General features: G+C 54.5%; 2 protein-coding genes across 2 annotated transcripts; both read right to left on the bottom strand.

Moving 5' to 3' along the window:
• Positions 1-12,959: 12,959 nt before the first annotated feature.
• Positions 12,960-40,023, bottom strand: LOC115653327 (dynactin subunit 3-like). Its single transcript, XM_030566462.1, has 9 exons — positions 39,937-40,023; positions 38,983-39,067; positions 37,750-37,836; positions 36,496-36,579; positions 35,447-35,505; positions 34,270-34,347; positions 30,644-30,759; positions 27,704-27,799; positions 12,960-12,993 (listed from the first exon to the last, which is right to left on the bottom strand). The coding sequence occupies exons 1-9, from the start codon at positions 40,021-40,023 to the stop codon at positions 12,960-12,962; spliced, it is 726 nt and encodes a 241-aa protein (XP_030422322.1).
• Positions 40,024-113,906: 73,883 nt separating this feature from the next.
• ARID3C (AT-rich interaction domain 3C) lies at positions 113,907-241,499 on the bottom strand. Its single transcript, XM_030567995.1, has 8 exons — positions 241,473-241,499; positions 239,382-239,891; positions 148,889-148,961; positions 125,983-126,166; positions 124,627-124,871; positions 123,545-123,814; positions 121,608-121,697; positions 113,907-114,058 (listed from the first exon to the last, which is right to left on the bottom strand). Exons 1-8 carry the CDS (start codon positions 241,497-241,499, stop codon positions 113,907-113,909), a joined length of 1,551 nt encoding a protein of 516 aa, XP_030423855.1.
• Between the last annotated feature and the right edge of the window lie 23,348 nt (positions 241,500-264,847).

Raw genomic sequence — 264,847 nt, 5'->3', positions numbered from 1 at the left:
TTGCCCACATCACGGAGCTCCCAGACATGCTCCAGGGCCATCAGGGCAGGGGAGGGACCGGATAGGGGGTAGTGGGGCGATGTGGGGGGACTGAACTGTGCTGGTCTGAGTCGTTAGCATCACTGGTAATTGCTGTGCTGGGGGGATGTGGGGGTTGGGGTGGGTGCACCTCAAATCACCAAACCCAACTTCCCTCCAAGACGCAGAAACCGGAGGTCAGGAGCCTTCCTGGGAAGCGGCTGCCTGGGGAAAGGGCTGCAGCTCCCCTGCTCCCTGGTAGCCCCCCAGCATCCCAGGCTGCCATTGAGAAGCAGGCGGGGATTAGCTGCAGCTGGGGGCCACACCGCCGCGCACTGGGCACGGCCGGGCCTGTGATGTGCTGAACGAGCCAGACACACTGAACGAGAATCCAGAGCAGAGACCCCCATGATGGGCAGTGGTTCTAGCCTGGGGGCTTTCCCCCCAAATAGGGGAGGAGAGAGGACAGCAGGGTGAGGGCACTGCTCCATGACCTCCACAGCCCAGCCAGTTACACCGTCACCCTCCCCCAGATACGCAGACCTGACAGCGCTGCCATGGTACGGCGGGGCTGGGCACCGGGCCAGCGGCGGGTGTTTTATTGCAGAGCAGACGCACCCAGAGGCACCCGGGCCGCTTGGGACTGCAGGACGGCTGGTTGTTGCCGGATTGCTGTCCTGCTGCTCTCTGCAGACTGGTGTGTTATTGTAGGGTCGGCCTGGGGGGCTGGCACAGGGGCACAGACAGACAGATCTGGGCCCACAAAACTTCCCCCCTGCCCCAGCCTCCTCTCTCCTGCAGCCCTGCTGGCCTCCTCTGGCCCTGCTCCTGGACGGGGCCAGGTCCCCAGGATGGGAAACTGCTCCCAGCTGGCTCAGGGCACGGTATCTCCGGCCGCGCAGGGGCAGAACGAAGCCTCTGCAGGCTGGGCCAGGGGAAGGGCTGCCCGGGAGCAGCGCCGGCCGCCCCATGGGACTGGGGGTCTGGAGCGGTGAAGGTGCTGGACGCAGCACTTGTAGGTGATACGTTCGAGGACGTGCCAGCTGCAGAGTGCCCGGAGGTAAATGGGTGGCTGAGTCGAAGGCAGGGTCCCCGCTGGCCAGACACAGGTGCTGGGGGGCTAGCAGGCACCCTGCAGGAGGCGCTCTGGAGCTCAGAGGCAGGGCTGTATTTGGGTGCCAAGCTTGCGGCTGTTGCAGGAGGCAGCGTTGCCAGGGCCTGACAGGGCATCAGAGCAGGATCGCTGGGACCCCCGGGACCAAGCCCAAGAGGCACAGACCTTGGGTTGCCGATGGAAACAGCTGCACAGCACGAAGCAGGACGGGGGGCTCTCCGGGCCAGTGGTGGAGCAGGGCTGGGGTTGGGATGGGAGCTACGGGCTGAGGGGAAGCGGAGGGGCTGGGAGTAGGGAGGAAGGCCATGCCCAGGGCAGGAGAAACTCCCCCTCTGGAGGAGCTGAGCAGTAGCCACTCCAGGGAGGGGCAGATGGGGCGGGTGGGATAAGGGTGCTCAAAGCCCAGAGTCGATTCAGCACAAGTGCTGGGACCCGGGGAGTCCTGGGCACAGGAAGCAGCTGCTGCTGGGGAGATGAAGGGCTGGTGTGAGGGTGGCTGCACCCACTCAGCAAGAGGCTGCTCCTGGCTGTTTCCACTGGTGCAGGGACCCTGCCCAGCTGGTCCTGGCCCACCCGCCAGCGGCTCCCTGGCCCTGCTCAGTCCAACTCAGCTGTAGCCTGAGGGGCTCCACCACTGCCCAGAAGCCTTTGCCCAGCTGGAGAGGGAAGCCCGGGCACAGGGCTGTGTGGCTGCGGAGCCGGATGGCATGGCAGCCTGTGGAACTCTGCAGCCCATCTCTGCACGGGCAGTGCTGCTGGGCATGGGGCATTGTGCCATGGGGCATGGCACACCACAGCACGGGCACTGCACTGCTGGGGGCAGGGCACCATGGCACGGGCACTGCGCTGTTGGGGCGGGGCACCATGGCACGGGCACTGCACTGCTGGACATGATGCACCACAGCACAGGCACTGCACTGTTGGGGGCAGGGCACCATGGCACAGGCACTGCGCTGTTGGGGGCGGGGCACTATGGCACAGGCACTGCACTGTTGGGGGCAGGGCACCATGGCACGGGCACTGCACTGCTGGACATGGTGAACCACAGCACAGGCACTGCGCTGTTGGGGGCGGGGCACCATGGCACAGGCACTGCACTGTTGGGGGCGGGGCACCATGGCACGGGCACTGCGCTGTTGGACATGGTGCACCACAGCACAGGTACTGCACTGTTGGGGGCGGGGCACTATGACAGGGGCACTGCCCATGCAGCGTCTGGGCAGGAGACAGAGGCCTCAGTGTCCAGGGCTGGGAGCCAAGCCCCAAATTCATTCTTTAGCGACCTCCGGCCTCTGACTGAACCCGGCACAGGGGTCCCCCCAACAAGGATGGGGCAGGGGAAGCCGTGTATTCTGGAGCTCTGGGGACGAGACAGAAGGGGCACAGCTGGACGGGAGAAGCCGACACACCTGGCACAAAGCGCAGCAGAGGGGTTCTGTCTATGCCTCCACCCAGCCCCCCATTGCCCTCGCCAGATGTGCTGCAGTGGGCACTGCCCCCTGCTGGCTCCCCCCTGAACAGGCCAGTGACCGTCCAGCTCCATCCCGCCCCTAGAGCTCCTACCATGCAATGTGCGCCCCGGGGGCGATTGCTGCTAGCGCCAGCTGGTGGCTCTGTGCCCGGCTGCCCTCTTCTGGACGGGGTACTTGGGAGCGACCCCCTGGGGAGTCGGTCCTTCCCGCAGCGGGGCCAGGCGCTGGAGCTCTCCCGTCTCCGAGCACAGCCTTTGTCTCCGACGCTCAAGGGGCCGCGTTCTCTTCCCACAGCCCCAAGGCTGAGGTTGGCCCAGGACCACGCTAGGTTTGTACATGGCCAGGGCGAATGCCAGGGCACCTGTGCCATCTCGGTCTAGCTCCCTACTTTCCAGCTGCCAGAGCTTTGAGTCCACCACAGCCGGGCTCTGTTCTTCCTCGCCCCCGGGCTCAGGCCAGAGCCCCCCCCCAAGAAAGGGCGAATGGACAAACTCTGTGGAGCTGTGCCATTCCCCACACAGTGTGCCAACAGACAGGGCTCGGGCATGCCTGGCTGCACAGAGCTGGTGAGAAATGGCCAAGCGACACCCATTGACCCCAGGTCTGCCTGCAGTTGGGGATACCCCGTCATCTCCACCCCCCCAGCCAGTCCTCCCCGAGCTGGCAACTCTGCTCTCGGAGGCCAGCAGAAGCCTGACCCTAGCTGGAGCTTGTCCAAGCTCGGGAGCGGCGTGTGCCATGTGTGGAGCCGCTGGAAGCGGGGGTTGTTGTGCGTTTACCCGGGCTCAGCCGCGGGATACGGGAACCCACTGGGGAGCCACGGGAAGTGCTGTTGGGCTTTGCCAGAGCCAGAACCAGCTGCCGGGCCCAGAACTGACCGAGGTCGGCCTGCAGCGCGGGCAGCCACTGCCTGGTTTGTTTGGGACAGCACAGAGACCGTAACGGGGTTCCTCTGAGGCTGTAGAGGGCAAAGTGGCCCTGTCAATGTCACGAATCCCCAGGATCGGGGCTATGGCCCAGACTTTGGAACCAGATTGGGCTTGCCATTGTCTTCACGGCCTCTCCATTGACCCAGGCCCCCAAACACAAGACACCTAGGGGCTATTCACACCTTTGTCATAGCCTCCCCGAGAGCAAACAGCCTTTCCCCACCACCTCGCTAATGCAGCACGTAGGGGAAACCGAGGCACACACAGTCGTTATACAAAATATTTATAAAAAACTCCCATTCCGGCCCATCTCTTCCCCTCTGAGACAGAACTGAGCAGGGTCACATTAGCCAGTGAGCTGGTGTGATGGCCAGCTGAGGTCACTCAATCAGGGTGAACTGCAAATACAACGGGGCAGACAAACCTCAAATGCTGGTGATTATTCCAATACTTAGATCTACCAGCCAGCACAAAACAGCTTCTACAGTACTGGTTACTCAGAAGTCCAGACCACACAGTTCTCTTAAAGTGCCCAGCCTCAGGCCTCCGTCCAGACACACACATCAGATACGATGATAATTACTGATCTTATCTCATCATATAAAAGAAAAGGTTCTTCCAATCCCAAAGGATCAGCCACATACCCAGGTCCAAGTATAACTTCGATCTTACCCAAAATACACGCTACAGCCAATTCTTATTAACTAAGCTAAAATTTATTAAAAAAGAAAAGAGAGAGAGTGTTGGTTAAAAGATCAATATACAAACACACGAATTCATTTCTTGAGGTGAAGATACACAGTAGAGATGATCTTGTAGTTGTCAAAAGTCCTTTTAAAAATAGTCCAGAGGTTACAGTCCAATGTCCATATTCAGGGTGACTCCAGTCAGTGACTGGGGATCTCAGTCCTTGTGGCTTAAGGTTTCCCCCTCTTGAAACCCAAAATAGATCTGAGATGAAGCAGGATCGTGTCCCAGGTTCTTATACATTTCCAGCAGCCTTTCAGCCTGAGAAAACAATAGGCTGAACTCCTCATCCCAAACATCCTGGCAATTAGCACAGGATAATTTATCCATTAAACAGTTCAGATACAGGTTACCACAACCTTCAAAGAGACATAGAGACAACAGTGCTGTTTCCCCCAAGTGTCTTCCTAAATACTAATACTTCTTTTTGATCTTTGAATCAAAGCTCTAGCAATAGACAAGACTTGTTTGCTGACATCACAAGACCTGAGCAAACACCTCCCCTTCTACCTCTACCTATGCAGACTTGCATTTCAAAGCTCTGCTCATTTACAGATCTTCCTAACCAGTCCTTAAGGTTCACCCAGGGCTCAGGTCAGTCGGTGAGGTGAGGTAATTAACTCTTTCTGGCCCTGTCACCTTCCAATGAGATGTTATATTGCACTCAGAAGGTCACAGTGGGGGAAGTCCAAACTCCCCCGTGTTAGCCACAGCTGCTACAGTATCTTTCCCATTTCCCTGGCAGCTGTTCCACCAGGCGCTTGCAAGGTTTATTTAGAGGCCTTGCTAACTGTCACGGAGTCCCTGGGCGATGCTCTGGAACTGCTCCTCACCAAGCCAGTCAGGACTTTGGGGAGCCTCCTCTCCCTTGGAGCAGACTTGTTCAGGGCAAGAAGCTCACACAGCTTCACCTCCTGGGTCTCTCCTTGGAGCATTCAGCATCCTCTGCCCCTCCGTGCGCTTCCCACAGCGAGTCCACCCCAGCGGGGTCCTGGGGAAGCCACCGGGTTCTGCACCCCCACTTTGCAGTCAGACGTGACTCTCAGCCAGCCAGTAAAACTGAGGTTTATTCGATGACAGGAACAGGGTCTAAAACAGAGCTTGTAGATACAGCGAACCGGACCCCTCGGCTGGGTCCATTCTGGGGGGCAGTGAGCCAGACCCCCAGGTCTGCCCTCCACCCTTGACCCCAGCCAGCTCCAGACTAACCACCCCTCCCAGCCCCTCCTCTCTGCTCAGCCCCTTTCCCGGGCCAGGAGGTCACCTGATCCCTTTGTCTCCAACACCTTCAGCTGGCACCTTTGCAGAGGAGGGGCCCAGGCCATCAGTTGCTAGGAGACAGAGTGCCAGGCATTTAGGTGCACTGGCCCTTTGCTCTGCCAGATACTTAAGAACTGCCATGGGGACACTGAGGCACCAATACAGTATTCAGAGAAAACATTAATAACATTCCTAGTTCGTCACATCTCTCCCCCCTTTGAGACTGAACTGAGCGAGGTCACTTCAGCCAGTGACCTGGGGAAGTTCGAACCCACCAAGGTTCCCATGGATGCCCCAGCATCTCTCCCATTCCTGGTGTGAGTTACACCAGGACAGTCCAGTCTTACGCCCTCCCTTAGGTCGGGTGTGCTTGATGGCACTTGCAGGCCGCATGTGGGAAGGTTTATGCAGCCCACACCCTTTGTCACCCCAGTACCCCTGGGCTTCAAGCTGGGATTGGGTCTTTTCCCAGCACTCTGGTCTGTGATTCGGGCTCCCTTGGTTAAGAGCCCCCATCTTGGCCTTTGCCAGCTCTGGGCTTGGGCAGCCGCTTCCCACTTTGTGGCCCAGACACAACACCTCTGCCGTCCCCCCTTGCACTTTCCAGCTTTTACTGTCAGTCCCACCTCCTTGAGGCAGCCCAGCCCCCTCTTCACCTGGGACACCGGTTCCTCCCAGGTCTGGCTAAAGATGCACATGTTATCAGTGTCTGCCAGGGCCAAGTTCTCCATCCCTCTCAGCTTGTCTAGAATCTCCCCAGGCCTAGGCATGGGGTCGGCATCGGACACTGTGATGGCTTTAAGCTTCTGATAGCCCCCACAAAACCAGATCATCCTGTCTCGCTTGGGGATCAGCCCCGCGGGTGAGGCCCATGGGCTGTAAAATGGCTGGATCCCATCTAAAGCCAGCATGTCCCTGATCTCTCTCTCCAGGTTCTGGGCTGCTTTCCCAGTGACTCTGAACGGGGAACACCTGATGGGGAGATTGTCTCCCACCTCAGGGAAGAGATCCCCCCGGGGGTCTTCCCCCTTCTTCATCCAATCCTCCCTCTTCAGGTTCAGGGGTCCCCTCACTCTCCTCCCATACAGCGGGTCGAATGGGAAGAACCCTGTGGATTCCTGGGGCACCACCAGCTGCCTCCCGATTCCCCCCAGTTCTACTTCCCCTTGGGGAGCCCATTCCCGGTACAGGAATCCCTCTTCCTGCAGGACTCTGTCCCTGCAGCCTTCCCCAAGGGGGTTTGCAGCGCTGTGGCCAGCAAGTTCCCTCAGCTTCTCCAAGGAGGGATCCCTCTGCAGCTCGGTCTGGGATCCAGCTGCTGGGGCAGGGAGTGGGACCTGCTCCCTCTCGCTGGCTGGGCCTGGGGTCACAGCCCCCCTGAGCCCTGTCCCTGGTAGCTCCCTCCCTGCTGTGTAATCACTTCCCAGCAGCACCTCTGGACCAGGCAAACCTGTTTGGCAGCTGACCTGCCCTGCCGGGTGTCCCCCCACTCAGCTGGGGTCTCAGCTCCCCCCGTGCTCAGCGCTGCCCTTGCTGTCCCAGTGGGGCCAGGCAGCGAGCTCTCTGCTCTGGTCACAGCATCAGAGCCAGTGTGAGCCCCCTCTCCGCTGTGCAGGGGGGCGGGGAGCATCTCTCCCTCCCACTCAGCCCCAGGGGGCTGGTTACAGGTAGGCAGGTATCCTGAGCCCAGCAGCCCCTCCCCCCTGCCAGCCAGGTCATTTGCATTTTCACTGACCATTTCCATCCCAGCCAATTGGTTCCCTGGATTTGAATTCAAACCCTCGGCCGTTACAGGAGCGGGGCTTGGATCCTGTCCCATGGGGAGACAGTCACCCCCCAACAGGACCTCCCAGCCGATATCCTGGAGAACCCCAACCACCAGCCAGCCCGACGCCTCCTGGGTCTGCACAGGGATCTGGGCCATAGGCAGGGCGAGGGGCCTCACCCCAGGGAACTTCACCCAGGTCCCACAGCCCCTCAGCATCTGGGGCTGCACCACCACAGTTCTCTCTGTCCCAGGGTCTCGCCCTCGCAGGCGTGTTTCCCCACTGACCCCTGGGCAGCCCCCTATGTCTCTCTGCTCCACCATCACCAGTCCACGCTGCTGCTGCTTCTCATGCAGCTTTTCCTCGGGCTCTTGCTTTCTCTCATGGTCCTCTCGCTCTCTCGGGCTCTGCTCCCATCCCATCCGTCTCCAATCTCCTGATGGGGAACCCAATCGTGAAGACCCTCGTCTGATTGGGGACCAGACTCCCGGGGATGCCTGGCTGATGCTCCAGCTGCTCTCAGATCCTCTTGTAGCCCCATCTGGGCCAGGAATCTGCTCCTCAGAGCGGTGCTTCTCCTCCAACTGCACGATTAATTGTGCCTTGGTGAATTTTCCCATGCGTAACCCTCTCTTTGTGCACAGGATCACAATGTCCTTCTCAAGGAGATGGTGATAGGCCATCACTTCACCGTTCCCAAGTGGCTCTGGACTCACAGGCCTGTGTGCTCTTGGCTCCCCCATGGTTTCCAGGAAGAACCCCGGGTGTGCCAGCCCTTCTCGTGATCACCACCTCTTTGCCAGGGTCGAGCTGCAGACTCCTCCGCCCCTGGGACTGCTCCTGCAATCCCCAGGGGAACCCTGCTACTGCAAAAATCCTTCTGTCTCCCAGGGTCGAGCGGCAAGCTCCTCCGCCCCTGAGACTGCTCGCTGCAGTCCTCAGGGGGACCCCGTTACTCCAACAGTCCTTCTCACCGGTCACACGCTCCCAGAGGTTAACTGCCCCCTGAAACCGTCCCTCTCTGAGCCTTCAGCACGCCTGGTCCTCATTATCCCTCCTTTGTTTTACTGCTCCCCAGTCACTTACTGCAAGCAGCGCCATTCACGGGGTGCAGTACGTCCCGCCGCTGCCACCAGTTGTCACGGAGTCACCGGGCGATGCTCTGGAACTGCTCCCCACCAAGCCAGTCAGGACTTTGGGGAGCCTCCTCTCCCTCGGAGCAAACTTGTTCAGGGCAAGAAGCTCACACAGCTTCACCTCCTCGGTCTCTCCTTGGAGCACTGGGTATCCTCTGCCCCTCCGTGCGCTTCCCACAGTGAGTCCACCCCAGCGGGGTCCTGGGGAAGCCACCGGGTCCTGCACCCCCACTTCGCAGTCAGACATGACTCTCAGCCAGCCAGTAACACAGAGGTTTATTCGATGACAGGAACAGGGTCTAAAACAGAGCTTGTAGGTACAGCGAACCGGACCCCTCGGCCGGGTCCATTCTGGGGGGCAGTGAGCCAGACCCCCAGGTCTGCCCTTCACCCTTGACCCCAGCCAGCTCCAGACTAACAACCCCTCCCAGCCCCTCCTCTCTCCTCAGCTCCTTTCCCGGGCCAGGAGGTCACCTGATCCCTTTGTCTCCAACACCTTCAGCTGGCACCTTTGCAGGGGAGGGGCCCAGGCCATCAGTTGCTAGGAGACAGAGTGTCAGGCATTTAGGTGCACTGGCCCTTTGCTCTGCCAGATACTTAAGAACTGCCATGGGGACACTGAGGCACCAATACAGTATTCAGAGAAAACATTAAGAACATTCCTAGTTCGTCACACTAACCAATTACACCAAAAGCACACGGTTCGGAGCAGTGACACGTCCTCTCTGAGCCCGAGTGTGGCTCTAGCACGGGGCACAGAAGGGCCCTTTCCCCACCCCAACATATTTGGGTTTGAAACTGGGCTGGGGTCCTGCCACTGCCTCCTTCCCTCATCTGCCAAGGAGTGAGGAGGGCAGTGACCCTACCTGCTCCATGTGTCAGCTGTCTGGGCCGCAGCCTGGGGTCCCCTGACCCCTAGAGTGGAATAGGGAGTGACTCCTTGAGCGTTGGTTCTTACCCCAGCCAGATCTCTGGGGCTCTGATGATCTGGGACAGGCCCCCCCTGGAGCTGTGTGTGCCAGGAGCCCATCTCCCCTCTTGTGGGCTCCCTGTCACCCTCACCCCAGGGCAGAGCCCTCTCCCAGCCCCCTTCCTGGAGGGCTGAGATTCAGGGGTCTCTTGGATAAGGGAACCCCCCATGGCTGTGACCACCCTCTGACCAGGTGCCTGTTACCAGCAGCATCCCCTGCCAGCTTCCCTCCTCCCCTGGGGCCTCTCTCACCCCGGACAAGGCGATCCTGCCTGGCAGCTGGCCTCCCCTGCCTGGTTCTCCCCGCACTCAGCTGGGGTCTCTGCTCTGCCTCGGTTTCCCAGCGAGGGCAGGTGGTGAGCTGGCCTCCTCCGTCACCACATCTGAGCCCTTGAGAGTCACATCTCCTGTGTGAGATGGGGGGAGGGAGGGATCCTCTGCCCCGCCAGGCCCAGGGCCCCGGTTACAGACAGGCAGGTGTCCTGGGCTTAGCAGCCTTTCCTGTATGTTACCAGCCGGGGGGGAATCCCCTCCCTGCCAGCCGGGCTATTTGCATCTTCTCTGACACCTGCATCCGCAGCCTTCTGGCTCCTGTATTCACATCCTTGGCCATCACACGCCGGGCCGGGATCCTGTCTTACAGTGATAGGCATTCCCCGATCTGGCCCTGGAACATTTTTAATAGTGGGGATGCTGAAAGCAAGTCCCCTTCCCCCTGTCCACGCACCGACCCCCAAAGCCGGGGCCTACTACCCACCCCGCAGCCCCAGTTCTCATGCCTGTGATGTCAGAGCTGGTATTGGAAGGTGCGAGTGAGTCTGTTGGGGTGTTTGTGTTTTTCTCTCTCTTTCAGGTTATTTCAGTTACTGGGTCAGTTGGGACTGTGGGGCTGGAGCCTGTTTGAGCCTTTGTTCCCTGGATCATCCTTGATCATCTTTGATCAGCCTCCATCAGCTTTGTGATCACCCCCCCCCCCACCACCATGTGATTAATGAGGTGGTAGGACTGACCTAAGAGAAAAGGCCTTAAAAGCCAGAGTCAAGCGACCAAGGGGAGCTAGCGAACAGGGGAGGCTGAGAGGGAGTTTGTGGGAGGGAGACGTGATATAGTCGCTGTGGTTAGGAAGGGCCATATCGCCAGTGCCAACGCTGCTCCTGTCTCCTCCACCTGCGCCAGTATCCAGACAGACAACCCAGTCGTGGATGCCTCTCCCCAGATGCTGGTCTGGACTTGCAGAGACTGTGGCCTGCATTTCCCTTTCAGACAGCCAGGCTGGGGGGACCACCCCGTGTGAGAGGTGCCTGCTGGTGGGATCTCTCAAGAAACAGGTGGGAGAGCTACAGCAGGAGGTGGCTGGGCAGAGGAGCTTCCTCCAAGCCCACAAGGAATCCTGCGAGAGTATTCATATGGAGACTTCAAGGCTGAGGACGCTATACAGCTAGAGAGGATTGCTGTCACACCACAGGGGAGGAGGATATGGCTCTGATACAGGGAGGACACTGGCTGCTGGTTACGACAAGAATCATCCCCAAAAGGTTGGAGAAGCCATGGACCCCCAAGGCTGGGAGGATCACAACCACCATTCCTAGTAGGAAATGTAGGGTAGTGGTGGTTGGAGACTCTTCTGAGGGGGATGGAGGCACCCATTTGTCACCCGGACATGGCATCCTGGAAGATATGCTGCCTGCCAGGGCCCCGTATCTGAGACATTATGGAGGGATTGTCGAGGATCATCTGGCCCTCTGACTACTACCCCATGCTACTCATCCATGTGGGCCCTAATGATACTGTGAGGTATGACCCTCAGCAGATCAGAAATGACTACAGGGCTCTGGGAGTAAGGGTGAGGGAGTTGGGAGTGCAGGTTGTGTTCTCTTCAGTCCTTCCAGTCAAGGGTAGGGGCCTCAGCAGAGACAGATGCATCCTGGAGGTGAATGCCTGGCTGCGAAGACTGTGTTACCAGGAGGGCTTTGCCTTCCTTGACCACGGGATGCTGTTCCAGGAAGAAGGACTGCTAAACAGACGTCAGGTCCACCTACTGAATAAGGGGAAGAGAATACTTGGCTGCAGACCGGCTAACCTAGTGAGGAGGGCTTTAAACTAGGTTCAACAGGGGCAGGTGACCAAAGCCCAGAGGTAAGTAAAAAACATGAAGACCTGGGAGAAGGGTCAGAATCTGCTGGGAACATGGGCTGTTATAGCAGAAATAAAGAAGAGAGAAGTCAGAACTGGGGCGTTAATCAAATCAGTAGCTTAGATGTCTGTATACTAATGCGAGAAGTATGGGGAATAAGCAGGAAGAACTCGAAATGCTAGTAAATAAACACAACTATGACCTAGCTGGCATCACGGAGACTTGCTGGGATAATACAGATGATGAGAATATTGGAATAGAAGTGTACAGCTTGCTCAGGAAGGACAGATGAGACGGAGGAGGTGTCGCATTATATATTAAAAATGCATACACTTGGACTGAGGTGGAGATAGAAATAAGAGAGAGACTTGTTGAAAGTCTCTGGGTAAGGATAAAAGGGGTAAAAAACCAGAGTGATGTCATGGTAGGGGTCTACTACAGACCGCCAAACCAGGAAGAAGAGGAGGATGAGACTTCTTTTAAACAACTAACAAAATCATCCAAAGCACAGGACTTGGTGGTGATGGGGGACTTCAACTACCCAGACATCTGTTGGGAAAATAACATAGTAGGGTACAGATTATCCAACGAGTTATTGGACTGTATTGGAGACAATTTTTTATTTCAGAAGGTGGAGACAGCTACCAGGGGAGAGGCTGTGTGACGGTGTTGCCTGTGGGCACCACCTGAGGTCACTCAGTCAGGGTGAACTGCAAACAAAACGGGGCAGACAAACCCCCAAAGCTGGTGGATATTCCAATACTTCAATTTACCAAGCCAGCCCAAAACAGCCTCTGTATTACACCTCTACCCCGATATAACGCAACCTGACATAATTCGGATATAATGTGGTAAAGCAGCACTCGGGGGTGGAGGGCGGGGCTGCGCGGTTCACTGTATCAAAGCAAGTTTGATATAACGCACTTTCACCTATAACACGGTAAGATTTTTTGGCTCCCAAGGACAGCGTTATATTGGGATAGAGGTGTACCTCACCGGTTACTCAGAAGTCCAAATAACACAGTTCCCATAAAGTGCCCAGCCTCAGGCCTCCATCCAGACACACGTCAAATATATGATGATAAATTCTGAAAATCTTATTTCATCATATAAAAGAAAAGGTTCTCCAAGCCCCAGACCCAGGTCAAATGATAACTTCGATCTTACCCAAAATACACGCTTATAGCCAATTCTTATTAACTAAACTAAAATTTATTAAAAAAGAAAAAAGAGAACGTTGGTTAAAAGATTAATATACAGACAGACTTGAATTCAATTCCTGCGGTTCAGATACACAACAGAGATGAGCTTGTAGTTGCCAAAAGTCCTTTTAGAAACAGTCCAGAGGTTACAGTCCAATGTCCATGTTCAGGGTGACTCCAGACAGTGACTGGGGATCTCAATCCTTATGGCTTAAGGTTTCCCCCTCTTGAAACTTAAAGCAGATCTGAAAAGAAGGATCGTGTCCCAAGGTTTTTATACATTTCCTGCAGCCTTTTGGCCTGAGAAAACAACAGGCTTAACTTTCCTTCTCCCAAACATCATGGCAATTAGCACAGGGTAATTTATCCATTAAACAGTTCAGATACAGGTTACCACAACCTTCAAAGAGACAAATAGACAATAGTGCTGTTTCCCTCAAGTGTCTTCCTAAATACTAATACTCCTTTTTTTTTTTTTATCTTTGAATCAAAGCTATAGCAATAGACAAGACTTGTTTGCTTACATCACCAGGGCCGCTGAGAGCGGGTTCGGGCCCCGGTGAAATAATTTTTTCGGATCTCCTAGCAAGGGTGCAACTGGCTAAACAGGGCTGACGAAGCCAGGGAAGCCAGGCCCCGGGCCCCATTCTGGACCACTGGACCCCAGTAATTTGTACCAGCTTCCCCCCTTTTCGTCAGCCCTGTACATCACAAGACCTGAGCAAATATCTCCCCTTCTATCTCTAACAATACAGGCTGATTTCAAAGCTCTGTTCATTTACAGATCTTCCTAACCAGTCTCTAAAGTTTGACCATGGGTCAGGTCAGTTTGTGAGTTAATTAACTTTCTGGCCCTGTCATCTTTCAATGAGATATTCTATCACACTCAGAACATTGCAGGCTGATCTAGATTTGATTTTGACAAATAGAGAGGAACTGGTTGAGAATCTGAAAGTGGAAGGCAGCTTAGGTGAAAGTGTTCATGAAATGGTCAAGTTCATGGTTCTAAGGAATGGTAAGAGGAGAACAGCACAATAAAGACAGTGGATTTCAAGAAGGCGACTTTAGCAAACTCCGGGAGTTGGTAGGTACGATCCCATGGGAAGCAAGTCTAAGGGGAAAAACAACTGAAGAAAGTTGGCAGTTTTTCAGAGACATTACTAAGGGCATAACAGAAAACTATCGCACTGCGTAGGAAAGATAAGTCTGGCAAGAGAACACCCTGGCTTAACCAGGGGATCTTCAATGATCTGGAACTCAAAAAAGAGTGGAAACTTGGTCGAACTACAAAGGATGAATATAAACAAACAACACAAGTCTGTGTGGACAAAATGAGAAAGGCCAAGGCACAAAACAAGCTCAAACTAGGCAGAGACAGAGGGGAACAAGAAAACATTCTACAAATACATGAGAAGCAAGACGACGACCAAGGACAGGGTAGGCCCATTTCCCCATGAGGGGGAAAAAACAATTACATCAGCTACACCATCAGGGGCTCGTTCACCTGCACATCTACCAACGTGATATGTGCCATCATGTGCCAGCAACGCCCCTCTGCCATGTATATTGGCCAAACTGGACAGTCTCTACGCAAAGAATAAATGGACACAAATCAGACATCAAGAATTATAACATTCAAAACCAGTCAGAGAACAGTTCAACCTCCCTGGCCACAAGATTACAGACCTAAAAGTCACAATATTACAACAAAAAAACTTCAAAAAACAGACTCCATTGAGAGACTGCTGAATTGGAATTAATTTGCAAAATGGAGACCATTAAACTAGGCTTGAATAAAGACTGCGTAATGACCCATCCACTCCCAAAGTAAAACTATTTCCCCATGTTTATTGCCCTCCACACACACACTGTTCCTCACAACTTCTTGTCAACTGCTGCAAATCGACCATTTTGATTACCACTACAAAAAGTTTTTTTCTCTCCTGGTAATAGCTCACCTTAACTGATCACTCACTCTTGGTAGAGTGTGTACGGTAACACCCACTGTTTCATGTCCTCTGTGTATATATATCTTCCTGCTGTATTCAGCCGATGAAGTGGGCTGTACCATAGGAAGCTTATGCCCAAGTAAATTTGTTAGTCTCTAAGGTGCCACAAGGACTCCTGTTCTAATCACAGAAAATGTGGAAATGGCAGAGGTGCTGAATGACGTCTTTGTTTCGGTTTTCACCAAGGAGGTTGGTGGAGATGGGATGTCTAACGTAGCGAATGCCAGTGAAAATGAGGTAGGGTGAGAGGCTAAAATAGCGAAAGAACAAGTTAAAAATGACTTAGACAAGTTAGATGTCTTCAAGTCACCGGGGCCTGATGAAATGCATCCTAGGACACTCAAGCAGCTGACTGAGGAGATATATGAGCCATCAGCGATTATCTTTGAAAAGTCATGGAAGATGGAAGACATTCCAGAAGACTGGAAAACGGCAAAAAGACTGGCCAGGTAGACAGGAAAAGCCCTGCGAACTTTTGAATTGCATTTCCTGTTTGCCCAGCGTGGAGCTCTGATCAGCACGGGTGGCAATGCAGTCCCAAATCCAAAAAGAGCTCCAGCATGGACCGTACTGGAGATACTGGATCTGATCGCTGTATGGGGAGACAAATCTGTTCTATCACAGCTCCGTTACAGAAGACGAAATGACAAAGCATTTGAAAAAATCTCCAGGCTATGATACAGAGTCCACAGCACAGTGCTGTGTGACAAGTGTAACGGAAAGCCAAAGAATCAAATGGACGCTCATGGAGGGAGGGAGGGGGTACCGAGGACTCCAGCTATCCCACAGTCCCCAAAAAGTATTTGCATTCTTGGCTGAGCTCCCAATGCCTGAAGGGTCAAACACATTGTCCGGGGTGGTTCAGGGTCTGTCTCGTCAATTTACCCCTCCTCCCCCTCCGTGATAGAAAAGGGGGAAAAATCATTTCTTGACTGTTTTATATGTCACCCTATGTATACTGCATGCTGCTGGTAGACACGGTGCTGCAGCAGTAAACAGTAGCATCCTCTCTCCTCCCCTCCCCGGTGGCAGACGGTACAGTGCAGTAGGACTGGTAGCCGTCCTGGTCATGAGCCCGTGAGTGCTCCTGGCTGGCCTCAGGTGAGGCCGGCCAGGGGCGCCTGGGTAAAAATAGGAATGATTCCTGGTCATTCCCAGTAGATGGTACAGAATGGCTGGTAACCGTCCTCATCATAGCAACTGGGGGCTGAGCTCCATCAGCCCCCTCCCTTTCATGTGTAAAGAAAAGATTCTGTACTGCCTGGACTATCATAGCAGCGGGATACTGGGCTCCTCTCCCCTACACTGCTTAATGTCCTGCCTGGACTATCATAGCAGCTGGAGGCTGCCTCCCCCTCATTTTATCTCACTAAAAAGTCAGTGTTTCTTATTCCTGCATTCTTTACTACTTCCTCACACAAATGGGGGGACACTGCCATGGTAGCCCAGCAGGGTTGGGGGAGGAGGGAAGCAAGGGGTGGGGTTGTTGCAGGGGCACTCCCTAGAATGGCATGCAGCTCATCATTTCTGTGCGATCTGACACGGAGCAGCTGTGCTCTCTGGTACACTGGTTCTCTAGTACACTTGCCCCATGTTCTAGGCAGGACTGACTATTTTTAGATACTATAAAGGAGGGATTGACTCGAGGAGTCATTCCCATTTTTGTCTTTGCGCCCCCGGCCGACCTCAGCCAGGGGCACCCATGACAGCAGCAGATGGTACAGAACGACAGATAACCATCATCTCATTGCCAATTTACAATGGCACAGCAGACGGTACAGAACAACTGATAACCGTCTCTGCTGTCATGCAAAGGCAAATGAATGCTGCTGTGTAGCGCTGCAGTACCGCGTCTGTTAGCAACATCCAGTAGATATACAGTGACAGTAAAAAAAAAGCTGGACGGGCTCCATAGTTGCCATGCTATGGCGTCTGCCAGGGCAATCCAGGGAAAAAGGGCGCAAAATGATTGTCTGCCGTTGCTTTCCCAGAGGAAGGATTGAGTGACAACATTTACCCAGAACCACCTGCGACAACGATTTTTGCCCCATCAGGCACTGGGTCTCAACCCAGAATTCCAAGGGGCGGGGGAGACTGTGGAAACTATGGGATAGCTACGGGATAGCTACCCACAGTGCAACGCTCCAGAAATCGACGCTAGCCTTGGTACATGGATGCACACCGCCGAATTAATGTGCTTAGTGTGGCCGCATGCACTCGACTTTATACAATCTGTTTTACAAAACCGGTTTATGTAAAATCTGAATAATCCCGTAGTGTAGACGTACCCCCTGTTGCACACACACAAATGGGCAATGACAGCCTAGGAAGGAGCACTGCAGAAAGGGATCTGGGGGTCATAGTGGATCACAAGCTAAATATGAGTCAACAGTATAACACTGTTGCAAAAGAAAGCAAACATCATTCTGGGCTGTATTAGCAGGAGTGTTGTAAGAAAGACACGAGAAGTAATTCTGCTCTACTCTGTGCTGATTAGGCCGCAACGGAAGTATTGTGTCCAGTTCTAGGCACCACATTTTAGGAAGGATGTGGACAAATTGGAGAAAGTCCAGAGAATAGCAATAAAAATGATGAAAGGTCTAGAAAACATGAGCTAGGAGGGAAGATTGAAAAAATTGGGTTTGTCTAGTCTGGAGAAGAGAAGACAGAGGGGACATGATAACAGTTTTCAAGTATGTAAAAGGTTGTTACAAGGAAGAGGAAGAAAAATTATTTTTCTTAACCTCTGAGGCTAGGACAAGAAGCAATGGGCTTAAATTGCAGCAAGGGCGGTTTAGGTTGGACATTAGGAAAAACTTCCTGTCAGAGTGGTTAAGCACTGGAATAAATTGCCCAGGGAGGTTGTGGATTCTCCATCGCTGGAGGTGTTTAAGAGCAGCTTAGACAAACACCTAGCAGGGATGGTCTAGATCAGTGCATCTCAAACTTTTGTACTGGTGACCCCTTTCACATAGCAAGCCTCTGAGTGCGACCCCATTACAAATTAAAACACTTTAAAATATATTGAACACTGTTATAAATGCTGGAGGCAAAGCGGGGTTTGGTGTGGAGGCTGAAAGCTCACGACACCCCATATAATAACCTTGCGACCCCCTGAGGGTTCCTGACCTCCCATTTGAGAACCCCTGGGCTAGATAATACTAAGCCCTGCCTCGAGTGTAAGGGACTCGATGACGTCTTGATGGCACTGCCAGTTCTAGGATTCTGGAGAATCCCAACTTCCCACCCCTCCTGTCTGCCCAGGGAGCAGAGCCACAGGCAGGGCGAATGGCTCCTCATAGGGGACCCTCCCCCAGGTCACCCAGCCTGTCAGCATTCAAATAAAGTCATCTCCTGCTCTCTCATCCCCCATGCAGACAGTCTACGACATTCTCAGGTCAATCCGCCCCGCTTCCTACTGCGTCACAAGGGGTCAGATGTGCCTGAGCCCAGGAGAGTCCAACAGGACATGTGGGAGCCCATTTGCCACCCCCTGTGCCCCCAAGGAGCTGGCTGGGTGCCTGCTTCCCTCTGAAAGGTCTGTCACAATGTCACATACTCACTCCTGGAGCCTGAGCTCCAGGCTGCCTCCCTGGGGGCACAGAGGATGATACAGCCTCTCTGCCTTGGCCAAACCTCATTTCACCCACTTATGCCCTGTCTGCCTGCAGATATCACAGCTCAGTCCCTGAGTTCCCTTGGAGAAGGTCTGCCTCCATCAGCCGCTGCCCCATCTCTGGGTTTACCTGAGTCCCACTTCTGGGCGGCCTCCACGGGTTCCCTTGCCCCAGCCATGCTTAGGCCATTCCCGTTGGGCCTCTTTCCATAGCAAGACCTACGGTCCACAAACTGCCCTCCACAGGTCTTTGGGCTTCCTGTCCACTAACCGCATTGTCAGGTCCTGAGGACAGATCTCACAGCTGCTCTGGCCCACCCAGGTTATACAGATGTGCCAGCGCAGTGACCCCGGCACCCTCACCCCATTTGTGGAGAGATTCTCCAAGCAGCGTGGTGACTTCCATGCAGGTCACACCCAAAACCTCTTCCTCCACACTTCCGGCGTCAGCTCAAACTGACAGCAGAGCTCTTTTAAACAGTCCATAGTGCCCAGTGTCCACTCCGTCCCTCTGGCTGTGCACCTCTCTGGCTTTGGGGCCAAGTAGGGGGTGAGTCAGCGGAGTTGGTCCGCAAGGTGAATCTGGTTCCAATCACAGGCCTTCCCCCAAGGGCAGTGAGGTCACATCTATATCCCTCTCGCCCTTAAACTGGCACAACAATCTGGTATCTAGGGTCCCTGCAGAATTGGTCCTTCCCCACTTCCCCCTTGGGGGGGGTCCTCTTGCCCCTCCACTTCTCCATCTCCTGTTTATGCTTCCACTGCTTCGCCTCATGCTATCATTGCTCCTCCCAATCCTCTAGCTCCTTGGCTTCAGATCCAAGTCTACCCAGCTCAGATCTGTCGATGAGGAGCCGGGTCGTGAAGACCCCCTGCTGGACAGGGAACGTGGTCTGGAGGACGCCCTGCTGCTGCCATCTCGGTCACTCTCAGTTCCCCTTGGAGCCCCGCTTGGGTCTGAAACCTGCTGTTTAGCCTGCTCATCCTTCTCAGTGAGCTGCACCTTGTTGAGAGTCCCAATACCTAACTCTCTCCCCCTGCACAGGTTTGTGATGTCCGTTAGGAAGGGGGTTATTTGCCATGTTCTTGCTGTTTCCTCTGCCAAGCCTTGTTTTACTGCTGCAAGTCACTGACTGCAAAATGCAACTTGGGCATTCAGCATCCCACCTCCGTCACCAATCCACAGGATTGGTGCTATGGCCCCCGCTTTGGAACCAGATGCCCCAGTGCCTGGATTTGCCACTGTCTTCATGGACTCTCCATTGATCCAGGCCCCCAAGCCCGAGACAGCTAGGTCTCATTCACACCTGAAATAAAGTGTCTTTCCCCACCGTCTTGTTAACAATGCGGCACGCAGGGGAACCCAGGGTGCACATAGCACTCAGAGAAAATATTTACAGAAAATTCCCATGCTGTCACAGCTGGGTTACTGACCTCTGCTTAGAACAACTCCCGGCCGCAGAGCCTGGGCGCTTGGAATGAGCCCAGGTTACAATCACTCTCCCCCTTGTCAGCTTAACTCGGGGTGGGCAAACTACGGCCTGCAGGCCAGATCCAGCCCCTCAGGGCTTTGGATCCTGCCCACGGGATTGCCCCCCATGGCACCGTGGGTCCCGCGCTGCTCTCAGAAGCGGCCGGCACCACTTCCTTGCAGCTCCCAGGCAGGGGGCTCCATGCATTGCCCTTGGCTCCAGGCTCTGCCCCCCACAGCTCCCTTTGGCTGGGAACAGGGAACCACAACCAATGGGAGCTTCGGGGGAGGTACTTGGAGGCGCAGCAAGGACAGTGCATATAGATCCCTTCGCCCCCCTGGGGCTGCAGCGCTTCCTGGAGTGGCGCGGGGCCAAGGACAGGGCAGGTGGGTGGGCATGGAGTCTGGCCTGGCCCAGTGCGCACCGCTGCCACCCCGGAGCCGCTTTAGGTAAGCAGCATCGGGCTGGAGCCCAAAACCCTCGTGCACCTCTGTCATAAACAGATAGTTAAGTGTTAATGCCTCTTCTACCTGTAAAACGTTAAGAAGCTCAGTAAACCTGGCTGACACCTGACCAGAGGACCAATAACGGGACAAGATACTTTCAGATCTTGGTGGGGGCAAGTCTTTGTTTGTGTTCTTTGCTCTTGGGACTAAGAGGGACCAGACATCCATCCAGGCTCTCCAAATCTTTCTGAATCAGTCTCTCATGTTTCAAACTTGTAAGTAACAGCCAGGCAAGGCATGTTAGCCTTATTTTTGTTTTCTCAACTTGTAAATGTTCCTTTTTGCTGAGAGGATTTTACCTCTGTTTGCTGTAACTTTGAACCTAAGGCTAGAGGGGGTTCCTCTGGGCTATATGAATCTGATTACCTTGTAAAGTATTTTCCATCCTGATTTTACAGAGATGATTTTTACCTTTCTTTTCTTTAATTAAAAGCCTTTTTTTCTTAATACTTGATTGATTTTTCCTTGTTTTTAGATCCAAGGGGATTGGATCTGGACTCACCAGGGATTGGTGGGGAGAAAGGAGGGGGGATGGTTAACTTCTCCTTGTTTTAAGATCCAAGGGGTTTGGATCTGTGTTCACCAGGGAATTGGTAAAGCCTCTCAAGGTTACCCAGGGAGGGGAAAGTTTTGGGCGGACAGGGAGTGATCCAGACACTGAAAATTCTGGATAGTGGCAATAATACCAGATCTAAGCTAGTAATTAACCTTAGAAGTGTCCACGCAGGTCCCCACATCTGTACCCTAAAGTTCAGAGTGGGGAAGGAACCTTGACAACCCCGCCCCCACAAATCCCTGCCTGTACCCTGCACCTCTCCTGCACCCCAACCCCTGCCCTGAGCCCCCTCATACACCCTGCACCACTCCTGCACCCCAACCCTTGCCCTGAGCCCCTTCGTACACCCTGCACCCTGCCGAGCCCCCTCATAAATCCCACACCCCTCCTGCACCTCAACCCCCTGCCCTGAGCCCCCTCGTACACCCCGCACCCCTCCTGCACCGCAACCCGCTGCCCTGAGCCCCCTCGTGCACCCCGCACCCCTCCTGCACCGCAACCCCTTGCCATGAGCACCCTCATACACTCTGCACCCCTCCTGCACCCCAACCCCATCCTGAGCCCCCTGCTGCACCCCAACTCCTGCCCTGAACCCCCTCCTGCACCCCAAACCCCCTCCCACACACCACACTGCCTCCTGCACCCCAATCACCTGCCCTGGCCCTGCATACAATTTCCCCACCAAGATGTGGCCCTTGGCCCAAAAAGTTTGCCCACTCCTGGCTTAGCTGGACTGGTTCACTGGACCAACCAAGCGCTGCCCCAGCTTCCAGCACAGCCAGGTGAGCAAGCATCTAGCACTCTGTCATTCAGAGGGGTGCACACTCAGGGGTGGGATGAGAACGGCCACACTGGGTCAGACCAAAGGTCCATCCAGCCCAGTATCCTGTCTTCCAACAGTGGCCAGTGCCAGGTGCCCCAGAGGGAATGAACAGAACAGGTAACCATCAAGTGATCCCTCCCCTATCGCCCATTCCCAGCTTCTGGCAAACAGAGGCTAGGGACACCATCCCTGACTATCCTGGCTAGTAGCCATTGATGGACCTATCCTCCATGAACCTACCTAGTTCTTTTTTGAACCCTGTTATAGTCTTGGTCTTCACAACATCCTCTGGCAAATAGTTCCACAGGGTGACTGTGCGTTGTGTGAAGAAATACGTCCTTTTGTTTGTTTTAAACCTGCTGCCTATTCATTTCATTTGACGACCCCTAGTTCATGTTTTATGAGTAAACAACACTTCCTTATCTACTTTCTCCACACCAGTCATGATTTTATAGACCTCTATCATATCTCCCCTTAGCCGTCTCTTTTCCAAGCTGAAAATCCCAGTCTGATTAATCTCTCCTCATACAGAAGCTGTTCCATACTCCTAATCATTTTTGTTGCTCTTTTCTGAACCTTTTCTAATTCAAATATATCTTTTCCAAGATGGGGCAATCACATCTGCACACAGCATTCAAGATGTGGGTGTACCATGGATTTATATAGAGGCAACGTGATATTTTCTGTCTTGTTATCTATCCCGTTCTTAATGATTCCCAACACTGTTTGCTTTTTTGACTGCTGCTCTCCTAAATCTCCTCTAAGGACACCTCAAACCAGGGCACTTCCTTAGATTTGTCACCTAAAAAGAATGGCTCAGATTTATGCATCTCTCTTCTATGCTCAGACTGAAATGGATAACTTCCACCCAGGGAGCTAATGTTTCAATCAAAACCCCGACCTTACATGTCTCTTCCCCCTACCGTATCTATCACCAGTGGTGACCGAGTTACTTAAAGATACTAGGGAAGCAATATGAAGTATAAACAAACAGGTATTAATTAAAACAGGATCTCAAAGCAATAAGCAAAGTACAAACAAATTGGGTGTTAAACCCCACACGATTGGCCTGAAGCCAGGGACTCCCCCCCCCCCCCAAACAATACAGGTAGGTATGAACAGGTAAACCAGAACATCACCATATCTACGTCCTGCAGACACTCAACAGAACTAGAACCACACACACAGACCAGGACCACAAGGAACTACCGGAACAGAATCAGGAAACAGCAGAAGCAGCAAAGAATCCTGTGGCACCTTATAGACTAACAGACATTTTGGAGCATGAGCTTTCGTGGGTGAATACCCACTTTGTCACATGCATCTGACGAAGTGGGTATTCACCCACGAAAGCTCATGCTCCAAAACGTCTGTTAGTCTATAAGGTGTCACAGGATTCTTTGCTGCTTTTACAGATCCAGACTAACACGGCTACCCCTCTAATACAGGAAACAGCAGGTAACAGGTAAGCAGGAATTTTTTCTTCACTTGACACTAGTCTTGGCTAGGACACAACAGGCTCTGGGCTGTCACTTGGGGAGGATGGTGCTGGGTGCCACAGGTGGATTAGAGGTTTGGGGCCTCTGAGCCAGAGCAAGTGGGGGCCCCCACCACCCATTCCACCTGCAGTTCCCTCCTGCCTGCCCTGCAGCGCTCCTTCTGGGAGCGGGTCAGGGTGCAGGGGTGCCCACTTTTCCAGGGGTCCCCCAATTGGCTGGGGCCCAGCGCACAGGCTCCGACCAGTATGAAACTGGGAAATGACCTTCAGCAGAAATGCCAGGTGCAGGCACAACAACTGAACCTTGTCCAAGGTGAGTACCCTGATCTCACGCATCCTGTGGTCTGAAGCTACAGCGACCAAGAAAGAAGCCTTCCAGGAGAGAAGCAGAAGGGACCACCAAGAAGCCAAGGGTTCGAAGGGAGGACCCATGAGCCTTGACAGCACAAGATTCAGGTCCCAAGGGGAAAACGGGGTCCCAGACATGCAGGTAGAAGTGCTCCAGACCTTTTAAGAACCGCTCTGTCACAGAATGGGCGAAGACCAACCTGCCTTGAAACTGAGGGTGGAAAGGGGAAATGGCCACCATGTGGACCTTGACTGAAGAAAGAGACAGGCCCTGGAGCTTAAGGTGCAGCAAACAGTCCAGGAGGTCCCGCAGCAGGGCCTCTTCAGCCCGAATGTGCCAATCTGAGGCCCAACACATGAACCGTTTCCACCTTGTCAAGTAGGTTGCTCTTGTGGAGGGTTTTCTGCTGCCCAGAAAAACCTATTGGACACCAGCAGAATGTGCCTGTTTGAACTTAGCCATGCAGTAGCCAAGCTTTTCAAGTGAAGCACCACCAGGTTCAGATGCAGCAGACTGCAGTGGTTCTGGGACAGAGGCAGCTGCAGCGGGGAGGCTGACAAAAGGCTCAGCAGCACGCCGAACCAGTGTTGGCAAGATCACGTCAGGGCTATCAGGATGACGTTTGCTTTCTCCTGCTTCACCTTTAGCAGTATCTTGTGGATCAACGGCACTGGTGGAAAGGCTGTCATGGAGCTGGGGGAGACAAGGGCTGCACCCCCGGCTTCCTGTGATTCACCGTGACTCTCAGCCAGCCAGTAAAGCAGCAGGTTTATTTAGACGACAGGAACATCATCCAAGACAGGTTTTGCAGGTTTTTCAGTTAGGTCCATCATGGGGGGCCCGAGTCCTGTCTGGGCCCCTCTCCATTTCCCAGCCAGCTCCAAACTGAAACTCCCTCCAGCCATCTCACCCAGCCTCCCCCGGCTCCTTCCCCAGCCTCTGTCCATTTCCCAGGCAAAGGTGTCACCTGGTGTCACAATCCAGCTGCCTAGCTTCTTCGCACTTTCCCTCCATTGCTTTGGGTACAAAATGTGGGGGGAGGGGGAGAAGATGGCTGATTGAGGGAGAAAAGTAGAAGTACAGAAGAACAGAGTCTAAATTCAATTCTGATGTGTTGTCGTCTCTGAAGTTAGTGTGGATGCACCTGCTTGCTGAGTATGGCCATACAAATCTTTTGTTCCCTTCAGAGTGTTAGGGGCTTATTCCTTCACCCTCCCACTTCCCTGGTCCTTCTCACATGAACAAAGAGCAACAATACCTGAAGTCCAAAGGCGTAAACAATTCAATGTTTATTGGGGTGAACTTCCAGCATGATTCCAGTTTCCTTCCTTAGTGTCCCCCTTCCCAGCTCCGACACTGCAGAGCTTTGTCTGTGTCCCTGTTCCCGTTCCAATCCCCTGTTCCCATTTCCAAAACATGATCCCGATTCCCCCATCCCCAGTCCCTGTTCCCATTCCCCCTCCACCTTCCTGATTGACTGCAGACTATATAGTAAAACCTCTGTTTTGCTTAGCTATACCTTAAGCAATCATTTTACTGAAATGTAACTAACCAATCCTAACATATTGTAACATGGTTATTTAACCAATTATATTCCATCACCTTCATTGGTTTACATCCAACAAAATTAATTATACAGCAGACAGAAACAATTACAGAACCAGACAGAGACCATGCAAACACACAAAACAATACAGAAGTGAGGATTTCACAACTACATCTATACAGACATAAGGGTTTTCCAGCTGTCTCTATTGATAAGTGAGTTTTTGCCAGACAGGACACTATCAAACTAAGTTTCCTTTTACATCTTCTAGCCTCTTCCCTTTCTCTGGAGGTGATAGAAATATCAGGACAGGATTGTATTCCTAATAGCCCAATAGCACCTTATTTCAATGTGACTAGTTTGGAATGTGAGGATGTGACCATACACTTCCCAGCTTATGGCTGCCTTTGCTGCTTAGCCGAAGAACCAGGCTTCAGACTGTCACAGTAAGAGAAGGCCATTACACAGACAGTGATTTTTTCTTTTATACCCTCTATAACTAGCTAAGTGATAAGAATACATCTAAATTCTTAAAGTACAGGCCTTTGCAGACAGGCCTGAATATCTATATCCTAACACAGAACCACTGTCTTCTGCAACTTAGGATGCTGGTAGGGGAGCGGGAATTTGCCAAAAGCAGTTAATTCAGCCGGGGCCTCCCTTAAAACCAAAGTTCACACAGGAACTGACAGTGTCAGATATCCCTTCCCACACCACCCACAATATACTTCTGTTCTCCAAAACCGCCAGTTTAACCACTTTGAAATCCCCTCTCAGCAGAGATTTCCACATCCTCTCCAAACTCTTAACCATGTTTTCCATTCAGTACTGTAGGTGCTAGGGAACAGTGTAGTCCACCCAGTGAGTTTACTGTTTCTTTATAAACCATCACCGTGGTGAGGAGAAAACAGCCTGGGAATTTGGGGAGCCATATGGAAGTCTCCAGAAGTTAGAGAAAGCTGCTACTGACACAGGATGCCTTTTCTTGAGTTAAGCAGCCTGCACTGAATGAATGGCAAACACGACATCCCACCCCATGTTTACTACGCCTGTCGTAACAGACTAGTGTAATGATCTGGGATGCCCTGCTGGTGGTATTGTAGTATTCTGAAATAAAGGGAAACTGTATGGCAAGTATAGGATGAATCTTATTTGTAAAGGGAAACAACCCTACAATGTCTTACTTCTGTACAAAATTGTACATTTCCATCCCGGTGGCTGGTCATTGCCCTAGCACTGATGAAGCACAAGACAGTGTGCCCTACATTGAATTTTTGGGGATTTGGAACATCAGACTCTGAATCAGGGATCTCTGAAAATATGGGACAGGTAGCCACCTTCTGTGGGATATAACATCAGCTAGCAAGCACAAGAATGGTCAGGTTAAGGAACACTTTGAGGGTTTGCAAATTCAATTATTGCTTTTTTATTTTATTTTTATTAAAGTTTCAAACTGAGCAGGGTTGGAGTGGGGCAATATCTGTATCAGAGGCTTCCAGGGAAGATCTATGTATCAAGTGGGATTGGTTAATCAGTAAGGATACATCTATATTGCAAAAGAACAAACTAAACCAAATGCCACCAAGTCTCAGAGCCCAGGTCAACTAACTTGGCCTCTTGCCTACTGAGCTAAAAACAGTAGCATAGACATTACGGCTCAGGCTCTGAAACCCAACAACTGGAAGGGTGTCTCAGAGCCTGAGATCCAGCCCCAGTGGGAACATCTACACTGCTATTTTTAGCCTCGGAGCATGAGCTAAGTCAGCTGACCCAGTGTGACACTCTGTACCCCAAAGCAACACTCTGGCACACCCATATTTACCTTAGTGATATGCTTATATGTTTTGTACAAAGTAGGCCTTGTGGGGTATCAGTCTAAAAGTCCTAATCTGTTGAACATTAATAGCCTGTAGGATTGTATGTGCTGTCACTGTATGGGAAATTTTGTATGAAGTTTTGCTATGTGTCACCAAACTACGTTGTGAAGTTGGAAACACCCACAACCAACCTTTCAGGTACAACAATGGAGAAGCTAGACAGTGCTAATGGCCCCATTAAAAGGACCCCACACACCCAGGGACTACCTCAGGAACTATATACAATGGAGCAGTGGTCCCCAACCTTTTTCATCTGGTGAGCCATGGAGGACCATGGCGGCAGATGAGCATCCGCCGAAATTCCCCCGACAAGCGGCAACGTCAATAGGCATCGCTGCCGATAAGCAGTGTCATCCAGAGGAGTTGCCACCAAAATACTGCCGAAAATTGGCAACATTTTGTCAGCGACACCTCTGGATGACGCAGCTTGTTGGCGGCATTTCAGCAGATGCTCGTCCGCCAGCCAGTATGCGGGCACACTTAGGCTTTGGCTACACTTGAGAGTTACAGCGCAATAAAACCGCCCACAGCGCTGTAACTCACTCCCCGTCCACACTGGCAAGGCACATACAGCGCTGGATCTCCGTGGCTACAGCGCTGTAGGTACTCCACCACCCTGAGAAGAACAGCAGCTGCTGCGGAGTGGCTGAGACACTGGCGCTCCAGTGTAAACGGGGAGTAACCTTATTACGCAGTGACTGACCTCCGGAAATTCCTCATAATCCTTTTAGGGGAAGGTTCCTCTCCTTGTTTTGTTGTGATGCCTCTCTGTTTTGTTGTGAACTCCAGGCTCCGGGAGCTGCTTATCAAAAAAATAAACAACTACTGTTTGCTGTGAATGAGTGAGAGGCAGGCGGGGGGGGCTCCCTTTGGAATGCCCACAGGTAATGTTTGCTTGAAGAGAGAGGTGGTGGGGGGTAGGGTCCATTTCAGCCCAGCTGCTTATCTGGTCTGTGAGAAAAAAAAACCAAACAGCTGCTGTTTGCTTTCAGTGAGTGAGAGAGGGGTGGAGAAGGGTCGGAACTTGCAAGGCAGGGAGCTGACAGAGTGTCAGCTCCAAAAATCCACTCTCTCCCCCCCCACGCTCCCTGTCACACTCTGCCCCACCCTTTTGAAAAGCACGTTGCAGCCACCTGAATGCTGAGATAGCTGCCCAAATGCACTGCTCCCAATGCCAGTGCAGATGCTGCAAATGTGGCCACGACAGTGCGCTGGCAGCTGTCAATGTGACCAGATTGCAGCGCTTTCCCTACACAGCTGTACGAAGACAGGTTTAACTCCCAGTGCTGTACAGCTGCAAGTGTAGCCATACCCTTAGATGCCCCGGTGGGCACCATGGCACCTGCGGGCACCATGTTGGGGACCCTTGCAATGGAGGCTTCTCAGAGGGAGCACATAGGCAATGGAGGACGCTGGACTGGGGGGCAGCTTGGACTGGCCACATCATAAGCAAAGATCTTTCCAGCAAGCTAGAAGAAACTATAAAAGGGGGAAGCGACATCATCACTTGGCCTCCCAACTCAGCACCTGGAAACATGCCCAGAGGACAAAGCCTTTGACTGGGGAGGTGATCCCAAGCTGGAAAGGAGAATCACAGTTTGTGTATTAAGAAACAAGACCATCAGGATGAGACACGGTTTGATTCAAATCCTGTCTAGTTTATAGAACTCAGCTTGGATTTTATTTCTAAGGTATAACCTACTTTGATCTGTACAATTATTACTTATAATCACTAATCTACTTTGCTATAGTTAATAAATCAGTTTTATATTTTACCTAAAATAGTGGCCCTTGCGTGAAGTGCATGGAAAAAAAATCCAAGCTCAGTTAACAGAAACTTCTACAGGTCCTTTTCCCATTGAGGGAGAGGAAGACTGGGTAATAAACTTACACTGGTCAGGCTTTTAACCAGGGTAAGAAGGTACAATTCAGGGGTGCAAGACTGGGGAGCTGGGAGAACTGGCTGGAGCCTCTCTAATGTTGGTTCATGAATAGCTGGCAAAAGCATTCATGTAACTCGCTGGGTGTGTCCCAGCCTGTGGATGTTTGTGTGAGTGCAGTAGGTTTGCAGTTCATCACAACAGCTCAGTGTGAAAGGAAATCCAGACTGATGGGACAGAAGGCTCAGTGGTACTTTAGTTCCAGGTTGTACCTCAGGGAACCTGTCACAGCCAGGCTCTGAGATTCGCTGTAGCTTTTGTTTTGTTTTTCAATGCAGATGTACCCTAAGAGGAATTTCTCTCTGATTCAACACCGATCCACTCTCCATCTCTAGTGCTGCACTGATGGAGGTGCTGTCTTTTGGACAAGACGTTAAACCAGTTGTGGTCACTGAAGATCCTAAAGCATTTCTTGTGTGTGTACTTATCCGTCCTCCAGTGTCCTAGTGAAATTTCAGTGTAGGTAATTACAAACACAACAAAGGTGTGCAGTGACACCTTAAAGACTAATGGTTTTATTTGGGCGTAAACTTTTATGGGTAAAAAAAAACCTCACTTCAGATGGATGGCATATGGACACCTCAGCAAGAATATGGGCAATGGCTACCCCCTGAGAGTCATCAAGCTATGCAAGGACATGTGTTAAGCTCATGTGATCCTGGACTCCATCTTAGGCCAGTACATTTCCAAGCATGTGGCAAAGGATATAAAAGACTCCTGAGCTATCTCCATTTTGTCTCTTTCCTGCCCTGATTCTCTGGACTGTGGATTTACAACTGAAAGGAGTATTTTGAACTATGGACTGAAGCCCTACCAATTTTGTTGATGTTACCAGAGAGAGACATCACAGGCCATCACTGCTACAAACCTGATAGGTAGGTAGGTAGGGGTGTGTGTCTGTGTGTGTGTGTCTGTGTACAAAGTTTCTCCTCTACCTTGGTAGGTCCTGCGGCTATTGGCAGATTTCCTCACCTCAGTGATCTTCCCCACAATCTGGATCAACTCCTCCTGTGTCTGATCAGGAGTTGGGAGGTTTTGGGGAAACTCGGGCCTGCCCTCTACTCCGCGTTCCAGCCCAGGGCCCTGTGGATTGCAGCTGTCTATAGTGCCTCTTGTAATAGCTGCATGACAGCTAAAACTCCCTGGGATGCTGCCCCATGGCCTCCTCCAAACACCTTTATCCTCACCACAGGACCTTCCTCTTGGTGTCTTGAGATTAGAAGAACCCTATATTTGATTAAATTGGTTTTCGGTAACCACTCATCACAGAATCCAGTATCTGGGTGGTGAGACAAGGGCTGGAGTGCCTGGAGACTATTTTTGACATCTTGTTGACCAGTGTGGCGAGACAGAAGTTTACTTTTGTTACTGGTTTGGTATGATCCAATAAGAACCACCACCAGTTTGGGGTGAGTCTACCCTATTTCACAGCAGTTTGTCCTGAATTCGGCACTGTCAGCAGTGAACCCACTGAGGCACAGTGACACTGGGTCCAGTCCCCTGCTCCAATGACTCATTAATCCACAGCAGAACAGCATATCTAAATGCATATTATCTATATCTGACTGCCCCTCAACATATCCTTAGTTAGTGGGCTAACTCTGTAGGTCCATCACTGAAGAACTGGTTCTTGAGAAGGTTTTTGAATGAGGACATTTGAAAGCAGTGTAAAAGAATCCACAAAGTGGACAGATGTACTCTACCTGTGAAATAGTAGCTGGAAGGTTTGCAAAAGAAAAGAATGATAGGTTCCAGCAATACCTCTCTGTTCTGCCAAGTTCATACGTCTTCGACATTTCGACTGAATGAGCAGTGGCACCTGCAATTAAAACATCAGCAGATTAATAGAGGCCAGATCCTGCAACAAGCAGATCACAAGGCATTTCTAATGTCACAGATAGACCATCAGTCTATCCATCCTCTGTTCCTCATGGTGGTATGAGTGCCTAGGCATCAAAGAAAAACAGTGGATACAATATCTTATGACTGAATTCATCTCACAACAGGATGTCGAGAACATCACATGATAATCTCATGTGGAGATTAGCATGGTATAAATGATGGATAAAAATACAGAGCGGGTTGATGTCACACTCTGGTAAGGAAAATCAAGATCTCATCATTCACCTTTGGTCAAGGGTGTCAATCAGCGCAGAGGAAAAGATACCTCTCAAAAGTTATAACATTACCAGACACATCATGGCAAAGTGGTCGGGGAGAGGACAGGGATTCTGCTGACTTAGGTTATATCCCTGACATCCTTTTTGAACATAGTCAGTAAGGAGGAGTAATTAGACTGAGCTTTGTAAAGGTACTACATAAAAGAGCATAATGCTATTTGTATCCTTGCCAATGTGCCCTCTAGTTTTTTACATCCATGTGCAGAATGAATTGTTATGTGCACCAATATGGAGGGGAGGTGTGGTGGGGCCCAAGGGTTCGGAGTGTGGGAAGGGGCCCAGGGCTGGGGCAGAGGGTTGGGATGTGGGGGCTCTGGCTGGGAGTGTAGACTCTGCGATGGCACCAGGGATGAGCGGTTAGCAAGGGGACTCAGGGCTAGGGCAGAGGGTTGGAGTGCAGGAGGGTAAGGGCTCTGGCTGGGGGTGCAGGCTCTGGGGATGAGGGGTTTGGAGTGTGGGAGGTGGTTTGGGGTGCAGGCTGTCCCAGGGTTGTGGTGGGGAGAGAGGCACTGGTCCCCACCGCAGCCCTGCACGCCCCAACTTGCTCCCCACCCACCCCCTACCTCTGTCCTCTCCAGGCCCCTATGGCGTGCATGGCCCTCGATAGCCTGCTGTGCAGCCGTGCAGCCTTGACAATAGGCTACAATCTAAGCTCCCCCTAAGCTGGGTGGCTGCTCAGCAGGCTATCAAGGGCTGCGTAAGCGCACGGCCACAGGGGTCTGGAGAGGACAGAGGAGGGGGTGGGGGGGTGGGAAGCAAGTTGGGGCGTGCAGGGCTGTAGTGGGGACAGGCCCCTCTCCCTACAGCAGCCACAAGGGCCTGGAGAGGACAGAGGCAGGGGGTGGGCAGGGAGCAAGTTGGGACATGTGGCACTGTGGCGGGGACAGGCACCTCTCCCTGCTGCAGCAGCTCCAAGCTGCCATGCATTCACTTCAACTAGTTTCGAAGGAAGTCAGTCAGGGTAAAACTTGGCTCTTATGACGCTCACACTCCTGGGAATGGGTGCTGGGGTTACTAATGGTTAAAATATTAGAACCTATTTAAGGTCACTAATTACAAAGGCAATCATCTCTGCGGTCTACTAGAAAAGAACTGGGAGTGTAAAAGACGCGTACACGGCAAGGTTTATATGGTTTTGTACCACAAGCTGCCATTTAGTTGTAACTACTATTGCCACTTTTTTTACCAGCACAAAGGTGTGTGTCATTTAAATGACTGCTTCTGATGCAAAGTTTTCAACTATAAGAAATAGTATCAAACAAACAGTGTGAGCATAAAAAGCTGTGCTACCTTCAATTCGGTGGGGAATGTACTCTGATTTAATGATTTCTATTGAATAATCAAGCAAAATTCCATATCTCATCATGGACCAAATGCGCACAAGTCTGGTATAAAAACAAGCCAGTAAAAAAAATTTGGGGAGGGGGGGCGAGGGGAGAGGGAAGGGGGATAGGAGGGGAAACAGGGGAGAGAAAAAACAGAATTTCTGCATAATTTTATTCCTATATATGTCAAAACTTCAAGGAAAAAAAGGCTTTCCAAATTCTGAATTATGAAATTTTTTGACCATCTCTAGTAAAAACCTTTCCACCACCTGAAAAGTAATGTAGCTCCCTCTGCTGGTTTTATGCCAGCAATGCTCTGTCCCCAAGCATATCCTGACATCAAAAGTAGGAATGCCCAATCAAACAAGCTGTTAACAGAGAACCTTTGATAAAACGTAGCTTCATTAGGCAGAGCGGGTGACAGCACACAGCTGTGTTTTCAAAAAGAAGATAGATTTAGTAAGATAAGCCAGTTCAAAGTAACAGCAAATATTATGAACAGAAATTCTACAGAGGCATCTTTAAAGAGTTAAAAAGCAAATGCCAGTGGTGTTGTCTGGGTTATTTATTTTTTTAAATAATCAGCTTCAGTGTTGGAGGTATGACAAAGTTCTTTTCAAATTACAATTGATTCCATTACTCCCATTTGTGTCAGTAAACCTGCATCTGAGGAAGGAATCAAGTTTCTGGGTGGGATTTCTAGAAGCACTTGGCGTTTACTTAACTCCCCTCCACTGGGGTCAATGGGAGAATTTCAGTGGGAGCAGAGTTAAGCCAATGCAGGCTGCTTTTGAAAAATACCCCACTCTGCATAATCAAGGTGTGCCGCCTCAGCACCTCTCATGCAAACCGCTTGAATTCAAGTGGGAGGGGCCACACCCCAGCCCTCTCCCACACTCTGAACCCCTCGCCCACTCCCCCATCACATCTCACCTCCATCACATAACAAAATTCATTCTGCACACAGATGTAAAAAATTAGAGGGAACATTGGTCTTTCAGGCCTAAGGAATCCAAAGGATCAAGTTTCCGTGATGGGAAGAGAGGGTTAAGTTTAAAAACCAAAGCCCACTAACACTTAGTATAAGATGTACTTATACAGTGCTTCCATCCAAAGATTTCCAAGCACTTCGTAAAGAAAGTGAAGTATTGTCATCGCAGTTGTACAAATGGAACCATAAATGCATAAAGAGGTTAAGTGACATACCCACGGTCACAAAGCAAGTCAGTGGCAGGGTTGGGGATACAACTCAGCTTTCCGGACTCTCAATCCAATGCCTTATTCACTATACCACACTGCCTCTGTAATTATGGTTGCTATCCTGTAAGGGACACCTCAGGCCTCTAGATGTAATTTGGGACCAACTTTTGCAGGACTTTGGAACTCCAGATTATACATTTCCAGAAACAAGCGAAAACCTAAACATTTCCTTGGTATAGTGCCATCCATCTGGTAATGTTAAGAGTGTTCAGATCCTGTCAGGGCACAGCAGTGAGAAAGTTCCCAGGGTAAGATTTTCAAAAGTGCTCTGCACTGGTGCAACTCTGCTCCCAGCGAAGTCTATGGTCAATCTCCCCCGGACTTCAATAGTGGCAGTGTCAGGGCAGCGCTGAGTGCTTCTGAAAAATCCCATCCGTAAAGGCCCATAGCAAGCGGTGACAGGACCTCATTGGCAAGGAAGGGTATGGCAGGAAGCAGTGTGAGGGAATGGAGAGAGCTACAGAAAGGTCTAATTATACAATTCCAGGCTCTTACATCTCTCCTGGGGTGTAGCTCTTCTCCACGATTTCTTTAACTGTGTGCAGCAGGCCATCAAACACTGACCTGATGTCTACGTGCAGATGTCAATCCATCTGATGTTCCATTATCTTGGACTTGTTGCTTGTAATAAACTCTGCCTGCCTTGAAAATGTGGAAGAACTAGATATTAGACATCATTCAGCATTCAAAGAGAATAGGAGACTGCAAATACACCTGTGCCTCTCTTTTCTGTTTGGATGGACAAGCTTGCCCCTCGTCTCAGTTTTCAGGAGAATGATTTTTCCTTGGTACCAGTTGTCAGGCCACCTCTGGTGTGTCTGGGACCACTGCTGCATTCATGCACTAGGAGTGCTGTGGTTAACCTGAGGCTGTATCAGTGTGGACACCACTGTCATCACTAGGGATAGAACCCAGGACCCTCAGCTGCAAGAGCCCCTGTATATTGCTTCAGTAGAAGGAGTTACTCTATTAGCAGAGTAAGCCAGCTCTAATCCTGCAGGTGGAGCAGTACCAAAAGGGGACATAATCATGCACATTTAGCCAGAGAGTGGCAGTGACAACTCCACTGAAGTAGGGAATCAATTTACCATCAAGAAATCCTTCTTACCACAGTGACTTCAGCTCTGTTTGGAACAGTTCTATCAGTTTCTGTCAGAGAAAAGCAACCAAATATACTAGCCACTAGCACAGCCTCAGTGACGACGTCTCAAGGAAGGCAGGGCAGATGCTCCTTTCTCTCCTTGGAATCAGATACAATATGCTCAGTGGATTCGGCTTGAGGCAGGCCCTTTACCCAGTGCTGTAAACTGAGCTGCTTATTTTATGTGAACCAACTTTCAGATTCCCACCTACCTGAACTGGGAAGGGGACTGTACTCGGGTGGTGGTGGTCTCTCCCCCTCTGTGTGGGAGGGAAGCCATACTGCCTTGCTAGGCCGTCAGGATCTCGGCCTAGTATTGGGGGAATTAGCAGTTAGCCCCACTGCTGTTTTAAAAAGCCACCCAAATCTATTTGTACACTGAGATGTTCCAGAGCAGAGATCTCTTCTGACTCCTGGAAATTCCATGATCTGGACAAACTGAAAACAACGTAATGGAAAGAAGAAATACTGATAATCTTAACTAGAGTGGTTTTAGTCTGTGCTACTAATTATCCCATCCTTGCCCACAAATTACCTACGGTTAACAAGAGGCCCCATCCCTGCCCACTGAAGATTAACCATGATGAGTATTCACTCTACCTGCTGCTGTATGTGGATTTGAGCAAGTCGCTGCAGTTTGGCAGCATGGTCAGGAGCAGCTGCAAAGTACAGAACAAAAGTCAGTCCCGGCTTAGTTTTGACATCCAGGAATTGCAGTTCCCAAAGTAGACATGACTGTCTAAGAGCATATTTAAAATCTTTCTATTGGGATTAATTTAATACATTTCTTGTCAGTAGAAGCACATTACAGCTCAGAAATGCCCTGAAGATAAATACTGCTGGCCACCAGACCACCACTGCTTACTGCCACTTTACTGTTAAGTAAGTGAAATGCCAACATTTTAGTTGTTTGTGTATACGCTGATCAGAACCAACTGAAAACAACGTTCCAAAATCACCCCTCTGCTGCCTCTGGGGCCATGAGAGGTGGGTCCCGTGCAGAAGATTAGATGCTCAGGAGACTTGTATGAAGCAGGCAACTGGATTGCTGTGTGTGACTATTACTGGTAAGCAACTGCATGGAGACTACAGAGACCTCACCATGCAAGGGGCAGAAATACTCAGTGAACAGGAAGCTACACCTTAGAAAGGAGACATTCGACTGAGTTTTTCCCCTATAAGATTCTAAGGATTGTGTAGAGTAACGTGTGCATTTGTTGGCCTCCATTCCCCCCCCCCGCCCCCCAATTACACTGGCTCACTGGACCAGCATCTCAGAAATATTTAACAGCCTTGCCAGTATAACATGGCTCTAGGGTCACTTAAATTCAGCCTACCTGTACAGTGGCAGTATCGTAGCCAGGAGAATACATTCACGCCCATGTTGCTGAAGATGACGACCATGCCACATTCTGCATTTCTTCTGCATGCTGCTGCACTGCTTTAGCCTTCTTAGATTGCAAACTCGTCAGAGTTGGAAACACTTACAATGGTTTCCAGTTATTTGAGGCAGACAGCTAGAGAACTTCTAAAAAACAGCATTTTCACATAGTTCTTAGTGCCCAGGGTAACAAAAGAGAGGCCACTTGTCTTCACTAACTGCAGGACAGCAGCTATGAAAAGGCAGCTTGCAGATGAGCATGGGTTACCTTTGATGTGTGCACTGTCCAAGAACAGCTGGAGGTTGTTCGCCTGCTCCAGAAGGGCAACTTGGGAAAGAATAAACTGCTCCTCTGGTTTAAAAGACAGGAGAAATTTAAGTCAAAGACTATTTCAGCTTTTCACAGATGAGAAAAAAAAAAATCATAGAACATCAGGGTTGGAAGGGACCTCAGGAGGTATCTAGTCCAACCCCCTGCTCAAAGCAGGACCAATCCCCAGACAGATTTTTGCCCCAGATCCCTAAGTGGCCCCCTCAAGGACTGAACTCACAACCCTGGGCCCAGCAGGTCAATGCTCAAACCACTGAGCTATCCTTTTTGGCCTGGGTCAGCTTCCCCTTCTCATAAGGCAATCAAACCTACATGCAGCAGAAAGACTTCACCGCAATGATACTTTACATTACTATTGCACCTTCCAACCAAGGATCTCTGTGCCTTTCGCAAACATCCCCCCACTCTTTTCTGGGGTAGGTATTATCAGATAGGGAAACAGAAGCTGAAAGGCGGCACACAGTACATAAAGGGAAGAACCAGGAGCAGAAGCCAGGATATTCCTCACTAAGCTAGTGATGGAAAAAGCACATGCTTTTTGTTCTTTCATTGGCTCAGTTGTTGTGTCCTATTAAAAGTCAACCTCATGGCTCCGACTCTCCCTCACTTACACCAGTCTGAATCGGGGGAAAACGCCACTGGAGACAATGGAGTTACACACACCTACCACAGGAGAGGGGCGACTCGGATCCCCTTTGAGAGAGCTGGATAGGGTTAGAAGTTCACAGTATATACACACTTCAGTGTTCATAAGAGCCGTTTTGTTCCTAGACTTAGGACAACAATGCGACACACCCCTTTTCCCCCCACCCCCCAAAACTTCTGCCAAAGGCCAGCCAGACTCAGAGGGAGTCACGGTCACTCATTAAGGGAAGGCCTTCAACAGCAAGGAAAGCACTCCTCATGCAGGCACTGGCTCCACTGTGCCAGCTGCATGTCAAGTGCTTGCCAGGGAGCCAGGGCCTGGGGACTGAACCACACTTGTTCTTCTCTGTATGATTCATACTGTACTTTCTCCATTTCTGATCTTTTACTGAGCCAGTTTACAGAGGAAGACTAGACACCAAAGGAGGCATTTCTGTCCTAAACTCATGACAGAGAGATTAAATGAATTGCATTCAATTAAAATCCCACCCCCACAACTTGTGACCTTTTGGGAAATGAGCATACTCCTTCCATTTCATGACGTACCTGCTAAGATGAACTGCAGTTTCATGGCATCGGGAACAGCCATTCGATCAATGTACTGAGGATCCAGATATTTTATTAAATCTTCAACTCAGATCAGAAGTAGGTGACAGAGAGGGAGAGAGGAGAAGTGACTAGTTCTGGAAGTACTGTCTGTCACAATTTCTTACTTACTACAAGATGTTGTTAAAAAGAATCAACAGCTACAGTACTTCTACAGTACCATGATCTTCACAGCATTTTATAGACCACATGAATGAGCTTATAAATTTGAGCCAGCTAACTATTTTAGACAACAATTCAGATGTACAAAGATGCAGAGGCATCCTCAGTGGGGGATCAGAAAGGAATGGCTTAGCTTAACAGTACAAAGTTGTTGCTGCACCAAGCCCCCCTAAGTTTCCTTGTTTGGTTTTATTTAAAGTGCGTACACACATGGCCCAACACCAATAGGCACCCATTATTTACAGAAGGTGCCACTAACCTGCTAAGTATCACATTAGCCAATTTTAAATTCAACTGCAGAATTCACAGTCCATTCTTTAAAGTGAGGGTACAAAGTGCTCACTTTCCATCATGTGGCCTGCTACTTCCCCTGCCCTCTGAAATGTCTTTCCTTTGCACACCCAAGTCTTGCCTTCTGAAGCTGGCTGAGGGTGTGCTAAAGTGGCACCACTCTGTCCCCTCCAAGCACAGCATGCTGTTCCTGCAACATCTCACATCTGTTACAAAAATCCCAAGGTTGCTTGCAATCTCAGTTGTCCTTGATTGGCCTTGGAGCTTATTTCTCCCTGTTGAGCAATCAGAGCCCCTGATTTTCTGCAGGTGGACATACACTGAACATGTCAGACCCCTTTCTGATGACACCAGGCCTGATGGGCTGCAGATTTCTAGGGGGATCTGATCACAGTGGAGAGCACACACAGTCCTAGGGAAGGAATAAAGCTGAATCCTTAGGTTTTAGATCTCTGATACCGAAACAGAAACCAAAGCAGATTCCGTACTCTCACCTCTCAAGAGGTGCACTGCACTCAAGAGATCCCAGCTTGTCTACTCAGTCCTTTGCCTCCCAAGGAGCTAATGATGAGGGCTGTTTTTAAACCCACTCCAAAACCCAACTCAAATGACCTCAGACAGGCCACCCAACAAGACCACCATGTAACACACAGTTTGGATCTAAACCCTTGGGGTAAAACAAAAAAAAACAGAACACACAACTGCTGGATGAATACTTACTTTTCTTGTACAAAATTTTAATTCTCTCTCTTTTGACTGCGATGTTCCCCAAAGCCACCTCAACTTTCACCAAGCCATCTGCTGCCTGGAAGGAAAGAGATGGTATTATAAACCAAACCATGATTAAGTGACACTTCTAACCAGGATCCCACAACTCAACTGTCAGGAACAGACCAGCAAGAAGAGAAGATAAAACGTCTATTTAAAGCTGTTTCAGTTACTGACATTCACACACAGCATATTTCAACTAGCAGCCTGAACGGGTCCGTAACGTCACTACAGGCTGCTAAACAGAGCCCAGGTTGTACCCCAGAGGTGGCTGCAGTTCAGAAGTAAATGAAGCAGCCTGCGCTAGGCAGCCCGTTGGGGGCACTGGGACAAAAGGCTCCGCACTATTCTCGGGCTCCCCTGTGCCCCGGGGAGCCTCGCTCAGGGCAGCAGAGGAGCGAGCTAGGCCCGCTGGAGAAGAACCGCAGCCAGGGGGGGAACAGGGCCTGGCTGCTGAAAGAACAAACAGCCAGAGCTTGGCTGCCCCCCCCCGCACCCCTCGGGGGTCCAATCCCCGCCTCCCCGCGAGCCTCCCCCCCGCACCCCTGGGGGCCAACCCCGCCTCCCCCCGTGTGTCCCCCTCGGGGGCCAACCCCGCCCCCCCGCGCGCCTCCCTCCCCCCCGTGTCCCTCGGGGGCCAACCCCACCCCCCGACGCCTCCCCCCCGTGCTTCCCTCGGGAGTCCAATCCCCGCCCCCCAGGCCTCCCCCCGTGTGTCCCTCGGGGGCCAATCCCCCCCCCGCGCCTGCCCCCAATGCGGAGGCTGCAGACCCCTGCCCCGGTACTCGGCCCCGAGCCGCAGGGAACGGGCCCCGCTGGCCCAGCCCAGGTCCCCTGGATGGTCCCGGGGGGTCACGCACAGGCCGGGCGGGGGGTGCTGAGGAGCCCGCCCGCCCAACCCCGCACCTTGTGCGGCCCGCGAGCCGCCCCGGCACCGAACACCCGGCGCTCCAGCGCCTCCACCCGCTCCTGCAGCCCTGCGGTCGCCGCCATCTTGCCAACCCCAGCAAGCCGGAAGTGGGGGCAGCACTTCTCACAGGAGCCAATGAAACTAGGCCTCTCCGGAAGTGACGCGAAAAGCCGGGCCAGAAGGATGGTTAAATCCGCTGGGAAGTCCCAGCATGCCCTGCCCCCCCAGCGCCAAGTGTTGCCATGGAGATATGTCCCAGCATGCCCTGCTCCCCAGCGCTTAGTGTTGCCATGGAGATGATATGTCCCAGTGTTACCGAACTATCGGGTCAGCCTAGCTGAGAGCCAATGAACAGGCTGACAGGGATAAGGAACAATGCTTTGTTCCGCAGAAAAAGGGGAGCCTGTAGCTGGGCACAAAAGACTCTGCCTTACACCCATTTCACAAACCTTTTATACACATTCAGACAAAGACCCTTGTGTGTTAATACTTGACTGGCAAGTGTAAAATCTCATGTTCCCCTTAGCTAAGTAGAACTAACTGGTTTGGAGCAGGATCTTCTTGCCTTGAGGCAGAGGAAAAGAGAGTGCAAAAATGCAAGCTACTGTGTCCATGAGCAGTACTTACTCCCCCCCCCCCCACCTACTGGCCGCTTGTAATCTATTAAGGGGGGTCAGCCAGCTTTCACACCAGTCTCCCCAGCGCCAAGTGTTGCCATGGAGATTATATGTCCCAGTCTCCCCTGCTCCCCAGCTCTTAGTGTTGCCATGACAACAGTGCCCGCGGCCAGCCCTGCGCTGTCAGTCCAGACTCCAGGTCAGGGGCCGAGCGAGCTCCTGTGGGGCCGCGCACTCTGCTCCTGTCCCAGGGCTGAGTTATTGGGGTCTGGTCCCCAACGCAGCCACGGAGCTGGGCGAGAAGCCGCAAAATCCGTGAGGTCACAGTGTGAAAGGAGCCAGCCTGAGCCAGGGACTCTGGGACGGCAATTCCCCGCGCGGACACAGCCCAGAGCGTGGGGTGTATTACCCGCCGTGGAGCGGGACTCTGGGACCGTAATTCCCCGCGTGGACACAGCCCAGAGCGTGGGGTGTATTACCCGCCGCGGAGCGGGACTCTGGGACAGTAATTCCCCACGTGGACACAGCCCAGAGCGTGGGGTGTATTACCCGCCGCGGAGCGGGACTCTGGGACAGTAATTCCCCACGAGGACACAGCCCAGACCGTGGGGTGTATTACCCGCCGCAGAGCGGGACTCTGGGACGGCAATTCCCCGCGTGGACACAGCCCAGAGCGTGGGGTGTATTACCCGCCGCAGAGCGGGACTCTGGGACGGCAATTCCCCGCGTGGACACAGCCTGGACCGTGGGTGTATTACCCGCCGCGGAGCGGGACTCTGGGACAGTAATTCCCACGTGGACACCAGCCCGGACGTGGGGTGTATTTACCCGCCCCGGAGCGGGACTCTGGGGACAGTAATTCCCCGCACGTGGACACAGCCCAGACCGTGGGGTGTATTACCCGCCGCGGAGCGGGACTCTGGGACCGTAATTCCCCCGCGGACACAGCCCGGACCGTGGGGTGTATTACCCGCCGCGGAGCGGGACTCTGGGACCGTAATTCCCCGCGGGGACACAGCCCAGACCGTGGGGTGTATTACCCGCCGCGGAGCGGGACTCTGGGGACAGTAATTCCCCGCGCGGACACAGCCCAGAGCGTGGGGTGTATTACCCGCCGCGGAGCGGGACTCTGGGGACAGTAATTCCCCACGTGGACACAGCCCAGGAGCCGTGGGGTGTATTACCCGCCGCGGAGCGGGACTCTGGGACAGTAATTCCCCGCGCGGACACAGCCCAGAGCGTGGGGTGTATTACCCGCCGTGGAGCGGGACTCTGGGACAGTAATTCCCCACGTGGACACAGCCCAGAGCGTGGGGTGTATTACCCGCCGCGGAGCGGGACTCTGGGACCGTAATTCCCCGCGCGGACACAGCCCAGACCGTGGGGTGTATTACCCGCCCCGGAGCGGGACTCTGGGACCGTAATTCCCCACGTGGACACAGCCCAGACCGTGGGGTGTATTACCCGCCGCGGAGCGGGACTCTGGGACAGTAATTCCCCGCGCGGACACAGCCCAGACCGTGGGGTGTATTACCCGCCCGTGAGCGGGACTCTGGGACAGTAATTCCCCACGTGGACACAGCCCGGACCGTGGGGTGTATTACCCGCCGCGGAGCGGGACTCTGGGGACAGTAATTCCCCGCGCGGACACAGCCCAGACCGTGGGGTGTATTACCCGCCGCGGAGCGGGACTCTGGGACCGTAATTCCCCGCGCGGACACAGCCCAGACCGTGGGGTGTATTACCCGCCGCGGAGCGGGACTCTGGGGACAGTAATTCCCCGCGCGGACACAGCCCAGAGCGTGGGGTGTATTACCCGCCGCGGAGCGGGACTCTGGGACCGTAATTCCCCACGTGGACACAGCCCAGACCGTGGGGTGTATTACCCGCCGCGGAGCGGGACTCTGGGGACAGTAATTCCCCGCGCGGACACAGCCCAGAGCGTGGGGTGTATTACCCGCCGCGGAGCGGGACTCTGGGACAGTAATTCCCCGCGCGGACACAGCCCAGAGCGTGGGGTGTATTACCCGCCGCGGAGCGGGACTCTGGGGACAGTAATTCCCCGCGCGGACACAGCCCAGAGCATGGGGTGTATTACCCGCCGCGGAGCGGGACTCTGGGGACAGGAATTCCCCACGCGGACACAGCCCAGACCGTGGGGTGTATTACCCGCCGCGGAGCGGGACTCTGGGACAGTAATTCCCCGCGCGGACACAGCCCAGACCGTGGGGTGTATTACCCGCCGCGGAGCGGGACTCTGGGGACAGTAATTCCCCCGCGGACACAGCCCAGACGCGTGGGGTGTATTACCCGCCGCGGAGCGGACTCTGGGACCGTAATTCCCCGCGCGGACACAGCCCAGACCGTGGGGTGTATTACCCGCCGCGGAGCGGGACTCTGGGACAGTAATTCCCGCGCGGACACAGCCCAGACCGTGGGGTGTATTACCCGCCGCGGAGCGGGACTCTGGGACCGTAATTCCCCACGCGGACACAGCCCAGAGCGTGGGGTGTATTACCCGCCGCGGAGCGGGACTCTGGGGACAGTAATTCCCTACGCGGACACGCCCGAGACCGTGGGTGTATTACCCGCCCCGGAGCGGGACTCTGGGGACAGGAATTCCCCGACGGCGGACACAGCCCTGACCGTGGGGTGTATTACCCGCCCCGGAGCGGGACTCTGGGACAGTAATTCCCCGCGCGGACACAGCCCAGAGCGTGGGTGTGTATTACCCGCCGCGGAGCGGGACTCTGGGGACAGTAATTCCCCTACGCGGACACAGCCCGGACCGTGGGGTGTATACCCGCCGCGGAGCGGGACTCTGGGACAGGAATTCCACCCGCGCGGACACAGACCAGGACCGTGGGGGGTATTACCCGCCGTGGAGCGGGACCTCTGGGACAGTGACTCCCCGCCGCGGACACAGCCCAGACCGTCGGGGTGTATTACCCGCCACGGGAGCGGGACTCTGGGGAACGTAATTCCCGCGCGGACACAGCCCTGACGCGGGTGGGGTGTAATTACCCGCCTGCAGGAGCTGGGACTCTGGGGACAGTAATTCCCCCTGGCGCGGACCACCAGCCCCAGAGCGTGGGTGTATTACCCGCCCGGAGCGGGACTCTGGGACAGAATTCCCCGCGCGGAAAGCCAGACCGTGGGGTGTATACCCGCCAACGGAGCGGGATCTGGTGACAGGATCCCCGGTGGACACACCCGGACTGTGCGGGTTGTATTACCGCCGCGGAACAGAGGGGACAGTGACTGGGAAATGATCCTGCCGCCATCTCATGGCCCAGGCCCCAGGCTGGTATTCAACTCCCAGGGCTACAGCTTCTCTCTGGCTGCGGCTGGGCAGATGCTGCCACCACCCAAGTGCAAAAAACCGTTCAAGCGCCCAGGAAGGAGTACTTGGGAATTTGGTCCTATGGGGCACCCTCAAGCCCCCCCCCCTCCCCGAAGAGCTGGGAAAAAAATCAAAGGAAATCACCTGTTACCACCAGCTAATTAAACAACATGCACAAATCTCTCAGGACACAAAATCCGATCCCGTGTTGTTTTTTTAAAGGTATGTGAAAGTTACTGGTAGCCCCCTTAACAGCTTACAAGAAGCCTGTAGGGGAAGCAGAAGCCTCATGTACACAGTAACCTGAACTTTTGAACTATCTTTTCCCCTCTGCCTCAAAGCAGAGAAAAAACTGTGCTTCAGACCAGTTTTTACTAACCAGATAACAGAGGGCGGGATTTGACACCTACCAATCAAGTGTTAACACGCAAGGGTCTTTGTCTAAAAGTGTATAAAAGCCTTGTGAAATTTCTATGGAACAGAGTCTTTGTACCAAGGCTCTCCTTTCTTCTGCAGAATAAAGCATCTTTTCCTTATTCCTGTCAGGCTGTTATTGGCTCTCAGCTAGGCAGACCCGATATTTCGGTAACAGATACATTTGGAACTTAGGCTTTTTGCTAAATTTAAAAAGAACCACTTACAAGGATTAAGCATCAAAATAACTTTCTTGAGGTCCAGTTTAAAGGTTACAATCAAATCAAAAGCAACAGAGAGTCTGGTGGCACCTTATAGACTAACAGATGTATTGGAGCATGAGCTTTCATGGGTGAATACCCACTTCGTCAGACTCTGTTGCTTTTTACAGATCCAGACTAACACAGATACGCCTCTGATACTTGACAATCAAAACAAGAGCACCTGGGGTCAGCACAGAGGAGGCCACAAGCCAATAAGAAATCAACGGAGATAAACCTAATCGTGTCTTTCTAGACACTTCCTGTTCTACTTATCTATCTGGGGTTTCAAATAAATAGTTCTAGGTATGATCTGATGATTTTCCATACCAGGCTTAACGCTTCTTATAGCATTGCTGCTATGTGTCTCCTCTACAGAGAACAACCACAGACAAAGGGAACATTTTTTACCCAATTTAAAAAAGTTCTAGCCCTCTCATTGGCTCTCTCTGTCAGGTGTCTTTTACCTGTGGACTTGTTAACCCTTTATAGGTAAAGCAAGTAGAGAACTACCACCAAGAGGGATTCTATAGCCAACTGGCTGTCTGGGTATTCACAAAAGGGAGCTCCCCCATCATTTATCACATGCCCCCTGTGACGATGCGGTTCTGGCGGGACCCAACTGAGAGTGCCAATTCAGGACCAATTGCTCAAACAGGACAGTTACAGCCCTAGGCTGGGATTTTTCCACCTCTAAGGCAAACCAAACCAGCCCGACAAAAATGACTTTGGTTTCACCCCACTGGCTAACCACAAGTCACACAAGCAATTTCCTTAGACACTCCAGTCTTCCAGTATCACCACCAGTGCCACTTGTCCTGGGGATGAATGGTTATGAAAACCAACACCCCAATAAAAGAGAAAACGGTTCTCTTGATCCCAAAGGACCAAGCCCCAGACCCAGGTCAATATACACATCAGATCTTACTCACAAATCACGCTGTTGCCAATCCTTTAGAATCTAAAATCTAAAGGTTTATTCATAAAAGGAAAAAGGTAGAGCTGAGAGCTAGAATTGGTTAAATGGAATCAATTCCATACCGTGATGGCAAAGTTCTTAGTTCAGGCTTGTAGCAGTGATGGAGTAAACTGCAGGTTCAAATCAAGTCTCTGGAGAACATCTCCCTCTGGGATGGGTCATCAGTCCCTTGTGTAGAGCTTCAGGTTGTAGCAAAGTCCCTCCAGAGGTAGGAAGCAGGATTGAAGACAAGATGGAGATGAGGCATCAGCCTTCTATAGGCTCTTCCAGGTATAAGAACATTTCTTTGTTCTTACTGTGGAAAATTACAGGAACATGGAGTCTGCAGTCACATGGGCAAGTCCCTGCATACTTTGCTAAGTTACAAGGCGTATCTGCCTCCTCTCAATGGATCAATTGTGTAGCTGATGGTCCTTAATGGGCCATCAAGCAGGCTAAGCAGAGCTAACACCAGCTTGTCTGGGGTGTCACCCAGAACTACAGCACTAATTTGAAATACAGACAGTATAGAGCCAATACTTATAACTTCAACTACAAAATGATACAGACATACAGACAGCATAACCATAACCAGTAACCCATAACCTGGTCCTAGACACCTCATATGACCCCCTTTACATAGTATTTGGTGCCACTACAGGACGTTGGTTGCAAACCATGTTCTATATGGTCCCAATTTATATCAATAACATCACACCTCCTACCCCCAAATCACAGACAGCACTGGCCAGCCTGGTTTAGGTTGGATCCACACTGGCTGGGATTTCTTCCTGGAGGTTTAGGAAACAGAGTTAATAAGATACATGCACCTTTAATTTTACTACTAATTATATGAAGAACTAAACAGTATTTTTCACATTTCAAGCACTACAATTACTTAGAATATAGGGACATTGTCACCTGGCTGATTTTGGGAAACCTTTCCAGGAGAGTGCATTAGCCACTTTATTATAGGCTCCTGAAATGTATTGTATTTAAAAATCAAAGTCTTGGAGAGTTAGTATCTTTGTATAAAGCGACTTCAGTGCAGCATGGTCAGTCTGCAGGTAGAAATGCCATCCCCAGATGTATGGTTGCTTCTCCAGAGCGCAAACAATGGCATTATGTTCTTTTTCTGAGACTGACCAGTGGCTTTCCCTCTCAGAAAGTTTTTTTGCTGAGAAACATGACAGGATGGAATTGTTAATCTGGGTCTTCCTGCATTAAGACTGCTCCTACACCATACTCGGACGCATCTGTGGTTATGACAAATGGTTGAAGTTGGGACCATGTCATAAACAGATAGCTAAGGGTTAATGTCTCTTTCACCTGAAGCACCTGACCAGAGGACCAATCAGGAAACTGGATTTTTTTCAACTTTGTGTGGAGGGAATTTTGTGTCTGAGGTCTTTGTCTGTCTGCCTGCTTTCTCTGAGCTTTGGAGAAGTAGTTTCTGCTTTCTAATCTTCTGTTTCTAAGTGTAAGGACAAAGAGATCAGATAGTAAGTTATATGGTTTCTTTTCTTTGGTATTTGCATGAATATAAGTGCTGGAGTGCTTTGATTTGTATTCTTTTTGAATAAGGCTGTTTATTCAATATTCTTTTAAGCAATTGACCCTGTATTTGTTACCTTAATACAGAGAGACCATTTTTATGTATTTTCTTTCTTTTTTATATAAAGCTTTCTTTTTAAAACCTGTTAAAGTTTTCTTTACTGGGAAATTTCAGGGAAATTGAGTCTGTACTCACCAGGGAATTGGTGGGAGGAAGAAATCATGGGCAGATCTGTGTATGTTGGATTTGCTAGCCTGATTTTGCATTCCCTCTGGGTGAAGAGAAAGTGCTTTTGTTTCCAGGACTGGGAACGGAGAGGGGGAGTCACTCTGTTTGGATTCACAGAGCTTGTGTCTGTGTATCTCTCCAGGAGCACCTGGAGGGGGGAAGGGAAAAAAGGATTATTTCCCTTTGTTGTGAGACTCAAGGGATTTGGGTCTTGGGGTCCCCAGGGAAGATTTTTCAGGGGGACCAGAGTGCCCCAAAACACTCTAATTTTTTGGGTGGTGGCAGCAAGTACCAGGTCCAAGCTGGTAACTAAGCTTGGAGGTTTTCATGCTAACCCCCATATTTTGGACGCTAAGGTCCAAATCTGGGACTAAAGTATGACAGACCATTAACCCAGGATCAGACGTAAGGGCCGCCTTAAGCTGGTTAAAGGCTCTCTGACACGTCTCAGTCCACTGAACTGCATTTCGCTGTTTTTTCCTGGTTAGGTCAGTCAGTGGGGTGGCAATTTCGTTGTAGTGTGGAACAAATTGTTGGTAATACCCGGCCAAGCCCAAGAAGGAGTGGACCTGCTTCTTTGATTTAGGACAGGCTAATTTTGGATAGCATTTACTTTGGCCTATAGGGGGTTGATAGTCCCTTGACCCATCTGGTGTCCAAGGTATGTTACCCTGTTTAGGCCTTTTTGACATTTTTTGGCCTTAATGGTTAACAATGCCCCCCTTATGCACTGGAAGACAGCTTGGAGGTGTTCCAAGTGTTCTGCCTATGAATCTGAGAATATGGCCACGTCGTCAAGGTAGGCGAATGCAAATTCCTCAGATCCAGCCAGAAGGTTATCTACCAGTCTCTGGAAGGTGGCGGGTGCATTTCACAATCTGAAAGGGAGCACATTAAATTCATGCTGCCCTACATGGGAGAAGAAGGCTGATCCTTCCTTGGCTGGGTCATCGAGCGGCACTTGCCAGTACCCCTTAGTTAAGTCTAAGGTGGAGATGAACTGGGCACGTCCCAGTTTTTCCAGTAGCTCATGTGTGCCTACAGCCATCACTTGGGTCTCTGGATCAATGAATTTGGGGTCCTCCAAGGATTGGTGGATAGCTGACACCTGTGCTCCAGTGTCTCTCCATGCAGTAATCTTCCTCCCGCCCACACTCACAGTTTCCTTTCGCTCTGGGGGTATTTGCGAGGCATCTGGGTCTGAAGGCTCTTGGTGGCACTCTGGGATGATGAGCTGTAGTTGACTGGTGCTCTTAGGGCAGTTGGCCTTCACATGCCCCAGCTCATTAAATTTGAAGCATCGCCCACCTAACTGTGTGCTAGGGTGAAGTAGGTCGTTGGAGGGTGGGACAGAAGGGGAGCTGGGGTTTCCCTGGCTGTGTGGACGGCTCCTCCTTGCGAGGGGGGCCTTGGGCTGAGTCTGATGGTGGGGTGTCTGCTCGGGTTGCCCCTTCTGGTATCCACACCAACTGCTACTAGCTTTCTTCTCTGCCATCTCCACCCATTTGGCTCCAATTGCCTCCGCCTCAATTACAGTTTTGGGCTTCCCATCTAGGATGTACCTTTCTATTTCCTCAGGAACACCCTCTAAGAACTGCTCTATTTGTATTAGGAGAGACAGATCTTTCAGAGACTTAACATTTGCTCCTGATATCCAGGCATCCCACTTTTTTACAATGTGGTAGGGGTGTTGGGAAAATGCCATGTCTGGTTTCCACCTTAGGGTTCTGAACCGCCAAAGGGCGAGCTTGGGTGTTAACCCCATCCTAATTCTGGCCTTGTGTTTAAAAAGTTGGTACTCGTTCATGTGTTCTTTAGGCATTTCAGCAGCCACCTCTGCTACACCATATACTGGTCTGTAGGGATGTTGTACCCAAGGCAGGCCCTTTTGAAATTTTCTAAGAAGGCCTCTGTATCATTGCCTACCTTGTATGTGGGAAATTTCTTGGAATGTTGAGCGATACCTGGAGGAGGACCATTAAGGTTACCTGGTTGATCCAGCTTAGCCCTTTCTAGCTCTAAGCATTTCAGCTCCATTTCTGCCTCCAAGCACTTTGCCTCTTTTTCCACTTCCAACTTCAAACACTTTGTTTCCAAGGGCTTCGCCTCTCTTCTCCCTTCCATTTCCACCTCCGAGTACTTTGTCTTTGCTTCCACCTCCCAGCACTTCGCCTCCACTGCCACGCACTTCGTCTCTGCTTCTGAGCGCTTCGTCTCCGCTTCCACCTCCAAGTGCTTGTCCTCCTCTTCCAAGCGCTTCATCTCTAGGAAGAAATTCTTTTCTGACTCAGTTAGAACTTGGCCTGAGTTAAGGATATCCCTCCATCCTGGCACCAGGATCTCTGATAGGGGAGGTCTGACCCTTTCCTCCTGGGAAGTCCCCATTCCCCCATCCCCTCCCTGCATTTCCATCGTGGAGCTGGATGTCTGGGCTTGATCTGGGTCTATCTTCTCTGAGGTGTGCTGCTTTGGGAAGACTAGTTTTTCTAATGTTTTGGTGCCTGAGCTCAACCTCATGCACAGGGATGCCCTTCTCTAGCCTAGCTATTTCATTGCCACAAAGCTAGAGAAAAAAAACATTAAAAAAACCCTGTTTGTTGGACTCCCTGGCTTGGCAGGCTGAACCCTTTGCATGCCTGTTGTCTCAGGCAAAGAAAAGAAACTAAAATAAACTAAAAAAAGGAATGAAAAGAAATGAAAATGAAAAGAAAAAAGCTCCCTGGCTTTGCAGGCTGCCAAAAGGAAAAATGTGTCCTTTTAAAATCCTGAGGTCTGTGCTTCTGGTTCAAAACTATCCCACTGCTCTGCCACCATGTCAAGTCTGATTCCCCACTCTGGCACTTTGAGTGCAGAAGGTGGGGTCCTGAAAGAATGCTAAAAATTAATGCTGGCTACTCCAGGCTTGTATTAAACTCCCAAGGTTACAGCTTCTCTCTGACCTTGGATGGGTAGATGCTGCCACCACCCAAATGCAAACAAACCCCTTTGAGAACCCAGGAAGGAGCACTTAGGAATTCCTCCCTGTGGATTACCCTCAAGGCCTTACACACACACACACACACAGAGGAAACCAGCTGTTGCCACCTGCTAATTAAACAACATATGCACAAGCCTCTTAGGACAGAAAATACCCAATCCTATTCTTAAAAAAGGTAAATTTCATTAAAAAAAAGAAAGAAATTACATCTGGAATTTAGGCTTTTTGCTAGATTTTAAAAGAACCACTTATAAGGATTAAGCATCAAAAACCCCAGGTGCTAAGCTAAATTCTAGCTCACATGTCTCCCTCCTCAGAAGAAGCTTAGTGAGGTTGGGACTACGGCATGGAGGCGAAATACACGAGGGCAGGTCGTTGAAATTGGCTTTGTGGAGCTGAGCAGGAGATGTGAAGCCGATCTCAAAGCCAAGCACAAAAAGTTAAAGCAAATCAATGCTGATTTGCACTGCAGAAAGAGGCGCCTTCCCATGCAATGGTTTTACACCACCTGGTCGATCGATACCCACTTCATTCCATCCCAGTGTCTCAGGAAAGAGTCACTCAAATGTCAAATTAAAATTCCAAATTAAAAATCACAGTAAAAAATACAGCAACTGCTCTGTTGGAAACAAAGAGGTCATTGCTAAAACTACTGGCAACTATTTACTGATAAATATTTGAGTATTAAAATGTAAATTAAATAGCACAATGCCCTGCACCGTGCTAGCAAAGGTGAATGATGAAGAGTAATAAAAAAAAGTGCAGCCCTGGGGAGATCTGGTAAGATCAAGGCATTCCCAGATGAATCGGTGTTTCTGTGTAACAGCCTATATGGACCTGCCTGGTAACCTGACCCAAAGCCCATCGCAGGCAAAGGAAAGACTCTCAGAGACAAGGGGGACTAACTGGCAGAATAAATGGGCACACTGAGGCACTGCTGTTCACAACAAATTAGAGAGTTGGAAAACAACTGTGCAAGTTTGAAGTGGAATTCAAACAATATTTTTGGTGTGACCGCACATGCTTGTTTCATCCCATCAGGGAAAGATTCCCAGGTGGCCCTTCTGCAGCGCTGCTCTTGCAGCCCAAAACCTCCAGAGCTGGGCTGGCTGGCTAATTATCCCTGCTCTGAATGTGCTGGAGGCAGCAGCCTCAAAGCCTTGTCCCAACTACCCCCCGGACGCTCTCAGTGGGGCAGAGCCTGGGATGAGGGGCATGTGCTGCCCATGCACACGACGGTGGGGGGACACCCCACCCTCAGCACCTGGCTGAATCTGCATAGATTAGGAGTCTCCAGGCCCCAAGCAGCTGCAGCCAGCTCCATGGTGAATGACCCAACAGGCCAGTAGAAGTACTAAGGATTGCACAGAAACAGAGGTTTGGGCCACCAATAAAAGAGTGTGGTAAAATAATGCAGAAGTTTTAATTATTGGGCCTGATCCTCCACCCCAAAAACAGTGTAAATATCCCAAAGAAGCAGAACCTAGTCTAATAAACACTGTTCAAGGGCTCTTGGACAAGGGCTTATACTAGAACAAAGCACAAATAATACAGCCATTTGGCCGGTTCTGAAGGCCGATGGTAAAAGCTGGAGGTTAACCAGTGATTTCAGACCACTCTGCAAGGTAACTCCGATGACTGCTCCAGTGGCAGCCAAATATCCAGAAGTAATAGCCTCTGTTATGGGTGGTGGTTTAGGTTTGGATTTGGCAAATGCATTCTTTGTTATATGCAACAAAGATAACATTATTGTGACAGGTTTGGTCATAGAAACCCCCTTGAGACTGTCACCTGATGTGCTGAACCCACCTCTGAGCCCGTTTTCCTTGCCAGCTTGGGACTCCAGAACCCTGCCTTGTTGAGCCAGACACACTAACCTGCTGCAACACAGACCCAGGTCTGGTCCCATGTCCCCAAAGCTGAAGACTAACCAAAAACTGCTCAGCAGGTCACCTATCTCCAGCACCCAGACACCCAGTTCCCAATGGGCTCCAAACCCCAAATAAATCCGTTTTACTCTGTATAAAGCTTATACAGGGCAAACTCATAAATTGTACATCCTCTATAACACTGAGAGAGAGATATGCACAGCTGTTTGCTTCCCCCTGGTATTAATCACTTACTCTGGGTTTATCAATAAACAAAGTGATTTCATTAAGTATAAAAGGTAGGATTTCAGTGGTTCCAAGTAATAACAGACAGAACAAAGTACGTTACCAACCAAAATAAAAACAAAACATGCAAGTCTAAGCCTAATACATTAAGAAACTGATTGCAGATAAATCTCAGATGTTCCAATAAGTTTCTTTCAAAGACTAGTCTTAGCCCAATCCTTTCCCCTGGTACAGTCCTTGTTAATTCCAGCAGGCATCTTAGGTGAAAAGCAGGGCTTTTCCCATGACTGAGGACCCCCTTTTTTCTGTTCAACCCCCTTTTATAGCTTTGGCACAAGGCAGGAATCCTGTGAGATCCCTGGTCTCCATTCTTCCAGGGCTGGACCGCATGTACCTCAGAAGGTTTGCAAGTAACCAGAGCCATTTACAACCAATTGTCCTAGTCAATGGGAGCCATCAAGATTCCAAACCACCATTAATGGCCCACACTTTGCATAATTACAATAGGACCTCAGAGTTATACTTCATATTCTAGTTTTAGATACAAGAATGACACATTTATACAAATAGGATGATCACATTCAGTAGATTATAACCTTTGTAATGATATCTTACAAGAGACGTTTTGTATAAAGCATATCCCAGTTACCTCATATTCACACTTACAAACATATTCCATAAAGCACACGGAGTGCAACGTCACAGTTTATCATAGTAGATGATATCCTTGTTTGTCTTAGTCAGTTTTTGTACTATCTGGAGATATTAGATCAGGTTCTACAAAAGATAAAAGAAACAGGGTTCAAAGTTAGCCCAGAAAAGGCCCAAATATGTCAGCAACAAGTAGATTACTGAAGAGTAACATTAGGGCAGGAATGATGGTCACCAGATAAGCAAAGGGTGGAAATACTGTAAAAGTTACTGTTCCCTACAGAGGTATCAATTTTAAGGTCATCCTTAGGAATGCCTAATTTCTCGAGAGATGTCATAGAAAATTACACAGAAAAAGCCTGTCTGCTCTGTAAGTTATTATAAAAGGGTAATATGTGGGAATGGGGACTAGAACACCAGGAAGCATTCATTCAGCTCAACCAAACGTTAGCACAAGCCCCAGGCTTGGCATGCCCAGAAGTAGAACCAACAGCTAGCTGTGACCAATACAGGAACAAGTGCAGTCCTTATTCAAGACCGTGGGACGGGTCTTTGGCCAGTAGCAAATCCTAAATGGGTAGAACAAGGATTTACTCCTTGCGAAAGAGTGGTGTTTAGCCTTAGTTTGGGCTTTACAGCATTTGGAATATTTAATAGGACTATCCCCTGTGCTCCTAAAAACATCCCATTCAACAATTTAACCTGCTGAGCAAAAGTGGACGTACAGAACACACTTGGGCTTATCGATTCCCAGTGCTGGCTTTGTGGATAAAGGTTTTCGATAAGCAACCTTTCCATCTGAGCTAGCGCAGCCAGCCACTTTGCAGCCCTACAACAGAGCCATAGGTAAAGGCAGGATTTTCAAAAGCGGTTAAGTGAGTTAGGAGCACAAACAGGTTGATGCAAATTATATAGGGCTAGGTTGTAACTTTAGGCACAGCCTGTCATAAACAGATAGCTAAGGGTTAATGTCTCTTTCACCTGAAACACCTGACCAGAGAACCAATCAGGAAACCGGATTTTTTCAACTTTGGGTGGAGGGAAGTTGTGGTCTCTGAGTCTTTGTCTGTCTGCCTGTTTCCTCTGAGCTTTGGAGAAGTAGTTCTATTTCTAGTCTTCTGTTTCTAAGTGTAAGGACAAAGAGATCAGATAGTAAGTTCTATGGTTTCTTTTCTTTGGTATTTGCATGAATATAAGTGCTGGAATGCTTTGATTTGTATTCTTTTTGAATAAGGCTGTTTATTCAATATTCTTTTAAGCAATTGACCCTGTGTTGTATCATCTTAATACAGAGAGAACATTTGTATTTTTTCTTTCTTTTTATATAAAGTTTTCTTTTAAGACCTGTTGGAGTTTTTCTTTACTTCAGGGAAATTAAGTCTGTACTCACCAGGGAATTGGTGGGAGGAAGAAATCAGGGGAAAGCTGTGTGTTGGATTGCTAGCCTGATTTTGCATTTCCTCTGGGTGAAGAGGAAAGTGCTTTTGTTCCAGGATTGGGAACGGAGAGGGGGACTCACTCTGCGTAGTTTCACAGAGCTTGTGTCTGTGTATCTCTCCAGGAGCACCTGGAGGGGGGAAGGGAATCAGGATTATTTCCCTTTGTTGTGAGACTCAAGGGATTTGGGTCTTGTGGTCCCCAGGGAAGGTTTTTCAGGGGGACCAGAGTGCCCCAAAACACTCTAATATTTTGGGTGGTGGCAGCAGTACCAGGTCCAAGCTGGTAACTAAGCTTGGAGGTTTTCATGCTAACCCCCAAATTTTGGACGCTAAGGTCCAGAATCTGGGAATAAGGTTATGTAATGGTGGCAGCGGTGGGATATAGACAGAATCCAGAAGCCAGTAGGAATATTATATTTTTCTTTTCTCTGCTAAGGGCTTTTTAGCAGAGAGAAACAGTTTGGTTTTAAAAGGGAACCAGAGAGAAATTTTTTTTCTGCTCTCTCTAGCAGTTTGTGGTTTGCATGTTAAGCGAGAAGACTGTTAAGGGTCTTTTGTCATGCAATAGCCCTCCCATTAGGAGGCAAAGTACCAGCACTTATATGCATGCAAATAAAGTGGTTTTTCTGGTTTCCCTTCATTGAACATTAGCTAGAGAGAGAAAAGGAAAAAAGCACTGTTGCTAGGCAGACTTCAGGAGGCAACAGAGAACCTGCAGTTCAGAGGATAACACCGGAGGGCACCCCAACACAAGAAAACAGGAATCATGACTTCTAAGGCAAAATTAAGGCCGAAGACCAATTCAAAGAAGCTGAACACAGGCGACAACTAGAAATAAAACAAAAAGAGATGGAGCTGAAAGAAAAGGAAGAAAGCATCAAACAGGCAGCCCAAGAGGCAGCACACAAAAGAAAACTAGAAGAAGAAGAGGTGGCCTACCGAAGGAAACAAGCAGAAGATGAGGCAGCCCACAGAAGACAGATAGAACTCCAGAGGGAAGCCCACCAACAGGCCATGGAATTAGAAAAGGCTAAGCAACAGACTCCAGCCAATCCTAGCAACCCATCGCCCATTATTGCTCCACAGCACAGGAAATTTCCCACCTACAAGGCAGGTGATGACACCGAGGCCTTCTTGGAAATTTTGAAAGAGCCTGTCTTGGTACAACATCCCCGAAGACCAGTACATGGTGAATTAAGACCACACCTCAGTGGACCTTTAGCAGAGGTGGCAGCTGAAATGCCCAAGCCGCAAATAAATGACTATAAACTTTTTCAAACCAAGGCCAGATACAGGATGGGGATAACCCCAGATCATGCCCGTCGGCGCTTCAGAACCCAAAAGTGGAAACCAGAGGTGTCATTTCCCAAACACGCCTACTACATTGCAAAAAACTATGAGGCCTGGTTAACAGGAAACAACATTCAAACCTTGGAAGAAGTGAACCTCCTCATACAAATGGAGCAGTTCTTGGATGGTGTTCCTGAAGACATCACACGGTACATACAAGATAGAAATCCCAAAACTATCGCTGAGGCGGGGGAGATTGGAGCCAAATGGATGGAACTGGCAGAAAGCAAAAAGCTACTGTCAAGGGGAACGATTACCCCAGGGGGCACACAGACCATAAACCCTACAACCGAGGACAGCCAAAGACCCTACATACCACCCAAGTAAAGCCACAGATACCCTACTCTTCAACCTCACCAGTCTCCAGTAACTCACCTCGGCCCAGTGACCCATCAGATGGAAGATGCTTTAAGTGTAATGAACTGGGACATATCAAGGCCAACTGTCCCAAGAACACCATGCGAGTGCAATTCATTACACCACCATCACCCCAAAGATCCCCAGGCCCCGATGCCTCTCAAATACCCTTGGAGCGAAGGGAAAATTTGAGAGTGGGCGGAAAGAAGGTTACTGCGTGGAGAGACACGGGGGCACAAGTGTCAGCTATCCACCAATCCTTCGTTGACCCCAAATTCATCAACCCAAAGGCCAAAGTTACAATTTACCCCTTCATGTCACAAGCTGTAGACTTGCCTACAGCTCAACTGCCTGTCCAGTACAAAGGCTGGTCAGGAATGTGGACTTTTGCAGTCTATGACAATTATCCTATCCCCATGCTACTGGGGGAAGACTTGGCCAACCAGGTGAGGCGGGCCAAGAGAGTGGGAATGGTTACACGTAGCCAAACCAGGCAAGCTTCCAGACCCATTCCTGTTCCTGAGCCGTCCACAGAGGCCCCGTCTGTGTTACCAGAAACCCAGACAGAGGTAGTGGACCCGGATTCCATGCCTACCACTGAAACAGCCACAGCATCCTCCAGTCCCAGGCCCGGAACTGGAACAGCAACCAGCACCAGCAAGTGCAACCACATCTTCAACCTCAACGCCAGAGGGCGCCAGCGAGCCAGAACTGGCAGAAACACACGACAGCCATACCCAAAAGGCTCAGCCAGAGCCTGAAATACCCTCAGGTGCACCAGCGGAGAGCGGTTCACCAGCAACGGAAACAACCCCATCACCTACATCGCTTCCAGAGGGACCAAGCCCAAGTCCACAGTCTGAGGAAGAACTGGTGACCCCAGCCTCGAAGGGCAACAGTTCCAGACTGAGCAGGAAGCAGATGACAGCCTTCAGAAAGCGTGGGCGGCGGCACGGAGCACCCCACCGCCTCTCAGCTCTTCTAATCGATCCCGGTTTGTTATAGACCAAGGACTTTTATACAAGGAAATTCTTTCTGGTGGACACCGGGAAGAATGGCAGCCGCAAAAACAGTTGGTGGTTCCAACTAAGTACCGGGAGAAGCTCTTAAGCTTAGCCCATGATCATCCCAGTGGCCATGCTGGGGTGAACAGAACCAAGGACCGGTTGGGGAAGTCCTTCCACTGGGAGGGGATGGGCAAGGATGTTGCCAAGTATGTCCGGTCTTGTGAGGTATGCCAAAGAGTAGGTAAGCCTCAAGACCAGGTCAAGGCCCCTCTCCAGCCACTCCCCATAATTGAGGTCCCATTTCAGCGAGTAGCTGTGGATATTCTGGGCCCTTTCCCAAAAAAGACGCCCAGAGGAAAGCAGTACGTACTGACTTTAGTGGACTTTGCTACCCGATGGCCAGAAGCAGTAGCTCTAGGCAACACCAGGGCTAACACTGTGTGCCTGGCCCTAACAGACATCTTTGCCAGGGTAGGTTGGCCCTCTGACATCCTTACAGATTCAGGGTCTAATTTCCTGGCAGGGACCATGGAAAAACTGTGGGAAACTCATGGGGTGAATCACTTGGTTGCCACCCCGTACCACCATCAAACCAATGGCCTGGTGGAAAGGTTCAATGGAACTTTGGGGGCCATGATAAGAAAATTCATCAACGAATTCTCCAATAATTGGGACCTAGTGTTGCAGCAGTTGCTGTTTGCCTACAGGGCTGTACCACATCCCAGTTTAGGGTTTTCACCATTTGAACTTGTGTATGGTCACGAGGTTAAGGGGCCATTACAGTTGGTGAAGCAGCAATGGGAGGGGTTTACGCCTTCTCCAGGAACTAACATTCTGGACTTTGTAAGCAACCTACAAAGCACCCTCCGACACTCTTTAGCCCTTGCTAGAGAGAACCTAAAGGATGCTCAAGAAGAGCAAAAGGCCTGGTATGACAGACATGCCAGAGAACGTTCCTTCAAGGTAGGAGACCAGGTTATGGTCTTGAAGGCGCAACAGGCCCATAAGATGGAAGCATCATGGGAAGGGCCATTCACGGTCCAAGAGCGCCTGGGAGCTGTAAACTACCTCATAGCATTTCCCAATTCCTCACTAAAGCCTAAAGTGTACCATGTTAATTCTCTCAAGCCTTTCTATTCCAGAGACTTACAGGTTTGTCAGTTTACAGTCCAGGGAGACTGATGCTGAGTGGCCTGACGGTGTCTACTACGACGGGAAAAAAAGACGGTGGCGTGGAAGAGGTGAACCTCTCAACCACCCTGGAACGTCTGCAGCGGCAACAAATCAAGGAGCTGTGCACTAGCTTCGCCCCATTGTTCTCAGCCACCCCAGGACGGACTGAACGGGCATACCACTCCATTGATACAGGTAATGCTCACCCAATCAGAACCCCACCCTACCGGGTGTCTCCTCATGCCCAAGCTGCTATAGAACGGGAGATCCAGAACATGCTACAGATGGGTATAATCCGCCCATCTACCAGTGCATGGGCATCTCCAGTGGTTCTGGTACCCAAACCAGATGGGGAAATACGCTTTTGCGTGGACTACCGTAAGCTAAATGCTGTAACTCGTCCGGACAACTATCCAATGCCACGTACTGATGAGCTATTGGAAAAGTTGGGACGTGCCCAGTTCATCTCTACAATAGACTTAACCAAGGGGTACTGGCAAGTACCGCTAGATGAACCTGCCAAGGAGAGGTCAGCATTCGTCACCCATAGCGGGGGTGTATGAATTCAATGTCCTTCCTTTCGGCCTTCGAAATGCACCCGCCACCTTCCAGAGGCTGGTAGACTGGTCTACTAGCTGGACTGGGAGAATTCGCAGTTGCCTACCTCGATGATGTGGCCATTTTTTCAGACTCCTGGCCCGAACACCTACTCCACCTGGAAAAGGTCTTTGAGCGCATCAGGCAGGCAGGACTAACTGTTAAGGCCAAAAAGTGTCAAATAGGCCAAAACAGAGTGACTTACCTGGGGCACCAGGTGGGTCGAGGAACCATAAACCCCCTACAGGCCAAGGTGGATGCTATCCAAAAGTGGCCTGTCCCAAGGTCAAAGAAAGCAGGTCCAATCCTTCTTAGGCTTGGCCGGATACTACAGGCGATTTGTACCACACTACAGCCAAATCGCTGCCCCATTGACCGACCTAACCAAAAAAACCCAGCCAAATGCCGTTAAGTGGACTAATGAGTGTCAAAAAGCCTTTACCCAGCTTAAGGCAACGCTCATGTCTGACCCTGTGCTCAGGGCCCCGGATTTTGACAAACCATTCCTAGTAACCACAGATGCATCTGAGCGTGGTATAGGAGCAGTACTCATGCAGGAAGCAACAGATCACAACTTCCATCCTGTCGTGTTTCTCAGCAAGAAACTGTCTGAGAGGGAAAGTCACTGGTCAGTCAGTGAAAAGGAATGCTATGCCATTGTGTACGCCCTGGAAAAGCTACGCCCATATGTTTGGGGACGGCGGTTCCAACTACAAACTGACCATGCTGCACTAAAGTGGCTTCATACTGCCAAGGGGAACAACAAGAAACTTCTTCGTTGGAGTTTAGCTCTCCAAGATTTTGATTTTGAAATTCAACACATCACAGGAGCTTCTAACAAAGTTGCTGATGCACTCTCCCGTGAGAGTTTCCCAGAATCCAGTAGTTAAAAAGTGTTCTTAAAATGTAAAAGTCTGTTAGTTATATACTTAGTAGTATATGTAAAGGTGCATGTGTTGTATTAATCTGTTTATTTTCAAGTTCTAGAAGGAAATTGCCGCCAGTGAGCTTCCCCACTGTCTGCAATTTGGGGGGCGTGTCATAAACAGATAGCTAAGGGTTAATGTCTCTTTCACCTGAAACACCTGACCAGAGAACCAATCAGGAAACCGGATTTTTTTCAACTTTGGGTGGAGGGAAGTGTGTCTCTGAGTCTTTTGTCTGTCTGCCTGTTTCCTCTGAGCTTTGGAGAAGTAGTTCTATTTTCTAGTCTTCTGTTTTTAAGTGTAAGGACAAAGAGATCAGATAGTAAGTTCTATGGTTTCTTTTCTTGGGTATTTGCATGAATGTAAGTGCTGGAGTGATTTGATTTGTATTCTTTTTGAATAAGGCTGTTTATTTAATATTCTTTTAAGCAATTGACCCTGTGTTGTATCATCTTAATACAGAGAGAACATTTGTATTTTTTCTTTCTTTTTATATAAAGCTTTCTTTTAGTTTTTCCTTACTTCAGGGAAATTAAGTCTGTACTCACCAGGGAATTGGTGGGAGGAAGAAATCAGGGGAAAGCTGTGTGTTGGATTGCTAGCCTGATTTTGCATTTCCTCTGGGTGAAGAGGAAAGTGCTTTTGTTCCAGGATTGGGAACGGAGAGGGGGACTCACTCTGCGTAGTTTCACAGAGCTTGTGTCTGTGTATCTCTCCAGGAGCACCTGGAGGGGGGAAGGGAATCAGGATTATTTCCCTTTGTTGTGAGACTCAAGGGATTTGGGTCTTGTGGTCCCCAGGGAAGGTTTTTCAGGGGGACCAGAGTGCCCCAAAACACTCTAATTTTTTGGGTGGTGGCAGCAGTACCAGGTCCAAGCTGGTAACTAAGCTTGGAGGTTTTCATGCTAACCCCCAAATTTTGGACGCTAAGGTCCAGAATCTGGGAATAAGGTTATGTCACAGCCCTATAGAAATGGTGGTGGATAGCTGCACCACACTTATAGGAGACCCCTAGAGTCCCAGTTCCTCCTCTTTCTCCTCCCTTGCTGCAGGGTTAGGACAAGGAGTACTTTTCTACAGCCCCGTACAAGTACTAACAGCGTACTCAGCTTGTGCCTTAGAGCAGTGGTCTCAACCAGGGTTACACATACCGCTGGGGATACACAGAGGTCTTCTGGGAGTACATCAACTCATCTAGATACTTGCCTAGTTTACAACAGGCTACATAAAAAGCACTAGTGAACTCATACAAACAAAAATTTCACACTGACTTGTTTATACTGCTCTATATACTATACACTGAAAAGTAAGTAAATAATTATCTAGTAAAAATGAGAAAGTCAGCAATTCCTACAATAGTGCGCTGTGACACTTTTGTATGTCCGATTTCGTAAGCAAGTAGTTTTTAAGTGAGGTGAAACTTGGGGATACGCAAGACAAATCAGATTCCTGGAAGGGGTGCAGTAGTCTGGACAGGATGTGAGACACTGCTTCAGAGGGTGCAGAATCAAGGCTTGGCTCACCCTCTGTCCCCTCCAAATCCTCCCTGCCAAACCTGGGAGCATGTGGAGGACAGCTCTTGGGGAGGACGAGCAGGTTCCAATCCCCGGACTAGAAATGCAGGGAAGCTGCAACATGGGAGTGGGATGGGAGTTTGCAGGCCTACTCGAGCTAGTCACAGTTTAGCCTCTAGACACAACCACCACCCGCCCCAGAGCCCAAGCGCCAGTCCCGTGAGCTTTGCTCTATGCGTAATTTAGGTGCGTGTATGGTGTTGAGGTGACACTCTGGTGCTGGTCACAGATTAGTGTCAGACACAGCGTCCAGTCCCCGGCAGAATGAGTTTGCATCTTAGGTTGTACTGAGCATGCTCAGTAACATCTGCTGAAGGGGAAGGAGCAGTGGTGAGCTGGAGCCAGTTGTTAAATTTAGAAGCCCTTTTAGAACCGGTTGTTCTGGGACAACCGGTTCTAAAAGGGCTTTTAAATTTAACAAACACTGGGGCAGCTGTCCACCCCGCCCCCGGCCCCAGCTCACTTCCCCCTCCTCCTCCCCGTCCCCTGCTTCCTGCGAATCAGATGTTCACGGGAAGCCTGAAACAAGCAGCAGGCAGGTAAGCTGGGGCGGGGGGCACGAGGAGGGCTCCAGGGAGGCGCAGCACGGCCCTGTCCGGCTCCAGCTGAGTGGCTCCCTCCGGCCCAGCCCCCTGGCCCGGCTTAGGCCCCATGGCACTGGTCCCGGGCCTGGCCCAGCAGCTCGGTGAGGGGGCAGGGAGCAGGAATGGGGTGTTGGAAGAGGGCAGGGGAGTTCGGGGGATTGTGGGGGGGTGGATAAGGGTTGGGGCAGTCAGAGGGCAGGGAACAGGGAGATTGAATGGGGGCAAGGGTTCGGGGGGGCAGTCAGGAAGGAGCAGGGGTTGGATGGGGCGGTGGGTGGCAGTCAGGGGACAAGGAACGGGGGTGGATGGGGCAGGGGTTACGGGGGGTACACGACCCCCTGATGGGGTGAGGAGGAGGGAACCTGTTATTTTGGCAGCTCATCACTGGGAAGCAGCCTTCTGATCTGCCCTGACTCTGCTGAGATGCCCCGCCCTGCTGTCAGGGTCTGACTTCACGCCCCCCCTTGGAGGACATTTGCAGCACATTCGCCCCCTCTGCAGACCACCTTTTAGAGTGGTCTGAAATCACTGGTTAGCCTCCAGCTTTTACCATCTGCCTTCAGAACCAGCCAAATGGCTGTATTATTTGTACTTTGTTGTTCTAGTATAAGCCCTTGTCCAAGAGCCCTTGAATAGTTTTTATTAGACTAGGTTCTTTGGGATATTTACACTATTTCTGTGGTGGAGGATCAGGTCCAATAATTAAAGCTTCTGCATTATTTTACCGCACTCTTTTATTGGTGGCCCAAAGCTCTGTGTTTCTGTGCAATCCTTGGTGCTTCTACACTGAAGAGCCTGTGTATCTGAAGAAGCCGCTGTAAAGGGGGATGATTACAGTATAGCCAGCTTTTCTAGTAGCTGCTGCAGCCATATGAGGAGGAATGAAAGGAACCCATAATTCAGTGAAAAAGTATTAGCCAGTGGAATCAAAACCATCAGAGCAACCAGCACCACAAACTTGCCCAGGGAGGTCTCAGATCTGCAAAGAATTTAAGCAGAGGAGTAATTTTGTTTATGTAAGCAGAGTCAGGCTGAGCTCTGCCCTGACATCCGGTGGTGAATTATGGTGAGTGTGGAAAAGAATTTCAGGGGCTGATCGTGTTTGCATAGGCACATACACCCCGCCTAGCATAGCCCATGGCAGCCTAAAGTGGTCAGTTTGACAGCTGTAGGACCCCCAATTTCTCTGTTATTGGGGCAGGAGGAATAAAGTGTTGTTATCCTGATTATGTGAATGAGGAACTATGAAACTGTTTTATGACAGAGGGTCTCACCATGAACTAAGTAGCACTTGCTAGACAAGGGACATGGGTTTCAAAACCTATGTGAATTGAGAGGGGTTGAAGGCGAGTGTGTACATATGATGGTATGGATCTGGAACACTAATTGCTTCACCTCCACCTCCTTTGTTGAATTGGAGTGTAGCTATAGGTTGCTGAGCTGAACTCACTTTGGGCTGGTCGTGCACCAGCACTGGGGCTTCCCTACTATGAGCAGAAATCACTAAAGAGCTAAAATTACTGAGCTGAGATCACTGAGTGCTGTGTTAACTAGTGCGGGAGCCTGGAGATATATTGCTAAGCAGCTGGCAGAGCAGTTTGCAGGATGGTTAGAACAGCAAAGCGCAGCAGTGTGGAGCTGAGTAGTTTGCAGGGACAGCTGGAGTGGTTCCTGGCACAGCTGGTGGAGTGGAGCAGCATGTGGGACGGCCGGAGTGGCCCATGGAACAGCGAGAGGAGCAGAGCAGTTTGCGGGGATAGCTGGAGGAGCAGAGCAGAGCAGAGCCATGCCGTTCGTGGTGAAGGCTGCAGCAGATCTCCACGGAGAGGCAGGGCAGTCAGCCTCGGCCCATGTAAGGTGCCCCTTTACACTCTGTGTGCCCCCCTGCCCCATTTCCACCCAGGCTGGGGGGGTAAAACTCTGCAGATGAGCTTTTGAACTCTGGAGTGGCACTGACCAGGGACAGACACTTTTGGGTTGTTGGAGTTTGGGGTGGTTTGGACTTAAGACCCTGAGGGGAAAAGGACACTGCCAAACTTATTTAGAGGTGGGGCTTTTGCTCTTGGTTTATGTTATAATCCTGTTTGTGGTGTTTCACCAATATAATGCCACATTGTTTCCCTCCTTTATTAAAAGGATTTTGCTACACTCGGACTCAGGGCTTGCGAAAGGGGAAGTATTGCCTTCTAGAGACACCCAGGGGTGGGGGGGGGGTGGTATGTAATTGTCCCAGGTCACTAGGTGGGGGCTCGAGCTGGTTTTGTATTGTGTTATTGAAATGGAACCCCTGAATACTGAACCCGGTCCTTGTTGCTGCCAACTCAGAGGGCCAGAAGGGTTACATTTATATGTAACAATGTCAGTGTATCCCTTCCCCCACCCCCAGCCATTACCTAGGAATCCCCTGTGATGTTATTGATATAAACTGGGACCATACAGAACATAGTTTGCAACCAAGGTCCTGTAGTGGCACCAAATCTTATGTAAAGGGGGTCATATAAGGTGTCTAAGACCAGGTTATGGGTTACTGATTATGATTATGCTGTCTGTATGTCTGTATCATTTTGTAGTTGAAGTTATAAGTATTGGCTCTATACTGTGTGTATTTCAAATTGGTGCTATAGTTCTGGGTGACACCCCAGACAAGTTGATGTTAGCTCTGCTTAGCCTTCTTGATGGCCCATTAAGGACCATCAGCTACACAACTGACCCATTGAGAGGAGACAGATACACCTTGTAACTCAGCAGGGTGTGCAGGGACTTGCCCATGTGACTGCAGACTCCATGTTGCTGTAATTTTCCACAGTAAGAACAAAAAAGTGTTCTTACACCTGGAAGAGCCTATAGAAGGCTGATGCCTCATCTCCATCTTGTCTTCAATCCTGCTTCCTACCTCTGGAGGGACTTTGCTACAAACTGAAGCTCTACACAAGGGACTGATGATCCATCCCAGCTGGGGATGTTCTCCAGAGACTTGATTTGAACCTGCAGTTTACTCCATCCCTGCTACAAGCCTGAACTAAGAACTTTGCCATTACTGTATGGAATTGATTCCATTTAACCAATTCTAGCTCCCATCTCTACCTTTTTCCCCTTTATGAATAAACCTTTAGATTTTAGATTCTAAAGGATTGGCAACAGTGTGATTTGTGGGTAAGATCTGATGTGTATATTGACCTGGGTCCGGGGCTTGGTCCTTTGGGATCGAGAGAACCGTTTTCTTTCATTGGGGTGTTGGTTTTCATAACCATTCATCCCCAGGACGAGTGGCACTGGTGGTGATACTGGGAGACTGGAGTGTCTAAGGAAATTGCTTGTGTGACTTGTGGTTAGCCAGTGGGGTGAAACCGAAGTCATTTTTGTCTGGCTGGTTTGGTTTGCCTTAGAGGTGGAAAACTCCCAGCCTTGGGCTGTAATTACCTGTTTGAGCAATTGATCCTGAATTGGCACTCTCAGTTGGGTCCCGCCAGAACCGCATCGTCACAGTGGCGTAGTTGTGCTTGGATCCACAGAACCAGGTCAATTAAGCTTTGGGTCAGAACCCCACGCTATCCAAATTTGAAATTTGGGATTGAGAGTTTGGTTGGTTGAAGAGCAGTTGCAATGGATAAGCAAAGAGCATATGAGGGTCTTGACAAAAAAGCCCTGGAAGATTTGTGTTCAGAAAAGGGGATAAGCTTTAGAAAGCTATAAATCATGAACTGAGAGATCTGTTAAAGGCCAGTGATCAGGAGGCAGGAACACAGCCCTTACCTGATAGTACAGAAGCAATTGAAATGCAAAAGGCAGCAAATAAACTGCAAGCCCTGATGGACAGCCTGCAGTTTGAACATGAGCAAAAACTGGCAGAAATTCAAGTGAGAGAAGCAAGCCTTGGCCCAGCTGGAGAAAGAGGATGCTGAATGAGAGGAAGAAGCTGCTAAGAGAGAAGAAAAAGCTCATAAGGGGCATGTGGAGCTTCTGGCTGCTGAGGAAAAAGCTCGACAAAGGCAACAGGAGCTGGAACAGGAGACTCACAAGATGCAACAAGAAACTGCCAGACTTCAGCTCCAAGTCAAAGAAGCAAGGGAAGAACAGCAGAAATTGTATCCTCTTGAAAATCCAGTTTATAACTATGTTGACATGTGATATTACTCTGGGCAGTTTTCTGTGTGTAACCAGTTTTGCTATGGCCAGGGAGAGGGGGAGTCTAACCTGGTAGGTAATAGCTGTTTGTCTGTGCAAGAAAGCAGTGTCTGTGAATGGAGTTTCTGAATGTCTAATATCTCAGAAGTGAATCTGGAGTTAGATCAAGAGCAGAAAGATCTCATTGGGGAGGAAAAAGTTTCTCAGAAGCAGATTCAAGTACATGGTCAGGTGGAAGCCCTAACTGAGGAAGGAAAGGGTAGATTTGTAATGGGTAATAAATTGGTGGCTAGTACAGCTTGTAAAAGTAAACCTGAAAAGGGTAACTGGTTTGCTGGAAGTAGCTTAGTGTAGTGAAAAAAGCAGCAGCTTATCTGTGGGGAGTGGCAATGTGCCTGGTAGGGAAAGTTTGGGGGAGCCTAGGCAGCCTTGTGAGTTGATGGCTTTATCTAGTCAGCAGTTTGGGAAGACGAGGATAGTTGAAGATGAGTGTCCCTATCTCTTACCTGTTTCCTGTGTGGACAATTGTGACAGTGGAGGGAATGTGCCTGTGTCTGTCAGGGGTATTGACTTGCCTATGGAGGGAGCTACCTTGGTCTCCAAGCACTTGTCTGAAAACAGCCCTGTGTGCTGGGACAAGGGAAACGAAATCCCAAGCTGTGTGTCTGGTAAAGGAGAAGGTGTCTCCAGCTTTTCTGTGTCTGTGGAGCAGACAGAAGGTGCCTTTCAGCCTGTGATGGTTGAGAATAGTGCAATTGTCTCAGTTGGTTGTAAATACAGCTAAAGCCCAGGAAGGGAATGGTCCTAAGTTTGTGTCTGCTGGGGAGAATGGCACTGTGACTAGGTTGCATCCAGTTAGTGTCACAGCAAAATCCCAGAGACCAGACAATTCTGGTGCTTGTAATTTGCCAGTTGCTAATGTGTGGTTGGAAAAGGGTGTAGTAACTTTGTCTGCTCAGGGTGATACCCTAGCCAGGGCACAAGGAGAGCAGAAAGGTGGTTTAATTGTGTTACCTACTGACAGTTTGACAACTTGTAGCAAGAAGGAAAAGATTCCTGAACCTGTTCATGGCCAAGGGAAGGGGAATGCTTCTAACCTGTTATCTAGAAAGTCTATAGGTTTGCCTGGAAGGGGATTGTGTAGGAATCTGCCTGATGGGCCAGAGGTGATTCTGGATGTAAGTGAGACCCAAAAAGTCTGTGGTGGCTCAGGGAAGTGTTCCTTTACAGCAAGCCCTAGGTCAGGCCTGCACAACTCGTATAGCGGCGAGGGCCACATTACTCCAAAGAAAACAGCTGAGGGCCGAAACCCCCTGACCCCGCGGAAACACCCCCCTCCCCCGGTCCAGCGGAAACATTCCGCCCCAGCACTGCCCAGCCCTGCAGAAACAAACCCTCCTTTCCCAGTGCTGCCCCACCAAAACAGCTGTGGGCCAAAAAGGAAGGTTGGGGGTGGGGAGGTGATACTTGATTTTAAATCAACCAGAGGCTCCCAGCTGAAGAGCTAGCTGGGAGCCCTCAGAGTCAAATTAAAGGGCCCGGGGCTCCGGCGGCTGTGGGAACCCGGAGCTTTGCGGGGCTGGGGCAGGGATTTAAAGGGCCCAGAGCTCCTGCTGCTGAGGGGAGCCCGAGCCCCAGCGCATCCGCTAGAGCTGCCGCCGGGATTCAAAGGGCTCTGGGCTGCCCATGGCAGCAGGGAGCGCTGAGCCCTTTAAATCTCAGCCACGGCCAAGAATCTCTGCGGGTAGCTCAGAGCCCTTTGAATCTCGGCCGCAGCTGAGATTTAAAGGGCTCTGGGCTCCCCCCAGCTGTGGGAAGCCCAGAGCCTTTGAATCCCATCCGCAGCTGGCAGGGCCGGCTTTAGGAAGTGCGGGGCCCAATTCGACCATTTTCGGCACGGCCCCGGCAGGGATGACTGAAAGAAAAAAATGTAAAAAAAAAAAAAAGGCCTTTCATTTCTTAGCAACTGGTTCCCTATAAAAAGTTCTGCCTCAGTATGTATTTTTTGTACCAGTAGGGTTACCATACGTCCGTATTTTCCTCCTGGATGACGATTTAAGATCCAAAAAGCCTGACATGTCTGGAAAGTACAGATGTATGTTAACCCTACCTAAAGTTCTTTATTAAAAAGATGTGTCTGAACTAGAAATGAGCTCCGCCACTCCCTGAGGGTGTGCTAGGGTGCACGTGTGGGTCCCAGCTGCTCCCTGCCCACCTCATTGAAGCAGGTGTGCAGGGTTACTTCCCTGGGAACTACAGGGCACCAGTGGACATGGGGCTGGCTGGAGGTGGGGGGGGAGGTGGCTGGAGGTAGGGTCTGGCTGCAGGCTGGGCAAGGGGTGTGGGGCAGGCTGGAGACAGCGTGTGGGATGGGCTGGCTGGCTTCAGGCAGGGCCACAGGAGGAGTGCGGCATGGGTTGGCAGGGCTGGAGACAAAGGAGTGCAGGACTGGCTGGCTTCAGGCAGGGGGGTGCGGCAGGGGTTGGCTGGAGACAGGGAAGGGGGTGCAGGGCTGGCTGGAGACAGGGGTTGGTGCAGGGCTGAAGGCAAGGCAGGGGTTGAAGGGCTGGCTGGAGACAGGCTGGCTGCAGACAGGAACTGGTGCAGGCAGGGCAGGAGGTGCAGCAGGGGTTGGCTGCGGGCAACTGGTGCAGGTACAGGGGGTACAGCCCATCCTGTATGGTGAGTGCCCCCTCCTCCTGTCTCTCCCACCAGGGTAGCAGTAGCAACCCTTGGCTCAGGAGCTATATAAAGGGTCTGGGGCTCCCCTGCTTCCACTGCCCCAGCCCTGTAAATAGCTGCAGGAGCCCTGGGGAAGTGGTGGGGCTCCAAGGGCTATTTAAAGGACCAGGGCAGCAAAGGCATCTGGAGACACACACCCCCCACTACCCCAGGGCTCTGGGGGCTATTTAAAGAGCCCGCGGCTCCCCTGCTTCTACCGCCCCAGCCCTGTAAATAGCCGAGGGAGCCCTGGGGAAGCAGTGTGGCTTCAGCGACTATTTAAGGACTGGGGCGGCAGAGGCAGCTGGAGCCCCAGCCCTTTAAATAGCCCCCAGAGCCCCCCCGCGACCCCAGGGCTCTAGGGGTATTTAAAGGGCCCAGGGCTCCCCTTCTTCTACCGTCCCAGCCCTTTAAATAGCCACGGGAACCCTGGGGAAGTGGTGGGGTTCCGGTGGCTATTTAAAGGGCCAGGCCAGTAGAAGTGACGGGAACCCCGGACTTTTTAAAATAGCCCCCAGAGCCCCACAGCCCTACCCCAGGGCTCCAGCAGTGGTGCTCTGGTGGCAATTTAAAAGGCCTGGGAGCCACAGGCCTTTTAAATTGCCCCCTGGGGAAGCTGGGCCACCCCGCTACAGCGCACTGGCTTTTGTTGATACACCGTACTGGGGCTTGGGCATGTGGCCCTCTTAGGGAAGGGCTGACTGAGGGGAATTGGTTGAATTGGCCTAAAGCCAGCCCTGACGGCTGAGATTTAAAGGGCTCTGGGCTCTCTGCAGCTGTGGGCATCCCAGAGCCTTTTGAATCCCACCGCGGGCCGCACAGTGAGCCTCTGCAGGCCGCATGTTGTGCAGGCCTGCCCTAGGTGAAGCAGGGAAGGGCTGAATTTCTGAGAGGGGTGAATTGCTGCTTTGTAAAGCTCATAGGGAAAGGAATCCTCACGATAATCTGTGCAAGCAGTTTACTGCAACTAAAGGGTGTGAAAGAAATTTAATCAAGAAAGTTTCAGTTCCTAACAGCCAGAAATTTTCTGTTGTGAAGGATCCACTGACTTTCCTTTTGAAAGATCCAGTGTGGGTAACTTTAAGAAGGTCTCAGATGGAATAAAAGCTGTTAAGAAAGTTGAGCAGCCCTATAACCTCATGGCTGTGTGTGGCCAGCTTGTTGGGAAGATAATGATGTTGGAACAGGAATGTCTCCATGCTGATTCTGTGAGTGAGCAGTCTGTGCTTCAGGGTCTGAGGACAGATTGGGTTACTGGTGTTTCAAAGCAGAATAGTTTTATGGATAAAGTCTTGAGAATGCAGGGGAGAGCAAGCAAACGCTCACCCTCAGAGCCTTTGGATTTGTGTGGTATCTCTGTAAGACAAAGTCCAGCCTTAGAATTGGTAGCAGCTAAGAAATTAAAAGCTAGTGTTTGTTGATGCAAATCACCTGGCTGGCAGGGAGAAGAAAGACTTGCTAATAGCTGTTAGCACAGAGAGCCCACCCTGTCAGCCAGTGACTTCTGTTAGGCAAAAGCAGATCCAATCCACTGTTGTTCAAACTGAGTTTTACCTTGAGTTTGTAAAGAGATTCAATCATGTTATTGAACATGACTTTGATAAACCATTTCTGTTATACACTGGTACGGCCTCTAGCCCAACACTAGCTGTAGTGAGACAGACCCAAGGATGGGGAGCTCTTGGGATGCAGTCAGTGATGTTTGGGTCATCCCTTCCTGCATCAATTTTGCATTGGGGGTGTGACATTATTGATATAAACTGGGACCACATAGAACATAGTTTGCAACCAAGGTCCTGTAGTGGCACCAAATCTTATGTAAAAGGGGTCATATAAGGTGTCTAAGACCAGGTTATGGATTACTGGTTATGGTTATGCTGTCTGTATGTCTGTATCATTCTGTAGCTGAAGTTATAAGTATTGGCTCTATACTGTCTGTATTTCAAATTGATGCTGTAGTCCTGGGTGACACCCCAGACAAGTTGCTGTTAGCTCTGCTTAGCCTGCTTGATGGCCCATTAAGGACCATCAGCTACACAAGTGACCCATTGAGAGGGGGCAGATATGCCTTGTAACTCAGCAGGGTGTGCAGGAACTGGCCCATGTGACTGCAGACTCCATGTTACTGTAATTTTCCACAGTAAGAACAAAGAAGTGTTCTTACACCTGGAAGAGCCTATAGAAGGCTGATGCCTCATCTCCATCTTGTCTTCAACCCTGCTTCTTACCTCTGGAGGGACTTTGCTACAAACTGAAGCTCTGAACAAGGGACTGATGACCCATCCTAGCTGGGGATGTTCCAGAGACTTGATTTGAACCTGCAGTTTACTCCATCACTGCTACAAGCCTGAACTGAGAACTTTGCCATTACTGTAGGTAATTGATTCCATTTAACCAATTCTAGCTCTCATCTCTATCTTTTTCCTTTTATTAATAAACCTTTAGATACTAAAGGATTGGCAACAGCGTGATTTGTGGGTAAGATCTGATGTTTATATTGACCTGGGTCCGGGGCTTGATTCTTTGGGATCAAGAGAACCGTTTTCTTTTATTGGGGTGTTGGTTTTCATAACCATTCATCCCCAGGACGAGTGGCACTGGTGGCGATACTGGGAATCTGGAGTGTCTAAGGGAATTGCTTGTGTGACTTGTGGTTAGCCAGTGGGGTGAAACTGAAGTCATTTTTGTCTGGCTGGTTTGGTTTGCCTTAGAGGTGGAAAACCCCCAGCCTTGGGCTGTAATTACTCTGTTTGAGCAATTGGTCCTGAATTGGCACTCTCAGTTGGGTCCCACCAGAACTGCATTGTCACATCCCCTGCACCTTGGTACTAGGTGCCGAGAAGTCAACTGGACTCAACTACTCAGCACTGCTAAGCATTGGGCCCTAGGTGTGGAAATGTACCATGCAACTCCTGCCTTTCTGAACAGGTTTTTAAAAACAGCCAGCTTGCCAACCATAAGCCCTCTTGGGGCTTTCTTCTACAGCTCTCTAGCTGGGCCACTATGGAGAGCCTCAGTGGCCAGGCCACCTCCCTCAGTGGCTAATGGGGTTGGGGGTTCCCAGCCCTGCCCACTACTCTGGGTTCCAGCCCAGGGACCCTGTAGAGAGAAGCTGTCTGCTATGTCCATTCATTTAAGTTCCACTGCTGCTCTAATTCCCTGGTTCCACTTCCCACAGCCCAGCACTGTCTTCATCCTTACCTCAGGGCTCTGTCCAAATAGAGTCCCAGCAACCAGCTCAGGGCTCCAGCTCCTGGAACACCACCTGTCCAGGGCTCTGCCACCCACCCTCCTGCAGCACCAGCAAGGAACTGAACTAGCACTGGCCCAGCAGCTCTCTTTATACTAGCTTGCTGGGTCCTGATTGGTTGCTTCTCATACTGCCGCTCCAGGGAGCTTGGAGGACTTCTCTACTGCTCTTTTCTGGGGTGGGGTGTGGCAAGGCCACAAAGCCTCTAGCAGGGGGGCCTCAGGGCTAGCCCACCCCATCACATATTGTCCCTGACTGTCAGTGCCTATTGAGAGAAGGAAGGGGGTAAATGACCCGCCATTTCCATTATTTAACTGGGCAAGGAGGAAGAGCCAGAACTTTAGGTTACAGAGGAAACATCTGCAACAACCAGGGGCAGCTCTAGGCATTTTGCTGCCCCAAGCACGGCAGGCAGGCTGCCTTCGGTGGCTTGCCTGCAGAGGGTCCTCTGGTCCCGCGGCTTCGGCCTGCAGGAGGTCCTCCGAAGCCACGGGACCAGCGGACCCTCCGCAGGCAAGCCGCCGAAGGCAGCCTGCCTGCCACCCTTGCGGCGCCGGCACAGCACGCCCAGTGGCTTGCCGCCCCAGGCACGCGCTGGTCCATCCGGCCTATTTTTAGTCATTAGACAGGGGACAGTCACCTAACTTTAGCAGCAACATCACAGTCCCTTTGACTAAAGGCTGCAGAATCAGGCTCTATACTTTTGATTAGCCCACAGAATGTGGGTTTCATGGGTCTCAAAGCTGGTGATCGTTGTATTCACTTCTAGATTTCATTACAACCTCCCCAACTGAATTGTATTCATAGGCATGGTGTTATTTCACTAATAGCATGCCGGAAAGAAACTCAACCCCCTCTATATCTGTCTGGAATCCTGACTTTGTCGACACACCCTGCCCCCGCCCCAAATTATCACCCTTGTCAGAATCAGTTTCCTTCTCTTGAGAGGCTGTTGGCAACAGTCTTGGACTTGTCTGCAGATCTTTTTTCTATTCTTTACTGTGAAAGTGAAGCAAGAACTGGATGAATAAGTAAATCTACTGCGCTCTACTTCACTGGCTAGGGAAGGGAAATACACGTTTAAAGACCTTTCCTCAGGGCTTGTTCTATTATCCACAAAACAAAAAGGAAATCAACTGAAAACCCCCGGAATAATCCTCAGATGCACCCTTCCCCTGGAGTTCTCTTTTGACCTAGCTTCTCCTTCCTTTTCATAGCCTCCTTTCAGCAGCCAGGACCTGGAACCCTTCCCAGATTGCCCTGCCTTTCCCTTGTCACAAGGTGCTCTATCCGAACAAGTATCGGGGGTAGCCGTGTTAGTCTGTATCCACAAAACCAACGAGGAGTTCAGTGGCACCTTAAAGACTGTATCTGAAGAAGTGGGGTTTTTATCCACGAAAGCTTATGCCCAGGACAATCTGTTAGTCTTTAAGGTGCCACTAGACTCCTCGTTGTTTCTATCAGAAATGGAACATTTAAAGTACACTCAATTTTTTTTTAAACTAAGTTGTAACTGTCTCTTTCATGTTCTCATTAGTGACTGTGCTAATGTATGGAATAGCACATCTTTATTGTAGATTTAATATTGAATGTCTAACATGAACAGCCTGATTTTCAAGAATGCTCGTACAGTTGCTGTGACTTTGTACGCATACGAACATGTTGTAGCCACATGTAAATTACAACATCCTAAATACTGTCCTTACAGACATTTCACAGTGATTATCATGACTAGTGGGCTACAGCCACTCACATATCTGACCCAGGGATCCCTGTAAAACCCTGTGCAACCCCTCTTTCTTCTTCCAGTTGGCATTAAGAGGTCCTTGGTCACTGAGGACTGGCCCCTAGGTCTCCCACCTTCCTGGTGGAGGGCCTAACCACCTGACTATAGTCATTCTCTCTCTCTGGCCTAATGAGAAGAGAATGAGAATGGAAGGGGGCCAGCCCACAAGAGCAGGGAGGGAGAAGGGAAGCTTGGGAGCTGCCTGCACACCATGTGAGGCAGAAGAGGGCCCAGAGGCAGATGACTCATCTCTGAGATCCCCCCTCCCCCAGGGGGGACAGAAGAGGTGAGATGCTTCCTGGGTCCTGAAGTTCACAATAACTCTTCAAGCCCAAAGGCAAAGCTAATGGCTGCCCAACCTTCTCCCCTTAGACAGGCATCTGCCCACCCTTCCCAGCCCCTGGGGCAGCTCCTCCCTCCAGTTGCTCCAATTGAGGCAGAGCTTATGCTCTAAACTCCCTTCCCCCCTGAAGCCATCTGCAGGGCCTATTCCCACCCACCTCTCGCTTGCCCCAGGGCACAGTCTGATACCCACCTGCAAGCCCCCACCCAGAGTTGTTCTTTCTCTTCACCCATCCTGGCTGGCTATGGCAGAGTCAGAGGCGAGTTCTGCATGCAGAAGAGAGTATTCCTGGTGGTGCCGTGGGCCCAGCCCTGCCACCGCGGTGAGCAGCAAGCCTGAGCGGGCACTGAGCCTGCCTGAGCGGCTCTTGGAGCTCGGATTTCTGCCAGGACGGGATCATCTCAAGCCATGAGCTTCACCGGACAGAAGGAGAATGGAGGGCCGTTGCCGGCGTTGCAATTGCACTGAAGACTGAAAAAGTGACGACCAAGATTCTTCAACATGAGCGAAAATCGCTTCACTGCTTTCACTCGTCTTTATGCCTTTCCAGTCCTACTCCCCTTGCCCCAAATAAGCAAACAGAAAATAACAAACTGGTAACCGCTTTGAGTGCTATCAGCCACCACACTCCAAACCTCTGCACCTGTGTCTGAAGTGCAGATCTCACTCAGCACAGCAACAAGCTGTGTATTTCACCCTGCTCGCTGCTCCACTTGACGGGTCCCTGTTGTACAGCCTGGAAGTGGGGTACCGCCGCGCCCCCTAACCCTCCAGCCTGGGCTGTCTCTCACCATCTTTGCTTGTGACAAGCAGCAACCCCCTCAGGGAGCTGTTATCACTCAGCACAACAGCAGGTGGAGCCCCCCACCCAGCTAGAGTGCATGGATGCTCCCTGAGCCACTCACGAACCACACAGAGAGAGGCATTAGCCAGTTCCCCCCAGCCTCCTAGCCTACGACCCCAGAGCTGTGCCGTCCTGCCCGGGTCAGAAACCTGGACAGCGTAACTTTATTACCAGTCCACCCCTCCCTCCACGTGGAGAGGACACGCACCAGCCTTTGTAACCCGAGCCGAGGTTTTCCAGGCACTTCAAGCCAAACCCCCTGTTTTAGGGAAAATAGAACCCAGATTTATTCACTAAAGAAGGATTGTAAGTGAGCGTAAGTGGGAGGCCTAAAAGGAGTTGGACAGAGATGGTTGCCAAAGAAATGACACTAGGCAGAGTTTAGCTCAAGCAATGTTCTCACCCCGGGATATTACTGTCCTTAATGCACAGACGTCCTCCCCGAAGCCTGGTCCAGCCTCCTCAGATGATCTTCGTCAAGTTATAGACTCATAGACTAATAGGTCAGAAGGGACCAATCTGATCATCTAGTCTGACCTCCTGCAGGTGGGGGAGGAGAAAGGCCCCTTGTGCTGCAACTGTTCCTGATTTTACACCCTTTGCCCATGTGCATGGCAGACACTAGCCGGGCATGTCCTGGTGGGCTTTGCTGAGTCCCTGTGAGGGGCTTGCATCGTTGCGTCACACAGTTGATTAATGGGCAGTCAGCACCCACCCGAGCAGGGATCCTTTGTGTGCCCCTAGCAAACATTTCCATAACAACCCTATGACGCAATCTCATGACTTCATACACTCCAGCGGTACGCACGGGGAGGCAGAACAATGGGTTTCAGCAGGTTATGACTTTCCATATGATACCTCACCTGGCGCACTTTGTATGAAACTTACCCTAACGATGTGACATTAGAGACTATGGGGTTCCAGGGTGCTGCTTTGAGGCACAGAGTGCCACGTCCACCCTGCAGCCATTCCCAGTCCTTCCCACTCTGCTGGCACCCCCAATCCCATTGCCTGCAATTCCCAGCCCTGCCCACCCTCCTGTCACCCCCAATCCAACTGACTGCCATTCCCAGCCCTGCCTCCTGGCATCCCCAATCCCACTGGCTGCCATTCCCAGCCCTTCCCACCCTGCTGGCACCCACAATCCCACCGTCTGGCATTCCCAGCCCTGCTCACCCTCCTGGCATCCCCGATCCCACCGGCTGCTATTCCCAGCCCTGCCTCCTGGCACCCCCAATCCCATCGTCTGGCATTCCCAGCCCTGCCTCAGGGCATCCCCGATCCCACTGGCTGCCATTCCCAGCCCTGCTTCCTGGCACCCCCATCCCACCATCTGGCATTCTCAGCCCTGCCTCCCAGCACCTCTGATCCCAATGGCTGCCATTCCCAGCCCTGCTCACCCTCCTGGCACTCCCGATCCCACCGGCTGCCATTCCCAGCCCCTGCCTCCTGGCACCCCTGATCCCACCGGCTGCCATACCCAGCCATGCCACCTGGCACCCCCGATCCCACTGGCTGCCATTCCCAGCCCTTCCCACTCTGCTGGCACCCCCAATCCCACTGTCTGGCTTTCCCAGTCCTGCCTCCTGGCATCCCCGATCCCACCGGCTGCCATTCCCAGCCCTGCTTCCTGGCATCCCCAATCCCATCAGCTGCCATACCCAGCCCTGCCTCCTGGCACCCCCGATCCGACCAGCTGCCATACCCAGCCATGCCACCTGGCACCCCCAATCCCACTGGCTGCCATTCCCAGCCCTTCCCACCCTGTTGGCACCCCCAGTCCCACTGGCTGGCATTCCCGATCCCACCGGCTGCCATTCCCAGCCCTGCTCACCCTCCTGGCACCCCCAATCCCACCAGCTGCCATTCCCAGCCCCTGCCTCCTGTCCCCACCGATCCCACATCCCCGTGGCAGTCAGAGGCTACTACCCGACCGGTGGGCCGCTGGCCCAAGGAGCCGCAGTGCAGTTTTCCAGCATCGATTTCTCCCTGCCGAGCTGGCGCGGGGGAGACTGAGTGTCAGCGCGATATCGACGGCGCAGAAGAAAAGAGTTGCTGGCAGCCTGGCTCCTGGGATTAGCGAGGGGATGGGGCTTGGGACCGCGGCCTCAAGTGGAAGAGTTAATGAGCAGAGGAAATCAATGGCACTTAATCTGTGTCTAATCAGCACGCTGCTCAGCCTGCTTGCTGCTGCTGGGAGGGACAGACGGATGAGGGGGGGGCTTGTTATTCTCTTGCCCCGTGGACATCCCCTTCCCTGGGCTCTTCCTGGGGGCACAGAGTGCGGCACGGCCCCCACTGGGCTGGGTTTCTTAAGGGTGAAACTGCAATGGAATTGGGGTTAGTTGGGTACAGCTGCCTGGGGCAGCCAAGGGCATGGCTGGGAAAGGGGGCTCAGACACGGGGAGCTGAACTGGGGGGCAGGGGCCCCTTAAGCCCTGCCGGGTGCACAGCCCCCATGGCTGTCCTGCATCTCCCCCGCAGTGACTGGGTACACGCAGGGCCGTCCTTAGGATTTATGGTGCCCTAGGCGAGATTATTAAACTGGTGCCCCTGTGCCTGATCTGCTCTTAGCAATACAAATATAAGCTTACAGTATTGGAAAACTTGCCACATTCACGTTATTAAAACCAATTTAACTTAATAAAGCACACTGTAATGCTGATGGACTAGCACTAAAGAAGCAGCGCTATAGAAAAAATTCTGATATGACAGAATGATGCAAATAATATAATTTTTTTAATTTATCAAAATTTTATTGGAAATTTATATGAAGAGGTATTGAAACAAGGATTTGTTTTTAATTAAAAGCAATCTTTCTGGCTTTTTTGGCTGCAAAATCAGTAAGAATGTCATCGTATGACAAAGACAAAGTCGTGTTTTGTTCGATTGCAAGAATAGCAAGACCAGTTAGGCGTTACTGACTCATTGTAGAGTGGAGATAGTTTTTAATGAGCTTTAGTTTTGAGAAACTCCGTTCTCCTGATGCTTCTGTTACAGGAATTGTCAGTAGAATACGAGTGGCAATGTACACGTTGGGATATATGTCAACAAGTTTGCGGGTATGAATAAACTGTACAATGTCCATTATCGATTTTGCATGTGGCAACATTGATGACAGTGTACTCAATTCTTCATACGGTTCAGGTCTATTTAAATCAGAACTATCACCGTGCTTCAGGAGGCTCTCTAGGTTCTTGCACTTTGTTATTAGTTGCTCTTGTTTTCCTATTTTGTTGAATTTAGTTATGTCATATAAAAATCCAATCCTGCTCAGGCCACTGCCAGCTAAGTAAATGAAACCCCAAACCGGCAGTGGGCTAAGCAGAGCTGGTGGCTGGAACCCTAGACAAGGATCCCAGGCCCTGCTCAGCCCACTGCTGGTCTGGGGTTCTGACCACCAACTCCTGCCAGTCAGGATCCTGGCCGCCAACCCCCCTCAGCCCGCTACCAGCCTGGGATTCTGCTCACCCAGGCTGGCAGGAGGCAGAGTGGGGCTGGCGGCTGAGCTCCTGACTGGCAAGGGGCCGGCAGCCGGAACCCCGGAGTAGCAGTAGGCTGAGTGCTGCTGGCACCCCAGACTGGCAGCAGACTGAGCCACTCAACCCCCCATCGGCCCTGCTCAGCCCGCCACCAGCCCATTCAGCCCGCTGCCGGCTGAGTGAATGGAACCCCAGGCTGACAGCAGGTTGAGTGGTTCAGCTGGCCTGCTCAGCCCACTGCCAGCCTGGGGTTCCTTGGGGGTCCCCAGGCCAGCAGCAGGTGCTGAGTGGGGCAGACGACTGGTATCCCAGCTGGCAATAGGGCAGCAGCCAGAACCCCAGAGCAGTGATGGGCTGAGCCGCTCAGCCTGCTGCTGCATACCATCAAAAATCAGCTCACCTGCCACCTTTGGCACATGTGCCGTAGGTTGCCGACCCCTGCTTTATACACTAGTAAGGAGATGAGCATATTACAGTTGTTGGAGGGCTCTTATCAGGAGTAACAGGCTATAGGAAAGTCAGTCAACATTTTTTGTTTCTCTGATGAAAACTGGCCCACTCCCTGCCTCAAACCAAACCTTTCACTAATAATTGTCAACAACTTAGTTTTTGTGTGGCTAAGATATTGATTTAAAAAAATATATTGAAATTGGATTCAGGATTGTTAGCAAGAATTTTTGGCAAACAAAGTTGTGAAATGACAATCTAAATGGCAACACAGTACTGCTTTCATGCTTGGCTCACACCCCAGCCTGCTGGTCCAACTGCTGCAGTAGAGGAGAAGATAGGTGGAAAACTGCAGGAGCCCAAAATCCACCTCTTAGGGTGCAGAGTGGCAATAGCAGCAGCAAACCCTCAGGTCCAATCACACACCAATGGGCACCACCACCAGCCTTACGGACCATGGTGAAGTTAGCACAGCATCTGATCTCAGGGAGAGGTCACCCATGGAGCCACAGCAGCTCATCCTGCCCTGTGCAGCTCCCCCCGGATGAGATGGATCGCTGGCAGCTGCCAGCCCGGGGGAGAGGCGCTCCCCAGCTAGGGTGGCCAGATCCAGATGTCCTGATTTTATAGGGCCAGTCCCGATATTTGGGGCTTTGTCTTATATAGGCACCAATTACCCCCGCCTAGAGTGACCAGACAGCAAGTGTGAAAAATCAGGATGGGTTGGGGGTGGGGTAAAAGGAGCCTATATAAGAAAAAGATCCAAAAATTGGGACTGTTCCTATAAAATAGGGATATCTGCTCACCCTACCCCAATCCCCTGTCCTGATTTTTCACACATGGTATCTGGCTAATCCCAGCCCAGCCCTGTGTGACATTCCAATCCTGGCTCGCTGCCCAGGAAGTGAGTTACTTTCACTGTCATTCCTCAGCAGGCAGCCAGCCTCCTCCCCCCACCTGCCCCCCAGCACCTCACCCAACCCAGCCCTGACGGAGGGGAGGGAGGAGAGAGGGAGGGGTGCTCCTGGGGAGGAGGGAGAAAGGAGGGGGTGCTCCGTGGGGCAGGGGGGGAGAAGAATGGATGTTATGGGGGACAACGAAGGATACTGGTTCCAGAGCCGCAGAGCCTGCCTCACCTCACCTCAGCCGGGGGGAAAGAGTCACACTCACAGGTGAGCTCCTTCCCCACCCCTTCCCAGAGACCCCAGCAGCGAATCCCCTCCCTCAGGCTGTGCTGCATTCGGCTCTCTCTAGGACCCAGCAGCCCTGCTCTTACATGCTTCACTGCTTCCCGTCTGTCCGGGCTCCCGGCAGAGTGGTGCCCCCAGGCAGAGTGGTGCCCTAGGCGGCTGCCTGTTCTGCCTATGGCTAAGGGCGGCCCTGGGTACACGGGGCTAGATCCCTCTGCCTGGTCCGGACCCCTGGGCAAGCCGCATGTGAACTCCCAGGTCTGCTGGGCAGCCCTGTGTGATGGGATAGGGACTGCCTGTGTGGGGGATGGGAGAGCCGGGAATTCCTTTAGGTGAGGGGCTAGGACCTAAGTCTGTACCCTGAGCCAGGAAGCAGGGAGGGGGTCAGCACCTTTGCCCAGGAAGGTGGACGAAGGAAGGGACCGGCTGGAGCGAGTTGAGTTCAGTTTCAGTTTTGGGCTGGGTGGTTGGAATTCAGGGGACTAAGCTTCCTGGACCCCCAGAGGGGTTTGATTGAGGGGTCCTGGTTGTGCCTCCAAGCTCTGCTGTAACCTGCATTCCTGTGTCCAATAAACCTTCTGTTTTACTGGCTGGCTGAGAGTCACTGTGAGTCCCAGGAAGAGGGGTGCAGGGCCGGACTCCCCCACACTCCGTGACACCCTGTACCCCGCAGTGCCCTGCCCAGGGGGATCAGGGCCCTGTCCCCTCTGAACAAGTTTAGCCACATGCTCCTTGGCTCTGCTCTGGTTCCAGTTCAATACTCGCTTGCTGGCGGCAGGTGGCCAGAGCCCGACGCTGGGCTGGAGGTGTGGTAGCTGTAGGGGCAATGCCAGGGGATGCAGGACCCAGCCTGGAGTGACCGGCTCTGCCTGTCCCCATTAGCCCATGCAGCAGGCAGGCCTGAGCAGAAATCCCAGCAGGGCGAATTCAGCCTGGAGCCTGGGGGAGCATTTGGCTGCATGTACCCAGAGCGGCGATAGCACGGGTGGTGTTCTGCTCCTGCCTGCCGCTCTGCCGATGCCGCTCAGCCCTGACCTGCTATCCCAGCCGGGGTGTCCCCCGGGCGGCTACGCTGGGGAGCCATGCAGCCCAGCCTTCAGACAGCCACGTGTCGATGTGGGTGTCACGCAGCCACAGGACCGGTGCAACGCCCCCGGCTTTCAACAGTCTCTGGGAGGTAGGGTGCCAGACCCCCGGCCCTGAGAGGTCTCGCTCTGCCTCCAGGGTAAGCCACTGAGCCTCAGGGCTCCAGCCCTCCTACTGTCCCCCCGCTCCTTCGGAGCTCTGCCCAGCGCGTCCCACGGAGACAAACCCCTGGCAGAGACTTGTGCACGCTGCAGGGACTAATGCACCCACCCAGTCTGTGCAGTGACACCCAGGCAGCACTTCGCAAACAGTCGGTTTGTTAGTCAGCTGGGCACGGCCTGAGAAGGCCTTAGGTTAGCACAGGGAGATGGAGGGTAAAGCGTCGTCCAGCACCCAGCCATGTGCAGTCACTCCATGTTCCGGCTCTTGGTCTCTCTCTCTGACCTCCTTCCTTAGTCAGCTCCCCAGTGAGAGTCTCGACTTCTCCCTCGCCTCCACCTTCCCAGGGCCGGCTCTAGGCACCAGTGGGTGGCACTTTTCAAGGGGCTGCATTCCAGCGTGTGTGGGGGGCACTCCAGCGCTCTGGGGGGGGGGGCACTTTTCAAGGGACAGCACTCCAGAGCTTTGGGGGCAGCACTGCAGCGCTTTAGGGGGGCACTTTTCAAGGGGCTGCACTGCAGAGCTTTGGGGTGGGTGGCACTCCAGCGCTTTAGGGGGGCACTTTTCAAGGGGCGGCACTGCAGCGCTCTGGGGGGGGGGCACTTTTCAAGGGACAGCACTCCAGCGCTCGGGGGGTGGCACTTTTCAAGGGGCGGCACTCCAGCGTGTGGGGGGGGCACTCCAGCGCTCGGGGGGGGCACTTTTCAAGGGGCGGCACTGCAGCGCTTTGGGGTGGGTGGCACTCCAGCGTTTTGGGGGGGCACTTTTCAAGGGCGGCACTCCAGCACTTTGGGGGGGCACTCCAGTGCTTTGGGGGTGGCACTTTTCAAGGGGCGGCACTCCAGCACTTTGGGGGGGCACTCCAGTGCTTTGGGGGTGGCACTTTTCAAGGGGCGGCACTCCAGTGCTTTGGGGGGGCACTCTGGGTTTTTTTGGTTTTTGGTTTTTGGTTTGGTGGTGGCAAAAAACCTGGAGCCGGCCCTGCACCTTCCCAGCCCTTTGTTCTCGAACTGGGTCTCTGCTCTGCTTCCATGTTGAAATTGTCAATCCAGGAGTCACTGGAGCTGGCATTATCTCTCCGGATCCCTTGTTGAGCTGGGTCGATTTCAGCCAATTCTTTAATCACTCTATTCACTCCACCCAGCCAGTGAGGTGACACTCACACACCTCTGTCTCTGTCTTCCTCTGAGAGCAAACTTAACCCTCCCCCCACATCCCCCGGGTAGCCATGCAAAGTATAGGGAAACTGAGGCACACATAGGCTATAGAAAACTACTACAGAAAATTCCCAATTCATCATAGTGGATGCAAGTCCATGAAATACCACCAAACTGTGCACCCCCCGCAGAAAGGGACAGTCTAGGTAAAAGGGGGGTTCATCTTCCCAGCAGCAGGGTGCAGCCTCGAGCAGTTCAGACACCCACGCCAAGCGAGGTGGGCCTGTCACAGTGAACTGGCTGCTGCATCTGTGCAGCATCGCCCACTACTGGGCAGTATCTGGATCTTATAACTTCACAGATCCTAAGACCAGGAGGGCCCATTGCAATCATAGTCTGACCTCCTGCATAGCACAGATCAGAGATCTGCCCCACAGTAATTCCTAGAGCAGATGTTTTGATTTAAATTTTAAAAAAGATCTTGAATACCCCATGGACCTGGGTACCGGTTAATTTTGCTCACCATTAAAAATGTATGCATGTTAAAATGTACATCTTACTGCAGGTCTGGCCACCGTCCTGTTCTGGGTCACTGAAGCTGGCGGGTGGAAGCTCCAGCCTTCATGTATGACGGCTGTTAGGAGCAGTTAAGGTCCTGTATGAAATAGCAGCCTGCACCCAGGCTCGGGTCGCTGCCCAAAACAAAGACACGTGTGGCATCTGCACTAGGTGGGAGAGAGGCGTGGGTGGGTATTGTTTCAGCAGAGCCGTGCGCTTGTGTGGGTGAAAGAGAGGAACAGGAGAAACAGCACGGAGACAGACAGAGACGGAGCAGAAAGCCAGCAACAGCCTGGGCAAGCATTGAGCAAGGCCATGAGAAAGAGCTTTGGGCAGGGCGCTGGCTGGAGAGGGGCTCAGACCTGCGAGTGACCTGTCTCCTGCTGTTTGATCCTGCAGCTCTCAGGAGAACAGGACTCTCTACATGCTCTGTAAATAAACAGGGTTGCATCAAACACCTGCCTCCAGCATCAATTTCTCCTCCTAGCACAAACAGCTCGCAAGACCCCCAGTACTGGCTAACTGCCTGAGTGCCTCTGAGATCTGCAATGTGCGGGTGGATTTCTTCCCGGCCCGGGCAGACCCACTCCCACCTCTGCTCACTTACTTTCCCCTCCTCGTCTGGGGTTAAAGCTTCACCAGTCCCTGGGCGGCGCATGCTCCCCAGGATCAATACTAACCGGTGACTAGTGCTCTGGGTACCCAACCAGGCTCCATCCTGCGCCCCCACCCACAGCTCTGATGAAACCTGGCCACGTGCATCTGCCCTCCGAATCAATCAGGTCACCCCGACAGCAATCTCAGGGGGAGGTCAGAGGTCAGCTGGAGGCTGCCGTGCCAGGGGCTTGGGGCAGGGCCCGCTTCAGAGGAATGACGTGAGGCTGCCTGTGAAATTAGCTACAGCAGAGGAACAGCACCTGCTGGTTGCCATGGTCGCCTGGTGGTGCTGTGCTTGGGCTTCCCAGCGTGCCGGGGGCAGCCACGGGCATTCACCAGGGAGGCAGCCACGGGCTGGAACAGGTCAGGGGTCTGTAGAAGCCCTACCGCCACAAACCCCACGTGCTGCCCACCTGGGGCTCGGGGAGCGATAAGGCCACGGCCTGTGGGGCTGAAGGGGAATCACCGTCTGCTGGAGAATTACAACCGCTTCCACCAGCTGGGAGGTTGCAGCCGCCAGAGGGGCAATGGCCACTCCAACCCCAGTAGGTCTGGCCTAGCACTGCCCATGCCCGCAGCCACGCAGGCCAGTGTCCCCACGGCCGTGCCCATGCACACACATGCACACTCGCCCCTGTGTTCACACCATGAGCCAGTGTCAAGAATAGAACCCAGGTGTCCTGAGCCGGGGTACCCTGCTCTAACCACTAGATCACACTCCCTCCAGCAATGGGCAAAGCCGCTAGCAACTCTCCATTGGAAACGCCAGGCAGGCTGGGCTAAAGTCACCCCAGGGCTGGGCAGCGGATTTGGGAAATTCTCTGAGCGGGCTTGGTGCCGTTCAGAGCCACGCGCCGTGCAGACCCCTTGGGTTTGTCTGCGGAAGCTGCGGCCCTGCGGGGCTCTGTCTGAAGGCAGCGTGGGGGCAGGTGACCCATGGCTGCTGCTGCAGGATTCGTGTTGGTGCTGCTCTTGTCAGAGCTGGATTCTGGGCTGCTGGGCCCCGGGTTTACTCCAGGCTGGCTACTGCCATGGCCCCAGGACGGAAATTCGAAGCCGAGTCCAGCACTCGCCTCCATCAGCCCTGGATGAGTTTCAGGGGCCTTCTTGGCATGGGCATGTTATTGGCCTGGAAGTGCCAAGGCAGGAGTTCGGAGGGACCCCACCACATGGCCAGCGATCATGTGGGCATCAGACACTCCAGTGGCAGTGCCTGGACTCCCCTCCCCCCCAGCTCTGGCATTGCCCCTCGCTCCTGACCCGCAGCCCCTGCTAGCCCAGCCCTGGACTCCCCCCGCCTCAGCTCTGTCGGTGCCCCTCACCCCTGACCTGCAGCCACTGCTAGCCCTGCACTGCCCCTCAAGCTCTGCCGGTGCCCCTCACTCCTGACCCAGAGCCCCTGCCAGCCCAGCCCTGCTGGTGCCCCTCACTCTCAACCCGCAGCCCCTGCTAGCCCTGCCCTGCTGGTGCCCCTCACTCCCAACCCGCAGCCCCTGCTAGCCCTGCCCTGCCCTGCCCCTCCCAGCTCTGCCGGTGCCCCTCACGCCTGACCCAGAGCCCCTGCTCGCCCAGCCCTGCCGGTGCCCCTCACTCCCAACCCGCAGCCCCTGCTAGCCCAGCCCTCCCTGCTAGCTCTGCCAGTGCCCCTCACTCCTGATCCAAAGCCCCTGCTAGCCCAGCCCTGGACTCCCCCCGCCTCAGCTCTGCCAGTGCCCCTCACCCCTGACCTGCAGCCCCTGCTCGCCCAGCCCTGCCCCTCCCAGCTCTGTCGGTGCCCCTCACCCCTGACCTGCAGCCACTGCTAGCCCTGCACTGCCCCTCAAGCTCTGCCGGTGCCCCTCACTCCTGACCCAGAGCCCCTGCCAGCCCAGCCCTGCTGGTGCCCCTCACTCTCAACCCGCAGCCCCTGCTAGCCCTGCCCTGCTGGTGCCCCTCACTCCCAACCCGCAGCCCCTGCTAGCCCTGCCCTGCCCTGCCCCTCCCAGCTCTGCCGGTGCCCCTCACGCCTGACCCAGAGCCCCTGCTCGCCCAGCCCTGCCGGTGCCCCTCACTCCCAACCCGCAGCCCCTGCTAGCCCAGCCCTCCCTGCTAGCTCTGCCAGTGCCCCTCACTCCTGATCCAAAGCCCCTGCTAGCCCAGCCCTGGACTCCCCCCGCCTCAGCTCTGCCAGTGCCCCTCACCCCTGACCTGCAGCCCCTGCTCGCCCAGCCCTGCCCCTCCCAGCTCTGCCGGTGCCCCTCACTCCTGACCCAGAGCCCCTGCCAGCCCAGCCCTGCTGGTGCCCCTCACTCCCAACCCGCAGCCCCTACTAGCCCAGCCCTGCCAGTGCCCCTCACTCCCAACCCGCAGCCCCTACTAGCCCAGCCCTCCCCCCACAGCCCTGCCGGTGCCCCTCACTCCCAACCCACAGCCCCTGCTAGCCCAGCCCTCCCCCCCAGCTCTGCCGGTGCCCCTCACTCCCGACCCGCAGCCCCTGCTAGCCCAGCCCTGCCGGTGTCCCTCACTCCCAACCTGCAGCCCCTGCTAGCCCAGCCCTCCCCTCCCAGCTCTGCCGGTGCCCCTCAGTCCCAACCCGCAGCCCCTGCTGGTGCTGCTCTGCCCCTCCCAGCTCTTCCGGTGCCCCTCACTCCTGATCCAAAGCCCCTGCTAGCCCAGCCCTGGACTCCCCCCACCTCAGCTCTGCCAGTGCCCCTCACTCCCAACCTGCAGCCCCTGCTAGCCCAGCCCTCCTCCCCAGCTCTGCCGGTGCCCCTCACTCCCAACCCGTAGCCCCTGCCAGCCCAACCTTGCCCCCCCCCCGCTCTGCCGGTGCCCCTCACTCCCAACCCGCAGCCCCTGCCAGCCCTGCCCCCCCACCCAGCTCTTCCGGTGCCCCTCACTCCTGACCCACAGCCCACTGCTAGCCCAGCCCTGGGTTACCCCACACACCACTCTGCTGCCACTGTGGGGGCTCCCATTACATGCCCTTCCCTTAAGCTGTCCTCTGGGAAGCCCCTCGCCATTGGCTCTGCCTCCTGGCAACTGGTTCCCTCCCTGCCCATGAAAGAGACCCCTCACCCTCAGGGTAGCAGCCGTGCACCCGCTGTGCCTCCCCTGGGCAGCCAGAGCCTGGTTTTCTCCATCAGCATCTGGATCTGGCCTGCGGCCTCTGGCATTTGTGGCAGTGCATGTCCCAGGGGATGTGCAGCTTCCGTCTCCCCCAACAGTTTCAGTGCCCCGGGGATGTGCAGCGTCCGTCCCCCCAGCCAGTGTCACTGCCCCAGGGGATGTGCAGCGTCCCAGTGGAGTCCAAGAGCAGCCACTGGACGAGGTCGACCACTCCCATTATCCCCGGTCCCTTGACAGCCCAGGGTTCTCAGGTGCTCAGGGACACAATAGGACATGAGGGCTCAGCCTCCCTCCCACAGGGGCTAACCTGCCCTTACAGGGGTGCCCTGTCAAAAGCCAGGACAGAGGCAGAGCCAGGTGGGGATGGGGGGCTGACACCAGGCAGCTCCAGGGAGCCAGCGAGAACCACTGACAGATTCTGGAGCCTCAGCTGAGCTTGGCTCTTCGGCCTTGCTAGGGCCTTCCCACTTTGCCCCGTGCAGGGCAGCAGGACACCGCCATGCAATGCAGGGGTCAGGGCACTGGGCTGACAGTCAGGAGAGCATAGGCCTGTTCCCTGATGCAAGACCCTTCCCCAACTGTGCCTCAGTTTCCCCATCTGTTCAGCATGGTGACTGTGACACTCTGTACCTCAAAGCAGCACCCTGAAACTCTGTATTCACCCCATCATATAGGATGTATTTCATAGAAAGCACACCAGGTAAGGTATCGTATGAAAGGGCAAGAGCTGCTGAAACCCATTGTTCTGTCAAAGTCTGTATATTGGGGAGGAGGAGGGATAGCTCAGTGGTTTGGGCATTGGCCTGCTAAACCCAGGGTTGTGAGTTCAGTCCTTGAGGGGCCATTTAGGGATCTGGGGCAAAAATTGTTGGATGATTTAGTTGGTTTAAATAATATTTGGAGATGTAGCTGTCTTTGGCCCTGCTGTGAGCAGGGGGTTGGACTAGATCCCTCCTGAGGTCCCTTCCAGCTCTGATCGTCTAACTTAGGAGGTTTTGCTGTCTGTGTGTTACTGAACTATGTGTAAGTCTGTGAGAGTCTCCACGGCTAGTTCTCCGGTGCCAACAAGGAAGTGACCCGCTCCCAGGAGGGTGTTAACTGACCGTTAATCAGCAGGGGAGTTGTAATCAAGGGATTCACAGCACTGAGCGGGTGGCCCCCCCATCACACAATGGGGGATTGTCGCACTCAGCCCAGCCCAGCCGGACGTGTCTGGGCGAGTGTGTTCCAGGCACCTGGACGGAGGCTAAAAAATAGGACAGCGGTTCTCAAACTTTAGCAAGCTGAGGACCCCCATTTTGATTTAAACTTTTTCATGCCCGCCCCCACCCCCCCAGCCTCCGGATGTTTGACATTTGAGTTACCAGCATTAGTTTTACATTTTAACCAGCGAGCCATAATTAACGATGGGCACGTGTAATAATGCCCCAGTTTATAAAAGCAGAGACCAGCCGTCTAGTACCAGACCTCAAAGCAAGGTTAAGAACATGACCTTCAATGCACAGGAACCGGCTTCTCATTTTCCCCAGGGGTGCTCAACCCCTGCCCCCACCCCTACTCCACCTTTGCCCCTCCTCTTCCCCAGCCCCTCCCCAAAGCACTCTCCATCCCCACCCCTCCCCCTCCCTCTCAGCACCTCCTGCACGCTGCTGAACAGCTGTTCTGCGGCATGTCGGAGACGCTGGGAGGGAGGGAGGGAGGGGAAGGAGTTGATCAGTAGGGCCAGTGGTCCCGGACCTGACTCTGGAGCCGAACACGACTCACAGGACCCCACTCGCGGACCCCCTGGAGCCGGACACGACGCGTGGACCCCATTCGCGGACCCCCTGGAGCCGGACACAACTCGAAGGACCCCCTGGAGCCAGACACGACGCGCAGGACCCCACTCGCGGACCCCCTGGCGCCAGACATGATGCGTGGACCCCCTGGAGCTGGACACAACTCACAGGACCCCATTCGCAGACTCCCTGGAGCCGGACACGACTCGCAGGACCCCCTGGAGCCAGACATGACACGCAGGACCCCACTCGCGGACCCCCTGGAGCCAGACACGACGCACAGGACCCCCTGGCACCGGACATGACTTGCAGAACCCCACTTGCGGACCCCCTGGAGCTGCGCACGACGCGCAGGACCCTACTCATGGACCCCCTGGAGCCAGACACAACGCGCAGGACCCCCTGGCACCGGACATGACTTGCAGAACCCCACTCACGGACCCCTGGAGACGGACACGACGCGCAGGACCCCACTCGCGGACCCCTGGAGCCGGACACGACGCGCAGGACCCCACTCGCGGACCCCCTGGAGCCGGACACGACGCACAGGGGCCCCAGGAGCCGAACACGACACACAGGGGCCCCTGGAGCCGGACACGACACACAGGGGCCCACTCGCGGACCCCCTGGAGCCGGACACGATGCACAGGGGCCCCTGGAGCCGGACACGACGCACAGGGGCCCACTCGCGGACCCCCTGGAGCCAGACACGATGCGCAGGACCCCACTTGCGGACCCCCTGGAGCCGGACATGACGCGCAGGGGCCCCTGGAGCTGGACACAACTCACAGGACCCCACTCGTGGACCCCCTGGAGCTGGACACGATGAGTGGACCCCCTCGAGCCGGACACAACTCACAGGACCCCCTAGAGCCGGACACAACTCACAGGACCCCACTCGTGGACCCCCTGGAGCCGGACACGACGCGCAGGACCCCACTCGTGGACCCCCTGGAGCCGGACACGACACGCAGGACCCCACTCGTGGACCCCCTGGAGCCGGACACGACGCGCAGGGGCCCCTGGAGTACCCTCCACAGACGCAGTTCAGAAACACTGAAACAGGAGGCTGGTAAAAGCAGGATGCCACTTTCTCCTCCCCCATCTGTGCTGGAAGGAACAAGAACTCTGGGAATCCGCAGACCTGAGCTGGGGAGGCTGGTCCCAGGCTGAACGGGAAGCCTGTGTATTAAGAACTGTAACATCCAGCGGGGTGAGAAAACTGCTCGATTCAAACAGTGCTTAGCCTAAATAAGGTTTAAGATTCAGACTCTGCACTCACCTCTGTTTGCTTTGGTAACTATCTATCTCTGACCTTTTGTGCCTACCACTTGTAGTCACTCAAAACCTGTCTGTCTCTCTGTGGTTAATAAATCTATTTTATATTTTACCTATAACAGTGCGTTTTGGTTGAAGTGCTTGGGAAATCTCAGCTCAGGCTACAAAGGCTAGTGGTGTCCTCTCCACATTGAGGGGGGGTGGACTGGCTAATGAATTTACACTGGTCAGGCTACTGACCAGGGCAGGCCAGTCCAGTTCTCAGGTGAAAGGCTGGGGAGCTGGGAGGAACTGGCTGATGCCTCTCTCTGCGTGATTTGTGAGCGTGGGTGGTGGGTATCGTAGGCAAAGGGAGGCTGTGCCTCCCCAAACAGCTTGACGTGGCCCCACCCCCAGGCTCCTGCAGGGGAGGGGGGGTTATAGGGGATGGAGGGGGGCGGGGCCTTGGGGAGGGGCTGGGGGTTAGCCTCCCCCAGGAGGCTGGGTCACCCACCGCCCATGTTCATGAGTGGCTCTGGGAGCATTCATGCAATCTAGCCTGGTGTGGGGCGCCACATGCTGTTGTGCTGAGTGATAACAGGGCCTGGAGAGGTTTGCTGCTTGTTACTAGCAAAGCATTATGAGGGACATCAATTACCTGCAGATAAGCCTGACTTCAGTATAAGAACAAAATTATCAGACACACAGATGAACAATTTGCTCTGGAAGAGTTAACATGGTTTTTATAAAGGGAAATCATGCCTCACCCATCTACTAGAATTCTTTGAGGGGGTCAACAAGCATGTGGACAAGGAGGGTCCAGTGGATATAGTGTATTTAGATTTTCAGAAAGCCTTTGACAAGGTCCCTCACCAAAGGCTCTTACGCAAAGGAAGCTGTCGTGGGATAAGAGGGAAGGTCCTCTCATGGATCAGTAACTGGTTAAAAGACAGTTAACAAGGGTAGGAATAAATGGTCCATTTTCAGAATGGAGAGAGGTAAATAGTGGTGTCCCCCAGGGTCTGTTCTCGGACCAGCCCTGTTCAATATGGTCACCAATGAGCTGGAAAAATGGGCAAACAGTGAGGTGGCAAAATTCACAGATAATAGAAAACTACGCAAGACAGTTAAGTCCCAGGCAGACTATGAAGAGCTACAAAAGGATCTCACAGAACTGGGTGATGGGGTAACAAAATGGCCAGTGAAATTCCATGTTGATAAATGCAAAGTAATGCACATTGGAAAACATAATCCCAGCTATACATATAAAATGATGGGGTCTAAATTAGTTGTTACCACTCAAAAAAGGTCTTGGAGTCACTGTGGATAGTTCTCTGAAAACATCCACTCAACGTGCAGCAGCAGCCAAAAAAGTGAACACTGTACTGGGAATCATTAAGAAAGGGAGCGATAACAAGACAGAAAATATTATGTTGCCTCTATATAAATCCCTGGTACACCCACATCTTGAATACTGTGTGCAGATGTGGTTGCCCCATCTCAAAAAAAGCTATATTGGAATTGGAAAAGGTTCAGAAAAGGGCAACAAAAATGATTAGGAAAAAGTGAGAGTCCTGTGGCACCTTATAGACTAACAGACGTACTGGAGCAGGAGCTTGCGTCTGTTTACAGAGCCAGACTAACACGGCTTCCCTCTGAAAAATGATTAAGGGGATGGAACAGCTTCTGTTTGAGGAGAGATTAATAAGACTGGGACTTATCAACTTGGAAAAGAGACGACTAAGGGGGGATATGATAGAGGCCTGTAAAATCACAACTGGTGGGGAGAAAGTAAACAATGAAATGAATAGGTGGCAGGTTTAAAACAAACAAAAGGACGTATTTCTTCACACAACACACAGTCAACCTGTGGAACTCCTTGCCAGAGGGCGTTGTGAAGGCCAAGACTATAACAGGGTTCAAAAAGGAACTAGATAAGTTCATGGAGGATAGGTCCATCAATGGCTACTAGCCAGGATGGGCAGGGATGGTGTCTTTAGCCTCTGTTTGTCAGAAGCTGGGAATGGGCGACAGGGGCTGGATCACTTGATGATTCCCTGTTCTGTTCATTCCCTCTGAGGCACCTGGCACTGACCACTGTTGGCAGACAGGATTCTGGGCTGGATGGACCTTTGGTTTGACCCAGTCTGGCCGTTCTTATGACAACCTGGGCTGGAGAGTTAAGGGGGGACAGCAGTACCCCAGGTCCAGGTTGCACCCCGGGTCCCATCCCAGTGACGATGCTGCCCCACCTCTGGAGAAGGGTGTAGTAGAGGGGGCTCAGCATCACTGATGCCCCCCAGGCCCTGGGCATTGCACACATGCTGCAGATGTGGCGAGACCCCCGGGCCTGCTAGGGGTTACTGCCCTTGCTGTCTGCATGTGTCCCCAGCATCGCAGGAGTTCCCCATCCAGCAGGGGCAGAGCGTCCCAGCCCCAGAGCTCTCCCCAGTGGGTCAATTTGGGCCACGGTTGTGCCAGGCTGAAGTTTCCATTTTGCCTCCCCACAGATCCCCATCCCCCCTGGAATGGGAATGGGGCTCAACCCCCCCCTCCCCCATTTGATATCTATGGTACTGCAGGGTGCTGGAACTGGTGGGGGGTGGGCAAGGGACCAGGGCTCTTGCCCTTTTGAAAACAGACGGGCCTGGCCCGGGGAGCCTGGCTGCTGTGGGGAGCTGCGAACTCTCCACAGGCCTGGGGTGGCAGGGCCTGAGAGCAGCCCCTGGCTCGTGCCCCCCTTCACCACAGCTGCCAGGGCGGCTTTTCGCCCCCGAGGCCCCCACCCTGGCCAGGCTGGAAGGAGGAGCTGGGTCGGGGTAAGAATCGCATGGGAAGCTGCGGACCCTCCACCTGCCCTAAGCGGGGACACAGGCTGGGAGCTAGTCTTGCCCCCGCCCCGCCCCAGGCAGGTGGAGGGGCCTGGGCTCCCCAGACCAGCTCGGGGGGCAGGGCCTCAGGGGCAAGAGGGAGCAGGGCTGGGGCCATGGAGGATGCCTTCCCCTTTTAGGGGGATGTGCAGCACAGAGCACACCAGATCCCGGCCTGCCTGGCCTCTGGGCGTGACTACAACAGACTTGCTAAGTCAGCAAGGCCCCACTGGGGATTGGGGCCTGCCAGGCCAGGCACTGCCCACACCCACAGCGATGTCTCTGTCCCAAGGGCTGTCGAAATACAAGGGGGGGGCGGTCAGGGAGAGGCAGCCGAGGCACAGAGAGGGACGGTGACTTGCCCAAGGTCACCAGCAGACAGGTCTCAAACCCAGTTCTCCTGACTCCCAGCCCAGTGCAGCCATGCCGCCCCCTTCCTGCCTCTCCCCACAGCGGAGCCAGGCGGGTCCCCAAGGGGCTTTGCTGACATTCGGGTAGGAACCTGCGTAGCACCCCCCGCAGGCAGGGGATAGACTTGCAGTGAAATCCAAAGCCAGAGTTTGTTTCAGCTTTTCGCACAAAGCCTGCACAGTCCCCACGCGAGGGGCTTTCTGAGTGAAGCCAGAGAGCGGGCTGGAGAAGTGTGTGGGTGCGGGGAGGGGTCGGACGCTTCCCTTCTCTCCTGGCACAGGGACAAGGGGACAGGTCAGCAATGGTGGAAGGGGGCAAACTGAAAAGTGATCCAAGTTTTTACTCTTTCATACCAGGCCCAAGTGGCCTGTGGGACTCACTGCCACATGATACAGAGGCCAAGAGCTGTGCAGAGCTCAGAAAATATTGGACGCCTACTGCATGAGGAGCCTATCCAGAGTGACAACCAGCGGGATTACAGATGAGCAGGAGCTCTGGAGGGGCCACAGGGGCTGGAGAGGCTTCCTGGACCTTCCTGTGAGGTGACTGGTGCCAGCCACTGAACTGGAGCCCTGGGCTGACCACATGCACGGGGAGGAGCTCAAAACTCAACCAAAAAACATAGCAGGACCTTGGGGGACCCCCCCTCCGCTTGCTGGGTCTGGCTCCTGGCCTGACCCTCGGGGCCAGCCAGCCTGCAGTGGGTTCTGTGGGGAGGGCAGGGTGTGAAGGGGTCTTGGAGCTGCCCTGCCGGGGAGCAGATCAGCATGGGGAGGCCCTGCTCTGGGGGCAGAGAGAAGCCCCCAGCCCCTACCCTAAACCCCAGCACCATCCTGGCTCCCACTCCACTGGCTCGCCCCCTCCCCCCCGGCTAATTACGGTGCCAGCAGGAGGCGAGAGCCCAGCATTGATTGAGGGCTGGTTACTCAGGAGACAGCAGCTGATTCCCCCCACCCCCAGGGGGGCAGCTCCTCATGCCCCTGTCCTCAGTCTCCTAATGAACGTGCTGGAGGCTGAGGCCAGCCCCGGGGCCACATGACGCGCCCAGGCCACACCGGAGGCGCTCGCCACTTGATTAACCATGCTGGGAACTGATTGGCGGTGACAGGCCAAGGTGAGACCCCAATTATCCACCAGATCAATCTCCCCGTCCTCGGCCGCGCGTGCCAGACACGCCGGCTTGTTAGGCTCGCTTAGCCCTGCTCCCCGGGGAGCCTTTCTGACGCCGGGTTTCCTGGCTGCTCTGCCTGCCCTGGGGGAGGGGGCCACACAGAGCCCCCAGCAGCCGCACAGGCACCCACCTCCTGTGCACAGCCAGCCAGCCCCCCAACCTGTATTCACGTCGCCCCTGGCACCCCACACCCACACCACCAACACTCTACAGACACGACAATGCGGCATCCGGAGACTGCATCGCACTGGGGATGCTTCGTTATCCCCATTTTAGAGCGGGGGAAACTGAGGCACAGAGAGATGTGACTGGTCTAAGGGCTCCCACCAATAAACTGGGAACAGAACCCTCATCTCCTGAGTCCCAGCCTAGTGCTCCACCTGCTAGGCTGCACTGCCCCCAAGCATGCTATTTTCCCTGTGCACGTCGTCAGTGTATCCCGCCGTACTTCTGACCCCACAGCCTCTGTGAATCCAGCCCTGGGCCTCCCCACGGTGTGCACTCCCCCAGCTCTGCCCAATGCCCCTCCATCCTCCCGGCAGCCCCCACTAGCCCAGCTGAGCAGGAGCAATGGCTACACTGGTTAGGAACCCCAGACCGAGACCCCTTTGGGGGTGGGGCCCAGCGCTGCCTCAGAACATCACTAATTATGATGTGTCCAAACTCACCCTCCCCTGTGACCTCTGCGTGGGTTTGAAGCCAGTTCTCCAGGGGCTGGCACAGAGCCACCCTGGCTCACTGCATGCTCCTGCCATGCTGTGCCCCTCCCAACCCCCCAGAGCCTAGGTCTGTCCTGGGCAACAGCTGGGCACCTCCGTGGGCAAGGCTGGCACGTGTGATTGGCAGCAGCATCTGGGCGCTGCGCACCATTGATTTCCCAGGTCCCTGCATGCTCCAGCCTTCCACCTTTGCCCACATGTCTAGTACTTGGAGCTGGGGGACACTGGCAGCCTGGAGTTCTGGGTTCTAGTCCCAGCTCGGCCACGGATTCAGTGCAGGCGCTGGGCCGGCCCCATCCCTGCTCTGTGCCTTAGTTTCCCCTTCTGTGGAAGGGGGATTGTGTCCTGTGGGCAGAGCTATGACCCAGTGGTTAGTACGAGCACTGTGCTCCACGCTGCCCAGGGTGCAAGGGGGAGGCAGCCCGGGCCCCAACGAAGGCTTTCTGGGCCCACTCAGCCTTCAGTACCCGGGCAGAGGCCAGCACCCACCAGAGAGGAGAATGCCCCCAACTCAGCAGGCTTACACCAGGGCTGGCTTTGGCCTGTCTTGAAGGATTTTCTTCTTGCCAGGATTGGTGTCCCCGAGCCCTGCCCCCACCCAGGGCCTGGAACAGGTTCTGCAGGCAGGTGCTGAGCCATTGACCACAACTGGCTACAGAGGAGGCCAGGGGATGTGGCTGCACCCGCAGTCTGGGCACTCACCCCAGAGTCCCTTGCAGGGTAACCCTGGCCACCCTCGCCAGTCAGCGTCCAGGGACAGCTCTGCTCTGACCCCAGGGGCACCTGAGACTGCACGGTGCCAGGCAGCACTTCCCCCAGTCACTGCCCCGGCCTCGCCCCAGCCACCTTTTATCCTGGCTCCTACCAAAGGGATTTTACCTCTCCCAGCCCCCTCTCCTCTGCTAATTACCCAGGCACACTCGGACTGGGGAGAAAGGGCGCGAGCTAGGTTATTAGTTTTAAACAGAAACTACTGGGCTCCTGAGGTTTTCATTGACTTCAACGGTGCATCAAATTAGCCACTGATCGAAGGCTGGGGAGGCGGCAGAGGTGTCTGTGGCCGGCATCCCCACCTCTTCTGGCTCCTGGCTCTGCTGTGGGCTATCTGCTGGCCAGACTCCTCCACCCACCTTCCTCAAGGAACCAGCGGGTCTGCAGGGCCCAGGCCAGGCTCAAGCCCACAGCTGGGCAGCTCACGATCTAGCTCCTCTGCCCAGCTGTGCATGAACTCTGGCTGTAAATGGAGGCGACTCCATGCCCCTTGGTGCCTCAGTTTCCCCCCATCTGACAGGGATCCAGCCTACAGGGCATCATGAGCCTTCAATTCAGCAGTGTCCGAAAGCGCCCCGAGTGTCCTGGCTGGAGAAGGGCTTTGCCATCTCAGCTCTGAGGAACAAGCAGGGAGGGAGCCGGGGGCACCTGGTGCCGGCTGTTTGGTCTGGGATCCCCCAGCAGTGCCTTGCAAAGCGAGAGAATAGGAAGGGAGATGCTGCAAAACCTTCCTCTTCCAACGAGCCTTTCCACCAGGAGAATGACACTCGCAACATCAACACGCCCAGACCCCAACCCTGACAACCCCTCCCACTCCCAGGCCCCAGCCCTGACACCCCATCCACCCCAACCCTGACACCCCATCCACCCTCAGACCCCACCCCTGACACCCTGTTAGTATGCTGGCTTTGGCAGGACACTTCTGAGAGTGCCAGTTCAGGACAAATTGCTCAGAGCAGGGCAGTTACAGCCCCAGGCTGGGGTCCTTTGCACACCAAGGCAAACCAAACCAGCCAGATAGAGAGGCCTTTGGTCTCACCCCACTGGCTAACCATAAGTCACACACGCAATTCCCTCAGACACTCCAGTCTCCCAGTATCACCACCAGTCCCACTCATCCTGGGGATGAATGGTTATGAAAACCAACACCCCAGTAAAGAAAATGGTTCTCTCGATCCCAAAGGACCAAGCCCCAGACCCAGGTCAATATACACATCATATCTTACCCACAAATCACGCTGGTGCCAATCCTTTAGAATCTAAAATCTAAAGGTTTATGCATAAAGGGAAAAAGGTAGAGCTGAGAGCTAGAATTGGTTAAATGGAATCAATTACATACAGTGATGGCAAAGTTCTTAGTTCAGGCTTGTAGCGGTGATGGAGTAAACTGCAGGTTCAAATCAAGTCTCTGGAGTACATCCCCCGCTGGGATGGGTCATCAGTCCCTTGTGTAGAGCTTCAGGTTGTAGCAAAGTCCCTCCAGAGGTAGGAAGCAGAATTGGAGACAAGATGGAGATGAGGCATCAGCCTTATATAGGCACTTCCAGGTGTAAGAACATTTCTTTGTTCTTATTGTGGAAAATTACAGCAAAATGGAGTCTGGAGTCACATGGGCAAGTCACATGTCCATACATGACTCAGTTCTTTACAGGTGGCAGCTATTGCTCACATGCTACCTTGAATGGTCCCAGGCAGACTTCTTATGTGGATTGGAGTCTCCCAAAGTCCATTGTCAGTTAAGTGTTTCTTGACTGGGCACTTAATTTGCAAATTCCTTTCTCAGGAAGCTGACCAAATGCTTTACTAAGGCTACTTAGAATCAAAACACATTGAGATACCAGTACAGAGCCAATATTCATAACTTCAACTACAAAAATGATACACACCGACAGACAGTATAATCATAACCAGCAAATCAGAACCTTTTCATAGGCACCTCACACGACAACCTTTGTACAATATTTGCTGCAAATATATAACAATGGTTGAACCAATGATCTACATGGTCATAGGTTATATTAATAACATCACACACACCCAGGCCCCAACTCTGACACCCTGTCCACCCCAGACCCCAACCCTTACATCCTGCTCACCCCCAGACCCCAACTCTCCTAGACCCTGACACCGACACCCCCTGTCTGCTCCCACACCCCAAAATCCCCAACCCTGACACCCCCTTCCACCCCAGCCCCCAACTCTGACACCCCATCCACCCCAACCCTGACACCCTGTCCAACCCCAGACCCCCAAATCCTGACACTCCCGTCCTTCCCCAGACTCTGACACCCCCAACTCCCAACTCTGACACCCCCTTCCACCCTGGACCCTGACACCCTCAAACCCCAACTCTGACACTCCCATCCACACCCAGACCTCCACATCCCCAGATCCCAACCCCAACCCCCACTTCCAACATCCCCTTCCACCTTCAAGCCCCAACTCCCGTCCTCCCCCCTATAGTAGGAAGAAAGCCTGAGACATATGCCCTTGTATCAGAGCCTGGTGTGGGGCCTGAGGCCTGGGCTAAAGTAGTGGTCAAAGTTTTACTGATATTAAACAAAGATAAACTGTGAGCAAGAGGCAGGCCCTGCTCACAGAATCAGGCAAGAACAGGGCTGAAAACTGCAGAAACACACGTTCCTAAGAAGTGCTAAGCAGAGAGCACGCACATCCCGATATCAAGTGGTACCAGAGCATCCCAGTATCAAGGATGGTACAAAACCATCCCCTGAGAACAGGAACACACTGACCCCACCTAAAAGAGAAGGTCAGGATGACAGTACGTGATCGAGATGTTTTAATCAAATCAACACGTACCAGGAGATGGGTGATAACTATCCATGTCCGGGGGCAGTAGCTAACTATGTCAGAGGGGCAGTACGTAACTTGTTTGTATCAGGGTATAAAGATGTATCTCAGAGGGAGTGTCTTTGTCCAGCCGAGGGGGGAACGGAAAGTCCTGCCGTTCACTGAGCTGATCCACTGTCACGGACGTACATGTATTAGTGGTGCGGTAGGGTCTGCGGGATACTAGTACTGTGCTTTGTCAACAATAAACCCGGCCTGATGCCTTTGTCCCTTGACGGATCTTGTGGTCATTGGGCGGTTTGCTCGAGGTCAGTTATGCCAGCTGTCTGTGCAGGGCTGGGGCGGCACGCAGGGAGAACACAAAGAGAACACACACACATATGCATCCAAACACCTAACCACACCCCAAACCCCAACACCCCCTCCTACCCCAAACTCTGACATCAGCACCCCACCCTTCCAATAAATCGGAACCCCCCCCACATTAAAAAACGCTCAAACCAAGCAACCTAACACACACTGACCAAAAGTGAACAAAATCCCCCACCCCGCAGCAGAACTCCCAGCAGAGTTCTTACCCCAACCAGGGAGAACAGCCACTGATTGCACAGGAAGTGCTATGGCAGGTGCCCAAATGCCACAGTGATGGGCAGCAGGGGAAACCCTAAGGTCGGTGGCCAGGGGGTGGGGAGCTGGAGGAAGCCGCTGGTTGTGGGGCTAGTGGTGGGTATCCCGTCCCATTGAACCCGCTTTCTCCACTACTTCCCAGCTAGGCACAGACGCTGCCCCTCTGGGAGTGCCCCAGAGTGCCTGCCCGCTGTCTGGAGGGGATCCGGACTCCGCCTGGCATGGAGAAGAGGGAGCTGAGTGACATGTCTCCAGCCCCCCACCCAGATGGCCCCTCCTGTGGGCAGAGCTAAGGGGGCTGGCGCAGCGAGAGGGGAGGGCCAGAGGTGCCCGTCCGTGAGTGAATCAGGAGCAGGCTGAGCTGTTGGTGCCGGGCTCCCACCTCCCCCTCCATCCCCTGCCAGTCGACACCCCCCAGAGCTGCCTCGGCACCGTTCCTCGGCAGATAAAGTGGAAAAGGAAACAACGCAATCCGGCGTGGTGATCGATGCCCGGGTGGCATGGGGCAGCCCTGGGACTCTGGCAGGGCAGGCGCTGGCTGGCACTGCAGGGCTACACCAGGCGGGGCAAGACGTTGTGAAGCACAAACTGGGGGTTTGGGGTGGGGAATGGGCCATGCCAGCAACGCAGCCCCTACCCTGGGGCTGGAGTGGGGCAGCGCTGCAGAACAAGACAGGCAGGCTACTAGAGGGGTCAGGGCCGTAGCAGGACGGGGCACTGAGGGGGCAGTGTGCAGGCCAGACCACCTCCCCAAACCCAGGCGCCCCAAGGCATGGTACCGGTCATGCAGCACCGTCGGCTGGTGCTAGGGGGCACTGTGCTGGGCTGCTCAGACTCTCAGCCCTGGCAGTTTCAGTGCCCTGGGTGGGGTCCTGCATGTGGGGCTGTAGTGCTGCCGTGTTCCACACCAGCAGTGGGTGCTGTGCCCCCCAGGCACTGAGACAACGCCCCTCCCCCTTCGCAGGAGCACTGGGAGAAATGCTTTGAGATCCCCATCCCTTTGCGGAAGAGCTGTCAATCATTATTCCGACCCAGCGAGTTCTCCGAGCGGCCACGGTGATAGGAAAACACCCACCCCCCACCCCCCAAGCAGTGCTCGTTTGTCCCCGGGGGTGTGCTTGGATGCACGCGCCCAAGGCAGGCAGACACCCTGGAGGGTGGGTTTCCCTGCTGGCTTTTTAATCAGGTTCCGAAGCCGGCAGCATGTCAGGAAAGGGACTGAATGCGGAACCTGCCGTGGGACAGACACAGAGAATGTGCCCCAGCCTGGCATGCGAGCCAGAGGAGTAACTGCTAACGGCCAGCGAGCGGCAGTTGCTGCAGCCCAGTGCGGGAAGGAGGCGTGATCCCAGTCACCACTACAGAGTATTCCCCAGAGGGTCCGGGTGGGTGGGCTGCAACCAGGGCTTCGGGGACTAGGGGTCGCCTTTTATGGTAGCGAAGGTGAATTTAGGAAAGTGGTTTTGCACGGCAGTGGGGTCAGCTCTACCATGGGTACAGTTTCCAGCTTACCAGGGAAAGTCACCTCGGCTCCTTGCTTCAGATTAGAATCTCTCAGGCCCCAAGGCCCAGGGGCAGGGACCACCCAGACTTTCACCCGCCCAGCTCTGCTCTGGTTTACAAGTGTTACTGAAGTTACTGTTAAAGTTACATTACTCGAGGCTGCAGAAACCCCCTACAGACCTGTGCACCGGTTACAAAGCTGGTTGTGCTCCTGGCCTCCCAGGTAGCCTGAGGGTCTGCTGGGCCTCTGCTGGGCTGATCATCAGCAGAGGGATGGGTCCTGCTGGAGCTGACAATGGGGAGCTCAGTTTTGCTACTCTGGGCCTCCCCTTTTAATGCTGTGACTGTGACTGTCCCTCGTGAGCATTTACACAACTAGTGCGAGGCGTGCCCTCTGGCCGGGTCTCCCCAACATCCCACTCACCTGGTGAGTGGCGAGGTAACACTCACCATGGCCTGCAGGTGGCAGCATCCCTTCACCATTGCCTCAAGCAGCTTTGACATGGGCTTGGGTCGCTCATCCGGCCTAGGAGTGTGTGCACTCGTGTGTGAACTCACACGTGCGTGTGTATGTGTGGGTGTGCGTGCACATCAGCCTGTGCCAGCATGTCCATGTGCACCCCTTTTGCAGGGTACACCCCAGAGTCTGCCAGCAGCCCCTTGCCGTCCTACCAGTGACACTGGGGGTCGTGCCAGGGCCTTTGCTTTGGGGATGAAACCCCCTTTAATGTGCCACTGCACGACAGCGTTTCCTTCCGGTGGGCGCTGCACCCATCCCAGGCCCAGAGGAGAGAACTCAGCCCCAGCTGGGCCATCGCCCGGGCTACTGGCCACGCCTGCTCTGGCGTGTTCACTGGCACACGCCTTCCTTTCCCCGGCCGCGTGGCCCAGGTGTGCTGCTCCGAACCAGGCATGCTCCCCAGCCCGATAAAGGGCTAGTGGCGCCTGGCCCGGGGGACGGGAGGCTCCCACAGCTGCCCTGCCTTTTGGTAGCCCCCTGACAGCTGGTGTGCTGTAGCCTCCTGAGCGAGCCTGGGGCCAGCTGTCACAGCAAGGGCTGTGCCCACAGGATTTCCAAACGAGGAACTGGCCTCGCCCACCCTGGCCTGGAGAGACTTCTAGAGCCACGGGCTTGGATGGCTCAGCCTGCAGCAGGGGTCTCTGCACCAGGTAGCCACAGGGCAGGACCCAGAGCCAGCGAGATCCTATTGACAAAGACCTGTTGTGGGTGGGTCCGATTGCCAGGAGCCTGTGGCCTTGCAGGACCTGGTGTCTGTCTGTCTCTGGGGGGTCAGAGGGACAAGGTGGGGGAGGTGATCTCTGGTGTTGCACCAACTTCGGTGGGTGAGAGAGACGTGCTCTCAAGCCACGCAGAGCTCTTCTCTTTCCCCAGCAGGAGTTGGTGCACTGAGAGAGATCACCTTGCCCCCCTCGCTCTCCTCATCTCCTGGGACCCACGCCTGACTGGGGGCGTAATTCCCGCCCAGCTGGACGGCCCCCCACTTACTGTGCTCAAGTGCACAGCCCGGGGGTCAGGCAGGATTACACGCAGGTGGCTAGTCCAGCCCGCTGCTAGGGCCGCCACGGCCACTCTGCTCATTTCAGGCACTAGCTCCAGCAGAGCTCTCACCAGGACGTCTGCTTGAGCTGGGAATTACGCCTCCCAGCTACCATGCGGATGAGAACTTAGACGTTCTCAGAGACAGCCAGGACAGAACTGAGAGCACCATCCCTGGCCACCGGAGCTAAGGGAGACTCTCTCCTAGCTGCTGGTACAGGGACTGTGACACACAGCTGAGTTCTGGCTGGCCAGGCACTGCCATCACTCTATAATTTCTGTGGATGATAGCCCAACGCAAGGTGGGTTGGGTAATGCAGGCACAGGAAGCCACTATGGGCCACTTCCCTCAAGCCAGTCAGACCCCAGGGCCCTCACCTGGGTCCTGGCAGCCCTGCCCCGCGGGGCTGGGAGCTGGAGTGGCCAGTACTGGCATGCTGGGAACAAAGCTGAGATGACCCCTTCTCTCTGTGGCTCAGGGCAGGGCCCATGGGCAGCGTCTCTTACTTGGGAGTCACCATGGTCAGGAATCAGCTGGTCGGTTTATTCCCCCCGCAGGCCTGAGCCCCCTGCTTGCTCTGGGAAGGGTGGGCATCAAGCTTTTCCACATGGGACAGGCTCACCCCTCCCTGAGGCAGCTCAGGGGTCCTGACGTTAGGGTAAGTCCCAGGGGAAATGGCTTGTGGGGAGCACCGGGGCCCGAGGCACATGATGACTGCAATTCCCCCTCACCGCTGCCACCTCCCGTCCGTGCCTCAGTCCCCCCAGCGAAGGGCTTTGAGGGCCTGTGAGAAGGACGTAGTCTCCTGCAGTGAGCCCAGCCTGGCTCGGGTTGGCAGCAGGGCTAGGACCTGGCACCATAGGCTCAGTCCCCGCAATCAGGATCCTTGGTTTAAAGCACTCAGTGCCCACCGGGCACAGGCCTCGTGGAAAGCACTGGGCCCCAGTGTTAGCAGCACCGTGCCACGGGAGCTCCTGGGGACCGGCAGAAATGCAGCTGTCTCCAATGCCCACCCCTGGGACAACAGAGGGGAAGGCTGGGGCAGGAGCCAGGCGCCTTGTCAGAGGTCAGCGAAGGAGCTACAGGCTTTAAATAAACACCACCCCGGCAGTGCTGGGCAGCTGCGACCCTGACGATCGGCCCCACTCGGGAACTTCGGGCCCTGCCGCCCGTGCACATTGCTTCATGCACAGGAGCTGGGAAAACCCAGTCCCTCCAGCTGTGCCTGAGAGGGATTCTGGCATTTTTTAGAAGGGTCAGTTCATTGTTTCCCATTTCTCAAAGTTCAAACCACTCGGCGAAGCACCTGGGTTTTGTAACTCGGCGGAGCCCAGAAAGCCGGACTCTGGTTTGTTACTGTTCTAACAAGTTGGTGCTTCAAAATACTGGGCCATTTTTGCCATTCGTTGCCGAGTGAATGGACTGATTCTTTTTGCACCGGTCAAATTCCCAGCCCTAGCGAGAGATGGTCCCTGCGTCAAGGAACCTACAGACAAGGGGTGAAAACAGAAGCACAGGCGTCATGCAGGGTGTCAGTCCCAGGGCCAAGATTTGAATGCAGGTCTCCTGAGTCCCAATCCAGGACGCTAGCCACTAGACCACGCTGCTCCCCTGACCATGAACCCTAGAACAGAGCCTGACCTTTCATGGTCATTAAAGAATATTTTGTGTTCACCCTGGTTAAATGGCAGTATGGCTCTATATGCTCTGTCTCCCGCAATCCCCTGTGATTTCACCTAGGAGACTTTATTCTCCACTCCCTCTTAAGCCGGAGTGTGCTGTGTTACAGAGCTGCCCTCTGCCACCTCAGAGGTGGCTGCATTTCTGGGCTGGGCAAAGCAAGTCGTGCATTCAGGTTTAAGACTGTCGGACAGAAGGTGCTGCAGAGATTCAGGGGCACTATAATCCTGGGTTAACTAGCAGCAGCTAAGGGCTGGGCAGGAGCTGAGACATGCTCAGTGCCCAAGGAGGGGTGGGTGACGTTGCCATGCCCAGGAGATGGTGAGGAAGAAAGCACCCCGCAGCTCAGGGCTGGACGCCCCCATGAACATTCACTAACCCAGGCATGACTCCCCCTCACCTGCCCCGGTCATGGAAGAGTCGGATGCTTTGCCCCATCTATCCCGGCAACCCCACCGCGCCCAGGAAAGGAGAGTGACACCCGGTGCCCAGCCCTCCCTGGATTCCAGGTGCGGCCAGGGCTGTCTGAGACCCCGACTGCGGGACTGTGCTGGCTTTGGAAACAAGCCTCTCGTCCATCGTTACTTGGGGGAAATCCATCAGGGCTTCCAACACAAAATCAAAGCAGGGCGGATATTTACGGGCCATAACTCCCCTGCCCGATGCGGCCCCCGTAACAAATGGCTACTTTGCTTTTCGCCAGCTCCGGTTATTGGCACCGTACTGACTGTGTCTCCTGCCTGCCTCCCCTCCCAGGGGTCAGCAAATGAACGCGGCAGCAGCCAGCAGGGACCACCTTCCCCGCCCCAGATCTGGCCGGCCAGCGCTGACAGCAGGGCATGCGGTCGGCTTTGTCCCCACGTCGAGCAAGCCCAAGAGCCCAACAAGCTGCAAATCATGGTGAGGAAACAGGCCTCATTTCCCGCAAACCTCCCCTAGGCCTAATTAACCCAACCGCTCAGCCTCTAATTAAGTCATCTTCTTCCTCTCAAGCCAGCAGCGCCTCCTGTCCACACAGCACAGTCCTGCGCCTCTTTCACAGGCCTGCAGAGACTGCAAGCCCCAGGGTGCCCTCAGCTCAAGGTAGAGTGTGGCATACTGGGAGCTGTAGTCCCCGTTGCCTGCACCTCTGGCCAGAAGAAGGGGGCTGTGGTTTGGGGCAGAAGCTGAGCCGATGTGCAATGTTTCCTGTGCCCTGCCCCTCTAAACGTCTCAGGACTCACGCTGCACGCGGAGACAGTGTCCATTTTGTTGCTGCATGTTAGAGAAGGAGATGTGCACACCGTGCTCTCCTGGGGAAGCTGCGTGTGCACTGGGGTTCTCTGCCCTGGGTTATACTTGTCTATATAGAGGACCACACTAGGTCCTCCTGGCCTGGGAACCCACATGCCCTCAGGAGGGGACTGAACCGGGGACATTCCCCATTGAAAACAAGAGCCTCTGCTGCTTGAGTTACAGGAGCAACTCCCCTACCCCGTAGCAGCTGCAACAAGCCAAGCAGCAGGCGCTCCATGTATGGCAAGGCAGCCGCACATCAGGCACTGCCTAGTGTCACGCTTGTTGCCTAGCAGCGTGGAAAAGCCACCAGGAGATGTGGCCTGTCAGCAGGTGGGGGGCCTGCAGGACCAAGGCCTTTCCCGTGCTGCTCCGGGGAAGGATTGAGGCAGAAACTAGGGCTCGTGTTTGCTGGTATCATTGTCCAAGTCCTGGTGCTGCTGATCTCTCCGGGCCTGCCCTGCCCCGAGAGGCACCTGGCGGTGATACCGGGCCCCGGCTCCCTGCCCCCATCTGCAGGGGACACTCCGGCTGTGAGTGAGTTGGGGGGCAGAGCCAGTTGGTGGGGGTGAGACTCCATTTAATGATGTCAAGGCCAGGAGGCCCCAGACTAGTCTGAGCCCCTTCGTGACCCCGAGCACAGACCCTCCCTAGTGCTCACCACATGGCGCGCTACGCGCCTCACCCAAACTGCCTCTGCTCCCACTAGCTCTTTGCACTGGGGAGATTTCCCTGCATGCGCTTCACATCCACTGTCGTGCTGCCCCCAGCTCTCAGCCCCCAGTAACCCTCAGGATCCCAAAGCAGGTTCCATTCCAGAAAACCCTGGACCGGAGCCTGCTCCCGTTTGGAAGGCATCAGCCAGTGCCAGCCTCGGCAGCACTTCTCGTCTGACCCGTAGACGTCACTCATAGGGAGGCCAGAGAACAGGAGCTGCACGTTTCCCTTCACCACTCCTGCCCAGGTCCCGCCACACCCCTGTGCTGTGGTCTTGCCCCCAGCCTGGCCAGGATCGACCCTAGTATCGGCCCCAAATCCTGGCCTAACATAGTCCCCCCCCCATGCTGCTTGAGCTGATTCCAGCGAGGTGCCGTGTCCCACGGGTGCACCAACGCGGTCCCAGCACAACAGGGCCTTTGTTTTTAACGCTCACAGGCCCAGCGTCGCTGAGGCAGGCAGTAAACAGCTGTCGGGTGCTCGGGGCTCCCCCTGGTCAATATTACCATGTAGTCGCCCCAGCCGTTCCGAACACCTGAGGGTCGGTCTTGGTTAATCTCAACCTCCTAGGTCCATAAGGCTGGATGTGGGTAGCAGACAGCAGCCCGCAGCCTGGCCTAGAACCATCCTCAGGCCGTCAGTGGGGTACTCGAGGGACGCAGCCCCGTTGGGAGCTTGCCAGGACCCCCCCTGAAAGGGAGCAGATCGGCACCCTGGGGGCTCCGAGTCTCCAGGCAGGTGGAGAGATCCCCTGAGAGTCGGTGTCACCCCAGCTCCAAGTCCAGCTGTGCTGGGGTTTGGCTTGTGCCTCGTCTCCAGGGAGCTGTCCACGGGCCCTGGGCTCGGCCCTCCTCCATCTTGACCAGAGGCCTGAGCTCGGAGCAGCCCGGCCCATTAGCAGATGAAAGCCGTGGGGCCCACCTGGGGAACATCCCTTGCAGACTGGTCACCGAGGGGGCTTCCTGTCCCGTCCCAGCCAGGGCGCCTGCTGGAGAAAGCCGTTCGGAGAGGGGGAAGCTGGAGGACCCTTTCGGTCTGCGCTGAGCAGCAAAGGATGGGGGCGACTGGGCTGGGCGTGAAGTTAGGGGAGCACATCTCCTGGGGTTTGCAGTCACCCCCTGCTCAGCTGGGGACGTGGGCACGTAGGGGGTGCAGGAAGGCTCTGAGGGGCACCCTGGAAGGGTGGAAGTCATTGCCTGTTTGGGAGGAGGGTGTGAGGCCTAACGGGCTGTAAAGTGCTTTGAGACCCCAGAGGAGCAGCTCACTGGGTCTTTCCTTTCTTGGCTTGTTGGCAGGTTGGCCCCAGTACCGGGCTGGAGCATTGGGCTGTCAGAGGGCAACGCGCCACCGACTGAGTTGCCAGCTTCATGGTCCATAGCTCTGGGGGGTGTCTCCTGCCTGCATGCAAGGGGCTGTGGGTCCCAGCTGCACTGCCCACATGACTGTTAACTGGCACAGCTGCAGACTGGATGTCACCTGGTGTGCGGTGTACGTCCCCTCCTCGCCCCGGGCCCCTCGGAGGGACCCTGGGGACCGCATCCTGGCCTGAGCTATTGAGCCAATTATCTCACTGTGCCCAGTATGGATTTGCCAATCCATCCACTGGAGGCGTGTGTTGGCTGATAACAGCCAGCTCCCTGCACAGATGCAATCACAGCGCAGCCAAAGGGAATTCAGCCAAGATGGGCTTTATCCTCGGGACTGGGCCCTCTGGGGCCCAACCTCCAGGGGACGCAGCGCTGCCTAGCGGGCGTGCCTCCCCACCCCTGCTGCGCCCTGAATGTGTGTGATTTGCTAGCCTTGTGCTTGTCTTCCTGTCCCACTCCAGCGGTTGGCCCTAGGGACTACAACAACCTACCACTGCTGCACACAGGGAAGTGCTCTCCATTGGCTCCAATGACAGAGGCCTGCGCTTTCGGCCTGGAAAGTCCCAGGTGTAGTCCCCACGGATGGGAACAGCATGCGATGGATGTGGGGGAGGATGGGGTCCACGCCTTGTGATATGGTCATACAGCCACAACCCTCCTGGACCAACGGTCCCTGCTAATGTCCTGCAGCAGGTTCCCTGCTATCCCTGGCCTGGGCTCCCAACACCCTTCTGCCAACACCTCCCCTCCTGGCGCCGTCCTGCCAGGTCCGAGGCGCTGCTAAAACGTGGGCTGGTTCTGCCATTGGCCCGGTTTGTGCTCGGGCCTGAGAGGCCAACACAGACCCGTCGCCACTCTCGACCTAGGCTGGCCTTAAACCCCGATCTCTGGAAAGAAAAGGGAACACAAGAGGCCCCCGTCCCAGCACCCTGAGCGGTGTGGGATTAGCCCCCTCCTCACCGCCACTTTGCCCCTGGCAAGGAGGCCCCCCAGGAGACCCGTGCCTGACCCGATGCTACGGTGCACAGCCAGGAGCGCGGACCGTGCCCAGGGACTCCCGGCCTGAGGGCAGGGTCACTGTGGGTACCGGGAACGCCAGACACAAGACGGGCAGCTGAGAGCTCAGTGAAAAGCAGCACTTTTAATGTCCGAACGCACTGGAACTCAGAGCAGCCGAAGGAAAATGTCTCTTTCGTCCCTTTTTGGTTACTGTTTATTTGATTCCCCTGAGCACCACAATCCAGCTCCCACTGAGTGCACTGGATCAACTCCGAACCCTACGAGAGAAGAAACTGAACGGAGGAAAACCAAGAAACCTTGGAAAGCTTCATACACAGCGAGCGAAAGCAGCACAGCCTCGAACCCGAACAGCCTAGCACAGCAAAGGAAGAGAGCAGACAGGCAGACAGACAGACAATAGACAGAAGTAAGATCAGTCTCTGCTTCCTTTCCCCTTCCCCCGGTGCTACTGGCCCTGCAAAGTGAAAGCCAAGTGCCAGAGGCACTGGATCTTTGGTACAAGAGCTTTGGAAGTCAGCCCCAGCCCCATCCACCCACACCCTGGCTCAGTCCAGTTCCCCATCCTCCAGGGTCGGTGGAACGGCACCGTAACTGTCCGTCTCTTCCAGCGACGCCAGACGCGGATGTGGTGCCCACCACGTCGCAGCGGGATGGGCCGGGTGCAAAGCTGGCAGTGAGGCTCCGCCCAGGGGCTGCCAGGCTGCCCTGGCACCGGCAAGCTGGGAGCCTTGGCATTACACATCTGTTCCTTCCCTGCATGCCACCACGAGGCAACTCTGACGGGAGCCCCGGGGGCACAGGAGGAGAATCCTCTTCGGGGAAGAGGGCGTCTTTGGTCAGTTGCAGGATTATCATCATTTGACGTTTGGGAAGATGAAAAGGGGGATTCAAACCAGGAAGCACCTGTGCTCGCAGGCCGCGGCTCTGAGTCTGCCGACAGCTCTGTGGCCCTCAGCCAGGCAGGGCTCTCCTGGCCTCGCCCTGCAGCAGAAAGCACTGAGGTTGCAAGGACCACTCAAGCCAGACTCTGGGTGTCCCCCCCACCTCCAGCACCCTCTCACAACCTGGCAGTTGGCACATCCTGGCGCACAATGAGGTAGACGTGAGGTTAGATCTGCTTGTTCCTTTCTTTAGTACCATAGCAATGTACAGCCACACAAACGACCCCCCAGCCCTGGGTGAGGAGTGAGTGGAGGGAAAGAAGGAAGGCGGCATCCCACCGCAGCGGGCAAGGGCCCTGCAGGGGTGGACGAGGTAGCGCTGTGTGCTCCCTGCCTGGCTGCTTCTCTCTTTGCATCTCTGCACAGTGAGGTATTTGGGGGGGGTCTTTGCAGCCAGGTGGGGGGAGGGAGTAGATGGGGATGGGCAAACCCACAGCTGGCATCTGGGGGGGGGGAACCTGGATCTCAGTGCCATGATGGTGACAACAGTGGGGCAAACTGGGCTACCTGCTCGCAGAGGTTGCCCCCTCCTGACTGCATGCTCTAGACTCTGCCCACACCTATGCCCCACCCTCCAGTAGACTCCGCCCCTTCTCAACACATCCTGCCCCTCCCACTAGCCCTAGCGCCTCTGCCCTGTCCCCAACCCCCGCAACCAACCGACCTGCTTCAGATTGCTCCCCGCAAGCCCCTCTGCACCAGGTGCTGGGGACCCAGCTTTTGGGGGGCGTGGAGGAGCGCGTACCTCCCCTTTGCTACCATGGGGGGAGGGGAAAGCCAGCCGGGCCGCATGCTGCCACCTCTGTGCAGCCCAGAGATGCAGTCACAGGTGCATCGCTGGAGCCCCACAGCTGCCTGTGACGTTATTGATATAAACTGGGACCATATAGAACATGGTTTGCAACCAAAGTCCTGTAGTGGCACCAAATCCTATGTAAAGGGGGTCATGTAAGGTGTCTAAGACCAGGTTATGGGTTACTGGTTATGATTATGCTGTCTATATGTCTGTATCATTTTGTAGTTGAAGTTATGAGTATTGGCTCTATACTGTCTGTATTTCAAATTGGTGCTGTAGTTCTGGGTGACTCCCCAGACAAGTTGGTGTTAGCTCTGCCTAGCCTGCTTGATGGCCCATTAAGGACCATCAGCTACACAACTGACCCATTGAGAAGAGGTAGATACGCCTTGTAACTCAGCAGGGTGTGCAGGGACTTGCCCATGTGACTCCAGACTCCATTTTGCTGTAATTTTCCACAGTAAGAACAAAGAAGTGTTCTTACACCTGGAAGAGCCTATATAAGGCTGATGCCTCATCTCCATCTTGTCTCCAATCCTGCTTCCTACCTCTGGAGGGACTTTGCTACAACCTGAAGATCTACACAAGGGACTGATGACCCATCCCAGAGGGGGATGTTCTCCAGAGACTTGATTTGAACCTGCAGTTTACTCCATACCTGCTACAAGCCTGAACTAAGAACTTTGCCATCACTGTATGGAATTGATTCCATTTAACCAATTCTACTTCTCATCTCTGTCTTGTTCCTTTTATGCATAAACCTTTAGATTTTAGATTCTAAAGGATTGGCAACAGCATGATTTGTGGGTAAGATCTGATGTGTATATTGACCTGGGTCTGGGGCTTGGTCCTTTGGGATCGAGAGAACTGTTTTCTTTTACTGGGGTGTTGGTTTTCATAACCATTCATCCCCAGGACGAGTGGCACTGGTGGTGATACTGGGAGACTGGAGTGTCTGAGGGAATTGCTTGTGTGACTTGTGGTTAGCCAGTGGGGTGAAACCGAAGTCATTTTTGTCGGGCTGGTTTGGTTTGCCTTAGAGGTGGAAAGACCCCAACCTAGGGCTGTAACTGCCCTGTTTGAGCAATTGGTCCTGAATTGGCACTCTCAGTTGGGTCCTGCCAGAACCGCATCGTCACACTTCCCCCACCCCAAATCCTCCCATCCCCACCTTCAGTGGGCCCTGCTCTCCTCCTGCTCCACTCCCTGCCTCCCTCTGCCCCACCCCCACCATCTCCCCAACACCTGTCTGCATCCCCCCACCTGAGATCCCCCCACCCCAACACACTGGGGCCATCTCCTCTGCTGCACCCCCACCCCCCCATCCCAGAGGCCAGGTGCTCCCTCCGCCCCCTACAGGTTCCTCCCACGTTCACTGCAGTGCTGAAGCCAGGCGGGGGGCGGGCGGGGAGGGGCTCTGCAGGTGATGGGGGAGGAGGGTGGGTTATAGATTGGGGGAGGGGACATGTCCTGCTTTTTTAATATGACAGTTTCAGGGGCAAAACCTCATTTGGCCCTGGGCCGATTGCCCAGCCTGGCCGCCTCGGCGTGAGACTCACCTGCCTCTGGGGCCGTGCCCGCCACGCCTCACCCCGCCTCTGCCTGTGGCTGGAGGGGGCACGGACCCTGCCCTGCGAGAGTCTGGTGAGGTTCGGCACCAGGGGGCTTGGCAGGATCTGTGCTGAGCTCCCCAGCGGCTGCGGAGACCCATGTGCCCGCAGCTCAGCGGGCAGAGCCGGGCACCTTGGCCTGGGGATTCCTGGCTCAGGTGGGCGCTCTGAGGCAGCCACTTTAACCCCATGAATCCTCCTTACACCTCACGGTCCAGCTTCTCCAAGTGCCCTGCTCCTCCCCCCACCTTTGGGGGCCTTGTGGGTGGAGGAGGGGAGCATGGGGCAGGAGGGACGGCGCAGGCCCGCAGGGGGTTCCCTCCCTGTAGCCCCAGTGCAGGGTTGTGGTTCCCCGAGGCCCACGGGGAGGGTACTGGAGGTAAAGGTGCCTTGAGAGAGGAAAGGCAAAGAGCGCCAGCAGCAGAGCTAAGAGCTGCCTGGCTCTGGAGCCCAGACACCACTGTGAGGGGCTGCTGTCCCCAGCTGGCATCCAAACAGCCCTTCCCTCCCCGTCCCAGGGCTGGAAAGGCTTGTGTGCCCAGCCAGCCCCGTCAGCTCTGCCAGCGCACCCGGCTGGGGGCAGGATGGGGCACTTGGGAGTTGGGTGAGGCCATAAGGAGCATTGTGGCCAGCGCACCAGCCCCAGCCCCACACATACTCCCCCCGCCCCCTGCCGCCCGTTCCCCCTTGTCCTGCTCTCTGGCCTGGCCCGCCCTGGCTGGGAGCTTCTCCAGCGACAATACACGGCATTTGCCAAGGATGAGCAGGGAGACAGGCTCGTGTGAGAGCATGCAAGAGGGGTGGCTACGTGTGAGTGTGCAACAGGGATACCGTGAGTGAATGTGTAGCACGGGTCACCACGAGTGAGTGTGTAACGGGGCAGGCTCTATGTGTAACAATGAAAGGTGTTCCACATGAGCAGGTAACACGCACAGACTGTGTGTGTGTGTGTAACAGAGAGGGGATTGCACGTGGGTGTGCTGGGGGGAATGTGTTGTGTGCATGTGCATGGGGTATATCACATGTGAGTGTGTCAGGGCGGTGTGCATGCTGATCCCTCTGCCCTGCTCAGTGGCTCAGCCTGGCCACGTGAGCAGCAACATTCCCTGCCCCCCCTCACCCAAACTTCTGGCTAAGGTCAAGTCCAAGTGTGTGCAGTGAAAGCCAAAGTCCTCAGCGCTCCCAGCCCAAGCCCTGTGGGCCAGAGTCCCACATCCCACAGCATCCTGGTCAGAGCCCCACGGGCCAGGGCAGCCCGGCCAGAGCCCCTCACCCCACAGCATCCTGGTCAGAGCCCCACGGGCCAGGGCAGCCCGGCCAGAGCCCCTCATCCCATAGCAGCCTGGCCAGAGCCCCAAGCGCCAGGGCAGCCCGGCCAGAGCCCCTCACCCCACAGAAGCCCGGTCAGAGCCCCACGGGCCAGGGCAGCCCGGCCAGAGCCCCTCATCCCATAGCAGCCTGGCCAGAGCCCCATGGGCCAGGGCAGCCCGGCCAGAGCCCCTCATCCCATAGCAGCCTGGCCAGAGCCCCAAGCGCCAGGGCAGCCCGGCCAGAGCCCCTCACCCCACAGAAGCCCGGTCAGAGCCCCACGGGCCAGGGCAGCCCGGCCAGAGCCCCTCATCCCATAGCAGCCTGGCCAGAGCCCCATGGGCCAGGGCAGCCCGGCAAGAGCCTCTCATCCCACAGCAGCCTGGCCAGAACCCCACGGGCCAGGGCAGCCTGGCCAGAGCCCCACACCCCACAGCAGCCCAGCCAGAGCCCCATGGGCCAGGACAGCCCAGCCCTCACTTGTCACCCCACAGCAGCTGGCCAGAGCCCCTCACCCCACAGCAGCCCGGCCCGAAGCCCCCCCGCCCGCCCCAGCTGATTGCTCTGTCCCAGGCAGCCAGGGCAGAAGGGGGCTTGCTGAGCCGGAGGTGGGGAACACGCATGCAGAAGGCGTGTCACGGGCGCTCCCCTGGGACTCTGGACTTTGACTCCAAGTTGCTGTATTACTGAGGGGGCTGGTGGGGGGCTGGCGAGGGGCCCTCAGCATCTCTCCCTCCCTCACGGCGAGGTGCTGGCGGGAGTGTGACTGCGTGAGGAGGCCGAGAGCTGCTGGTTCTGCGCAGGCACCGGGCTCAACCTGCCATGGGAGCTCCTGCTGCTGTTGCTGCCGGGTGCCCTCGGGACAAGGGGTCTGCGGGCAAACAGGACACCTGTGGGAGCAAAGAGACACAGGGTGACCCAGCACGCCCCTGAGGGCACTGCAGAGCCCATGGCATGAGGATCGGGCACCCCCAGCTACGGTGCCCAGGGGCATGGGCCTGGCCTGAGGGCCCTGCGCTATCCTGCCCTTGCGTTCCTCATCTCCACACCCCACGATTCCCCCTGTGCTCCCCCATTATTCCTCCTGCACCCCAGTCCCTTCGAGATCCCAACCTGCAATTTCTGCCTTTTTCCCAAATTTATCTGAGCAGCTGCTTTGCTACAAAGATGGCGGTGCTGCATTTTTCCAGGGTTTGCTGCCCAGGATCGGGCCTGACAGCGCTGCCAGCCCCGGGCCTTCACCTGGAGCCATGCTAGGGGTGACCTCTCCCACCCTGATCCCGTAGACTGGCCCCTCCCCCCCAATCCTGTATATGGCCCCTCTCCCCCTGATCCCATACACTGGCCTCTCCCCCCCATCCCATATACGGGCCCCTCCCCCCCGATCCCATACATGGGCCCCTCTTCCCCCCAATCCCGTATATTGGCCCCTCCCCCCGATCCCATACATGAGCCCCTCCTCCCCGATTCCATATACTGGCCCCTCTCACCCCGATCCCATACATGGGCTCCTCTCCCACCCCGATCCTGTTCACACTCCCCCCAATACCATACACAGGTCCCTCCCCTCCCCGATCCCCTCATCTCCTCTCTCTGATCCCCCAAGGGGCCCTATGCACTGGCCTCGTTTCCCCTGCAAGCGCTCAGCCTGCCCCAGCGCCCATCCCACACTGGTTTTGCATTACTCCAGTCCATACACATGCACCCTACCTGACACGCTGGGGCACAGCTCACTCCTGCTGCCCACTGGCCAGGAGCCCAAGGCCTGTGAGCCTGCCCACGAGCCCTGGTTCCCGCCTGGAGCATGGGACGGGAGGAGGTCTCTGTGGAAGCCAGTGGGCACAGGGACAAGGCAGCAGCCAGGCCAGAGGCACTGTGGGGCTGCCACCACCTTCGTTTAGGTTTATCATCAATGACTGTCGCCCTCAGGTCCCAGCAGAGCTCAAGGCCCCCCTGTACCAGGTGCTGCACAGACTCAGGGCCAGGGCCAGTCCCTCCCCAGCCCAGCTGGCCACCTCCACACCAGGCCCAGAGATGGGAGGGGACTGGACCAGGGTCACCTAACTAGGCAGTGGCAGTGCTGGGGATAAAACCCAGCTCTCCTGGCACCCAGGCCGCTCCCATGTGGCCTGGCCACCTCTCTGTGTGACGAACTGGGAATGTTCTTAATGTTTTCTCTGAATACTGTGTTGGTGCCTCAGTGTCCCCTAGGCAGTTCTTAAGTATCTGGCAGAGCAAAGGGCCAGTGCACCTAAATGCCTGGCACTCTGTCTCCTGGCAACTGATGGCCTGGGCCCCTCCCCTGCAAAGGTGCCAGCTGAAGGTGTTGGAGACAAAGGGATCAGGTGACCTCCTGGCCTGGGAAAGGGGCTGAGGAGAGAGGAGGGGCTGGGAGGGGTGGTTAGTCTGGAGCTGGCTGGGGTCAAGGGTGGAGGGCAGACCTGGGGGTCTGGCTCACTGCCCCCCAGAATGGACCCAGCCGAGGGGTCCGGATCGCTGTATCTACAAGCTCTGTGTTAGACCCTGTTCCTGTCATCGAATAAACCTCTGTGTTACTGGCTGGCTGAGAGTCACGTCTGACTGCAAAGTGGGGGTGCAGGACCCGGTGGCTTCCCCAGGACCCCGCTGGGGTGGACTCGCTGTGGGAAGCGCACGGAGGGGCAGAGGATGCTGAATGCTCCAAGGAGAGACCCAGGAGGTGAAGCCGTGTGAGCTTCTTGCCCTGGACAAGTCTGCTCCAAGGGAGAGGAGGCTCCCCAAAGTCCTGACTGGCTTTGTGGGGAGCAGTTCCAGAGCATCGCCCGGGGACTACGTGACACTCTGCCCACCCGCCTGGGCAAAGCCCCCTCTGGTTCCACTCTGCCGACTTCCAGCTTGGCGCAGCTTGGCCCACATGATCCTAGCACAGGCAAGGGAAAAGCAGAGCAGTGCACCAGCCGGCCCAGGAGCCGGCTGTAGAATTGATGAATGAAATTGTTTTTCATTGTTCACTTTATTAATCTAACTTCATAAGTAAAGTTTTATGAATGAAACAACGTTCATTCATAAAACCGGTTACCCCAGTGACTGGCTCACTGACAATAAAAATGCTTGTTAAGAGCCAGAGCTGTTCAGTCAGCTGCCTTTGTAAGTTTCACTATCAGTCCAATTCCTGCTTATCACTGAGACTTGCCCTGTTTCAGTATTGTACCTTCTGTTCACCATTCATTACACTTGCCTACACTGTAACTTCTGTTCACCGTTTGCCATAGTGTAATTCAAACCCCATTTTAAAACACTCACTCCATTTTGTAAAAGCTTCCTCCAGCCTTCCTTTTTGCAAACCCGGCTGTAATCTTATTAGTTAGTTTAGATGTGTGACTGAGGTATGGATGGATGATGGACTCAACCTCCAGCCCCAGCCTGTCCTGATGAAGCAGAGTTCAAACCCCCCCGGCTGAAGATGCAGACAAGAGCCCTAACAAAGTAAGCAGAGTCCACCCTAAACAGAAAAGGTGCAATAGAAGGAAGATCAAAGCCAGGTCCCAGGCTGAAAGTCACCTGCAATTGGCGGGTGATCAGTCACCAAACCCAGAGGCAGCCTGACACAGCAAGACCTATAGACTCTGGATTCAAACTAAAGCCTACAAAAAGCATGGGTGAGATGGGAGACTTTGGAGGGTAACATTCTGCTGCCAGCATGGAAGGACATCGGTGCAGGCCCAACAGAGATCCAGCTCATCCTTGCTCCCGGCTTTCCTGGCCAGTTACTGCCACAAGCTATGAACTCAAGTTATGTCCAGGACTGGTAACTATGCAGCAGCTGCAGAACATCTGATGGATGTGTGTGTGTGTGTGTGTAGGTAGGTAGGTATTAGGTATAATGTGTGTGTATAAGGATTAAGAAATTAGTTATTGGTCATAAATCAAATTTTTATCATAATAAATGTGGCATCTTTGTCTTGCCCCCTGAAAAGATCCTGTGTAGTTTTGTCTGTATAACACGGGAACTCCTGCCAGGTGCCTGCTACAGCCTCTCACTCTGCTCGTTGCAGCCAGGCTCAGGAACCCAAATGCTGTGAGCAGAGGATGCCAGGCCTGCAACGTGCCTAGGGATCACAGCCGCCCACAGGAGACAGAGCCATGTGGGGGGCAGGGGGCGACAATGTCATGGGATAAAAGGGAAGATCCTTTCATGGATTGAGAACTGGTTAAAAAACAGGGAACAAAGGGTAGGAATTAATGGTAAATTCTCAGAATGGAGAGGGGTAACTAGTGGTGTTCCCCAAGGGTCAGTCCTGGGGCCAGTCCTATTCAACTTATTCATAAATGATCTGGAGAAAGGGGTAAACAGTGAGGTGGCCAAATTTGCAGATGATACTGTGATGAACTGGGAAAGTTCTTAATGTTTTCTCTGAGTACTGTATTGGTGCCTCAGTGTCCCCATGGCAGTTCTCAAGTATCTGGCAGAGCCAAGGGCCAGTGCACCTAAATGCCTGACACTCTGTCTCCTAGCAACTGATGGCCTGGGCCCCTCCCCTGCAAAGGTGCCAGCTGAAGGTGTTGGAGACAAAGGGATCAGGTGACCTCCTGGCCCGGGAAAGGGGCTGAGCAGAGAGGAGGGGCGGGGAGGGGTTGTTAGTCTGGAGCTGGCTGGGGTCAAGGGTGGAGGGCAGACCTGAGGGTCTGGCTCACTGCCCCCCAGAATGGACCCAGCCGAGGGGTCCGGTTCGCTGTATCTACAAGCTCTGTTTTAGACCCTGTTCCTGTCATCGAATAAACCTCTGTTTTACTGGCTGGCTGAGAGTCACGTCTGACTGCAAAGTGGGGGTGCAGAACCCGGTGGCTTCCCCAGGACCCCGCTGGGGTGGACTCGCTGTGGGAAGCGCACGGAGGGGCAGAGGATGCTGAATGCTCCAAGGAGAGACCCAGGAGGTGAAGACGTGTGAGCTTCTTGCCCTGAACAAGTCTGCTCCAAGGGAGAGGAAGCTCCCCAAAGTCCTGACTGGCTTGGTAGGGAGCAGTTCCAGAGCATCGCCCGGGGACTCCGTGACAGATACTAAACTACTCAAGATAGTTAAGACCAAAGCAGACTGTGAAGAACTTCAAAAAGATCTCACAAAACTAAGTGATTGGGCAACAAAATGGCAAATGAAATTTAATGTAGATAAATGTAAAATAATGCACATCGGGAAAAATAACCCCAACTATACATACAATACGATGGGGGCTAATTTAGCTAGAACAATTCAGGAAAAAAATCTTGGCGTCATCGTGGATAGTTCTCTGAAGATGTCCACGCAGTGCACAGAGGCAGTCAAAAAAGCAAACAGGATGCTAGGAATCATTAAAAAGGGGATAGAGAATAAGACGGAGAACATATTATTGCCCTTATATAAATCCATGGTACGCCCACATCTCGAATACTGTGTACAGATGTGGTCTCCTCATCTCAAAAAATATACACTGGCACTAGAAAAGGTTCAGAAAAGGGCAACTAAAATGATTAGGGGTTTGGAGATGGTTCCATATGAGGAAAGATTAAAGAGGCCAGGACTCTTCAGCTTGGAAAAGAGGAGACTAAGGGGGGGATATGATAGAGGTATATAAAATCATGAGTGATATGGAGAAAGTGGATAAGGAAAAGTTATTTACTTATTCCCATAATACAAGAACTAGGGGTCACCAAATGAAATTAATGGGCAGCAGGTTTAAAACAAATAAAAGGAAGTTCTTCTTCACACAGCACACAGTTAACCTGTGGAACTCCTTGCCTGAGGAGGTTGTGAAGGCCAAGACTATAACAATGTTTAAAAGGGAACTGGATAAATTCATGGTGGCTAAGTCCATTAATGGCTATTAGCCAGGATGGTAAGGAATGGTGTCCCTAGCCTCTGTTTGTCAGAGGGTGGAGATGGATGGCAGGAGAGAGATCACTTGATCATTGTCTGTTAGGTTCACTCCCTCTGGGGCACTTGGCATTGGCCACTGTCGGTAGACAGGATTCTGGGCTGGATGAACCTTTGGTCTGACCCAGTATGGCTGTTCTTATGTTCCTATGAGTGGGACATCTGGGGCCTGGCCCTGGGAACACCATCAGGGCCTCTCCTGTGCTGGCCAGAGGCTGGGGGCTCCCGGCTAGCTCCTGCCCTGGGATTTGAGGCCACAGGCCAGTGACAGGCTCAGCCTGATTGGCCTGAGCTACAGGAGCAGCTGGGGGCCGGGGTGACGCTGGGGTGGCACCAGGGCAGGGGGGAAGCTCCTGTGCCCACAGCAGCACATTGGTGCTGTGGCTGCAATAGCCAGCGTGTGTCGGTGTCGCGTGTGGGGAAACCCCATCCTGCCACCTCGCTGGCAGCCACCACTGGCATCAGAGCCCGGAGGACAGGAGCTGGGGGCAGCTGCCAGCCAGCATCAGAGGCACATGTGAGCTGCGAGGAGCATGGCCAGGGGGCCGTAGCCCATGTCGAGTGTGGCAGGCTGTCGGGAGAACCGGGATCTAGGCAGGGAGGGATCATCATGAAGCCAGGACCTGTGTCTTGAACTGTCTCTTTGCTCATGCGAGAGTCCCATGTCTGGGGCAGCCCACGGGGCCGCTTCCGGAAGAGGGGCAGGCATGTGCCATGCACAGGGGAATCCCTCTCGGTCCCACCACGAAGTGAGACCAAGTCCCCTCCAGCCATGTCCAGCACCCGGTTCACCACTGGCTTCACGGTGACGCCCTCCACGGACTCGCCCCGGCCGGCCCTCCCCGCTGGCCTCTCCTCCCCATGTTCCCGTCCCAGAGGGCGCAGGAGCCGTCTCCTCTGCAGCCCCTCCTCCCGTCTCTGGCTCCAGAGCTTTCTCCTGCCTGGCCTCTGGCTCTGATTCTCCCCCCACCCTGCTGCCTAGTGCCTGGTGCTGGGTCTGGCCTGGAGGCGAGGAGCCGTGCGGAACAGCTGGCTCCTGGAGGCAGACGAAGGATGGATAAGACACAAGGCTCTGATTGGCCCTGACCTTTCCGGATAGTTAAATATTTAACTGCTGTCAAGTCCAGGTTTATATTTTAATTGGGGAAGCTCAGCGGGGCTAGGAGGCGTCTCCAGGGGGCAGCGGGGTGACCCACTTAGCCAAAGCAGGAACGTACACTTAAAGGGACAGGCCCCCGATTGCATGAAACCTTCCCAGCCACTTCCACGGGGTCTCTCGGCCAAGGAGCTGTCACTGCTCTGCTCAGAAACGGAGCCTTGATCCATTGCAGTTCATGAGCCGGAAAAGGGTGGGAGATTCTGGAGCATTCAGGCTCCTCGCTGAACCCCAGCTTTCTGGGCCGCGCCATCGGCTCTGAAAACAGATCTGTCCCCATCTGCATCTCTGTTCCCAGCCACACATGAGAACATGAAAACATCCATCCTGGGTCAGACCAATGGTCCATCCAGCCCAGGATCCTGTCTGCCGACAGTGGCCAGGGCCAGGTGCCCCAGAGGGAATGAACAGAGCAGGACAATTATCTAGTGATCCATCCCCTGTTGTCCACTCCCAGCTTCTGGCAATCAGAGGCTAGGGACACCTGGAGCATGGGGCTGCATCCCTGCCCATTGCATCCCTGCCCCATAGCCATTAATGGACCTGTCCTCCAGGAACTTATCTAGTTCCTTTTAGAGCCCAGTTATACTTTTGGCCTTCACAACATCCTCTGGCAAGGAGTTCCACTGGTTGACTGTGCGTTGTGTGAAGAAATACTTCCTTCTGTTTGTTTTAAACCTGCTGCCTATTCATTTCATTGGGTGACCCCTGGGTCTTGTGTTATGTGAAGGAGTAAATAACACTATGACTCTCAGCAAAAGCATTCGTACCTGCACTTGTATGGCACCCATGGTTTACATTAAAGGCCGGGGATCTAACCGTGAAATTCACCCCTGTGCAGAGCGGCTGGTACCCCTTGGGGTGCGGGGATTACTGGGGTGCGTAGCCCTTCTGCCAGCCCACTGGCATGAGAGACACTTTGCCAGCGGGTTTCACGGATGGACGTTTGTGGACAGCAAAGGACCGTCGAGATTCAGGGATCTCAGTTCCATTCCTGGCTCTGGACGGTGAGTTCTCCAGTGGGCACGAGTAGGGGAGCCGCCGTCCACCACCTTGGCTGCAGCATAAGTCCGTCCATCTGTCTGTGCAAGTCCCCACCCCCACGCTATGGCCAACTGATCCTGCAGTAATTAAAGCCCAGTTCTCTGGCACTCCCTCCCGCGCCTGCCTGCCCACCCAGTGCTCTCCACCATCAAATCGACTGCTCACCAGGACAATCTGCAGCTCTGCCTCCCCGCCCCCGCCTGCCTGGCATGCTCGGCCCTGCCACTTCATTACAATGGATTTTATAGTAAAGACATCAGATTGAAAGAAGGACTCGCCAGTCAGGCAGTGGCTATAACTTATTGGATTTCCTGGCCGCAATTACATGGGCCGAGCAGCCCTTCTATTTACCTGCGTAGACAACTCCATTTATTTCTATTGACATGTTGATGCTGCTAATGCCGTTGGTGGACAGGTTCAATGCGGTCTCCTGTCTGTCATCTGGGGGAAAGGAAAGACCAATATGAGAAACGAGACAGGCCTGCCTGGGAAACACAGCTAGTGGGATGGACCCCCACCCGCTCCAGCCAGCTGGCTGACCCCGTTTGCCTGTCTGGGTTAGCAACTGGGACGTTTTCCTCCCCGGTTTTGCTGGGGCAGAGGGTGGGATCTCGCAGGGCCTGGCTGGAGGAGTAACTCCCATCACTCCCCATGGCTGCCTCGTCTGTTGGAAGGGAGAGTCTTGTCACACCCTGGGGCACAAAATCATGTGGTGTCGCCTTGCACGATAACGTCCTGGTGTCACCAGGCAACATCGATAGGGTTTGTGACACCCCGTGAGCAGCGCCAGTGGGACACAAGATCTGGTCACCACAGCCCGCCCCCATCCATCCATCTTTACCTCTCCACTTTTCATACGTACTCCTCTTGCTGTCCATCGATATATACTCATCTATCTGCCTGTCCATCCAGCTATAGGTACTCCTCTGCCTATATCCCTAGCCATTCATTGGTATGTCCTCCCTACCTCCTCCTCTATACGTACCCGGATCCATCCATCCCTCCACCCATCAGTCCATCCATCCATCCCTCTGTCCATCCGTCCATCAGTTCATCCATCCATCCATCCCCACATGCACCCTTCCTCCCATCCATCCATCCATCCCCACACGCACCCTTAGATCCATCCATCCAACTATAGGCACCCTTCTGCCTCCCCCCCAGCCATTCATTGGTATGTTCTCCTCATCTATATGTACCCTCATCCATCCTTGGCTATAGGTACCCCTCTGTCTGTCTATCTGCCTTTCCCAGACCCGAAGAAGAGCTCTATGTAGCCCAAAAGTTTCTGTTTCACCAACAGAAGTTGGTCCAATAAAAGATACACCTCCCGCACCTTGTCTCTCTGTCTCTCTCCATCTGTTCATAAGCCCTGTCTAGCTCGCTGTCTCTGCACCACCCATGCCCCTCTATGCAACATACATACTGTGCCTCTCTGTCCATCTGTCCACCCACATGTATACTTCTCGTTCTGGATCAGACATTCTCCTCTCTTGAATCCAGCGGGGGGTTGGATTGTGCCCACCACCATGATGCCAGATCACAATGCCAGGAACATGGGGTGACCCCCCATCCTGCCCTGTCCCCGTTCGCAGGTTCTCATTAACCCCTGGGACGGGGAGGCGGGGGAGGGGTGTGCCAGCAGCGGTCCCCACCCCAGGGCAGTTATGCTATGGCTGGTGCCTGCGGCAACGTTACACATGAACTTCATGAAAACCCGGCTCGTTTCCCCGCCCAGATGGCCAGGAGAGCCGAGCGGGGGGGTCAGACACCCCAAGGCTGAGCAGTGTGGGTGTGACTAGATGATTGGGCTCTGACTGGATCTGTCCCACACAGGGGAGGGCTGGACTGCGTCCGCTCAGCCATTCTCCACTGCACTCCCTCCTTCCAGCTCCAGGAGATCCAGCCCCCTCTCCACCAGCCACATGACCCCCCAGCCCCCTGTTCTAGCCAGAGCAACATACATGGAGGGATCCTGCTGGGAAACCTGCTGTCCCTTAACACCATGCAGGGCTGCTGGTCAACACTGACTCAGAGGAGAGAATCGCCCATGCAACCTGGGCCCCCCCCGACAGTGAGCAGCCCCAATCCCGCTTAGCGTCAGACTCTGGAGCACGTCACGGCCCACGATGGTGCAGCTGTGCAGCAAGTGACAACCTGCCAGCCAGTGAGGCTGCGATGCCTGCTCCTGCCCACTCCTGCCCCTCTGTCCATCCTGCCCCCACTCCTGCCCCTGCCCCTCCATCCATTCTGCCCCCACCCCTGCCCCTGCCCCCCCCGCACGGGACCTCGGCTGCTGAGCTTGATGTTCATGGGGAACTGCGAGGCCATGGCCAGGAGGTTCTGCTGCAGGGCGTGTTGCATCAGCCGCTGCTGCTCCTCCGCCATCAGCGCCATCTTCTTCTCGGGCGGCTCCCCTGCCTCCAGCTTCTCCCGCAGCTGCTCGAGCGCGGCCGCCTGGGACGCGGCGGCCGCCTGGGCAGCGGCTATGTGGTGCCCTGCCAGGCTGACGGGGATGGCGATCCGGCTGGGCACCGCCGCCGACAGGATTCCGTCTTCTGGAACCACAGGGAGGGGGAAGGGGCTCAGGGGTTGGCAGCCGGGCCACAGGGCCAGAGGGCGCTGGGCAGGATGGCCCCTGTGGCACTGGGTCTGGAGAGACTCTGGGAGTGCAAAGAGCAGTTCCTGTGCCCCACTGCATGACCAGGAGCAGAGCAGCTCTCTGAGCTACTGACCCTCCCAGCTGCTGCTGCCCGCCACACCAAAGCCCCACGATGGGGAAGCTCCTCAGGGCTGGAGGCAAAGCAGCACCTTAGTCCGGACGCTTCCTCAAAGCAGCTGGGCTGGAAAGCCGGGCTGGGGGTCCCCCAGCGCAGGGACATAGCAGCTGGGCCTATGGGCGGTGACGCTCACGTGCCCAGGGACTGCAGCAGTGTCGCTGGCAGGGCATTTCCCCTCTCCGGGGGCTCAGCAGGGGCTTGGCTATGGAGCAGACCTGCCTCCAGGAAGCTGCCCGGGGCGTATCCCCCCCCAAGAATTGCCTATGGCTGCAGCCGAAGGGAGGCACCTTGGCCTCTTCCAGCCTCCTCCATGTGGCTCTCCCTCGGGGCCCCATGTTCTGGGGTGTCCAGCAGCGAGTTCTCCACAGCTGTGAGGGTCAAGTTCCCTCCTGGAGCAGCTCCCGTGGCTGGATCCCCACGATCCACCCACTAGCCAGCTTGCGTGCAGCACAAGGCACAGAACCCTGCACCTCCTGCCCCTGGGGCCAGAGGAGAGCCCCCACTAGCTGCAGGCAGGATGCTGCAAGCAGGTCCGATCCTGTCCCCCATCTCCCCGTCGCTATGGGGCTTCCACTCCCCGCCCCACCCACCTTTCTTAATGGCGTGCGCTTGGCTCATCTGGCTGCAGCTGTGGGTGGAGATGGCGAGGGCCGGCACGGGGATCTTTGGGGAGGCCAGCATGGCCGGGGTGCCCACGGGGGAGTAGCTGAAAAGCGCTGTCCCAAAGCTCTGCCTCCGTCCCTCTCGCCGGTTGCTGTCGATGGCGGCCTGGAGCTCACCCGGGGAGCTGAGGGCTTGTTTCTCACATTCGTAGGGGTACAGGTATTTCATGTATCTGGAAGGGGTGGGGGCGAGGGGGACACAGAGGGTGACGAGCCCCTGGCTGTGACTGGTGGCATATTCTACCCCCATCCGTCGGCTGAGACAGGACCCCGGACTGGTTAATGACCCCCCGTGGTTCAGAGCAACGCTCCCATACAAGGACAATAGCTCCCAGCCCCACACACCCTGTGCTCAGCTACGCAAGGTCCCTAGGCGCTGACTCCGCGCTCCACCTCCACCCGCCAAGCGCCTCTCACCTGCCCGCAACCCCTTGGACAACCCCTCCCCTCTTCCCAGCATCTCCCGCCCACAGCGCGGCGGCATACAGGAAGCTGCGGGAGGGAGGGGAGGAGTGGGAACAGGGTGCACTCCGGGGAGGAGGTGAGGCAGGGGCGAGAAGAGGCAGGGTGGGGGCTGGGACTTGGGGGAAGGGGTGGAGTGGGGCGGGGCCTGGAGCAAAGTGGGGGTCGAGCACCCCCCAGCTAGAGGGGAAATCAGCGCCTATGGCAAGGCCTGTCCGGCGTTACCATTAATGATTGGGTTGCACTGTTGCCTAGGCAGTCCATTCAGCACTGAGGCCCCGCAGTGCCAGGTGCTGCACAGACACACGTGCAAACCCACAAGGGGCAGAGTTAAGGTTAGGTGGGCAACCTTAACCCTGGCTTTTACTGACTTTTGAGCAATTCCCTTGACAGCCTTGATGTTCTCTGAGCCACCCCTGGTCCTTCAGGTCCAAAACTGGCGACCTCTACTACCTGAGCTAAGGGAGAGTTCCTGCGGTGAGCAGAGGAAGGGCCTTCAGCGTCTCTGTGGACAGCCACCAGAGGGCAACATCGCACACTCCCAGGCCAATATCCATCATAACGACCACACCATCATCACTACTGCACCCGGCCAAACCTCCCGCAGGAAGCGGGAGCCACTGGGCTGGCGCTGGAGTGGGGCTGAGCATGGGAATGATCCAGCTGCCACCAGAGAGGGGTGGGCTCCCCTCTCCAAAGCCTGCTCCTCCCAATCTGGTTCACCCCTTCTCATAACCCCCGCTTACCCACCCTCTGGACCCTGCCCTTTGGCACCCCCAGCCCAGCTCTCTCCCGCCCCCCTGCAAGGCAGCGGTGGCTCACTGCGTGCGGAGTGTGAACGCCGCGCTGGTGATAGACGTGGGGAGGTTGAGGCCTTTGGTGATCTCCCGCCAGATCTTCTTGTTGATCACTTCGACCAGGCCGCCCTTCTCGGTCACCAGCCGGTACAGCACGTACAGGTCCAGCACCTGCTTTGCCATGATGGGGATTCGGTTCACCGGAGTCCCTTCAAGAGACAGAGACACAGAGAGAGAGAGAGAAAGGGTGCAAGTGAAAGAGAGAACACGTGTGCACCAGAGAGCACGAGGGGGTGTGTGTGTTCACATGTGTGCCAGGCAGAAAGATTGCAAAAGAGAGAGAGAGAGAAAGGGGGGCGGTCTGACATACACCATCACCGCCCTGCTTGGCTGCTTCCCGGGAAAGACCTGGCAGCTGCAGTCAGTTTCATGCTGCTGGGTGGAGCTGGGCAGAACCAGGGGAAGTTTCCCCTCACCTCACCCCCAGCACCCGGCAAGACCCTGTCTAGGGGGCAGCGAGTCCCTGCTGGCTCTGCCGGCTCGAGAGTGGATTAGTGCTTGCTGGGCCGGCTGGTTCTGTAACACGGACGTACATTGGGTTAGGAATGGGACAGATCAGCTCACCACACCCTGACTCTTCAGCAGCTGTCCCCTGCTCCCCGGGCTGGACTGGAATCAGCGCCCCCCGGAGGTGAAAAGCTTTAGAAGCAAAGTCCCCGTGCAGGGGGGGCTCTGGGCATTTTGCTGCCCCAAGCACGGCAGGCAGGCTGCCTTCGGCGGCTTGCCTGCTGAGAGTCCGCAGGACCAGCAGTGAGCCTGCGGGAGGTCCGTCGAAGCCATGGGACCAGCGGACCCTCCGCAGGCAAGCCACCAAAGGCAGCCTGCCTGCCGCCCTCGAGGCGACTGGCAGAGCGCCCCCAGTGGTTGCTGCCCCAAGCATGTGCTTGGTGTGCTGGTGCCTGGGGCCGCCCCTGTCCCTGTGGGTGCTCCTCTGAAATGAGGCAGAAGGCGTTAGCTCATTTCCAACCCCCTGGGCCATGCCCCCTGCCCTGGGGGGGCAGCCTGTATGGTTAATTGCACGGCTGCTGGCTCAGGCAGGGTGCCCAAGGGGACGAACCTGAAATGTCACCAAAGAATCAGAAGCAAAGTCACGGGAGCAAACCCTAAAAAGGCCCGAATGAAAAAAAGTGACTTTGCTCGGCCGCTGGAGCTTCCAGGAGCCGCACGGCCCAGCAACAGCCCCCAGCACAGGGGATGAGAACAGCACCAGGCTGAGGGCCGGAAGCTTGGCCAGAGCCTGAGAGCCTCCTCCACTTTGGCAGCTGTGGAGCAGATTGCAGCCACCACCCAGTTCAATGCTGCCCCAGGCCTGCGGCCACACAGAGCGCAGCACGCCAGGGCCACGCTGAATCCCACAGCGATGGCAGCGACGGCGCTCACCTCCTCCTGCTCCAGTTCTCAGCCATGTGCAGGGTCTATGAGACACAGTGGAGCAGTTCTGGCTCTGACCTGTAGAGGGCAACAGTGCACATGCAAGATGTGGAGAAGTCAGCGGTATTAAGTCAGCGCAAGGTGTGGCAATGCATGATGGGACCTGTAGTCTTTAGGGATCCCACAGTGAGCACCAGGGGCTGCATTTGGGTGTCGGCGAGCTTCCTCCTGTGGCTCTTGGGCTTTGCATTAGCCACGACTCGAGTGCACACGGTAAATGGGGCAGTCTCAGAGCACACAGCTGCGGAGGCTGCAGTTCCACTGTGGCGGGTCCTGGGGACTCAGGCTTCGCTAGCGGGGGCGGTGCTAGCAGGACCCCCGGGCTAGAAGAGCTGCATTATGTCCCCTTGGGGGGTGCCCCTCCTTATCCAGAGCAGCTCCGGGGCCGAGCGCATCAGCTCATTCTCCTGATCCAGATGGGTTTGATCCAGGCTTCTGCTTGGCCCAGACAGACCAAAGACAAAGATGGGAGCTGGGCTGCCCTTTTCCCAGGACACTGGGGACTGTACCGGGGGCTCATGCCCTGCCGCATGGCTAGTGAGAGATTCCTGGATCTGACCCAGGAGTGGGACACCAGCAACGCTTCACATCAGGCTGGAAGCTGCTGGAGGATCACTGCCACGGGCGGCACGAGTGACTCGCTAGGGCCTCTTTGCCAAGTGCCCTCCAGGTCCCACACAGCCGGGCTCCTTCTACCCACCTCGAGGACTGAGCCAAGCACCCCGGGAGGCTATGAGGGAGGGACCCGGCCCTTGGAAAGCAACTCCAACGGCGACGGGCAGCGGAGGCTTCAGGTGTCCCTAGGCACCAGCTGAGTCCCTGGGCAGCCCGGGAATGAGCCAGCCCAGCTGCCCCTGGGCTCAGCGGTGACACTCAGGGATGCAGGGCTGGAGACGAGGCGGCAGCTGGCCGCATGGGGACGGCAGGTCACAGCTGCAGAGCAGCGTGGGCGTGGGAGCAAACAAAGGGTTAAGGATTGCGAGGGTGGGGTTCAAAACCTCAGTCTCCGCCTGACACCGAGGAGTCTACACAGCTCACCACGCTGGGCTCTGACTCAGGGCTGAGTCAAGCCCTTCTCCTGTCCACACACAGATCAGTCTGACTCGGGTCAGCGCAGCCAGGTCCTACGGCCCTGCCAGGGGAGGGGCAGAGCCTGAGTCCCGCCCGCTGGGACAGTCCAAGCCCTGTCACTTTGCAGGGTGCACGCAGCTCAAGGCGAGACCCAGCTCAGGCGGTCTATGCAGTGCAGACCGGCCGTGTTAGCACGGGGGAGCCCCGGCAGCGCTGAGCCCCCGTTTACGCTGCAGTGTGGACGTACCGTGAGTGTCCCGCTCTAACCACTCAACCACACACCCTCCCCACGACAGGCCGAGCACCCAGGAGCCCCGACTCCCAGTGCCCGCTGGTGCTAACGGGCACGTGGCTCTGGCGCAGAACGTCTGCTCCCTGCCAGGCCCCTCTCAGCTTCTACACTGAAATCAATCTCAATAACCCTGGTGCATCGACAGCGGCTCCTGCAGAGCCCAAGGCTAATTACTGTCCTCCCCCGGGGCGCCATGCAGCCCCACACGGGCCCTGGCGAGAGCCTAGCCCCACGGCATGGCACAGGCGGGATTTACCCACCCCGCTGCGGACGGGACAGTCTGACTGCTCTCCACCCCCGCAGCAGGGAACACAGGGCCCCCTGCCCCTCCCTTCCCTGCGCCCCGAGGGGACGCCCCAGGCTTTCAGAGCAGCCGCTCCTGCTTGCCCAGACCAGCTCCCAGCTGGAGGGCTCCCTTGAGGGCCTCCTCCCTGGGCCAGGGGCTCTGGGGCCTGACCCGCCCTCATTAACCTGGGCTTTGCCTTTCAAGCTTTATGGGGCTGCCTGGATTTACGGCCAGAGCCCTCAATAGGCAGTGAGACTTACAGCGGCTCTGGTGGGGAGGGCAGAGGGAACTGACCCAGAGCCCCATGGGCCCTGTCATCACCTGGGCCTTTGCCCACCCGCCCCAGACCCCAGCAGGGGCTGAAGGAGTGGCTGGCATGAGCTCCTGAAAATAATGCACCTGAGGGATGTGGGGAGCCCCTGGCTGGGGAAGGGACTGAAATTCCCATCCTCTAGGAGTATGGGGGAGGGGTCCCTGGGGTTCTCCTCTTTCTACCCCCCCAGAAGCCCCCCAGCATGTTCTGGATTTCCCCCCAGGAGAACTGGGAGCTTCTCTCTCCCACTGGCCTGGGGAGCGAGTGGTCAGTAGGGTTACTGCAGAGGGAGGTGAGACCTCCCTCCGCCCCCCAGGTGTGGCGCTCCTGGTCCCCGCTGCCCCTAACTCTTGATCCCCCGCGGTCGCAGTCAGCTGGGATTGGCTGTCGGGCTGGGGCTGGGGGTGGAGGTTTGGTTGTGCCCCCATGATCAGAAAGCTCCAGAGCTAAGGAGTGCGCCCCGGTCTACATCAGTACCCCAATTCCCCCCAACTCACTGTGCCACGAACCCAGGGTCGGCTCCAAAGCTGAAGCAAGACCCAGGAATTCACATGGGACTAAACTCCCCAGAGAGCCTGGACGGTGGCAAATATCACCTTGGTCATGAGCATCCTCCATCCCCAGGATCACAGCCCTCTCTGCCTGGCCCCTGAATTGGCTCGCTCCGTCCGGACTGCAGCATCTGAGACGCAGTCACCCAGAGCACGGGCTGGCAGCTACCGAGGACAGTAACCGCCGCTGCCAGATGCCCGCAGAGCAGCACGCCTCCTGGCTTTCTTCCATGGCTGGCAGCCAGGACTCCTGGGTTCTACCCCTCACTGCGCCTGTGTGTGCGAAGGTGAGATGGGAACACACACCTCACAGAGGCAGTGCCCTCGGAAAATGTTTACGTGTCCAAGAGGGGTCTGTGGGTTTGACAGTCTCCAACCGGGGCTAGCGCCAGGTGCTTCAGCAGAACATGGGAAAGCCCTGTAAAGCGCCTGTAGCACCTGAGGAAATTCCTTCCTGACCTCAGTTACCGGGGATCTAGCTGGGCCCTGGACCATGGGGATTCCTGGCTCCTGTAGCCTTATTCACTCTAGCAATTATTTCCTTACTAACCTAACCGCAGAGGTGGCTCTTATTAAAGAGACATCTAATCCCCTTATTGAATCTTACCGTTTGTCTCCATAATATCATGAGGCAGTGAGTTCCACAGGCCGACTTGATGTTGTTTGTAGAAGTCCCTCTCCCCACCACTGAGAGTTCTTGCTGCTTTCCAGTAGGTACCACCTCCAGATGTCACTGGTAGGAAGGAAATCCCCCTTCTCATGTTCTTATCAGAGCCCTGAAAACATCCCTTTCTCCAGCCATGTTGTGTCATGTCTCTCTGATCTTCCACCTGTTGATGGCCAGCGGGACACTCTGCAGACGCTTTCCTACAGATGGCCAGAGGGCTGCGCCATGGAGCACAGGCTCAGTGCCAACAGATCACGGACCAGCAGTTCCCACCTCTTTGACCTGTGGCAGGGAGGAGCTGTAGGGCGCTGACGATGGTATCTGACCCTTGCTGTGCTGCTGCGGGTTCCCTGCTATCCCTGACACATATGCTCCTCCCCACGGCCCTGGCACAGGGGGGCAGAGGGTAAGTCCTGCTCTGGACCAGCGGCCCTGGAGAGCCAGGTCCTGCATGGGCCCGGAGAGGGACCAATGAGACCAGCACAGCCGAGGGGCTGGGGAAGCAGATACCCCAATTCAGTGTCACGCAGGATCACACACTGCATCCAGACATGCAGCGAGAGCCGTGCACCCCCCCGTCGCAGTGCAGGGCTCAGGCTGCCGCCCGACACGCCTACCCGCCTGCAGCCACGGCCCCCGGCTTCCGCTGACGCGACACTTTGCAAGTTGCACTTTGCAAACTCCACGCCGGCCGCTTTGTGTGCAGCGACGCAGCCGGCGGGGAAGGGTCCCAGATTTATTCCTTTGCTGTCTTTGGGGCAGGCCGCGGCGCAGATCGAAGAACCATCCATTCCGCTCGCCGAGATGTCACAGATGCGCTCGCCACCTCAAACGAACCTGTCGCTCCTGGCAGCTCTCCAGGCCCTAATTTATGGCCCCAGGATTGGCTTGGCTTCTTCTCAGACGCCTGAAAAATGAGCTCCCTTTCTTCCTTTGCTGCCACCATTGAACTCTGGTGTCTGGGGGACGGCAAGAGGCTTTTGTTCCTTCTCCCCGTCTCGCCTGCAAAGCGAGTGTCTCAGTGCTGCAGCCGTGCTGCTCAGCTCCCCGTCCGCGGGGGCTGATACCCCCTTCCTTGTGCTGCCCCAGCGTGGGGCCGCCCAGCCGTTAGCGTCGTGTGGTGAGCCCCAGTGCCACCCCGATGTGGCCCGCGCAGCACGGGCTGGGAGCAGGGCTGGCACAGAGCCCTTTGGCCCGGCCACAGCTGCTCAGGGGCCCGATTGAGCCTCAGTGTGACAGAGAACTGGGGGGGTTACACTGGGGGGGCTGCGGCATATGCTCAGGCTGAGCTGGGTTACCCAGCAGCGTGTGGCATGAGTCCACGGCAGGCTTAGATCTCACACCCCGACCCCTGACCTGACAGTCTTCCCAGCCCCTTCCCCTCCACTCCCCAGATATCACAGATCATCCCCAGCTCCTCCCCCTGCCCCACAGCATGAGATCAAAGCTCCTCCCATCGGCCCCACGGCACAGGATCACAGCTACCCTCCTCTGCCCCACGGCACGGGGTCATAGCTCCTCCCATCAGCCCCACTGCACAGGATCACAGCTACCCTCCTCTGCCCCACGGCACGGGATCATAGCTCCTTCCATTGGCCCCACGGCACAGGATCACAGCTCTCCTCCTGTGCCCCACCACAGCTCCTCCCGTCAGCCCCACGGCACGGGATTACAGCTCCCCCCTTTGGCCCCACGGCACAGGATCACAGCTCCCCTCCTGTGCCCCCCCACATGGAATCACAACTCCTCCCGTCAGCTCCATGGCATGGGATCATAGCTCCTTCCATCATCCTCATGGCACAGGATCACAGCTCCCCTCCTCTGCCCCATGGCATGGGATCATAGCTCCTTCCATCATCCTCATGGCACAGGATCACAGCTCCCCTCCTCTGCCCCATGGCATGGGATCATAGCTACTTCCATCATCCTCATGGCACAGGATCACAGTTCCCCTCCTCTGCCCCATGGCATGGGATCATAGCTCCTTCCATTGGCCCCACGGCACAGGATCACAGCTCCCCTCCTCTGCCCCATGGCACGGGATCATAACTCCTTCCATTGGCTCCACAGCACAGGATCACACTCTCCTCCTGCGCGCCACCACATGGGATCACAGCTCCTCCCGTCAGCCCCACGGCATGGGATTACAGCTCCCCCTTTTGGCCCCACGGCACAGGATCACAGCTCCCCTCCTGTGCCCCATGGCACGGGATCATAACTCCTTCCATCGGCCCCACGGCACAGGATCACACTCTCCTCCTGCGCGCCACCACATGGGATCACAGCTCCTCCCGTCAGCCCCACGGCACAGGATCACAGCTCCCCTCCTCTGCCCCATGGCACGGGATCATAACTCCTTCCATCGGCCCCACAGCACAGGATAACAGCTCCCCTCCTCTGCCCCATGGCACGGGATCATAGCTCCTTCCATCGGCCCCAAGGCACAGGATCACAGCTCCCCTCCTGTGCCCTACCACATGGGATCACAGCTCCCCCCTTTGGCCCCATGGCACAGGATCACAGCTCCACTCCTGCGCCCCATGGCACGGGATCACAGCTCTCCCCTTTGGCCCCATGTCTCTCCTCATGGCAGGTCTGGCTCCCTGCAGTCCTCTCTCCCAGAGGCCAAGCGCTCTCTTGAGCATTTCTGCCCCTCGCCTGTGGGAACGGCACCTGGGAAGTGGGTTTGGTGGGTCTCAGTCCCATTCCCCAGTGGGACAGGCCCCCCTAGTCCACCCCCAGCCGTCTCAGCAGAGGGGCCGAGACAGAACTCCCCACTCCCCCCAGCCATTGTCCCTCCAGGCTGAGCAGTGTTGGGGGACACCTGCCCCGCTGCCCAGCATTGGATTCATGGGGCGCAATCGAGGAGAGCAGGATGCAGGTGTGATCCCCGTGGGGAAGGATGGGCGGTTCCCATCCGAGATCACCCCGCCACACACACACACAAGGGCTTTTCACCCAGCCCCAGCCCCAGCCCCAGCCTCAGATCCCAGGGGACCAAGCCCCTAGGGTCCTGCCTCAATAAGTGCTAAAGCAAACACGGCCCATTTGCGAGGATTGATTGTCCTCCCCCCGCAACAGCGCTGGGACTTTTCCTTTCTCATCCCTCCCCCCCGCTAATGAAAATGGCTTTTCATTAATCTCGGGGCTCCCCCCACCGAGGTAGCTGCTGCCCCGGCCCCGGGACAAAGGCACCTGTCTCCGCCCCCCCCCAAGAGTAATGGTGCTGGCTTATTTGCCAGAGAGCTCCACAAAAGCCCATTCAGGAGGCGCAGCCATTGTGGGGCTCCAATTAGCTGGGGATTGATTTACGGCGAAGCATTATCGGCAGGGCCCCGTGCTCGCCTCGGCCACGGCCTCGCGCTGCTCGCTCAGGGACACACCCCGGACGAGCGGGTGCTGGGGGGGCTGCCAGTGCTGGGACATGGGCACCCCTTGCCGGGTGGGGCAGCCATTGGCAGAGCCCCCCCTTGCCCCGCTGATGCCCGGGGGGCCCGGGCCTGGCTTGGACTCACTTTTAGGCCCCGAGAGGGGGTGCTCCTTCGGGCGACACAGCCATTCAGGCCCCTCCCTCTGAGCTGGTACCGCACCCCTGCCCGGCGTGGCGCACAGGACACTGCCTTGCCATGACGGGTCATTAGGGGATGTGCCTCAGGCCCGAGCTCAGCAGTGCCCTTACCTGGCAGCTGGGCCAGCACCCGTCCTTTAGCCGGGATGTGAAGCCAGATCCTGCCCAGCTGGCGGCACTTGGATCCGGAGCAAAGCTGTTCTCCCCGGTGTCCTGGCCAGATTTGCAGCAGGGCGAGATGTGCCGCCGCCTTGGAGCCCTCCCCCAGCCTTTGCTGGCATGGCCTGTTCCTCTGCTCCTGGACGGGTGACCGTGGGCTGTGCTCCGCTCCAGAGGTGGCTGCATGGATCCAGGCCACTCTGGGATTTCAGGCCCACCTGTGGAACTACGCTAGCACGGACGGAGTCAGTGCACCTCTAGTTCACCACCGAGCTGGGCCAGCCCGGGGTCGTGGCAGGGCCAGCAGTTGGTGGGCACCACGGCTCTCTGGAAGCAGAGGGGGCAAGTTACAGATCAGTCTTGGGGGGGATCGTCGTGCAGGAAGGGGGCAGCCTGGGCCGGGGGGATTGTCATGGGGGTGAGGAGGCCAGGTGGATGTGCGGCAGGGGCAGTCGGGGCGGGTGGATCGCCCTGTGGCGAGGGCGCAGTGCCAGCAGAGTTTGCACCTGTGGGCACCGGGCCCTCTGAACTCCACACGCCGGGTGCTGCAGGAACTCCACCGTGACGCCCCATTTTTCACCTCAGCTAATTTGGTCCGTCCCACTGACAACTGAAAGGGGCTTAATTGCTTAGCCAGGCAGCAAGCAGAACACACGTTACATTTCATTAGGGCTGACGGCGCTGCAGCAATTCTCCGCGTCCCACTGGGCGAGGGCCCGCAAGGCAGAGGGCTTAGGCTACCGCTGGCCTTTCCCCAGCCCCATCTCACCCCAGCTCCTCCATGTGGGGGTCAGCACCACAGGACGGGCAGGCAGTCGCAGCCCCACTGACTCCTTGGCCGCTGGGAAGGAGCCGGTGTGTAATACAGGGAAGCACAGCTGACTGTGCAACCCCTCCCACACCCCACAGGTTGCAGGGCCGGCAGGTCCCACCCCAGGCACTGGAGGGGAGGGAGACGCGTAGTCCCCTGCACGCCTCACTGCGCCATCGGAGGCCACAGAGCCCAGCAGATCTGCCTGTCCCTCCCCTCCCCGGGGCGAGGAGGGATGGGGGGAGGGAGAGAGACACATCCCTGCTGGGTAGCTGGGAGCACGGCTGGGCGCTACAGAGCCGGGTTCAGAACTGCCTGTTCCCATGCACCCGTCTACCCGTCCATCCTCACGCACCCCCCCGCCTGTCCATCCCCACACACACCCCCTCTGCTCATCCATCCTCATGCATTCCCCCTCCGCCTGTCCGTCCCCAAACACACCCCCTCCACCCATCTGTCCTCACGCACTCCCCCGCCTGTCTATCCCCACGCACACCCCCTCCACTCATTCATCCTCACGCATGCCCCCTCCGCCTGTCCGTCCCCACACACGCCCCCTCCGCCCGTCCATCCTCATGCACGTCCCCTCCGTGGGTCCATCCTCTCGCACGCCCCCTCCAGTCTCCACCCATCCGTCCCCACGCCCATCCCCTCCGCCTGTCTGTCCCCACGCACGCCCTTCTCCACCCATGTGTTTCCACCTGTCCATCCCCACCCACACGTCCCCATGCACGTCCCATCCACCCATCCGTCCCCCACTACACCTTGTCTAGTCCTCACCTGTCCCATCCAGTCTATCCCCACACATACCCCACCCCTCACAAAGTGACTTGAAGCACTGGTCTCTTTCCCGAATGCAAACACCTCTCAAAATCTGCTCTGGGTTTAACACAAGGTCCCCCTTGGGCACAAAGGGCTGATCTGCGCAATACCAGCCCCTCGGCAGTGGGCAGAGAGTGGGTCTTTATTGGGGTGCTGCGCCAGGCACACCCACGGGGAGCTCTACAGGGGACCTGAAACGCCCCACAGTGCCTGAGGTGTCTGGGTGTGAATGCGTGTGCCTGGGCACTTCCATGAGTGTGCATCCATGCACGCCAAAGTGCCAGGGTAAATGTGCAACTGGGGGAAGCATGTGTGCCCATGTGTGCCTGCCAGTGCTGTCCTGGTGGCAGCTGTGGCCACTAGGACTATGTGTGAGGGCGGTGGCAGAGAGCCTGGGGATGTGTGTACACAGCGTGTGTGCGCGTGAGCATGGCAGGGAAGTGCACACACGTGTGCCTGTGTGTGTGGGTCACAGGGACGTCCCTCCCTATGGGGTGAAACACACTCCACTGCCATGAAAGGCTCAGGGTGCCCCTCCCTGGTGAAGCTCCCCTCCCCGCCCCACAGACGTTACCAGGGAAGACTGGAGTGAACGTCCCTGCTGCCCTCCATGACCAGCATGTGGCACTTGGCAGCGGCTGATTAATGATGGTCGGGGTCGGAGGGCACCTCTGGGGTTCCTGACCTCCCCTGGCTAATGAGGTGCAGAGCTCTGCGGCCCAGATTGCCTCTGCAGGAGAGCTCGCTGGAGGGGAGAGCGCCCGGGATGCAGAGCGACGCGGGGTGTGTGTGTCTCTGGGGAATCAGAGACACATGGGTGGTGGGGGTTGGGAGGGACCCAGAATGGATCAAGGCACAGAAGGACGCCCCATGGAGTCGGGGAGATGTCAGGCAAGGGGGTGAAGCCATTTCTTGCAAACAGTGGTCCCCTGCAGTGTGGATCCCAGCTGGCCATGCCCAGGGGTCAATACACCAGGCAAAACCAGCCTCCAGCCCCAACCCCAAGGGCACTGAAATGGTCCCCAGCAGCATCGGCTGCATGGGAACTGAAACGGCTGGTCTGACAGCTCTGGTTTTTATTTAACCCTTTCTGAAGTGGATTCCACTATAATCTTCAAACTGCCCCCTCCCTGCCCCCTGCGTGCTTACGGGTGTTCGTGCTCGGCTGGGGAAGCCCCTCCCACATGCTGTTTCCATTGCTTTAACAACCATCTTTGCTGATCTCACACCCCGAAGCACACGTGAGATGCAGTCCCCTCTGGGGTGAAGCACAGCAGCTCTGACAGCACACAGCAATATGACACACACGCTCAGCCACTGTCTCAATAACTGCAGCAGTTTCTGGGGGACAGTGAAGAACTGAAGCACAGGGGAAAATTAGGGTGGCACAAACTAGCGATCTCCCGAGTTAGAACTGGGATTAGACGCTGAGGTTAACTCCTGGGAAAAGCACCTGGGGCTTTAAATAAGGTAAATAGTTTCCCAGGGGTCTGTACTGGGCCCAGTCCTGTTCAATATATTCATAAATGATCTGGAGAAAGGGGTAAACAGTGAGGTGGCAGAGTTTGCAAATGATACAAAACTACTCAAGATAGTGAAGTCCCAAGCAGACTGCGAAGAGCTACAAAAGGATCTCACAGAACTGGGTGACAGGGCAACAAAATGGCAGATGAAATTCACTGCTGATAAATGCAAAGTAATGCACATTGGAAACATAATCCCAGCTATACATATGAAATGATGGTGTCTAAATTAGCTGTTACCACTCAAGAAAGCTCTTGGAGTCATCGTGGAGAGTTCTCTGAAAACATCCACTCAATGTGCAGCGGTGTCAAAAAAGCAGACAGAATGTTGGGAATCATTAAGAAAGGGAGAGATAATAGGACAGAAACGATCACATTGCCTCTATACAAATCCCTGCTACGCCCACACCTTGAATGCTGTGTGCAGATGTGGTCGCCCCATCTTAATAAAGATCTATTGGAATTGGAAAAGGTTCAGAAAAAGGCAACAAAAATGATTAGGGGTGTGGAACGGCTTCCATATGAGGACAGATTAATAAGACTGGGACTCTTCAGCTTGGAAAAGAAACGACTAAGAGGGGATATGATTGAGGTCTGTAAAATCATGACTGGTGTGGAGAAAGTGAATAGGGAAGTATTATTTACCCCTTCTCATAACACAAGAAGAAGGGGCCACCAAATGAAATGAATAAGCAGCAGGTTTAAAAACAAACACAAAATATTTTTTCACACAACGCACAGTCAAGCTGTGGAACTCCCTGCCACAGGATGTTGTGAAGGCCAAGACTATAACAGCATTCAAAAGCAGCAAAGAATCCTGTGGCACCTTATAGACTAACAGACGTTTTGGAGCATGAGCTTTCGTGGGTGAATACCCACTTCCTCAGATGCATGTGAGGAAGTGGGTATTCACCCACGAAAGCTCATGCTCCAAAACGTCTGTTAGTCTATAAGGTGCCACAGGATTCTTTGCTGCTTTTACAGATCCAGACTAACACGGCTACCCTCTGATACTTGACACCAAGCATTCAAAAGGCAGCTAGATAGATTCATGGGGGTTAGGTCTATCAATGGCTACTAGCCAGGCTGGGCAGGGATTGTGTCCCTAGTCTCTATTTGCAGAAGCTGGGAGTGGGCAACAGGGGTGGATCACTCAATAACTGCCCTGTTCTGTTCATTCCCTCTGGGGCATCTGGCATTGGCCACTGTCGGCAGACAGGATACTGGGCTGGATGGACCTTTGGGCTGAGCCAGTGTGGCTGTTCTTCTGTTCCTAAGGAAGGCAGGGGTCTGTTCTGCATGTCAGGAGCCCAGCACCCCCCACCCAGGCAGCAGCTTCGTGTGAGTCAACGGGAAGTGCACCCCTTAAAAGTCATGGAGCACTACTCCCAGAAACACCCGTCTGCCTCAGGGATGCCCTCCAGCAGCCGCGGGCCAGGCCTGAGTCAGTATCACTCATGCAATGTGAGCACCCAGCAGGACTACAGCCAGCCTGGCCATTGGCTCCAACCCCACTGACGCTTCCTTTCCAGTCGGCTTTGGAAACCTTTCCCCCCACAATGCAGCCTGCTCCACCCCTTTACCAGAAGCAAAGAGCCACCCGTTTCATGCCGCTGCTCCCCCGCATCTGGAACGGCTCATGTGGCGAAAAGCACAAACCCAGAGACAAACTGCCCTTGTTAAAGGGCTGAAGAGCCCCCCGTGCTGAGGGGAGGCCAGGCGGTGGAGAGCAAGGCAGGGGCTGGCAAGAAGAGAGAGCCCAATAAAGCAGAGTCCGGGAGCATCCGACCAGCTTGATGCACATACAGGAGACACGTCACCTGCCTTCAAGCTGCGTTATCATGGGAGAGAGTTCAAGCTGAGTAACGTACACGGGAGGTTGCAGGCTGCCAGTACTAAAGTGTCCTCGGAACTCTATAAATTATAGACGACAATTCTCTGATTCACAATGTGCTGCATCCAACAGGGGAATTCTATAGTAGATCTCGTCTAGACAGATAAAGATGAAGCGATCACAAAACTAAAAATTACTGGTTGCTTAGGTGCAAATGATCATGACTTGATTGCATTTGTTATATGCAAATAGAACAAAGTCCAGACCAGTGATGTATGTATACTTGGTGCCTTGCAAGGGCCAATTTCACAATAACGAAAACAATTATGAGCCAATCAGCAGGGAGAAGGAATTTAAACAGAAACATGTGAATGATAATTGGAAGCTGTTTAAGAACATTTTACTGGGTGCCCCAAAACCACAATCAAGAAAGATGGCTGCATTAGTTAAAAACAAAATCAAAACTCCAACTTAGAGCTGAAATGAAAGCAGCTGTACATATAAGACAAATGGAAAAAGGGAACGTTAATAGCAATGAATATAATTTAGAAGCTAGGAATTGTAGAAAATTGATAAGGGAAGCAAAAGGACACAAAGCGAATGCTATGGCCCCCGGAGTTAAGGACAATAAGAAGGTGTTTTTTAAAGTGTAGTGGGAACAAAAGCAATCTTAGTAATGTTATTGATCCTTTATTAGCTGGAAATGGTAGACTGCTCAATAATAATACAGAAAGATAGAAGTGTCCAATAAGTAGTTCTGTTCTCTATTTGGGAAAAAGCCAGATGATATATTCATATGACGAAGGTGAAGATGATGAAATACTTTTTATCCCAACAGTGTCTCAGGAGGATGTTAAATAGCAGCTAGTAAAGTGAGACATTTTAAAATCAGCAGGTCTGGATAACTTGCATGTACAGGTTTTAAAAGAAACGACTCAATTAATGAAGAATTACAGGCGAGTATTATAATGAATATCAATCAATATAGATTTATAGATATAGATCGTGTCAAACTAACTTAACAGAATTTTTTGGATGAGATTACAAGTTTGGTTGATAGTGGTAACAGTGTTAATTAATGAACTTCGTTTCCTGTAAAGCATTTGACTTGGTACCATATGACATTTTGATTAAAAAACTAGAACAATACAAAATTAACATGGCACACACTAAATGGATTAAAAACTGGCTAACTGATAGGTCTCAAAATGAAATTGTAAATGGCGAACCTTCACTGAGTGGGTCTGATTCTGCTGGGATCGGGTCTTGGCCCTTCGCTAGTTAACATTTTTATCAGTGACCTGGAAGAAAACATAAAATCACTGACAAAATGCAGATGACATGAAGGTTGGGGGAGTGGTCAGTAATGAAGAGGGCAGGTCACTGATACAGAGAGCTGTCTGGTTGGCTTGGTAAGATGGGTGCAAGCAACCAATATGCATTTTAATACACCCAAAGATAAGTTCTCTCATCTAGTAATAGAGTATTGGCCATAGTCCCCAGAATGGGGATGCTACCTCAGGAAGCAGGGACCCTGAAGAAGATTTGGGGATCATGGGAGACAATCAGCTGAACATGAGCTCCCAGAGCAACACTGTGGCTGAAAGGGCTCACGCGATGCTGGGATGTATCAACCGGGGAATCTCCAGTAGGAGCAGGGAGGTGATTTTCCCTCTGTTCCTGGCACTGGTGCGACCACTGCTGGGATCTTGTGCCCAGGTCTGGGGCCCACAATTCCAGAAGGATGTTGATAAATTGGAGGGGGTCAGAGAAGAGCCACGAGAATGAGTAAAGGATTAGAAAACCGGCCTTAGAGTGAGAGACTCAAGGAGCTCAGTCACTGAGGCTTAGCACAGAGAAGGTTACGGGGTGACCTGATCACAGTCTGTTGGTACCTACATGGGGAACAGAAGTTTGATAATCGGCTCTTCAGTCTAGCAGGGAAACATATTTATAACATGATCCAGTGGCTGGAAGTTGAAGCTAGACTAATTCAGACTGGACTGCAAGAGCCATGAGATTGACAAGCTCCTGGTTCCCCAGCCCTCCACTCCAAGCTGGGCTGCCACCCAGGTCCTGGCTTTGGCTACTGCCCTGGCCCCCCGCTGGGAGCCCTGCTGCCCTGCGCTGCTCCCCGCCAGGAGCACAGCGGCTGCCCGGACTCTGGGCACAGATCTACCTGCTGGAGGTGAGATGCCCCCGGCGGCTTCCCCCCTGCTCCCGGGAGGCAAGAAGCCAGAGGCCAGCTGGGCTCCCAGTGGGGAGTGGCACGGAGCTGGCTCCTAGCCCCTCACACTGCCCCTCGTCGGTGGGTGGAAGTGCCCCCGGTGAGGACGCACACCATTCATCCAAGGAGGGGAGTGTGCATGTGAACCAGCGCAGTAATTACTGCAGTGGCTGTAAGTTGGCCTAACACAGAACCACCTAAGGGGGTGACCCCACAGGAGCGTCGTTAGTGGCTAAAGCAGACTCCCGGAATGGGGAAGGTCGCTGAGAAAACACCCCGAGGGCAGGGTTTGTAGTGGGAAACCGAGGCAGTGGCGGCACCTGAAGCCGGGCTGCAGGCAGGAAGGGGAGAATACTGGATCTGTGGAGGTAGGTGCAGCAAGCTGTGGGTTTCTGGCGTACAGTTGTATATAGGGTTCCATTGCTGAAGCCGATCGTGGGGTCCAGGAAGTTGATGGTGGTGTGGGCGTGTTCCAGGAACGGGCGCAGGAGGCCAGGGTGGGCTGGGGAAAGCCCCAGGGGATCCCTAATGGGCACAAAGGGCCGGAGGCCTCGAGTCGTGTCCCATCGACAGCCGCAGGCTCCAGAGAGCCTGGAACGCTGGAGGCAGAGGGAATCCGCTCTCCTGCTCTCACATCGGCCTCAGTTCTCCCCCAGCCACACGGAGCTGCTCCAGAGTCACTCCCACAGCGAGTGTGAAGAGGCTCGCAGCTCCGGAGCAGCGTCAGGGGCCATCCCTGTCTCCTGGCCTGGTTGCCCCGTGGGCAGCTGGGGGAAGGGCTGGGCACCCACATCATCCCCAAGAGCCTCCTCTGCTACGAGCACATCACCACCAGCAGGGGGTGCCGTGTAACATGCCTGCCCCTTCCCCCGGGGCTGGGCATCGACCCTGGTGCCACGTGGGGCATCAGCAACCCTCCCCCGGGGCATTTACCCTGAACGGCGTTAGCTCCCCCTGCTCCCCAGTTCGGGACCTGGGCAGCCACTGGGTAGGTGCATGCCCCTCCCCCCCCCTCCCCCCCCCCCCCACACACACACTCACTCCCGGGCATGTGCACACACTCCTAGGCTTCCACAACCACAACCACGTGTGCACAACATACACAGTGTAACACAACCCCACTCCACTGCAGAGGGGCAGGAGAGCGGGTCCTCTCCACCCAGCCGCAGGCAGCCGGCAGGCCCTACTCCCCCCAGGGGCTGGCCAGGGTCGGGGGCCGGGGAACAGGAAGAACCAGTCTCACAGCCCTGCCCCGCCTGGGCAAATATTGTTGCTAAAAAGGAAGGAAATAAATAACTGAGCCTGGTAAAACTCCTGCCCCCCACTCCACCCCCAAACCCAGGGACCGGGCTGGCCCCACAGCCCAGCCCCACAACCCAGCCCTCTGGCTGGGATCATTCCCTTCGCTCCCCATTGTGGGCAGGACCATCCCAGGGGCAGCCCTGGAAATTGCATTTCCTCCCCCAGCCGATGGAGTGGGGCCTTTTCCCCTGCTTGCCACCCCCCCAGCGTGTCCCCTGCTCGGCCGCTGCTCCCGGTGAGCCATTCCCAGGAGCGGACACATCACCCGGCACCGGCAGCCGGACATGCTGGGGGTAGGTCCTACATAAACACCACCACTTTGTTTATGGGCTCCCGGGAAAGGCTGAGGGGCTTTCCGTGTGCGCGTAACAGACAGAAAACATTCCCAGCGCCTCCGCCTCTCCCCTATTAGGGGCAGCGTGGCCCAGGGAGTAGGGCACCGGACTGGGAGTCCGGACATCTGGGTTCTGTTCTCAGCTCCACTGTCCCTCCCCCAGGGCTTCTATCCCCCCCCCCGCCCCCTTTGTCCATCTCATCCGTTTGGAGCTGTAGATCCCACCCTGCCCACCAGGCAGTCTCGGTGCATCAGGATTAACAGGACTAGAACGTTCCCAAAGAAGAACATGGGGGTGAAAGCTGGGAGGCAGGGACTTGCTCTGTGCAGCGCCGTGCGCAGCGGGGCCGGGTCTCCGCTGGGATGGGGACGGACGCTCACCGTCTGCACAGCAGCGAGCGTGGCTAGGGCCCTATGTACGCAGCCCTAACACCCGGAGTCAGTGCCCCACGCGGTTTGACGAGTCCCACCCAGGGTATGTCTCGGCAGAGCTAGAGGGGGTACCCAGGTGTGTTCGTAGTCAGGCGACTAGCCCAGGTCAGCGCCCCATGCCCAGCTGCGGGAGACGCAGCCCTGGAGGGCGATAGGAGCTTGCAATGGGGGTTCTGCTGCGGGGGGCGTCCCGGGCAGAGCTCACCGGCAAACCCTGAGGGGTATCCTCGCTCTGGACTCATGGGTTTGCTGGGGGACCCTGAACAGGGCCTCGCTTTGCTCCTGGTTCTTCCATGCCTGCCCCCGTGCTGGGCTGGGGCTGGGGGGCTGGAGGGGGGCGGACAGACGCTGGCATTGCTGAGGGGCACGGTGCCCTCATGCCCCCACGCCTGCCAATGCCATTTTGTGCCATTTCAGAAATCCTGTGGCCAATCCCTGGGCTTAGCACCGGCTCACAAACTGGACAACCAAGTCTAATTCCTTACACGCTGGAGTGTTATCAGGGGGGCAGGACGCACACGCTGGGGTGTTATTGGGGGAGCGGCCTGCATGCGCAGGGATCTTATCGGGGGGGTCCGGGCCACACACACTGGGGTGTTATCATGAGGGGGGGGCAGGACACACACGTTGGGGTGTTATCGTGGGGGGTCCGGGCCACACACGCTGGGGTGTTATCGGGCGGGCCCCCGCATGTGCTGGAGTGTTATTGGTGGGAGGGGCCTGCACGCGCAGGGATGTTTTCGGGGGGGCAAGCTGCACACGCTGGGGTGTTATCGGGCGGGCCCCTGCATGTGCTGGGGTGTTATTGGTGGGGGGTCTGCACACGCAGGGATGTTATCGGGGGGGTGAGCCGCACACGCTGGGGTGTTATGGGGGGGGTGACTGGGCCGCACACGCTGGGGTGTTATCGTGGGGGCAGGCTGCACAATCTGCGTGTTATCATGGGGGGCAGGACACACGCTGGGGTGTTATTGGGGGGGAGACTGGGCCGCACAGGCTGGGATGTTACCATAGGAGGGGCCGGGCTGCTTGAAATATTCTCTGGCTCTATTCCAGCCCCCTCGCAGCCTAATCAGTGACCAGAGGATATCACAGCCTGCAGGGACCACCCGGCGCAGCCGCTCCCTTCTGACGGGGCTCTGGAGCCGACGGGAAATCACTGGAGAACAACCTAAAATTGTTGGCTCCGGCGCCTTTCACCCCAGGCGATACAGGAGCCTGGAGGCTGACATGCAGCCAGCTCTGGGGTGGAACATGGCTGCTGCTTAACGGTGCACAGCAATGCCGCGTGGCAAGTTAGGACAAGCAGCGCAGAATGACATTTCTGGTGTGAATCAGGCTCGGGTCCCTGACTCAGTTCTCCAAGGGGCTGCTCGGGGGCGCCGGGGGCTAGTGCCTCCCAGCCCTCCCCGGGGGGAGATGCCCACTCAAGCTAATGTGCCCTCATTACTCGGGCGCTGCCTGGCGTGGGGCTCTAATGGAGACAGAGATGGTTGGCAGAGATTAGCGATTGTGTCCGGATGGGCAGACAAATGAATGCCAGCCGGGGGGGCACACGGAGCGCAGCAGGAGAGTTATTGGTCCCTGTGCCGGGATCAATGCTATCGCCATCCCCGGGCGCTGGGCGGCTGGCTCAGAGCTGCTCCCCGCTGTGGATTTATAGCCATCGACCAGGCCAGCCCGGGGAGCAGCCTCCCGGGATTCGATCCCCCAGCTCGATTTCAGGAGCTGCACAAAAGCCCCAATCAGCTGAACACAAAGAGAGGCTTGTGGTTAATTAGCGCCCGTATCTCAGCCGGTCCAAATGGAGATGGAGTTAATTAGCTCTGGAGAGAGAGATAATGAGCCCCACACAGCAGCTCATGAATCTTGTCTCCTGCGCTGCCTCTCCTGGGTGCCCGAGTCAGGGGTTGGGCTCGGCCCGGTGCCAGTGAGGGGCCGGGTCAGTGTGAATGGTCTGTGGCTGGTGGGGGGCAGGGAATGGCCTTTGGGCTGAGACCCGGCCAGCTTGTGTCACTCACTGGCCACTGGGCACGCAAGGTGCTGGCCAGGGTGAGCCTGGGAGCACTGCTGCCCTCTGCTGGAGAGATTGGGAACTGCGTGGCTGCCTTTTCATAATCCCTGTACCGCTGGCAGCCCAGGCGATTCCCCGCAGGGCGGCACGTTTGGGGTGGGAGCCTGGCACCCCGCAGTGTCGGCTGCAGTGCCAGGCGTGCACGGCACAGGCAGGCAGAGGCTGGGTGGGTGCTGGAAGGCGACTGGGTATTTCCACCCCTTGGGCTGGGCGATGGCCAGTCCAGCTGTGGCTGTGATTAACCCCTCACACCCTGCAGCCAGCTGCACAGGCACTGCCTGGCACAGGCCCAAGGTCAGGATGTGCCACCCCCTCCCGCTGAGCCTGCCTGTTCCCATCCTCCCAGCCAGGTCCTGCCCAGCAGCTGCTCTCCCCAGGGCTTGGCGGCCGTCACTGGAAACCAGCCCCTCCTCGCCCGCCCCCAAAGAGTCCAATGGTCTGAGATGGGATGTTAGATGGGGGGGATCTGAGTTACTACGGAGAATTCTCTCCTGGGTGCTGGCTGGTGAGTCTTGCCCACATGCTCAGGGTTTAGCTGATATCTGGGGTCAGGAAGGAATTTTCCCCCAGGGCAGATTGGCAGAGACCCTGGAGGTTTTTTGCCTTCCTCTGCAGTGTGGGGCACGGGTCACTTGCTGGAGGATTCTCTGCGCCTTGAGGTCTTCAAACTACAATTTAAGGACTTCAGTAACTCAGACATAGGTTAGGGGTTTGTTACAGGAGGGGGTGGGTGAGATTCTGTGGCCTGCATTGTGCAGGTCAGACCAGATGATCATAATGGTCCCTTCTGACCTTAAGTCTATGAATCTCTGAATCTATAAGTCCTGGCACTGGCTCCTGCTGACCCCCCCCCCGAGCGTGCCGAGGGCACTGGTGCCAGGGATGTGGGGCACATCTGGGGGGACGGGGCGGACCCTGGGGTCACGGCATGGGGCAGAACAGAGGCTGGGGAGCTTGGGGGGACGGACGGGGGGCAGGGAGTGGCCAGCTGGGCCAAGCAGCATGTGTGGGGGGATCAGAGCCCCTTACCCCAGCAGGGAGCGATACAAGGCGAGGGGTTTGGGGGCCCTCTTTAGAGCCACCGAGGGCCAACCCTGGCAAAGAGCACCCCCACCCCAGAGGTCTCACTAGCAGCAGCCGCCCCTTCTCCCTGCAGTGCCAGCCCCCTTAATGAGCACGACATTAACCTCTGCCTGGGGTTCTGCCTTATCGAGCGGCAGGTTCATTAATCCAGCTGCAGCAAAGGGCTCTAATTAATCCAGGCCCAGCCGCCCCCAGCGCTGGGGAACCTTTTAATTGTTCCAGGGCTGGCTGCGGGGAGGCGGGGGTCAAAGGTTAAAGCATTTATCGAATCACCTCAATTGCTGTGGCTTCCAATCCATCCCGCCCAGTGCCGATAACGGAACCAGCCGAGCACTGGGAATAAGGCGTAGCCGAGTGTCCCCACCCGCGCCTGCCCTTCGCGGCCACTCTGGCACAGCTCCTTCCCCACGCTCTGCCGGTGCCCCTCACTCCCGGCCCGCAGCCCCACAGCTCCCCTCACTCCTGACCCACAGCCCCCTAGCTTCGCCGGTGCCCCTCACTCCCGATCTGCAGCCCCCAGCTCTGCCGGTGCCCCCTCACCCCGACCCCCAGCTTCCCCAGCTCCACAGGTGCCCCTCACTCCTGATCTGCAGCCCTCCAGCTCTGCCCGTGCCCCTCCCTGCCAACCCACAGCCCCCCAGCTCCGCCGGTGCCCCTCACTCCTGACCGCAGCCCCCAGCTCCACCGATGCCCCTCACTCCCCATCTGCAGCCCCACAGCTCTGCCAGTGCCCCCTCACCCCGACCCTCAGCTCCCCCAGCTCTGCCGGTGCCCCTCACTCCAGACCTGCAGTCCCCCCTAGCTCTGGCAATGCCTCTCACTCCCGACCTGCGGCCCCTTATATCCGTCGGTGCCCCTCACTCCCCTCCCGGCCCGCAGACCCTCCAGTTCCGCCGGTGCCCCTCACTCCTGACCCGCAGCCCCCCGGCTCCACCAGTGCCCATCACTCCCGACCTGCAGCCCCCCATCTCCGCCGGTGCTCCTCACTCCCGACCCACAACCCCCTATCTCCGCTGGTGCCCCTCACTCCTGACCCACAGCCCTCCAGCTCCACCGGTGCCCCTCACTCCCGATCTGCAGCTCCCCAGCTCTGCTGGTGTCCCCCACTCCTGGCCCACAGCCCCTCAGCTCCTCCAGTGCCCCTCACTCCTGACCCGCAGCCCCCCGGCTCCACTGCTGCCCGTCGCTCCCGACCTGCAGCCCCCGATCTCCGCCGGTGCCCCTCACTCCCGATCCGCAGCCCTCCAGCTCTGCCGGTGCCCCTCACTCCCGATCTGCAGCTCTCCAGCTCCACCGGTGCCCCCCACTCCTGGCCCGCAGCCCTCCAGCTTCTCCAGTGCCCTTCACTCCTGACCCGCAGCCCCCTGCTCCCAGCCCTGGGCTCCTCTCCCAGCTCCGACAGCGCCCCTCACTCCTGACCCACAGCCCCTCCAGCTCTGCCAATGTCCCTCACTCCCGACCTGCAAAGTATCTCAGTGGATCATAGTCCAGGAAACAGTAACTTTGCCCCTCATAGCCCCTGGCGAGAACCCCACTGCGCCAGACCCCATTCTACCCAGCGCAGGCGCAAGAATGGAACCAGCGAAGGGATCGAGGTCCCTGTGGCCCTCCCAGCTCCAACACGACACACGAGCCCCCCCCCTCGGAATGCAGCAGCTCCTCCTGCCCCCCAGAACCTCGGAGCAAAGGGACCCACATCCTCCGGACGCCTCTAACCCAGATCTGAGAGCCTGCAGCCAGAACCAGCATCAACCCGGCCCTGTAACGTTCCCGCCACAGCCCCAGCCAACAGAGCCAGCATCGGATCTCAGCTCCAGAGCGACCCCAGGGGGCACCCGTGTGTCCAGACTTCCACGGGGGCTTGTCCACTGCTTCCTGTTCTCCCCACAGGCCCTGCACCCTCCGCCCCCCGAGAGTATGAAAGGCCGTCTTCCCGCCAGCCCCAGGTAGTTGATGAGACCGAGCTGGGCAGTGGCTGAGGGTGGGTCCGGAGAACTGGACTGAAGCTACCGCCACAAGCCTGCCCCCCGTAACGCCTATCTGCAGCCAGGCTCCCGGCCGGGGACCCCCAAAGCTGCAGCCTTCCCCTACCTCTCTTCTGCATGAAGCCAAAGAGGTCGTCCAGAAATTCCTTCCGCTTGGGGTCGTCGTCCAGATCGTAGAGCTGTAGGTGGGAGACAGAGACAGCAGGTCAGCATCGCAGGAACCGAGCAAGCCCTAGTGCAAACACTCGCGCTCTGCAGGGGGTGCTGGAATGGACTGGGTAGCGTGTGTGTGAGAGACACCACTGCCCTCTGCTGGACAGCATCGGAGCTGCTCCACTGTGTGTCATAGGCCCTCTCCTGCCAGCAGAGTCCCCTGTAACTAATGTGTAGAGGGGATCAGAGGTATTTGACCTCTGCAGCCCCCACTGGATGTGGGCGAGGCTGATCTCAGGAGACTCCTGAATATCCAAAGTCCTGGCTCCCCCCAGCCAAACAGCCCCAGGCAAGAGGCTCCATACCCCAAATCTGGCTGCGGTCCCCTTCCTTAGACTCACAGCCGCCTGTGCCGATCGCCCCACAGAGGGGTTGGCACATCTCCAGGACGCGGGTGCGGCTGTGGGAGTTTGCCTGGTGTCTCTCTGGGTGGGAGGTTGTGCGTGTCTGGGGTATATTTCCAGGCCCAGGGCTCTGCATGTGCCTCGGGTGTGTCTGCCCCACAGCCACGTGCCCGGGCGTGACGCTGCCATCATGTTGCACAGCTGATCTCTCGAGATTCACAAACAAAATTCCTTTGCTCGGTTCTCTTCCCCGTAGGTTATCCCGCACCCATCACCGCAGTGTCTGGGCCCCTTCCAGTCATTGCACCAAGCGAGGACTGACCCCGTCTGTGCAGCAGCACCCATCCCAGCCGAGGAGAGTGCCCCCCTGTGGGGCTTAGGCTGCAAACAGGCCTCAGGAAGCACCTGCTGGAGGGGTCCCGGGGGACAATGCTGGGGGCCCAGCTGTAACCAGCCCCAGGGCCAGAAGGGTGTCCTGGCCCGTCATGGCCCTTCCCACCCAGGGGACTGTCCCCAGCAGGCACCGATGACCCTGTCCGCGAGCAGAATGGGAGAGCAAAGTGCTGGCTGCAGATTGGGGGCCCGGCGGCTTGTGAGCAGTGTTCAGCCCCCCAATCCAGCATCCATCTCCCGTCCCCTCCTTCACCTGCACGGGGGGAGCTAGAAAGATGGACCGTCTCCCACTGACCTTTAGAACATCACAACGGCCACACTGGGTCAGCCCAAAGGTCCATCCAGCCCAGGATCCTGTCTGCCAACAGTGGTCGGAGCCAGATGCTCCAGAAGGAACGAACAGAACAGGACAATTCTCAAGTGCTCCGTCCCCTGCCATCCTGTCCCAGCTTCTGGCAGTCAGAGGCCAGGGACACCCAGGACATGAGGTTGCATCCCTGCACATCTTGGCTGATAGCCACTGATGGAGCTGTCCTCCATGAACTTCTCTAGTTCTCTTTTGAACCGAGTTATAGTTGACTGTGCGCTGTGCGAAGCAATACTTCCTTCTGTTTGTTTTAAACCTGCTGCCTGTTAATTTCATTGGGTGATCCCTGGTCCTTATATTATGCGACGGGGTAAATAACACTTCCCTACTCACTTGCTCCACACCAGTCATGATTTTATAGACCTCAGTCACATCCCCCCTTGGTCCCAGCCATTTGAATCTCTCCCCATATGCAAGCAGTTCTGTTTTGTTGCCCTTTTCTGCACCTTTTCCATTTCTAATCTGCTTTAAGATGGAGTGACTGGAACTGCTGGCAGTTTCCGAGTGTGGGTGGACCATGGATTTATATAGAGGCAAGATGATATTTCCTGTCTTATTACCTATCCATCTCCTAATGGTTCCACAGACTCCACAATATTAACAACCTCCCCCAGAACAGCATCCTGGCCACCAGGATGTCACCCCCCCATTTGCCAACATCCCTCACCACAACAGCAGCGTTGCCTGCTGCAAACATTGACAAGACTTTGGAGAGCCCCCAGTTCTCCCCCCAAACACATCACCAGGCTCATCCATTCCACTCTCACCCATGACAATCTTACATTCCACAGCAAACCCTCTGCCCAAGCCATGGGAACTGCCATGCCCCAGTGCACCAACCTCTCCATGGCCACCTTGAGAAAGAATTTCTGGACAAATGCGCCAGGAAACCAATGCTATTCCTGAGACACAGCGATGCCTTTTCATCCTCCGGACAGACGACCTGAACTCTCTCAGAGATTTCTATCATGACTTCAAACTCTGGAACACGCCCACACCACCATCAACTTCCTGGACCCCACGATCGGCTTCAGCAATGGAACCCTATAGACAACTGTACGCCAGAAACACACAGCTTGCTGCACCTACCTCCACATATCCAGTAACTGCCCCAGACACACCAAGAAATCTGTTATCTACGGCCAGGTGCTCAGGTACCACAGAATGTGCTCCGAGGAGAAAGTCCGGGATACACCCCTTAAAAACCTCAAAACTGCCTTTGCCGAACAAGGACACTCCATCAGAGAAGTAGATCATGTCATGGAACAGGCCACCCAAATCCCTGCTTCAGTACAGAAATAACCCCCGCTCTGCCCGCACACCCCTACCTGTCACCTCCCAACCCACACTGGAATCCAGACGGGGTATCATCAAACAGCAACAGCCCATAATCCATGGGGACCTCATCCTGAAAGAAATTTTTCCTAAACCCCCTTGTCCGGCTTTCAAGCAACCTCCCAATCTCTCCAAACTCATCATCAGAAGCAGGCTCCCCACAGACCAGCTCACACCAATTCAAAACAGCACCAGACCCTGCCTGAACAACAGATGCAAAACCTGCAGCCATAGCTCCACTGCAACAATGATCCACACCCCCCCAACACACTTTTGAGGTCCATGGGTCCTACACACGCCTATCCCAACATGTGGGGTACCTCATCCAGTGCATTAAATGTCACCAACTATGTGGGTGAAATGAGACAATCTCTGCACACGCAAATGAACTCACACCAGAGGTGAAAGTAAGCCGGTACGGGCCGGTGCGGAGGACCGGTAAGAAAAGGAGACTGCCTGAGGGAAGGTTGAAGCCTGCCCCCTGCATAAGAATAGTTTAAACTCAGCTGTTCCCTGATGGTTCAGCCCCCAGGACTAGATTTCTGCCATCCTTGTTAATTTCACTCACAGTAGCTGGGAGGAGGGGGTCGAGGGGATGGTGTGTTTGACCATGGCAGGGGCAGTCCTCTTCTGCCCCCCAGGATGAGGGGATCTCGTCTCCAATACTAATATACACAACAAATAAAAGCATTTGGCTGCACAGCTTAAATCCAGAGCTAATAAATGCAGGTGGAAGGGGAAAACTCACTGTCACATTGGTTTCTCGTCTCCTCCCTCCCCCTCCTCCAGCCAGGCTGTAGACAAGGCTCTGCATTCCCCCCCACCCACCCCCAGCAGGGGTTCTCCTCTAGGCTCTAGCTTGCAGTAGGGACACTGGCTGAGATGCCTGCTGCTGCTGCCTGCATAAGAACAGTTTAAACTCAGCTGTTCCCTGTGCAGTTCAGTGCTCAGAGTTAGGAGCCGTTTCTGGCATCCTTGTTAATGTCACTCCCAGTTGTTGTTGGGTGTGTGTGACCATGGCAGGGGCAGTTCTTTTCTGTCCCTGGGATGAGGGGATCTCCTAAACACAATCAAATTCAGGAACCATTTCCAAGTTTAAATCTATCCCATTCCCTCCCCAGCAGAGGATCACGGTTGTGATGTCCAAACTGCTTGCAGATCCTCTTTGAAATGTTACTGAACCGCGCAGGGAACAGCTGAGTTTAAACTGTTCTTATGCAGGAGGCAGGCTTCTCCCTCCCTCAGCCGGTCTCCCTGCTGCAAGCTAAAGGGAAGCCCCTGCAGCTGCTGCTCAGTGCCAGGCAGGGAGAAAGCGCAGAGCCTAGTGCCCGCAGCCTGGCTGGAGGAGGAGGGAAGACACGGAGAAAAATGTGACAGTGAGTTTTCACTTTTTCAGGCTTATTCCAATAGTAAAGTTTTATCACAGACAGTACTGGTAGTAGTAATAGTAGCTTTATTTTCTCTATCTATGTCATGCAATGGGAGGGATCCATGAAGTACGTAGGAGAGGTGGGTTGCTTGTGATTGGACCCTATGGGTAAGATGTAAGATGTATTTTCACCCCTGCCCAAACCCCAGGGCTCCAGCTGCCTCTGCAGCTGGTAGCTCCGGGGGTGATTTAAAGGGCCCAGCTCCTAGCTGCAGCTGAATCCCCGAGCCCTTTAAATCCTGATTTAAAAGCCCGGGGGTTTAAAGGCCCCACCTCTTCTGATAGAGGCCCCTGCCTCTTCCGATTGAGGCCCTTCCCCCTCCACAGGACTCTGAAGTACCGGCAAGTCCTTTAAGTTACTTTCACCCCTAACTCACACAGAGCAACAATATGTTGAACAGCACTTGGCCCAGTACAGATCCTTGGGGGACCTCCCACCGTCTACCCTTTGTCACTGTGAAAAGTGACCATTTCTTCCTATCCCTTGTTTCCTGCCTTTTAACCAGTTACTGATCCATGAGAAAACCTTCCCTCTTACCCCATGACAGCTTCCTTTGCCCAAGAGCCTTTGTCAAAGGCTTTCTGAAAGTCCAAGAGACACTGGATCAGAGAAACTGCTGAGCTTCAGTTCATCTGCAAATCTGACACCATCAGCTCAGGATTAAACAAAGACTGTGAATGGCTTGCCAACTACAAAAGCAGTTTCTCCTCTCTTGGTGTTCACACCTCAACTGCAAAAAGAGGGCCTCATCCTCCCCGACTGAACTAACCTCGTTATCTCCTGGCTGATTCTGGCCTGCATATTTATACCCCTCTGGAAATTTCCATTACATGCGCCTGACAAAGTGGGTATTCACCCACGAAAGCTCCTGCTCCAATATGTCTGTTAGTCTATAAGGTACCACAGGACTCTTTGTTGCTACATCACCTGGATCACCCTTGTCCACATGCTTGTTGACCCCTCAAAGAATTCTAACAGATTGGTGAGGCATGATTTCCCATTAGAGAAGCCATGTTGACTCTACCCCAATGTACTGTGTTCATCCATGTGTCTGATAATTCTGTTCTGTACTATAGTTTCAACCAGTTTGCCTGGTACTGAAGTCAGGCTTATCAGCCTGTAATTGTCAGGGTTGCCTCTGGAGCATTTTTTAAAAATTGACATCACATTAGCCATCCACTAGTCCTCTGGTCCAGAGGCTGATTTAAGTGATAGGTTACACACCCCAGTTAGTTCTGCAAATACATATTTGAGTTCCTTCAGAACCCTTGGGTGAATGTCATTTGGTCTTTATTACTGTTTGGTTTGTCAATTTGTTCCAAAACCTCCTCTAATGACACCTCCGTCTGGGACAGTTCCTCAGATCTGTTACCTAAAAAGAATGGCTCAGGTTTGGAAATCTCCCTCACATCCTCCGCTGTGAAGACTCATGCAAAGAATTCATTTAGTTTCTCTGCAATGACCTCATCGTCCTTGAGGGCTTCTTTAGCACCTCGATCACCCCCCCACTGGCTGTTTGGAAGGTTCCTGCTTCTGATGTACTTCAAAAAATTGTGCTGTTAGTGGGTGTGTCTTTGGCTAGTTGCTCTTCAAATTCTTTTTTGTGCTGCCTAATTATACTTCTACACTTGGCTTGCCGGGGTTTATGCTCCTTTCTATATTCCTCGGTAGGATCTGACTTCTAGTTCTAAGGGAGGTCTTTTTGCCTCAAAATGCCATTTTTACTCTGTTCTTTAGTCATGGGGGCAATTTTGGGGCCTCTTAATATGTTTTTGTTTGGGGTATACATTTAATTGGAGCCTCTATTATTGTGTTATGAAAAAGTTTCCATGCAGCTTGCAGGCATTTCACTCTTGTGACTGTTCCTTTTCATTTCCTTTTAACTAGCCTCCTCATTTTTGTGTAGTTCCCCTTCTGAAGTTCAATGCTGCTGTGGTGGGTTTTTTTGGTATTTTCCTCCCTATAATGATGTTCAATTTAATTACATAATGTTCACTATTACATAATGTTCACAAGCGGCCCAGCTCTATTCACCTCTTGGACCAGACCTGTGCTCCACTTAGGACTAAATGAAGAATTGCCTCGTCTCGTGTGGTTCCAGGACCAGCTGCTCCAAGAAGCAGACGTTAATGGTGCCTGGAAAGGTTCTCTCTGTATAAGGAGAACAGATAGCAAGTATGAAAAACCAGGATGGGGGGAGAGGGAATAGGTTGTCTATAAGACAAAGCCCCTAATATCAGGACATTCCCAATAATATTGGGATATCTGCCCCCCAGATCTACATCCCATCCTCAGCTGACATGTACCCAGTCAATATGGAGACTGTTGAAATCCCCCAGTATTACAGGGTTTTCTATTTTTTGAGCCTCTCAAATCGCCCTGAGCATTTCACAGCCCCTGGTACCGCGCTGCTCAGCAGTCAGTGCCGTATTCCTACTGCCCTAGTGTTATTCCAGGGTGGAATTTCTACCCATGGAGACTCTGTGCTGCAGTTTTCTTCATTTGAGATTTTTACTCTGCTTGATTCTGCTTCCTTCCACACCGAGTGCCACTCGCCCGCCCGCCTGCGTGACTGACTCTGTCATTTCTATCAATTTTATACTCTGGCATTATCGTGTCCCATTGATTATCGCGTTTCTGTGATGCCTGTTATATCAATATCATCAGTTAACACCAGGCACTCGAGTTCACCCATCTCAGTATTTAGACTTCTTGCATTTGTATACAAGCACTTATAACATCTGTCAATATTTAGTCGTCTGCTTTCATGTGATGTACTTGAATGGGGCTTTCTTCAATTGACTGTTTTTCTTAGTTCCTACCTGTATGTTATCAACTTCTATCCTCTCCTTCTTACCGGGAGATAGAGAATGTGTCCTCCAGGCAAGAGGCCTGGGATCTTCGGCGGCAGGTCCCAGGGTGAATTGCTGGGTCCTGCTGCCGAATTGCTGCCAAAGACTCGGCACTTTGGCAGTGGGTCCCGGAGCGGAAGGACCCCCCACTGCCGAATTGCCGCGAAGACCTGGAGTGGAAGAACCTCCAGGGGCCTGGGCCCCGCAAGAGTTTTCCGGGGCCCCGGAGCAAGTGAAAGACCCCACTCCAAGGGCCCCGAAAAACTCTCGTGGGGGCCCCTGTGGGGCCCGGAGCCTGGGGCAAATTGCCCCACTTGCCCCCCCTTCTGGGCAGCCCAGCCTCCAGGCCTATTGGCTTTTCCCAGCCCTTAGTTTAAAAACTCCTTTATGATCTTTTTAATTTGACATGCCAGCACTCCGGTTCTGTTTTGGTTTCAGTGGATCCCATCCCTTCTGTATAGGCTCCCCCTTTCCGAAAAGTTTCCCCTCCTCTCTAAACCATCGTCTCATCCATGCATTGAGACCCTGCAGTTCTGCCTGTCTAACTGGCCCTGTGCGTGGAACTGGAGCATTTCAGGGACTGCTACCATGGAGGTCCTGGAGTTTAATCTCTTACCTCGCAACCTAAATGTGGCCTCCTATCCTTCCCTATGTCCTTCCTTCTTTCCTATCCTTCCCTATGTCCTTCCTTCTCTCCTATCCTTCCCTACGTCCTTCCGTGTCTCCTATCCTTCCCTACGTCCTTCCTTCTCTCCTATCCTTCCCTACGTCCTTCCGTCTCTCCTATCCTTCCCTACGTCCTTCCTTCTCTCCTGTCCTTCCCTATGTCCTACATCAGGGGTGGGCAACCTTTCAGAAGTGCTGTGCCAAGTCTTAATTTATTCACTCTCATTTAAGGTTTTGTGTGCCAGTCACACATTTTAACGGTTTCTGAAGGTCTCTTTCTATAAGTCTATAATATATAACTAAACTATTGTATGTAAAGTAAATAAGGTTATTTAATGTTTAAGAAACTTCATTTAAAATTTAATTAAAATGCAGAGCCCCCCGGACCGGTGGCCAGGACCCGGGCAGTGTGAGTGCCGCTGAAAATCAGCTCGCGTGCTGCCTTTGGCACGTGTGCCATAGGTTGCCTACCCCGTCCTACATGGTACCTACATGAACCATGTCCACCGGCTCCTCCCCAACACTGCATGAGTCTACCTAGATGTCTCAAGAGATCTGCAACCTTTGCAGCAGGCAGGCAAGTCACCATGCAGCTCTCCCGGTCATCGCAAACCCAGCTACCTGTATTTCTAATGATCCCCCCGCTCCGCCATTACTATTACCTGGCTCTTCCGGAGGGGTGGCCTCAGCACGAGAGGTCACCACGGCATCGTCTGGAAGGAGGGTCCCAACTATGGGATCATTTCCCTCTGCTCCAGTGTGGTGGTCTCCTTCCCTGCGACTTGCCTCCTCCACAACCGCACAGAGGCTGTCAAGTGGGGGAGGGATGACTCTGCTGTGTCCCAGACAGACACTCTCCTCTCTGTACCCCTCTGTCTCCCTCAGCCCCTCCAGTTCAGCCACTCTGCTCTCCAAAGCCCGTCCATGGTCTCTGAGGACCGTGAGTTGCTTGCACCAAATGCATACTTATGCTACCTGCACACAAGGCAGGTAATCCTACAGGCTGCATTGAGTGCAATAACCAGGACACCCCCTGCTCTGCTGCTGACGTCTGCCTGCATTAGCTTTACTCTTGCAGGGTTATCGGGGGGGAGGGGTTAGGTGTATCTGCTCCCACGTTCCCACTCAGAACCCCTCGCAAGACTCCCGTTTGCTGCTCCTGTTTGCTGGTTCCAAACTATATCGAGCCCTGTTATCCCAGCTCCGAGAGACAAATCCCTCCCCACAGCCATGCAGTGGGTGGGCTGCGGGGGTGGCTCCCCCCGGGAAGGAGGTGCAGGAGGACTCCCCGATGTAATGAGCAGAACAGCCAGTGCTCCTGAGAGCCAAGGACCCCAGCAAGTGAAGGCGCCTGATGCTGGGGGGTGTCACGTGCAGGGAGCCCTTCAGAGCACAGTCCTTGGGACACCTGAGCTGGGGAGCTCTGCAGATGCCCAGTCCTCAAGTCCCAGACCCTGCTCATTCCCAGCTGTTCCCTGGGTGCCCCCCACCCCACACCATGCGCAGTGCCAGGCCCCCTTTCACTGCACCATCGAAGTCTCCAGGGCTGAGCCAACGTCCTCCAGTGCAGACCCTGCGTTCCTGGGGCATGAGGATGTTCTGGCACAGAGCGAGCTGGGAAGGGGGCCCCCAGCCCAGGGGAGGATTATGTGGCTCCTTCTCACCCCGGGACCCTCGCACTGGAGCCATTGCTCACCTGCCTTGGACAAGGGGCAGAGAGAGGAGCAATCATCCAGGGGACGGGGGGACCTGCAGCCAGGGCCAGGCACCTGTGCCAGGCACCTCTGACCCATTTCTCATCTCGGTGACACTCCCAAGCTGGGAAAGGGAAAGCCCCAGGAGCTCTGACATTGCTGCTGCTAATCCGCCTCCGGTCAGGCCCTGCCTCCCTGGGCTTGGCTGCCGCCTGCCCTTTTCACCCGCCACTAGACAAGTGGATTAGCTCCCTGGGCTCCAGTAATCACGGGTGAATCTCATCCCTGAGTGCTTGGTGCTGAGATTCTCACGCACCGCCCTGGTTAACTAAACACAGCTCATTAGCTCCACTTCCGAGGCAGCCAGCGCAGCCGCCACTCCACGCGGCCCTGGGGAGCGGGCCCGGAGCCAGCTGGAGATGTGCCAGGCTGCCCTCGGCTCAGCTCCAATGAACCGCTCGCTCTCAGCCCCTCGCGCTCAGCCACGCAGGGAGCTTTCTCGGGGCCCCTAGGAAACCCAGGCTGGGAAACTTGGCCAGGCTTTGCAGAGCGGGGGAAGGAGCGCAAACCTCCTCTTTGGCTAAGGAGCCCGCCCCACGGAAGTACAGGGCATACAAGATTAGCAGCCGGGGCAGATGTTACCAGTGCCCCTGTAAGGGGTTGGGGGGTTCTCCAGGCTCCTCTAGCCGGTGGCTGCACAGTGCCAGGGTGGGGGCAGGTCACACCACCGAGCAGTGTAGCTTCACGTAGTGCAGTCACAGCCATGCGGCCTGGGCTATTTTGGTCCCACATCCAGGAGAAGTGGAAGCAAAGGGAACGCCAGGCTGGGCTCCATCCAGCCCAATGCCCCGTCTCCCCCCAGTCCCACCAGCAGCAGCACCTGAAACTGGCCCAGGAAAACAGAGCACTTCTGCTTGTCTGACCCAAGAGAAGGGGAGAGGTGAGGAGAAACATCAGCCGTGAAAAGCAAAGGGGAGTCTTCAGTCTCCACCCATCACTGGTGCTGGTGCCACAGGGCCGGGAAGCTGGTCTTTAGCCACACAGGGAGGGACAGATCCGGGGTTGGGACTCCAGAGATGCAGGTTGAAATCTCAGCTCTGCCGCTGACTTCCTGTGTGACCCTGTGTGACAAACTGGGAATGTTCTTAATGATTTTTTCTCTGAATACTGTGTTGGTGCCTCAGTGTCCCCATGGCAGTTCTTAAGTATCTGGCAGAGCAAAGGGCCAGTGCACCTAAATGCCTGGCACTCTGTCTCCTAGCAACTGATGGCCTGGGCCCCTCCTCTGCAAAGGTGCCAGCTGAAGGTGTTGGAGACAAAGGGATCAGGTGACCTCCTGGCCCGGGAAAGGGGCTGAGCAGAGAGGAGGGGCTGGGAGGGGTTGTTAGTCTGGAGCTGGCTGGGGTCAAGGGTGGAGGGCAGACCTGGGGGTCTGGCTCACTGCCCCCCAGAATGGACCCAGCCGAGGGGTCCGGTTCGCTGTATCTACAAGCTCTGTTTTAGACCCGGTTCCTGTCATCGAATAAACCTCAGTTTTACTGGCTGGCTGAGAGTCACGTCTGACTGCAAAGTGGGGGTGCAGAACCCGGTGGCTTCCCCAGGACCCCGCTGGGGTGGACTCGCTGTGGGAAGCGCACGGAGGGGCAGAGGATGCTGAATGCTCCAAGGAGAGACCCAGGAGGTGAAGCCGTGTGAGCTTCTTGCCCTGAACAAGTCTGCTCCAAGGGAGAGGAGGCTCCCCAAAGTCCTGCCTGGCTTGGTGGGGAGCAGTTCCAGAGCATCGCCCGGTGACACCGTGACACCCTGGGCCTGTCACTGAGCTCCTAACCCCACTGATTTCAGTGCACAGCTGTGAGAGCCTGGCCCCAGTGCCCCATGGGGAGAGCAGCGCCACCCAGCCTCACAGGGGGGTTGTGAGGTGTCAGATCCTGCGGGGGGTGCTGTACCTATCTCAGGGAGAATTAGATTCGATGATGTGAACGGTTACCTCCCTCTAACATAGCCCTGACAGACTTAGTCCTACGACGATCCCTGCTCCCCTGCCCGTGGGCAGCTTTCATTCTGACTTTCAGGCGGGGGGCTGGTAGGATCTGGCTGGTGCAGATGCTACCATTGCCCCCTATGGGACAGAATGAGAACTGCACAGCTGTGGATCACAGGCCCTATATTGCTGACAGCTAGGGATGATTCACTCACCTTTGACCCAAGGGATAGAGGAGACCAGGCGGAGCTGAGCTCTACTGCTGTGTGAATTTCTGGGGCAGGCACAGCTCAGTGACCCCTAGGAAGTTCTAGGCAGCTGTGGGCTTGTTACCAGGCTCTTTCATTGGCTGCTGCCTCCCACAACGAGGTGGTGCAGGATGGGGGAATCTCAGCGCTGGCCACATCAGCAGGTGACTGTTCACAGGAGGCTGCATAACAGCTCTCGTCTGCACTAAGAACATACGACTGGCCAGACTGGATCAGACCAATGATCCGTCTAGCCCAGTATCCTGTCTGCCGACAGTGGCCAATGCCAGGTGCCCCGGTGGGAATGAACAGAACAGGGAATCATCCAGTGATCCATCCCCTCAGCCACTCCCAGCTTCTGGTAGTCAGGCGCACAGGAACATCCAGAACATATGATTGCATCTCTTGACCATCTGGGCTAATAGCTGTTGATAGACCTATCCTCCATTAATCTATCTAATTCTTTCTTCAAACCAGTTATACTTTTGGCCTTCACAACATCCCCTGGCAATGAGTTCCACAGGTTGACTGTGTGTTGTATGAAAAAATATTTCCTTTTGTTTTAAACCTGCTGCCCAATAATTTCATCAGGTGTCCCATGGTTCTTGTGTTACGAGAAGGAGTAAATAACACTTCCTTATTCACTTTCACCACACCAGTCATGATTTTATAGACCTCTCTCGTATCCCCCCTTAGTCGTCTCTTTTCCAAGATGAAAAGTTCCAGCCCCAGCCTTTTTAATCTCTCCTCTGTTCCATACCCCTAATCATTTTTGTTGCTCTTCTCTGCACCTTTTCCAATTCTAATATATCTTTTTTGAGATAGGGCAACCAGATTCGTGGTGTGGCTGAACTGTGGATATATATAGAGGCATTATGAATTTTCTATCTTATTATCTATCTCTTTCCTAATGGTTCCTATCATTCTGTTCGCTTTTTTGACTGCTGCTGCATATTGAATGGATATTTTCAGAGAACTACCCACAATGGCTCCAAGATCTTTCTTGCATGGGAACAGCTAATTTAGACCCCATCATTTTGTATGTATAGTTGGGTTATGGTTTCCAACGTGCATTACTTTGCATTTATCAACACTGAATTTCATCTGCCATTTTGTTGCCCAGTCACCCAGTTTTGCGAGATCCTTTTGTAGCTCTTCGCAGTCTGCCTGGGACTTCACTATCTTGAGTAGTTTTGTATCATTTGCAAACTCTGCCACCTCACTGTTTACCCCGTTTTCCAGTTCATTGAATATGTTGACTAGGACTGGTCCCAGAACAGACCCCTGGGGAACACCACTATTTACCTCTCTCCATTCTGAAAACTCACCATTTATTCCTACCCTTTGTTTCCTGTCATTTAACTGTTACTGATCCATGAGAGAACCTTCCCTCTTATCCCATGACAGCTTACTTTGCTTAAGAGCCTTTGGTGAGGGACCTTGTCAAAGTATTTCTTAAAATCTAAATACACTATATCCACTGGCTCCCCCTTGTCCACATGCTTGTTGACCCTCTCACAGAATTCTAGTAGATTGGTGAGGCATGATTTCCCTTTACAAAAGCCGTGTGGACTCTTTCAAAGCAACTAAAATTCCCCACAGATGACCACGGTTGACAGGTGACCGTGAGGATGGAACTTGCAGTGCTGCCATTAGACCTTTTCATAGAGTCACAGATTCCAAGGCCAGAAGGGACCACTGTGATCATCTCATCTGACCTCCTGGCCAGACCAGAGGGGCCACAGAACACCCCCAAAATAATTCGCAGAGCGGAGCCTTAGGAGAAACAGCCAGTCTTGGGTTAAACATTGTCAGTGATGGAGAATCCAGCGTGCCCGTTGGTAAATTAGCCATCGGAACTATTAACCTCCCAATTAAAAATTGACCTCTTATTTCCAATCTGAATGTATCTAGCTTCGATTGACAGCTATTGGATCGTGTTAGACATAAGAACATAAGAACTGCCGTACTGGGTCAGAGCAAAGGTCCATCCAGCCCAGTATCCTGTCCACTAACAGTGGCCAGTGCCAGGTGCCCCAGAGGGAGTGAACCTAACAGGCAATGATCAAGTGATCTCTCTCCTGCCATCCATCTCCAGCCTCTGACAAACAGAAGCTAGGGGCACAATTCCTTAGAAAAGCCTGGCTAATAGCCATTAATGGACTTCACCACCATGAATTTATCCTGTTCTCTTTTAAACCCTGTTATAGTCCTAGCCTTCACAACCTCCTCAGGCAAGGAGTTCCACAGGTTTACTGTGCGCTGTGTGAAGAAGAACTTCCTTTTATTTGTTTTAAACCTGCTGCCCATTAATTTCACTTGATGACCCCTAGTTCTTATATTATGGGAACAAGTAAATAACTTTTCCTTATCCACTTTTTCCACATCACTCATGATTTTATATACCTCTATCATATCCCCCCTTAGTCTCCTCTTTTCCAAGCTGAAAAGTCCTGGCCTCTTTAATCTCTTCTCATATCGAACCCATTCCAAACCCCTAATCATTTTAGTTGCCCTTCTCTGAACCTTTTCTAGTGCTAGAATATCTTTTTTGAGATGAGGAGACCACATCTGTACACAGTATTCAAGATGTGGGCGTACCATGGATTTATATAAGGGCAATAAGATATTCTCCATCTTATTCTCTGTCCCTTTTCTAATGATTCCTAACATCCTGTTTGCTTTTTTGACGGCCTCTGCACACTGCATGGACATCTCCACAGAACTATCCACGATGACTCCAAGATCTCTTTCCTGATTAGTTGTAGCTAAATTAGCCCCCATAATATTGTATGTATAGTTGGAGTTATTTTTTCCAATGTGCATTACTTTACATTTATCCACATTAAACTTCATTTGCCACTTTGTTGCCCAATCATTTAGTTTTGTGAGATCTTTTTGAAGTTCTTCACAGTCTGCTTTGGTCTTAACTATCTTGAGCAGTTTAGCATCATCTGCAAACTTTGCGACCTCATTGCTTACCCCTTTCTCCAGATCATTTATGAATAAGTTGAATAGGATTGGTCCTAGGACTGACCCTTGGGGAACACCACTAGTTACCCCTCTCCATTCTGAGAATTTATGATTAATTCCAACCCTTTGTTCCCTGTCTTTTAACCAGTTCTCAATCCACGAAAGGATCTTCCCTGTTATCCCATGACAACTTAATTTATGTAAGAGCCTTCGGTGAGGGACCTTGTCAAAGGCTTTCTGGAAATCTAAGTACACTATGTCCACTGGATCCCCCTTGTCCACATGTTTGTTGACCCTTCAAAGAACTCTAATAGATTAATAAGACACGATTTCCCTTTACAGAAACCATGTTGACTTTTGCTCAACAGTTTATGTTCTTCTATGTGTCTGACAATTTTATTCTTTATGATTGTTTCAGCTAATTTACCCGGTACCGACATTAGACTTACCGCTCTGTATTGCTGGGATCACCTCTAGAGCCCTTTTTAAATATTGGCGTTACATTAGCTAACTTCCAGTCATTGGGTACCGAAGCCGATTTAAAGGATAAGTTACAAACCTTAGTTAATAGTTCTGCAACTTCACATTGGAGTTCTTTCAGAACTCTTGGGTGAATGCCATCTGGTCCCGGTGACTGGTTACTGTTAAATTTATCAATTAATTCGAAAACCTCCTCTAGTGACACTTCAATCTGTGACATTCCTCAGGGTTGTCACCTACAAAAGCCAGCTCAGGTTTGGGAATCTCTCTAACATCCTCAGCCGTGAAAACCGAAGCAAAGAATTCATTTAGTTTCTCTGCAATGACTTTATCATCTTTAAGCGTTCCTTCTGTATCTCGATCGTCCAGGGGCCCCACTGGCTGTTTAGCAGGCTTCCTGCTTCTGATGTGCTTAAAAACATTTGATTACCTTTGGAGTTTTTGGCTAGCCGTTCTTCAAACTCCTCTTTGGCTTTTCTTATTGCATTTTTACACTTAATTTGGCAGTGTTTATGCTCCTTTCTCTTTGCCTTACTAGGATTTGACCTTCCTCTGCTAGACCGAAGAGCTCACTATCAAGTATTTGTGTTCCACGTCGGTACTTGCAGACTGAGATCAAGTCACCCCTTAACCTTCTCTTTGTTACATTAAATGGACTGAGCTCTTTGAGTGTCTCAGTCTAAGGCAGGTTTTCTAATCCTTTCCTCATTCTCATGGCTCTTCTCTGAGCCCTCTCCAATTTCTCAACCTCCTTCTTAGATTGTAGACCAGATCCGGGCACAGGATTCCAGCCATGGTCGCACCAGTGCCACACACCATCCCTGTGGCCTTGTAACACTGCAAAGTAAAAGGTTTGGGACACATGGTCAGTCCCCTCTGCCCAGACTTTGCCCAGCACTGCCCCTCCGGGGGGATGTTTTCTGGGCTAAGGCAAAGGTGATCTTGGCACCTGGCCAGGCGTTCAAAGGCCACGGCTGCTTTAGACGCACCTTTGCACGCCTCTCTCTGCTGAAAGTGACAATACAGGCAGCTGCCCTGTTTGCTCATGCTCAGAGCTTCTGTGATCCATGAACAAAAATGACTTGTTGCAATGAAAACTTGCAGCTGATCAGTTCTGCCCTGGGGCCAGATGAGTGGGGACAGGACTCCACTTCTCAAAGCTTTCAACACTTCCTCTGCATCACCTGGCTCCTTCCTCGTGCTGCCGGCAGTGCCTCAGGTGGGTGGAAGCCGGAATGTCTCATTCCCTTCTCACCACTGATGCTACTTCTTCATTCTCCCCCTTCCCCCGTTGGGCTTGGAGACCAGACCCATCAGCAGCATCTGCTGCTCTGGTCAGTTTCACATTCAGAGTCTCATGCACTAGCCCAGCGGCGCAATGCTGAGGTTACAGGCATTGCAGGAAGCCACTAACCAGGGAGCACGTTACCTTCTTCCCTCCTTCTGCTGGTGCCACATCTCCCCACTGCCCTAGGGGCCGCTGGGCTTCCCCCTTCCTCTCCTGCTCAGCTGGAAGACTCGGCTGGGGGACAGAGGCTGATGGGCTGGAGAGGAAGGGGAAAGGCAGCAGCCACTCTGGGATGCAGAGAAATATGCTCACTGGTTGCTTTTCCTGGGAGTGCTCCTGCTGCCACGTAGGACAGCTCGGGCATAGCAGGCACCCCTGCCTACCCACGACCTGGCCCTGAGGGGTGGGAGGGTGGGGGGTCCCTTGCTTAGGGTCTCAGCTGCTGGCACCCCAAGATGGGGGGCGTTGGGAGATGGGGCAGGACATTGGCAATGGGATTGGTCAAAATGCTGATCAGTGCCATAGGGACCCGTCCTGGCCCGGCCAAGGGGCACAGGCTAGATGGGTCCTTTCCGTCTCTGGGTACCTCAATGCGAGTGGGTGCACCGTGTCCACACTCCTCCAGAAGCCAGCCAGCCATTGGCCCATCTGCTAGCGAGTACGCACACCACTGCTTGTCCAGCTGCGTGTCACAGGCCCTGCACTGCTCACGAAGATTCTCCGCTGCTAGGGGCCTGTGCTCAAACCCCAGTCACCCTGTGGCTCCGACATCATAGCCTGTCACATGTGGAGCACAATCCCCACGCTAGGACTGTGAGCGGCAGAGGATGGGGGGACGGATGGGGAATGCGCGGGTCACATCCTGAGGGGGTGCAGCGCTCCCAGCTGCCCCTGTGCTAGACAGAGAGACGCCAGGGCAGCACCGCAGCCAGGAACGATGCCGGCTTCCCAAGCAACAGTGCACTAACCACTAGGCATTCCCTTCCCCTGGCTTTCAAATACTTCAAGCCGAGCTCCTGCCTCCAGCCCTTGGCTCCCTTCCAGCCCCACTGCGGTTTGTTTGGCTTCTCCTGCGGTGGATTTGTCACATCATTAAACCATGGCTAAAATCCAGCTAACCACTGAACTGGCAGCTTTCCCGCTGGCTGACTCAGACGCTCCGCTCCGAGTGATCTCCCGCTGGGACCTGACGCTGCACCCGAAGGCTGCACCCCCCCCACTCCCACACCCACACTGTGACCCATAACTGTGCTAGAGACCCTCAGAGACTGATGGTGGGGCAGGGCTTTGGGATTCTGGGAGACGCCCAGATACCACAGTGATTGGTCTCTATAAGAAACTAGCTAGACGGGACGGTTGGCTTGAAGACCCACCTCCTTTCCCACCACCCAGAAAACTGATCAACGATTTGAGCAACACTCCTGAGTGATGCACTCCCATCAGAGCATGGAATCGGCTGGCTCTTAGCATGGCTGTCTGAGTGGAATCAAGCAATGAGACTCCCTCCTCTTGTAGCACACACAGCAGTGGCAGGGCACCCATCGAGCCAGGACTGAAATCTACAAGATGCCCCTGGCTCTCATGGGTCCATGCCAGACGCTCAGCCTGGGTAGTTAAAGAGCCTGATGTTTATTTCAGTGCTGGGGACATGATGGCATTACAGGTCTATAATCACCAGCACCATCATCCTCCCGAGTGCTCATCTAGTGCTCATCATTCCTAGATCTCAGAGCACCCCACAAAGCAGGGTGGACTCATCCCCATTTTACAGATGGGAAAACTGAGGCACAGAGCAGGGAAGGGGCTCCTCAAGGTCACCCAGCAGGCCAGTGGCAGAGCCCGACATGTCAATGCCAGGTCCCACAACAGCACGTCACCCACTGCGAGAGGATGCCGTGTCCTCTGGTCGCCTCATCTCAAAAGAGATAGATTGGAGCTGGAACTGCTGCAGAGAAAAGGCAACAAGAACGACTGGAGGTTTGGAACAGCCTCCATAGGAGGAGAGATTAAAAAGACTGGCACTGTTCAGCTATGAAGAGACGAGTAAGGGAGGATATGATAGAGGTCTATCAAATCATGACTGGTGTGGAGAAAGTGGATAAGGAAGTGTTATTTACTCCTTCTCATAACAAGAGAACTAAGAGTCAACAAATGAAATCGGCAGCAAGAAGTATTTCTTCACACAACACACAGCCAACCTGTGGAACTCATTGCCAGGGGATGTTGTGAAGGCCAAAAGTATAACTGGATTCAAAATAGAATGAGAGAAATTCCCAGAGGATAGGTCCATCAATGGCTATTAGCCAGGATGGGCAGGGACACAACTCCTGCTCTGGGTGTCCCTAAGCCTCTGATTGCCAGATGTTGGGACTGGATGACAGGGGACGGATAAGTTAAAATTGCCCTGCTCTGTTCATTCTCTCTGGGGCACCTGGCATTGGCCACGGTCAGCAGACAGGACCCTGGGCGAGATGGACGACCGGCCTGACCCAGCGTGGCCATTCTTATTGGTGGATGTGATGTCACAACAGGAGCTGATGCACCCACAGCGCATTTGTGATGGAGTAGGGGCTGTCTGTGTGGGGGATGGGAGAGCTGGGGATGTCTTTAGGTGAGGGACAGGATCTTTAAGCCTGTAACCTGAGCCAGGTAAGGGGGAGGGGGTTAGCACCTTGGCCTGGGAAGCTGGACGAAGGAAGGGGCCGGCTGGAGGAGGGGCTGGTCAGTTTCGGTTTTGGGCTGGGGGAATTCAGGGGATCCTGTGCTGGACCCAAGCACCCTGAAACTCCAGAAGGACTCGATTGAGGGGTCCTGGTTGGGCCTCCAAGCTCTGCTGTAACCTGCATTCCTGTGTCCAATAAACCTTCTGTTTTACTGGTTGGCTGAGAGTCACTGTGGGTCCCAGGAAGAGGGGTGCAGGACTGGACTCCCCCACACTCCGTGACAACTTTGTTGTGCAATATCATGACAGGAAGATGGACCCAGCACGAGGGCACAACTACCCCCTGGCAGGAGGACACAGCCGCCCCCAGAGTGGGGAGGCAGCTGTCACCAAGGGGGGGTGCTACCATCATGACCTAGTGTCACGGAGTGTGGGGGAGTCCGGCCCTGCACCCCTCTTCCTGGGACCCACAGTGACTCTTAGCCAGCCAGTAAAACAGAAGGTTTATTGGACAACAGGAACACAGGTTACAGCAGAGCTTGCAGGCACAGTCAGGACCCCTCCCTCGAGTCCTTCTGGGCTTTCAGGGTGCTTGGATCCTAGCTAGGATACCCTGAATTCCGCCCACACAGCCCCAAGCCCAAACTCAAACTGCTTCCCTCCTGCCGCTCCCTTCCTTTGTCCCCTTCCCGGGCAAAGGTGTTGACCTTTCCCCTCCCTTACCTAGCTCAGGTTACAGGCCCTGGCATCGTCCATCCCCTAAAGTCCTCCCCTGCTCTCCCACTCCCCACACAGACAGCCCCTACTGCATCACACCTAGGACACCCCATCACATTGTGGGGAGGTCGCTCACCCTCATGCAGCGCTGCAGCCACCCGGAGTGAGAGCAAGGTCACTGCCACATAAGGATCCAACCTCCACCCCGTGGGGCACCACAATAGCAGCACAGGACACAGCTGTCACAGCAGGGGGACACACCGTGACCACATGAGCTCCTGTGTCTGGCCAGGTGACTCTCTGGGGAGCAGACACGCCCACAGACAGCCCCGTAGGGATGTAGCTCACTCATCTGCCCAGGACGCATCCACCAGTCCTGGGATGTCAGTGGTCTGAGAAGCGCCTGGGTTCCAGCAGGCCTGGCTCCTTCCAACTGGCCCTGCCACAAACTGGCTCTCCCTCAGCGAGCGATATCCCAGGGCGTGAGCGGCTCGGGCTCAGGCTGTTTGCTCTCCGGGGCGGGGGCGGGGGCGTGTGCCAGGCTCTGCTGTTGACTTTGTTTCCCTGGGAAAAGGCACCTTGGTTACGCTCAGTTACATAATGGGGAAAACCCAGGCGGCAGGAAATGATAAGAGCTACACAGGCACCTGTCAGGCCCTTGCAGGGTCACTGCGTGCTGCAGGGCGAGGGGCTGGGCCACAAGCCGCTGCCATGGGTCTGTGGGAGAAAACCATCGCTTCTGGCTCCACAGACGCTGTGGAGGAAGAGGACTCTTTGCAGGGTCCAGGGAGTTGCACAGCAGGGAGCTCCAGGGCAAACCCCACCATCACCCTACAGCCCCGGAGTTGCGGAGAGATCAGCAGGAGTGATGAAGGAAGAGCCCAGGCCAGAGAGCCAACTCCCTTCCTGAGCATGCAGCTCCTCTTTCCTTGCCCCCACCCCTTCCTAATTTCTGACTCGGGATGGGCAAACCCTGCAAGCAGAGTATCTGCGAGGGGCCAGCCACGGAGGCCTGGGGGAGGGCACTCTCACCTGGCTCACCCCCTGGTACTAGACCACCCAGGGAAGAGCAGGGAAACCGAGGCAGGAGGCAAAGAGCAGCTCCCTCACTCATCGACATCCCAGAGCGGACTGGTTCCCTATGGTCCAGGACACAGCCCCTGCCCCGCAGCTCCGGGGGCACAACCAGTCCACAGGGGCCTGGATCCCAAACCCCAGCTCCAACCGTCCTGCCGCTGGGAGATCAGACAGTGCCCCAGTTCCTTGCACTCTGCTCGGGGTGTCGAGATCTGCATGGGAGCCAGACCCTCTTGGGTTCCAGGGGTAAAGCAGAGCTGAGAACTCACATCTGAACCCAGGTCCAGACTTTGTCCGTGCACTAAGCCGACAGCAGCTCTGCGGGTACCAGCCCAGTGGGCCAGACCTACGGGGCGCCGGTTTCAGTGACTCTTCCGGTAACTGCAGAAGAGCGGTGTCCTGGCTTTGGGTTCATGGGACACTGGAATTGCCAGTATGGTTCAGACTCAGCATCCAAGTAGCCCAGTGTCCCGTTTCTGACGCTGGCTCAGAGGAAGGTGTAAGAACCCTGCAGTAACCTGCCCCCACACATTACAGCTCATCCTGGTCTCTAATAGAGACCACCTGAAGCCCTGAAGCAGAAGCTTTACCATCCCTCCCAGAAGGTTTGGTAGCGTTCGCGGTTATAACTCTGGACAATCTAGTTATCCATGTGAGTGCAGTACCTCTTTGCGTCTTGCTAAATTCTTGGTCTCAGTGATTCCCTGTGGCATTGAGTTCCACAGTCTAACCATGAGTCTAAACGGGCTTGATGTGAAATCATTTACTCAGACTGAAAGGAAAAGGACAAAGGGGGCAACAACCAAAGCAGCTCTCTGCAGTGTGGTCCTGTCATACAAAGCTTGGATGGAAAACCACCAAGGGAAACTTGATGATTCAGTAGGGGGCGCTCTTGCCTGTGAGTCACTACTGCACTGCTGAAAGTACCACCTCCTGGAGCAGAGGTAGAAGGAAAATCCCCCAGCAGTTTCCAGTAAGAAGCATGATTCTGCTCTACTTTTTGGCCAGAGCTGTTGCGCAGTGTTGCTGGGAGCTGTTGCTGTGTTGCTGTGAGCTGTTAAGCAGCTGCTGCGTTCCACCTCAGAAGTGGACACATTTCTGTGGTACGTGAAGAGATTCCTGTAGTGCACACACACACTTTGGGAAGCATTTGGGATGAAGGTTCCAAATCACAAACAACAGGTACTAGAGCAGCTTCCATCCAAGAATCTTTTATTTCTTAACTCTCAGCACAACCCCTATTCCAGGTGGGGGAAATTGAGGCACGAGGTGGAACAGAGCCTGCAGGCCTTGCAGTGAGTCAGAGCTAGGAACAGAGCCCAGGAACCTTGCCACCAAAACTGCTTCTCCAGTCACTAGTGCACCCCACCCAAGCTGCTATTCTTACACTAAGGTGTAAACTGGAGAGATGTTACCAACGCTGACTCTCCAGAGATGACTGACAGAGAAGGAGCGGGGGCAGAATCCCTGGGAGGCTGGACATGACCCCCTCCCTCTGTTAGCGAGAGCCCAGAAGTCAGCATGAGGGGCGTGCTGGGTGAAGGGCCCAGGCAGACTGCCTAGCAGAGCAGATTTTACTGTGGATGTGGGATTCTTTTCCATTTCATTTCTTTGTAAAAAGTCACCCATTAAACGTTAAACACTTGACTTCAGTATTTACCGAGCCAATCCTGCTGCAGCCTGCAGAGTCAGCACTCCAGCTGCAGAGCTGGGGCCCTGGCCCAGGGATCGGACAGTACCGGACTCAGAACCGAAGCCTCCTCTTGAGGCTGCCAGGGGCCAGCAGGAGGCTCCAAGGCTTAGCCCCTACCGCCAGTCCCTATGCCGGGGTCACCGAACAGCCTGGCCATGGGAGGTGCACTTGGGTGCTCCTCTAAATGGACTCTGGCCAGTTAGGTCACATCTAGTGCCTTCCTTGCTGAGGTATCCAGGTGCTACCCAGTCCGTCCCCCTGGGGCAGGGCAGGGCGACTCCACAGGCTCTGTTCGCTGGCGCTCTGCCTTGCCTAGATGTCTGGAATGAGGAGAATGTGTCTGGGCGAGGGCACGGCTGTACACATGGGTGAGGGGCTGGGCATAGGTGGGCATAGGGGCAGAGCCCAGCTATACACACCCCTGCCACACAGCATGGCCCTGCCGGTCCACTGCCCTGGGATTCGCTCTGTCTTGCGATGATTTACTCCCACACCAGAGTACTTAAATTGAGAGTACCCCTGGCGGGCTTAGTTATTAACTCTCCAGCCCCTCACTCCACCCTTGCTCTGCATTAATTCCCACAGGCGCCTCTCCCAAGATCCGGAGTCCCACAGCCTCCCCCAGGCCTGGGTAATAATCCAGGTAAGTTTTGCCTTCCTTGTTCTCAGGATAGCACAGCTCAGCTCCTGGGACGTGGCAGTGACGCTGGGCAGCTGCAGGTCTCAGCTAACTTCTGCCCAGCTGGCCCCCTTCCCACCTCAGGCCTTTCCTCGAGGAGTGGGGCGCTCAGCAAGCAAGTGGCATCAGCATCGGCATCCTTCTGCTCCCACTGCTGCAGCCACTGCTGCTGCCTTCTCTGGAGGAGCCTTTCCCAGGCTCACGCTCGCTGGGCCTTTCTCCAGCCGAGCTCTGGGAGCCAGGCCACGTGCTCCGGAGTCAATCAGCTGCCAAGCAGCCACTGGGCCGTTAGCTACAGGTGGCCAGGCTGGGCTCCTTCTCCTCCAAGTAGCCTGTCACTGGGCCCTCGCTTCCTAAAGGGGGCCAGCCACCCGGTGAGAGAGGGGGCTGTGCATATCTGAAGGCATGGACAATGCCCAGGTGTATTGTACATGCGTGTGCATGGCTGGATGTGTCGGTGCATGTTGGCGTGTGTGAGGGTGTGCATGTCTGTATGACTGTGCCTGTGTAACCGTATGGCCGTGTGTGCATGTCTGTGGGGGGTGTACTTTGGTGATCCCAGCAGCTCTGATCTCTGGTTTATCTCCATGTGGTTCAGGGCCCTTGTCCACAGCAGCCCCTGGAGCGGCAGGAAATGACCCCCAGCTCAGGGGCAGATGCAGGGGTGCAAGTGGGCTCTGCAGAGCCTGCAAGGAAACTCTCTGAACATGAGCACAGCAGAGGCAGCTGGAGCCCACGGGGTGGGGCTGAAGGGGGAAGGGGTTCATTTATTCACTGATTAAGCTGCTCGGGATACAGATTCACTTCCCTGCTCAGGACTTATTATTTGCATCTGAGGAAGTGGGTATTCACTCACGAAAGCTCATGCTCCAAAATGTCCGTTAGTCTATAAGGTGCCACAGGACTCTTTGCTGCTTTTACAGGACTTATTATTGTTTCGCTGACCCCGAGAGAGCTGGAGTATCCCTGAGCTGCCACTTGTCCCATTCCTGGCAGCTTCTGCAGCATCGCCCCAAGTGCTGCTCAGGGACTTCGCTCAGGAATGCAACACAGTGCCCCAGATGGGTATCCCTACGCCACCAGACCCCTTCACTGCTGTGAGACCCAGACGGGTATCCCTACGCCGCCAGACCCTGTCACTGCTCTGAGACCCCGACGGGTATCCCTACGCTGCCAGACCCTGTCACTGCTCTGAGACCCCGACGGGTATCCCTACGCTGCCAGATCCTGTCACTGCTCTGAGACCCCGACGGGTATCCCTACGCCGCCAGACCCTGTCACTGCTCTGATACCCTGTTGGTTATCCCTACGCCACCAGACCCTGTCACTGCTGTGAAACCCAGACGGGTATCCCTACGCCGCCAGACCCTGTCACTGCTGTGAAACCCAGACGGGTATCCCTACACCGACAGACCCTGTCACTGCTGTGAGACCCTGATGGGTATCCCTACGCCGCCAGATCCTGTCACTGCTCTGAAACCCAGACGGGTATCCCTACGCCGCCAGACCCTGTCACTGCTCTGAGACCCCGACGGGTATCCCTACGCCGCCAGACCCTGTCACTGCTCTGAGACCCCGACGGGTATCCCTACGCCGCCAGACCCTGTCACTGCTCTGAGACCCCGACGGGTATCCCTACGCCGCCAGACCCTGTCACTGCTCTGAGACCCGGATGGGTATCCCTATGCCGCCAGACCCTGTCACTGCTCTGAGACCCCGACGGGTATCCCTACGCCGCCAGACCGTCACTGCTCTGAGACCCCAACGGGTATCCCTACGCTGCCAGACCCTGTCACTGCTGTGAGACCCAGACGGGTATCCCTACGCCGCCAGACCCTGTCACTGCTCTGAGACCCCGACGGGTATCCCTACGCCGCCAGACCCTGTCACTGCTCTGAGACCCCGATGGGTATCCCTACGCCGCCAGACCCTGTCACTGCTCTGAGACCCAGACGGGTATCCCTACGCTGCCAGATCCTGTCACTGCTCTGAGACCCAGACGGGTATCCCTACGCCGCCAGACCCTGTCACTGCTCTGAGACCCTGACGGGTATCCCTACGCCGCCAGACCCTGTCACTGCTCTGAGACCCCGACGGGTATCCCTACGCCGCCAGACCCTGTCACTGCTCTGAGACCCAGACGGGTATCCCTACGCCGCCAGACCCTGTCACTGCTCTGAGACCCAGACGGGTATCCCTACGCCGCCAGACCCTGTCACTGCTCTGAGACCCCGATGGGTATCCTTACGCCGCCAGACCCTGTCACTGCTCTGAGACCCCGACGGGTATCCCTACGCCGCCAGACCCTGTCACTGCTCTGAGACCCCGACGGGTATCCCTACGCCGCCAGACCCGTCACTGCTCTGAGACCCCGACGGGTATCCCTACGCCGCCAGACCCTGTCACTGCTGTGAGACCCAGATGGGTATCCCTACGCTGCCAGACCCTGTCACTGCTGTGAGACCCTGATGGGTATCCCTACGCTGCCAGACCCTGTCACTGCTCTGAGACCCGGATGGGTATCCCTATGCCGCCACACCCTGTCACTGCTCTGAGACCCCGACGGGTATCCCTACGCCGCCAGATCCTGTCACTGCTCTGAGACCCAGATGGGTATCCCTACGCCGCCAGACCCTGTCACTGCTCTGAGACCCAGACGGGTATCCCTACGCCGCCAGACCCCGTCACTGCTCTGAGACCCAGACGGGTATCCCTACGCCGCCAGACCCTGTCACTGCTCTGAGACCCCGACGGGTATCCCTACGCCGCCAGACCCTGTCACTGCTCTGAGACCCAGATGGGTATCCCTACGCCGCCAGACCCTGTCACTGCTCTGAGACCCCGACGGGTATCCCTACGCCGCCAGACCCGTCACTGCTCTGAGACCCCGACGGGTATCCCTACGCCGCCAGACCCGTCACTGCTCTGAGACCCCAACGGGTATCCCTACGCTGCCAGACCCTGTCACTGCTCTGAGACCCCGACGGGTATCCCTACGCCGCCAGACCCGTCACTGCTCTGAGACCCAGACGGGTATCCCTACGCCGCCAGACCCTGTCACTGCTGTGAGACCCAGACGGGTATCCCTACGCCGCCAGACCCTGTCACTGCTCTGAGACCCCGACGGGTATCCCTACGCCGCCAGACCCGTCACTGCTCTGAGACCCCGACGGGTATCCCTACGCCGCCAGACCCGTCACTGCTCTGAGACCCAGACGGGTATCCCTACGCCGCCAGACCCTGTCACTGCTCTGAGACCCCGACGGGTATCCCTACGCCGCCAGACCCGTCACTGCTCTGAGACCCCGACGGGTATCCCTACGCCGCCAGACCCCATCACTGTTTTGAGACCCAGACGGGTATCCCTACGCCGCCAGACCCCGTCACTGTTTTGAGACCCAGACGGGTATCCCTACGCCGCCAGACCCTGTCACTGCTGTGAGACCCCGACGGGTATCCCTACGCCGCCAGACCCCGTCACTGCTCTGAGACCCCGACGGGTATCCCTACGCCGCCAGACCCGTCACTGCTCTGAGACCCAGACGGGTATCCCTACGCCGCCAGACCCTGTCACTGCTGTGAGACCCCGACGGGTATCCCTACGCCGCCAGACCCGTCACTGCTCTGAGACCCCGACGGGTATCCCTACGCCGCCAGACCCCATCACTGTTTTGAGACCCAGACGGGTATCCCTACGCCGCCAGACCCTGTCACTGTTTTGAGACCCAGACGGGTATCCCTACGCCGCCAGACCCCGTCACTGTTTTGAGACCCAGACGGGGTCCCTGCCAAGCCTAGGGCCTCTGCTAGTGATGGGGCTTCAGCTGCTGGTTGAGCAGCTGTGAAGACGAAGCAAATTCCAGAGGCCCTTATTGAGGCCATTCTCCTCCTGGAGCCAGCAGGAGAGTGCTGTAAGCCCAGGCTGCCTGGTGGCTCGGGCTGGGCCCAGAAGGAGCAGACTTGAGCCCCAATTCCCATGGCTATGACCAGCAGGAGCAGCAGCCAGCAGGAGCTCAGCAACAGCCCCCCTGGGCCAAGAGTTACCTCTTCCTCTTGTGCATGGCAGGCCAAGGGGCGAGCCCGAGGAGGGCCTGGCAGCCATGGAGCGGGGAGCTGGGGCCCCTCGCTAGCTCCGTGCCTGGGCGCTGGCCTGTGGATAAACAGCGGACTTTAGATCTGTCAGTCTGTTAACCTTCATCAGGACAAATATTTGCATTGGGGGCGGGGGCCGGGTGGGGGAGGAGAAAGCAGGGAGGTTAAAGGGGACTGTGCCTCTGGAGTTCCTCTGCCCGGGAAAGCCCCCACAGGGACAGCCATCAGCCCCAGCCGCTGGCCCAGGCACCCTGCGGGGCGAACCAGGAGCTGAAGGGCTGGGGGACTGCAGCCCCAGGGAGATCACATCTGCAGAGCGCTGCTGAGCCCGAGGAGGTGGGGGAGGGGTTGCTGGCCGCCACTCCCCCACCTCAGTCTCCCTTCCAAGTACTAAGGAGGCCTGCTCCTGCTTAGCATGAGTGCTACCATGCTCCCAGCTGGGGTGATGCGGCCATGGCATAGACTCTCCTGTGCCCCCCTTGCATTGCCTTTCCACCCCCCAGGGGGTTATTGCTGAGCAACTTTCCCCTGAGCAGCCAGCCTCTGCCCACTTATTGCAGGGACAGCTGCTGCCACTCTCTAGCCTTTGCAAAAAATGGGCAGTTAGCCCCGCCCACACACTAGGCTAAACTGCAGCTGGAGGCTCTTCCAACCCTCCCAGGAGTCCCTGCCCTCGAACAATGCATGGCCCTTTTCAGCCACCGATCCCAAGGTGGACACGTGCCAGTGATTATAGCTGGGCAAGGCCAGTAAATGCTCAGTGCGTTGGCCACTCTTGCTTGCAATGTGCGTCTGCCCCTTCCCGTGAGAGGAGCAGGTATGTTTGCCACTGCCCTCTAGTGCACAGAATTGGAAATGCTGAGCTCTGTGTCCTAGGCCCCCTACTGCTCATTGCTAAAGAAACCGTGGCAGGGACTGGGCCAGGAGGCTCTGACTTCACCCCTTGCTGTGCCCATGAAGTCCTGCCTGACCATGGTATGCAGGACCGCGGCAACCGGGAAGGTAGCTGGGGCTTCGTTAACATATAATAGAAACGCGCCGTTAATGACTATTAACTGTCATCTGTAACTGATCATTTAAATCAGCTTCTGTACCAGCTGACTGGAGGATAGCTAATGTGACACCAATTTTTAAAAAGGGCTCCAGAGGCGATGCTGGAAAGTACAGGCCGGTAAGCCTGACTTCAGTACCAGGCAAACTGGTTGAAACTATAGTAAAGAACAAAATTGTCAGACACAGAGATGAACATAACTTGTTGGGAAGAGTCAACAGGTTTTGCAAAGGAAAATCATGCCTCACCAATTTACTAGAATTCTTTGTGGGGGTCAACAAGCATGTGGATGCAGTGTACTTAGATTTTCAGAAAGCCTTTGACAAGGTCCCTCACTAAAGGCTCTTAAGCAAAGTAAGATGTCATGGGATAAGAAGGAAGGTTCTCTCATGGACTGGTAACTGGTCAAAAGACAGGAAACAAAAGGTAGTAATAAATGGTCAGTTTTGGTAAATAATGGTGTCCCCTAGGGGTCTGTTCTGGGACAAGCCCTGTTCAACATATTTACAAATGATCTCAGAAAAGGGGTAAATAGTGAGGTGGCAACATTTGCAGATGACACAAAACTACTCAAGATAGTTAAGTCTCAAGCGGACTGCGAAGAGCTACAAGGGGATCTCACAAAACTGGGTGACAGGGCAACAAAATGGCGGATGAAATTCAATATTGATAAATGCAAAATAATGCACATTGGAAAACATAATCCCGACTCTACATATAAAACAATGAGGTCTAAATTAGCTGTTACCACTCAAGAAAGATCTTGGAGTCATTGTGGATAGTTCTCTGAAAACATCCACTCAGTGTGCAGCGGCAGACAAAAAAGCGAACCGAATGTTGGGCATCATTAAGAAAGGGAGAGATAATAAGACGGAAAATATCATGTTGCCTCTATATAAATCCCTGGTACGCCCACAGCTTGAATGCTGTATGCAGATGTGGTCAGCCCATCTCAAAAAAGATCTATTGGAATTGGAAAAGGTTCAGAAAAGGGCAACAAAAATGATGAGGGCTGTGGAACGGCTCCGTACAAGGAGAGAGTAATAAGATTGGGCTCAGTTCCCCCATCTGAACAATGGAGATAACAGCTGTGCTCTGCCTCCCAGGGGTTTGGTTGGGGTAGATACATTACTGATTGCGCAGTGCCCAGATACCACGGCAAAGGGGAACTTAAAGGTACCTTAGGTACATATTTCTATTCCCGACTCTGCCAGCAGAGGCCACTGCTGAGCAGCTTGCAGTTAAACCCCTGCAGCCTCCAAAGTGCGGGGTGCATGCCCCAGAAGCAGGGGTGACTTTGTGATCACCACCCAGCTGCTGGGCCAGTGAGGTTCCTTTCCCCGCCAGTGTTGCACAGAGCGGAGTGACGTGGGGCAGCCCCTTCCCCCCAGTTCTGCTACCCTCCCTCGGATCACACGTGTTTCTGGCGTGGAGGTTGTAAAATTCTTTGGCCCTCAAGCAGATGCCCCCAGCGTGGCATGTGGCCTTGCCGGGTTCCCAGTCTGACATGATGTGGGCTGCACAGTGCCAAGCACATCCCCAGGCAGGTGGAGCTGCACTGGCCTTTCTGCCATTCCCAGCCCCCGGGTGAATTCAGTCCAGCGCGTCAGCTGGTCTCGTGGCTCACCTCTGGCTCACACAGCGCCGGTCGCTCCGGCTGTGCCATGCGCGGGCAGCCCCCATCCGCAGCCCCCTTGCTAACTGGTTCTGCAGGAGCGCTGGGGAAGAATGTGGGGAAGAATGCTTTTGAATAGCTGAGCAAGGCTGGTCCGAATAGCAGGCTGCCTCCCCACCACAGGTGAGTCCTCCACGCTGAATGTGGCAATTAAAGAAAGCCCCATGGCTGGGCTTGGATGGCTCAGGGGGCTGGTATTCCGTTGGGGGATGTCCCGCTCTGAACCTGTCCGACAGCTGTTTGGTGGCTTCTGTGAAATGGGGTTTTCAGTCCCGTCCCTACTGCCCTAGCTCTCTGTATCCTCACTGACTGTAATTGGTGTCCTTGTCATCCTCAGCAAAAAGGCCAAATTCTTGTGCCTCAGTTTCCCCACCTGTAATATACCAGCCTTTTTAAAGTGCTTTGTGATCTATTGGTGAAAAGCACCTCTATACGTGCTTAATGAATGAGCATTATGACATTACATAAGAGAAGGATACCAGCCAATAAAAGCTCAGAAATCCCCCTAGTAACTCCTAGGAATCTGACGGGCATTCCCTGTGACATCACCCATTACTTTTTCCAATCCAGTGCAATCATTCTGTTCAGCTACTCCTTGTATCTCCAAGGAAATGTATCTACAGATGCTGACTCTAAAGTGGGTGAGATTTGAACTGCTGTTTGAAAAGTCTGTCTTTAACAAGAGAAATAAAGAAGTGGCATATGGACAGCAGAGAATCAATGAAGACCTTGCAAAAATAGATATTAATGAAGATCCGGTACAGGGATCATTGGAGAATTGGAACATACACAGTTCAGAGAATCTGAATAACATACATCCCAGCATGCCAAGGGAATGAGCTAATGGCTTTACCAAACCATTCACAATTATTTTTTAAATGCCAAGGGCCACTGAAGCAGTGGGAAGGACCAGATTGAAGTAAATGTGGTGCAGATTTTCAAAAACAGAAGAAAGAGTGATCCTGACAATTATTGCGGAATATTTCTGACATCAGGCCCTAGTGAAACACTGGAGGAAATACTAGCAGGGAAAGAATTGTAAATATCTTGAGGATAATTGAATGGTAGACAATAAGCAGCAAGAGTTTCTAAAGGAAGAAAAATATTCCAGGGAAAAAATCATTTGCTCTTTTATGTATATACAGAGTTACAAAACTGGGGGATGAAGGAAATGAGTGAGCTGGAAAGTACCGGGATTTCTGTAGCGTATTTGATTCTGGGTCTCACCAAATACTTAATGTTCACAAAACTAAAATTGTCGTGGGCATGGATTCTGCTACGTGGGAGAAGAATACCTGCAGGGCCTTAAGACCGGCAAGGGTAACCAGCAAGATGCTGAAGGGCGGGAGGTGTTTGGAGGAGCAGTGCAGGATTAGGATGAAGGATGGTCATTAATGCTCCGGAAGAGGGGTGAGTGGCACATTAATGAAGTTCACAGCTGACGTGAGGCGAAGAGGAATTGCCAGCAGCAGGGAGAGCAGAGAAAGAACATCAAGGGATCCAGAGTGATTAGAAACATGGCCAGAAAATAACCACATGGGAGTCATTTTAGAACACTACAGCAAATCCATGTGGGGGAGAACAATGGGAAATGTAGAGTCCTCGCTGGGAGGGGGAAGTCTGGGAAGTCGGGATTGCTGCAGTAGCCCGATAGGAAGTGGGGAGAGCAAACTAGTCTGATCCCGCAATGCCACAGAACAACCAAACCGGCCAGGAGGAGGCAGAGATGTGTCTTCCCAGAGCCAGGGGCCGATACAGTCCCAGTGCAAGGGCAATAGTGCAATAGCACTGGGCTCGCACGTTCAGTTCTGGGCACACCTCGACCAGACGGGCATGGGGAGATGGGAGGGAGTTCAGAGAAGAGCAGACGGAACGACCAGGGATCTGGAGGAACCAGCTTCTCGGGAAGGCTAGCAGAGTTCACCGAGCCCAGTGCATGCTCCAGACTACTCCGGAACATCCCAAGCTGCAGGGCTCCCCAGCAGGTTGGCCAAACCACAAGGAGAGGCATAGGCAGCCTCTGGAGCTTTGGCAGGGTGGGCAGGGAATTCACTGAGGTGGGGAGAACTAGGAGCAACAGGGTGAAATCAGCAAAGAGAAACTGGTCCTGCCTCGGCTGGGATGACACTCAGCCGGCCTCCTCCTCAGCTAGGGGAAGATCCTCAGTCGGCGTCAAGTGTCATAGCCCCACGGACATCTGTCTGTCCGAACGGTGATGCCCCTGGCTGACTAGCTGCTTGAGCGTTAAAAGAGGGCGGGTTGATATACCAATCACTGAACAAAACCAAGTTCCCCTGGAGAACAATAGGGGCCCCGACCCCCAGGCACCTCCACCGATTGCACAATGGGATTGATGGTGCTCAGTCCTGCTCCGGATCAGGCCCATTGTATGGGAGCGAGTCGTGCTGACCCATCACTCCCTGCCCCGCCCCATGTTGTGCACTGCTCAGGCCGGTCTGTCCTGGGCACCTTCCCACGCCCAGCAGCTCTTCCCTTGCCCAAGGCGTTTCACAGGGCCCTGCAACCTGGCCCTGGCGCTGCCCAGGAGCCTCCGCATGCAGCATGCTGGCAGCATGGTGTTTACCGCTGGCCGGCTGGCCAGTCTGGGAGCAAGGGGAGAGACCAGAATGGCCAAAGTCTCCTTTCAGGCTAGGCCCGGGCCTGATCCTGCTGCTGCGGATGGCACAAACAGCAACGGGAGCCAGGCCAGGCCTGTGACCTGGTTATAGACAGAGCCACCTAATCCCCAAGGAGAGTTAACAGCCCTCTGAGGCTGGGGCTGGACACTTGCTAATGGCCTGAGATGTGCTGGGAGCAGGCACTTGACCCTGGAGATGGGCCTGTTGACAAACCGATAAGCACCGCCTGTCCTGAGTTGCAGGGGGAAGAGAAGAACTAAAGACACAAGCCCCCTCGATGGCTAGAGGAGGGGTCAGCAGGGCCACCAGTCTGTGCAGTAGCCCCCATGGCACCGGTGAGGCTGCTGACTCAGCGGCTGTAAATGATATTCACCAGGCAGGTCAGCCAACAGAGGAGGCCCACAGGGAGCTGCTGCCAAAAGCACTTCCCCTTGGCCTGCTTCACAGACTAGTGTGTATTGGCTGCTGCAACTGCTGTCCCAGCCAGGGCTCTGGGATATTTCCTAGAGCCGCGCACGAGGGAAGCAGGCGTGCGTGCCGGGGTGTGTGTGTGGGGGGGTCTGTGAATTCACTGCTCAGTGTGCATGTGGGTTAGTGAATCTGGGAGTCCATGCACGCACCTGCCTCTCTCTTTCTTTGGGTTCCAGACAAGGAGCACCACATAATGGAGAAAGTGCAACACCAGGCGTCAGGAGATGTTCAGGGGAGGGGCGGGGCGGGGGTTTCCAGGCTCTGCCACTGACTCGCTGGGTATAAATTGGTTATGTCTCATCACGGGGAAAATTCATCCCTGATTTCACTGGAGTTGCACCTGGAAATGGCCGGGGCCCTCTGTGCCTCAGTGTACCCTTCTGCAAAATGAGGAGGATGCTAATACTTACTGGCTGCAGCCAGGCGCTGTGGGGTTCATTCCCACACCTGTCAGGCTAGAGGAGTGCTAGGTTTGATGTGGATGTGGATGTGTGCGGTGACTGTGTGCATGCGCACTCTGGAGGTGTCAGAGGCCTTGATCGATAGAGGAAGAGGAGACGTCCTAGGCAGATTTCACCGTGGCTCAGCAAAAGGCATCAGAGTGACTATGTCATTATGGACCTACACTTCGGCTCCTAGTTGAACCCTGGCCATTCATGTGGGAGCGCAGCCAATGGGCGCTGGCCCTGCCCCAGCACAAAGCCTGTGGACCTGCCCCTGGAGATCAGCCAAGCAATAGATCTGGGGATATGAGTCCAAAGGCAAACAGGAGAGAGATGGGAAAACCCTCGTCAACGAAAACCTAACAGACGCGTTTCTGACCAAAGGCAATAACGTCGCTGCAAGGGTCTTCGCAGAGCAACGCAGTCCCGACCCACACGGCCAGCAAGAGAGGAGTGCGGCTCTGAAAGGAGGAGGGGGAAGACAAATGGCTCGATACAGGTTCCCTTAAACTAAGAATCAAAGTGAGGGATCTCTCCAGTTTCAAACTGCGAGGCCCACTTGCTGCTAGCCTCTGCCCCACTGAGCATGACAAACGGCACAGCCACAGATCAATGCGCCGGCAGTAAAAGTCAGAGCACACGGAGGAAAAATTAGCGCAAATCGAAGCTGCTATAGACACCAATTCCTCCTGGCAAAGCTGGGAAGAATTTAAACCCATTGAAAAGAAACAAAACTCAGCAATCCAGAATGGATTTCCAAAACATACAAAGGAATCCAAGGCAACGAGGCGAGAACAAAACAAAGTCATTTCAAAAACAATTAAGCTAGAAAACACCATTAAAAACCAGCACACACACACACACACACACACCCATAGCCGTGCCGAACTCAAGGAACCCCAGATATGAAATCTCAAACTCAATGGTGGCTGGAAAGACAGCACTGAATACATCCAGAAAGCCCCTTCTCCAGTGGTTTAACCTACCCCTGCAATCCGGGATGAATGGTCCCAAGATGCACACACGGAGATGCCCTCACTCCCAATAACTCCAGTATCTTGCTGAGCTGTGTCATAAAATTCAGCACATCTCAGGAGCTTCTAACAAAGTAGCTGATGCACTCTCCCGTGAGAGTTTCCCACAATCCAGTAGTTAAAAAGTGTTCTTAAAATGTACAAGTCTGTTAGTTATATACTTAGTGGTATATGTAAAGGTGCATGTGTTGTATTAATCTGTTTATTTTAAAGTTCTAGAAGGAAATCGCCGCCAGTGAGCTTCCCCACTGTCTGCAATTTGGGGGGCATATCATAAACAGATAGCTAAGGGTTAATGTCTCTTACACCTGGAAAGAAGTACCTGAAACACCTGACCAGAGGACCAATCAGGAAACCAGACTTTTTCAGATCTGGGTGGAGGAAAGTTTGTGTGTGAGTCCTTTGTTCTTAGTCTTCTGCCTGTCCCTCTCGGCTATGGAAAGGATTTTTCTATTTCCTGCTTTCTAATCTTCTGTTTCCAAGTTGTGAGTACAAAGATAGGTTTGTTTTTTTGTATTTACATGTATGTAGTTGCTGGAGTGTTTTAAATTGTATTCTTTTTGAATAAGGCTGTTTATTCATATTTCTTTTAAGCAATTGACCCTGTATTTGTCACCTTGATACAGAGACCATTTTTATGTATTTTTCTTTCTTTTTACATAAAGCTTTCTTTTTAAGACCTGTTGGAGTTTTTCTTTAGTGGGGAACTCCAGGGAATTAAGTCTGTGCTCACCAGGGAATTGGTGGGAGGAAGAAGTCAGGGGGAAATCTGTGTGTGTTAGATTTACTAGCCTGACTTTGCATACCCTCTGGGTGAAGAGGGAAGTACTTCTGTTTCCAGGACTGGAAATAGAGAGGGTGGAATTCCTCTGTTTAGATTCACGGAGCTTGCTTCGGTGTCTCTCTCCAGGAACACCTGGAGGGGGGAAGGGAAAAGGTTTATTTCCCTTTGTTGTGAGACTCAAGGGATTTGGGTCTTGGGGTCCCCAGGGAAGGTTTATGGGGGGACCAGAGTGCCCCAAAACACTCTAATTTTTTGGGTGGTGGCAGTTTACCAGGTCCAAGCTGGTAACTAAGCTTGGAGGTTTTCATGCTAACCCCCATATTTTGGACGCTAAGGTCCAAATCTGGGAATAGGTTATGACAAGCTGTAATACCATCTAGCTATTCTGCAGCATCCTTCCTAAGGGTGACACCCACTGGGGTGCAGACCCAAGGAGCTGAAGTGAGTGGGATGCGTGCGGGGATGCGCAAAGGCTGCTGCCTGGGGTGAATGCCAGAAGAATAAATGGGACACCTGACCAGCAGCAACGGAATCCAAGAACTTGCCTTGGGATCCCCCGATAAACCTGCCACCCGGCCCATCTGTGCTCCTTAGAACAGGTGTAAGATATGAGAAGCAGGACAGAGATGTGTCGGCTCCATAGACTTTACAAAAGCTCTGGTCTTAATCTGGCATCCTAGAAAATATACATTGCTACAAAAAGGGACTGGTGGGAAATTGCAGGATACCATTAAATCCAGGTACTAATCCCTTCAATGTGGGCCAGTCCTGAAGCGGGAGACCCCCTCTGTCTGAGTCAGACCCCTGCTACACACAACATTTTCAGCAATTCCAGTGATGATGGGTTAAAAAGTCAGTTCGTTAACACCATACAAAGTCCTGCATGGATCCACGCAGAGAACGGTCACAGCTGTCCAGTAGCTCTGACTTGCCCTTGCCAACGGACCAATGCCACCTACCCCAATACAAGTGGGATTCACACTGATATGAGTCCGTATGAGGGTTTGCACCAGTTTAACTAAACTGGTTTCAGATCATACCGACCAGTGAAACCAGTGCACAGCCCAGGCCTCCGTTGAAATGTCTGCCATGTGCTGTTGCTGCCTTGGTTGCACTGTCCTCTAGGCAATATGGTCTCCATAAGAACTGACTGCTAGAACGTTGTTGCAGTGTCTGAACTGTGCAGGCCAACTTGGAAAAGATAAAAACCATGATCTGTCTGGAAAATCACCCAACAGGGCTTGCTTCCTCCCCCCCCTGCACCCCGCTCCACCTCTGCAGCGGTGTGATTCCACTGAGACTGGAGTTCGGTGGGGGCGAATTGGGCCCTACACTTTGACTGAGATGCACAGAAACTGAAGATGCCCTGAATTAGACATCCCGGGATGTTGTTATCATAATTAGACAATCTCGTTATAAATGCCCCAAGGCGCTTCTGACTGGCTATCTGGGCCGGCTTTAGCACAGGTGCTCCAAGCATGTGCTTGGGGTGTCACTTTCCAAGGGGCGGCACTTTCCAAGGGGCGGCACTCCAGCGCCTTTTTTTTTTTTTTTTTGCTTAGGGTGAACTGCAGTGGTGGAGGGTGCAGGGAGGGCCGCAGGAAGTAACCTGCTTGCGGCATGAATCGGCTGTTTTGCGGCAAGCCTGGGAGGGAGGAGGGAGAAGCGGAGCGATGGCGGCACACTCAGGGGAGCAGGCAGAGTGGAGGTGAGCTAAAGTGGTGGGGGGCGTGGGAAGGGCCACAGGAAGTAACCTGGGGGGGGAGCCAGAAGAACTGCTCCCCCCCGAGCTCACTTTCACTTCCTCCCCTGAGTGCCTTGTCACTCCGTTTCTCCCCAGGGGTAGGAGGGGAAATGTGGCGCGCCCGGGGGAGGAGATGGGACTGGAGATTTGGGGAAGGGGTTGGAATGGGGCAGGGAAGATGCAGAGCTGGAGCAGGGCTGGGGCGGCACAGGAAAATTTTTTTTTGCTTGGGACAGCAAAAAACTTGGAGCCAGCCCTGCCGGCTATAAATGCATCTCGGGTATGAACTCCATGGGCCTCCTCTGCCACCAAGAAATGATTAGCGAGCTCAGGCCCTGCAATGCAACTGCTGCTAAGGCTATTCTGTAACCAAATGCAGCCCATTCTGCAGCGTACAGGAACTTTTGCACCACCTGGCTTGCTGCTGGTGGGTTGTGCTGAACTGGTCTGCGGTGCACTTAGGATGTGAGGAGGGATGGATTCTCAGGTCATGTGAAGAGCCCACAGAGACCTCACTTGGTTTTCATACAAATCTAAACCCATCAAAAGAACATTCAACTTCTGGCATCACCTCAACCAAAGACCCAGTGAAAGCTCCACCCGCTCCTGTAGCGTGTCACAGCGCAGGCTCGACACACCGACCTCTTGAGCAGCGGAGCAAATAACCTCACCCAAAGCCCATGGTATGTCAGAGACCCCAGCTGCCAACAGACGCATCAGTGGAAGGAGTAGCCCAAACCCAGCTAGACGTAACCGCTCCCTGACAGCAGACTGCCCGGCTCCAGAGAAACCTGCAGAACGAAGGTGAGCAATTGCCAAGCACCCAGCAGTGACGTAGGGGTGGAGTCTGGCAGCGCGAAAGCCTGGGGCAGACCCAGAGCCCGTGCAGGCGAAGCAACAGAGGAGAAGACTGTTGCAGAGAGACACTTCTACTCCCGCATCTAGTGTGATGACGGGAAAGGATGAGATTTCGTCACTTTACCAGAACTGACAGAAGACAGGCGTTCCATGTTCCTGCAAAGCTGTGCCTGACCGGGGAGAAAGGAGAGAGGTGGCAGAGACAGGCTCTCTGTAGCCCACCTGTTGTCTCTGGTTTTATACTTAGATTGTCAGCTCTTTGGTGCAGGGACTATTCGTTCCGTGTGTACAGTGCCTAGCGCAATGGGGTTCTGCTCCATGACTGGGGCTCCCAGATGCAACCACAGTGCACACAATTAATAATAAGTGAACAGGGAGTGTGGAGCTGCACATATCTGGCTGGTGGTACATATGTGTGCTGGCTATTGCTGGAGTGTGCGGGAACTGTGCCTTGGTGAAGTGTGAGAGTGTCGGTCCACGTGCGATTGGGGCGTCCGTGTGCTGGCGCCGTGTGTGTTGATGAGTGCACGGATGTGTGGGATATGGGTCAGGCTGCCTGGCAGGAACATGCTGTGCCTGTGAGTGTGTGGGGTGCTGGTGGTATGGACATACCTGTGTGTATTGGTGAGGTCAGTGTGCTGATAAGCCCAGGAGTGTGTGCCGGTCAGCTTTGCCCTGGTGGCATTTGTTGGTGACCAGCTGAGTGAAGGTGCTTGGGAATGCCTGAGTGGGAGCGTCTTGGCAGGGCGATCATTGGCAACTGGGGGGGCAGGGGGCAGGTTAACTGTGTGTGTGGGTGCACGCGTGCATGTGTGCTGGTGAACGTGCGTGTATGTGTGAGAGCTGGAGAGGGCGTCTGCTATCTGACGGAGGCATCTGGATGCCTCTCCCTGTGCCCCCAAGGCAGTGCCTCTCAATTATCCTCATATAAACGCAGGAATGCTCCCTGCTACAATACAATTAAAATCCGGCTGGATGCTTGCAGCATGGAACTTAAAGCAACAGAAACAGGTGTGACCTCAAAGCTTTAGTATCTATTTTTCCACCATTTATTAACCTCTAACCTTTTATCTGTGGGTGCCCCGAGACGCATAAACATGTGACATCAAACAGAGAGCAAAGGTCAGCTTTTAAGCAGAGGCAATGGGTGAGTGAAATAACAGGGAGGGCTGCAGGCTGAAGGTTTTTAGGTGTTCTGAAAACACATTGCTCAGTGGACTCCAAGCCTTTGATAATTTCATTTCTCTCTTTAACAGGGGAAGGTGAAGGGGCCCATCGCTGACAGGGGCTACCTCACATGTACCCCCAAGCAGATGTACTGCCGTGTGTTGGGTTAACCATTTCCACTCCCTGCATCTGAGCGAGACAAGACAGGAATGTGCATTCCTTGAAGATCAGATTCCACAGGCCCGGCCCAATCTGCCATCTCAGGAAACCAGGGGCTCTTGAATCTAGCAGATGAAGGCAGAATGAGACCCAGTAGCTGGGCAATAGAACAATTCAAGCTGGAAATGAGCTGCACGTTGGTAGAGGTTGAAATGGCTCCCCCAGGGATGTGCTGGTGACTCCATCCTGTCTGTGGCATCTTTAAATCGAGAATGGAGATTAATAAGACTGCAACTTTTCAGCCTGGAAGAGAGGAGACTAAGGGGGGATATGATTGAGGTCTATACAATAATGACTGGTGTAGAGAAAGTGAATAAGGAAGTGTCATTTGCTCCTTCTCATAACACAAGAACTAGGGGTCACCAAATGAAATGAATAGGCAGCAGGTTTAAAACAAACCAAAGGAAGTAGTTCTTCACACAGCGCACAGTCAACCTGTGGAACTCCTTACCTGAGGATGTTGTGAAAGCCAAGACTATAACAGGGTTTAAAAGAGAACTAGATAAATTCATGGAGGACAGGTCCATCAATGGCTATTAGCCAGGCTGGGCAGGGATGGTGTCCCTAGCCTCCGTTTGCCAGAAGCTGGGAATGGGTGACAGGGGATGGATCACTTGATGATTCCCTGTTCTGTTCATTCCCTCAGGGGCACCTGGCATTGGCCATTGTCGGCAGACAAGATACTGGGCTAGATGGACCTTTGGTCTGACCCAGTGTGGCCGCTCTTATGATCTCCTTCTAGATGATATGCCCTGGTTCACCTGCAAACTACTGCTGGTGTCATGCAGAAGGGAGGAAGTGTTTGCTTCTCTGCAGGACTCCCTGGGTGATGGTCTCTGCTCAGTGCCATGCCCAAGGTCAGACTACAGGGTTAGATCCATCCTTCCCAGCCATAGAATCTCTGAGAGAATACACAGGCCAGCATGAATGCCAGAGCTGCACACCCAGGAACTCCCCCCAGGTACAGACAGCGCTGGGAAGGAACAAAGAGGAACGGATGAGTTCCCTTTAGCATGGGGGCCATTCCCTGAGTGCCCCTTGCAAGGCCAGTAAAGAGGCAGGGGTTTGTTTGGGTCCTGCAGTGCAGCAATGAGACATCTCAACATAATGCCGCCTGTGCATCGGACTGGCATGTCGGCATGTGATGCCGTTGCACAGAAATGACGTGAGGTAGCACTGCATGGAATTGCATGAACGGAAATGGCGTGCATTGCACGGCTGCATTGCACAGAAATGGCGTGAGGTAGCACTGCACGGAACTGCATGAACGGAAATGGCGTGCATTGCACAGCTGCATTGCACAGAAATGGTGTGAGGTAGCACTGCACGGAATTGCATGAACAGAAATGGCGTGCATTGCACGGCTGCATTGCACAGAAATGACGTGAGGTAGCACTGCACGGAACTGCATGAGTGGAAATGGCGTGCATTGCATGGCTGCATTGCACAGAAATGGCATGAGATAGCATTGCAGCAGCATCACACGCTTGTGTTGCCCCTTCCAGAGGACAAGCACAAGAAGTCAGGATTGCCACCAAAACATCTGAGCAAACAAGAATGCAGGGGCATAGGAGCAGTGCTCCAGGTAGACCAGTGCCCTGTACCCCACTGTACAGGAGAACACCAGTCTAGGCTGCGTCTCCCTGCGGTACCCAATGTGAGGCCGGCAGGCTACTCCCTGCGGCTCTGGATCCCAGCGATGCTCCATCTAGTCCTGTCCCTGTCCGTGCCGCATGCTTGAAAGGATGGGCTGAATAGCCCCAGCGTTCGCCTAATAGTGCAGGGCAATCCCAGGGGGGAATTTCGCTCTCAAGCCAGCTGCTGCTCAGCTTATGTCCTGCGGCACGAGGGGAAACAGCCCTTGTAACTTCATTCTGTTAATAAAAATAATCATCCCCTGCTCGTCTCTAGCCCGTTTCGGCCGCGGTGCAGCCATGCGGGGATGTATGGGACATACAGAGATCCCTTCACCCCTACAGAAGTGCAGCCATGGCTGGGCTGGAATGGGGCAGCTTTTTAACAGCACAAAGCAACATCATGCCCCAGTTTGGGCCAGGAGGCGGTGAGGAATTCTATACCCAACTGACACTATAGGAGGAACAAAGGGCGAGAGGATGGGCTCAGCGGACCTGGAATTTGGACAAAACACCTGGGTTAAGAGCCGGGATCTTGCAACACCTGCCATGGGACGTTGACGATCAAAGGTTCAGAGAGCGAAGCCTGAGGGTCCAGAGGCTGGAACAGCCACAACTGCAAATGATCCACAGGCCTCTGGACATGAGACACGTGCTCACCCACCTGGCCTGTGCTGCTGCAATATGAGCCCTCTCAAACCCCAGTGTGAAAATATGCACATTTGGGGCCATCAATGGCTGGGCCCTGAGTTCGAGATCTGGTCTGATCTGACAGGCAGTTCCTGGTTCAGGAGAGATTGTCTCCTGGATCAGCAGCGCTACTGCCGCAGCTTGTGCTGGGAGATCTCCCGGCCCAGGAGGACCTGAATTAGCCTTGGAGCAGAGGTGAAAGTAAGCCGGTCCTTTAATTTGCCCCTGAGCCCTGGGGGACTCCCAGCCACCTCTTCAGCGGGGAGCCCCTGGTTGATTTAAAGGCCTGGGGACTCCCCCAGGGCCTTTAAATCTTGAGAGGCCACGCCTCTTCCGGATGAGGCCACGCCTTTTCTGGACAAGGCCACGCCCTCCTCAGGACTCCGGCAGTACTGGTAAGTCTTGTAAGTTACTTTCACCCCTGCCTGGGAGAGCAGAGGGAAGCACCCCACGAGGCAGACAGGCTGCAGGTCAGGCCCAAAGGGTCTAGTTATATAAATCCTCCGACAGAGCCTCACCATCTCCCGTCTGGGTTACCGCACCTGCCTCCTCTCTGTGACTGCCTTCACGCGTCCAAAAAACACCTCCTGAGCTTGTCACTCTCACCACGTCCCTTCCCCCTGCTCCTCCGCTCTGCCAGTGATGCCAGTCGACACCGTCTGTCGTGCCTCGATTTCCCTTCGGAGAGGGGGCTCCTCAATGGAGCCGCACTCCAGAGAGGTTGGCAGCTACGCGCCTGGAGCACCAAGCGCCATGCGCCCTCCGGAGCTGCATGGCTTCCTGGCCCCAATGTGGGTTGGCACAGCACATTGGGGGAACACGTCCATGGACCCGCACACACCCATGCACACCCACGCACACGTGCCTGTCCACACATGCACACATGCGTGTACACACGGACACGCGCACCTTGCCCCTGGCCAATTGTGCAATGACACTGTTGTCTTTGGCTGGGAGCGACCTATGAGCGGGACCCTTTTTAATCGTGTTTGTATTGATATAATTAGTAACTCATTTAATGCTATCGATGTAGCTATATTCCTCTATAAACAATAGTATTAACCTGTCAAGCCGTGGAATCAATACTCCTACCAGTTCCCGGCTCTCCTCTGCCCTCACCAGCAGCTCGGCAGGGGAAAAACTCACCACAATTAGGCAGAAAGAAATCTTAATTAACCATCCCATGCCATTGGATCCAGTGCACCTCCCGCCACCCGACCTTCCTGAGCCGAGGTACCGCAGCACAGCACGGGCATGAGTCACCCGTGGGACCATACCAGAGCCCCATGAGGTCAGTGGAAGTCAAGGATGGTCAGCATCCAGCAGGAGCAGGCCCTGAGCGTCTCTGCCGAGCCCGCAGGTTGGAGTGTCTAGGGCAGAGCCCCCAGCACCACGTCTCAGGCCCTGTGGCAGGCAGTTCCCCAGGCCGATGGCTCAGGGTAGCGAGACGCCAGTGCAGCTCTCCCACAAACACATCTGTGATTCTTCAGGCCATGGTCCAGAGCCAAAGGGGCCCCGCCTCCCCCGGCCCATTGCCATGGAGATGTTTTTATTACTTAAGGGGATAATGGGGGCTTATCATGCAGGGCTAAAGGTCACAGGGTCCAGCGTGTTTTATTAAAGGGCCGGTAACAAACCCTCCTGCTTTTAGTCCCCCTCTCCTAATTATTCTTTTTAAAAATATTGACTTTAATTTACTGAAGTGATGGCTCTCTTCACCCCCCGCATCATATCCCCCTGTGGCCCCCTTCCTTCCCCTCCACCTGCAAGATTATTCCCACAGCGGACGGCAGCCTCGGGGGAAGGAAACAGGTTGGCCAAACACCTGCAAGATCGCCTGACGCCCTGGCTAGGTGACACCGGGACACACCCCAGGAGGTAGGTTATAGTTACAAGAGCACATGATCGAGTACCTTGCTGAGTAGCGAAGTGACTGGGACCTTTGCACTGGGCATTTTTACATCCCGGTCAGCATGGCCGGGGAAACATGGACAGGACCCGAGTCCTTGGTCCTGTCCTTACTGGTTTCTCCGGGAAGGGGAATAGTCCCTAGGGAGTGCAGATTGCCCAGGGGAATTGTCAGTCAAAGGCTGAGCGATAAGATGCACTGATGGTCTCTAATCACTGAACAGGGCAGACCCATGTAGGGGCGAGGATGGGCAGGGTGAGAGCAAGGGGAGCTGCCATTGCTTGCAACATCCTGGATTTGAATCAGCATCTTCATGTTGTTATTACACGTGGTTTTCCTTCGCCTCGGACCATAGGGGAGCTCCTGATGGGAGGGGGCAGGCGTCAGGAAGATCAAGAGGCCGGGGCAGGGCTGGATTTGGGGGGATGACCCCAGAGCTCCGTAAGGAGAACCCCAGGGGTAAGTACCTCCCTCGCAGGGCTGGGGCGAGGAATGGTTAACAGGCCATACTCAGAGCGGGGGTCACTCTGCAGACAGGATAGAGTTATGCTCGGCTGAATTTGGCTCAGCGGATGGAGTGCGATTTGGAAATGGGAAACACCATACAGGGGCTCGGTGTTGTTATCCAAACGAGAGTAACCCGGTGCTACTGAGCGAGGATGCATTATTGGCCAGGTATGGGGAACAATTTCCTCAAGGCGAGAGCTCTGTTAGAGGACAAGATACGGGCCCATGGAATGGAGCAGGAGCCCTAGCTTCTCTTCCCAGCTTGGCCACTGGCCTGGGGCAAGTCACTTCTCCTGTCTGGCCCTGTCTTTCCCCAGCTTGCACAACGGGTCTGTGCTAGGTGCTGTACGAACACAGAGAAGTGATCACACAGGATTAGGAGGCTGGGTGTGGAGTGGTCTAAGAACTCGCTATTAGTTTAAATCGTAAAAGGCTTGGTGGAACAAACACCCTGGTGGGAAAGTCGTGCATTGACACCGGAGATGGGGACCTGCCCATAAGCTCTAAGCTCTGCGATCTCTGGACACGTCTCAGCACAACTCAAGCACAAGCCCCTGAAATATTTTTGACCGCGCTTAGCTGGACCAGTGTCCCCTCCTTACACACTCAGAATTTGATAACGCAGCGCGGGCTCTTAGTTGTCCCGCCCTGGGGAAGAATATTAGGGTAGGAGTCGCCCTTTCTGCTTCTTTACAAGTGAAATTGAAGTAAAAGGTGCCTGGGTTGTTTCTTTACGTTTCTTTCCCCCCACTTACAAATGTGGCCTTCCCTGTTTCAGCTGGAGATCTCTTTGGAGGACTGGAGAACTGGAGGGGAGCTTGCTCAGGTGTTGACTGGTGGGGAAGATGTATTTGATCTGCCACCAAGGGGGCTTTCCTCCCCCCACAGACATTTTCCCTATCACCCCATCCCTCTCAGGAGTTCAGGCCTCACTCCCTTGGCAGATGGAGTGTCACAATCCCACGTATTTCCCAGTCTTCCAGGAAAAACAGCACAGATCAGACCTGGATTACCCAGGGAAATAACAAAGTAGGAGGGGAGAAAAAGTCCAATCGTCTTTCCCTAGCCGAGAAAAAGCAAAGGAGGAGCATGTCTCTGGAGGCCTGGTCTTTTAAGGGGAGCTGGCCCCCAGCCCAATGTGCGAGACAGCCCGTCAGGTCATATGACCCAGTGGGGACTCTAGGGTAGCTAAGGGCAAGCTCTGGGCAGAAGGCAGCTGCAGGAGAGCCCGAGATAACAGGGCAAGGAGGACTTGTATTGTTCCCTTTGCAGATCCACTTCACAATACTGAGCAAGTACCCAGGCCACATCCCTGGTTGACTGGCAGCTGGGTTGTGTAGGTGGGATTTAGGCCCCAACCATGATGGCCAGTGAAATAGTTGCTGTGGCCCAACCCCCAACCCTTCCCTTCTGACATCAGCAAACTGAGTGGATCAGGAGGCTCCTGACAGCCCCCAGGGCTCCTCTCTCCTCTAGCCATCTACTTCGCTGCCCTCGACTTTCACCACTCTGTGATCATCTCAGCCAACCTCGCCCACCAGGCCAATCTCCCCCAGCCACTCCTGCAGTGCAGGGAAGTACACAAGAAGATGACTGGGCCTCTTGGCTAGTGGTGGAGCAGGAACGGAGCTTTTCGAAAGAGGCACCCTGGCCATGAGAAGCTGCTCTGGGGTTAATCCTGCTCACGGTTACAAATTTGTGTCTTGTTTCCAATTTGAACTGTTCTGGCTTCAGTCTTCAGCTCCAGGATCTTGTTACTTCTTTATCCGGACATTTGAAAAGCCCCTTGTTACCAGCTCCCAGACCATGATCGTGTCACCCCTTAGCCTTCTCCTCAGTAAGCTAAACAGATCAAGCTCTTACAGGTTTTCCAGACCTCAAATCATTCCTGTAACTCCTCTCTGCACCCTCCCCATTTGTTAACATCCTTTTTGTAGCATGGACGAGAGCAACACAAATGATTAAAGTGTGGAAAACATGACCTCAGAGGGAAGACTGAAAGAATTGGGTTTGTTTAGTCTGGAGAAGAGAAGCCTGAGAGGGGACATGATAACAGTTTTCAAGTACATAAAAGGTTGTTACGAGGAGGAGGGAGATAAATTGTTCCCCTTTACCTCTGAGGACAGGACAAGAAGCAACGGGCTTAAATTGCAGCAAGGGCAGTTTAGGTTGGACATGAGGAAAAACTTCCTGTCAGGGTGGTTAAGCACTGGAATAAATTGCTCAGGGAGGTTGTGGATTCTCCATCGCTGGAGGTTTTCAAGAGCAGGTTGGACAAACTCCCGTTGGGGATGGGCTAGTTAATACTCAGTCCTCCCTTGAGTGCAGGGGTCTGGACTAGAGACTTCTCGAGGTCCCTTCCTGGCCTACGATTCTCTGACACCAGAACTGGGTACGGTATTGCAGCAGCGGTCTCACGAGCACAATGTGCAGGGATCGCGTCATCCCTTCTAGTCAGCATTCCCGCGGACGCCCTTTTTGCCACAGCACTGAGCTGGGAACTCGGTTGGTTTCCCCATGACGCTGAAGTCCTATTCCTGCTACTGCGTTCCCAGGGAGAGTCCCCCATCTTCTAAGTACGTACGACCCCCACTCTTTGTCCAGAGAGGTATGACCTTGCACTGGCTGTATTAAAAAGGCAGATGGTCTGATTGTGCCCAGCTTACTAAGCGATCTGGCTGGCTATCAGAGCTCCGGCCTCGGTATTTACCACCCCGCCACCAATCCCGGTGTCATCTGCAAACTTTAACAATTATGTGATGTTTTCTTCCAGACCATTGATCAAAATATTGACTATCGTGAAGTCAAGAACCAGCCCCTCTGGGACTCCACTAAAAACACCCCATTCGCTGCTAGCTCCCCATCGACAGGTCTGTTTGAAGGCCAGTAGCCAGTTTTTAATCCACTTAATAAGGGCTGCATTGATTTTGAATAGTGCTAATTTTTTCATCTTTTCACTGGTAATCCATTAAAGATGCACCACATTGATTTTGGGTACTGCTAATTATTTAATCTGCTCACTGGCTGCATGAAAGGACACCGTGCGATTTTATTCGGTAGAGCATCCTCCCGCCAGACTGGAAGGTGGTCTGGGCTGATGGTTGAGGCCCTGAGCTTGGACTCAGGAATCTAGGGTTCACTTCCTGGATCTGGGCTTGGGAAAACCGCTTCATCTCTCTGGGCCTCTGCATCCTGCCTGTAAACCAGCTACGGTAACACCCCCCGCAATGCTATACAGGTTCCCCCCATGGTGAGAGGGGCTACAGACAGCAGGGACGTCTTGCCCCAGTGCTTTGGGCAGCTGGATGTAATGATTACAGGGAGACCATTGGGTCTCCTGCCTCTTCACCCTTTGTCTTGTCCATCTAAGCTCGGCAGGGCAGGGAGCCATGGGCGGCAGGTATCACAGGCTGGGGAGACTAAGCCTCCCGCAACAGCCAGGCGTGGTTCCATGGCTGGGGTTGGGTGGGCCAGCCTGCGGCCCAGGACTCGGGGCAGCTGGGGCTGGTGCTTGGGCTGCCCACCCAGGGCTGGGGGTGCTGCAGCTCAGTACTCTGTGGGGCTGCCTGCCTTGCGATCTAGGGTGGGGGAGCTGGTAGGCAGCAGCTGTGGGAGGCTCAGGGGCTCTGGTGGGAGAGAGGGGCGGGGCCGGGGGCTATCCTCCCCAAATGAGTGCCCATGCAGGGAGTGTCTCTCACCAGGTGTCTGTGCAGCTCCCAGCACAAAGGGGCCCCGATCGCTGCGGGGTGCTTTCGATGGTACCATAAGACATGCAGTGATAACAATGATCACGCTTCTAAGGGGCAAGGTTTTTCTCTGCTGCTGTTACAAATCACCCCCAAGATTCCTGGGGCTGAGAGGGGATAGCACTTGGTGCAGAGTCAGGGTGCCCGGCTCCCCCAGGACTCAGTTTCCCTGTCTGCTCGGGAGAGAAGAGAACAGGACAGCAGGATAGTAATGACCACCAACACTGGCAAGGGGATTTGGGGCAGGTGGAGAGGGACAGCGAGGCAGCTGGTGCCAAGGGGGCCTGTCCGCTGCGGGGCACACACACAGTTACTGCCAGGGGGATCAGACTGGGGTCCTGTCCTGGGCAGTGGCCAACACCTGATGCTTTGGTGGAAGGTGTGAGAACCCTGCAGGAGCAGCTGTGGGCCAATCTGCCCCCATGTAGGTCTCAACCTGCCTCCGATAGTTAGAGATCAGCTGACACCCTGAAGCCGGAGGTTTCACACCCCTGCCGCTGGTCCTTTGGCACGAACTCTTTTACCTCTGGGTATTTCTGACAGCCCAGATATGTCAGATGTTCCAAGGCCTCTTTGAATCTTCCCGAGTTCTCAGCCTCACCTGTCTTGGCAGGGAGTTCCACAGGCTAATTGTCCAGTTTTGAAAGAGGAGCAAGGAGCGGTCCCAACCGAGATCCAGCGTTGGGCGCTGGATGAATACAGAGGAAGAGATGATCTCACTGAGCAGCTCCCAGCCAAAACAGACCAAGGGCAGGAGGGGAAGGGGCTTGCCCAGGGTCACACGGCAGGACAGGGATTGAACGCAGGTCTCCGGGGGCCCAGCCTGTGCCCCAAGCACTGGCGGGTATTATCCCTTCCCTAAGGGGCGGGGTCATGAGCCCCAGGCCCCTGGCTCCCACCAGCTGAGAGGGGCTCTCCTGACCCAAGGCAACATCCAGAAGCAAAGACTCCTCCCCGGTCCTGCCCCAATTGGGGGAGCCGCTGGTCTGAGTGCAGTGGGCCTGCAGGACTCCTGCCCTGTGCAATGGGGGACAGGCCCCCTCCTGACAACCAGAGAGCACAGACTGAGGGTCCATGCAGCCGCTGGGGGGATTCGACAGGGGCTGGGTCCGGGCTGGTCACCTGGAGGTCACTGGCGCTCACTCAGCGCTGGCTGCTCCTCATCTGGCAGGTGACATGAGTTGGTGGGTCTCAGCCAGTTCCCACTGGGCCAGGAGCCTAACCCCAAGGACCACTGCTCCAGCTGGTGCTAGCTGGCCCCGAGAGGGCCACGGAGGCTAAGCTCTGGCCCAGAGGGCTGGACTGAGGCCCACTGGGAGTGTGCGTCAGGTGGCTGCTGCCCAGGGATAAGCAGAGGGCTTTGGTCTGCAGCGCCATGCCTCTCATGGGGCACCTGCCAGCCGGAGGCAGCGCTAAGGGCAGGCCGAGACGGATGTATCCTGTGACCTTGCATAAAACTGCCAAGGGTCAGAACCCAGCTCGCCTCACTGGCTGGGGAATGGCCGCGGGGCCTGATCCAGCCATTAATAAGTTAATGGTTAAGGAGTTGCTTTTTATTAGTGCTGGCTGGATTAAATTAAGGAGCTGCTTGCAAGTCCACATGCCCCTCTCTGAAGGGCACTGCTACCCGCCTGGGTGCCAGCCTACCTCGGGTGGGCACCTGGCGGCCTGCTGTAAACAGGCCAGTGCCCACCCCCAGTGAATCTGGTGCTTTGTGGTTTTAGGGACCCCTGCATTAGAGCTCTGCTGAGGTAACCCATCCTCCTCCCCGGCATCCCCTGCTGGCGTCAGCTGGCGGCTCCGGGGCTGTTTCATTGCCAGGCAGCTTTCTGCAGTGGGATCCGTTGCCTTTTGCCAAAGGCAGGAGCCAGCCTGCAGGCTAAGGCGCCGCGGTACCGGAGGAGCCGGCCCGGCTATCCCAGCTCTGCCTCCAGTGCCCCACAATCTGTAACATCTCCCTGGACAGGGAGCCAGACCGGGGTGATGCAGCATCCCTGAGCTCCGTCTGGGGGTCCGGGACCTGCTCCAGAGGGGAGCGCGCTGTCAGCCCGCTATGGACAAGCAACCCCACATGGCAGCTCCCCTCCTCAGCAGCCCTTTGCAGTTTCCCAGCCAGAGTGACCTTTCCCCCTCCCCATCCAAACACAACCTTTCATCCATGCTTAATATTTAACATCATTTTACAGGGCAGCAGGTTTAATAAGCACTGATAATGCGGCTGATCCGGCAGGTCATTAAACCCCAGCCCCAGACTGTCCCGCTCGGGCTGCGTTTCAAACATTAACCCAGCTTTGGGAAAGGTGAGGGCCTGTTTGCTCTGTCCCTTGGCCTTGGGCCCATGGGGTTGGCCCTGTGCCCTTCCCCTACTCACCCCCTACACTGCTCTCAGCCTTCCACTTGGCTTCTGAGCTCAGGCTGCCTGGAGCTGAGGCTGGTAAATCCACCAGCCTTCTGCTTCTTATTTCCCCTACTGGCTTTTCCATGCCTCTCCCTCAGCCCTCCTCGTTGAGGAATTTACCCTCTCCACTGCCCTCTGAGGCCGGGCAGGATCAGCACCCATCTTCCAGACAGGGAAACTGAGGCACGGACTGATTCAATGACTTGCCCAGGGTCAAACAAGCAGCCTGTGGCAGAGGAAGGAAGGGAATCTGGGTCTCCTGCGTCCCCGGGTAATGCCTCAGATGCAAGGCCCCCTCCCCACAACACCTACACTGGTGTTCAACATCCCCTACTCTTTTCATTCTCCACTCTTCCCTCCCTCATCAGCATTTGGCCCTTCTTCCCCCTTCAAAAGTCCCCACACACACACTGCTCCCTCCCCCCTAACTTCTTCCTTCTGCCTTCCCCAACCCAGCAGCAGCTCCCTGCCAAAGTATCTGCAGGGCCGTGCACTGCTTTGCCCTCGCAGCCCCACATTTCTGCCTGGGCTGGGGAAGGTACTGGGGGCGGAAGGAAAGAGGAATCTCAGAGTGGCTGCTGCAGGGCCCAGAACCAGGTCAGCTGGTCTCCAAACCCAGGCGTGAGTTTAGTCCCCGTCCCTGTGTGTCATGCCGCCGCTGGTCTGACACGCTGTCCATTGGTAGATGCAGACTTCCCCGCAGACCGCATGCTCTGACCTCTCCACCCCAGCCCAGCAGGCGCTGACCCAAATCCTCTCTCATCTGCCCCGAGAAGCCCAATTTTCCCTCCCATGTCATCCGCTTAAGGCCCAGCAGTTGCTAATACGCTTTGGACGAGTGACAGAAATTCCCAGCAGACTTTTACTAACGGCATTTGTCTGTCAGCCAGGAACCTCCACCGCCACCCCTCCCCACTACGAGCAATCCCCATCCTCAAACAAAGCTGTCAGCATCATTGCTGGTGTTTCTCTAGCCCCCTGCAGCACAAAGCACTCAGCAGACCTGCCTCTCCGTCCCCCCCCCCCCCCCCCGCAATAATTCCTGGGGCAGAGCTGTCAGAAAAACATCCAATGTTGATTTTAAAATCCCCAGGGATGGAGAATCCCCCTTTACCCTCGGTAGATTGTTCCACTGGTTAATTACTCCTATGGTTAAAAATTTACACCTTATTTCCAGTCTGAATTTCTCCAGCTTCAATGTCCAGCAATTGGATCGGGTTAGACCTCCCTCTGCTCGACCAAAGAGCCTGTTATTGTTCCCCATGGAGGTGCTTATAGACTGGGCTCAAGTCTCCCCGTAAGCTTCTCTTTGTTAAGCTAAATAGATTTCAGCTCCTTGGGTCTCTCACTGTAAGGCAGATTTTCCAATCCTGTAATCAGTCTCATGGCTCTTCTCTGAACCCACTGCAATTTATCAACCTCCTTCTGGAATTGTGGGACCAGACCTGATATTCCACAGGATCCCAGCAGCGGTCGCACCAGTGCCCAACACAGAGGTAAAACAACCTCTCTGCTCCTACTTGAGATTCGCCTGTTCAGGCATCCAAGGATCCCATTAACGCCTTTGGCCACAGCATTGCACTGGGAGCTCATGTTCAGCTGATCATCCACGACAACCCCACGAGTCACGGCTTCCCAGGATACAGTCCCCCAGCCTGTAAGTGTGGCCTGCATCCCTGGTTCCTAGATGGGTACGTTTCCAATTTTAGCTGTATTAAAACACATATTGTTTGCTTGCACCCAGTTTTCCCAGTGATCCAGAGATCTTGAATCAGTGACCTGTCCTCTTCAATATTTACCCCTCCCTCAATTTTTGTGTGATCTGATTAAAGGCATAGCAATGCTTCTGGATGGAGAGAGACTGGAAGGACTGGGATCTGTTAGTTTTGAGAGGAGGTGAGAAAGAGGGGACAGGACAGAGGGATGGAAAGTAGCGAACAGGTGAGAAAAAGGAGACGGGGGGTGCTCTTCACCCAGCCTCAGAGTGCAAGGACCAGGGGATCCTCAATGCAGGGGAAGCATAAGCTGGAAATGAAGCAAATTTAAAGCAGATGGAAGGAATTATTTTTCCCCCACAAGGCACAAATAGCCAGAGGAACTCACTGCCACAAGATATTGCTGATGCCAAGAGCTGAGCAGGATCCAGAAAAGGATACACATAACAAGACTATCCAGAGTCAAGATCATAAGGATGAAAAATAACTCAGAGCTTTGGAAGTGACCTGACCACCTCCTACTTCGGGGGATGAACCCCTCTCCTGAAGGAGGACAAGCAGAAACTTCCCCATGGATGAATTATTCTTTTTTGGGGGGGGAGGGGGCATCTTGTCCCTTCCTCCGAATGAGCTGGTGCTGGCCACCAGAGGCAGGATGAGCCCCTGGGCTGATGGGGCCTGGCGATCCCCAAATTCCTGTCACAAGATGCTCCCGAATCTGGCCAACACTGAGGTCAGGTCTGTTGTGGTTCCCAGACGGCAGCTGTCCTAGCCCTGTTCTAAACCTCCTACCCCCTCCTTTCCCTCTTCCATCCTCCCAAGCTAAGGCACACAGGCTGGGACAGTGACTAGAAACCAACGGGAACCCGATGCACCGAAGGAAATGCAAACCCTTGGGGAGGGCATGGATGGTGGCGGTAAATTGGAAGGGTCTGAAATCTCCCTTTTCCAGGGAGGAGACTCTGAATTCAAACCATACGGCCCAGATTCTGCCCTAGGTTACTCAGGTGTAAATCCAGAGGAGCCGGCAGGGGTCGGGCCCTGAAATCAACGAGAGGCATTCCACAGGTGGTGCAGGGATCAGGCCCTCAGCTGGCGACTGGGGGCAGAACCAGGGGGCAGTGTCCAGGCCCCTCCTAGTGCAGCCACTGGGTCTCCCCATCCCCCACCCCACGGCTGTCCCTGCAACCCAGGAAGGATCCCTGCCAAGGGCTGCTCGGTGGGGGGTCCCTCGCAGCCCTCCCCCCCTCCCCGCAGCCCCTTCCCTCTCAGCCCCGCTCCGCCACCCCCACCCGCAGCCTCCTGCTATTAGTTCATGGCTGAAGACGACAGGATGAAGACGACAGGAAGTCAATGAGGGGATTTGTTCAGGTTAACCTCTTTGACCTGCTGGCTCCTCCAAGCTTGACAGGCCTGGTCTGTGCTGATTCCCCACCCCCTGCTCCCTCTCCCCTACGCCCTGGTGCTCCAAGGAGACAGGAGAAGGAATCCCCAAGGCAGCCCCCCAGACTCGGGGAACAGGCTGGTCTGAGGCGGCCCCACACAGCGCCCTGCCGGTCGCCCCCCACGTGCTGTTCACCTGCCATGAGCCAAGGCCTGGGCAGGGGCTCCGGCCAGCCGCGGATCCACCCCTGGGAGGGCAGCTCTGGTAGCAATCCGGCATTTACACAGCATTGAACATGGCCAGGGGCTTGGCGTGCACAGGGAGCACTGCCGTGATGCATCCACCTCTGGGGTGGGACGCAGCGGCTGCTGAGCAGCCGCACAATGCCACAACCGTTTGGCATGGGAAGCACAGAGTCTCTTGCCGTCCTCTTGGCATTACAGGGGGAAATGGGATTTGGCTGCTGCTTTGCTGCCCGCTGAGGGATGAAAAGGAGCCTTTTCAGCAGCTCAGAGCTCCTTAATCCTCCTGGGATCGCCAGCAATTTGGGTGCGGAAGGGGCCAGCCCTTTAGATAAACAGGAAAACACACACGAAAGCCAGGCTTAAACAAAACAAGGAAAGGAAGGGGGCACTGCTCCTCTCACAGCATCGCCCACCTGGGCTCAGCTGGGAACGGCACCTGTGAGATGGGCTCACCCCCCTGGGGCCGAGGCGCTGGGAGAAACGCCGAGATCCGAAAGTGCCGTTAACAATAGCTGCCGATGCTCGCATAGCGCTGCGAGCTGGCTTTATGCACATGGTTCCTTCCTCTCGATAATCTCCCCAGCTTGGGAGTCCAGGACCAGGGCTATTTGGATAAGCACAGATGTTACTGACATTTCTTAACAATGAGGGAAAGCCAGGATCTGCACTGATGGCTCACTCCCACCGCGTGCCCTGGACCCGGGGCTTGGAAAACATGGACAGATCCACCCCCCCGCAGACCAGTGAGGCAAGTGGCCCTGCGTTACCAGCTTATGTGTTGCTGTGATTAATTATTGGTGTTCAAGGGGTACCAAGAGTCCCCAGCCAAGATCAAGGCCCTGTTGTGCTGGGAGCTGCATGGACAGCCCAGGCCATCGCACCTTCAACACACCAGATGAACAGGCTGCTGCATTTCCTGCCTGATCCAGGGCGTGACACTTGTGTGTCACTCAATAGGGGGAGGGAAGCGGGTCTGGGACCTTTGACCTCTTCATGAAGGCCATGGCCAGGCTGTCCTGCTGAAGCTATGGGGCAGGAGGGCTGGGTATTGAAGGATGCTGCCTGGACCACTGCGAGCGTCAGACCAGGTGTGCTGGAGCAAGCCTGCGGGAGATGGGTGGGGCAAGGGTTGGGGGACCGGCCATGCTTCCCAGCACATCGGCCGCCAGTGGCTCTTGCCAAATCTCAGGTCCTACGTGAGTCATATCAGACATGTATGTGCCCGTGCATCTGTGTGAGTGTCCGTGCATCTGTGTGTGAGTGTCCGTGCATCTGTGTGTGTTCCTGCTTGTGCACACGTTCCTCTGGGCGGTCACCTGCTTGCGTGCACTTGTGTGTTTGTGTGCATGACTGCTTGTGCGTGCCCAGCTGTGTGCATGTATGTATGTTTCATACTTGGGTTTGTGCACGTCTGGATGTGCATTTGTGTGTGCCGCTGAGTGCACAGTGATGCACGTGCACGGGCTTGTGCTGCCATGTGTGTGTATGCGTGTGCGTGTTGCCCTGTGAGTTGTGCACATTATTACGTACCTCCTAACTTTACAAACGAATACGAAGTGAAAGGCATGGAGGGGCTGCGGCACGATCCCTCAGTGATCTGGCATTGCTGCTGTGAATCAACCCCCCACACACAAACCCTGGTTCTCTGTGAGCAGGGGCTGGACAGCCCTGACCCACCTCCACCCGCCCCAGCCCCCTCTCTCCAGCTCATCAGCTGAGTCATAAAGTGTGGGGCGGGGAAGGATTAGCAGCAGCCGCTCTTCCCTTCCGTTACCACCAGATCAGCCCCAGTGAACCAAAGTCCATTTGGAGGGCCACCATCCCTTATTAAAAGGAAAGACAGCCCGAGCGCTCGGCGGCGGGGGCAGGAAATGGCAGAGCACGGCGAGGGGACGTAAACTCTAACCTAGAGGGGGCCGTGTGTGGGATGGAACGAGCCGCTGAAATACACCAGCACACGCTGAAGCTGAACTCACCCCAGGCTATGGACCAGGCTGCCGGGCTCCTGGACCCAGAGAGCCCCGCTGATGTGGCATCCCAGCCCCGGGCCCCGCTGGGCAGTGGGGACAATCCTGGCAGCCTCCGGGCAGCACTGGGAGAATTCACTTTCATGTTTGATTGAAGCATGCAGGGCCAGCGAGCTCCCCGCTGAAAACAGCCGGTGATAAATTGCCTTGATCTGGCACCTTTGACCACCGCACTTGCCCTCTGCGCACTGCCCCGTCTCCCAGGGGACTCACTCCTGTGCACCATCCAGTGCAACGGCTCCACAAACTACCGCAGCGTTTGAAAGGAACAAGCCGCCTTCTCTCCCTTCCCAGAACCAGCTGGGCCCACGGCTCTGGCCATCCCGGCCCAGTGACTGGATCACAGCCAGCCAAACCACGAGCGGCAGTTCCAACCACTGCAGCATCCCAGCTTCCCAGTGTGGACCTGGCGTTTGCTCCGTCCTCGGAGGTCCTGCAGCTCCGGACCGGGCGGGCTTGATGCCACAATGCAGGAAGCAGCTCTGCAAGGTCACGCAGAGTGGCTCAGCTGTTGTCATTACCTGAATCTGAACAGCACCCCCAGTGTGGGCACTGTCCACACACAGTGACTGGCACAAACTCAGTCTAAGACGCTGCCCAGCAGACGAGGGGTGGGGGAGAGGCTGCTTGATGCCCCAAAGCCAGACGCTTTATAGGGAGACCATGTACCTACTGTTTTTAGGTAGCCGCAGGCAGCGTGGTCCAATGGATAGGGCAGACAGGCGGGGTCTCAGGAGAGCTGGGTTCTTGTCCTGGTTAAGCCATGTGACCTAGGGCCAGTCCTCTCCTGGTGCAACGGGGCCCTGATCTCAGCTGGGGCAGGGTCTGTCCCTCACCGTGTGTCTGTGCAGCACCTGGCACAATGGGGCCCTGATCTGAGCTGGGCAGGGACTGTCTCCTGCTGTGCATCTGTGCAGCACCCGGCCCAACAGGGCCCTGATCTCAGCTGGGGCAGGGACTGTCTCTCGCTGTGTGTCCGGGCAGCGCCTGGCACAACGGGGCCCTGATCTCAGTTGGGGCAGGGACTGTCTCTCGCTGTGTGTCTGGGCAGCGCCCAGCATGACAGAGCCCTGATCTCAGCTGGGTCAGGGTCTGTCTCTCACTGTGTCTGTGCAGCACCTTGCAAAATGGGGCCCTGATCTCAGCTGGGGCAGGGTCTGCCTCTCGCTGTGTCTGGGCAGTGCCTGGCACAATGCGGCCCTGATCCCAGCTGGGACAGGGCCTGGCTCTCGCCGTGTGTCTGTGCAGCGCCCAGCGCAACAGGGCCCTGATCTCAGCTGGGCAGAGTCTGTCTCTCGCTGTGTGTCTGGGCAGCACCTGGCACGACAGCATGTCTAGAGATAAGTGTTAAGCGTGGCATGGTACCACCGAGAAGCCATGACAGAGATCACGGCATCACTGTGCCAGGTGCTGTACAGACACCTAGTGAGAAATGGTCCCTGCCCAGGGACGAGACAGACGGGGCAGCGGAAAGGCAGGATCATCTCCCCTTCAAGAGGCCGGACTTGGTGCAGGGACTTGCCCAAGGTCACCCAGGCAGTCTGTAGCAGAGCAGGACATTGAAGCCAGTTCTCCAGGGTCCCAGATCCCCACTGTCCTTCCCTGCCTCAGCCGCTTTGACCCCCACTCCCAGCACCACCCAGCAGTCTCCTCTTCTGCTGCCTGCCTTGTAACCACTCAGCTAACCCTCTGGGGAGCCCGGTTCAGGGTAGATACACAGCCAGAGGGACAGCAACAAGGAGAGACAGGGAACCGGGAACCAATCATGGGGGCAGTGGGCAGGTGAAGGGCACCGAGCCTTGGCCACAGCCTCACCAGGCCCCAGGAGGGAGGGCGTCTCCTGCCGTGCTAGGGGCTGGGACCCTTGGGGGTCAGCTGGTTCCTGCCACCACGGGTGCCCACCACATCAACCAGCTGCGATGCCAGCACCTCCCGGTGTGCCCAGCCCTGCTCCGCCGGCCCCGCAGTTAGCAGGGGTGAGGGTGAGGGTGAGGGTGGGGGTGGGAGAACCAGCTGCTGGGATGCAGCCAAGTTTTGAGGCCTCCTCCAGGCCTGCCATGGGGTTGGATGGAAACCTGCTGCCCCCTGTCCCATTCCCTCATTGACCTTGTGCTCCAGAACCACAGCTGCCATCCCTCCTCCTGCTCTGCAGCCCTGAAAGGATCTGTCCTGTTCCACCACTGGGGTCTGCCCCATCTCGCCCGTTATCCCCGGGCCTCCGCCCCGTCTCTCTCGTCGTCCCTGAGGCACCGCTGTGCTCCGCCCCATCTCCCCCGCTGTCCCCAGGACCCCGCCGGGGTCTGCCCTGTCTCCCCCATGGTCCTCGGGGTCCGCCTCATCTCTCCCCATTGTCCCCGGGGCCCGCCCCATCTCGCGCGTCATCCCCGGGGTCCGCCTTTTCTTTCCTGTCATCCCCGGGGCCCCGCAAGAGTCCGCCCCGTCTCCCCCGTTGTCCGGGGGCCCCGCCGTGCTCCGCCCCATCTCCCCCATCATCCCTGGGGTCCATCCCGTCTCGTCCGTCGTCCCTGGGGCCCCGCTGGGGTCTGCCCCATCTCCTTCGCCATCCCCGGGGCCCCGCCGGGGTTCGCCCCATCTCTCCAACTGTCTCGAGGGTTGGGTGGTGGGAATCCTTCGGGGAAACTGATGAAGCTCCCAGCTTCTTTCCGGGGTGGGGACGGACTGGCCTCATGTCCATACTGCAAGGCAATCCTCCAACAGATGCTGCGGGCTCTCCCCCGTGCCCAGGAAGCACCAGGCGGCTGAGCAGAAAGGTGGGCTGGGGCTAGCACAGCTGTGTGTTCTCAAGCCACCGGGATCCCCGTTATCCCAGTCACAGTCTGACACCCCCCAAGGGCCAGGCACTTACCCTGCTCTGAGGGGTGGAAGAGCCCAACACACACAACAGGAGCTGCCCCCCCCCGGCCAGGCTGAGCGAGGAGCGTCTCCGCACCATCCCCAGGCTGCTACCCCCTCCCCAGCACGGACCAGCCAGGGAAGCTCTGCTGGGCTGCCCCAGGGACACTCGCTCCTTCCCCCATCACTCCAGAGACGCCCTTCCCCTGCCTGGCTCCCGCGCTCAGCCCCGGGTCCATGCCAGGGCATGGCAGGACCCCTGCCCGGTTCAGCACACAGGGGAGCTGTCCGGGGTGCTGCTAGAACAGGGGGTCAGTGCACAGAACCGGCCCCTTCTCCCCGGATCTTTGCTTCCTTAGGTTGGATCTTACAGCCCCTTTCATCGCCTGCCAGGTTCCAAGTGCCCTCTGGGCACATGCCTGCTGCTCATAGTCAGGCCCACCCCCACGGCCCTGAATGCCAACCTCTCCCCATCCCATGCCAGACCCCCCCATCTCTGCCCACTTTGTCCCAGTCTACATGTCTGATAAGGGTCCCAGCCCTACCTACAGCTTCAACACCAAACAGGCCCCTGCCCCTGGCGGCTCCCTGGTGAAACCCACCAGGACAGCTCTCCGGGTGCGCGGTGCTAGTAGTTAGTACTAACGCTGTTCGTTCGTTTCGAAGCCCCAGCCATCCCAGGCGCTCGCCGCACTCCCCGACAAGCAGCCCCCTTTCTCGGGCGGGCAAACTGCCACAGAGAGATTAAAGTATCAGAGGGGTAGCCGTGTTAGTCTGGATCTGTAAAAGCAGCAAAGAATCCTGTGGCACCTTATAGACTAACAGACGTTTTGGAGCATGAGCTTTCGTGGGTGAATACCCACTTCCTTACAGACATGCATCTGAGGAAGTGGGTATTCACCCACGAAAGCTCATGCTCCAAAACGTCTGTTAGTCTATAAGGTGCCACAGAGAGATTAAAGAACATGCCAAAGGCCACCATGATCAGAACCAGGAGCCTTTACTATCAGGTCCCCCACCTCCGAAAGAGAACCCAGGAGTCCTGACACAACAGCCTCATGTCTGATCTCCCCCTCCCAGAGCCAGGAACAGAACCCAGAAATCCTGACTCCTGACCCCCAACTCTGAACACTGGATGTATTCCTAGCCCAGAGCCAGGAATGGAACCCAGGAGTCCTGACGTGACAGCCCCTTCTCTGGCCTCTAGACCACATTCCCCTCCTAGAGCCAGAGCCCAGAAATCCTGACTCCCGGCCCCTGGCTCTAAACACTGGACGCACTCCTCGCCCAGAGCCAGGAATGGAACCCAGGAATCCTGACTCCCGGCCCCTGGCTCTAAACACTGGACGCACTCCTCGCCCAGAGCCAGGAATGGAACCCAGGAGTCCTGACGTGACAGCCCCTTCTCTGGCCTCTAGACCACATTCCCCTCCTAGAGCCAGAACCCAGGAGTCCTGACTCCCGGTCCCCTGCTCTGACCACTAGACCCCACTCCCCACACAGGGAGGATCTCACATGCTGGGAAGAACTGCAGCACCTCTCAGAAGAGATGGGCGGGAACATCTGTTTCTGCTTTAATCTCTATCAGAGAGGGAGAGGGGCCGAGAGAAATGAACTAATCCTGGGGTTTGATCTGCCCTGATGAAGCTGCTGAACATGAGAGAGCAGATGGGCTGATCCGGCACCCTGCCCTGACCCCGGTACCACCTGTCATCCACGAGGCTGCCAGGTGGGGCCTCGCATTCAGCCCCCTACTGCGGACACCAGGAGCCTGGCGCTGATTCTAGACAGAGCCAGATGGCGCCTAACATCCCAGCGAGAGAGTGACCATGCCCTGCCTCTGGCCTGTCAGCCTGGTGGGGGCACGAGGGTGACGCGGGGGCAGCTGCCCAGACCGTGGCATTTGGCCTAGCAGTAAAGCACTGGGCTGGGGCCCAGACTTGTCTCCTATTCCCAGTTCGGCCACTGGCTGGCCTGGGGCCAGTCACTTGATGCTGCCTTCCTCTGCAAAGGGGCAGGTATAATTATTATCTGTCAGAGCAGCCCACTGCTCCCAGTGGGGGCTGCAGGGTGCACTGGGCAAAGTGTCCCCCAGCGCCAGCGTGTGCCACCCTGCCCTGTGGTTGGGAGTGCAGCCTGGACAGCCCATTCGGTTCTTGGCCCCTCTGCTGAGCCCGACAGCTACTGTGAGGCTCAGTGAGGTTCCCGGGGCTGAGTCCCAGGGCACACAGCACAGGGGCCGCCCAGACACCCAGCAGCAAGTTCCAGTCGCTAGCGACCGGGGCTGAAACGCAACCAGTGACCCCCACTCCCTGAGCCAGGCCCAGAGATGTTCTGGGCCTCCAAGAAGTCTTCTTCCCGGACACCCTGCCGTGGCTGGCATGGAAAGCAGGACCCCTGCTGCCCCTTCTCAGGATCGGACCATGCGGAGGGGAGCCAGGAGCTGGCAAGACACAAACTACCGCAGGTGACCGGCCCATGGCTCAGATATGAACTGAGTGGTGGCACTATGTCCTACCTAGAACAGCATCTTCCAGGTGCACATGGTCACCAGCCAGTTCCACCCACGTCCCTCCATCTCCCTGGCCAGTCCTCCCACTCTGCATCCGTCTTCACGGCTGAGGATGTGAGGGAGAATCCCAAACCTGAGCCATTCTTTGTAGGTGACAGATCTGAGGAACTGTCCCAGACTGAGGTGTCATTACAGGAGACTTTGGAACAAATTGATAAATTAAACAGCAACAAGTCACCAGGCCCAGACGGTATCACCCAAGATTTCTGAAGGAACTCAAATGTGAAATTGCAGAACTACTAACTGTCGTCTGTAACCTAGCATTTAAATCAGTTTCTGTACCAGATGACTGTGACGCCAATTTTTTAAAAGGGCTCCAGAGGCGACCCCGGCAATTACAGGCCAGGAAGCCTGACTTCAGTACCAGGAAAACTTGTTGAAACTATAATAGAGAAGAGAATTGTCAGACACAGAGATATTTGCTGTGGAAGAGTCAACACAGCTTTTGTAAAGGGAAATCTTGCTTCACCAATCTACTAGAATTCTTTGAGGGGGTCAACAAATATGTGGACAAGGGGGATCCAGTGGATATAGTGTGTTTAAATTTTCAGAAAGCCATTGACAAGATCCCTCACCAAAGGCTCTTAAACAAAGTAAGCTGTCATAGGATAAGAGGGAAGGTTCTCTCGTGGGTCGGTAAATGGTTAAAAAATAGGAAACAAAAGGTAGGAATAAATGGTCAGTTTTCAGAATGGAGAGAGGTAAATAGTGGTGTCCCCCAGGGGTCTGTTCTGGGACCAGCCCTGTTCAATGTATTCAACAATGATCTGGAAAAAGGAGTAAACAGTGAGATAGCAAAATTTGCAGATGATACAAAATTACTCAAGATAGTTAAGTCCCAGGCAGACTGCAAAGAGCTACAATGGGATCTCACAAAACTGGGTGACTGGGCAACAAATTGGCAGATGACATTCAGTGTTTATAAATGCAAAGTGATGCACGCTGGAAAACATAATCCCAAAAACACATATAAAATGGTGGGGTCTAAAATAGCTGTCACCACTCAAGAAAGATCTTGGAGTCATTGTGGAGAGTTGTCTGAAAACATCCACTCAATGTGCAGCAGCCGTCAGAAAAGTGAACAGAATGTTGGGAATAATTAAGGGATAGATAATAGGACAGAAAATATCATGCTGCCTCTATATAAATCCATAGTACCCCCACATCTTCACATCTGCACACAGCATTCGTCGCTCCATCTCAAAAAAGCCATATTGGAATTGGAAAAGGTTCAGAAAAGGACATCAAAAATTATTAGAGGTATGGAAGGGCTTCCGTATGAGGAGAGATTAATTAGACTGGGACTTTTGGCCTGGAAAAGAGACACCTAAGGGAGGATATGATCAAGGTCTATAAAATCAAGACTGGTGTACAGAAAGTAGATAAAGAAGGGTTGTTTACTCCTTCTCATAACACAAGAACTAGGGGTCACCAAATGAAATTAACAGGCAGCAGGTTTAACACAAACAAAAGGAAGTATTTCTTCACACAACGCACTGTCAACCTGTGGAACTCCTTGCCAAAGGATGTTGTGAAGGCCAAGACCATAACAGGGTTCAAAACAGAACTAGATAAGTTCATGGAGGATTGTACCATCAGTGGCTATTAGCCGGGCTGGGCAGGGATGGTGTCCCTAGCCTCTGTTTGCCAGAAGCTGGGTATAGGCAAAAGGGGATCATTCCCTCTGGGGCACCTGGCATTGGCCACTGTTGACAGACAGGATACAGGGCTAGATGGACCTGTGGTCTGACTCAGTCTGGTCATTCTTACGTTCTATCATTTTTATTGTGTTAACTTCCTGTCACTGATAAGGCTGGGAGCAATCGACACTTATGTTCTGCCTCCCTCCATCTCTCCAGTCCGTGTTCTTCCCCATCCCCATCCATCTCCCCAGCTGGTCCTGCCCCCGATCCCCATCAGCAGCCCAGCTAATCGCTAGTTCATTGCCTCACGCCCTAATCTTCCTCCTGCAGGAGAAGATCCTGGAGGGTCCCATGCAAAGGGGACCTGCTGGTGCCCTAGGCTAACGCTGCAACAGGAGCATTAAAAAAGCTTCTACTGTATTACGTTGGGGCCAGATCTGCAGAGGCCGAGCCGCTCTGCACCAGCAGGAATGAATAACAACGCCCGTTTGGCATTTCTCTGTGGCCTCCCATCCCAAGCTCTCAAAGAGCTTTACAAACAGTAGCTGCTAATTTAACCTCATCACACCCCTGGCAAGGAAGGCTGGAGGTCCTGTCTTCAGCCACCAGTGAAAAGCGGCCACCTCTGGGTTGCGGCACAGTGACAGCAAACAGCCCCTGTATCCAGCTGGAAGGGCAGCGGGAGTTCACATAGAAATGCAGCTGTCTGAGCTGGAATGCAGCCAGGAGACCAGAAGTAAAACCTCTGTTTTTAGGAAAAACTGCCCCAGGCACTTTGATGACCACAGGTGGCTGGGCCCTCACTTCGCGCTCAGCTGCAGGACAATATGTCCAGCCCCTGCCACAGGATGGGGGAATCCTGGCCAGCGCTGAACTGGGGCAAAGAGCAGCCAGCATGAAATCCTCCACCCCGGCTCACAGCTTAGAGGCCTAGTCTCTTGCGAAGATAGTTGTGACCCACATGTGGCCCTGGGTCAGCCACACAGCTCCCCCAAGCTTTGCTCCATGCTTGGTTTACAAGAGGGGATGGGATGGCGGGGCTCTGCTAGCTTAACGCACTGAGGATCGGGAACAACCCTGCCACCTCCTCTCCAGCATCTCCGGCCGCTGGGTTGGCTGCGTTCAGCGCTGGTGTCTCGGCGGGAGGCTGGCAGGATTGAGGCGGGTGTCCCGAGAGGTGTAATCAGCTTAGTGCCAGGGGAGGGCTGGGTAACAGTGTAAGAGCGAGATGAAGTGAACAAATAATGGGATTGGCACGGGCCCAGCTGGGCGCAGGCCCGCGTGCTGACTAGCCCAGCCTTGTTGGCCGGGTTCCATGCTCCCTTCACAGCTGCCGCTGGCCGAGCACTAGGCGGGCGGCCAGTGGGAAGCCACAAGTCCCGATGCGTTTCGCTGCATTGCTGCTGTACTGGCAGAGCGCAGGAGCTGAGAGGGAATCTGGGAGCCTTCCTCAGCCGCTCCCACCCACCCCCCTTTGTGGGCCTGTGCTCCCTGGTGCCCCCCCAGGGAAGCTCACTGGCAGAAAATGGCACAGAGAGTCCATAGGCAAGCCAGGAATGGGACCCAGGAGTCCTGTGCTCTGATCACCGGACAATGCTCTCTCGGGCTTTCAGAGAGCTGGTGATGCAGAAGGGAGCAGAGACTACAGCGGCTCGGGTGCTTGGGGCTGATTGTTTAGAACATGGGTTCCCATTCTTGAGGAGGGGCTGCATCAGCTGTTCCGAGGGGGGCTCCACTTCCAGCCCCTTTTTATGGTGAGGTGGGAAGGGGAAGGGGAAGAGTTCCAAAACTTTCCTCATTTGAAACATCAAGTCGTGCTGGGCAGCAGGGTGAGAACTGCTGGCTTAGCAGAACCTGGGTGTCTACGGACATTGCCATCAGCTCTGGGACCCCGACATGTCCCCCTACAGCCTGCGCTCAGCCCTCTGCAGATCACTGGGGTGATCCACCCCTGTCAGCTCCATGCCAGGCCCATCGGATGGCCTTCCCCACTCCCTGGCTCATCCCGCATCTCCAGGGGCATCCTGCAGGGAGCGGTTCTTGGCCCTACACTATTTAACATTTTTATCAATGACCTGGAGGAAAACTCATCTCCGGCAATGTCTGCAGGTGACACAAAGGTGGGGGAGTGGAACATAATGAAGAGGACAGGCTACTGAAAGAGCGATCTGGATGGCTTTGTTAACTGGGCACAAGCCAACAAGATGTGTTCCAATATGGCCAAATGTTCGGCCTTAGATCTGGGAACAAAGTGACAGGCTGGGGGACTCTATCCTGGGAAGCAGAGACTCTGAAAAGGACTTAGGGGTCCCAGTAAACAACCAGTAGAACGAGCGCTCCCAGTGTGCTGCCCATGGCCAAAAGGGCTAATGCAATTCTGGGATCCATAAACAGGGGACTTTCGAGTAGGAGCTGAGAGGTTATTTTACCCTGTATTTGGCACTGGTACGACCACTACAGGAATCCTGCATCCAGTTCAGGTGCCCATGATTCCGGAAGAATATTGAGAAATTGCAGAGGGGTCAGAGAAGAGCCATGAGAATGATGAAAAGATAGGAAAAGATGCTCAGAATGAGAGACTCAGGGAGCTCACTGCATTTAGCTTAACAAAGAGAAGGTTAAGTGGTGACCCCATCCCAGTCCATATGTACCTACAGAGGGAACAAAGATTTAATTAGGGGATCTTCTCTCTAGCAGAGGAAGGTCTAACCCCATCCAATGGCTGGAAGTTGAAGCGAGAAAATTCAGACAGAATTAAGGTGTAACTCTGAAGTGAGGAGAATTAGCCACTGGAACAATGTACCAAGGGCCCTGATGGAGTCTCCATCACTGACCATTTTTAACTCAAGACGGAATGTTTGTCTAAACACTCTGCTCCAGGGATTGTTTTAGGGCAGGGGTCTCTGGCCTGTGCTCTCCAGAGCATCATACTTGATGGCCACCATGGTCTTGTCTGGCCTTAACATCTCTGAATCGTATATGTGACGGAGGTCAGGGTGTGCACCCGATTGGATAGCTTGCTGGTGGGATGAGACCAGTCCCCCACTGAATCCCCAGGCAGGGCAAGGCAGGGCATTTCGCTGGCAGAGATCTGCCCTGCGAGGCACTGGCTGAATCCTCGGTCTTGGGTGCACTGTCTGGTATCTCGTCCCTTTACTGGCCCGGGATGGAGCCAGCCGAGAGGAACAGGGTGGGGGCGGCCCAGGATGGAACAGGCTGATGGGCTTGGGGCACTGCTAGTGCTGTTCCCCTAGAGCTTGCCTGTCCCTTGGCTGTTTGTTTACCAACAGGCCCCTGGCAGGGGGATCATCTCCCGCCCCCATACAGCACAGAGCAGCGGGTGAAGCGTCCCAGAGGGACACCCAGCCATGCATCTCCCGGCAGCCCAAGGGGGGCGTCCTACCCAGGCTCAGCCTGTGCCAATCCCACTTGGTGGAGCTGTTCAGAGAGATCCCACTGGCCCCCAGCACCAGGGCTGTGTCCCCCTCCATCATCCCCCTGCTCCCAAGGGCCCTGCTCTCTCCCCAGGGCTGAGGCCTGGAAGTGGGGGACAGGCCCCCTGGGGAAACCCAAGGCCCAGCTCTGTGGCTGGCTGGCAGCTGCGTCCCGCACACCATGGGGTTCTCCACCAAGGCCCCCATCCACCGTTTCGCGACCCTGGCCAGCAGGGAAAGGGTTAAGGCGCCTCCTCCTCTCCCTTCCTGCTTTTAATTGAATGAGAAGCTGCTGGAGTATTTATAGAGCAAATAGGCCGGTTGGGGCCCGGGCCCCTAACAATGGCTGGGCTTGGGCTCCCCTCCCCCGCCTCCCACTGGGAGTTCCCTGCATACTTTCCCCTACAGAGATCTACAGGAGAGTGACACCACAGCAAACAAAGCCCCAGCCCACTCCACTGCCTCTCCCAGCCCCACACAGCAGCGACTCATACTGGAGACCATCTGGGGCCACGCTACATCTGCCAGGGCTCTCCCCGGGGCCCCTGCCACAGCAGGGGGGCTGCAGGCCAGGACCGGGGTGCACCGGCAGAGCTGTGAATAACGCTGCAGCCTTTCCCTGTTCCTGTCACAAGGCTGCTTTGAAGCCTTTGAGGAAAGACCAAGTTTGACACAGAGGGACACACAGACGGAGTAAAACACAGAGGACAGAGCACAGTGCGGGGAGCCAGGAACTCCCAGTTTCAACCCTTGCTGGGGGGTTCCAGGCACATCAAATGGATCAGAACCAGGGTCTAGCTGGCCCCACCCTGTCTCTGACAGCTGCTGGCACCAGCTGCTTCTGAGGAAGGTGGCAGTTACGGGAGAACTTATTCAGAGGGGAACTTGTCTCCTGACCTGTTTATATCCCTCCTAACTGTACGTGTGCTGTCTGATGCAACTGTCAATGGGAACTGGCTGGGGAAATAAGGATATTTTGCAAAACCAAATCAAACCCCCAAAGGAAATCCTGTTTGAAATTTCCCGTCATTTTTTGTGTCGATGAAAAATTTCTAAACAATTTTTTTTTAAATAAATAACTTTTTACAAAGGTTTTGTTTCCCTGGGGGCAGTCTACTTTTTCTCCTTCTGGAAAAGATGGGAGTGGGGTTTGAAGAATGGAAATAGTGATGTCCCCGCCCCCCACCAAAATGAAAGATTTTTCTAAAAAATTCAAAGAATTTCATTTAGAATTTTTTGGTCAAAAAACCCCACGAAGTTCAAAAGAGATGATTTCCTTTGGGTCAAAAAAGCATGTCAGTGCCCCGCCATCCTAGGCCGGCCCTGCCATAAATCCACTTCATAAACTTATCAAGCTCCATCTTCACCCCCCCGCTTCCTACTGGAAAGCCGCTAGTGTCCAGACACAGGCCCCCTGATGCTCATGCCAATCTTCCTGGAACATGGGGATAAGATGCACTTGCCTATTTCCCTGAGGGGGTCAGAGGACGTGTTACGTCCTGTGGGGGAGGTGCGGAGAGCCAGAGCAGCGTTAAGCACCATTCTTATATCACTGAAAGCCAACCGCATTGCTCCCTTCACGGCGTCTTTTGTGGCATTTCTCCCTTCACGGCGTCTTTTGTGGCATTTCTCCCAAGGGTTTGCGGGTAATTCTGGTGTGTTGGCCCAGTGGTATCCTGGGTCATGACATGCCATCTACCTCTGCGGCCTTAACCAGATACAGAATTCCTCTGCACTGCCCACCTGTCAAGTTGTGTTGCTGTGTGTGGTTAAAGAGCCATGGTGTTGCACCCCAGAGTTGGCTGCATTTTGGTGATGCACGGAATGAGGCCTGTGTATATCAACGAGCGCCAGCGCCGCAGAGGGATCCCTTGGGGTGAGAGGAGCTGTGTTGAGTAATTCTTACTAATAATGAATAGCTGTGAGTAAATACAATTAAAGCAAAGCACACACCACATTGGGCCCATTCCACCCCTGGGGTAAGCGCTCCCCCCCCCCCAGCCAGTTGGCCCGCACATCAGCCTGGCTCCCAGGCAGCTGCCCTGGGAACATGGAGTTGATTGACCAGGGAGGCCACGTGAGGCTAACAAGGTTTACACTGCAATTCAGTCTTTGTTAATAGACACTTAAGGTGACACCACCCAAGAGTTAAGTGGCGCAGCAGAGCTGAGAGTGCAGGGACACCCCCCGGGCCCAGCCGAGCCTGCCCAGTGCCCTTTCGGCCATAAATCCAAGGTGGACACTGCCGCTTTGCTGACAGGAGCCAGCTAAGATTTCCCAGCATCTGTCAGACCACCGCTCCCCATCCCCCAAATCCCAGTAGCTCCTCCAGCCAGCGGCAGCGCTCACACGGTGACACTAAGGGCGGGAGGAACCAAGCCCCGATGCTGCGGAAAGCCAGTTCTGCCCAGGTAGGCAGCAAAGGGGACAGCCCTGATCCAGGGCAGCCCTCCAGCGATCCCTCACCAGCTACCTGCAGCTCCTTTATAGCTAGGGTCCTACCACAGTCACGGTCCATTTTGGTCAATTGCACAGCCATAGGATTTAAAAAATCGTAAACGTTGTGATTTCAGCTATTTAAATCTGAAATGTCACTGTGTTGTCATTATAGTGGTCCTGACCCCAAAAGGAGTTAGGGTCAGGGGTTCGCAAGGATATTTTGTGTGAGGGGCAGGTTGCGGTATTGCTACCCTTACTTCTGCGCTGCCGCTGGAGGCGGCTCTACCTTCATTGCTGGGCAGCTGGAGAGCAGCAGCTTCTCGCTGGAAGCCCAGCTCTGGGCAGAGCCACTGCCAGCAGCAGCACAGAAGGAAGGCTGGCATGGTGGCTGGAGAGCGGCCGCTGCTCGCTGAGGGCCCAGCTCTGTGGGAAGGAGGACAGAAGGAAGAGTGGCAATACCATACTGTGCCAGCCTTCCTTCTGCCCTCCTGCCTGCAGAGCTGGGCCCTTGGCCAGCAGCCGCCACTCCCCAGCTCGGCAGGCATGGTACGGTATTGCCATCCAGAAATTAGGGTGGCAATACCGTGACTCCCTAAAACAACCTTGCAACCCCCCAGCAAATCCCTTTTGGGTCAGGACCCCCAGTTTGAGAAACGCATGAAATCTGTATAGTATACAGTACAAGCCCACAGAAATCCAGATTTCATAGAGGGAGACCAGATTTTACAGACTGTGACGCGTTTTTCACGGCTGTGAATTTGGTAGAGCCCTGTTTATAGATCCTTACAGCCCCGGAACTGGAATCTGTTACTTTCAGGACAACTTCCCCCTACACACCCACCCGTGCACAATGCACAAATGCTGGCTTGTTATTGTAGGGTTGCTGGTGAACGCTGGGTGGCACATTGGCTTGTTAGGATTGTTCCCGTGCATGGGGCTGCCCACTCTAGTCTGCTATCATGAGGCTGCTCTGGAGCTTTGGACTAGGGGGGAGGTTCTTAAGGAAAAAAAACCCACCACCCCTAGTAAAGGGGACATGATCTTTGCAAAATGGCACCAGAAGGACAAAAGGCAGGTGAGGTGTCAGGGTCCCCCAGCCCTGACTCTACTTGCAAGCGACTGGACAAGCACGAAGTGCAAACCCCCAGAAATGGATCTGGGTCTCTGGATTTCTGGGTGCGCCCTGGATCGTCTCTAGAAATTATCCAGGGACAGGTCTCTGGCCTGTGCGCTACCGGGGGTTAGACTAGATGGTCACAGTGGTCTGGGAATCCATGAATCTGTTATCTGTTGCAGGCTGGGACTTGGATGCTCCAGCAGAACTGGGGGACGCTGGACCTTAGGATACCAAGGGACTGCAGGGCACCAGCAGGGCTGTGGGGCAGAAAGGGGTAGAACCCAGGGCTGGGGCAGCAGGAGCCTGTGGGTTGAGACTGAGGGGCACAGCAATTCCTTCCTGCCCAGATACCGGGAGGGTTTGTGCACCCACTGCAGTTATCCCGTGCATAAGAACAGCCACACTGGGTCAGACCAAGGTTCTATCCAGCCCAGTATTCTGTCTGCCAACAGTGGCCAATGCCAGGTGCCCCAGAGGGAGTGAACCTAACAGACAATGACCAAGTGATCTCTCTCCTGCCGTCCATCTCCACCATCTGACAAACAGAGGCTACGGACACCATTCCTTACCCATCCTGGCTAATAGCCATTAATGGACTTAACCGCCATGAATTTATCCAGTTCTCTTTTAAATCCTGTTATTGTCCTGGCCTTCACAACCTCCTCAGGCAAGGAGTTCCACAGGTTGACTCTGTGCTGTGTGAAGAAGAACTTCCTTCCCATTAATTTCATTTGGTGACCCCTAGTTTTTATATTATGGGAACAAGTAAATAACTTTTCCTTCTTCACATTCTCCACACAACTCATGATTTTTTAGACCTCTATCATATCCTCCCTTAGTCTCCTCTTTTCCAAGCTGAAAAGTCCTGGTCTCTTTAATCTCTCCTCATACAGGACCCGTTCCAAACCCCTCATCATTTTAGTTGCCCTTCTCAGAACCTTTTTTTTTGAGATGAGGAGACCACATCTGTACGCAGTATTCCAGATGTGGGATCCGTTGATTTATATAAGGGCAATAAGATACAAGAACAGAGAGCAGGTGTTTTCCGAGGACTTGCACTGATATGGGCCAGCACACACTGACCAGGGAGAATGGGAATGGGCCCCAGGCACCCCCCTGCAGCACTGCCTGCTATGGGGCTACCTTGGGGCAGCCTTCTGCCCTACGAGCAGGTTAGTTCCGGGGCCGAGGGCTCCCATCCGAACAGGCCAGGCGGTGTCCCCCCTTCCTGGCTGCTGTGCAATACAAGGGGAACGAGGTCAGACTAGAGGAGAGGATGGTCACTTCTGGTCGCACACTCGATTTCTCTATCAAACCGTCAGGAATCTCCTTTGTGCTGTTCCATCCTTCACCGCGACAAACCTTTCGAGGAAGGGGTTGGGGGGGGGAAGTGGCATTTCCCCACTGGCCTGGTGTGGACACACACACGAACTCCAATTACTGCCATGAAGGGGGCGATGCTCAGGGCCCCACTGCAGCGGGTTTTATGACAGGGACCCGCAGGCTGCCTGTGCGCTGGCCCCAATGAACTGCCCAGCCCAGCTTGCCGATTCTATACTGGGATTGGCCTTTCATTATTAAGCCAATTACTGGATTAGCCCAGGCCCTGCCTGAGGGAGGTTGCGGGGGAGAGAGGGGTGAGGAAACTACCCCCCTTGCAAAAGACTCCAGTGACAGCCACTGACTGGGCAGCAGCTGGGGGGACAGGCCAAGGGGATGGAGGAGGAGCAGCAGCCCAGCTCTTCAGGGTATTCGTTGCCCCAGCAGGGCTCGGCGCCTGCCACAGGCTGAGCACAGCTGCTCCTGGGACCAAGGTTTGCTTTGGCCTGGCTCACCCACGGCGCTGCACATCATGTTAGTGTCAGAACTTTTTCAAAAGCCCTTAATGGTCTTCTCCAAGCCCAGGAGCCCTCATTCTCCAGTGCACAGCCCATTCCCATGGCCCAGATACCAGCTGCAAAATACTCACTCCTCCGCTGCTTTCCCTACCCCACCAGCGGGTGCCCCACCCAGCCCAGCCTCCCAGGTCCTCCTGCCTGCTGTGTTCAAAGCACACACACGGAGAAATTTAATCAAAAGCCCTGAATCCTCTTGCTGGAAGGCTGCAACCTAGCATGACTTTCTGTCTTAGAATCCAGAGCCCTAACCCCAAAACTACCCAACTCAGAGAGACACAAAGCAGTCTGCTCCCTTGTGCCATTTGGCACAACTCACCCCACCTTGTTCTAAGTTGGTTCTTTCCAGACTGACTGTTCACATACTTCCCTACAGAGCCCCCCAGGCAGGATGAGGAATGCCCCCCCATACACACACACACACCATATACACACAAAGCGATCACCTGTAATGCCAACACAGTTCTCAGCATCCCACGTTGAATGGCCAACGGAGCGTGGAGAGTGCCCTTGACAGCACAGGATCATAGAATCATAGAATATGAGGGTTGGAAGGGACCTCAGGAGGTATCTAGTCGCACCTCCTGCTCAAAGCAGGACCAACCCCAACTAAATCATCCCAGCCAGGGCTTTGTCAAGCCTGACTTTAAAAGCCTCTAAAGAAGGAGATTCCACCACCTCCCTAGGTAACCCATTCCAGTGCTTCACCACCCTCCTAGTGAAAAAGTTTTTCCTAATATCCAACCTAGACCTCCCCCACTGCAACTTGAGACCATTGCTCCTTGTTCTGTCATCTGCCACCACTGAGAACAGCCGAGCTCCATCCTCTTTGGAACCCCCCTTCAGGTAGTTGAAGGCTGCTATCAAATCCCCCCTCACTCTTCTCTTCTGCAGACTAAATAACCCCAGTTCCCTCAGCCTCTCCTCATAAATCATGTGCTCCAGCCCCCTAATCATTTTTGTTGCCCTCCGCTGGACTCTTTCCAATTTTTCCACATCCTTCTTGTAGTGTGGGGCCCAAAACTGGACACAATACTCCAGATGAAGCCTCACCAGCGCTGAATAGAGGGGAATGATCATGTCCCTCAATCTGCTGGCAATGCCCCTACTTATACAGCCCAAAATGCCATTAGCCTTCTTCGCAACAAGGGCACACTGTTGACCCAAATCCAGCTTCTCGTCCACTCTAACCCCTAGGTCCTTTTTGCAGAAACTGCTGCCTAGCCACTTGGTCCCTAGTCTGTAGCAGTGAATGGGATTCTTCCATCCTAAGTGCAGGACTCTGCACTTGTCCTTGTGGAATCTCATCAGGTTTCTTTTGGCCCAATCCTCTAATTTGTCTAGTGTGACAAAGTTCCTCCTCTACCTTGGTGGGTCCTGCGCTAATTGGCAGATTGGCTCACCTCAGTGATCTCCCCCACAGTCTGGATCAACTCCTCCTGTGTCTGATCAGGAGTTGGGAGGGTTGGGGGGAACCCAGGCCCGCCCTCTACTCCGGGTTCCAGCCCAGGGCCCTGTGGATTGCAGCTGCCTATAGTGCCTCTTGTAACAGCTGCATGACAGCTACAACTCCCTGGGCTACTGCCCCATGGCCTCCTCCAAACATCTTCTTTCTCCTCACCACAGGACCTTCCTCCTGGTGTCTGATAACACCTGTACTCCTTAGTCCTCCAGCAGCACAGCCTCTCACTCTCAGCTCCTTGTGCCTCTTGCTCCCAGCTCCTCACACGCACTTCCTCTCCTCTGGCTCCTCCTCGCCTGACTGGAGTGAGCTCCTTTTTAAACCCAGGTGCCCTGATTAGCCTGCCTTGATTGGCTGCAGGTGATCTAATCAGCCTGTCTGCCTGAATTGGTTCTAGCAGGTTCCTGATTACTCTAGTGCAGCCCCTGCTCTGGTCACTCAGGGAACAGAAAACTACTCACCCAGTGACCAGTATATTTGCCCTCTACCAGACTCCTGTACCCCACTGGCCTGGGTCTGTCACACTAGGTCCCTCTGTATCCTATCCCAACCCTCCAGCATATCTACCACTCCTCCCAGTTTAGTGTCATCTGCAGACTTGCTGAGAGTGCAGTCCACGCCATCCTCTCCAGATGACAGGACCTGCCAGCTCCAAGCACACACCTCCCGTGCAGGAGGGCAGAGGTCAGGGCTGAAAACCTGCCCCTGCCCCACCCATTCTGGGCAGGCTGAAAGCTGGGGAGGCATTTATTGCCCTGATCAAGCAAGCGCCATGAGGATCAGATGTCGGGGGAGGAGAAAGGAAGCCCCTGGCCTGAGGCTGCCAACGAAGGGGCTGGATTGTTACCAGAAAGACCCAGAGCAGCATCAGGTTCAAGCGGGCCAGGCTCCCTGCTGAGCGGGGGAAGGCCCCGAAGAGCCAGAAGGAGAACCCAGAGCAGATCTCAGCACCTGGGGGAGGGAGGGAACCCCAGGGGATCCCAGCATGGCGAGCGAGCCAGGCTGGCACATGGCTGCCCCTCTATGTCTTCCTCACCTCCACACATGGCAACAGGCCATTGCTGTGGCCAGGCTCAATGTCAGGGGCCCGCTGGCTGGTGCTGAAGAATTTTCTCCCCTGGGAGTTGTGGCCCATCCACGCATGAGTAGTTACGGCACCAGGACCGCGGGAAGCAGCTTTGCTCTGGCTACACGAGCAGCTAAACTGCTCTCAGCACCGGGCTAGGAGGGTGGGCTGCCGCTACCGTCCCCTGGCCACTGGCCCATCCCTGCTCCTAAAGGGGCGTGAGGAGCAGCCTGGGACAGGAGAATCACGGCCCGGCCCCTCCAGTCTCCCCTCCCTCTTCTGGAGGGTCTGGGCGCCCTGCCAACCCGTGCCAGAGCTGGCTGGCTCTGTCTGTTTGCCCCACGCCCCTGCCACCTTCCCTGGTGATGCCTTGATGGCCAGGGGCACGTGTTGTGCCCCACCTACCTCCAACGGGCATGTGCGGCTGGTGAAAGGACCTGGCTAGGGACGGAAAGCTCCCAGCTCTGGAGAGAGGCAAACTGACTCAGTTCCTGGCTTGCTGCTGCCAACGAGAGAGCCCACTGGTGCAAGGGTGCCAGCTGCTCTGGAGCCCGGACCCAGATAGAGCCCATCAGCCCGTTCCACGTGAGCCCCTGGATAGTGGCCAGATGGCACCCCAGGAGTTCTGGTTTCCAGCCTCCTGTTCTAAGTACTGGGCTTTCGATTGGAAGCTCAAATAACACGCCCCCCCCCCCACAAGTCACCCTGTCACTCATCGGATGCGCTATGTCTCTGCTCACCCGAGCTGGCCTGATCCCAATTTCCGCCGGCAGCTCCCCTGGGAAATCGGCCCCACCTGCTCTTCGAGAGCAAGCCAGGCAGAGAGAGAATTCATCTCAGAAACCTCGCCCCGGTGTTGGGAAATTGCTTCCCTCCCCCCAGCCCTCAGATGAGTTTATCCCTAAGTTTCGCCTCCCGCAGCCCTCCAACCCGACTCCTCCACGCCACCGGAGCTTCACTCCCACACAGGCCTCTGTTCTTCACACCCTTGATTGCTTCTTACACTTCCTCCTTCACGCCCGCTGCTCCCCACCCCGTGCTGCTCTCTGCTCCCCGGATTTAGTTACAGCAGCACAGATGCAGGATTGTATCTGCAGCTGGATGGGCTCACAGGGCTGAGCAGTGAGGGGCACAACCCGCTTCGGGCCAGCGCTGAGCTCTGTGCCTCGGCGTGGCAGTAGGGGGCGCTGCGCTGCAGGGGGCAGTCAGTGAGTGGGGGTCAGAGGCTCCCAAAAACCCACATGGAGGCGTCATTGCTGCTGATTCCCATCCCTGAGTCATGCACCCCCCCATGCAGCTGCACCCACATGTGTGCACAAGGACATACACATGCATGCATCCCCCCAAGAAACATACATGCATGTAGGCACGCATGATGTACGCACGCATGTGTGTGCACACCTACCAACACACACACACGCCCCCCCCTCCCAACCCGGGGCTCTGTTTGTTTACCGGAGCCACGCCAATCGCCCGCAGGCTGCCGGCACATTCTTGGCCGGACACCAGACAACACTGCACAAAGTGGCTGGGTGTAGGAGCTGCCATTAAAAGCTGCTTAGCAGCCCCCAGGGCTGGCCTGACCAGTGGATTAATGCACTGACCTTTCACTGCCCAGACCTGATCTCTGCTCCCAGCCTCAGCCCTTCCCCCTCCCCCAGAGCTGGAATGAATCAGAGACCCTTTAATTATGGATCAAGAGGCCTTCAATTGCTGGCTGATGCACCTGGATTGAAGGTGCAGTATAGGATGGAGGGGGGGTCTCCAGGGTCAGCCACACCCAGGGCTCTCTGCACGGGAAGCACCAGCCTTCGCCCTGACCTGCCCCAGAAGGGTCTCCCTTCCTCCCTGCTCTTTAGACAGGCAGCTGCTGGGATGAAGCTGGTGCAGCTTAAAAAAAATAACCAGGCTTAGAGGGAAAGTGAAGCCAGCCATAAAACATACACAGACACACACACACCCCAAATGGACAAAGGGGGAAGCCGATAGCACTGAACATAAATTAGAAGCTACTAACTGTGAAAAATTGATAAGGGAAGCCAAGAGACACAAGGAGGAAGCTATGGGCAGCAGAGTTAAGGACAATCAGAGCTTGTCTACACTACAGGTTATGTCAGTATCACTTAGGTCACTCAGGGGTGTGAATAAGCCACTCCCCTGAGCAACGCAGATTACACTGACCCAAGCGCTGGCGTGGACAGCACTGTGTCGGCGGGAGAGCGAGGAGCTGAACAGGAGCTACCAGAGTGACGCTGTAGCCAAAAGAGTTAACACGATCCTTGGGTGCGTCAGCAGGGGAATCTCGAGTAGGAGCAGAGAGTTTATTTTACCTCCATATTTAGCACTGGTGCGACTGCCGCTGGGATCCTGTGCCCAGGTCTGGTGCCCGCAATTCCAGAAGGATGTTGATAAATTCGAGAGGGGTCAGAGAAGAGCCACGAGAATGATCAAAGGATTGGAAAACCTGCCTTAGATTCAGCTCTGTGAGTCTCTCACTCTATTTAGCTTGACAAAGAGAAGGTTAAAGGTACCAGTCTGTAAGTACCGACATGAGGAACAGAAACTGGATGACAGAGGGCTCTCCAATCTAGCAGACAAAGAGAGAACAAGACCCAGTGGCTGGAAACTGAACCTAGACACATTCAGACTGGAAATAAGGCCCATGTTTTTAACAGGGAGGGTCGCTAGCCACTGGAACAACTGACCAAGGGTCACGGTGGATTCTCCATCACCAGCGATTTTTAACCCAAATTTGGCTGCTTTCCAAATGACAGGCTGCAGTTCAGACACTGTTACTGGCCTGGAAGCAGGAATTTACTCAGGGTTGTCCTTTGGCCTGCACTCTACAGGGGTCAGACCAGAGAAAGATCCCAGTGGATCTTGTGGCCTGTGGCACACAGCCTGTGAATGCAAGGCACACACCGTATGCCCCACACCCTGGCCAGCTGTGTGCTGTCCAAGAGGCAACCTCCCTCTGACCCCATGGAGGACGCTGGGGTGACCTCACACCCATCTCTGCCAGCTCTGCAGCTGTCCCATAAACCCCTGGGAGATGCCAAGGTACTGGCTGTCTTGGGCACCCAGATGGCTCTTCAATGTAGAATCTGAGCCCTGCACAGTCATTCCTGTATTTATCCTCATAACGTGAGGCAGGGCCGTGCTATGAACCCCATTGCACAGATGGGGAGCAGATGCATGGGGAGGCACAGGGGCTTTCCCAAGGTCACACTGGAAGTCTATGGCAGAGTGGGGAATGGAACCCTGCTGGTACACTAGCCACTGCCCCACCCTTCCTCTCCAGATGCTGCCTGGACCGGGGACACGCGTGCACCTGAGCCCTGCACGAGCTTTCTGGTGTGAGAGTCCCAGCTGGCACTGGGAAAAGTCCAACAGGCCAATGCATAGAGGAGCCCTGGCAGCCTGGATCCTGTCCTCAGCCCCTCAGGGGTCGCTGGGCATGTCCAGGGGCTGGAGGGGGGGTGCATGGGCATGCCCAGGGGGCTGGAGGGCAGGCCCAAGGGTGGGCAAGTGTGAAGGTGCATGGGTGTACACACTGCAGGGGACGAGGGGCTATAAACCAGGAGCAGGCAGGTGATCGATCCTGGAGCTTCTCCTGGAGGGTCCCCTCTGGATCTGAAGGCGGCGGTGGTGGCAGCTGGGTGGAATGTGCAGACCACACACTCTGCAGAGGCGAGAGCTGCGGCACTAAATCCAGGGCAAAGACGGCAGGGCAGCCAGAACTCCCCCTCCCTCCTCCGGGCTCGGTCTGAACATGTTCTAGCACAAAGCGGGGCCTTAACTGGCCAGGGGAAGGGGAGGAAGCACAGTCAGGTGTGCAGGGGGGGTCACTGTCAGACATCCCTTCCTCCTGCCCCCCAAAACCAAAGCCACTCCATCACAAATCCCTACTTAAAGCCAGCAGAAGCCAGGAGCGGCGCCAGGGTTTTTGGCACCCTAGGCGGGGGTCTTTCCGCGCTCCCGGTCATTGGCGGCAATTCTGCGGCGGGGGGGTCCTTCCGCGCTCCCGGTCTCTGAGCACTTCGGCGGTGGGTCCCGGAGCGAGTGAAGGACCCGCCGCAGAATTGCCGATGACGACCCAGAGCACGGAAGGACCCCTCACTGCCGAATTGCCGCCAAGGGTGGCAAAATGCAGGTCGCCTAAATGAAAGCGCCAGCCCTGGCAGCAGCAGAATCTCCCTATGAAGCAAATTCCAGGGCGATCCAGATATTCCGATCACCCCCAGCTCCACCCTTTTCCCTGCCTTTCACTCATTTCCCTGAGACTTGCATCCGAGCACTTGGCTGGGATCCCACTGGCAGGTTTGGGGAGTGCAAGACCAAAATCCAAAGCTGCTCCTCTGCAAGCCCCATTCGCAGGTGTTTCCTCCCACCGGCAGCTTCCTCCAAAAGTCTCTTCTGCTTGAAACCTTGCACAGCTGACTTGTGTGCAGAGCGGCACCTCTCTTGGGGAAGAGCCAAGACCCTGCACTGTGTGGAAGAGCTGCAGCTCACGTCCAGAAGGTTCTTCGTGCTAGTCCATAAAGTCAGTCTCAGCAATAACTCCACCTTTGATTCCAGCTCAGGGTTGAGGAGCTCACAGTTATTCCGAATCAGGGCAGATGAATTATACATTATGAGCTTATGACTTTGATTTCTCCACGGCCTCTATAAACATCAAAGATCTAGTGCCCCAGGCAGGAGACAGTTAGCCACCCCCATCAGCCAGCTCACGCTGGCTCAGGAAGATTACAGGCTCCAATGCAGGGTTTGTAAACTTTGTCAGCCAAACTCCTGGGAGTCCCAAGCAGTGACGAACTCCACCTGTGGCTTATTTGCCCAGACTGTTGCACTGATCTGTGTTTTACTTAACTCCGCGAGCTGTCCCTGCAGCATTGCTAGAATTAGAGCAAAACACAATCTCGCTTTGTAAAAGGCAAATAAAACTCTGTTTTCCTGTCTCGTATTTTAAAAAATACTTTCTAAAGCTAAGGAAATTCCTAGACCAAAAACTTTGTTCAGAGGATGAAACCACTAACAATGACATTAAAAGCATGTTGTGGTTACCCCAGAAAGAAGCATGAAAGGCTGGAAAAAGCAAAGGCAACAGTAAATTTTTTTTCATATAATGAACTTCTAAACAACCTTAACTCTGACCCTGTTTTCTACAATGATCCTTTAACTATCCACCAGCCACCCCATACACTCAGCCAGCAAGTACCTAGGCCATGACGACACATCTTCACTTCCAGTATGAACCACCCTCGACTCAAACTGTAAATAAAGATACACAGAACCAGAGCAACGGGAATTACCTCAGGACTAGAGTGACAGGAGTTTGGTTTCAGTTTATGCTGGCAACAGCATCAGCTCTCATACACCTCATCACATAAAGGGAACCAACTCTTCCACTGACCTTTCTCCAGTTCGACTACCCACAAACAGCAAAACCCCCAACAGCTCATCCCTTAACCTGCTGTACACGCAGCCCAGAAACAACCATCTCAGAGCCGACATCGCACTACGAGTGGCTGAGCCCAATGTATCCCTTCCAGCAGTATAAATAGATTACATATAGGGCCCTATCAAATTCACGGTCCATTTGGGTCAATTTCCTGGTCACAGGATTTTTGAAAAATGTAAATTTCATGATTTCCGCTGTTTAAAACTGAAATGTTGTTGTAATTGTAGGGATCCTGACCCAAAAAGCTGAGGGAGGATCTCAATGTTATTGGGGAGGGGGTTGCCTGAAGGCAGCGCAGAAGTAAGAATGGGAATACCATGACCTCTCTACAATAATCTTGCAATCCTCTTGCAACTCCCTTTCAGATCAGGACCCCCAGTTTGAGAAACGCTGGTCTCCCCTGTGAAATCTGTACAGTACAGGGTAAAAGCTCACAAAAGACCAGATTTCACGGGAGGAGACCAGATTCCACGGTCCATGACAAGTTTTTGATGGCCGATGGCTGTGAATTTGGTAGGGCCATATATATATTATACACACACACACAAAGGGGAATATATAGCACATTTGTAATACTGTTTACCATCCAATGCAAATATCGCACAATAAGACACACAGATGGTGAACAGGGATCAGACTGGAGGCTCTTTGTGGAACCTTCATGAATTTCAGGGCTTTTTTTTTTTAAATAATCATAATACTTTAACGTTTTAATTGGGTTGCTATCACAATATTCCCTGTATCTTACTTAAACTTGCCTGGGGTTGTTTGTAAGGGGCTGTGGGAGTCTCAAACGAATTTTGCAACAGCAAATATTGTTATGCATTTCAAATAATGGCTGGCTATAAAATGACCTTTATATTCAGCTTGTACCCATGACATCACTGCTTCGATAAGAGAGTCACCGCTGGATTTCAGAGTCAATAAAGCAGAGAGGCTGCGAAAAGGATGGAACACAAACAAAATAAGTGGCATAATCAAAGTAAATAACTAATGCTGCCCTGTAGCAATAAATCTTGACAGCACCCACCCACCACCCATGGGAAGCATGGTCTAATAGTTAACACATTGAATGGTTGTCAGATCTGAGACGGAGGCCCCTCTGCCACTGATTCATTGCATGACCAGCCCTAGGCCAAGTCAGCACAACACCATAAATGTGAAAAGCACACACGCTTCTTTACCTAGGCCACAAACGGTGTCTTACATTAGAACACATGCAAGAATTAAATGGATACTCTAATGGTGCTCACTGGGTTCTTGGTTCCACCACCGTATATAGGTGTTGCATGTGGTACATAGCTAGTAAACACAGTTATTCAGAGGGCACCAGGCCCACATGGCTCCTTCACATCATGTTTGTCATGTAAAGAGAAAAGACACAACTCTCTGGAAATCCAACACCCTCCCTTCAGTTTCCTGTTTGCCTTTGTCTTAGCGACAGTGACATCAGTGTGTCAGTTTCACTTCTGTTTACACTCAGTTTCACTTTCTGGTTCTCAGTGTTGTAGTGTTAAGGTTTCAAACCCTGCAGGGGAATCCTGCTTTACTTAAAAGGCAGGGATTTCATCCAGGGGGATTTTTTTAAAATGTCTCTGCTTTAAAAAAAAGGAAATCAGTTGTAAATGTGGGGGCAAATTTAAGATGAGTCCCCTTTGTCTGCCATTTCCACATCACTTACTGCTCTTGGAGGTGGGGTTGCTGGAAAGCCTTGGGTCAGACCTATGCATGGGCAGTATCATGAAAGTGCAAAGTGCTGGTATTATCCAAAGGATGGTGACAATCAGGAAGAGGACAAGACCAACAGTCTGTAAAACCATACACAAGAAGGGGCCAGCTAACAGCTCCACCTCCATTAAAGACAGGAGGGAGCCCAAGCAGTTTCTGGGGCCATTAGTGCCCTGAGATACCCGCCTCACCCAGTTTCCCTGAGTGGGAGGAAATCACAGGATTTTGACTAGAAAAAGGACATTCTATTAAAGCTCCATCCACCCTCAGCCCTTCTGCATCAGATGTTTATTTGGGCAATTGGTGTCTCCACCAAGCAGAAACACTGGCACAAAATCCAGGGGGAAGACCCCTTAGAGGGCTTTTTACATTCTGATTCTTGCACAGCTCATTGCTGGGTCTTGGCTTTGTGACATCGGAGGCCACTTAGCCAAACCCCAGACAGCAACCCTATAGGCTATTCAAAGGCTGCAGATTCTTCCCAGCACGAGTTCCCGGCCATGATATCACAAGAGCGGCAGCACGCGTGGGGCTCTCCAGAGCCGAAAATGACTGCTGTATCCATGGCTAGCTCCGGGTCCCACCACAGACTGTGAACTGGCCTGGACCCCAGAGAACAGGGCACCTGCTGGAACAGATCAAAAAGGCGGGAGAGCCACGTAACCCAGCCAGCCCTGTTCTAGTGAACGACTCTGACACAGCACCTGAAACCCAGAGACCCTTATGCGCTGGTCAACCTGCTTTGCAAATTGTAATGGGCCCAATCTGCCGCCCTCACTTGTGTGACTCCCACAGGAGAGTGAGAGAACACCACAGAGTTTGGCTCCAGATTCGGATCCAGATCTGATCTTCTTCAGAGTTCAAATCCGGATCTAGTATCCTAGCTCAGGGCTATTCTTCAGTGCGTATCAGTGTGTGTAGCTCACCACTGAATTGCAGCCACCTATGGAGGCAGCCATTTAATGGGACGCAGTCACACAGAGACACAACCCAACAGTTTTGGACGGAAAGTGAGTAATCACAACAACACTGTGCACTTAAACAGCATCTCTTTTTGTTATGGGGCAGTGACAGACGCACTGCAGGGACGGTGCAACATTGTTTCTGTTCAAAGCTGAATTCTGTAACCTACTTACAATCCATACAGAATCAGATCCGTTTGAAAATCGGTATGCCTAGTCCTGGGACGGGGTAGCATTCGCAGTGCAAATGAGCTAATTTGTTCACGGTGTCCCAAAGACACAGTCTTCCACCTCCAACAGACTCTTTACAAGTCTGTCTATTTTTGTGCACCGGTAGGAAAAAAACAGAGGGCAAGACACCCCTGGGAGATCAGAAGAACGGTCACATGGGTCAGACCAATGGCCCATCTAGCCTCATATCCTGGCTCTGACAGTGGCCAATGCCAGATTCTTCAGAGAGAATGAACAGAACAGGGCAATTTTGAGTAATCCATCCCCAGCTGTCCAGTCTCAGGTTCTGGTAGTCAGAGATCTAAGGACACCTGGAGCGTGGGGCTGTCCCCCTGATCATGGACAGACCTGCCACCAGGAACTTAACTAATTATTTTTTTTTAAACCCAGTTATACTTTTGGCCTTCACAGCCTCCCCCGGCAGTGAGTCCCACAGGTTGACTGTGCGTTATGTGAAGATCGTGTCTGGCACCAAGAAAAGCTCCAGTACCTAAACACTGACATTACCACACTTCATTCCAGCATCAGCACCAACACGAGAGCCCAGAAAGAGCTTTGCCATCAGAATCAACCCAGGGAAAGCAAAATGCTGCTTATTTGCTAGAGAAGGGTTCAAACCCCAACCTGCCAACCCGACAGCCCTGAGCTCTGCTGCCGACACGAAAGCAGCAATGCCGTTATGCCTTGCTGCAGTCCTCTCTTATCTTCTTCGCTTATGAACTGAAGTAATTAGCTCTGCAGATACTCAGCACGTCCGACTCAGGCCCTGGCCCTCTCCAGCCGAGTGCCCAAAAACGGAGGCACCAGAAATTAGGAGCCACTTCTGAAAATGCGGGCGCTGGCCATTTGCTCTTGGCCACATAGAAAATCAGTGTCCAAGCTGTGAGCAGAACCCAGGAGTCCTGCTCAGACGCACACTACAGAAAAGAGAAGGCAGGTCCTGGGAGGGGAATGAAGCTACACTGGGGACAAGTGTTAGATCTGATTTCCTTGTAGGGTTTTTCTGTTGATTTGTTATAAACACAATCATCACACCTAGAAACCCCAGCCATGAACCAGAACCCTAGTCTCCTAGGCACGGTACAAACACACTCTCACCACGCCAGTCCGGGGCAGCGTAAGTGGCCCATGGGCTATTTGATCAGTCAAACTAGCCAGTTTACCTTGTTCCCTCCCCCCACAACATCCTGCCCCCTCTCTCCCCTCTGTTATTAAAGGGCTGGTGATTCATGGGTGACATTAGCCCTAACACAGCAAGGCACAGTCAGCTATTTTACTAGCACTTAACAACTCCTTTGGGGATAGGAAGGAAACAGAAGAGTGGATGGCGCAGACATGTGAGGAGCTCAGCTACTGACCAGCACAGACAGGAAGGTTAGGCCAGGGGCTGGGGCACTAGATCACCCCTTATTCTGACACAGACATCCTCTGTGCCCTTAGCCCAGTCACTTACCCTCCCTGGCTCCAGGTCCCCATGGCTACAACGGGGAGAACAGCACTGCCCTGCCGCCCAGAGGCATGGGGATAAATGATTAACATTTGTGAGGGAGCTTTGATACCATCGTAATAAGAATGACAGCTAGAAAACAGGAACAGCTACATCGGGGAGTCCAGTATCTGGTGTCAGACAGAGCCCAGAACACGTTACTTTAGAGGAAGGCGCAATGAAACCTGGCATTAGGCAGATGTGGAATCATCCGCCCCCTCATGGAGGTCTCATCCCAATAACTCAAGACTAGCATGAAGCAGGAGATTTCATATTCCTTCCAGAACCTTTAGCATGAACTAAAATAACCATGGCTATCCGGGGATCCAGGCTATCTGGGGAAGTGTCCACTCCCTTTTTAAATCGTCTTGAAGTTCTTGGCCGCAATAGCCTCTGGTGGCAGAGAATTCCACAGGCTAATTTCACCTTGCCTAGAGAAGTATTTCCTTTTAACAGTTCTGAATTCCCGCCCCCACCCCACACTTTTCATTTCATTGAGCATCCCCTTGTTCTTGTGTGGGACAGGGAGAATGGGGGTGTCACCGATGTTAGTCATCTCCTTTCTAAGGTAACAACCTCCATCTTTCCTCAGAAGAGAGTATTGGCAGGCCCGTGATCAGTGTTGTCACTCTTCTCTGAGCCCCCTCGCGTTCTGCCCAATTCGTTTGGAGATGAGGTACCTGTTGCTTCACATTATATCCAGGTGGGGCCGCACCTGGGTTTATACAAAGGCATTCGAATATTTGCCATATTATTCCTCATCCCGTTCCTTATGCAACCTACAGCTTTCCCCTTGAGGTCACCACTTCAAATCCAGCCCAGACAGCGGTTTGACAATTTGACTGCCATGAGCTTGTTCGTCTCAATCCCCTATGCAGGGAACAGGCACCGACAGCCTCAAAACCGCTAATGCAACTGACAAGCCCTCTGGGAGTCTCAGCAGAGGCATCACGGGCTGCAGGGGCCATGGAACCAGCCCTCCCCTCTCAGCCCTGGAAGGTGAGGGGGAGTCGGTTTGTTTCTAAATGTTCATTAACACTTTTCTGAGTCCCTCCTTTATGTACCTGCCAAGGCCTGAGTTCAGGGCTCTGCTTTACCTGCACTAACCAGTGACTTTGCCTAAAGCGGAGAGAGGAAGGCAGGATGGACATCTGGCCTCTTTTCTGCACACAGGAGTTATGTTCTGGATGCCAAAGGAAGGATTCCTGTGCCCTGACCCCTCACTGGCCCATGTCCAGCAGATCTCGTGTAGATCCCTGGCCTGAGACACTTCTCCATGGGAGCAGAAGCAGTGTTAACACTCCAGGGCACGAACCAGCTGTGTGGGGCACCGGGCATCATCACAACCATTTGCTGCAGCCTCCCTGAATCAGACAAGGCCCAGAAGTTTAACAAGCAACGAAGGGAACTTCCACCCAGCTGAACTGGCCTCGCTTGGGGTCATTTTTGCTACAAGTCCGGAAGTCAAAAGCTGAGGGACCGGGAACGTCTCTGCTCAGAGCCCAGCTCCTGCAGAGCCTTCACACACAGCTTGTTATCCCAGACTTCAAGCGACAGGCCAGCAGAGAGGCACAGGAAATACTGGCAGGCCGGGCTGCTAGCTGAGAGGATGCTGGAGCGCAGGACCATCCCATCAGAGGGAGCACACTCAGACCTCCACAGCACAGAGCCGAGAAGAGGATCCTCCTCCCTTGAAGAGCACCCAACGTCCTGCAAAGAGGGTGGCTCACTGACTAAAGCCGTTGAGGGAAAGGGAAGGGGCGGGAGAGATGCCAAGAGGAATTTCTCTCCCATGCCCACAGGAAAAAGAAAGGGACCCTTTATAAACTCAGAAGGATGGAGAGCACATTCTGGTCCCCACGCTGTGGGTGATCCTCAGAGGATGTGACATCCTCACCACCTGCAGCAGCATTAGGGCTCTTATCTAAGATCATCTGAGCATGGGCATATCCGGAAGACAGGAGAACACATTTTGGTTCAAACATCCAGCAAAAACTAACCCAGCAAACCCAATGCCACAGTGTTTGCAGAGCAGCCCAAACCACCTGAGAAATGCTGCTTTCATCGGAGGTTCCCAAAACATGGCATTTGTTCCAGTGGACGCCCGGGTACTAGAGCGTGTGTTGGAGGGACAGGAGAGACACAATTATGTCTGACTCTACAGGATTCCCTCAACCAAATTCCCCCACCATCTAGCCACTGCTTTCAGATTAACCCTCGCCTGCCACGTCACACGGCAGCTTGAAGCCCTGTTCATGGATCGACCCAAAGCTGCAGCCACTGTTTGCATCAAACCTTCTGCAGAGAAAGTTTGATTCCTATCTTTAAAGGCAATACATGATGGGTAATTCTGGAGCAGGGCTCTCCTTGTCTGGGAGAAATGCACTTGCTAGATTGGATGCCAATTTTACAGAGCGTTGTGCTGGGCAGACAGGACAGAGAGAGAGTCGGGGTGTGTTAGAAACATCCAACGCGGCTCCCATTTCTCATCTGATTGTAAGATACAGAAGAAAATGGGTCAAAAAGTAAGAAAGAAAAACTCTTTCATGCAGAAAGGGTTTTATTTGCTAGCCAATAAAGTTTAATTTAATTTAATTCAGTCCAGTTTAATTTCCTTTTCTATCTATCTAGACAGGCATTTATTCTATATTCTGTTTAAATCAAGGCCCTCTGGCCCCGTTTCTGTGCTGCATGTGTGTTCAGACATTCACAGAGGGGGAAGTGCCTGAGCATTAGGATCCAGGGAGGATTTCCCTGGTTCACACAAATACTCTGAGTGCTTTCTCCGGAGCCATGTCACACCTCTCATGCTGACCCCTCTGAACCGGCCAGTCTGCCTTGTTCTGTGTGTAACGTAACCCACACACACAAGCAGTGCGTTCAATCTATGCAGCACGCCCACCCCCGCCATTCTCTGGGCCACGCTCTATAAATACATGCCCGGATCCAGAAATAGACCAAAGGCCAAGTGCACATGGTTCCAGGGCAAGGGCAGATGGTGAATACCGCCTGCTCACATACCTGGCGCATGACAGGTACACGCGGAGACAATCTTGTTCTAGTTTGGCCAGTTCCTGTGTTTGAAACACCAGCAAACGAGTGAATGATTGCACAATTCTCAAACAGAAAGGTCAGCGGAGCACCGTTCCCGCGGCTCTGCTAAGCTGATCCTTACTGCCTTGGCAATGATGGTTGGATCTGTAACCGTGGTCCACAAAAAACACTGCCCCCCCCCACCCAATGTGTGACTGCATCACAGATCTCCCCAAACCCACCATCCCTGGTGCGTGTCGGATCAGCATCCCAGACCCCTCACCTCTCCAGGGCTCACCGGGAAAGGCCATGGGTCGGGACATTTAAGTAGTTTAATTTGCCATCTTGATAACAGAACCCAATGATAGACCCTGCCCCCACTCCTCGTGTTCATAACATTTCCACTGCTGTCAGGATCAGGGCCCTGGTGCTCTCTTTGCCCCCAGAACTTGGTTCAAGGCCAGAGGAGCCACAATGCAAAGTGAAGCTGAAGGTTTCTGCGCGCTGCCCCCGGACAGAGGGTTTTACCGAGCTCAGGGAGCAGGCTGGGGGGCTGTTAAGGTGTCTTGGGTATTTCTTTTTTAAAGGGCTCTGTTCTAGTTCCTTTCAGGGGCAGGTCTCTGGCCTGTGTTTTGGGGGAGTCGGGCGAGATGATCGGCGGGGTCTCGTCTGGCTTTGGAATTGATGAATGAGTGTAGGAAACAGCTCGAGATCACGTCGAGATCACACACATAGGAACTAAAACATGGATCCAAAGTGTCCCAGGGATTCCTGGCTGAGGCCCCCCCATTCCACACCCCCCGTAAGGCGAGGCGCGGGAGCGAGTTCCTCCTGATTCAGTATTTGCCACTTGAGCCCTGCCCCGTCCACAGCTTCCACCAGGCCCTGAGCAACCCGGAGACCCGCGCAGAGGCAGGGTGAGCAGCCGGCGGGCGTCGCTACCTCCGACCACAAAACCGCAGCCCACTCAGCGCAGAGAACCAACGCGCGCATTGGCGAGCTGGAAAGACCGTCCTTTCCATGTCCGAGACAAAGGGGCCAGGTTCAGCTGAGAACCCAGCGCTACCCTGCCCGCAACGTAAATAGAAACCCCTCCCTCGCCGCCTGGCCTGCCCCCTTCCGGCGTGAGAGGGACAGCTCTGTTTCCTCACACACGGTGCTCGGGAGAAACACGGAGCCATGTCACACCTCTTACGCTGACCCCTCTGAACCGGCCAGTCTGCCTTGTTCTGTGTGTAACGTAACCTGCATGTTACTCAGCCGGTGCCCAGTTCAGCTGCTTCCCGCTGAACTCTTCTCTAAACACTCCAGACACTGCCTCTCTTTAGCTACAATCGCGTCCGCCCCTCAGAGCGCGCTGCAGAGAACTCCTGGCCAGGAGCAAGTCTGAAGAGCCAAGTACAGCAGGCACCGCTATTCCCCTCACCACCTCTGCCCCCGCTCTCAGTTGCCCTCCGCCGGGGTCTGTCTAGCAGCCCCGCTCCCTTATCTGCGCCCTCCATCTCCTTCTCTGCCCCAGCATCTCAAACACACGCTCAGCTCCGCTGCCTGCTAGACAAAGGTCAGCTCCCGCCCGACTCCATTTCCTGTTCCAGAGGGTGCCTTTCCTTGCTCTTTTCTGCAGGTGAACAGCAAACGTTGGGAAATCGACCTCTAAGGAAGTTCCTTTTGGCCAGCGCCCCAGGGGAGCAGGACCAAGCCTTGACCCTGCCCTCGTCTCGCCTCGCACCCAGGCCCCTAATCTGCAGCCGCCACTCAGGTACGGAATCCTCTCGCTCTGAAATTAACCGCAGTCCGGATTACCCGCATGGGGAAGGGCCGCAGGCACCTGGCCTTTGACCAAACAGCGCCCTGCGCGAGGAGCAGCTTTGGCACCCCCTCCCTCCAGGGGTTAAATGTTTGAATACTTTATTTTGAATTGCATTTGTAGCCCATGTCACCACTTCGATGCAGGATTTGTATGCGTGATTTATCCTTCATATAAGATGCTAGCAACAAACACAGCACCCCAAGCCTGGTGCCCCCAAGCCTGGCACCCCCACGTGGCCACATGGGCCACCTGCCCCTAAATCCAGCACTGGCCTCAGGCTCTTCCCAGCCATTGGGGCACTCGCCTGAGCAAGGATTCCTCAAAAGAGCTGCGGGTGTGGCCCTGGCTGCACACCAAGTTGAGGGTAACATAACATCCACTCACAGAAATGTCCTTTTACACACAATTCCCTCGATTCCTCCAGAAGTTAAGGAGAGAGGCTGTGTACTGTATTACCCAGTTCACACTATCACAGGGCTATCCAGGCCTTGAGAACAATAGGCCTAGGGAATGAACTGGGAACAGGACCTTCCTAACTCAAGAGTGCGTGTGCAGTTTTACTGGTGGGATAAACAGAAGGCAGTTTGGGACTGGAGATATTTGAGAACAGCGCGGAGGAGACCTCGGACCCTGCAAACACTTACTCTGGAGAGGAAGGACTCCTTGGGGAGGAACGACTTCTGGGTACCTAGCCCCACGCTTGCTAAAACAACAGGAATTTTGTCCACGTTTCCGGGGTTGGAAGCGTCACCTCAAGGTCTCCAAAGCGCAAGGTAAGGCAGCATGTTGTAACCAGACCATCATGCAAAGCACAGCCACAGAGACAGAGCACCAGGGAAACCCGCGGGGAAGTCCCTGCATATTTTGAGGCCAGGAGCAGACAACTTAGACAGCGTATTACCCTAGATTCGCCTTCCACCACCAAACAAGTCACTGAATTTCCTGGTCCCCCCCTCTCCATTCAAGTCAGCGTGAGGAACCTTTCCCAGCCATCCCAGAGCCCTTCCCAGAGGCGTAAGTGGGAGACAGAATGTTACTCCTGGGGCAGGCTGGAGGGGAGCCTGAGACAGGGCAGGAGTGGCTGCTGGGGCAGGTACTGGAGCAGAAGGTCTATGGCCATGGTGGAGGTGTCTCACCAGGGGGCGGGATGGCTGTTGGGGGTAGTTACTGGCGTGGGTATTTGGGTGGAGCTGGGGTAGTGACTGGTGAAGGACATTGCAGTGGAGACCCGGGGCAGTTCTCAGGGTGGATATCAAGGTGGATATTGGGATAGGGATCTTATGGCCGTGAAGGATATTGCTGTGGCTAGCGGAATTGTTAATGGGGTGTGGGATGCGGGAGCATGAGGAGGGATATCGCAATCGATTCTGGGGCAGTTCTTGGGGCAGGTGAGTACTGGGGGATATGTGGAAAGCTATTGGGACAGAGGGTATTGGGAGGGGGAGGGAGGTACTGGGACAGGGTGAGGACATCGAGGCAGGCTGGCAGATATGGGGATGGCTATTGGGGCGGGAATACTGGGTGGGATGAGGCCAGGGGTTACTGGTGGGATCCCATTGAGTGGATAGTTATGTGGCAGGGTGGAGACGGCTACTGGGGTGGTGGATACTGAGAGATGGTGCCTGGGGGTTACTGGTGGGATCCCCATTGGATGGATAGTTATGGGGCAGGGTGAGGACCGATATTGGGGTGCTGGATACTAGGAGATGAGGCCAGGGGGTTGCTAGTGGAATACCTCCTGTCAGAATGGGGGGACCCCGGGGCAGGAGGGAAATAGGGGGGCAGCTCTGGGGTTCAGGACACTGGAGGGTGCGGCCCAGGGCCTTGCTTGGGGACAGCTGTCCGGGGAGCGGCGGGGCTGGCCCGGGGGCGCTGGCTCTTACCTGCTTGAACTGCTCCTCGTAGGTCCACTCGTGGTGCTGGGGCGGCGGCTGGGGCGGAGGGGAGAGCGAGGGGGCGGGCTCCGGGCGCTGCTGCGGGGCGCTGGGGGAGCGCGGGGGGTACCGGGCCGCCCCCGCCTCTTCCTCCAAGTCCTCCTCCTCCTCGGCGTGCTCCGGGGCGCCGGGCCCCGGCGGGGAGCCCCCCAGGCGGCCGCGGGGGGGCAGCCCGCAGCGCACCGCCGCCTGGTACTGCTGGATGGCCAGCGCCTGCTGCTGGATGCGGCTCCCCAGCACCGAGCGCAGCTGCCCCGGGCCGGGCTCCGCCTGCCCCCGCCGCAGCTTCTCCTCCCCCCGGGCCAGCCGCGCCGCCTGCTGCCGCTGCAGATTCTCCATCACCGCCTCCAGCCGGAGCCCCCCGCCGCCCGCGGCCGGCAGGGCAGCGCCGCGCCCCGGGGAGCCGCCGCCGGCGCCCGGCACCAGCAGGGGCAGCGACCCCGGGGAGGAGAAGGCAGCCTGCGGGGGAGACACAAGGGGGTGGGGGTGAGTGTCCGGCCGAGAGAAGAGGGGGAGGAGGCGGAAGAGGGGGATGAGGGGAAGGGGGTGAAGAGGGGGTGAAGGGCAGGAGGGGGAAGAGGGGGATGAGGGGAAGGGGGTGAAGAGGGGGTGAAGGGTGGGTGAAGGGCAGGAGGCGGAACAGGGAGATGAGGGGAAGGGGGTGAAGGGTGGGTGAAGGAGAGGAGGGGGAAGAGGGGGATGAGGGGAAGGGGGTGAAGAGAGGGTGAAGGGTGGGTGAAGGAGAGGAGGGGGAAGAGGGGGATGAGGGGAAGGGGTGAAGAGGGGGTGAAGGGTGGGTGAAGGAGAGGAGGGGGAAGAGGGGGATGAGGGGAAGGGGGGGAAGAGGGGGTGAAGGGTGGGTGAAGGGCAGGAGGCGGAACAGGGAGATGAGGGGAAGGGGGTGAAGGGTGGGTGAAGGAGAGGAGGGGGAAGAGGGGGATGAGGGGAAGGGGGTGAAGAGAGGGTGAAGGGTGGGTGAAGGAGAGGAGGGGGAAGAGGGGGATGAGGGGAAGGGGTGAAGAGGGGGTGAAGGGTGGGTGAAGGAGAGGAGGGGGAAGAGGGGGATGAGGGGAAGGGGGTGAAGAAGGGGTGAAGGGTGGGTGAAGGGCAGGAGGTGGAAGAGGGGGAAGGGGTGGAAGAGGGGATGGGGGGCGAAGGGGAGGAAGGGGACGGCGGAAGAGGGGGATGAGGGGGAAGGAGGAAGAGGGGGCAGGAGTCAGAGGGGGGTGAGGGGAAGGCGAGGAAGAGGGGCAGAGAAGGGCGCGGGGAGCGGCCGAGGCAGAGGCGAGGAAGCCCAGGACGGAGGAGGCGGACCGGGGAGAAGGGAGCGGGGCGGAGAGGGGGCAGGAGGGCTCGGGCAGGCCGGGGGCGCAGAGCCGGGCCCGGGGCGAGGAAGGGCAGAGCGAAGCCCCAGAGCGCGTCGCCCCCTCGCTCCCACCCGGACTAACCCGGGGCGCGCCTCGCTCAACTTCGGCCGCTGCCCGGCTCCGCTCCAGCGCCGGGGGCCCCAAGCCGCAGCGCAGCCCCCTGCCCCGGCGGAAAGTTTGCAGCCCGGAGCCGGGGTCCGGCGGGGAGATTCCCCCGAACCCCCCCCCCGGCGGATGAGCCAGGGAGGAAGGGGAGGGGGAGACGGACGCAGGAAAGGGAGCTCCAGGGGGGGCTTGGGGCGTGGGGGGGTCCCCACAAACCCCTGGCTCCAGCGCAGGAGGTCTGGGAGAATCCCCCGTTCCGCCCGGTGCGGACAGACCCCCCCCCCCAGTGCAATCCACGTGCAAGCCCCGGTAGAGCCCCCCTCGCCGGCTCTTTATTAAATATCAGACTCGGCTAGGAAGTTGCAGGACGTTTGACTTGATGCAGTTTCCACCCCCGCCGCCGAGTCCCCTTCCACCCCCCACCAAGCCAAAAACCCAGCAGCAACTCAAAGAAACCAAACAGCTGCAACCCCATTAACCCCCCGCCCCCCCGCGAGCCGGAGGTCAGTTCTCTTACAGGCACTAGAAAACATACAATTTTCTTTTAAAAATCCCAAAGATCGCTTACCAAAGCAGATTTCGTGTTTTCCACCATGCTTCCTTCTCTCCCACTGACGGGCTGCCCGGGGGGGCGGGGGGGGTTGGATAAATATATATGTTAGAACAATCGGATCTGTGGCTATTTTTTTATTCCTCTGGCGCTTTGCTGGTGCTCGGGGCCCCCGGTCCCAGCATGGAGAAGATTGTTACAAATATTTCTTTTATTCTGCAGCTTGTTGAAGCAATGAGGGGGTTGGGGTGGGGCTTTTCCCCCCCTTTTTTTTCTTTTTGCAACAAGTGGCAGGCAGAGGCAGTGTGACCCCTTCCACCGAGAGATCAGCCCTCTCTGCTCCCCGTTTGCTAACAACACGTCAAGGGAATGATAAATAGAGAGGGCAGGGTTTGCTGACAGCCGAAGGGGGAAAATGCTGTAATACTTCCCCAGCAGGGAGATCACACAGGAGGAGAAATACCGCCCAGTGATCAGTGCATTTCTAACCTGCTTGTGGCCATTGCAGTGTGTGAGAGGGAGACCTTTCCAATCTGCAGCCAGGGGCTCAAATCAGGGCCTTTCTAACCCAGGGCTCTGACATGTGGGTGCGATCACACGTGTGCATTTTTAGCCCAGTGCTGTGTGTGTGACAGAGTTCACACTTTTGCATTTACAATGAGTGTGTGTGTGTGTGATCAGAAACTCCCTCTCTGGGTATCTGCTGTCTTCCAAAAGCTGGCCAGTCATGGACAAGCCACACAAGGCGCCTGAAAAGTGCATTTCTGCCATACCTGACACAAAGGTGTGAACATTCTCTGTGTGTGTATGTGTGTGCGCGTGCGGTTTATTTAAAAGGATCCTCGGTGACAGGCGCATTCAACAGGAGAAATGTTACTACCAAGGCTTGATAACTTCGTCCACAAGCCTGGTGTTTCCCTGTCAGCCAGGGAAATCACTGCAATTTACACAAAGCCTTGGGACAAGTCCTCCTGACATCTGCACATATGCCGTGTGCCACTGACAGCAGAAAGGCCCCCAGTGCTTTTAAATCAGATGCACTTCATCTCATCAGCCAGCTCCAGCCGTAAGTGATTAGCAGCGGGTAAGTGTGAGGGGCAGCAGGTTGAAAAGTTAGCAGAAGAGCCGGGGGGCTGGGGAGGAATGTCTCTCTCCTGTGCCAGAGATAGAACTGTGTCAAATCACACAAAACCCACACCCAGAAATACCAGCTGCCTCAAACCCACAAAGCCAGGAAATTCCCAGTTACTGCCGCAACTTTGTCCTTAACCTGGGCCTAAAGGCCATTGTTTGCAGTGCACGGGATTGCAGGATGTTTTGAGGGTTTTTTCCTGGAAGGAATCTCGCTTTCTCTCTCTCTCTCACACACACACACACTCTCACTCACACACACACTTAATTTTTTTTTAATTTACTTCTCTTACACAGATTAGAAACATTCTCCCCAGCTAGCGCCCTATCTGCACGTAGAGTGCATTCATCACGGCAGCATCTAATCTCCACATTTATCCCGAAGACAGGGGCGTGTTAGCCCTGATCAAGGAAGTCTAGGTTCTGATCCTGAGGGGGGATGGGCACCTTTCAGAGCCAGGGCTAGTAGGGCCCAATCCTGCTGGCCTCAGCGGAGTGAGAGCTGCAGGGCTGAGCACTCAGGTTACAGAAATTCACAGATGAGAAAGGACCCCTCACCTGGAGACTGTCCTTGCAGCGTCATTTCCTCCTCTTTCTACGTTTGCGGCATATTTTAATGCACATGCACAAAATAAATGGGGGGAGGGGAATCTTGTTGCCTTTGATCATCTGCCTGGATCTCTCAGGTGCAAGAGACCAAAGCAAATAACATAGTCCGTGAGCCTGCAATATGCATATGGCAACTTTAAGTGCCACTGATCGGTGTAAATATTTGCAGGATCAGGCCCACTTTTTTGCTTTTATAGCTCCTTTCAACTGAAGATCTCAGGTGTTTTGTTGGCATTCATCAGTAGAGCCCCGCAATACTCTGGGGAGGCAGGAACAGTCAGTGTTATTTCCCCAGATTTACAAATGGGTAAACTGAGGCACCGCGGTGATGTGACTCACCCAAGGGTGGGCATGGCCCTATCAGACAAGCCTGCTGAAATCAAATAAGAACAGCAGCAGGAGGGGACTCGTGGAAACCTACAACCAGAATTCCTGCACCCTAACCTGCTGCTCTAACCTCTGGTCCACACACTCTTCCCTACCGCTCAAACATTACACAATCAGCTGCAGCAGAGACAGTAAGTGCATCTAGTAAGTGCAGACAGGGGAGGATGAGGAGACACGACATTATCCAACCTCCTTTGGGGTGTTTACATCTGAGATAAATACCAGAAACAGGAAGAGGGACCAGGGTGAGCAGGTGGTCTCTACAGAATCTCTCTCTCAGAGGCAGCTTTCCCTGGACACAGGGACAGCTGATTATGGTAGCTCCTTACACCCCCTGACTGATCACTCTTTCGGGAGGTTATTTTTCCACTCCTGAATTCCCGAAATGGCCAGGTCATCATGTGAGCAGAGCTCAGGGATGAGGAATAGCTTCAACACACTGATGGTTTTAAGTGCATGTAATTCTGCTAGAACCATTCCTAAGTCAGCGGGCTTAGAGCGTGGGAAAGGCAGAGCAATACCCCATCTGCAAAGCTCAGGGCCCAAATCGATCTCTCTCCTTCCCTATCCCAGCACACCCCACTTTCTTGCTATCCATCCATCCCCATCCATCCCATGATCTCTCCATCCATCCCTTCCCACAGCCCCTCTGTCTTTCCGCCTTCCCCATACCCCTTCTATTTATCCATTCATCCCCATCCATCCCATGATCTCTCCATCCATCCATTCCCACAGCCCCTCTGTCTATTCGCCTTCCCCATACACCCCTTCTATCTATCCATCCATTCCCAGACTCCCCATATATCCTTCCCCCTCTATCTATCTATCTATCTATCTATCTATCTATCTATCTATCTATCTATCTATCTATCCTTCCTTCCTTCCTTCCTTCCTTAACAAGACAAACTTTATTATCTCCAAATGTCAATCTGCCATTTCCCCTCCCTCTAACACAATCTGAGCCACTGTGGTGGCCCAGGAAGGACTGGTTACTTCTTCCATTCGTCTTGTGGATGAGACATAAAACCAAGATTCTGTCCAATTGTGGCCGTTGAATATCCTCCCCGGGCACTTTCTCCATGCAGTGATTCCCCCCAGCCCTCGGCTGTTTGGGCTGCTACAATATGAATGGTTTGTATTCATACAATGCCTTTCCTGGGGGGGTGGTTACCCCCGGAATCCCCACAGCCCCTCATACAATGCCTTTCCTGGGGAGGTGGTTACCCCCCCGAATCCCCACAGCCCAGGGCAAGGCAGGAAAGACTTGGCATCCCTGTTTCACAGAGGGGGGAGCTAGGCCAGCAAGAGAAGGAGCGACTTGCTCAGGTTCCCAACGAGTTAGTGGCTCTAGAAGTATGAACAGCGCTGAGCACTCCTGACTGGTAGGGCCTCTGCGTGCACCACTAAACATTCCCCCGTCCCGTTGATTCTGCCTCCCCAGCTCCCCTGCCGTTTCACTGGGATGTAGTTTTCATTTCTTCTTCTTGGTATGTGCTGCTAAATAGCTGCTGTGCACCACCCCAGAGGCACCTGCATGTCAGTGGTCAATGAGGTCAGTCCCAGATGGATGGTATATAAAGTGTTTTGTCTGAAGCACACTATAGAAAGGTGAGATAATTATCTTTAAGGAGCAAAGATCCTGTAGCACCTTATAGAATAACAGACATATTGGAGCAGGAGCTTTCGTGGGTGAATATCCGCTTCGTCGGGTGCATGACATCGGATGTAATTTCACCCACGAAAGCTCCTGCTCCAATACGTCTGTTAGTCTATAAGGTGCCACAGGACTCTTAGCTGCTTTTACAGATCCAGACTAACACAGCTTCCCTCTGATACTCTCTTTAAGGAATGGGCCCTACTCTAGTCTGAGAATCTGATTGAAGCCCAAGGGCCACGGCTGCCCTGTGACCGTTGTGAATCTCGGATCTGCTTTGTTCCATCCTGGGCTAGATAACAAGTCTCATAACTTCCTGAGGCCTGGGCAGGGCAAGGTGAGCACAAACCAAAGCTTCATCCCACGGGGAGAAACATGCTTCACAATGTGATGGCACTAGAATCAGGGCAGGAGTCCAAAGAGATGGACTGAAACTACAGACTCCACTTTGCACACTGGTGGTCAGATAGGCGCTGTATGGCTCTGTCACTGACCCAGTGCCTGGTACACAGACACCTAAGGACTGGTTGGCAGAGGTGATGGGCCTTAGAATCTGGGCGCTCAGCATCTCTGAAAATCAGGCCTGAGGAGTCTGAGGCCGCCATTTAAAATGAGTGGCCACTTTTAAAAATAGCAACTTTAGCTTCTCTGTGCCTCAGTTTCTCACGTGTAAAACAGCTATCAGCACCTGCCCCAGAGTGCTCCGTGCAGCTGCCTTTGTCCACACCACAAGCTCAGCAGATGAACGGGGCTAGCAGAACTGTAACAAATCTGTGGTTACCCAGGAATAGGGTGACCAGATAGCAAGTGTGAACAATCAGGACAGAGGGTGAGGGGTAATAGGAGCCCACATAAAAAAAAGCCCCAAATATTGGGACTGTCCCTGTAAAATTGGGACATCTGGTCACCCTACCTAGGAACTGCATCATTGTCACTCTGCGGCAACTTAGAACCTCACACCAACAGAAGGGCTAGAACCTAGATCCTCCTACTCCAACATCATTCCTACCACTTAGGCTGAAGGAAACTCACCATTAGTCGCTAGCAGCATGGGGCCTATTACACACAATTGAGCAGATCTGCTTCCATCCAGCAGAGGGCAGTCTCTCTCTCTCACACACACGTCTTTCTGCCTGTGTCATTCATTGTTAGCCCGTAGTGCTAACGCTCAGGATGAAACTCTAGGATGATCTTAAATAGCTACAGTAGAGTCTTCTGTGTTTTTTATATGGGCCATATGCATTCAAGAGCATGTAGGATGGTCTGGCATGTAATACATAGATTCCAAGGCGAGACAGGACCATTGTGAACAGTGAGTCTGACCCCCTGTAGAGCCCAGGCCAGGGAACTGCCCCACAGAGGGTTTACACAACTATCCCACCTTGATCTTAGAATGGTCAGTGATGGCAAACGAGTATGAATCTCCAGAGAGGCTTTTGTTCTGCGCTGCTAGTACTGCCTTAGTTCCTTAGTGGTGGTTTCCTATTTCAGAGCTTCATGATAAATGGACACGGTGCCCCCCAGGCTCCTCTGTTTGTTTGTCCAGTCACTTGGCCGGAGCCCAGCTGATCTGGGAATAGAAAAGCCCCCATTCCCACCCCTTCTTCCTCAGCCAGCACTGGCCAGACTAGTCCAGGAGTCACCCACCTTACAAGCAGAGCCGTATGCCTTACGCCTGTGTCTTGCACCTTTGTACACACAGCCCTCGAGCCTCTTTCCTGGAGAGGTGAGGAACACACCAGGACTGGGGAGGGCCAAGGAAAAGCACACGGGATTCGTGTGTCACCCATTCAGTTATTCGTCATATTTGTTATTTCTTTGGATTTATAAGAACCACCAAGAGGAACCTAAAAATAACAGATTAATTCGTCTTCTCGCAGCTCCTTAGTGACATGGGGCTTGGTGATTGTCACTCAGCCACTCATCCCCCACATGCTCCCCTTGCACCTTTGTGTTGGGGCAGTGACAGAACTCAGACCCTCTCGCTGGGAAAGCTCACGATGCCTTCCTGGTACCTGAGCTAAAGCAGGATCTCAGTTCACGGCGGTTCGGATTCCACGCCCTGGAGAGCGGCGGTGTGGACGTCTATTGAAAGATTCCCAGTTGCTCCAGGGCCTTCCACTGAAGGGCTGCAAGGGGCTTGGCAGACACCCCTGGGAGGCAGGTCAATGTTGCTATTCCAGTCTTACAGAGGAGCATAAGGGGATGCTGACTGACTTGGACAGGGTCACGCTAGCAGCTCCCAACCCTCCAGGATTGTCCTCGAGTCTCCAGGAATTAAAGGTTTCCCAGACCCCCTGCCCCTCGTATGGTCTGTTTCTTCCTTCCCCTTAGACTGACGGGCCCATGTGAACTCAATGCAGTGCCCTGTGCATGTGCATTATAGCCCAGCCGTTAATGGCGTGATCGCACCGGGCCCTGCCCAGGGTGGACCGTGCTCGGCCCGTGCTCTGGAGAGGAATCAGGGTTGTGTAGCGAGAGAGCTGTAGGACCCCTGCCTAGTTTGCTGCAGACATTGGAAGACCCGCGCTGAACACAGCAGGGGAGAGCAGGAAAAGAAAGGTCAGTTTTGTGGTTAAGGCAGCTGAATGCTGTCCTGAAGAACCAGATTCTCTCCCCTTACTGCGTGATGCTGGAGGAGTCACTTACAGACAACTTTTCACAGGTCACTAATTGTGGGAGCCTCACGTTCTGGGCTGCTGACACGGCGCCCTGGGTCACCTGCAGAATTCCTGAGCACTGGCAGCTGCAGCTGAACGCAGTGTGAGCTGAGAACATCTGAAGCGCTCGAGGATGCTAAAGAATCAGAGAGTCAGGGCCCAGGTGTCTCCAGCAGGGCACCCCGAATTGGTGGACACTTTTGACCTTAATCTCACTGTGCCTCACTTTTCCCTGAGTAAAATGGGGCTAAAGCCGCCTCCCCTCCCAGGGTGTAGTGGCGACGAAACAGTGACTGCTTGTGACGCACTCAGAGACCCCAGAGCAAACAATAATTCTGTCTTCAGAGCAGGGATTGAACAGTGAGCAGAAAACGAGGCCTGGGGGCCACACACCGAACCCCAAGGAGAACAGCTGCTGTGCACTGAAAGAGGCAGGGACCTGTGTCAGCTAAAAACACCTCGTGATCACACCATCAGCGACTGTGCGTATGGCACAGGATAGACACGGTCAAATATATTTTGCCATAGGAACATACCACCAAAGGCATCTGTTGTTTCCAACCCATCCCTGTAAGAAGCCTACCCAGGAGTTTAGCTCCACAGTCAGACATGACAGGGAGTGTCATGCCTCAGATGCCCTGTGATAGGGTCGCAGGGCTGGAGCCGTGACTCCAGATGCTCAGAAACGCAGAAGTGACCCCTTCCCCCAGTGTGCGCCTGGGGGCTTGCAGAGCTCTTATGCTGATGGCAGAGGACCTGCCCTCATGAAGACATACTATCTAACGAGATTTCTCTGTGCATGCATGTAGCTGTGTTGCATGCGACTAAGTGGGAGTGTGTGCAGGGTGCACACGCGTGTGTGTCTGTCAGTGGGGAAGAGTGGGACACTGGGCGGGGTTTGTTTCCTGCAGAGCGGTATAGGGTCTAAGACACTTCGGGAGTTTGGAGGGAGGGAGGAACCACTCTCCCTGTCCCTTGCATTCAGGTTTTCTGGGCTCTTCCCAACAATGCAGGGTGAGTGTAGGAAAAGGATAATCGGAAACCCTACCACCTCTCCGGACCTGCAAATCACACCACTGACCTGCCACCAACCACCAGCTGTCTGCTCCAGATGTGGCCCTAACACCTGCAGCCCTGAGGCCCAGTGAGAGATGCCACATTCAGCCCATGCACCTCTCCTCCACCGCCGAGACCCAGCCCCGGACAATGCAACCTCTGCAAACAACTGAGAAAGAGACGAACATTTCTGTCTCATTCAAAATATGGGCAGGATTTTTTCCATGAAAAAATTTGAAACGAAACCACAATTTTCATTTCAAATAAAAAAATAAGAAGTGTACCTCCCCCCCCCGCAACTTTTAAAATACTCCCAGCTTCTTTCTCTTCCACTGGAAAAGATTTTTTTAAACTTTTTAAAAAATGAGAAAAAGGCGGGGGGAGGGGGCAGGAGCTGAAAATTTTCAAAACAAAACACACCGTTTCATTTTTCTTCAAAAAAGGAACATTTTGGACCAAAATGAAACGGTTGGTTTTTGTCAAGAAGCCATTTCTTCTGTAAAACAAAACAAAAACCCAACCAACCTCAAACTCATCGTGGATAAAATACCAGGCAGTTCTGCACAGCAGTCGCTTGCTTCTGCAGGCTGGGAGCCCTGGGAGAGGGCAGGGCACCGGGTGAAGGCTGGGACAAAGTGTGCCACTGTAGAGAGGTGCAAGGGGCTGGTCACGGCAGTGCATAGCAGAGGGGTTTGGGCAGGGGAGAGAAGGTGCTTTTGGACTCCTTCAGCAACCGGGATTCCTCTGCGATCCTCGTCCTGGGAAACACCCTCAGAAAAAGGAGCTGCTGTGGTCAGTTCTTGCAGGCTTAACCGAGGCAAGATGCACAGTGAAAGGCACAGCAGGTCCTCTTGCCCTTCTAGGGGCTGGTGCTCGTAAGAGGATAAGAGCCTGTGATCGCTGCTGGCTAACTGGATTATTCCCTTAGCTCTGGCAGCAGGAGCTCGTGCATTTAGCAGTGTGGTGGGGTTCAAACGCTGCCGCGGGGCCAGCTGCTACTCTGTCTTATTCGTATTGCAGCAGTGCCTGGGCATTTCAGTCATGGACCAGGACCCCCTGGGGCGGGTGCCGTGCAAACACAGAACGGACAATCCCTGCCCCAAAGAGCTTCCAGGCCGCTCTGCCACATCTCTAAAAACCAGGCTCAGCATGTCCCAAAGGGGCCACCCAAAACGACCAGCGCGGCCTAGATTAATCCAAGGAGGCGCAGCCTGCGCATGGCAGTGTGGAGTGTGGCCCAGAGAGCACGTTCCTCCCCCCGTCACTCATCCCAGCTATTTACCTCCACTTTAAACCTGTCAGGGGCAGAGGAGCTCACAGCAGAGCTGGCACCAATTCCAAGGAGCAGCAGAAAGGACGGGGTCTAAGAGTGACACCTACTGACAGGACGGGGATCGGCGAAAGGCTGGACCCAGGCAAGGGCCAAGCCACACGCTTTCCTGGTGTGGAGAAGCAACGTGCGGGCAAGGCAGAGACCCAGACAGAGGATGACTCGGGGCCCCGGGGCAGCTCACCAAAGGGGCTTTGGGCTGGTGTTTGGAAGGAAGTTTAACCAGCGTCTAAACTGAGCTGGGAAATTCAGATCTGTCTCCGTCAGACTGAGCCTCCCAGAGCTTGGGCAGCTGCGAGGGTCCGGGTCAGAACCCAGGGTGACCAGACAGCAAGTGTGAAAAATCGGGATGGGGGTGGGGGGTAATAGGGGCGTATATAAGAAAAAGATCCAAAAAATCGAGACTGTCCCTATAAAATCAGGACATCTGGTCACCCTATCAGAACCTGACCCGATGACAGATACTGCACGTCAGCCACCCCCACCCTCACAGCTGCAGAGGTACCTTTCCCCAGTGAGCACAGTTCCGGGGCCACAGAAGTGCCCAGACAGACAGAGGGCTTGTCTACATCACAAAGTTGCAGCGCTGGTGAGGGGGTTACAGCGCTGCAAACTTAGGAGGTGTACACATCTGCAGGGCATCACCAGAGCTGCAACTCCCTGTTTGCAGCGCTGGCCGTACTCCCGTTTTGTCTCGGGTGTAGAGGATCCAGCGCTGGTGATCCAGTGCTGGTAATCAAGTGTAGACACTTACCAGCGCTTTTCTTGACCTCCGTGGAATAAGCAGGTATCCCAGCATACCTGAGGAAGCGTCTGGTAGTCAAGCTGGTCTCCTTCCCCGGTTTGCTCTCGCGTTCCCCGAACCCCCGAGCAAGCAGGTCTCCTTCCCTGCGGTTTGCAGGGGGGTTCGGGGAACGCGAGAGCAAACCGCGGCGAAGCTGGTCTCCTTCCCCGGTTTGCTCTCGCGTTCCCCGAACCTCCGAGCAAGCAGGTCTCCTTCCCTGCGGTTTGCTCTCGCGTTCCCCGAATCCCCGAGCAAGCAGGTCTCCTTCCCCGGTTTGCAGGAGGGTTCGGGGAACGCGAGAGCAAACCGCGGCGAAGCTGGTCTCCTTTCCTGGTTTGCTCTCGCGTTCCCCGAACCTCCGTGCAAGCAGGTCTCCTTCCCTGCGGTTTGCTCTCGCGTTCCCCGAACCCCCGTGCAAGCAGGTCTCCTTCCCTGCGGTTTGCAGGGGGGTTCGGGGAACACGAGAGCAAACCGTGGCGAAGCTGGTCTCCTTCCCCGGTTTGCTCTCGCGTTCCCCGAACCCCCCTTGAAGCCGCCCAAGAGCGCTGCAGTGTGGCCACATTTAACACCACTTGCAGTGCTGGTTGCTGTAAGTGTGGCCACTCTGCAGCGCTGGCCCTATACAGCTGTACTAATACAGCTGTAACAACCAGCGCTGCAAAACTGTAGATGTAGACATACCCAGAGAGTAAAGGAAGGGACAACTGCTGCTCCCAGAATGAGAGCCGCAGAACGGGGCCATTATCTCGAATGCCTGGACAGCAGCAGGTACAGACGTGTCTGTCTGTCTGTTTGAAAGGGACACTCGCCAACGAACATTCCTGGCTTCGCACCCTGCCGTTTGTTCTTTGGGTCTAAACCCTCAGCTCCTCGCCTCTGGCTCAGTGAAAGCAGCCTGCTCCCTTTCCCGTTCATTCCCCTCCCTAGCTGTCTGGCCCCAGCACCCGGCTGAAATGTTTGGTGTGCAAAGAGCAGAGAGGGGGGCTGAGACCCAGCCACCCATCAAACCTGTGCTAATTGCATCGTCAGTGTTGCCACAGCACCTAACGGCCCCAGCCAGGCTCGTGCTCGGAGCTGCACACACAGGGAATAAGTTATAGTGAAAGGGTGGCCAAGCCGTGGCTCATGGGCTGCACCCGCTTCCTTCACAGTTAGCATGCGGCTCATGGAGTCCCCCCTCCTCCCCTCCACCTATCAGACTTGGGGGAGGGGGAGCTCGGTGATTCTGCCCTGTGGTGGGGTGGGGCAAGGGCCTTCTCCCAGAGATGACCAGTGCCTGCTGGGGGGTGGGGCACAATTTAAAGCTTCCCCCCACAACAGCTTGAGTCACACCCCTCCCAGGCATGCCTCCCTCTAACCCTCAGAGGCCCCTCCCTGCAGCTCCCAGCTTGCTGGCTTCCCTCGCTGCCAGGCAGGGAGGGGGCCCGGCTGCACAATGTGACTGAATGGGGCCAGCAAACCCTGGCAAAAATCGGGAGGGGGGCATGTGATCTCACATGACCCCCACACACACACACGCAGGGGCAGCTCTAGGTATTTTGCCGCCCCAAACACTGCAGCAGACTGCCTTCGGCAGCTTGCCTGCGGAAGGTTCCCAGTCCTACAGATTCGGTGGCAGCCTGCGGGAGGTCTGCCGAAGCCGCAGGACCAGCGGACCCTCCACAGGCATGCTGCCGAAGGCAAGCTGCCTGCTGTCCTTGCGGCGACTGGCAGAGCGCCCTCCGTGGCTTGCCACCCCAGGCACGCGCTTGGCGTGCTGGTGCCTGGAGCCGCCCCTGCCCCCACGTGTCGCCTCTGGCTTCTGCCCAGCAGGGAGCGGGTGTCTTGGGGTTTCAGCTGTTACTCTGAAGCCCTAAGCCCTGGCAGGCATGCCTTGGCTCTCTGAAGATTGTCGTATGTGGTTCAGAGGAGCAGTAAGTTTGGCACCCCTAGAATAGTGCATGACCCATGTTACATCCCCCCAAAAAATCAAGGGAACATTTCCACTGACCTTAGGTTTTGCACAAATATTTTAACCCAGCATTGCCCAGACACCATCTCATATCAGATCCATTTACCTTGACCCCTCTAGATCAAGCTGTTTCCTGACCCCACCCCAGACAGGAGAGCTCCCTGCAGGGCTCAGAAGAACTCGTCTGGTGACTAGTTGCAGCTACACCAGCGGTTAGGTCGACTTAACTATGGCACTCGGGGCACAAAATGTTCACAGTCCTGAGCGACGTAGCAACGTTAAAGTTCAGACTAGGCCTAAGAAGCTACAGGTTGCAGACTGAGCAGAGATCCTGCAGATAAATATCACAGATAAATGCCATCTGGTGATAGATGCTGCAGGTGAATCAGTAGATAGATACTGCAATGAGATAGATAGACGCTGTAGATATACAGATACTGTAAACGGAGGAGATTGAGAGATACCTAAGATATATAGACACCACAGAAAGACTCTGCAGATAGATGGACCCTGTAGATAGATAGATGGACCCTTTAGATAGATAGATTCTGTAGGCAAATCAATAGCTGCCTATGCATAGAAAGACAGCAAGATGGAGAGAGGTGCAGAGAGAATATGTTTTGATGGGAAGTGTCATGGATTTGTCCTTGTCATAGGTTTGGATCAAGCACTCACATAGCTCATGCACCTCGGGCCTGGGGCTGGCTCAGAACCAAACCGCAGCAGGGCCTGCTCCACGTCCGCGTCCTCGTCTCGCCGCCGGCTCGTATTTCTGTGATGGGCTGGACTCTGCGGCAATCAGCAAATTACTGGCTAAAGGAAAACTGGTTGATCACAGTTATTTGGACTTTTGAAAACCTCGACAGAGTCCCGTGCAAGAGGCTATTGAGGGCTAAGTTCGGTATTCCGGGGGGGCAGAGGTAAAGTTCGGCCGTGGATCAGGCTGCTGTTTAAGAAACGGAGCCGTGAGCACGAAGCAATGAGTTTTCACCGTGGAAGCCCAAGGTTCTGTTCTGCGACGGGTGTTGTCAGGTGATTAACACTCGAGGACAATGAGAAATTCCTTAGCTTAGTCACATGCAATAGAAACTCCAGGGGCACTGGAGGAGGCAGATTGTATCCCTACCGCACACTGGTGCCAGCCTGGCTGTTTTCTGCCGGGGACACCAGAGGTGCTTTGATGAGTAGTCAGGACATTGGTTTCACTGCTCAACTGGATGGCAGCATCTTTGTTCATCATGCTGCAGCCTCACCTCCTGATTGATTCACCATCTCCCATACCAGTCACCCCTCATCCCATCAGGCTACTGACCTTCCCTAACCCTGCTTAGCTTTGGAGGCAAAGAGCCGGAGTCGTGGGGAGGTACAGGACTGGTACAGTCGCTGCCCTGGGCTCAGTGGCAGACTTTTAGTAGCTGTGACAGTGCTGTCCACTTTGAGCTAAGTGGATAGTCAAAGTCAGGGGGCCTGGGCATGCTCCGGTTGGAATTAAAATGGATGGAGTCTGGTGTTTTCTTTGATACAATCTTGTTCGTTTACAAGGAATGAATCAAGTCCTGTACCTCTGAATGCAGAAGGAAACAAGGACACAAAGGAGCAGTTTCTTAGCTCACCAGTCCCCCAAGCCAACACCAAGCCCCAAAGATCTCTCTAGCTTTTGCCAGGGTCACACTGGGTATGTCCACACTGCACACTAACCCCAGGCTCTGACTCAGGTTTGAGCCCCTGTCCTCACTCTGTCCACATGCAAATGAGTCTGATGCAGGTCAGTCAGCACTCAGGACTCTGCTAGGAGGATGGACTCAAGCCAAGCCCTGTTATTCTGTAGTGTGGATGCAGGTGAAGTCGCAGACTGGCGTCAGAAGGTCTGTGTTGCACAATATGGACGTGCCTGGCAGTCAACTCAGGCTTACAATGCAGTGGTGCGGCTTGAAACCAGAGTCCACGTGCCCGGCTCCCACAGCCCTGGCTTTACAGTGGAGTGCGGACATGCCGCTGAGCACACAGGCACCGCTTGGCTTTCTTGCTTTTTCACCCTCTCCCAGTCTTGCCTGGTCCCAGTTACTTTCTGGGAGCTCAGAAACACACACACACACACACACACACACACACGCGCAAGCACCTCCACTCACAATAACCAGGCAAGCTAGTTCCCGTGCTGCTATCTTCTGAGCAGACTCCCTGGAGAAAGGGGTAAACAGGGAGCTGGCAGTTTGCAGATGATAAAAAACTACTCAAGATAGTGAAGTCCCAGGCAGGCTGCGAAGAGCTACAAAGGGATCCCGCAGAAGTTGGTGACGGGGCAACAAAAGAGCAGATGAAATTCACGGCTGATAAATGCAAAGTAATGCCCATGGGAAACCATAACCCAACTCTACATATAAAATGGTGGGGTGTAAATTGGCTGTTACCACCCACTCAAGAAAGATCTGGGAGTCACTGTGGGTAGTTCTAGGAAAACATCCACTCAATGTGCGGGTGCAGCCAAAAAAGGGAACAGAATGTTGGGAATCATTAGGAAAGGGAGAGATAAGACAGAAAATAGCATGTTGCCTCTATATAAATCCACGGTCCGCCCACATCTTGAATGCTGTGTGCAGTTCCGGTCACCTCATCTCAAAAATAGGTAGATTAGAAATGGCAAAGGTGCAGAGAAAGACAGCAAAAATGATGAGGGGCATGGAACAGCTTCTGTAGGAGGAGAGATTAATAAGACTGGGACTTTTCAGCTTGGAAAAGAGACGACTAAGGGGGGATTTGATTGAGGTCTATAAAATCATGACTGGTGTAGAGAAAGTGAATAGGGAAGTGTTATTTACTCCTTCTCGTAACACAAGAACTGGGGACACCCAATGAAATGAATAGGCGGCAGGTTTAAAACAAACAGGGAAGCATTTCTTCACACAACACACAGCCAACCAGTGGAACTCCTAGCCAGGGGATGTTGTGGAGGTCAAAACTATAATAGGGTTCAAAAAATAATTAGACAAGTCCCTGTAGGACAGGTCCATCCATGGCTATTAGTCTAGATGGTCAGGGAAGCAACCCCATGCGCTGGGCGTCCCTAAGCCCAGATGCTGTGAGTGGATGCCAGGGGATGGATCACTCGATAATTGCTCTGTTCTGTTCACTCCCTCTGGGGCACCTGGCATCAGCCACTGTCAGCAGACAGGATACTGGGCTAGATGGACCTTTGATCTGACCTGGGATAGACATTCTTCTCTTCTCTTCGGCCTTGTTTTAGGTGTGGCCCCTTAACTGTCTCTATCATTATCTTAAATGGAGGATGATTCACGTCTCTGCTGGAACAAGATTTTGACTCCAACCCATGCCAAGGTTTCACCCAGCTCACAGTAACACATGGACACAACAGACGTTGGATCTATTTGGGTTGAAACTTTATTTCACTCGAGTGCAGATAGAGCCAAATATTTCTTATTCGTATCAAGGTAATATTCGTTACATGGTGTAACCGAGTCACTCACCTCCCATTTACTCCCTCATGGCCTCAGAGTGCTCCTGCAAGCACCCTGCCTCAGTTTACCCTCTTCAGCACTCCTTGTATTACTCCACACTGTCCAAAAGGTATGAGACAAAAGTCCCCCGCTGGGGTCTACTCTGAGTCCAAGTAAACTCAAAAATATAGTTTCTCCCCTCTCTCTGCTCCAGCCTCTGGCTGCCACTCCAGCTCCTCGAGTCCAGAGTCCTCAGCTCAGACTGCATCTTCGTTTCCAGCCACTGCTTCGCCCAGCCAACTGCAACTTCCCCAGTTTCTGTCCTGCCTGGCATTCCCAGCCTCGAGCTGGAGAGCGGAGCTCCCTTCCCCAGTGACTACCCCAAGAGCCTGTCGTCTCCTCTCCCTTCCATCTCCAGACCTGGCCTGAGTTAATCACCATCCTCATTTATTATTCCCCAGCCGGGTGGGCTGCTGGGACGGGTTCTGCTGTGGGAAAGTGAGGGGCTCCCTCCTCCAGTGACCAAGGAAGAAAGGTGTGAAAACGCCTCGTGTGAATGTGAGTCCCAGGAAAGAGGAACACAGCCGGTGATGCTGTGACGATCCTGCAGACAAAGGGATAAATATCTACAGGCCGCCACACAGGCACGACATGGCTCACTCAAATACCTGTCACCAGCCCCGTCTAAACACAGCTAACACCCCAGGCTGGCTGAAAGGCGTCCACATTGCCTGGCAACATGTAGTATGTAATCAGCTCGCAGCCTGGCTTCGATCAGGCAGGGAACCCCCAGCCCCTCGACCCGCTCTGAACCCCAGGGCCTGGCACTGTGTCTTGCTCCCAGAACAAACAGTGGCCTGGGGAAAAGCAGCACCGACAGTCAGAGAGAAGAAACAACCAGGGGGCAATCGAAGGAACAGTGGACAGTTGTGGGTGGACAGAGGGGCATAGCATAGGCCTGGCATGCGTGGACGGTGCAGGTGCCACGGGAGGAATGCACTGTGATTAGTTGCTATGCGGCCACGCAAACCTGCCCTGCAAGTCCCCAGAGTGCTTAGGGCGAGGGGGTTCAGCCCGCAACCTCCAGGCCGGGAAGACAGAGCCACCACCAGAGAAATGCCTGTGGCAGGAGAACGTGGCACCCGGGCACAACCGCCACAGAACTGCCTCGTAACCAGTCAGGAGGGGAACAGCCCGCAGCCCCTGCCAGGACAACAAGTGAAAGAAGAAGGCAGGAGCAGCCGAGGAAGGACCTGCGAGCCATGGCGGTCAGGACATCCAGTGCTTCCCCGGGGCACTGGTGTGGGGAGACCCTGGTTCCACTGAACAGAGACACCCTCCCCCCGCAGGATAACAGCTAACCCCTCCCCACTCCCGCCCATACTGTTCCCCGTTTGCCACGAGCTGGGGGCTCTGGCTGATGCCCTGATGTTCATGGGGGCTGGCTAGCTCGGACAGCGAGGCAGAGGACGGATGGCACCGGGAAGCGCTCTCAGGATCGGGGGGGCTGCAGGGAGCCCTGGCAGCCCTCTGTACTTCCTCTCTCTTTAGTCTGGGACACTGGGGCAGCGCCAGTCATGGGGAGCCCATTACAGGCCGCACAGTAGCGGCTGATCCAACATGCCTGGGCCTCCCGCCTGGTGGCTAGGCAGCTCGGGGAGAGGGCAACAGGGATCTTCTGGGTGAAGCCTGGCACTAGAACTAGGAGAGGTGGGTTCAGTTTCTGGTTCAGCCACCTGAGCTGCTGCATGATTGAACAAGTCACTCTCTCCCCCTGCCCCGCTCCCTGCCCCAGTTTCCCTCCTACATGTAAAATAGAAACGATGGTCACAAATCTCCTCAGCTGAATTTGATGAGACTCTATTGGCGTGCTGAGCTGTGTAGGCGGCAGTAAAGAGAGGCAGACCCCTCCGGAGGGTCTGACCCAGCCATACACTGCGTCTGGGCTTGGCTCCCCATGTCCCCTTGCCGGTCGTGTCTGTTCCTGTCCTGCTGGTGAGCAGCTCTGTAACACGAGCGCCACCAGGACAGCCCCCAGTGCCGTTCTGCGTGTGGGTTTCCAAGAGGGAGAGGACTCCTGGGTTCCACGCTCAGCTCTGTCACTGCTTCAGTGTGTGACTCTGGGCAAAGCCACTGCCCCTTTCAGCCACCATCCCCCCATCTGTAAAATGGGCTTATGAGGCCGAATGAGTGACCAGAGTCCTAGTGCTCACAAAACCTTTTCTGGACGGAGCCTGGGGAGGGGCAAGGCCCTGGGCTTCCTAAGGGGAGGGGGGAGCAGGTGAAGTTGGAGGGCTGGGATAGGACAGGAGGTCGGGTTATGATCTGATGGCACCATCTCTGCCAGTATAGCACATTCCCCCCACAGCCAACCACGCGGCTTTATCTGCTGAACAATGGAGGGTACCAAAGGAATGGCCCGATGTCTTGGTCTCCCCTCCCCGACAGCTGTGAATGGGATCCCCCTCCTCGTGATTGAGCCATTGACCCGCCATCTACGGAAAACACTGTCCAGATTGTTCACACTAATGTTATTTAGCAGCAATATTTCCGTAATAAAAGAAATCAATGGGCAAGAGAAAAGACCTGTCTCGGGCTTTGATTTTCTCATTTTAATGGCACAGTTATTTACTCCCACCCGCATGCCATTGGATTTTCATTACGCCACCCTTCGCTGTAAGTGGAGCTGTATTGATATGAGCTGCTGACTTCAGCGGCCTCCCTGCAGACCCAAATTAAAAATTACTCATATTCCTCAGCAGCATCTTCTGCTAAACGCCCAACGCCGCAGAGCACACGGGAGGGGAGTTCTCGCAGAGTGAGATGAGTTTGTGAGACACACAATCAGCCAGTGCACACACATATTCTACATCGGCACAATGACTGTACACATGCCAAAATCTGTGTGTATACAATCATTGTGCAGACACAGAGTAAGTGTGTGTGTGTAGATTGTGTACGTGTAACACTGATATGTGTACAATCTTCCCCGCACACACACACACAATCAATATACACAGATACATTATTAAACTCAACATACACACACAAAATAGAGCTTGTGGTAGCAACCCCACACGCTGTGCGATGTCTCTGTCTACACGGCGTGTAATGTACCCTCGCTGGGCCATTGGGGAGGGATCTAAACACACTGCACATTGCCAGAGTGGAGATTGAAGCGTTCCCAATTCTCCTGCGAACACGGTCCCATGGGACTCTCTTGATCTGAGTGGCCAGCAGGAGTCTTTGAGGGGCTGTGCAGCCCTTGAGATCTCTGCCAGATCCTAGAGAGAGCCCGGCCGTGCGGCAGTGCCGTAACACTTGTGTCGTGGTGCCGCGGCTGCTGTGATGCCAGTGACATCATCCGGCTCAGGAAAACGGGGGCATGACTAAGTGAGAGAAACTCCGTCCACTTCCATCCTAGCAAAGTGCCGGGAGGAGAGGATACCCCAGCAGGGAGGTGCAATCACAACCTCCCACTCACCCCTGCCAGGCCTGCTGCTTGCCTTCGGTAAAATGGGGGCACATGTCCTTCCCTTCCCCAGCGCCCCTCTCCAACAGGGCACCATCCCCCCAGCAATCTGCAATGAGGACGGGGGAGGGGGGACAATCCCCATATGGGGCCTGGCATATTTCAGATCCACTGATTCCGAGACCAGGAGGGACCATTGTGATCATCTAGTCTGATCCCCGTAGAACACAGGCCAGACACCTGCCCCCAAAGAATTCCCAGAGCAGAGCTTTTAGCAAAACATCCCATCCTGAGTTAAAACTTGGCAGTGATGGAGAATGCACCATAACGCTCGGTACATTGTTCTGATGGTTAATGGCTCTCACTGTGAACAAGGGGCCTTATTTCCAGACTCAGTTTGTCGAGCTTCGACGCCCAGCCATTGGATTGTGTTAGACCTTCCTCTGCTGGACTGAAGAGCCCATGATTAAACATTTATTCCCCAAGTAGGTACTTATACGCTGTAATGAAGTCACCCGTTAACCTTCTCTTTGTTAATTGATTGAGATCCTTGTGTCTATCACTGCAAGGCAGGTTTTCTAATCCTTTACTCATTCTCATGGCTCTTCTCTGAACTTTCTCCAATTTCTCAGCATCCTTCTGGAATTGTGGGCACCAGACCTGGACACAGGATTCCAGCAGCAGTCGCACCAGTGCCAGGTACAGAGATAAAATTGAGATTTCCCTGTTGATATACCTTTGGCCACAGCATCGCGGGAGCTCGTGGAGTTACCCAGGGTTTTCAGAACCCAAAGCAGTGGTAACTGACCTGTTTCTTTTTATGCTGTGTCAGGAATAAATTCATGGGGACACAGCTCCTTCGTCTGAGACATGATTGGTACAAACAAGAGTGCTTTTGCCTAAAACAACTTTTTATTAGGACTTAAGCACACACACACGTCTATGCTGTCACAGTAGGTTGAGAGAATTCCAAACATTTATATATACCCAAAGTTTGAAATAGTTTTGAGGAATCAGCAACCAGCCTTCCAGGGGGCCCTCCTTCCCCCCAGCCACTGGGGAGCTTAGGTGCCAACTCCTTGTCCAAAGAAAAACTTCCTTGAACTGCTTCAAAGTATATTTTTTTGCTTATTTTTTTTATAGCTAACTTCAACAAAGCACATAACTTACAGTGACTTCTAATGGGTCACCAATTTTTTCAGTTTTAGCAAACTATTCATGATTTATTACTAAAGAATTTTGAGTATTTTTAATTATAACAATAAAAATTATATGCTAGTGGCATTTAACCTAGGTTGATTGTTTAAACTTTTTTTTTATTTTTATGGTACATTAATTTTTTGTTCCATTTTTAAATTTTAATTTTCAGAACTGCAAACGTGCAGCTGTTTGGCCTTGTCTCTCAGAACATAACATTATTTCTAGCCATGTGGCATTTGGCTTTCAGCTAGCAGTGACCGGACACACACAATGGCTCGCTGCAGTAACGTCGAAGTCTGAGGTTACAATGGTCACCCCCCCAAATTATTTTCAGAGTTGCAGCTTCCCAGGATAGAATCCCCAACCCTGTAAGTGTGGCCTACAGTCTTTGTTCCTAGCTGCATATATTTACATTTCGTTGTATTAAAACACATATTGCTTGTTTGCACCCAGTTCACCCAGTGATCCAAATTGCTCAGTATCAGAAAGTCTGGTATCAGTGATGATTTTATGTTTATATCCAGGTCATTAATAAGTGTTCAACAGCGTAGGGCCAAGAACCGAGCCCTGTGGGACCTCACTAGAAACAGAGTGGATTGGGCAGAAAGCAAAGGTGGATCCAAGCACCATTCTGGAGAAAGAGGAGGCCAGCCTCAGCCTGAACGTGGGGGGAATCCACAGACAAGAGCAGAGGTGCAGGGTCCAGGGCTGGGGGGCGGAGCCTGCCAAGCCCAGTCCCAACAGCCTGGTTCAGACCCTGCTCCCCCAGAGCTGCAGATGAAGGATCCCCCGCCCGCCCTGGGAACTGGGGGCAGTGGTTGCCCTTGGAGGTGGGTCCGTGCCCGAAGCTCTGTTCTGGGGGGCTTCCAGCTGAGACCAGAGCAATGCTTGGAGCCGGGTGTGCCAAACACAGCTGGGTGAATCGGGGCACATCTCCCGTCGGGTGACATCCTAGCCACATGGCAAAAGGACAAGTTGACGGGCCAACAGGGGCAGCCTCCGCTCTGCTGACTCTGATTTCCGACCCACTTCCAGAGCCCCTGGCGGCCTGGACAGGGCCTCGGGGGTCCCGGCCGCGCAGACCAGAACTGCCATGTGTGCCCAGCGCTGGGGTCTGTGCCCGGATCCTGCAGCCACCAGAGGGAACTGGGACCTGCTGGAAGGTTAACGCGGACGTGGGCTCAGGGAATGGCGACGCTGACACCTGCTGGTCAGGTGCACACACAGCAAGGCCCGATTCTGGGCCCGATCCTGCTGCAGCTCCTGCTGGAGATCGGGGTTTGCGCGGCGGGCACAAGTCCCTTGGCTTTGTCCAGGCCATGACTTAGCCACGAGGCTGAGTGGGAGTCTGAGCCCAATGGCCTGGGGACAGCTCTGGACGAGTCCTGGCTTCTCCTTAGCTCCAGATCCGCTAGCTACAAACAATGGTCTGCCAAGCCCTGGTCTTCTTGTGACTCGACCCCCCAGGCAGGTCACCCACAGCCCACGCCTTCCGGATCCCAATGTGTAATAGTCCTCAGACCTCATGGTGGGCCTCCAGTCCCACTCTGGACTCAGTAGCCCTCACCCCCTGGCACTGGGGGTTTCCACAGTCCTCACCCCCTGGCACCGGGGGGTTTCCTCAGCCTTCACCCCCTGGCACTGGGGGTTTCCACAGCCCTCAGCCCCTGGCACTGGGGGGTTTCCATAGCCCTCACCCCCGGCAATGGGGGTTTCGGCAGCCCTCACCCCCTGGCACCGGGGGGTTTCCACAGCCCTCACCCCCTGGCACCGGGGGGTTTTTAGTCCATTTTCCTGGGTGGGTGAGCAGAGGGGTCCCTGGCTGTCCCTCTCCTCTGCAGTCTGGTCCAAGGGCCCCCTTAATAAGCAGCCCAGGCGTGACTGCCCAGACCATAGCCCTCACCCCCTGGCACTTGGGGGGTTTCCACAGCCCTCACCCCCTGGCACTGGGGGGTTTCCACAGCCCTCACCCCTGGGCACCAGGGGGTGTGTGTTAACTCCACTTTCCTGGGTGGGTAAGCAGAGGGGTCCCTGGCTGTCCCTCTCCTCTGCAGTCTGGTCCAAGGGTCCCCTTAATGAGCAGCACAGGCGTGACTGCCCAGACCCCTGGCTGCTTCTGTGGGTCACTCCCTACCTTGCCCTGTCTTGGGGCTTTGCCACAGCCTCTCCCCAGTGTACCAGCGCCTCTCTCCAAGCCCTGTCCCCAGGCTCACCACAGAGCTTCTCAGCCCATGCATCCCCCCAGCTGGTTCTGCCGCTGGAGAATTTTCTCCACTCCCGGGCAGGACAGTCTCTGCTCCCGGGAGCCCCTTGATCAGCACAAGGAACCTGGGCAGACTCACTTCCTCCAGATTTCCTTCACCCTCACCCCCCAGGTTTGCCTAGGATGGGCTCCCAAATTGTCCATCACCCAGGGGCCAGCGGGCGAATGGCGCCATAAGGCCGATGTGCCCAGTGACAGAACAGGGGCCCTGCCAGGCAGTTCTGTCCAAGCCCTAGCCCAGCGAGTAAGAGTACATGGGCATACCTGACAGCACTGCCCTGGGCCACAGAGAACAGGGTCTGACCCAAACTGGGCCATTTTGGCCCAGGTCTGCTGAACCCCAAATTCCTCCAGACCCTCCCATCCCTCCACCACAAAACCACCAGGGCCACCCTACCTGGGCACTGCCTCCTGTTATTTCCTCTGCAGCTGGGACTCTGGGACAGGCTGCTCACGCCCGGTGAGAGGTTTACTGGGTAAAGATCACCCCCTCCCGGCCTGCTGCCTTGGCTGTACCGTCACATGGGCAAAGAGATTTAGTGATTGGCAAGGTAAGGGAGCGGGATCCCGCCAGGCTGGGGGATCAGCGCAGACACTGGGCAGGGGCTGGGATCCCGGCGGGGCTGGGGGATCAGCGCAGACACTGGGCAGGGGCTGGAATCCCAGTGGGGCTGGGGGATCAGCGCAGACACTGGCCAGGGGCTGGGATCCCAGCGGGGCTGGGGGATCAGCGCAGACTCTGGGCAGGGGCTGGGATCCCGGCGGGGCTGGGGGATCAGCGCAGACACTGGGCAGGGGCTGGGATCCCAGCGGGGCTGGGGGATCAGCGCAGACACTGGGCAGGGGCTAGGATCCCGGCGGGGCTGGGGGATCAGCGCAGACACTGGGCAGGGGGTGGGATATTGGTGGGGCCGGGGGATCAGCACAGACACTGGGCAGGGGGTGGGATCCCGCCAGGCTGGGAGAGATTGCAGAAGACTGGAAAAGGGCAAATATAGTGCCCATCTATAAAAAGGGAAATAAAAACAACCCAGGAAACTACAGACCAGTTAGTTTAACTTCTGTGCCAGGGAAGATAATGGAGCAGATAATTAAAGAAATCATCTGCAAACACTTGGAAGGTGGTAAGGTGATAGGGAATAGCCAGCATGGATTTGTAAAGAACAAATCGTGTCAAACTAATCTGATAGCGTTCTTTGATAGGATAACGAGCCTTGTGGATAAGGGAGAAGTGGTGGATGTGGTATACCTAGACTTTAGTAAGGCATTTGATATGGTCTCGCATGATATCCTTGTCCATAAACTAGGCAAATACAATTTAGATGGGGCTACTATAAGGTGGGTGCATAACTGGCTGGATAACCGTACTCAGAGAGTAGTTATTAATGGCTCCCAATCCTGCTGGAAAGGTATAACAAGTGGGGTTCCGCAGGGGTCTGTT

Source organism: Gopherus evgoodei, chromosome 6, assembly GCF_007399415.2.
Source record: "Gopherus evgoodei ecotype Sinaloan lineage chromosome 6, rGopEvg1_v1.p, whole genome shotgun sequence".
NCBI lineage: Eukaryota > Metazoa > Chordata > Testudines > Testudinidae > Gopherus > Gopherus evgoodei.
This window is presented reverse-complemented; position numbering and strand designations above follow the sequence as displayed.

Coding starts and splice junctions, on each gene's coding strand:
- LOC115653327 (XM_030566462.1), bottom strand. CDS start 40,023: ATGGCGGCGACCGCAGGGCTGCAGGAGCGGGTGGAGGCGCTGGAGCGC. Junction 37,837..38,982: donor TAAAATTTTGTACAAGAAAA/GTAAGTATTCAT, acceptor TTCTGATCTGAG/TTGAAGATTTAATAAAATAT. Junction 34,348..35,446: donor AAATCCACATACAGCAGCAG/GTAGAGTGAATA, acceptor CACATTTTCAAG/GCAGGCAGAGTTTATTACAA.
- ARID3C (XM_030567995.1), bottom strand. CDS start 241,499: ATGGTGGAAAACACGAAATCTGCTTTG. Junction 148,962..239,381: donor ACGAGGAGCAGTTCAAGCAG/GTAAGAGCCAGC, acceptor TCCCACCTACAG/CTCTACGATCTGGACGACGA. Junction 123,815..124,626: donor AGCGCACGCCATTAAGAAAG/GTGGGTGGGGCG, acceptor CTGTGGTTCCAG/AAGACGGAATCCTGTCGGCG.